Genomic DNA, 288,358 nt, shown 5'->3' on the forward strand with positions numbered 1-288,358 from the left:
GCAGTCGCTTAACCAACTGAGCCACCCAGGTGCCCCTGGACCACATCTTCTTTATCCATTCATCTGTTGAAGGGCATCTCGGCTCTTTCCACAGTTTGCCTATTGCAGACATTGCTGCTATCAACATTGGGGTGCATATGGCCCTACTTTTCACTACATCTGTGTCTTTGGGGTAAATACCCAGGAGTGCAATTGCTGGGTCACAGGGTAGCTCCATTTTTAATTTTTGAGGAACCTCCACACTGTTTTCCAAAGTGGTTGTACCAGCTTGCATTCCCACCAACATTGTAAGAGGGTTCCCCTTCCTCCACAACCACTCCAACATTTGTTGTTTCTTTCCCCGTCCATTTTTGCCATTCTAACTGGTGTAAGGTGGTATCTCAATGTGGTTTTGATTTGAATTTCCCTTTTTTTACTTTTTTATTGTTATGTTAATCACCATACATTACATCATTAGTTTTTGATGTAGTGTTCCATGATTCATTGTTTGTGTATAACACCCAGGGCTCCATGCAGTACGTGCCCTCTTTAATACCCATCACCAGGGTAACCCATCCTCCCACACCCCCTCCCCTCTAGAACCCTCAGTTTGTTTTTCAGAGTCCATCATCTCTCATGTTTCATCTCCCCCTCTGATTTCCCCCACTTCATTTGTCCCCTCCTGCTATCTTCTTCTTCTTTTTTTTTTTTTTAAATATATTGTATTATTTGTTTCAGAGGTACAGATCTGTGATTCAACAGTCTTGCACAATTCACAGCACTCACCATAGCACATACCTTCCCCAATGTCTATCACCCAGCCATCCCATCCCTCCCACCCCCACCACTCCAGCAACCCTCAGTATTTCCTTGATGGCTAATGATGTTGAACATTTTTTCATGTGTCTGTTAGCCATTTGTATGTCTTCTTTGGAGAAGTGTCTGTTCATGTCTTCTGCTCATTTTTTGACTTCATTATTTGTTTTTTGGGTGTTGAGTTTGAGAAGTTCTTTACAGATCTTGGATATCAGCCCTTTATCTGTAGTGTCATTTGCAAATATCTTCTCCCATTCTGTGGGTTGCCTCTTTGTTTTGTTGACTATTTCCTTTGTTGTGCAGAAGCTTTTTATCTTGATGAAGTCGCAAAAGTTCATTTTTGTTTTTGTTTCACTAGCTTTTGGAGATGTATCTTGAAAGAAGTTGCGTGGCCGATGTCAAAGAAGTTATTGCCTATGTTCTCCTCTAGGATTTTGATGGATTCCTGTCTCACATTGAGGTCTTTCATCCATTTTGAGTTTATCTTTGGGTATGGTGTTAGAAAATGTTCTAGTTTCATTCTTCTGCATGTGGCTGTCCAATTTTCCCAGCAACATTTATTGAAGAGACTGTCTTTTTTCCATTGCATATTTTTTCCTGCTTTGTCAAAGATTATTTGACCATAGAGTTGAGAGTCCATATCTGGGTTCTCTATTCTGTTCCATTGGTCTATACATCTGTTTCTGTGCCAGTACCATGCTGTCTTGGTGATCACTGCTTTGTAATATAGCTTGAGATCGGGCAACGTGATGCCCCCAGCTTTGTTTTTCTTTTTCAACATTTCCTTGGCGATTCAGGGTCTTTTCTGATTCCATACAAATCTTAGGATTGTTTGTTCCAGCACATTGAAAAATGTCATTGGAATTTTGATCGGGATGTCATTAAAGGTAGAGATTGCTCTGGGTAGCATAGACATTTTAACAATGTTTATTCTTCTAATCCATGAGCATGGAATGTTTTTCCATCTTTTTGTGTCTTCTTCAATTTCTTTCATGAGTGTTCTGTAGTTCCTAGAGTATAGATCCTTTCTTCTTTGGTTAGGTTTATTCAAACCTCCCAAAAAACAAGAGTCCAGGACCTGATGGATTCCCTGGGGAATTCTACCAAACATTCAAAGAAGAAATAATACCTATTCTACTGAAGCTGTTTCAGAAAGTAGAAACAGAAGGAAAGCTTCCAGACTCATCCTATGAGGCCAGCATTACCTTAACCCCCAAACCAGGAAAAGACCCCATCAAAAAAGAGAATTTTAGACCAATATCCCTGATGAATATGGATTCCAAAATCCTCAACAAAAGCCTAGCTAATAGGATCCAACAATACATTAAAAGGGTCATCCACTACGACCAAGTGGGATTCATCCCCAGGATGCAAGGTTGGTTCAACATTTGCAAATCAATCAGTAGAGCAGATTAATAAGAGGAGGGAGAAGAACCATATGGTCCTCTCTTGATGCAGAAAAAGCATTTGACAAAATACAGCATCTTTCCTGTTTAAAACTCTTCAGAGTATAGGGATAGAGGGAACATTCCTCAAGTTCATAAAATCCATCTATGAAAAACCCACAGCAAATATCATCCTCAATGGGGAAAAGCTGAGAGCCTTTCCCATAAGATCAGGAACACATCAATGATACCCACTCTAGCCACTTTTGTTCAACATAGTACTAGAAGTCCTAGCAACAGCAATCAGACAACAAAAAGAAATAAAAGCTATTCAAATTGACAAAGAAGAAGTCAAACTCTCTCTTTTCGCAGATGACATGATACTTTATGTGGAAAACCCAAAAGACTCCACCCCCAAATTATTAGAACTCATACAGCAATTCAGTAATGTGGCAGGATACAAAATCAATGCACAGAAATCAGTTGCTTTCTTATATACTAACAATGCAACTGTAGGAAGAGAAACTAGCCTGTCTTTCTCAAGGACCTGGGACCCATCTCTTTGAACTGTAATCATGAAGGAAGATAATGCCCCTCTCAATCTGAGGGAAGATAGAAATCTAACCTCCATAGACACCTTGTTTCAACTGCCATAGACACCACCAAGGTTGCCCATTAAAGTTACCCTGCTTCTCTTTCTAATAGACTGACCTTAATACTCTTGCCGTTTTTGGCCATGGTGGTCTACAGGAAATGTGGACATGGCCCAAGCATAGCTATGGAAACAGAGGGTCAGCAAGTCACTTAGGATCCTCCAACATGAGAGTTGAGCAGTGCATTTTCATGTCTTGCATAGTGCATATTGCTTACTTCTTCATACAAGTTCAGGAAGCAGCTTTTTCATGGTTCCTGTGGGCAATTTTTTTCTGGCTGGTTGGACTTGCAAGGAATAGTTCCATGTCAAGGGCCATGTGTTGGCCTCTCCTGTTTTAAAGAAGTACCATTTTTTTTTATTTTTGGAGTTTTTATTTATCTCACAGTGATGGTATAAATATATACCCTCAAATAATATTTTACTAAATTAATTTTTAGCATGTTAAATCCAGCAGTGTTAAAAAAATTAATAAACATTACTTAAAGGTATATGTCCATATCAACACTATGAGATGAATAAAGATTTCAAACATAAAAGTGCTGCCTTTTTGAAATAAACTACTTTAAAAGTGTTAGTCTTTTCTCCCATTTTTTGCCAATATTTTATCTACATCAAATAAGGTGTCTTTGTTATGCTTATATATTAAAGAACTCTGCTCTACAGTATGAGATCATAGTAAGATCGTCATGTTATGTCACTCTTAAATGTTGTGCTTGCTTTTATTCTGGAGGCACTTCAAAAGACAAAACAGGTGTATTCAGAAAATTTAATACTATGGGTTTCAACTGAATGTGAATACTATATGTGTACAGTGAAGTACATATACAAATATTACACTAAATGTGATTGATTTATATTTTTAGTAAATGTATTAAGTGATAAAATGTCTACAGAGAAGTGCACATGTTATTTTTCTCCAAGTTTCACAAAGTGAAACCTACCATTATAACCAGCACTCACCAGTCTTCCAGGGAATCCCCTTTTACTTTCTCCTCAGGCTCAATCTCTAGCTCAATGAGATTTACCACTATTTTTTCTTAAACAATAGAGTTCACTTTTATGTGGTGTTTCAACTTCAGAGAAAGAAAATAATTCATGACGCATCCCTTTGGGTTGGGTTGTTTGCTCAACATCATATTGGTAAGATCCATCCAAGTTATTGTGTGTAGTTATATGTTATGTATTCTCATTTATGGAAGATATTAAATTATATAAATATACTACAGTTTATCTATTCTATAGTTAATGGACATTTGTCAATTTCCAGTTTGGAGCTATTAAGAACTGGCTCCTATGAACATTAAGGTTCAAGTCTTTTGGTGAACATATGTTTACATTTGCAGGGGTGCATATAAGCCCAGAATTAGAAGTGCTGAAAAACAAGGCTCAGCTTTAGTAGATTGAACTGACAGCAGTATGTGAGATTTATCAAGTTTTTTAATCTTTTCAGAGAATGGATTTTTGGTTTTGATTTTTCTCTACTGTAGGTCTGGGTTTTGTTGTTGTTATTTATTTGATTATTTTTATTTTTAATTATTTCTACTTTGAGTTTGATTTATTTTTTTTCTACTTTTATAAAAGAATGTTAAATCATTGGATTTTAGTCTTTCTCTTTTTTAATATATGCATTTATGGCTTTTAGCTTCTAGTTAAACACTACTTTACTTGTACCCCCTGTCATTTCTTTCTGATCAGGAAGTTCAAATTATTTTCAGTTTCTTTGTGATTTCTTCTTTGATCCAAAACTTCATTTTCAAACAGAAAATATCTAGTAATTATTAAATCCACAGTGATTAGAGAGCATTTTCTAAGTGATTGTACATCTTTAAAATATATTGAATCTCAAAAACGAATGTATAATAATCTATCATATGATCAATTTTGGGAACTATTTCATTTTTACATGAAAATAATGTACCTTCTGTTGATGTTGGGCACAATGTTTTACATCTGAAATATAGCTCAAGTTTATTAGCTGTATTGTGAAAAATCTATGTTATTACTGGTTATTTTTGTCTGTTGGATCTACAAGTTAAAGTGAATTAATGTCTCCTGTTATTATTATGGAACAGGTAATTTTCTTTTTAGTTCTATCAATTAATGCTTTATAATTTTGAAGTATTGTTATTATGTACATATTGAATTAAAATCAATGTATCTATCTGGTAGATTCTTTCACTCCATAGCAAACCCTAAAGTAGTCAGTGTCCTCTCAAATCATCCTTTCCTCTGCATTTTTCTATGAATTTTTGTGTTCAGATGCCTCTTCCTTTCTTACCTGGACTCCTAAAATAGTTTCTTTTACTCCTCTAGTCTTCCTTTATTCTCTTCAGTCCATCACAAACACTACTTCCTAACGTATAGTTCTACTTAAATCATGATTCTGCTCAGAACCTCATTTTCTTTAGGGCTGTTGCAGGTCAACTAATTTAAGATTAAGAAGCAGAGTCTTAACCAAACAGGTGACCTGAGAATAACTTCTGTGAATTTTACTGATGAAAACAATGCATGGCTGGAAGAAAGGAGTATAGAAGCAAGTTCACTGCTTGTGAACTGAAGTTGCCCTAACCATATCTGGCAGGCACTTGCAGATCCACCCTAATCCTCAAATTAGGACTGAAGGCTCATACATTGGCCTCTCCTGAGCTCAAGGAGTGGGGTGCTGGAGGGAGGTTTCTCAACTTTCCCCAGGAGTACAAGGCAGAACTGCTCCTAGGCTTGCACAGGTGTAGAGTCACTGGATTTCCCTCCTCCCCTCATGCCACTGCCAGTGTGTCCTGGACCTGCTACCTTGACGGTAAAATATACTGTTATATTTAACTAAGAAATGTACCAGGATATGGCTTAATAATAGTTTGGTGTTAGATCATGTTTGGAAATAGTTCAACGTAACAGTAAATGCTACCTTACTTGGAAGATCTAGTGACATATGTTTACACTCAATTCAGTCATATAAAAGTAATTTCAAAGGATGAAACTTATGAAAGAACTCTCCTACTTTGAAATTAACTAGTATTTGGTTTGCTGCAATGTCTATTAAGCTAATCAAATTCTTGTTAAAACAACAATAAGTTGGACTATAGTCAAACTATAACTATGACATTATTTTGTAGTCTTTTTAAGCTATTAGGCAAACTTTTCATAGAGGAGTACTGGAATTTATTGAGAAAAGAGATAAACATTTGTTTTAAAGAACGCATTTTGTTTATTTCTAGTTTGAATCAAAATCTATAATTATTCTGTAGACCAGTCAAAGTATTATGAAATTTTTATGTATAAAGAGAAATTTGACAAGTTTAAATTTGACATGGTTACATTAGACAAAAACACTCCCAGATTACTGTGGCAATGTTAATTTTTAATACTGTTAAGGTGAAAACTATTTTTGATATTCAAAGTTAAATTTCACATATTAAAATTGATGTTATTCTAAGAGGATTTTGATCATTATTTATTTTGTTCATTCTCATCTCTTGTATTTACATAGATAAAAGTTAAGTGTGTAAATTATATTGGATCTGCTGTGGTTGAAGAACAAGAAAGGTGATTAGTGGACAAGGAAAAAATATTTTAATAGTTAAGGGAATAGGGCGCCTGGGTGGCTCAGTTGGTTAAGCGACTGCCTTCGGCTCAGGTCATGATCCTGGAGTCCCGGGATCGAGTCCCGCATCGGGCTCCCTGCTCGGCGGGGAGTCTGCTTCTCCCTCTGACCCTCCTCCCTCTCATGCTCTCTGTCTCTCGTTCTCTCTCTCTCAAATAAATAAATAAAATCTTTAAAAAAAAAAAAATAGTTAAGGGAATAAACTTCTCAAATGTTATTTTTTCTTTCAAAATGCATATTAGCTTTCATTCACATAACAAATACTCAATATTTCCTAAGTCTTCAATTTTGACACTTGACTATAATTTCTTCATTCAGTCTTGTAAGGGAAAGACAGTGGGGTTAGGTTAATACAGTGATTCAAGACAAGTGCCAAGTGCACGTCTCATGAGACTTTTATTCTCCATAGAGAGAATCACAGAAGCATGGAGCATGGTGATATATATGAGTGTGGCACCAAAGTTCTACAGATGGATGTAGATAAATTGAGTTAGGCACTTAAAGCAATTGCTTTCAGTCATCTCAGTGATAAGCAGTCACAGATGAGATGTGTGCATTTGAGATGAAAGAGGTTGGTGTAAATTTAAATCAAATCCAAAGTCTGACATTTATCTCATTTTGGTTGGAGAGGAAAGAAATATATTTAAGGTTGAGAAACAAATTTAAATACTCAAGATGAGTTAAAAAGAGTAAGAAATTCTGTCACAGATCTTCACTTAGCTTCACTGTACAAAAATGAGTTGTTGACTGCCACATATATTTATTTAGGTAAATAGAAGAGTTCTTTGATTATGGGCTGAAATCAGATAATGTGTGAAGATGAGTTATAGGGCCATCATCTGATTGTTTAATTATGAGAAACAATCAAGAAGGGGAACCATGATCATAAGGAAATATACATACATAGTGTTCTAGGTGAATTCAATATAAATCATGCTACACATAGAGTAGACAAGACAAGGTAATACATAAAAAAATTAAAATCACTGGGTCCTCATGACTAACAATACACAACAAAACATAGGCTTCTGCTCATTATAAACTACTGTGAATTTAGACTTCACAAGAGAATTTCTATATTTTTAATTACACATATGACCCTTTCATATACAATGTTCCCAGTATTTTTAAGTAGGTAAATCAGGAAAAAAGGAGGCAAATGAGACAGAAGTAATACTCAGAAACATTCATGAAATATTTTAGTTTATCTAATGTTTATTAGATACAGAATCATCGTGAGGAATTTTCCACAATAGCCAAAACATGCCAACAGGAATGATCACTCAATATCAGGTTCTGAAAAAATTGAGGGGCTGGAATTTTTTTTTTTAATCCCATTCCCATTTTTACATTATGTTCAGTTAGCCAACATATAGTATATCATTAGGTTTTGATGTAGTGTTCAACAATTGTGTATAACACCCAGTGCTCATCACAACACGTGCCCTCCTTAATACCCATCACCCAGCTACCCCATACCCCCACCCCCATCCCTTCTGTAACCTTCAATTTGGTTCCCAGAGTCCAGAGTCTCTCATGGTTTGTCTCCCTCTCTGATTTCTTCCCATTCAGTTTTCCCTGCCTTCCTCTGTGGTCGTCCGCTCTATTTCTTATATCCCACATATGAGTGAGACCATATGATGTGGCTGGAATTTTTTACTGTATGCAGCACCTAAAGGGGGAATTAAAGCTAACATCCAACTAAATGATCATGAGCTTCTGCCAGGCAGAAGGCTTTTATGATCTGAACATTCACCTTCATTATGAATGTGGCTAGGAACAGAGATGTGAATGACTAAAATTTAACAGTAGTTTTGACCAACACTGGGAATTTTTTCCCATTTGCTTAAAAGGGGGAAGTAAGTGGGAAATTTTGATTTTAAGATGTTATCTGAAACAGCAGGTTCTATAGCAATCCCTGCAAATGATCACTATTTACTTTTAATGTAGATCTCCTCTATAAAGAACATTCCTCACCTTATCACAAAAATAGTCTGTTCATCTTTGGCCACTGAGAAACATTACCCCATCAAAAGTAGATATTTTGATTAACTATTTTATCCAAAATAACTACTTATTTAAAAACAAGAACTCTTCTTACCCATAAATTTTTGAAATATTTAAAATAAACTTATTTTTCCTGTCACATTCAAGAGGCTATTACTTCTGCTTTTTAGCAGTGGGTTTGCAGGCCATAAGTACACTCTGCTTGTGCTCTCTTTTTGCCATTCCTCACAAAAAGAATATACCATTACAAGTGTAGAGAACTATGAAGTTAATCTACCACAGTTCCACAGATTCTGACAGAGGACATGAGTCTCTTGGGCCACAAATAAAGAACTGTATTATTCACTAAGCATTAGGCAGCATGATTCTATATTTGCATTGGATTCCACTTGTGCCCCCAACTAAGATTACTGAGTTAATCTGGAAGTGGCCCCAATTGTACAAAGAACATACAGTGGATTTTTGCAACAGCTAAGGAACTCCAAGCTTAAGAAAACCCTGTCTTATGAAGGGGTTGCTAACAAACCTGACCAAACTTTGCCCCAGATGGAGACATCATTTTTATCAGACTTGTCAGGAAACATACCTGCCCTCTACCCTCAAAGGGAGACATGATTTCTATCATCCAAGGCTTTTTCTTATACAAACATCCTTGAAAATAGAGTTAGCAACAAAAGCTATCACAAGACATGCAAAAATACCTTGGAAGATGGCCTTCAAAAACAAACATAAATCAAAATATTTGAGAATCAACTAAGAGAAAGCAGAAGTTGAGGTGACATCCTGAATAAAAAATATGAAACAAATAGAATAGGAAGTCTAATCCCTCTTTAACATTACATGTTCCCATTAATTAAAATTTAATGATAATCAGTATCTTCTCTGTAGCAGGTTCTTTTTACAGTGCCTTTTTTTTTTTTTATTTTTTTTTTTTTTGGTAAGTGCTCTTGCTTCTTCTCCTTTGCCAGAATATTCAAAGGAGGTTTCTTCTGATCTGTTGACCTTTCTTTTAATTTAGTAATCATATTTTTTCAATAGATGCCATTTATCACCACTGAGATATTTTGTGACCACTACACACAAACTACTGTATAGATGTTATAAACCAAGGAAACACTAAGCTGAATCATTTTTCAAAAGGTCTTTATTTTCCTTAAAAAAATAAAACACAGTTACAGGTAGATAAACATAAACATTAAAGAATTTACACAGAATAAAAGGGATCCAGATATAATAAATGCAAAAGAAAATAAATTCTTATTATGTCAAGATTTCATCACTTTTTAAAAAGATTTTATCTTTTACAATAACCCTAAGGAGGCTTTGGTATTTTTTCTTTTCTTTTCAACTGGAGACATTACCTGTTTTTATTGGCTGGAGCTTACTATAGATTTGTAGCCTCGACTAAAATATATGGTCTGTTTAACCTTCATCAGCCTTATTGTAACTTTTCCCCATGGTGCCAGAGAATAGATTTCCTGAAATTTACAGCCACTTGCTCTTGGTGTATTGGAATTGGCACAATGTACAATATCTCAAACAGTAATTTCTATTACCTAACAGTACAGACCTAAAGTGAGACAAATCCATTGTTCCAATCAAGCAAGACTTCTCAGGCAGCTCATGACTAATTGATATGAAAGTTCCTCTGGTTCAAGTTTCTCACCACCACTAGGTAACATTTCTTTAACAATATTCCACTTACTTATTTTTTTTAAATTGACTATACAATTAGAAAAAGAAAAATATTTGCTTTGTATTTCTTAATAGGTTCTTATGAATAATTTATAGTACTTCATTTATTTTAACATTTAGTACAAGCTATTTTTTGACCTTATTTTTTTAAGATTTATTTAAATTCCAATTAGTTAACATACAGTGTAATATTAGTTTCAGGTGTACAATTTAGTGCTTCAACACTTCCATACAACACCCGGTGCTCATCACAAGTGCATTACTTAGTCCCCATCACCTATTTCACCATCACCCCACCGACCTCCCCTCTGATAATCATGAGTTTGTCCTCTATAGTTAAGACTCTGTTTCCTGGTTTGCCTCTCCCTTTTTTTTTCCTTATACTCATTTGTGTTTTATTTCTTAAATTCCACATATGAGTGAAATCATATGGTATTTGTCTCTCTGATTGACTTATTTTTCTTAGCATAATACTCTCTAACTCCACCCACATAGTTGCAAATGGCAAGATTTCACTTTTTTATGGCTGAGTATATATATATATGTATACACACACACACCACATATTCTTTATCCATTCATTCATTAGTCGGTGGACATTTGAGATGTTTCCATAATTTGACTTTTGTAGATAATGCTGCTATAAACATTGGGGTGCATATATCCCTTTGGCTAAATACCTAGCATATATTCTTTGGGTAAATACCTAACAGTGTAATTGCTGGATCATAGGGTAGTTCTATTTTTAACTTTTTTAGGAACCTCCATACTGTGTTCCAGAGTGGCTGCACCAGTTTGCATTCCCACCAAGAGTGCAGGAGGATTCCCATTTCTCCATATGCTTGCCAACACTTGTTGTTTCTTGTGTTGTTGATTTTAGCCATCCTGACAGGTGTGAGGTCATATCTCATCATAGTTTTGATTTGTATTTCCCTGATGATGATGTTAGGGAGCCTGGACTGGATTGCCCGACAGAAGAACCAAGCGGCACCCAGAGACCTTGGAGGATAGGAGGTTTATTTAATGCCAGTGGGCTCAGAGGAGAGTGCTCTCTAAAGGTCTGAGCCACAAGCACAAACCAAAGGGGCAATTTGTACACATCTACTTCCGCATACTTGGCACTTTTGGCACATCGTGAAGCAGAGCAGGGAGAAGAACCCGGAAGAGCCCCAGGGCAAGGACTGGGACTCTCTCGCTGGCTCGGTCGGCCATCTTAGGACACAGATTTTCCTTATCAATGAGTGATATTGAGCATCTTTTCATTTGACTCTTGGCCATATGTATGTCTTCTTTGGAAAAATGTCTATTCATGTCCTCTGCCCATTTTTTAATTGAAAAACCTTCAGCAGACTTAGCAAGAAAGAATGAAAGAAAGAAAGAAAGAAAGAAAAGAGGGCCCAAATAAATAAAATCACAAATGAGAGGGGAGAAATAACAACCAAGACCACAGAAACACAAACAATTATAAGGGAATATTATGAAAAACTATGTGCCAACAAATTGGACAACTTGGAAGAAATAGATAAATTCTTGGAAACATATGAACTACCAAAACTGAAACATTAAGAAATAAAAAAACTTAAACAGATCAATAACCAGCAGAGAAATTGAATCAGTATAAAAAAAAAATCTCCCAACAAACAAAAGTCCACAGCCAGATGGCTTCACAGGCAAATTTTACCAAACAATTAAAGAAGAGTTAATACTTATTCTTCTCAAACTATTCCAAAAAATCGGAAAGGAAGGAAAACTTCCAAATTCATTCTATGAGACCAGCATTGCCCTGATACCAAAACTAAATAAAAAGACTCCACTAAAAAAGAGAACTATAGGAGAATATACCTGATTAACATAGATGCAAAAATTCTCAATAAAATACTAGCAAACTGAATCCAAAAATACATTAAGAGAATCATTCACCAAGATCAAATAAGATTTATTCCTGGGTTGCAAGAGTGGTTCAATATTTGCAATTCAATCAACCAGATATACCATACTAATAAAAGAAGGGATAAGAACTATATGATCATTTTAATAGATGCAGAAAAAGCACTTGACAAAGTACAATATCCATTCATGATAAAAACCCTCAACAAAGTAGGTTTAGGGGGAACATGCTTTAACGTAATAAAGGCCATATATGAAAAACCCACTACTAATATAACCTTAAAAGCAGAAAAACAACTTTTTGCAAGGTAGGAGGTGTGGAATCTTGAATCCTCAGGGGAGATATCAGAAGATAAACGGAGGAGGGAGGGAGCCTCCATAAGCCGGCCACTGGAAAGTGATATAATACCAGAGCAACAAACCGGGACCCCTGGAAATCTGCTCTAGTGAGAGACACTCCTTTCTGAAAAAGGCACAGGGGATGAATAGGGCAGAATTCTAGGTGGATCATTGTGGTCTCAGGAATCCAGGAGACTCAGAAAAAACAGGGGAGCCTGAACTGATAGAGTGCCCAAGCAGTGGAGTGGGGATACTGGTTATGGTCAGCGAGCCCAGAAGGGACTCTCAGCTCCAATCACCATAAACCATGAGCCAGGCTGGTAGGGAGACCACTCTCTGCCTGACCACCCTGAAAATACTAGAAGGTGTGGGCTGTTTAACATCCCAGGGGAGATATAAAATAGCTTGTGTCCATGACAGGGCAACAGCTCTCAGGACAGTGTGGCCCATGAAAGGACACTGGGGCAGCACCCAGCCATGAACTGGGATCCACAGAAAAGGGTGCATGCGCGAGCCCACTACCGATAGCAATTACAAAGTCCCAAAGCACAGAGATGCTCACAGGTCCCCATAATTTCCCTGGGGTGGGGGATTGCAGTGGGTATGAATAGCACGAGTCTGTGGAGTTTGGTACACACAGAGGTGGAGACAGTTTGACTTGGAGGGTTTATTGAAGAAAGGGGACCTCAACCTTGTGGCTCTGGGCCAGAGACTCTCGCAGGGCCATATTTGCTCTGATCCTCTAAAGAGGCACTGAAAGCCAAAATGACCAGCTCACATTAAGCCCATCTCCCTGACAAGGGGTGGGGCAACTCCAACCAGGCAAAAACCCCTGAGAAGTGGAGCAGCAGGCCCATCCCCCAGACAGACTGGAAGAACAGATGAATGATAAGCTTATTTCTCACAGGACTATAAAACTCCAGCACCAGGGGAAAATAATATAGGGAGCTTCAGGTATTCCCTCATGACTTGTTTATACCTCAGGCTAAAATTTTACATTTCTTTTTTGTTCCTTTTTTATTCTTTTTTTTTTTTTTTACCCTTCTCCCATTTCAAATAGATTCTTATTTTCCAACTTGTGTTTTTAAGTCGCTTTTTAACTTTTTTTTTCACATCTACGTTTTATAGATTTATGCCCCATACTAGCCGGTTTTTCACTCTATTCAATTTTATCTTGATATATATATAAATTATGATTTCTTTGCAATTTTGGAATATAGTGTCTTCTAACACAGAGACCAAAAATTAATCAGGAACAGGCAGATCACCCTGCTTTGTCCATCTTAAAAGATTATAATCTCCCCCCCTCCTTTTTTTTATTGTTTTGGATCATCTTGGCTTTGGTTGCATGTCTATGGTAGCCTCTGACCACTCTGGAGTTTTTCTAGGGTGCATTTTGCTTGGGTTGTGGTTGATATTTTGGACTCTGTTCATTTGCTCAACCATCCCTCGACAGAATGACTAGGAGGAGGGACTCTCAACAAAGAAAAGAACCAGAGACAGTGTCCTCTGCCACAGAACTAATGGATATAGATGTAAGCAAGATGTTAGAGATAGAATTCAGGATATCAATCACAAAGTCAATAGGCTTGAAGAAAACATTAGTGACAATATAGAATCTCTAAGAGTAGAAATGAGATCTAATCAGGCTGAACTTAAAAATGCTATGAATGAGATGCAGTCTAAACTGGATACTCTAACATCCAGGGTAAATGAGGCAGAAGAGCGAATCAGTGCTCTAGAAGATCTAGAAGATAAGCTGATAGAAAGGAAGGAAACTGAGGAAAATAGGGATAGGCAGCTAGTAGCCCATGAAAATAGACTTAGAGAGATCAATTGTGCCATGAAACATTCCAATGTCAGAATAATTGGGATCCCTGAGGGGGTGGAGAGAGAGGACTATAAGGTATATTTGAGCAAATAATAGGTGAGAACTTCCCTATTCTGGGGAAGGAAACAAACATGCATGCCCAAGGCAGAGAGGACACCTCCCAAAATCAGTAAAAATAGATCAACACACCAAAATATAATAATGAAGCTTACAAATCTTAAAGCCAAGGAAGCTATCCTGAGAGTAGCTAGGGGGAAGAGATTTCTTACATACGGAGGAGGAACATCAGAATAACATCAGACTTATCCACAGAGACCTGGCAAGCCAGAAAGGGCAGGCAAGATATATTCAGGGTACTAAATGAGAAGAACATACAGCCAAGAATACTTTATCCAGCAAGGTTGTCATTCAGGATGGATGGAGAGATAAAGAGCTTCCAGAACAGGCAGAAACTGAAAGAATATGTGACCACCAAGCCAGCCCTGCAAGAAATATTAAGAGGGATTCTAGAAAGAAGAAAGACCCCAAGAGTAATATAGATCAGAAATTAACAAAGACAATCTATAGAAACTTTACAGGCAATACAATGGCACTAAATTCGTATCTTTCAATAGTTACTCTCAATGTGAACAGGCTGAATCCTCCCATTAAAAGACAGGGTTTTAGATTGGATAAAAAAGCAAGACCCATCTATATGCTGTCTATAAGAGACTCATTTTGAATCTAAAGATACCTCCAGATTGAAAGTGAGGGGATAGAGAACCATTTACCATGCCAATGGACCTCAAAAAAAAAAAAAAAAAAAAAAAAAGCTGAGGTAGCAACCCTCATATTAGACAAATTAGATTTTAAAACAAAGACTATAATAAGAGATGAGGAAGGACACTATATCATACTTAAAGGGTCTATCCAACAATAAAATCTAACAATTGTAAATATCTATGCCCCCAACCTAGGAGCAGCCAATTACATAAACCAACTAATAACCAAAATAAAGAAACATACTGATAATAATACATTAATAGTAGGAGACTTCACCACTCCATTCACAGCAATGGACAGATCACCTAAGCAGAAGATCAACAAAGAAACAAGAGCTTTGAATGACACATTGGACCAGATGGACTTCATAGATATATACAGAACATTCCACCCTAAAACAACAGAATACTCATTCTTCTCAAGTGCACATGGAACTTTCTCCAGAATAGATCACATACTGGGTCACAAATCGGGTCTCAACTGATACCAAAAGATTGAGATTATTCACTGCATATTTCAGACCACAATGATTCACCTTGAAAAAACAGTTCTGTGCTTTAAGAGTCTGAAGGAAAATGTCAGCGAAAGCTGTTTCTCAGTACCTTCATTCTTCAGTTTTATTCCAGAATCATCTTAGACAACAAACTCAATCCTATCTCTTGTCCCTGAGGTTGGTAAGAAGGCTTGAATTCAGATCTTGACCTTTCTCCAGCACAAATGGTTTGCACTCCGTCTCTAAGTCTTACTCCCTTATCAGATGCCTTTAAAATGTATTGTTTCAGCTTCAACTTTCTGCAGAGTCATTTAGTGATGGTTAGACTACATCAGGCATCTGAGAAATTTATGACTTATTCTCCTTTCAAAACTTTTTTTCCTACAAGTGTACTTTTCACAATACCGTTCTAAAATTTTAGCATGGATAATACTTCTAAGTCCAAGTTTAAAATTACTTTTTCCAGAAACATCCATGAAATGTTCATTTTTCCCTTATTTTCCCCTCCCTTATACTTCGCTTTATACTCTGGGATCATATCACATTTCTTTTGGTCAAAAATCATAGAAACAGAAAGAGCAATGTTAATAATAGCAATATAAATATTATATTTTACTACTGTCAAAGTACTTTCATAGGAATTAATATACTTGACATTTATGTCAGCTCTGTAAGATCTGAAAATAATTCTCATCTTCATATTACAGATGAGAAAACTGAGGCATATTAAGGACATGGTATGTCCTTAAGCCTAACAATACTAAAGGAAAAGGTCAGAGACTGAACCTGGGATTTTTTTTTAATTAAAACTTAAAAAAAAAAAAAATCATACTCTTGGCAACACCTCACAGAGCTTTCCTTTATTATTAGTTGTTCCATGCATTTATGTTTGACTAATCATTTGGAGTTAAAAGGAAATTAGAAGTTTATTTGCCTGAATAATCTCAAATCATTATGCATATTCACACTAAAAAATTCTTGTGTTTTTTTGCATGTAAGAGTTCTTTAATTTGTATCACATGAAGAAGTAACTGAAGCTGTCAGACTTCACATGCTGATGTTCTGTTTGATAATAACCTGTGTTTGTACTTTCTTATATAACTGCTATGGAGTTCTTGTATTTGCGCAAATCTGTTTCCATTTTTGGAATCATTAGGCATACATAATGTAGTCCATCACTATCAGAACTTCATGCTTATATAATATAATTGACTCATAGTAATTAATGGGATGCTTATTTTTGCCTGAAGTTAGAAATTTTCCTTTTTCTTCCTTTTGACTCTTGGGTCAGAGATATAAAGCTAAGTAGAAATTTATATAATTATCCTGTGGATTTTAAAAGTTCTAGGATGTCTAACCAATTTAAGTGATTAAATAGGGTTTTTTTTTCTCTCTTTTTTTTCAAAATCTGTGAATTCAGGAAAATATAAAGGCTTTCATATGTAATTAAATTAAGAAATAACATTTTATTTCACTTTGCCTAGCCTACTTCTTTCTTATTATCAACATTCCTAGCCTATATACTAAAAAATAATTAATTAAAATTTTATTTTAATCACTACATTGCTGGCATTTAAAAAAGCAAGACTTTTTTTTTTTTTAATTTTACACTATTTGTTCCCAAACTCACTTCAGTCATGCCTTCATTTATCAACTATGCATTTTATGTGTCAGATACTCAGGTAAGTAATTGAATAGAAAAATAAATAGGGCATGTCCTTGTTTTGACTTTATATATTACATATTCTAAAGGAGTAGGCACAAATAGCCGAAGTAGAATGTAATAAATACTCTAACAGAGGTGTGTATGTGTTACTTTGGTAACACAGAGGAAGAGGAAGACACACTCAGTCTGCAGGTAGATTGGTGGTCAGGGGAGCTTTCCCTGAGAAGGCTGCTTTTAATCAGAATCCTACAGTATCTGGAGCAGTTTGCCAAGTGTACCAGTTAGGATATAGGGAAAAGGCACACACACTAAAAAACAGGTATCTTAAAGTGCATGGATTTTTCAAGCAGAGTGAGCAAAATATTATTTGGGGGAAAGGAAGGTGAAGGGTATCTGGCAGGTGGCTTAGCAAGAAAACAACTTTTAAATGTTAAATTTGAAAGGGACATTGAAGTATGGTTGAATTGTGGGCAATGGAAAAGGCAGAACTTGGCTTGAATCCTCCTTCTACACCATAACAACTGCTTCACCTTGGACAAAGTACTTGACAGCTATGTCTTGGTTTTTTATATTGGAAATATGTGGGTGAGTATATATATATGTATATATATATGTATATACATATATATATGCCATTTACAGGTTTTTCAGGTTTAAATAAAATAATAAAATTTATGTGGAGAACATAGTGCTGAATTCTACTCAGATTTCAACTATCAATGTGGTTCCTATTCTTATTGTTACAACTATTATTAGGGCTTTATTCCATAGGAAGATCATTCCAACAGCTGTGTAGAGGACTCATCAGTAGAGAAAAACACTACTAGCTAGGGAATCTCTTTATAGAGTATTACAATCACCCAGTCTACTGAACAAAGCAGAATAATATTGATAATAACAACAAAAACATTATATCAAATCATTTAGTGCCTTGTACAGGGAAACAGAACCAATATTTTACACACTCAGAGATACAGAGAGACAGATAAGAAGAGAGACAAACAGAAGAAAGAGACAGAGAGAGGGAAGCAAAGAGGTAGAGAGAGATTTATATTAAGGAATTGGCTCCCATGATTGTGGGGGCTAGAAACTCTGAGATCTACAAGGTAGGTGGCAGGCTAGAGATGCAGACAGAATTTCTATGTTACAGTCTTCTGGCAGAATTCCTTCTCCTTCCAGAAACCTCAGTTTTTGCTCTTAAAGCCTTAACTGGTTGGCCTTCCCATTAGGGAGATAATCTGCTTTATTCAGTTCTACTGGTTGTAAATGTTAATCACATCTAAAAAGTATATATAACTTGACAGCAATAGCCAGATTGGTGTTTGACCAAACAACTGGACACCATAGCCTAGCCAAGTTGACACATTAAATTAAGTGTCACTGTAAGGCTGATGAAACCAAGGTTTAGTACCCTTAACTGATAACATGTGAGATGTCTGAGAGGTAGTGTCTGAGCCCCTGGCTGTCTGACTTCATACTCAGAATGTGTCCCATCTGCCATCCCGTCTCCTAATAGGAGTAGATATGGAGAAGGGGGAATCCATGTGACAGCTCTGTCTACATGAGGGGAATGAGAAAGCAGAGGGAGCATTAAATTGTTTCTTATAGTTCATTTTTAATGATTAGGTGACTGGTATAGAGAATCTGAAAAGGAGCGATTGTGGAGGATGAAGAAATGGTGTGTTTTGAATCACAGAAGTTTGAGTCCTGCAAAGATCAACCTGTTACCTTCCTGAGTAAAAAATTTGGATGGAAAAAGAATAATTGTTCTTTGCCTTCTTCCTTTCCAAATATCATCCCTGCTGCGTGAAATGTCTTTCCACATTTATCCACACACGGCAACCAACTCCTCCTTCAAGTTTTAGATAGACTAGTGTCTTCCCTGTGAAGTCTTCTGTGAGTTTCCAGGCACACTTAGTCATCTTTCCCTTGTGTCTATAGGCACAGCTTTGTCAATGCTGTCACAATCCCCAGCAACCCCTGGCAGATGGGGACCCATGTCTGACCCAGCTTTGTACACTCAGCAGCTCACAGAGTGCTTGGTCCCCAGCACTGGGCAACAAGCCACTCCTGAACAAATAAAGATTAATCTCCTCATTTTATTAATATAAGTATGCATATGGTTGGTCAGGATTCTAAAATATTATGACAGATTTATGGATCCTTTTAAATATCTGGCTTAAGTATGAAATAATAGGTTGACTGTCCTATAAAGTGAACTATAACTGTAAAGTAAAATGTTGTGCTTGAACTCATTCATATCTCTCTGTGTCTGGTTTGTCTCAGTGTTGACCCCAAATTATATATCATTCTTATTCCTATATGTTCATGTGATTAGATGTGCTAGAAAAAAGACAATTGATACATATCACTGTTTATTATGGTATAACTTGAACTAAGTCTAAAAATAAACAAAGGGGGGAAGGAATTAGTATATATTGCATTACTGAATACATTCAGCTTTAGAAAAGGCTTTACTTCCTTTCACATTTACTTTCTTTCATGGGCAAACAAATTAGTCTTTTGTGTTTTCATTTTTTTTGTGGGGGGGCATCTCACCCAGGTATTTCTTTATTTTATTTTTTTAATTCAGGAAAATACGGTGGCTCTCTAATATTTTGGTATAGTTATATAACATTGTACTACAACTGAAAATTTTATAATCAAATAATTGATTCCAATTCTAATGACTAACATTTAGTTAATAATAGCAACTTTAGAAGTACATACTCTGCTCAAATGGTAATGCATATGAATTTATTTGGAAGGAAGAGCAAGTGTGGATTTATATATTTATATTTATATATTGTGACTTATATTCTGCTTTATATTCCTATCTATATATTCACTTTCAAGGTCCTGAAATTCCATCTGTCTTTGCAGCCTTGGACCACATCAGAAGCGGGTCAGAGACTTTCCGAGGCACATACAGGTGTCCAGTGAAATTGTACCTGGCGGCTTGCATAGGCAGTGAGCACATCAGTGACTGAGCATAAGATCTCCCCTCTCAGTTGGAGCCACTTTCTGATTCACTTTTGCACCTGTATATGGTTTTAGGCCAAAAATGAATGGATTAGCAGCAACTTTGAGCAGCACATTGGGTAAATACTTAGGACTTTCTTTTATGAAGGCCTTAAATTTGAATAATATTGGCATATAAGATTCCAGAAAGAGAAACAGAATGCTCACTAACTTTCATTAAAAAATAATTCCAAAAATATTCCAATAATAGAGATGCACAAATAAGTTTATTTACAACCATCCACATTAAAGAAGCATAGAAAATATATGTTTTTAGATAAAAGGATGTTTTTAGTATGCAGCATATTCTAATGTTAGAACTTTTATTAACCTAGTTACACTTGACCTAGTCTGTTCTAGGTGAAATGTTTATTTCTTTGTTCTCCTATTCTTTAAATGATTGCTTGTGCAGTGTTAAGTATTCTTAATTTTAAGCCTCTGAATAAACACAAAATTGCTAACTCAATAATAGTCTGTGAAATACAAAATATATCCTATTCGGATCAAAACTTTACATTTCCTTTATTACTAAATTATTAAATTATGTGGATAAATAATAAGTTGTAATTAGGCTATTTTACTCAATCCTAAATATATGTTTCTTTTATAAATGTATCCTATTCTTAAAATGAATGTGCATATTTGGATTCGCATTAGCCTCAAGAACATTCTCAGAGTGCCTCCAGGGAGCTTCTCAGATGCCAACCCCTTCTTCTTATCTCACCCATAGTTTAAGGCATTTTAAGACACTTTACATAATAACATTGCCCTCATTTCTTTTTCTCTTGTATTTTCAACTTTCTTTCTTGTAATAATTCAACAAACATTTAGTGAGTGCCCACTAGATGTCAGACAATCTCCTAGTAATTAAAAAAAAAGAAAGAAAGAAAGAAAGAAGGAAAACTTTTCTTGATATCTTCACATATGTAGAAAGAATGAGATAAGAAACAGCACAGTGTGAAAAAGAAGTAATTTTCTGCTATTTTCGCTTTGAAAATGATGAAGTAGCCTGCTTCCTGAACATTTTTCAACTGGAGCTGGCTTTACAATTGACTGGATTATAACACTATTTCTTGAAAAAATGGTTTTGTGCAACAAATTAGCACAATAACGTAATTACTCTCTTAAAGACTCATTTGTAGAAGATGCTGCATTGTTCATGCAGAAAATATTTTAAAGAAGTTTTTATTTTTTATTTTTTTTAAAAAGATTTTATTTATTTATTTGACAGAGAGAGACACAGCGAGAGAGGGAACACAAGCAGAGGGAGTGGGAGAGGGAGAAGCAGGCTTCCCACTGAGCAGGGAGCCCGATGCGGGGCTCGATCCCAGGACCCTGGGACCATGACCTGAGCTGAAGGCAGACGCTTAACGACTGAGCCACTCAGGCGCCCCAAGAAGTTTTTAAATATATATTTTTTCATCTATTCACAAAACATTGTTGGAATGTCTACTATATATATGGAGGTCCTATTCACAGTTTCTGTGAAGAAAACATAAATAGAAAATGGTGCCTACTCTCAAAGGAACTTACACCTAGCAAGAGAGAAATTAATATAATCGTATTCAGAAATGCAGGTTGGAATGTGAACTTTACATGCTCAACCGACAAAGAATTTAGGTGCCAATATAAAACTTAATTCCATTCTTATAACTTTGGACAATTTCACATTAAAAAATCTATGGCATGAACTATAAGACTTTATTCATGTTAACTAAAGATATGCAGACTTAAAAGAAAATAAAAGTTCAAATTCAAAAAAACGTGTTGCACATCTTGATTGTATTGCAAAAGAGTTCCATTTCTTTTTCTTACGCAATGAACATTATTTTCAAAATACTTAGGCATGCTCCTAACTAAAAAGAGGCTTTAGGAAAGTATAAGGTAAAGACATCCACATGATAAAAGAATTTACCAATTTCTACATTAAAAGAAAACAATTATTTTAAACTGTATTTTAAATACAATATGCTATACATATTGATAATTTACATTATGTTGAAGTAAAAATGTAATCTACAACCCATTGGTTGATTCCTATTTATTTTTTTAAAGATTTATTTGTTTGTTTTAGAGAGAGAGTGCGCATTTGTGAAGGGGGAGGGGCAAAGGGAGAGAGAGAGAGAGGGAGACTCCCAAGCAGACTCCCCACTAAGCTCAGAGCCCTCTGGGGAGCCGGGGGAGGGGGGGGGGAGCTCCAACTCACCACCCTCAGATCATGACCTGAGCCGAAATCAAGAGCTGGACACTCAACCATCTGAGCCACCCAGGGGCCCCAGTTGATTCTTTTTTATATATGCAATATCCAAAGACATATCTTTGAAGATTTTTTATGATATCTATCCTAAAATCTTCTATTTTCTATATTTATTGTTTAATTCTACCGTTTTAATTCATTGCTTTAGTCTCACTGTAAAAGTTTTTTTCCAATATTGGGTGACTCTAACTTAATTTAATAATAATAATATAATTATTAATAAATTATATTGATTATTAATAATAACATTATTATTTGGAAATCCTATTCCAGTTCTACTTTGCTGTGGTCTGTTCCTAGATGTTACACAAGATGGACAGAATGTACTGCTCCTCCTGAGAGGTATGTACCAGGGTCATTTCCTCTGGATATGAGCTGTTCCCTCCCTTCAGGGTATAATTAGCTTCTAAGAACATTTCTCTATCTCCTCATTCTCAGGAATGACACTGCTCCAGCTCATGATCAAGTGCCACTACTGTGAGTTCTGAGCAAAATGGGAAAAACTCAAATGGTCTCTCCATTCCAAATCTATTTTCCCCATTAGTCGCCTTGACAACCGATGTTTCTTAAGTTCATTGCTGCATCTTGCATGCATCGAGTCAGTTTGGCACTCTCTGATGCTGCCCCTACTTTTGCAGTAATTATCTGCTGTACTTATTCTGGGAAGTGGTTTCTTCAGGTTTGAGATGTGAACATGTATACTTTCTAAATGTTGGGGTTCCCCTCAGTATTTCTGTAAAGTGACATCGCTTTTCATTGTTTTGTTAGACATCGTAGGTTTATTCTTACTTGTGAAATACTTTTTTGGTTCATTTCACGGAATGTTAAGTGAGAGATAGAGTGTATATATTTCTTACTCTATTATTTTGTTCCTTGTTGCAAACTCATATTTATCTTTCAATACCCTGAACATTGTACCCTTCCTAACACAATTTGTTGCTTTAATAAAGAGGTTGTTATTTGAAAATGGGCTTCTTTGATTCTTTGTTTCTCTTCCTCAAGGAATGACAACAACATTCCCTCACTATCCCTACACAAAACTTTAAAGTCTCGTTTCCTCTTTAATCCTATCCCCTCCATTTAAACTATCCAATGAGGTTTTCTTAATCTGTTAATTGTAACTGTTTTTTTTTTTTTCCTCTAATACTCTATATTAAATGTTTTCAAAATTTCCTTCACTGTCCATTTTTCACTACCACTGTTTGGTTCCACATCTATTGGTTCTTGACTGGTCTACTACATTCACCTCAATGGTCATTGACTTCTTTAATGTGCCCAACTAATTAATTTTACAGCAGATAAAATTATTCCTAAAGTGTAAATCAGATCTCATTTTCCCATGAATCTCCAATGCCTCTAGAGAATGACCTATCATCCTAAATGAAGTACAAAATCCTTCATGATTTTCAGTTCATATCTCTCTGACTGATTCTTGGCATCCATTAAATTTGGAGTTCTCTCTGATTCCCAGACCCTTTCTAATAATCTTGGTTGTGCATAGATCACAACTGAGACATCTAGTCACACTAGCGTACAAATGGATGCCTCTTCAGAAAAATACTCTCTTAATTTCTTGAATACCTATTGATTACAGACCCTAATGTTAATCAGGTGGATTCTTGGTACCATTATTAAAATTCTCCCTCGGGCGCCTGGGTGGCTCAGATGGTTAAGCGTCTGCCTTCAGCTCAGGTCATGATCCCAGGGTCCTGGGATCAAGTCCCGCATCGGGCTCTCTGCTCCTTGGGAGCCTGCTTCTCCCTCTGCCTCTCTCTCTCTCTCTCTCTCTGTCTCTCATGAATAAATAAATAAACTCTTTAAAAATAAAAAAAAAAAATTCTCCCTCTCTCTTGCTTTCTAAGTATTTCGCTTCTGGCTTCAGTTTTCTGTACACTTCTCAGTAATCAAAAAAAAGAAAAGACAACAACAACAACAACAACAATAAAACTCTCTCAGAAAAGCGCAAATAGTCCACTGGACTTACCCTTTTTTTGACTCATTTTATTCACCACCAACCTAAGAAATTACATTGGTGCCTCACCCCCCTATAGAAAACACAAATCAGAGTTAACTTTCTGATATCAGATTGAACCATATAAAATTAACAGTTTTTTCTTAGTCAAAAATGTCAGATTTTGCCAATGTTATGTGATTTAACCTAGTATGTAAAGTATTACATTCTACAAAATACTAGCAAAAGTTATTGTCTCTACATTGTTACATCTGCAGTGATGATACGGTACTGCTCAGAGTTTGGTCTGTCAGACATCTGGCATGCTGATCTACCTCTTACTGTGTATTTAATTCAGATAAGATATTTTTTCTGGCTGAAATGGCTTTAGTCATTCTTAGAAAATAGACTTTATTTCTTAGAGCAGTTTTAAGTTCACAACAAAATTGAGTGGAAAGTACAGAGTTTCCTTTTACCCCTCTGTCCCACATAGGACAGCCTCCCCCGCTATCAATATCCCCTGACTAGAGTGGTGGGACATTTGTTGCAATTAATAATGCTACACTGGGACATCATAATTGCCCCAAATCCTTAGCTTACATTGAGTTAACTGTAAGTCTCGTACATTCTATGGGTTATGATTAAGTGCGTAATGACATATATTCGCCATTCTAGTATAATGCAGAATAATTTCACCACGTAAAAAGTCCTCTATGCCCCACCTATTCATCCTTTCCTCCCTCATCCTAATTCCTGGCATCCACTGATCTTTTTACATCTCCATGGTTTTGACTTTTCCAGATTGTCATATGGTTGGAATCATACAGTATGCAGCCATTTCAGATTGGCTTCTTTCACTTAATAGAATCCATTCAAAACTTGTCTATGTTTTTTCATGACTCATTTCCTTTTAGTGCTGAACCATACTTATTTATACATTCATATACTGAAAGACATCGTAGGTGTTTACAAGTTTTGGCAATTTTGAATAAAGCTTCTATAAACATCCATGTGCAGGTTTTTGTATGGACATGTGTTTCAGCTTGCTTGGATAAATACCAAGGGCATGATTGCAGGATGCTAAGAGTATATTTAGTTTTATAAGAAAAGACCAAACTGTTTTCTAGAGTAGTGATACCATTATTAATTCTCATCAGGCTTCACCACTTTTGATAGCTAGGAGGACTCTCATACACTATTCAGGTAGAGCCCAGTTCTCCTTTTTTTTTGAAACTCACAATCTCCAGATAAACCTAAGCATTTTAATCTCTATTCCACCAGAAATCTTATTTTTTTAAAGCATATGCTAAGTAGACTCCGAATGAAGCCAAATCTAGGAAAAGAGGACAAGTGTCCTTGCAAGGGTCAACTCACCTGAGAAAGCTTATGGTATAAGATGGTAACTCCTGTCAAATACCAGAACTGAGTTATTGAAGAAAACATGTTTTCGGGGGGAACATATATATATATATATATATATATATATATATATATATATATATATATGAAACTATTCTGTATGACACTATAATGGCGAATACATGTCATTATGCATTGATCATAACCCATAGAATATACGAGACCAACATTTAACTCATATATATATATATATGAGGTTTTATATATATATATATATTTTTATATATATATATATATATATATTATTAGATATATTAGATATTGGGTATAATATGTATGGGTGTTGCCGGTATCTTTCTGGACTCCACCACACTAGTCTATGGCTACATACCAATGAATTAAATTACAGGTTGCTTACAGCTTCTCATGTGGGAGCCCTGATCTGTTTTGGCATGAAGCTCCTGTCTGAGCACCACATGGGAAGAGAGACTTCCTACCCTCAATATTGAAGTAGTACTTGGCAGATTGGGAACAGCACAGTGCCCTCATCCAGGGTGCTTCTTATTGGGAACAGCTGCAGGATGGCAGAATTCAGCAGGAGAATTTGACTGGAGGAAGGGACTGCCTGGTCACAGTTTCAATCTGTGTTTGAAACCATGACTTTTGAACAAAGTTCTTAAGGAAATTGAGACCAACACTTAGTGATGTCCAGGCATCAGTTGATTTGTAGCTCATCCTTAAGGGTTAAGGACTGACAAAAATTACTCAGGAAAAGGAATCAGTATGGGAATAAAACCTCAAAATCAGCAGAAGGCAGGTGCCTTTGAAATATGCCTAATAAAATAAGCATGCAACAGAATCTATCAGTTATAGGAATGATTAGAGATCAAATAAAATAATGTATATTATTGTACTTTGAAATAACATTCTATACAAGATAAAGTATTATTTATTATAGAAATAAATATGTTTAACTGTACTTTAAAAACACTAAAAATAACTGCATTTTACTGCAGTTAATATCCTTTAATGGGTAAGATTAATATAAGAAAAAGTCTCAAAAATTATTTCATTTGGTATGAAAATACAAATATAATTATATGTTTCAGGTTTATATTTTTTATAATCTTCTGGCATTTTTGACATTACTACTATCAAAGGAAAAAAAAAGTGAGTTCACATAATGCAGTAGATAAATGGCCCAAGGAACTAAAAAATTCAATGCAAATCCTCAGGAGGGCTAACCTGTTACAAATTTTAACTTTCCACATTGAAAGAATGATCACCATTAGGTTTTAAAAATGTATTCACGTGTTGAAACACTTGCCAAACCGACAGTGAGTCTTTAAATATTATTGTTTTTCTCATCATGAAACCAAGTGACGTTGACAGAAACAAGGATATCTGCCAAGAAGAAACATTTGTTATTTCTTGTTCAATAAGGTAATAGAGATTAGACACTTTAATTCACCAAATACTCAAACTTAGAGATTTTAGAAAAAAGTTGTATCCTTTTAAAGTTTCAAAATGCTTACACAAATTTATATGTAATATAGATTTGAGTTGTATGTATTTTCTGTGAAAGTAATAAATGATGGTGTGCATCTGACTGATTAGAAAAGATTGCTAAATATAGTAGTGGTTAAGAACATAGATTCAGGTGTTAAACTTACAGTGTCAAATCTTATTTTGACAAATTATTATTATCTCAGTGACCTTCGGTAAATTAACAGTAACTTTTACACTGAGATGGTATGGGGTTTGAATGAGTTGACATCTGTAAATGACTTAGAATAACATGTTCAACATTTAAAATCAATCAGTGTAATTTACCACATTAACAGAATAAAGAATAAAATCGATATGATCATCTTAATAGATGTAGAAAAGGCATTTAACAAAATTCAAAACCCAGTCACAATGAACACCTTCAGTGACATAGTTATGAAGGAAACATCTTTAACATGATAAAATATTCCACGAAAAATCTATAGCTAGCATAATACTTAGTAAACAGACTACAAAATTCCTTAAGCTGATTGAGAACAAAGCAAGTATGTCTGCCTTCACTTCTATTCAATATTGTGCTGGAGTTCCTAGCCAATGCAAAAAGGAAGGAAAAAAAATAGTTCAGATAAGAACAGAAGATTAAAAAAAAAGAAATTGGCAGAAAACATGATTGCATTTATATAAAATACTAATTAATCTGGGGGGAACTAAGATTGCTAATAAATGGATTTATCAAGATCATAGGGTTCTAATCAATATGAAAGAGTTAATTATATATTAGTATACTAGTAAACTATTGGAAATTATCATTTTAAAAACACCATTCACAATTTATTTTTAATTTAATTTAATGCTTAAACTAATATATATATATATATATATATTTGCAATAAATACGATAAGCCCACTATAATGAAAACTATAAAATAGAGCAGAGAGAAATTAAAGAAAATCTAAATAAATGGAGAGATAGTTTATGTCATAAATTTAAAGGATTTAAATATTATTAATACATAAGTCTTCTCAAAAATAATATAAAAATTCAAGGTCCATCCCTGTAAATAACTCAAGAGGCTTTCTTGTAGAAATTGACAAATTGATTCTAAAATGAACACACAAAAGCAAAGAACCAAAAGAGAAGACTTATACTGCTTGATTTTAATACCATAGTTAGTATAAATAATTAGGAGAATATAGTGGTAAGCAAATAGGTCAATAGGACAGAATAGAGATTCCAGAAATAGACATAAACAGATATAATCAATTAAATTTTGATCCAAGTAATAAGGTAATTAACTGGGGAAAGGTTTTTCTCTTCAACAAATGTTCTGAAACAACTGAAAATACGTATGTGGGAAAATAAATCAATATCCCTACTTCAAATGATTCATAAAAATTAAATTGAAATAGATAATTGAACTGAATATAAAAGTTCAAACTATAAAGCTTCAGAAGCAAACTTAGGATGATATCTTTGCAACTTCTAAGTAGGTAAAGATTTCTTATAAAATTACCAAAATCATTAAATATGGAAGAAAAAATGGATAAATTGACTTTATCAAAATTATACATTTCTACTCCTCAAAATACATATTGATAAAACAAAAGGGCAACCCACAAATTAGCAAAAAACACTTAATAGATGCGAAGCGATCAAAGCACTTGTATCCAGAATTATCTATGTCTGTGTTTGCATGTGTGTGCATATCTATAACTTAATAATAAGAATAACAGTTTATTAAATGTGCAAAAGACTTCTGAATCCCATGGAAGGACGTTCAAAATATCAATCATCAGGGATGCAAATTGAAACCACCATGAAAAAGCACTTCATATTCACTTTAATAACAAAAATTAAAGTCTGAAACTATCATGTTAGTCAGAATGAGTGCTATTGAATCCCATTCACATTTCCACTGGGAGTGTTAGATATTACAGTCACTTCAGAACATAGTTTGGCAGTTTCTTGTAAATAAGACCTATAATATGACACATCAATTCTAATCCACTAAACACATGACTCAGCAATTACTCCCAAGAGAATATTCACAAAAGCTTCTTTCATAGTAACCAAAAGGGGAAATGACACTAATATCCATTAATGACTCTATCCACTAATGGATAAAGAAATTGAGGCATTCAAACAATTCATATCCAGTAATAAAATGGACAAACAACTGATGCATACAGTGACATCGAGGAATTTCAAAATTTTGTGGTAAGTGAAAGAAGCCAATTACAACATAGTGTGTATTGCATGATTCCACTTACATTAAGTTCTAGACAGGCAGATCTAAGTAATGGTGAGAAGTCAGAAATTGTTTTGCTCTGGAGGACTTGGGAGTGTGGATTTACTGACATAGGACCTGAGAAGCATAAAGTGGTGATGAAAATGTTCTAAGGTGAATTGGGATGGGGATTGCATATTGCATGTATTTGGCAACCCCCCCCAATTCTATACTTAAAACATACCTTATAAAAAACTAAAACAAAACAAAACAAAAAACAGTCCACGTGAAAGCAAAATAATTTAATCTATGACTGATCTATAACAAAAAACAGCTACAGGGAAGTATTATATATAAAACCACATAATATCTATATAATTATGTAAATAAATAATTACAGGTAGTTCTATGACAGTTTTATATGTATACATATAACAGCATTATATAGGAGATATGCATATATTTGTATGAATTTATATACATATATACAGGTGTGTGTATGTATGTAATATATGTGATATGTCTCCCAGGATACGCCAGTAAATGTTAAAAAGATGGTTAAGAATAAACAAGAAAATTCAATATATATTTAAATAGATTTTAAAGCCTGATCTTCAGTTATTCAACCACATATTGAAAAGTTCATTTGAATATATTCAACTACATCTTAAAAAGCATGTTTACATAGTTATTATTCCTCCACACCTAGGTAAAGCTTATTTTTAATATGTTGGTGATTCATGCAGATCATTTTAAGGAGAGAAATTTTGTTTGTATACTTAACATATTATTATTTTTTAAAAGCAGTTTTTTGTGGTTTTTTTTGCTTTTTATTATAACAGAATAATGTAGGGTTTTTTTTTTCTTCCTTGTAAAACAATCCTAAAATATTCTTAATAATTACAGTCTTAATCATAAACATACTTAAAGCCTTAGTAAGTAAATATAAGTCTGCTTCTTTTTTCTCTTCTTTGGCAAATAAAAAAAAAAGAAAGTATTAACTAATATTTCCTTTAATCTTATTCTTTTCCTATAATTTCAAATCCTCTTTTCTCAAATAACTGAGAAGATACAAACCAAGATATAAGATGGTAGAATGTTAAGAAAGACTTGAGCCTACAATCAAGCTTTTGACCAAGGGAAAAACACACCTCGGCTCCCAGACTCCACCTTGAACCCATGAGAGGGACTGAAATTGATGGAACTGGCTTTAGTAATACCACCAAATGCTGAAAACTTTGTGGGAATATATGAGGAGCCTATGTGGGAGGAATGGGAGAAATGGAACCCAACATTGGAGAAAGCACTACCTTTGTGTGAGAGAAGACAAGAGGACACACATTATGATAGAACAGGCTTGAGTAATTATATTACCTGTGTGGTTGTTCCTTTGCTAATTGACCAAGAGGTATCTTATCCTACTGTTGGCTCACTAAGACAAGCAAGTACACCAGATGCCATATAGCAAAGTAAGAATGGGAGAGTCCTGGAGCTCGTATGGATAATTAGGTACCAGCAATGTGTAAAGCAAAGTATATCAGTGTGTTCCTTCTTATTTTTCCAAATCTACTTCCCAGCATACATCATATTCAAAATGCTTGTCAATTACAACAGACAATTGCAGGCTAAAGATATTGCAGTGCCTAAAACAGTGGTGATTGAGAAATTATGTGAGGTTATAGGAAAATCTGTACACACCCAACACACACACACACACACACACAGCAGAAGTAAATTTTATTAATACTAATATCCAAATAAAGCATCCAAATAAATATCCAAAATAAGCATTCTGAGTTTTTAAAAAGTAACAAAAATACCCCCAAATCAGATATCCAAATTAAGAATCATACACAAAAAGAGGGATAAATGCAAAGAGATTTGATAGAATTCGGGTAAGTCAAGAAAAATGAAAAATATATGTCAGAAATAAAAAAATAGTATTTAAAGTTGTCAAATTAAGATAGATTAGGATGATATCTAATAAAACAAATTTATGAAAGGAAACAAAGAAGAATGAAAATGAAATAAAGAAGTGGAAATGTCAGAAGTAAAATGTCAGAAGTTTCTGACTGAAACAGAGACGGGCAAAGAAAGTCCTATATCCATGTAGTTGAAGTCCTTGACGAAGAAAGCGAAACAAACAAGGAATACATAAAACTATAGTGCAAAAAAATATTGTGGAAATGATTTTTAAAACCTTAAATAAATCTATTGAAATTGTCCACCATATACCTAGGAAAAACGGGGCTGCAAAAAATCAATCCTGAGATATATTTTAGTTAAACTTTTAGATCTTAAAAGACAAAGAAAAATGATCTTGGAAACTCTAAGCAAAAATACCCAACTACTTAGAAGTCAGTGAATTTCCACTGGTATTAGATTTCTTAAATGCTGTATATAAAACTGGGCAATGGGACAGTAGACTTTCAAGAAACTCAGGAAACAAATGCCAAGGATTTTATATTCCATCAAAAATGGATTCAGAGGGCGCCTGGGTGGCTCAGTTGGTTAAGCGACTGCCTTCAGCTCAGGTCATGATCCTGGAGTCCCTGGATCGAGTCCCGCATCGGGCTCCCTGCTCAGCAGGGAGTCTGCTTCTCCCTCTCCCGCTCCCCCCTCTTGTGCTCTCTCTCTCAAATAAATAAATAAAATCTTAAAAAAAAAAATGGATTCAGAAACAACATTTTGAAAAGACAAACACTCAGGGACTGCCCATGGTTGAGAGTTTAACTGGACACTCCATAATATTGCTGCCTTGGCATCCAGTTTGTCTGATCAAGCAACCTGTGGCAACCTTGAGAACCTTATGAGAATTGACTAAGATTTTTGCAATCCTGTTGCATTAGTTCATGGCCGGGACATGAGAGTGGCAACCCCAGCCCAAGTATGGGCTACTGTTTAGAGGGGCCAGTCAGTGTCCTTAGAAGGAGCAGAGGGAGAGTCCACTTCCCTGAGTTCTAACCACTACATGTGGGGCACCCTCGCTCAGGAAGTCATGGCCCCTGGCAAAGGTGGGCCTGGTTGGGTCATGTGGTCCCTCTGTCGCTGCATACCTTACAACTGTCACACCTTATGTCCCGACCCCATGGATGTCACAGGCCCCATCCCTGGCACATGGTGTCACAAGTTCTAATGGCTGAATACAAATGGCTGAAACACCTAGTGCTAGCTCCCGCTAAAGCTCTCAAGGAATTAGAAAGCTTCTTACTAAATCTAAAATGCCCATGGAAGGACTGGGCACCCCTCAGGGCCACAGCAGAACAATGTGCCAAAGCTCTGATTCTACATTCTTTAAGGCCTAGGAGCCAGTCCTCAAGATTCTGCTGCCATTGCACTAGGACCTCAATCCCAGTGAGGTCGATTGGGACACCCTGGAGAGGCAATCAGCCGAGTACGAGTCAAGCCAATGTCTTGAGACATTCCACTCCATCTCTGAGGATGCTCTCCAAAATTTACACTGGTAACACAAAATTTACAGCAGAGAGGATGGGCCATTGCCCTGCATAAGATCAAAGGACCGGCCACTGAGTCAGTTGACTTGAAGGGACTCAATCAGCGGAGATCCTCAAAATTCCTCTCCCTGTAAAACATCAGCTCACAATCAAGCTGTGCAGTATAGGACAGCACATATTAGGTCTCTTCGTTTTTCAGAGGCAGCACGTTCCACACTTGTCCATTCCACTTAAGACTACTTCTGGGGCACCTGGGTGGCTCAGTCGTTAAGCGTCTGCCTTCGGCTCAGGTCATGGTCCCAGGGTCCTGGGATCGAGCCCCGCATCGGGCTCCCTCCTCGGTGGGAAGCCTGCTTCTCCCTCGCCCACTCCCCCTGCTTGTGTTCCCTCTCTCGCTGTGTCTCTCTCTGTCAAATAAATAAATAAAATCTTTAAAAATAAAATAAAAAAAAAAAAAGACTACTTCTGCTCTTACATGCAAATCAGTGTCTTCCCATTAGAGAGGATTTCAACAAACTGCTTTGAGGATGACCCAGCAAGCCATATAGCAAGCCCTGCCTTTAGGCCCTTGGGGCTCAGATTTCTGAGTTGAGTCACAGGTGACATCTCGTGGAGGTAAGTGTGATTCCATCTGGCTGCCCATGGGGTTCTAGATCAAATGCCTGCCCCAGACAGCAGCCAAGTACATACCACTCAAGCACCAAAGTTTGACAGCCCACTGGACCCTTTTAGAGACAGAGGCACTATCAGGCTCACGGCTCATTCTGCTTCACACAAGTCCCCATCCTGCCTTGGCAGTCTTAGCATGGCCACTGAGGTCTCACTGTTAAAAGCGGATGGGGTGCCTTCAGGAAAGGGCTAAATTTGATATCAAGGGCCTTTCTAGATAATAGGAGAATGCAGCATCCCCCATGCTCAGCCTCTTGCCCACTGACATTGAGGTGCAGCTCCTGGTACCCCCAGGAATGGCCCCACTAGCAGTCAGGAGAGCTCCTGGGGACCAACTGACTGACATAGGAAGGGAGTCAGGATTCTTCAACAATGGCAGCACCACCGTTGTACACAGTGCAGCCTGCTGGGAGGTTGCATCATTTCATCCTGCTAGAGGCATATCCCCAGTCAAGGAGGCCTCTCCTGGCTTGGTGCCTCTGATAGAATTAGTGGCAGTGTGCTTGGCTCTATAAGAGGCCATAAAAATAAAGCTGCAAAGGGCAGGCATTTTTACTGATTCCTGGGTGGTAGCCAATAAGCTCACAGTTTGGTCTGGACAATGGCAAAATAATAATGTAATGATTCAAGGAAAGTCTCTCTGCGGTGCCTCCATTTGCAAAGAGATAGCCAATTCACATATGTTGATTATGATCTCTCGTGTTTGTGCATACATGCCAACCAATGCCAGAAGCACATTATAATAACATTGCAGACTCCTTATCCAAATTGCCCTACATGAGCCACCTCCTAGAGCATCAGTCACAACTCCAGATACAACTATTCCCCCCGGAGATGCCATTATCTATTAGCAGAGTGGATCCACGTTGCGTCAAGTAATGGAGTAACAGCACTCACTGATTGGGCAGACAGATGTATAACCCCCTTCCACCTTGGCTCTAGCCAAAGTAGTGATAAATAATCGCCCTTTTGGGTCCCATATAAAACTCTAGCAGGCCCCAGGTGGGGACATGTACCCCTGGGCAACAGACCCTATTCTATTGGAGAAGGTTAATTGATTTTATTGGACCACTGTGCCCTCCAGTGGAGTTAGTAGGTATGCAGCTACCATCATTGATACTTTCATGGGGTTCCCGGGACTGCTTCCTCCAGAAATGCTGCTTCACCTCATGTAAACTCCTTCTTAATCAGATATGTGCTTGTCTCTTTAGGCCCACCAGATGTTATAGATCCAGGTTAAGGTTCTTATTCACCTCCAAGCTGTTCCATCGTGGGCTGTAGAACATGGAATCTCATGGAATTTCCATCTAGCTTACTAGCCCCAAGCAGCTGGATTTACAAAGAGACATAACAGTCTACTCAAAGATATGCTCCGTAGGCTTTTAAACAATAAATGGTCCCCCAAATGGACAGATATTTTGCCCCAAGCTCTAATACAGCTTAATTTCTGGTCCTCAGATTTTCCAACCTCCACATGCCAACTACCAGTCTCCTCTAAGGACTGCCTTGTTGGTACTTAACAGGGAACCTTACCTTAACACCTTTGACACTAGAGAGGACATAGTTCACATCCACTGACCAAATAAATGCTCCCTCACCATCTTGATTTTTTCTACATACTGACGCACGGTCAAAGGTGTATTGTATGATATGACTCTCATATCAGAGAGCCAAAGGGGACAAAGTCTTACCAAATTGCTTAGAGGGCATGAGTATACAGATTTTATTGGCCCAGACAATGGCCCACTATCAGCTGTGAAGTTCAGGCCAAATGTGTGTGGTTAAAAACTACTGGTTTTTTGTTATTAGAAGGTTTGTTCTCCATAACACTGCTGAAAGAAATCCCACTATCATCACTACCCTACAATATCAACATTGATTATTTTATCTTCACCAATAGTAGGTTTGGGTTTAAGAGGACTACCTTAGACTTGCATCCCCCTGCTCCTCTATGTAAAAAGAGTAGAACATTGGGCAATTTTATGTAATTTTCACTTATATTTTTCTAATATGTCAAATGGAGGTACTAACAGTAATTACCTCACAGAGTCATTGTGACAATTAAATGTGTTAGTATATGTTAGACACTTTGAACAGTTCTTGACATATTAATAGGCACATAAATGTTAGTTATCATCATCATCATCATCTCTATCATCTTAATCATTACTGTTATGGTAAATAGGACACAGCCTTACAATTATATGTACAAGTTTTCCAAGCACACACATTAAAGATACTGTTAATCATTGACATGTACTTAATTTACAGTTAGTACTTAATTTATCATTTTAAAAATGCACCATTGCATTTTAAGTGATTGGGAGAATAACCTTTCGGTTTGTCCTTATTTTTCCTACTTTTCAACTAAACTTTCAAGTGTATACTAGGGGCACCTGGGTGGCTCAGTTAAGTGTGTGCTGTCAGCTCAGGTCTTGATCCCAGAGTCTTGGGATCGAGCCCTGCATCGGGCTCCTCGTTCAGTGGGGAGCCTTCTTCTCCCTCTGCCCCTCTCCCTGCTTGTGCTTGTGCTCTCTCTCTCTCACTCTGTCAAATAAATAAAAAATAAAACCTTAAAAAAATAAAGTGTATACTAATGAATGTATCAAGATACAAAATTAATTGTGTTCAATACTCTATATTAATAATGCACTGAGATTTTAGCTTCATAGATAGGGACACTGAGACACAATGTGATTATCTTTAAATAACTTAAGTCATTCACTTTGCCAACAAATAAACTAAAAATTGAATTTCACTTTTTTCCATTCTTGTCTCAAAAATAAAGTTTATAAAGAGTGCATCGAGTTTGGGTTTCCTTCCATCTAGTTATCTAAATGCTGTCTATTCAAGCTATCACTTTTGGGAAGATGATATAAGAATGTTTCAATATATAGTTGGCATAATTGTGCATAGCTGCTGTCAAGAATTCCTAGGCAGAGACTGTCATCTGAAAAGGTTACTGTGACATTTCTAGAATATGCTTTTTCAAATATGAATGAAACATGTTGCCTTTTTGGTTGAGGGTAGGGAAGGCATGGAACCTGACATTTTCCCCAGTGCCAAAATTAGAAAACAAAGTATTAAAATGCCAAGATTAATCCATCACTCAACAAGTATTTGTGTAATACCTGCTTAGGTGCCCCATGCACTGTTCAGGACTAGCATTTTATCAGGTATAAGTGTTTAATCAAATGAAACCTAAAAATCAAGGAGTTGCTTTAACCTAAATTATATAGATCTGCCAAGAGAATGTTCCATATGTTGGAACTACTGAAGTACCTACACACTTCTGAATGAATATTTTCTATGCTCAGAATTATTACAAATGCAGAATCAAATTCTGCCTGTAATAAAATTTCACTCTTTGAAGAAATAGAAATACGAAATTTATGCAGTTAAGTTGTGTGTGTATATATGTATATATATATATATATATATATATATATATATATATAATCATTACATTGTATACCTTAAACTTATACAATGTTATATGTCAATTATATTTCAAGAAAGCTGGAAAAAAATAATAATTTCAAACAAAAAACTTGCAATACTAAAGACATGCTCTTCTAAAAGAAAAGTATGCCAGAAGTAGAATCAATCACTAAGCTTGGCTGTTCTTTATAAAGATGTATTGATATTAACAAAACTATTTAGGAAAGACTTATCTTAGGCTATATTAGTAATGTGGATAATGGACATAAATATAAACTGTAACACAATGGCATGGATTTTACACATTGGTTTAACAAACTCATTTAAAATCCTCTTGATTGTGAAAGGAGAGAGGCGAAGATCATGGCAAGAGTCTTAGGAATGCTTCTAAATATTTCACATTGTGTAGGAGGTTTATTGAGATAAATTTGGGAATGAAGTTGCTGCACAGCGCTTCCTGTGGAGTTGTAAATGTCATGTTCCAAATTCAGGATAATTCCACAGCTGGAAAAGAGTTTTCACAAACTGTCTACCAGTTTTCTATTATGCTCTTATTAATTGTTAATCCTTTCTTATACAAATCCCTTCATTTAATAAAAGCTGCTCATTGTGATACTTTATGCATACTTTAAAATAATCCTATTTATAATAATAGTAGAAAATAGAGTTGGACAAATTATCTTTATTTGCCTTTTTTTGGTTTTGCTCCTACTACTTAGAATTGTGGAAAATGCCTTTTTTTCCTCTTCTTTTGCTTAGTTAATTTCCATGTCTGAAAATGAAATCGCTTGTTCAGCATAGAGGTAAATACTATATTTGTAGCCTTAAAAAAATAGTGAGATTATCAGGGGAATTGGATACAAACTATAATATTTATAATAAATGTTTGAGTAGACTAAAATAAATTATATATATGTTATATATAAATTATATATTACATATATTGTTTTGCTGGCTTTGGTTTGGGATATTATATAAAAAGATATATATGTACATATACTTAATTTTTTTTTTTTTTTTTTAACCATCAGTGCACTTTGGCTCCAAGCATCTTCGCTCATTCATATCAGTTCTCTCGGCTCATTTCCTTGGTTTTATTGTGGGTTCCTGATTCATGGTTGTCCCTAGAGTCCCTACTCAGTTTAAGTTTGAATGCTCTCCTCATTGTCTATCAGTAACTTGGTATGTTTTTGGCAATTGCAACAAGTGAAATTTTCTAAAAATAATCAAGAAAATATAGTCTTCTGTTCCACTTCAACATTCTTTTTGTCATAATCTTCCTCAAAACCTTCCCTGATCAACAGTCCCTTTATTTGGCCTTCTCACAGCACTATTAAAGTCCCCCAAATTGTGATACAGACCCCAGTGACACCAACACAAAACCTGAAAAAGTAGTCATCTATGTTTCTAGCACTTCTTTTATTTCATGTCAATTCCCACTATCATAATTTTTGGTACTTCATAAATGTTCCAAACACATTTGCAATGTAACTTCATTTGAAACAATGTTGACTTTCTCAGATTTCTGTGTCCTTTAAGATTTATCTCTGCTTTCCTAAAGCAATTAGCCAAAATAACCATTGGACAATTAACATTTATCTTTAAAATGATGGCCCAGTACAGAACCAGTCTGGAAGCAAAAAGTTTTCTAGTAAATAACCAAAAAAGTCACTGAGATTCCTCCTATAACTTTAAGTAGTTCACTATCTAAAGAAGGAAGCAGAATTTTCAGATGCAAAGAATATGTATATCTATAGACATACATGTAAAATTAAGTATAAGATGTGATAAATCCAATAGTACAATATTTATTAATCCTTCCAACAAATGTTTATTGAGCACCTAAACAGACCTAATTCTGTTTATTGTGCATCACAATGAACAAAACACAAAATCCATGCTCTTATGAATTTTACATTCTACTTGAGAGAGACAGAAAGTAATCATAGTAAACAAGTAAGTCATAGAACATGTTAAAAAGGTAGTAGTGTTAGAGAGAAAACATATGCAGTATAAGAGCAATAGGACAGTCTATAACTTTCAAGTAGTTTGGATAGGGTAAGACCTCAATTTAAAAATAACATTTAATAAAGATATTTTTCTTATTTGATAAAGAATTTGAACAAGGTAGGGACACAAGCTGGTGAAGAGAAATGGTCAGTGTAAACTCGTGAAGGCAAGGAGAAACAGCAAAGAGTCAGTGGCACAGTGAATAAATGGGAGAAGAGACCAAAGGGCTTTGCAGAAGCTTTAAGGATATTATAAGGATTATGCCTTTGAGTAAAATGAGGGAAGAGTAGAGTTTAGAACCAGGGAACAACCAAATGGGAAATTTATTTTGAAAATATTTCAGAGACCTCAATGCTGACAGTAGAGTGTAAGTGGGGAAGGTGACAACAGAGAGACCAGGTAGGAAGTTAATTGCTCCTAGTAATTGAGAAAAGGGGTGTTGGGCAGAGTAATGGAAAGGATGAGAAGTGATGGGATCCTGTGCATGTTTTAAAAATGAAACGAATTCAACTTCTTGAATGTGGGATTTACAAGAAACAGTAGGGTCCAGAATGATTGCAAAGTCTTGAACTTGGGCGTAACATTGGAGTAAGAGGGGAAAGACCGTCCTTGCAAATAGATGCTATTGTCTTACACTATTTACAACCTGCAGGATAACTTGGTGGACCAAGTGGAAGGGCTGAACCCCTCTCCGTGAGCCAATACTGCACTCTTTCAAAGCAATGGGAGAGTCCCAGCATCTGGAGAGATGATACAAGGAGACCAACGGTCCACTTTATTTCAAACTCGGTAACAAGCTTCACTCCCGGCAGATCTGAGTCAGGGAGATTCCTTTGTGGCTACCAGGTAGCTTGCCGAGGTATTCCTGCAGCGCCGCCTAGGGGTGCTGCCCAGGCGCAAGGTCCTGGGACAAGGGAACTGCAGCCTATGGTCAGCGGGTTTCAGGCCACAGATGGCCAGTAGAGAGGGGGTGTAGCTGGTGAAGGCATAATGAAGGCATTATATATAGATACTTCGGTAGATGTATTGATCACTGAACTCAGATATTCCTAATTCTCAATCCTAAATCTTAGGGGCTTTTAAAATTTTTATTTTAGACTATTTTAAACATCTAATTACTCATAATTTATATGTTTAAGTCTACTGAGAAATCTCTGGAACTTTTACACTTGTGTGACAGTATCTACTTGACATATTGAGAAAAATTTCAGCCTAAGAGCATGAATTTATCTTTCCACAAACTTTCTTTGATATTTTTTTGAAAATAAAACCAATGAGAATTGACTTAATCACCATTTCTAATGACCAAAGGTTATAAATCATTTTATTCACTTATCTGAATATTTAAAACATGAAAAAGGATGAGAGAATAATTTTTCTCTGTGTTTAAAAAAAATTAAAACAGTAAAAGTTAGGTATTTTGTTAAAAATTCTGAGTTTTTTTTTTTCAAGATTTTATTTATTTATTTGACAGAGAGAGAGACAGCGAGAGAGGGAACACAAGCAGGGGGAGTGGGAGAGGGAGAAGCAGGCTTCCTGCTGAGCAGGGAGCCCAATGCGGGGCTCGATCCCAGGGCCCTGGGATCACGACCTGAGCAGAAGGCAGACGCTTAACGACTGAGCCACCCAGGCGCCCCAAAAATTCTGAGTGTTTTAATAACTATCTTATCATTTTTTCATTTTCACTAATAGAGGAGTTATTAACATATATAAAACTTATCTACAATTTATTATTACATCTCTAAGGTCTAGAACACCCTTTGATTTTTATAAAAGGTGCTCAAAATATTTGATGAATGAATAAATGGATGAATAAATGAAAGACCCACAGTTATGTGATATAATCAATTACACGATATTGAGAAGCATTTTCCCCATTTCCAATATAAAAAAAAAATGGACATAGAGTAATCTCTGTATTGGGCATTCTTTGGGAAAGCATCATACAAGGGAGACTACTGAGAGAGTTTGAGCAATGAGAGTCATTGTAGGGACACTTTTTAATTTCAGGCTCTCCAAGAAATTTAACATATCACCTTCATTATGAAAAAATAATAGGATATCTGTCATTAAGGACTGTTTCAGAACTCTGAAAAAGTGGTTTCTGTACAACATAGGTCCTCTATTGCCAAAGAAACCTGCTAATCAATATCCTTCAGGGTAATTTTTGGAAACTTGATTTGACGATACTAGAGATGACTGCTACAATTTTTAAATTTATTAAAAGTGGGTGATGATAAGTGACAGGGCAAGTTAATATCAGTTTGAAATTATCTGAATGAGGATAATTAAAAATATTCAAATAAGAATTCCAATTACTGATATGCAATATTAATAAAAATATCTAACACCAGAAATTTTTAAACTAATTTTCAAATGAATATTATAGTTTGAATCATAATTAATGTGAAATGTTCATAAGATATACCTTCTTCTAACTTTTCCATTTTTTGTTGATTTTATTTGAATGAATAATCCTAGGGCATTGAGGGTTTTCTCTCCCCTCACTTCAGTTTTTATTCCCCTTAAGCTCTGTCCTTTTAACAGTCAGGCTTTTGGTTGTATGAATGGGTTCTTGGAATATAAGAAGTCAAACAAGTTAAGTTTTACTATGATTTGATATGTCAGCCTTGTAATGTGACTAATTTTAACTAGAGCACGTGGGTTGTTTTTCTTTTATAATTATATTACCATGCAAGCTAAAATGTCTATAGTCAGAGAAGTGTGTGCCTTTTCACCCTGGAAGTTGGGGGAAAAAAATATCATTCAAGAAGACTGAAATAAATAATTCTGCATTAAGGATATGTCAGTATTATACTCTCACTCCAAAAGCATAGCATTTTCACTAATTGGAAAGCACATAAATCTTTGGTATTGTTTATGATATACTTAGCAGGGAATGTGACTTCCTAGTGTAGGCCCAACAGAGTGCTCCATTTATAAATAAATCATATTTGGAGCTTGAGAAACAAGAAATCGGTTGGTGGCAGTTGGCCTCTGTAAATCTCAGGAACTCCAGATAATTAACTGCCAGTATTTTTTTTTTCCTTTCTATTGAATCATTCATTGACAGAAAAACAGACTTAATTACAAATAAATATGTAATGCATTTCTGAAAACTTGACATAATCACAATGCTGTATCTTAATGGAATATTCAGCATTATTATTGTCATTACTATGCATTTTCAAAGTCACCACGGGAGGTAAGTGTATTTTCCATTAAAGGATTATTTCAGTCTGAAATCTGTCTAAACTATTATTACCTATAACCCTCAGTAGCACAAATGTCATACAAAAATAAGAAAATGTTATATTCTTTCAGTTATTATTTAAATGAATAGAACAAAACAAAATTACTATATTGCTGATATTTTGAGATAGTTAGCATAAAGATGGCCATGTTTTAAATTGGCTTGTGATAAATTTTTAAGTGGTCTATACATGACTATTACTTTTAATATGACAACTTTTTCACAAGTCAGAGCATAACAAAACTCACTGGTAAAAGAATTCTTACGTAAATCATGTTAATTTGGCTAGAGGTCTCGATAGTAACCATTAATGACTTTGTGCCCTTACCTGCATTCAATGTCATGTAGTACCAAGATCGTGAGTCCATGGAGAAACTTTTCTTCCTAGGGAAAAAATGAAGCTGGAGACAAGGTAGTTGTAAAAACTTGTTTATTTTTTTTTAAAAATAAATACAAAAATATAAATATAAAACATTAGCAGATAGAATTTGATGAAATGAAATTGCACAAACGTTTGTATACCAGGTTGCAAATCACACCTACTAACACCACATGTACGTTTTTTTCTTTTTAATTTAATGTACAGAACAGGATATACCTTAAATTTTTTCTTCACCTTTTTAAAAGCTTCATTTGCAAGGGCAGGACGTGTATCTAACAGAAGCGGCTTGTTTGTGAGGTTGCTTAAGGGAGAACTATCCTGTTCATGTTTCTGAAATTATCTTTTATTTCTAAGATGGACAACACTGAATTTCCATAGCTTTGGCTCTTGGAAGTGATTAAATAATATTTCGTATATATTCCATGAGACATCCTACAGGAAAAAGAATTAATGTAATTAATGAACAAATTAAAAAGTAAATGGGAAAAAATTGTGCTGAGTGGCAGGAAAATTCTCCTGAATATCAAATATTGTGAAGTGGTGGAGACGGCGTCCGTCAAGTTACTTCCTCTTGTTTGAATAGAATATATATATATAGATATATATATATATATATCTCCTAGGTTAAGAGTCTTTGTCACTTTCCCCGCCACCGTACATTTCCGCCAACTTATTAAACCGAGGGCCCCATTCTCGGAGGTAATCGTAGTTTTGGTCTCCATCAGTAGTACCTGATTCTAAGGAGCTCAGAGATTCTGCAATGGAATCATTTCCTTCGTAGGCGTAAGTTGCAAGTGAGTCGTAGGGGGGCGCGGTGGGGTCGAGATCATGCTCTTTGAGCCTTTCATTAATGAAATCCCGGACATCCGTGTTATCTGGAGCCGTGGGAGTCCTCCGAGGTATAAATAAAGTTTCCGGAATAATATCTCGCCGGAGCTTCTTCTCCTCTATCGCTGCGGGGTTCCTCAGGGTGCCGATGTCAAACGCCTGAGTGTCTTCCTCGCCACCACCTTCATCGTTATAGCTCACAATGTTGTCTCTGATGTCTTCTTTAGACAAGATCAGAGGCTCTTTCTTGCGCTGCCTTTTCAGAGCTGCAAACAGTACTACTATAACTTGAAAAAAAAAAAAAAAAAGAAAAGAAGATTCATTAGCTGTCCGTCTAAAACACTATATAAATAACGAGCGGAAGTACTGTGGAGGAATTTGAGTTATTTAGGTTTTCGGGGACAGGCTAGGATTTTTAGATTAATTTTGAATTTCCATCAGTTGGGGGGGGCGGGGGTGGGAAGGAGAGAGGCAGTTGAGGATTTAGCCAGGATGGGTGGGGTATGCAAGCAGTGTTTCTAATGTATTTTTAAAGCCATCTGGGATATTTCTCAAATACAGTGAGATATTTTGTCTATTTTTCTAAGAACTGTTTAAAGTTAGTTCCCGATTGTACAGACATTATTTATACTTTGCATTGAATAGTGACATAAGGTGTTACATAAAAAATAGACACAAATTGAATTCAGCTTCAAATAAAACAATTAAGGACGACAAAAATATGCCCATATTTTGCACATCCTTATACAATATTGAAAAGGCAGCATTCTTCACAAGATACAGTGTTGGTTTTGGTTAAATAGCTTTGCTGATGGATTTACATAGATTTTTTTTCTTACATTGTTAAAAGAAGTGAAGGGCAAATGACCTCCTGATTAGGCACTATTGGTTTAGCAATATTACATGGAAATATATATCACACATGAGACCAAAAAGAAAGTTATCAGATCACATGATAGCAAAGAGTGAATTTCAATTTCTACATTGAATTACCTACAGAAAGCATGTAGGAACCTTAGCTAGATATATCTCAAACAACTGGAGATTTACAAATAGAAATGTATATCATTCAGAAAGGACATTTCCCTACTACTGATACCTGAGAAGGTATCAATAATAATAATATAATGATTTTACTAATCATGATGATAGTAGCATAAAAGATAGGAGAATGTTAAATTCTCTCTGGCTGTTACTAGTTTTCCACCCTCATTCACTATTCCCAAATACTTGGTACATGAGCCTTGAAAATGATGATTTAGGGAAACAGGTCTGAATTCAATTAAATAAGAAAAGAGAGGGAAAATATTTTACTGGGTATATGTATGATGAAATATCTATATTTATTTAGCTTCTTTAGAAGAAATATTTAAAGGATATGGGATTTATTATCATTATGAACTGAATATGTCCTCTCAAAATTCATGTTAAAGCCTAAATCCCCAAAGTGATGGTATTTGGAAGTGGGGTCTTTAGGGGGTAGTTAAGTCTAAGGGTAGAGCTCTCATGAATTGAATTAGTGCTTTTATGAAAAGAAACAAGAGAGATGATTGCTGTCTGCCATGTGGTGATACAGCATAGACAGCCATCTGGAAACTAGGAAGTACGCCTTCACCAAATTTGGAATCGGCCAGTGCCTTGATTTCCAGCCTCCATAACTATGAGAAATACATTTCTGGGGTTGAAACCATCCAGTCTATGGTATGGTTATAGCAGACTGAACTAAGAGAATTACATTAGTATGGGAAAGGCTCTTAACTTTTGTTTTCTCTTTTATTAACCTAGGACAGTTAGTCTACCTGCCTTCAACCCTCTCTGAAGGGACTTTTTTAATGCCTAGAAAAAATAAGGTTTTAATCCATTGGTAAGTATTCTTGACCTTCAAAGTTGTTAAAAAATAAATAGGCCACCACTAAGAGAGAAAAAAATGTTTATTCTTCAAGTCTTTGAGAAAAATATGGCATTTTACTTTGCTTAAATTCATATATTCATGCACACACATAAACTTATGATGTAAAGATTTTAAACCTTAGATTGTTTATTGTCAGCCAAATGATCTTACCCGGTAAAAAATGTTCTAATAATGAGGCTAATGAAACTAAGATTGGCTCCAAAATCCAAGTTCATTTTACTGCTTCTTAAAATGTCAGATTCAATGTTTTTTTATTAGGGTCATAGGAATATGCACAGTAGTTTTAAGATAATGCAACTGGAGAGTAAACTTAATCTGATTTTTCATTCAAAAGTAGTTAAAAAGCAATTTGCTCTAGGTTATAAAATCAAGTATTATTGTTGCAGGGAAAAGTGAACCAGGTTAAGAGCCATTTTGACATGATTTCAGTGGAAAGGCTCCAACCAGCCCTCATCTGAATAAAAAAGAAAAAACTGGAAATAAACTTTAGATTTCCTGAAAAGCTAGTTAAACGGACAGCAAAGTAACTTGCCTTGGTTGAGCCACTCAGAAATTGTGTAACCTTGCAAAATGTTTTGAATATCTCTAACTTTCGGTCTTATAATTTAAGAGAGAAAAGTAATAACTATCTGATCAGATAAAATATTTCAATATAAACAACATCCCTTCATTAACTTAGATAAAATATTTCAATATAAACAACATCCCTTCATTAACTTAGGTCTATCTTAGATGTTGGAGTTAATGGGGGAGGAGTTATTTTAATAAGAGAATTTCTTATAGACAAATACACTAACGTAAACAGTCCAGGAAATAATCACATTTTCTTTCCTTTTTTTTTTTTTTTTTTAAGATTTTATTTATTTGTCAGAGAGAGAGAGCACAAGCAGAGAGAGAAGCAGGTTCCCTGCTGAGCAAGGAGCCCGATGTGGGACTCAATCCCAGGACGCCGGGATCATGACCTGAGCCAAAGGAGGAGGCTTAACTGACTGAGCCACGCAGGGGCCCTTCCAATCACGTTCTCTCTGAGGTTTCTTACCCAGTAGGATAATGATGCAGAGGAGGATGGCGATGAGCGCTCCCGTGCTGAGGCCGGCGGGGAGGAGCAAGGCTTCGGCACTGCAGGACTGCATGTTACCTTGGCTGTCACAGGTGCACACTCGGATGCTCAAAGTACCCGTGCTGCTCTGAATCGGGTAGTCATTGTCTGATATCACCACAGGCAAGAGATAGGTACTTATTTCGTGTCTATTGAACCCATTTTTTCTGGTTAAAATCCGGGCAGTATTATCTGAAATAAATTTTAACATATTACAGATGGCTTGGGACCATAAGTTTCTCTCATCCTGCTCACCAAGGCTTGACAATACGAGAGATGTTTATGTAAAATATTAAATGAAGATCAATTTTCCTGTAACATGCCTACAATGCAATATTTGAAAATACAGGTAAGATAAATTAATTTGAGGAGTCTCCAACTATGATTGCTTATTTGACAGGTTTCTAACTTTTTCACAAATAATGCTTTAAGATGGTGAATTTTTATAAGTGAACATTTTACCGGGACTGTGAGGATAATGGCATATTGTTTTTCAGAGTTTTCAGAAAATATAAATAAGCATACCAAGAAAAAAATCATAGTAAATTGTTTTTATTTGTATATGCATATATGTTTATACATATGCACACACATACACAGAGAAAACACACATTAATCCAATACTCATGAAGAAAAATATGAATGAGTAAATTTTACGTGTAGTTGCACTTTTAAAATCAATCATTCACTCAAAACCATTCAAGAGTCACAATATATGAACAGTGGTGAACAAGTTCATTCGTTCTTTCTTTCCTTCTTCCTTTTTTCTTTCTTTTTTCCTTCCTTTTTTTCTTTCTTTCAAAGATTTTATGTATTTATTTATTTATTTATTTATTTATTTATTTATTTATTTCAGATTGAAAGAGAGAGTGTGAGCAGGGGGAGGGGCAGAGGGAGAGGAAAGAGAGAGAATCCCAAGCAGACTCCACATTGAGCACAGAGCCCGATGCAGGGCTCAATCCCACAACTCTCAGATCATGACCTGAGCTTAAATCAAGCGTAGGATGCTCAACCAACTGAGCCACCCTGGTGCCCCAGCAAGTTATTTAATGTTTCTGAACTTTGATTTCTCCCCATTAAAATGAATACAATCTATAACTCAAAGTATTGGTGGATAACCATTGATATGGATTACTTAATAAATGCACAGACAGATGTAAGGATTTAATAAACGCAAGCATCCTACTAACTAATATATTGCTACAGATGTATATTTTTTTTATCTGATAACACCCAGTATCCTTAAATGGAGGTTGTGCTTTTAATAAAAAAGATTTCACCTAACCCTTATAATCACTATTTAGATTTTTTCTTTTAATTTATTTATTTGACAGAAAAAGAGAGCGAGAGAGCGAGCAAGCAGGGGGAGCAGGAGAGGGAGAAGTAGGCTTCCCACTGAGCAGGGAGCCCTATGCAGGGCTCGATCCCAGGACTCTGGGGCTCAGTCGCTTAACCGACTGAGCCATCCAGGTGCCCCTATAATCAATATTTTTTAAAAAATCAATATGTACTTGGATGACAATTTCCTATTCTGTTTGTCCAATGCACTTAGTCTTCTTTAGCCAATCCCATAAGCCTGTTCAAAATGCTAATGTAGGGAAGGGAGTGAGTCAGCCAATTGCTAAATCAAATAGGACAAGGAAAAAAAAAAGGTGAAAATTTCTGGCAGGTGTAGTGGTTGAACATAAAGCAGTAATCTCCTGATTTATTAGTAAGAAGTTATTTCTACTACATCAGTTAACTATAAAAGCTAGGAAAGAAGATTAGCAAAATAGACGATGTACACAGCAAATTTAAAAAATAAATTTAGTCCCGATAATTTTTCAAATTTGACTTATCTTCCAAAAAGTATTAGGATATAATTCTTCCATTCTCTAACTTACACTAAAATAAATATTTATATGCATATGGGTATATATTTTTTCCTATTTTCTTTTTCTTAAGTTTTTATTTATATTTTAGTTAACATACAGTGTAATATTAATTTCAGGTGTAGAATTTAGTAATTCATCACTTTCATACAACATCTGGTGCCCATGATAAGTTCACTCCTTAATCCCCATCACCTATTTTACCTGTTCACCCACCTCCCCTCTGATAACCATCAGTTTGTTCTCTGTGGTTAAAAGTTTATTTCTTGGTTATTTCTTGGTTTGCCTCTCTTTCCCTCTTTTTCCCTTTACTCCTTTGCTTTGTTTCTTAAATTCCACATATGAATGAAATCATATAGTATTTGTCTTTCTCTACCTGGCTTATGTAGCATAATACTCTGGAGCTCCACCCATGTCATTGCAAATGGCCAAGATTTCATTCTTTTTTGTGGCTGACTAATATTCCATTTTATATATATACCACCTCTTCTTTATCCATTTCATCAGTTGATGGATACTAGCGCTGTTTCCATAATTTGGCTATTGTAGATAACACTGCTATAAACATTAGGATGCATCCCTTTGAATTAGTATTTTTGTATTCTTTGGGTAAATACCTAGTAGTGCAATTGCTATATCGTAGGATACTTCTATTTTTAACTTTTTCAGGAACCTCCATACTGTTTTCCAGAGTGGCTACACCAACTTGCATTCCCACTAATAGTGCAATAGGGTTCCCCTTTCTCCACATCCTCAGTCAACACTCATTCATGATAAAAACTCACAACAAGGTAGGTTTAGAGGGAACATACCTCAACATCATAAAGGCCATATATGAAAAACCCACAACTAATATCATCCTTAATGGGGAAAAACAGCACTTTTCATCTATGGTCAAGAATAAGACAGGGATGTCCACTCTCGCCATTGTTATTTAACATAGTACTGGAAGTCTGAGCCTCAGCAATCAGACAACTAAAAGAAATAAAAGGCCTCCAAATCGATAAGGAAGAAGTAAAATTTTCACTATTTGCAAATGACATGATACTCTATTTGGATAACCCAAGAGACTCCAGCAAAAAACCACTAGAACTGATAATGGAATTTAGTAAAGTTGCAGGATACAAAATCAATGTACAGAAATCTGTTGCATTTCTATATACCAATAATGAAAAAGAAATTAAGGAATCAATCCTCAAAAACCACAAGATACCTAGGAATAAACCTAACCAAAGAGATGAAAGACCTCTACTCTGAGAAGTATAAAACACTGTTAAAAGAAATTGAAGATGACACAAAGAAATGGAAAGACACTCCATGCTCCTGGATTGGAAGAGCAAATATTGTTAAAATGTCTATAGTACCCAAAACAATCTGCACATTTAATACAATCCCTATCAAAATACCACCAGCATTTTTCCACAACTAGAACAAACAATCCTAAAATTTGTATGGAACCACAAAAGACCCCAAACAGCTAAAGCAACCTTGAAAAAGCAAAGCAAATCTGGATGCACCATAATTCTGGACTTCAACTTACATTACAAAAGCTATAGTGATCAAAACAGTATGGCACAAAAACAGACATATAGATCAACAGAACAGAATAGAAAACCCAGAAATGAACCCACAACTATATGGTCAACTAATGTTCAACAAAGCAGTAAAGAACATCCAATGGGAAAAAGACAGTCTCTTCAACAAATGGTGTTGGAAAAACTGGACAGCAAAATGCAAAAGAATGAAATTGGATTTTTTTTTATGTCAAGCACAAAAATAAATTCAAAATGGACTAAAGACCTAAATGACCTAAATGTTAGTTAGACCTGAAACGATAAAAATCCTAGAGGAGAACACAGGCAGTAACCTCTTTGACACTGGCCATAGCAACTTCCTTTTAGATACATCTCCTGAGGCCAAGGAAACAAAAGCAAAGAAAAACTATTGGGACTTCATTAAAATTAAAAGCTTCTACACAGCGAAAAGAAACAGTCAACAAAACTAAAAGGCTATCTAAGGAATGGGAAAAGATATTTGCAAATGACGTATCTAATAAAGGGTTAGTATCTAAAATGTATAAAGAATTTATAAAACTCAACACCCAAGAAACAAATAACCCTCCAAAACAAAAACAAAAAACAAATAATCCAATTAAAAAGTTGGCAGAAGATATGAATAGACATTTTTCCAAAGGAAACATACAGATGGCCAACAGATACATGAAAAGGTGCTCAATATCACTGATCATCAGGAAAATACAAATCAAAACTATAATGAGATATCACCTCACACCTGTCAGAATGACTAAAATCAACAACACAAGAAACAACAGATGTTGGTATATGGGTATATTTAGAAACTTCTTGCCTTATTCTTTTTTAACTTTTCAAAAGGTTTTAAATCTTAATCTTGTCTACAATACTTTTAATATATTGAAAAATAAAATGAAGCTATACCCTAAACTAACCATTCTATTCAAATCATTTTATTAAATATTCAGAAATTCATTATACAGTTAGGCTTTTGACCTATAAGTTAGTGAAAAGCATGGGAATCTTAAGAATCAAAAGCTCCAAGTGTGGTATCACAGAAGAAGGAAATTAATTTTAAAAAATGATACCATAAAATTAAAGTTTTCTAAGATGAACATGTAGATAAACACAAGGGCATTTCCTCAAGTAGAGCAATAAGGTGATGTCTGTGTCATTGGATTTTCTTTTCAAAATGCACTCAGTAACAAAATAGTGAGTTTATGCACTCTGGAATAGTGAGTTTTGGAATACTGAGTTTATTCCATCTGACTTTAGTGGTATTCTATAGAGTGACACGTTCAAATTTATATTCATAGGGCTTCAACTCTTGCTTTGAGTAACTCATATAAGATCAGGAACTCTTCTGAATATAGGAAGATGACACTACTTATCAAAAATTAATTAAAATTAGCCTTGAGGTGCTTACCTAGTAACTGTGAAATGCTGTGATAACAGTTTCAAGTCTACTGCTTTTTAAAATTGAGAGGTGGTTTGTTGGGGTCCAGTTGAACAAAAACATAAAACCAAATGCACTTAGAAAGAGGTATAATATTGTCAAATCAGTATGAAGGATGTCTAATCTAAGTTCTATACTTAGGATGCCAGATTCAGCAAATAAAATGATGGGTGCTGTTTTGCTGATAATCAGATGAAACTAGACATCTTGTATCTTACCTGCCAACTCTATGAGAATTTTTCGCATTGCAGTTTTTTAGATGTTCAGAGGGATGGAAAAGAGACATTTCAGAAACTACGATTTAGTATACAGATATTACCAGTGGATGCCCTCTTTTCAACTGATTTGTGCCATTTTCCGCCATATCAAATGCCTCAAACAATAATTGGGTTAATGTAAAACTATCTGTTATCTTAAACTTCTTTCTGATATTCTGAAAGCCACCTAGAGGTGATATAGCAATCTAGCTCTGCCAGTGGATATACATTGTTATGAAGGTATTATAAATATGTCAATGTAGTTATTAAATGTATTTTAAGAATAACTATATCTACACTCACTCTAAGACAAGTATGCCTTTTTTACAAAAGATCCACTGATATAATTAGTTTAACATAAATTTATTAAGGGGAAACAGGTCTAACTATACACTTTTCTTTAGAATAATTACCATATATATTTTTCAAAGAATAAAGCTGTTCAGCTTTTTAAAAATAGTAAGCATTTTCATATTTTTTCCTCTAAAATATGTTTTTGCCCTCTTTGGGAATGCAAGAAATATAATTTCAGTATCTTTTATCACAGAGACATTATAAAATTTACATATTGCACAGAAGAATAGTGTATCTTGCCCTGGCAACTGCTTTTGCACTTAAACCCCTCACAGACTAATATGGATACTTCTTCTCACCCATATTCCATGCCTTTTTGGCTTTGGTGAATCTGTTGCTGCTAAATCTCATTGAAATTTGCACAAGGGTCTCACTGAATCATTCATTTCTCTACCCAGTGTGTCTGATTATTTCCAGCCTTTCTAATGTTTTCAAGATTCAGTCTTTTCATTAGTACTCATATTGAAACTTCTCTCACATCTTTATTATTTTGCAATTTAAGAGAATGAACAGTGTATATCTTATTAATATATAAAGAAGCAAGAAATTAATATCTCATTAAATATCTGATGAAAACAACATTTGTAACACAGATCAATAAATTAATACATATAGCAATTGTTCCTTTGGAGAAAAGCTCTTGTTAATGTCACCTGAAATCATAATGACAGCATTCTAACATTTACCTTCATTATCCTGTACTGTGAAGTTTGGATTGACAGCAGCTAAACTGAAGAAAAATTTCTGTCCACCTAAGGGGTCATCTTTGTCTACTGCGCTTATAGTCTGTATTAGCTGCAAAAAAGAGAAAAATGCATATTTATCAAACTTCTGAGGGTATAATCTGCTTTACAATATGTAATTTTTTAATATTCAATTTTGTCTAAATTTAAAGGCAGTTGATTTTCTTTCTTGTGCATGTATCTTTATTTTATTCCATCTTTTTTATTATTACTTTGACTTTAACAAAGTCTCTCTCTCTTTCCCTCCCTCCCTCTCTGGTTCTTTCTGTCTCTGTTCCTTTCTCTCCCTCCTTCTCAATTTCTCCTACATATTATCCAATCCTTCAAAATAATAAATGACAATATCATATTCTTTGCAGTCTTATTAATTTAGATACAGCATTTGACATGAATAGGTTATTTCATATATATTTAAACATTGATCTGGAAAAGTTTATCTAATGGAGGAAAAATTTAGAAAACTATTGTGATTATGGCTTTCCTCTTTATCAAAAGTGAAAACTATTTGAAGAATGGACAGATTTTATAGATAATACTATGCAAAACCTTTTAAAGGCAAGACTTAAGGATTATTATCTACTTTAATAGTAATGGTTCACTTTACTTGCATTGTCAATAAAATTAAATTTTTTAATTCACTATATGTATACCATGGGAAACGGTTATTTTATAAAGATCATCTCTGATTTATTTTAGGGTAAGAGACAATATAAGAAGCTATCTGGGAACAAAGCATAAAATATAACACCTTTTACTATAATCAGATCACTTCTTTGAACATACATGATTAATATTATACAAATATATATGTAACATATGGCTATGTACTTTTTGCATATATATCCAATTTGTCCTTAACTTATATGTATAACATTTTATATAATTTTTTGCATATCTTAATATTGCAAAAGAGCTTCAGAAGTTGTTCAATTTGTATACCTATATAAATGGCCAAGTTTATGCTTAACTAAAAGGAATATGCTTTACTGCTTTGACTTATTTAACAGGGTGTGGATATTTGATGAAAATATTTGTTACTGATGTTTTGTTGATATAAAAAGAGATTTCAAGTTTAAAATATTACATAATTATAAAAAATTAAGGAGTTATTTTAACTCTTCTGTATTCAATTAGTTTTCTTTTAAATTACCTTATAAAAATAAAAATGTGACAAATTTTAGCTAATCCCTATTTAATTACAACTTTAACCACTTATTTCAAAATAATACAAGAAGTATAATTGGATCAAACAAAGATAAATGATTATCCTCTAGGAATAAGCAGCCCAAAAAATCATTTCAACTTTGAATAATCTTAAAGTATATTTTAAAATGTAACATAACTATTTAATGAAATTTTAGAGGTAATTTAAGATTAAATAGAAAGCAAGGATTTATTGCTAATGGCTTACCCATCCAATACAAAACCAAAAATGGTGCATATGTGAAGGAATTAAAGAGAAAAATGTATAAAAAGTGTTTGCTAATGCCCTTTAAGAGGTATCAATTCAGTTACAAAATCATTCTTGACTGACTTGTTTGTCAAGCAGTCTAAAAGATTTTATTTTTAAATAGTGATTTATAAGAATAAATTGAAGGGAAAAATGACAAATGAAACAACATCAAGAAGGGTAGAAGACTTAATAAAACTTCTATGTATTTATATATATATATATCATTAAGATTAATATGTCAGTATATATATAGATAAAAATGAAAGAAATTTAAAAGTAGAGCTAATGGTCTTTTAAAAAATATAATGTCTCAAAATAAATATGCATTTTCAACTGTGATTACAAATTACAATTTCAGTTTATTTTTATGAACCAAAATAATACATTTCAGAGAACAAAATGGCCACATCTTTGCATATATCTATAAGAAGTTATAATGGTTTACACAAAAATTCTTAATTAAAATGTTATTTGAATAAAAGATGATAGCATTGTTGGTTTCAAAATTAGTGATTCACTGATATATTTTCTTTAAGTGTTATAAAAGAAATAAACCCTGCATTGTTCAAGAATCAAGTGTATTTTGTTTTGGTATATATACCACATACATATGGGTATGTACATATATACATATGTACATATACCATATACATGTAAGTATGTGTTAAAATAGAAATCAGAAGTTGACAACATGAAGGAGACAAAACCACCTCCCTGGTCTCTCTATATAAGCACTCGCTATTTTATTCCTACTGGACACAAGTTCATTTTGACTCATTTCCAATAAAATAAGTTGCCACAATTATGGAGGAAAAAGAAACCACTGGTGATGTCCAGTATTCATTTTGAGCATATGAAGAATAGACCCAGATAAGTCATTTATATTTTATCTTCTTAGCTGTTATATAATTGGTTCATATTTTTACTAGGCTATTCTAAAATAATCTCAAATCAACTTGAGGGCTTTTTCAGTGATATTACCATGATGGAATGTGGGATGACAAATGGATTTTGAGATATTTAAGTAAGAAAACTGGTCAGTAAGTTTTAATGTTTTAGGTTTTGCAGTGGGAAGAGTAGCAGTTAGGTAAGTAACTCCACATTGTTCCATGGAAATATGTAAAGGGATATTTGGGGTCTGCCAAAGGCCTAGAGCTTAGATACTATCTGCGGGTAAATACAAGCAGGAGTCCTCCCTGGGGAGACTCTCTGGGAAATCTGTGAGACTGAAATACTATTTCCTTCCCATAAAGATTAAAAACTATTAAAATATGCTTTATTGACTGAAGGAGTGAGGCATGCATGATGGAAAATGAAAGAAAAATGAAACAGCCAGTCTTCTCTCCTCTCCTTTCCCAAGGGACTCTTTCTGAGGTGGAAAAGATGGGGAGTAAGGTAGCCTAGTTCAGGCACAAGGCGTGACTGTTAATTTACATCAATTCTAAGTTGCATCTTTTCCAAGGGGGAAAGTCTTCTACCTTTAGAGAAGGGAAGAGGCAGAAAAGGAAGAGGGGATTGGAATTAACTTTATCTGTCCTCTCATTTTGTCCATACAAATAGATGGAATCATTTCCTGTGTCCTTGTTCGAAGTGCTACTTTATTTATTTATTTATTTATTTATTTATTTATTTATTTTATTATGTTCAGTGCTGTTCTAAAACAGTACTTAATTCAGAGGAGAATTGGGTGGGTTGAAATACTCTATAAATAACTAAATTACACCCAGAAGTCCTAACAAGCTCCTACTTCCCTAGAAGGAGGAGAGACAAGAGTTAACAAATAAATCTCAAGGAAGGTTCAGTGAAGGACTTTTCCAAATAACCACCTTGGTTTTGCCTGCTGGGCTGCTGTAATCTAGAATTCCATCACTGAGTACATAACAGTTTAGTTTAAGCGACCATTTATCAGCCAAGAGACCAAAATGACATTTAACAAACTGATCTTATTAAAAATAGCTACTATGGGAGGCTATTGCACATTCAGCCAATTAGACAAAAATTACTAATCATGTTATTCCTATCAAGTTTGTCAAAAGGCTACTTTTTAAATTAAAATAGTCTTTGATTTTATTATTTTCCTGCAATATGCCAACTGGTTTTTAAAATCCAAAAAATATAAAGTTACTGAACCAGATTTAGTTTAGTTTTTTTTTTTTTTTTTTAAAGAGGCATAAGGAAAAAAAAAAAACAATCCCTTATTTGGTATATTGTGAATACATTTGGAAATCAGTATTTAAAATGACTCAAATGCTCTGAAAAGATATCTCTCGAAAATCAAATAGAATAACCATAGAGGAAGCTATGCATGCGGCAGTTGTAAAGTGGGTAATTTATCTCTTAGAGAAAAGGCTTCAACTTATATCATGCTGAGCCTGCCAAGCAGAGGACTATTTGGAATGGTATTTTCAGGGCAAACACTGTTTCATTACGAAGTAGGTCGGAAGTAGCTTTGTCATTTAAATATTCCAAATTAAACATTTCCATAACATTTTCAAATAAAAAAAAATGAATCCAATTGCAGCAATTTCTCCATTTCAAACAATAGACAGGCTATTGAATTCCTGTTAGAATCTTCAGAAGGAAGAATTTGTGTTATCCCACAATGTAATTTGCATAAAAATGTAACGACGACATTGATGTTTATAAAGAGCATCAAATGATGTCAAAACACAATGCAGTTTTGTGATGGCTACTCTTTCTTTAATAAAACACATTTGATTCCCAATTATTATTTATAACATGCAGCTTCTTTCTGTGAAGATAGCACTCAAACCAATTACGAGCATTTCTTTCAGCCATATACACTGGAGCTTTTCAAACAACAAAATGAGTCCACTGAGGAAAAGACTTAAAGAGTTATAAACAAAGCTGATGTAGGAAGAATGTTTTAAAGGACAAAACCTAAGTCATTAAGCCCTCTAAATGTTGCTATAATGATGAAATACAAGTATAAATTTAAGGAGTGAATCCTGTGGCCCTGCTTTGAAATCATTTGCATACATTGGAATATTGATGCACTCTTTCACTGATCCCATGAATCTGTCGCTGTGTTTCTCCTAACTTCCATCTCCCATCTCTTCTAGCAGGTATCAATATTTACCTAGAGAAACAGCAGAGGTTTGTTCCCCCCCCCCGGTTTTGTTTGTGAAAATTTAAAAAGTGAAAGTTATTTCTTCTTACACCTTAATTTTTGTGGCAACAATAAAATCTTATATTTTCATTAGAACTTCACAAAAGAAATGTGAAACACGCTATAGTGTCCTTTAGAACCCTAAAAAATCAGCCTTTTTTTTTTTTTTAATTATATTACTGGGACTTACATGAGCATTTTTATCTCTGTTTACTTGTTCTTCTTAAGATTGGGAAAAGAAATCATTTAACAAGCTGTTAAAACTTTCCAAAGCTTTTAAGTCCTATGGGTGCTCACCTGCCCTGGTCTCGCGTTTTCACATACAAAAGTATCATAGAATACAGCAAATTGTGGGGCATTGTCGTTAACATCCAAAATCCTCACAAAAACAGCCACGCGAGTCATCTCTTTGGGATTGTCTAGAAAAGGCAAAGGAAAAATTTGTTTAGGAAGACACATTTGTGCGCCAGATTTCATTTATATAAGCATCTTGTGGATATTAAGTGCTCACATAAAAATAAGCATCGCGTTCATTCTGCCAACATAATGAGCAAATACAATAAAGAAAATTACTACAGAGTCTAATTAAGTAGTTATAAATTCAGTTATTATTGGCCTCCAGAGAACTACTATTATTTTGGAAAATCTTCTTAAAAGCACAATCCAGTGTAATTGAGTTCATATTGTATTTCTGTCCTTGGTCCAAATATGTAAAATAAGAACAAATATTTATTAAATCTTTGTCATGCAGTATTATATTAAGCTTTACTGAGTTTTTGGATGAAGAAATAATTTTAAATAAACTATTAACTTGCCCATGGTCATTAACTCCTAAGTGGTAGTTGTTATATTACAACTTACCCTCCTGACTACTTTAATAGCGAAAATGCATTCCAATAGCTACTCCAAACTCCCCTTTTGGAAATTTTAATATATAGCTACTAATTTTACAAGTTGGGTGGAAATTTACAGGAAAATATAAGCACTTGAATGTTTCATTAATTGTTACTGGTACCATTTCAACAATCCAGGCTCAATTTTGTATAACAAAATTAGCTCAATAGTAACATATAGTATAATAATTATGATTTTTTTGCTACAAATACTAAAATAAAGAGCATCAAAGTTTTCACATAAAAATATGCATTAAAAATTGTCTTGATTTGTAAATGGAATTTTAAAATATGAATGTCTATTTAGCTTAGCCTTGGGTAACACCCTTGTATTAGTCAAAATTGCATTTTCTCACAAATGGGCTTTTCTAGGCACTAGTATTGGTATCTGAGAGTGTTTGACATCTTAAATTCAGTTTATATTTATCAGCCTTTGTGATATCAAAATCTTCGTCTTTGGTAGTTCAACTTCTGTGTGGACTTCAGGAAAGTCAAACTGAAGATCAATAGAAAAGGAAAAAGGAGGTAATTAGCTAAAAACAAAGCAAAATAAAACAAATAACAGATGAAGTGAGGGGCAATAGCAATCTTATTAAATGGCCTCTACTAACATGGGTTATGGATCATACTATTTGCCTTTGTGAAATGTATCTGACTTTCTAATTTTATCTATATAATTTTCAAATACAAGGGTAAAAAATATTGTCATGTACAGATAGGGAGGATACTACTATGGAAAATAATTTATTTCTCCTCCTTTCTCTCCAGGTAATTATAATGTTACTAAAATAATGAAGTCAGCACTTTTAAAAATAATATGGAAGAACTGATTACTCAGCAGGGACCTTTATAAGGTTGAGTCGTATGAAGGAAGGCAGATAGAATTCTAAATCCATGTGAAGCGTATTTATCTGCCTTCTTTTTTTCAAGAGAAACTTTGAAAGGCATCCTCTCTTTAAGACTCCTTTCCAGTCTTACTCAGTCTTTTTCACCCATGTGCCTTCCATTCTCAGGTTCTGATTTCCCATTTGCTAATGCATTGCTGCCTATTGTTCACTTCTTCCTATGTCAGGTGGTTGTAGAGTCCAGACCCTGGAGTAGAACAGAGCTGCTTGGATTCCCAGATTCACCATTCACTCATTGTGTGCCTTTGGCCAATTTACTCCATCTCTCTAATGCCTCAATTTACCCAATAGAAATCAAAATAGAACTTCTAATCTATGGAGTTATTTGAAAAATTAGGTCAGTTAATGCATGAAAGCTATCAAAAGCTATTATCAAAGTATTAGTTTGTTGGTAAGCACTCAATACATGTCAACTATTAAGATCATCTTTATTATCACCGTGATACCTTTTTTCATTTTCTTACATTACTTGACAGCTTATGCTATGTTGCTCCACACAAAGCTCTCACACAATAAAAAAATATATATATTAACTAGTTTCCCTACAGTTCATACAGGTCTGAAGAGGACTACATTTAGGGAGCAGTGGAGAAAGGAGAAAAAAAAAATCTATCCCACTCTTTTCCTACCTCCCCTAGTCCTAAACCATTTGCAAGTAGCCAGAGTTCACCTACAAAGGGTTCACCTACAAATGAACCCACAACTTACCTAGAGCTACACATTGCTATGGGTATGAATGGGAAGGTATGATTCTTCCATATTTTCTAGCAAGAGCTTTTCATCTAATATAGTTAGTGGACATAGCAAAATATTTTTTTCAATAGTCTTGACATAAATATAACTCTTGTTGGAAGTCAAGAGAGGCAGAACAATATCAGAACAATATCAGATCTAAAATACTGCACTGTCAGTCCGTTCCCTGACACAAAATGAAGATTCTCAGCTTCTTTACAGATGGCTCAAAAAGTCTCTTCAAATCAAAAGCTAAATCCACAAGGATAAATGTGTTTGTATAACATCAGGCCTAGAGTCACCTGCTCAAACAACAGTGCCTACATTAATCTTTTTACTGGTAGATGTTGCAGCTCATGTACAAGTAAAACCTTAAAGCATTCCAAGAAGCATCATACGGAATGGTAGTTGGCATATTTACCACCTGATTCTCAGAGTCATCCAGGCACAATCTACTATAGCAAGAATGTATCAGCAATAAAGGATCTTATAATGTGAAAGCATTCTGATGTATTCACAGTCTTTTCCATATCCAAGAAAAGGAAAGCTTAAATGGTTTTCTAGAAATCCTAGCCTTTAGAAAGATGTATCTTTTCTACCTGCTTAGGGCAAGAATTTCCACTCTCAAGGACTAAGTATAGATAATGGAGTTCTTTGGTCATAAGCTTTGCTCTACTGTTCTCAGACTCTATTGCAATGATTACAGTAAAGTTTTCAGATGTGGTGAGAGGAACTCATTAGTTTCTACAACGGATTTCTAAGATCCAATTATGACCTTCATTTTAGATTTTTTATTTTCCAAATGGCATTTAAAAAATATTTTTGAAGAAGAAAAAGAGAAGTTATTTCATGGTATAATGCACTAAATAATTACCTGAGGTAGTACTTGCCATATGATGTGATACACTGCTGTGGAATGTAGAATTAAACTGTTAGAGGCAGGGCTTGAAAACGCATTGGTAAGAAGTACATTTAAACGTCATTCTGCCCTGCTTAGGGCTTGGTGTAATGCACACTTATCACAAACCCAGTGCTTAAAATCTAGTAAAAACAATTTCCTATATGCTGTTTCCCTCTCTCCCTTATCCATTTAATACCCAGACCAGCATAATGGGCCTCTGACTGCTTGTGGCTTGGCAGGTAGGCATTTCCAGCAGTTACTCCATAAATTGATTTCACTTAAGGGCAAAAAATAGGTTTAGTTCTTAAAAAGAAGAACATAATTGGCTTAGCTTTTTACAGAATTGTAATTACTTCAGCTAGCTTTAGAACTTAAATTTCTCAAAGTATCTGAAATGGAAAAGGCAATTCCTAACTCATTAGGCTTGAATTAGGATCTTGAATCAAGCAGAGAGCACAAACAAGCATGATTCTGGAAGGATCAGATTGGACCCTGTGAGGCACATCTAACCGTGGTGATGTGGAAACAGATAATAGAAATAGAAGCTTTCCTTAGAAGAAAAACTCGAAAAAATCTTCAGTTGGCCTTAAAAGGCACAGCCATTTATAACTCACCATGGAAAAACTGGGTCATTTGGATGGTGGAGTTAATCTGTATTTCAGAGCCAGATTTAAGGAGAAAGCTAAGTCTACTATTTTATCCTGAAGTTTTGAATTCATTGTCAATGATCTGTCCAGCCTCATTCCATCCTTCTGAGACTTTTGGCAATTTGGCCCCGTTGCTCTGCCTTCCAAATCCTGGAATGGTGGCTTAAAATAATTTGACCCTGATAGGTGTTTGTGGATTCAGCTTCGTATTTTAGGTCTGGAATTTATAGGCTTAGTTTTTCACAATGATTCAGTCCCTAATTAATGCTTCTTTTAAAAATAGAGTTGCTTTACTCCAGTAAATCACAGTACAGGAATTAGAGACCATGAACACGTTTGCATGAGTGGACAAAGGGGCTTCATAGGCATGTGTAATTGTACCGGGCCTCACTCTAAGAAGGGCCCCATGCTTATTTTAAGGCTCTACTGTTGCCACGTTAAATGTCTTAATCATTTTTTTTTTTTTTTTAAGATTTTCTTTATTTATTTGACAGAGACAGATACAGTGAAAGAAGGAACACAAGCAGGGGGAGTGGGAGAGGGAGAAGCAGGCTTCCGGCTGAGCAGGGAGCCCGATGCAGGGCTCGATCCCAGGACCCTAGGATCATGACCTGAGCCGAAGGCAGATGCCTAACGACTGAGCCACCCAGGCGCCCCTGCCTTAATCATTTTTTAACAAGAGGTCTGACGTTTTATTTTATAATGGGCTCCACAAATGACATCGCAAGTCCTGTGAATGGGCAAGAACCTTTGCAATTAGAGACAGATATGATTGTGAATACTGGCTTTGCCTGTTATTACTTATACGAAATTTTGTAAATTAGATGTAGAATTAAGTATTGGACCTAGAAACAGAATGACTAGTTTTAAATCTCAGTTTTACTAATTCTGGCATTGTGACTTCGGGCAAGTTCCCAAAACCTCTGGAGCCTTAGTTCCTTCTCTGTTAAATAAGGTCAATAAAAATATTACTAGGATAAAATTAATATAAAATTCTTAGGATAATACCTGGCATAGAGTGCTTAATGTTAGCTATTATTACAATACCTTGGTTTCCTCATCTGTAAAAAGGAAGAAATAATACCTACATACATGTTTGTTGTTAAATGGTGTGCACCCACCATTTAGCATAGATTTTAATTTATAGTGTCCATGTAATAAATCTAATGCATTTACTTTTCCCCAAAAGAGGATATCTTTAGTGCCCAATTCTAGATAATTTTTATTAGTCAATATTAAATGTTGATTTGGGATACCTATAACTATCCCTCAGTATATATAGAAACTATTGAAAAGAATTATAGGTGTTGAGAAGCTTTTTTTTTTTTTTTTGCTTGAAATCAATGCTTTATTCTTTTTCTTCAAGATTTTATTTAAATTCAAGTTAGTTAATATATATTGTAGTATTAGTTTGAAGACTTTTAAAAACAGATTAAAATTACAATTCATGTGTATAATGAGAATAAATTATTTTAATATGAAATAAAACCTAATAATGTTAAATATTATATACATAAAATTCATCTTACTGATTTCAGCAGCTATAACAGTAAGATTGTGCCATTGAGATAGTTCACGGTCAAGTGGCTTTGATGTATAAAGGGATCCATTTCCAGAATGTATGTTAAAAATCCTGTCAAGGTCAGTATGGCGATCCAAGGAAAATCTGAACATAGAAAGCAAAGAAAAATACATGGAAATATTATTGGTTTGTAGGAGAAAATGGTGTAATGCAAACACACACACACAGTAACATGTAATACTTTCATAAGAGTACATATTACTGATGTAGAATGAAAACTGTTTCATTGATTTATCACGCGCACATGCACACACACATCAGGAACTGCCCCCCACACACACACCCGCCATCTCTACCTTCCTCCTCTTCCCAAGGCATGAGCTGGTACTTTGTTCAACATTCAAAATGATGGCCTTCTGAATATTCGTTTTATTAAATCACTATCTATTGCCATATCAACTGACTGGGAAGTACTTTTTTGTTCCACAAAGTAGTTGGCATTACAGATGGTTGCATTACCAACTGACCTTACCTAGGAGTTGAAAATTCTGTTAAGGAATTACTGTAAGGATCAAATGCAAAAAAGCATTCCCAGAAGCAAAGTCTTTTTCATAGTGATGAAATTGGAGCCAACATTAGTTTCAACAGACTAGTAGGTTATCAATTTATGATGATGTTTAGTAACTTCATGGTATAATACCCACGTAGCTTCAGTTTTTTAACCATATGTATCATTAAAAAAATGTATACATTTTAACTAAAGATGTTTTAAAAACAGAAAATTTGGGGTAGGAGTTTTCACACATTTTTACCAAGTAAAGTCTCAGAAAACAAATTAAAAAAAAAAAAAAAAGTCTTAGCATATGTATAAGAAACCAACTATGCTGCAAATTGATTAAAGACATTGTGTTGAGTGTCATTCAAAAGCCTAACACCAGGTTTATCAATCAGATTGTTATAGTTGGGACAAATCCCATTATTTGGGAGATTGTCAGGCAAGGTTTAAGATAGTTATATCCCTCATCTGTTCCTGCCACTTCACAATCCTAGTGGCTTACAAATGCTTTATAGTCCTTGAGTTAGCAAGCATAATCCTCAAGTTATATTTAATGCTCCATATTAAAAAAATAAACAAAGTAAAACAAAGGTGACAAGTCCAGGAGTAGCATTCAGTAATGGCATATCTTTTCCTAAGCCACAACTGTCACTTATTTTTAGGAAAACTTTATGAAATACTATTTTTAAATTGTAGTTTGTGAGTCATAATAAAAAATAATTTTTAAAGTGCCATAAAACTCTTCTCTTTTAATGTTCCAAACCTGTATGATATTTCCAAAAATCAATTGAAACTTACAGTCCTTATTCTGGGTTTTGAATAAATTGCATTAGAAGAACAACTTAAGCCATCAGTACAGCTAATGTGATTTTACTTTGGAGGACTGCTTATTTTGGGTTTTTATTTTAAATCAGTTCTAACTGGAACAAACCAGTATTTAACAAATCTCCTTAATAAGCTCTAGCCCTCTCTATTAATAAAATATGAATTCAGTTTTGCATTCAAACTGCATGTCTTATCATTCACACATAAGTTTGCAAAACACTGAATCTCTATATCTGGAATAATTCACAAATTCTCTCTCAAGTTGACAAAATTATTTTACTACTGAAAGACTCAACATAAATTTACCTCCTCTTTTGAGTGTTTCATGATTACCTAAAGTAGAAGCTTATTTATCTCCTTTAGTCCCAAAGTATCTTTTACCACTCATCTCTAAATGTAGTATCAAAATGTATCATTTACCACATTGTATTAGGAATTCAACATCAAAATGTGAGTTACATTTCAAACAGAAAATCATACATGAAAAAACCAAGCATCATTCTTGAAGTATAGTAAGCACTCAATGAATATTATTTCTCATACCGAATCTTCTTTCCTAACAGACTGAGAACTTCTTGAGAAATATGTTAATATTTGATATGGTGATCCACAAGTATTTATTAAATGAAAAAAAGAACAACTGAATTCTTTGGTATTTTGGCAAATAAGTTTTCTTATTTCTATAGAAATATAACATGAAGTTGCAATATGTAAATCAATATAAAGCATTATTGTCCTTGCCAAATCATTTTATGTGTGTTTTGTCTTATTTCTTATAATTTAGTTTACAAACTAATGTCAAAATTTAGAGGATTATGCAAAATTATCTTAAAGATACAGAGAGATCCTGGTTCTTTTTCAAACATGATATAATTATATTTTCTAATTCTCTATTGGCAAATTATATGTGCTAATTTTCGTTTTCCTTTTTAAGATCATTTCCAGAACAAAGTAAATCCCTTTGATTATTGCATTAACATCCATAATATGACTTAAACAATTTATAATATGCCCAGTATTATATTATATTATCTATCCCATAAATACATTGCATTAGTAAAGCTATTTTATCCCTGATTTTATATATATATATATATAAATATATATAACCTGTAGTTCTATCATTATTATTATCCAAAAATATTCAATTGCATTTTATGCATCAAGTTAGCATAAATTCTATTATATGACAACCTTTATGACATAGACTTTGTCATTAATAAGCATTAATTCTGTCACCATATAGTATAGATAAATGGATTCTTTCCTTAGACTTGCATTCTGATTAAATATTTCATTTTTGTTTCAAAATCCAGACATATTTTGACATATAATAACCATCAGTCTATAAGAGGATGCAAAATCTATTTCTTTGTGAGGAGAATATCTTTATATAGCCACTTTATAATACCACTGGATTTAAGTTGAACTCTTTTTTTTAAAAAGATTATATTTAATTTAAAAAAGACCACTTTAAAACCAGGAACACAGCACACAGCCTGTTACAGTTACTTAGGAGCTATGCCAGGAAAATGCTTGGAAAATATTGAATGGGTAAAATTAAACATGTATATTGGTTATATAAAAGCTTCAAAGGAAAAAAAAAATATCTGAGCAATACAGCAATTTCAATGAAGACAAATGGACTGGGGAAGAGGCAATTATGGGGAAGTCATGCTGGCAGCTGGGAGCTGTAAATGATTACCATATATGTAACCTGTGATGCTCTATGTGAATATAAGAAAATATTTAGGCAAATTGAAGCAACATGGATGGACCTAGAGAGTATAATGCTAAGCAAAGTAAGTCAATCAGAGAAAGATAAATACCATATGATTTCACTCATATGTGGAATTTAAGACACAAAACAAAAAAAAAAAAAAAGAAGAGAGAGAGACAAACCAAAAACAGACTCTAAACTATAGAGAACAAACAGATGGTTACCAGAGGGGAGGTGGGTGGGGAATGGGTGAAACAGGTGATTGAGATTGAGAGTACACTTATCTTGATGAGCACTGAGTAATATATGGAACGGTTGAATCACTATATTGTACATCGGAAACATATAACACTATGTTAACTACACTGGAACTAAAGGAAACATAAAAACAAAAAAGAAAATATTTAGATAAAATTACATAAATCAAATGCTAATTTTAATATATATGAAATATGACTTCACTTGAAGATGTGGCAGAACCTATAGCACTTTTAACTTTAACTTGAGTTAGAGTCACATGGCATACAAAATTAGAGATTCTCTACATTCTGCTGTTGTATTCTTAGGAATCAGAAAAAAGTGTGCTTGGAAATTGTTAACCATCATTTAAACCCTTACTTGACTGGTCCATGTGGAACAAGGGGAAGACAAAATTAACCTGTAGAGAATAGGGAAACGAATGAAATCCAAAACACATGATGTACTAACAGTTTAAAATGAACAGTCATTTTGATGGTCAATATTATATACAGATACCTGTATTTCTTTAAAATGATAGACCAAATGTCAATAAAAACTTTTGAGTCTTTCTCATTTGTATGTTTATTACATCCCATATATTTTTAGGCTGCCATAAAAAAGCAAAGCAAAAAAAGAAAAAAAAATTGAAATTACTGTGATCTTTCTGGAATGTTCTAATATTTTTCTAACTATTTTTTGATACAGCCAAAACAAAAACAACAAACAAAAACCTTCCTTCTTTGATGGTAGGAGTATAGGAGAGTTTCTAAAATGTAACATAACTGCATTGTAATATTGCTGTAATTATATTCTTTTAACTGCTACAACTCTCAACTTAACATATCATTTAATAACTGAAAGCACAAATAAAGTGATTCGGTTACATTGTAAATGCACAGCTGACACAGTGTCCTTTATCTGTACCCAGGTCAGAACAACAAATACCTAAAAGAAAGAGACAGATGATACAAGCTAGATTTTAGGCTAAAAGGCATGATTTAAACTGGACCAAATGTTGAAGCTGTGCATGCCTTGCCCCAAAACATTCAGAGACAATTTACTTTAAACACCTATGCTCCTCAAATTTATGTACAACTTATGGAAAGACTCATATATTTTAATGTATTAAATGCTATAAATAGAATTTCATGATCTCTATATTTATTTTAATTCCCATTCTTTCATCTGAAACATAGGCATACTTACCTGATGGGGCTAGAAGTAGAATCTGGGTCCCTTGCCATCACAGTACCAATGATCGTCCCCACTTCAATATCTTCATGAACTTCAAACAGGTAAGAGGATCTGCTAAAAATAGGAGGTTCATCCACATCTTCTACAGAGATTTTTACAATTGTTGTATCTTTAAATGGTCCCAGGTAATAAAAACGTGGATCCACATGGGTATTTTCTGCTTCAACCTTCAGAGTGTAAAGTCTTCGACTCTCATAGTCAAGTGGCTGTATAAATAAATAAATCACCAAATTAGAGTGAGGGAAATTGGATTATATGTTCCTTTCAAGTCACAGTGTGATTTTTAAAGCCTGGTTGAGTTCTGTCAGGTTGTTCAGTGTAAATGATTAGAAGTAATAAAAAATAGTAATAAAACCTTTACATATCGGATAGGGTTCAATTTTTACTTTTTATGTATTCAATGCGTAATACTTCAGAACATAGGAAAATTAGATTTTGAATCTTGGACAAATTGGAAAGGATATTAAAACCTATCTCATAATGTGGTGACTCGTTAATAAAAAATGAGCTGGGAGACTGTGTGTCTACGTGTGCATGTGTGTGGGCTGAGCTGCTGGCTACTGCTTAATGTTTGTAAGCAAACAATTCAGTTATCTTTTTACATTTATGTTGTGATTATTTCCATTCAGTTTAATGGCAAGGTACTACATAAACTATAAAAGTTTGAAGACTAATATAAAACTTTCAACCATTGTAGGAAACATTGAAGATAAGGAAAACCTTGAGTAAAGAGAACAGACAAAAACTTCGATAGCAACTTGGTAATTAGGTTACATTATGAAACAAAAAAAATGGAACTTAAACATTGATGTGTTGTAACTGTCACAAGTATAAATCAAGCTCCTCTCCCTCACTCCTCTAAAACGTATGTTTTGTTAACAGAAAAAGACATTGTTGATTCAGATTCCTTCAACCTTCCTTTTTTTTATCTGATAAGCAGTAGATTTTACTTGCATTACTCTTACTTTCCAGGCATGAAAAACAACAAAGAAGCTGCTTCCTCCTGTGCTGGTCACTGTCCATTTAAAAACATTTGGTTGCCTACCTTGGCCTTTGCAACTGACACTCTGGAAAGTTTTGTGATTACTCAGTGTTTCAGTGGTTACTTCATGCAATAGAGTTTTTAGCACATTTCAATATGATCTAACTTTTACGGGACCTTAACTTTTACGGGACCTTAATTTTTTCTTATAATGGTGGTACTGACTCTACAATAAAAAAACTAGTTACCTTTAAACTGTATCACTGAGCATATATTAGCAGAAAAGTTTAATTTATATAGCGGAAGGGAAAATGTGAACAATTAAATTATCTTTCAAAAGACGCCGTCTCTTTTTATTAGCAGCTCTAATTATTGCTTCATACATCTGGATAGATGGCATGCTACTTTTTATGCCTCCAACTGGGATGATATATTGCCATTATTAGCTATTAACTGCTTTTTCTTAAGAAAACAATGTTATTATGGGGCAGGGGGCTTTTATTCACAAGGCTCAGAAATGGAGTCACACATCTATTAATTTGCCTTTTAAATTTTGTAAGAACTCAGGTTTCATGTTTCAATCAACAAAAGCACTTGGTCAAAATGTCCAAGGAGAACTTTGGCTTTATGTTTCTCATACTTGTGCACAATATAAATCACATTTGGACTGATAGTGACGTCTCCTAATGGATAATGCGTGAGGGGATAGCACATAATGAAATCTCTATTTGCTAAATGGGCAGGTGCTTATTTAAACTGATGTTGTGCACCTTTTTCACAGTTATGATGCCCTCCTGTGTGTCCTTCTCAGTTATGATGTCAAACATATCAGTCCCATCACCATCAATAATTCGGTATTCTACTTCTGCATTTTTCCCTGTGTCAGCGTCAGTTGCTTTTACGCTCCCAATGGCTGTGCCAATTGGGGAAGACTCGAGAACTCGAAGGTGGATGGTGTCTGCAAAATATATAGAAGAGGGGGAGAGAGAGAGAGAGATGTTTCTCAATAGAATATTCAAAGGTAAATTGTGTATGAGAAAACATTATAAATCTTAAGCTCTACATCGATGTTGACTGATTAATGAGTTGAATACACATGGTATGGATAACACGAAATTAAGGTCTAGGAATGGAAAATGTGGCATTTGGGAGGCTTGGGTCTGTGCATATTACAAATACTGAGTACCAATCTCTAACAGTGTTAAGAATTCTGGTTTGAAAATGAGCACATTGTCTTTTCTTGCATTTGCACAAATAACTAGTGATCAGCTTTGAGAGCAGAGAGGTACCTGTGTTTGCTTATACAATCACAACATATCCCAGAATATACAGTGAATATTTATATTTAATTATTTTCCCTTTGTTGTATTTAGTTATTAACTACTCTTAGGTTATTTGAGCTAAAGGACAGAACATTACGAAATTCCATGAAATCAGCTGTAGTGGGGAGGAATCCTATTTATCTTTGTGACAGGAGAAACAAAGTATAGTCTGTGGGAGAAATACAAAGAGGCCCTTCATAGTGTCACTGTGAAAACACTCCATTCTGACAAACTCCTCTCTATTCCACAGCAAAACAAGAATTTAGCTAAGCTCCTAGTGCACCTAGATGAGCTTTCAGTGGGAACAATCTCTACTGCTAATGAGATTTATGTTCTAGCTCCTGATCATAAACTACGTATTACTGACAGATTAATCGACCGGAAGCACACTTCTGATTATAGCCCCTTCATGCTCATAAACCCTAAGTAATTCTCCTTAATATACACAGTAAAGCCCGGACCTCTTAGCTAATCATGTTCTTGCCTGAGTATATCTTTCCCAGTGTATTTTCCTTTAGTCACTTCTATGAAAGATTTGCACCAAACTGGACTTTTCAAAGTTTTCTTGTCGAAATTCAATTTCCTAAATCTCTCTCTCTGTTTCTCACATGACATTTCCCCTCACATAAGATTCTCCCCCCGCACTACCCTCTTGTAATCACAATGCAATTTACCGAATCTGAGAAAATGGCACTGTTACAGTGTTACAGTAAGTGTTTGGGGGCTATGCTCCTCAAATTTCATATATTGATGCCCGAACCCCCATTCAGTACCACAGAATGTGACTGCTTTAGGAGACAGGGTCTTTAAAGAGGTAATTGAGGGAATTAAGGTAAAACGGGATCATTAGGGTGGGCTCTAATCCAATATGGCTGGTGTCCTTACAAGAGAAGGAAATCTGGACACAGGCAGAGAGTGGAGACCATGTGAAGACCCAGGGGGAAGACAGCCATCTAGAAGCCAAGCAGAGGCCTCAGAAGAAACCAACCCTGCTGATCTTGAACCTCAATCTTAGACTTTTAGTTTCCAAATCTGTGAGAAAACAAACTTCTGTTGTTTAAGCCACCCAATTATGGCAGCCCTAACAACCTAACACAGGCACCTCTATCTGCTCAGTTTGGGAAGTTGTTTCCTAGGAGACATCAGTAAGACTCGGCTTCCACTACACCCCAGTTAATCGCGAGCCTGTTCTTTTTGTTTGTTTGTTTTTACATTTTCCTCTCCATCTATTTTTGGTAACACACTATTGAAAGCAACTCTCAACTCATTCCTTGGCTACTGTCCTGTTGGCTCTCTACCTTTGCTGTTTCTTCTAGAAATCCCTGTCCCTGAATATTCAGATGGCTTTCACTCACTTTCTTCAGACGACTGCTCAGTTGTGACCTTCTCAGAAGCTTTCATCAATAACCTTACTGAAAATAACCTTATTGAAAATACCACTCCCAGTCATACTTCATATTACTTGCAATAGCTAGTCATTATATTATTTACTTATTTATTCATATGTACCATGAAGATGTAATGCGAAACAGGGACTTTGTATTTTTCCGCCATGGTTTTCTCATTCTGTTTCTTTGAATGTAGTAGCCACCATATACTGATTTGTGTATTGGATAAATGAGAAACTTTCTAATTTGTCTACCAGCAACTATACTTAACTAAATCCAATCAAATCTCAGATACTCTCATTATACACTGCAGCCATAGTATCCTTTTGAAAACAATGCTCTTATGGATAATTATTCAGAGCTTCAAACTTCTTTGATTGGTCCCATTATACTTAAAATAAAACATACATAAGCTGCTTCTCCATAAATTGGCTTCTCTGTCTTGTCATCCTTTCTCTTAATTAATACTCTCTATGACACTGTTTGTTTTTTTTTTTTTTTTAGGTTTAGGTTTTTCCAGTATGCTTTTCTTAGTTTGATTTTCCACACAACTCTTTGCCTGGCAACCTCTGACTCTTCCTTTTGAAAATATCTGTTTCACGATACTTCTATCACAGAATATCACCAACTGAACCTATTTACTGCAAGAAGATTCTTTAAAAAATTAAATTGTATAGAAGCAGCACCTTGATAAATTGATATATTATACTGTATCAGAAATAGCTTTTCTAAAATACAAAAATTATATCACTGCTGTACTGAAAGCACTTATTATTGATATTAGGATAGATTTTTAAAATTTCATTATTTACTTTATAACATCTATAAAAGTTGCTTTCTGTTAAAATCTTCAATACCACGATTATCTATTCTCAGATCTAGAGTATATGTGGAAATATAGCCATAATAATGCTTTTTTTTAGTTAATGATTATTTAACTAGACCAAGAATTTGTAATATTTAAAAATAATATGAATGATTTGATTGATATATATATGAAATCTGCACAAACAATCTAGAGAATACAGATTTTTTTGAAGCAGGCATGAACCACTGAATCCCATGAACCATTTGATCAAAAATTAAATTATTAGACATGTTTGAATAAATTTTAACAAATCAATATCAACTAAATTCTCTGACCATGCTACAATTAAGGCAGAGGTTAGTATGAAAAAGATCACTCCAAAATACTCATATTCTTGAAAAGTTAAAAGAAAATTAGAAGTAATTTCTATGTAACTGATGGTTCAAGTAATATACAAAAATAGAGACCTAAAAATAATCAAAAAATCCATGAAAAGAAATTAAAACATGGGGCAGAGAAAACAATTCTACTTAGAGAAGGTAATTTACAACTTTATGTGTTTTTATACAAAGACAAGACAAGCTGAGAATAATAAGTTAAGCATTAAAAGAACCTAGAAAAGAAAGACATAATAACCATCAAAGAAAAAGAAGGAAATAATTAAGATAAAAACAGAAAGTAATCAAGTTGAAAACAAATATAGAAACAAGAGAATAAAAATGCCAAAAGTTAGTTTTTTTAAATGACTCACAAAATAATATATATGACAAAATGGTTCATGAAAAGGGGAGAAAGGGCAAAAAGTATTAGGAATTATTTTAAAGAAATGCAACTACAGAAAATGTAGTGATTTAAAAGATTAGAGAGTATTACTTATATGTCAATAAAATTACCTAGTTAGCTAGACTGGTAAATTCCTAAAGATAATTAAAAATATACCAAAGGCACTAAAGAGGAAATAAAGTATGATTTAAAATATGATTTAATACATGATTAAATATCATTTAATATATGATATATGATTTAAAATGATCTAGCCTCTTAAATACTAGCAGCTCAAATATTTTTTAAAGATTTTACTTATTTATTTTTGAGAGAGAGAGAGAGAGAGTGCGCACATGAGTGGGGGGGGCAGAGGGAGAAGCGGATTCCCCGCTGAGCATGGAGCCCGATGCAGGACTAGATCCCAGGACCCTGGGATCATGACCTGAGGCAAAACCAGGCGACTAACTGACTGAGTCACCCAAGTACCCTTAGCACCTCAAATATTTTTAAGGAACATTCGTGAAGCAGAAAATTCCTTATTTTCTCTTCTTATGTAAAGTCTTCTGGAGAAAAGAAAAAAGAGGACTCTTTCCCAGCTCATTATGAGATCAGTAAAACCCTGATACCAAAACCAGACAAGAGTCCAGTGGTTATATAGAGTGGACTAAAATTCAAGATCCACCACACCTAACTGTATAACATTTAGCAAGTTCATTTTTAATTTTTGGTTCACCATCATTTACATTAAGTTTAGTTTTGGGAAATGGTATTTTAATCACTTTACTATTAACTAATTCCAATTTGGATTTCACCAGCTTTTCCAAAGCTTTTTCAGAGAGGGGCACCTCGGTGGCTCAGTCGTTGAGCGTCTGACTCTTGATTTAGGCTCAGGTCGTGATCTCAGGGTCAGGAGGTCGATCCCGTTTGGCTCTGTGCTCAGTGTGGAGTCTGCTTGAGATTCTTTCTCTCTCTCTCTCTCTCTCTCTCTCTCTACCCCTCCCCAACCCCCTCAAAAAATAAAGGAGGAAGGAAGGAAGGAAGGAAGGAAGGAAGGAAGGAAAGAAGCCTTTTCAGAGATCCTACTTTGCATTTGGTTGTCATGTTTTTTACTCCCTCCAATCTATGAGAATTTTTCAGTCTTTCCTTATCTTCTTTTAAGGAATACTAGTCAGTTACTCTGTAAAATGTCTTTCAGTCTGGGTCTGTTTTATATTTTCTCATGATTAGATGGAGGTTTTATATTTTTGTCAACAGTACACAGAAGTGATCTGTTCTCAGTGTATCATATACCAGAGAGCATATGATGTCTTGATCACTTGGTTAAGAAGGTATTTCTGTCAGTTTCCTCCATTATTAATAAGTAATTTTTAAAATAATTAATGCATATCTTGGGAGATATACTTTAAGATTATGCAAATATTCTGTTTCTCCTCAAAAATCTGCCCATGAATTTTAGTACTGATCAGTGATCTTAATAATTAATACTGTGGTTTTCTAATGATGATTTTCTATTTTGTTGCTTCTTTTCACATTTACTACTTGGAATTCTCCTGAAAGGAAAAGCTGCTCTTTCTCCCCATTTATTTATTTGTATTAGTATATGTTTTTATCAGTATGGACTCAAGGACATTTTATTTTATACTATGTCCTATATATCGTTTTGTGCAATTTCTTACAGGTTTTGTCCGTGGGTGATCTTTTAGGTTGTTTACAATGCCTCTTCAACATGCTTCCATCACTTTTTTTTTTTTAATGAATTTCTACACTGAACATGGGGCTCGAACTCACAACCCCAAGATCAAGAGTCAAATGCTCTACCAACTCAGCCAGCCAGATGCCCCATTACTTTTTTTTTTTTTTTTGAGTACTTCCTTAATATCTGGCATCACAAAATGTTACAGGTTCATCTTATATTTTCTGTGACCAAGCCCTAAAATTGGCTGTATCTCAAAGTCCTAGTTCCTTTTAATAGAGATAGAACCATAATTTTGAATATAATGTAGTATTCAAAACTTTAAATAAATGGAATAAGTCTAGCTTCATAATGTGCAAATGTGTCAAAAAGCCAGAAGGAAGGTTAACTATTTGTATTTGAAATAAGAAATCTAAAGATATCTTTGACATAAACATAGAAATAACAGTAAGTTATTGTCTTTCAACTTGTTGATTGATCTTTGTTTTGAAAATAAAATATCTGTATCCTTCAAAAGGAATTTAGATGCTATGATTTATAATATTAATGTTTAAGCTTTTATGGCATAAGGGAAAATCCTGTACTGTAATAGAAAAAATATTTCATAATGTTATTATAATATTACTATAATATTAAAACTGATTTTATAAATTCACACTTAGAAACTAGCTGTACATTTTTATTTTAATCGCTGTATCTGAAAAGGTCTAGAATTTTATTCCACTAGCATGAAACACAACCTTAATGCCCAAACGCTAGTCACAAATGTTTTCTTTATTATAAACTAAATTTTCTTGGAGATTTGCTGTTCTAAATTGGAGGAATGGAAAGGAAAGTTAAGATCAGGATTTCCTCAGACAGAAATTGAGATATCAGATTAATGGGATCATAGAAAAACACAAAAACCAACTTGTTACTACTGTCCATCATTTTGAAAATTTAATCAACAATAATATAGTAATTAGTTGATTAAAAAACATTAAATCAGGCTTCTGGCAATGCAAGCTAGATAACTCAGTTCAACTGAAAAACAATAACTGTGGATCATAAATTAAGCTAGAAATATACATTCAAAGGTATTTAAAAAAGTACAAGCCCCAAATTGATGGAAAATGAGAAACTACAAAAGTAAATAGAAAACTGAAGTCACCTTTTGACCTGAGGATATTTGCTATTTCCATAACATTGATCATTATTTTTATGGCTTCTTGAAGAAAGGAGGACATATATCAACCTCCAAATCATCCACAGATTAATTCTACAACAGCAACTAGTCTCCACAATAAAGTAGGACTCGTGTTTTTCATGGAAACATGGTCTAGACACAAACCACCCCTCATGACATTTTACACTCATACTATGGGTTCAAATGAACCTAAAGAATGTTTTTACAGACCTAAGAGCTAGGGGAGAGAGCTGAAACTATGGCTTCCATCAACACAATGGTAGAGGATCATCAGGCAGTCTACAGTGACTTCAGGGAGAGTCTGTGTCTGGATGAGAAAACCACTGAAATTATGCCACCTGGGAGGACCCTTCTTCACTACCACTTGCCACACCTTTGTTTTTAAAGTGCTTTTTACAAAAGGGAGAGAGACATTAAAACAAAAGACATTATAGCTCCATGAAAATAGAGTTGTAAATACTTGGCTCATAAAGACACAAAGGAAGGAAAATGATGGAGTTAGGTGCCGTAAGATATAGGACAACATATCGAATGCCTCAAATGCCTGTTGAGATACGCGCACACACACACACACACACACACACACACACACACACACACACACACATATGGATACACAAACACATACATATAGATATATATATTCATATGTACTTATATGAATATACATATTCTTAGCAAACAAATAGTCCTTTAATATTTTAATGGAATATTTTATCAACAATCTTTACAAATAAGCTTTTGAAATTTACTAATGAAAATTAATTCAGCCCTTCCAGAAGTTTGCAGGTTTCTATGCCTTGATTATGATAAGATTCTTCGAATTATTATTGTAAGTTTCCTCTTTTTCCTTTATGTTTCAGCATAATTCTTGAACTACAAAATATTAAGTCATATCTGTATATTAATCAAATTATTTTATTGCTAAAGACAGATTTAACCTACATGGGAGGGTGATGACATGGAGATGTGTTAATTTCCAACTTTATCCTGCAAAGGTTGCTCTTTAATTTCCTTCACATATGCAAAACTTTAGTTAAAAATTCTAAGCCAGTATCTTTTTGGTTATCTACAACAATCCTCAGCTCACACACACACACACACACATACACACACACAGTTTCTAGAACTTTAATTTACAAATAAATGTAGGCCAATAATTTAGCAATCTTTAGTAAGGGAAAGAAATCTAAAATAAGACAAATGATTAACAAAGCATAAAATAAAAGTTTGATAAATCAATCTATGCTCCAATTAACAACTTCTATAAATAAAAGACAATATAGAGGAAGTGAAACATGTTACAAATAAAGAGAATAATTTCATATCGACAAACATAGTATCTCTAAACATCCATAAGAAAAGACAGATAAGCCACTGGAAAAATTAGTCAAGGATATGAACAATGAACAGTTTATAGTAGAGGAAACAAGAAAGACAAACGAAAGTATACTGGATTTTAATCAAGCAAATGCAAATTAAGGCCATGATGTGATACTATTTTATACCTACTAAACTGACAAAAATTACAGCTGACAAAACTAAGTATTAAAAGTATGTGATATAATGGGAACGATTATGCAGAGCTGATGGGTGTTAAATTTGGCACAATGACTTTGGGAAATGTATTAATTAGCTAGGGCTGCTTTAACAAAGTACAAAAAACTGGGTGGCTTAAAACCATCAAAAACTAATGATGTAATATATGGTGATTAACATAACAATAAAAATTTTAAAAAAACAACAATAGGAATTTGTCTTACACTTCTAGAGCCTAGAAGTCTGAGATCTAGGTATCTGGCAGGGCCATGCTTTCCATCATGGCTATAGGGAAGAATCCTTCTTTCCCTCTTCTAGCGTCTGGTGTTTGCCAACAATCCTTGGTGTTCGTTGACTTATAAGCACATCAGTCCAGTTACATGGCCATCTTCTTCCTGTGTCTCCCCTGTGTGAATGTCTCTATGTCCAAATTACCCCTTTTTATAAGGACACCAGTCTTATTGGATTAAAGCCCTAACCCTAAAGACCTCCTTTTAAATTGATTACCTCTATAAAGACCCTATTTTTATATAAGGGCGCATTTTGATGTACTGAGGTTTAATAGTTAAAAATATACTTTTTAGGGGCACCTGGGTGGCATAGTTGGTGGAGCGTCTGACTCCTGGTTTCAGCTCAGGTCATGATCTCAGGGTCGTGAGATGCCCTGTGTCCTGCGTCAGGCTCCACACTCAGCAGAGTCTGCTTCAGAGTCTCTCTCTCTCTCCCCCTCTTCCTCTGTCCCTCCCTCACTCGAGGTCTCTCTCTCTTTCTCGTTCTAAAATAAATAAACAAATCTTAAAAAAAGAGGAAAAACATTTTTTAGGGGACGCAATTCAACCCATAACAGGAAACAATATGGGATTATATAATGTGAAGTTAAATAGTAGCATAAATAAAATCCAGCAATGCGTATGAGAATAGTTGCAGAAATGCCATATGGAATTACTATTTGTAAAATGAAAAAAAAAAAAAGAGGGAGAGAACCCAAATGTCAGACAGCATGAGAATAGGTAAATAAACTTTTTACATAACACACATTCCTACATAATTCAAAAGTGAAAACTGTGAGCTATAGTTATGTGGGAAAAATATGGATGAACCTTAGATACATAATAATAAGTGGAAATAGGCATATATCAGAAAATTATATACAGTGTGATATTATTTTCACAAACCATAAACAATAAGAAGACAAGAATATGTTTTTAGTGATATGTAAATGCTATATGTATATTTATAAATAATCTCTATATATACACAAATATATATATCAAATAACATTAAATTTGAGGAGCATACATGTTAATGCAATCTATTTTTAAAGTCCTCATAATGATTTAAAGTAGTACTACATATATTCTCTTGTAATTATTATACACTATGTGAAAAGTTAAAGCAAACAAGCAAACCCACTTACACCACAAATAATTGTCAAGTCAAGCATCACTTAAAAGTGTTGGTAGTGTTCCTAGCACTTAACAGATGCAGACATGTTCCATTTCGGATTCAACAACAAGCCTCACAGATTTCAAATATATATTCCAGATTTACATATTATATATTATATATATTACATATTATTATAATAATATATGTTAATATATTATATCATTATATCATATATTTAAATACATATTTGGGATTCGTATATTATCTATATAATTATATAATATATTATAAATATTAATTATATATTAGGCTTATAATATGTTATATGATATTAATATAAATTAATTATAAATTAATATAAATATTATGATATCTAGTAACAAATATATATATATATATATATATATATATAAACACAAAGAAACATGAGTATCACAGGAACACAAAAGCAAAGCACTAAAAAGCAACAACAATAAAAAATTCCAAAAGCAAAAAAATGAAACAAATAAAATTCTATAGCTAAATCAGATCAACAAAACAATTAATGTGGAGTCATCATATAAAAAAACATTTTCAAATATATTCAGTGTGCCTTAAGAAGTAAAAGCGGTCATAAAAATCTCACCAGAGAATATAAAAAGTGGCTGGGGTTTTTTGATATAAAGCCAAATACAATAAATAGATATTTACAATATAATAGTTGAAGTTAAAAAATAATGGATGGGCTAAACTGAAGATTATGATCATCCAAGGAGGGAATTTGTGAGCTAGAGGATAAATGGAAGACAGTACACGCAACTGAAAACTAATATTTAACTGTGAGGTTGAGAAAAAAAAAAAAAAAAAGACATAGATTAAAATGTCAATGGACCTTTCAAGGTAACCCCTGATGCTAGAAAAATATTGAGAAATGTCATCAAAATTCGATGATAGAATTATTTTGGACCTCTCCAGCATATTAATCAAGTGTGATAACCAAATAAAGGTAGTTTTAGACTCAGCAAATTTCTCTCCCTTTGGGCCTTTTTAAAGAACCTAATGAAGAATGTATTCCAGGAAAATAAGGGGTTAAATAGAGATATGGGAATACATGAGATCTAGACAGCTTTGTATCCAAATTACAGAAGCGAAGAGGGAAAGTCTGGGATGGCAGGATTTTCTGAGCTATAGAGATTAGCCACCCATGTCGGAATGCGACTACTGAGGGCTCTAGGTGTGCAACCCTGAAGGCTGGCAAAATGAAGCTGAATGTTATAGGGCTGCTCACTGACAAATACTGAGCAGCTGTGCACACAGCACATTAAAAGCACAAAGCTATAATATCTTGGAAAAATACAACTTTGCTGAAGAGGATCTCTAATATTCAACAGTTGAAATTATTGCATGGGGAAATCAAATGTCTGGGTTTGTCTCTGAGACACTTGAAAGCCAGGGCATGCTCCAGTAAACATTTTGGCACAAAAGATCAAAATTTTACATAGTTAATAATATGGTATTTTTTGCATACGTTTTTTTTTTTTTGATAAGCTCATTTTGAAAATTGCTAGTTTTTTTTAGACAATTAAAAAATCTCTATATATCTAGTCCTTCTATGAAAATGCTGCTGGGACAGAGAAAGAGAGACAGAGAGTGGTGGATATAAAAGAAATTTAATCACATATTATTTAAATTTGCTAAGATAACCGATAGAGAAATGGGGAAGAAAAAACAAAAACAAAACAAAACACTGATATAATTACATCTGGGGAGAATAGGTTGAAATGTTACTGAGCTTCATTTTTATCAATGGTAAAAGGAAGTCAAAGGTAATATATAAAAATATTTCATCAAATAATAAGATATTGCTTAAGGAATTGTAGCTTAACCTAGATGAACTAAAAAACAAGTTTAAAGTTGTTTTCTGTAAGGATTAGATCTACAGGTGAGGAAGAATGGAAGAGGTAGCTTGTTTTCCTTTTTTTTTTTTTTTTTTAATATCTATAAACTTAATACTTTGATGCAAAATATTTTTAAAAAATTAAATAGAAAATGTTCCTGGTATTAGGGATTATCAGGTTCTGGTGAAAGGTTTCCATATCATGGATCTTCTTTTAACAGACCAAACAAGAACAAAAGAACAAAACGTTTTATTGTTTCATTAATTTTACTGTCACATAGATTTCACTGAGTGTTGTCTCCAGGAATTTGTTCTCCCACTTTTTATTTTTAGCTTGGACATTTTTGAGATTGCATGTATTTTTAGGCACATGCTTAGATTCTGAAAATCTGTCGCTTTAAACTTGTCATTATAGTTCTGGTCAAGAATCCAAAATTATTCATCACTTCATTTTATTTCGTGGTTGGTGCAGGGTTTATCTCCATTGCAAAGTGTATTTCTTTTTGAGGAGAGTAGGCATTATCTGTGTTAATTTTTAGTACCTTCTGAGACTTAAACAGGAAAGCAATCATTTTCAATTGGCTCATATTATAATAAGCCTAAATTATATATATATATATATATATATATATATATATATATATATATATATCCATTTACTTCCACAGTAATTTGTTGGAAGGGACACACACACACACACTCACACACACACATATGGTAGGTGAGTTGTGAATGTGTGTGTACATGCATGAACATACATATATTTATTTATCCCTGAAACATTAATAAAAGTATTTTCAAGGTGTCTCATACTTTCCAGAAAAGTCATGATGAAGATTGAGCCCATTCATCAAAATGGTATAGATTCAATTCTCTGTTAAGTAATTCAAACAGCTATATTATAAAGATACATATGTTGTATACATACATAAAATACACACATTCATAATTATTTTAATTATATGGCAACTTCAGTAATTAATTTGTTCAAGAAGTATTTATTCAGTGCCCAACATATATAATTTGATAACGCTTTCTCTGGAGTTATGTTTATGTTCATAAACCTATTTAGGGAGATTCATTTGGTCTATTTCAAAGTTAATAGACTGCATTTCTATATTTTAAATGTATGAAAGAGCTATTCATTCACATTTCCTAATTCATTTCCAAGAGTAGTCTATTGAACACAGATATCCTAGTTTGTCAAAAAAACTGAAATTACTTTCACTAAGAGCCTCCAAGGGTGTTTACCATATAGGGGGAGCAGCAGGAGGGGCATCAGAAAGGAGACAGATTGTTATGCATACGGTGACAAAAGCAAAGTAGCTCCTGTCACCCATCTTACGTTTCATTTTTCCTTAAAGACATCTATTTGCATGCTCCTTATTTTTTATCTTACAGTTGATGGAGCTTTAATTATGTGGTACGCTTTCCTATCAATTCCAATTTATAGTTGTTTTAAACTCATTCCCAGGTGCCAGATTGAATCATTTGCTTCTCTTTTAATGTTTAGAGCAGATAAATGTTTTTTTCCTGGTGAGTATGTTCTTAGTTTGGTTATCGACTTAAGCACAAAGGCAGGCACGCAAGGAGGCATTGACATTTCTGTATCACATACGGAAAGTCGCATTTAGAAGTACAAATCTAAAAGGTAATATTGCAAAGACTTCCCAAGGACTAGGCAAAAATACGTGGTAAGTGCACCTTGAGACCATTATTGACAACCTCTCACAACATCTGAATTTTCATTATTGAAGATTTCAAACAATTTTGATGTATTTCTGGTTTTCTAGGATTCAAGACTAAACATTTCAGGTCACTTATTTTACCAAAATTTTGATCAATAGGACCTTTGCACTTGAATATTAAAAGCACTACAGATTTGTGTACTAGAATTAGAAATAACTGACGGCTCGAGGTAAGAAACTGTGGAGGAAAGACAAAAGATAGGCAAAGTAATTGCTGTGACAAGGTGACATCTTCAGAAACCATAAAAGAGGTGCCAGGAAACAATGGGGAGGGCAACAAGGGCACACTCAGGTTTTGAGCTCAGCAACAAATAGCTGCTGTTTTGTTTTGTTTATAAAAAACAATAAGGTTCAAAGAGATATAATTTGTCTTTTTCCTTTGTTCCCTGCCCTTGTTTCAATTCACATTTACATAAGAACTGTCTACATTTCCAGTACTGTGATAAAAAGAAGCACCACATATATGAATCAACAAAATAATTTAACATTAGTTTAATTTTTTATTTGCTTTGTGTGCAATCTTATTGTAACATCTCTATGCTGCATAATAATCTCAAACAATACTTGCTTTAAGAAAAATGACACAATTATAAACCATTCCATTGTATAATGTTTAAAAGATGTTTTTTAATGAGCTTAACAGGAAGAAATTAAAAACAAGATAAAGCTCCTTGGAGGAAACTGCACAGTAGTTAAGGAAATTATGCAATGCTAAATGGGCATTTAGGAGAAAGGAGAGGAGAGCTGAAAGTCACACCAGAGACTGACAAAGGAATCAGGCTTTGCAACTGAACACTCTCACCAGAGGAAAGGCAGAAACCTAAATTTGTGAGTACTGGAGACGTGGATTGCCAACTTCGCTTTGGGCATTGAAGTTAAATTAGAGCAAAAGGAGATGCTGCGTGATGTCTTAGTTTTCTGAGGAAAGCAAGAGGACAAAGCTTTAGAGAAGCTGCCATTGATCTCCAGAGGGTAGGAAATCCATCTTGATACATATCTTGGAAATTGTCTCCAAGGTAATTGACATCCATAGATGCACACAATTGCAATGTATAGAAGCAAGAATGTATATAGGACTTGTGGAGGTTAAGATAACCTTAAATTAGTCATTCATAAACAGATTACATTGTATCAGATACTACTTCTGTTTGCAATGTGTTTCCCAGAAGGCACACTAAAAACTCTGTAACAGCTAAACACATTTGCACAGCTAGTTTGTATCCAAGTATTTATATGTATACCTGTCCAGGGGTATTTTTCAACTTTGCTCTGGAGGATCCAGAGGAAGTTTGAATCCCATTTTGCAAAAATGCCAAATAGTTTAGTCTAAGGCAACTCTCCATAGGATAACAGGAGAGTGTCAAGTGGATTTTTGTATAATTTCCATGCACATTATTTCTCTGAGGGATTTATATATTTCAGCACACTTGGAATATTATGCATTTCCCCACTCCTGTCACTCTAAGCATTTAGCCTAGCTGAGATCATACATGTCTGTTTTCACTTGTATGTCATGTGTCTACCTGAGATCAACATATCTCATACTTAAAACCTACTGTCTTTCCACAGGCATCTCAATTCAAAATGTTCAAATCAAACTGAAATCCCTGTCTCTCTCTTCAAACAAGTTCTTCTGGTAGAAAGCTAGAAAATAGCTTTTTCTTTCACCTTCCTCTCTCCCTCAAACCTTTTACCGACCTAATTACTAAGTCCTGTGGATCGCCCACTTAAATATATCTCAAACCCCTCTTCTCCTCAGCATTTGTTCAGACTCTCATCAACTTTTGCTCCTGTGATCCGAGCAGTGTGCTACATTGTTGCCAGGATAATTAGCCAAAAGGAAGAAGGTGCCTGGTGCTCTCTTAAAAAATGTCCCTTTAGATAATATATATGGCATTTTATTTTTATATCTATCCCTTTTCCTGACGGTAACACTGCCTTCTCATCTCACCATCCCTGCTGCCAACCCTGGGGTCCAGCCACACCAAATCGTACTCATTTCCCTGATACGACCTTTTATCTTCTTGTCCGTCCTAACGAACAGCCCCCCCCCATGCCCCTAGTTTTCCTACCTAGACAACTCCCAAATAATTTTCTCTTTCCTGATCCATTTACATCTGAAGAGTTTATCATTTTATGACTTAGACTTCAATGGGCAGTTATAGCATGGATCGTACTGCATCATTCTCCAATTCTATGTGTGCACATAACATATACATATGGACACTTGCATGTGCACGTGTACATATATGTGTACATATACTTATACTTATGCATATGTATATACACTTAATCTATATCTACATACAAAAGAAAGAAAAGAAGTGAGGAAGACAATGGGTGTGAGAGAAACTACATTGTAACAAACAAGGCTAGATATGTGTATATGTGTGCATGTGTGTGTGTGAGAGAGAGAAAGGGAAAGAGAGAACTTGTGTCTATACAACTTTTCAAAATACAAACCATCTGTGGATATATCCTGCATCTCATATCCCTCTTTATTAATTTATTAATATTTCCTAGCATAGTTCCTGCCCACACTGTAGGGCTTCAGTCAGTGTTTTATAAACAAGGAATGCTTTTATAACACCATTTATTTGTAATTCTTATAAACTATAGTTTTTAGAACCATGGGGAAGAAGCCTACAAATATTTTGGTGGTCACAGTAAAAACCACAGTTATATATCTAACCAATATAAATTATAGAACAGTGCTTTTGAATATAAAGATATTCAATTTTTTTCTAGACAATAAAAAAGGGAAAAGGAGACAATTTCAATTTCGTTCCTTCTTTCTCATGCTAAAGCATCTTCCTTGGGACATACCTAACTGTTGCTCTAGTTGAAATGTGCTTGATAATTTTAAAATATGCAGATCAGCCCGAGGCCTACATTACCTTGGAATCCCCAGTAGAGGAGAGGTTGACTCTATTTACAAAGCGAAAATCAGCACTTATTAAATCAAATCTCTCTTGTACCAGGCAGGGATTATGGTAGTCTCACAGCTCACTGAATGTACGGGTCTTAAATCCCTACGTATATCATATAGACATTTCCTTGAAAGACCTTGTTTCATGCAAACTTGTTTATCTGTCCAAGGAGTATAAGGATCCCAGCAAAAAAAATCAGTCATGTTTGGTCCCTGAGTATTGCAAAAGCACCAACCAATAAAGGTTTCATTTCCCTGTTTGTATAAAATTCATAGACATTTTAAGAATTTAGTATACCCTATCTAAAGTTGTCTGTATAATCTATATACAAGTAGTGAATCACGGAATTAATGAAAAGCAAAATGCTCCAGGGAAGATAAAGAGAATCTCTGATGTACCAGCTTCTTTCTTGGTGTAGTGGTTTTTGAGCTCAGATCCCCAATCTGACTTTTATTTATTTCCCAGTTGTATAACTTTGAACAAGTAACTTAAGTTGACAAGTTTCTGTTTTTTTTTAAATGAATAAAAAGGCATAAGCAATTATATTGTTATATTATTATAATTATATAAATGTGAAGTTTTAATGAACTGATATTTGTATGATATTTTACAGTGTTTAGTAAATGTTGTAACACTGTGCCTATTACTATTATTTTTAATGCTGCTTTATTTTATTTAAGTTTAGGCAAACCAGATAACCCATATTTATGTAATTTAATAGGCTAAATAAAGTCAGTGGCTGGGGCGCCTGGGTGGCTCAGTCGTTAAGTGTCTGCCTTCGGCTCAGGTCATGATCCCAGGGTCCTGGAATCAAGCCCCGCATCGTGCTCCCTGCTCAGCGGGAAGCCTGCTTCGCCCTCTCCCACTCCCCCTGCTTGTGTTCCCTCTCTTGCTGTGTCTCTCTCTTTCAAATAAATAAAATCTTTAAAAAAAAAAAAAAAGTCAGTGGCCAATCTAGGTCATCAGAGAAAACACATAAATATACATATGAAATCTTTCTGTAGACTCTGAGTGATTCTGGAATTGTTTACTATCGCTTCTGAATTGGCTATAGTTGTGTATAATCTTTAGATATACTTTGATGGGAATACACAGAGATGGTATTAAAATAGTCAGAAAATTAGAGTCTCATTAAGTTTATTTGTACACCCAAAGTGTCCCATTACCTATAATTTATCTTAATAGAAACTTTCCTATAAGAGGGAAATTCTGTGTTAATTTTCAGAATGAATAACCCAATGAAGAACTGATTTTTGTTACTATTAATATTTCATGGCAAAAAAAATATAGTAGACAGCAATAAATTCACTCTTTTGAGTGTACCTGGGATAGATCTGGAAACTTACATCATACATTATCATGTCAAATTCTCATATATTTGACGATTATCTACATACAAAACTTCCTAAAACTTAAGAGAGTCAACAATAAATACAAATAAAACTATCACTCAATTTGTTTGCATTTTATAAATCCCCCCCAAAAGTCTCATCTTAACTGACATTGCAGAAATGTACTATTTACTTCTCCCTGACGCCCACTTGTAAGCTTGGTGCAAACATGTCTGTGACTCAATACTAAGTAGATGAGGGGCATACTTCTATAACAGTTGGTTTTCTCAGGAGCCCATACCCACAGTTAAGATGATGTTAAAATAATCTACTCTCTCTGCCTTTTGTTTCTGTGATAGGATGTGTGGGAAATTAAATGTGAATAAAGAGCTATGGTCCTGAACTATGCCCTCGAGTAGGCTCATTTGTGGCTTAGAGCTTTTTGCCTGGGTATCAGATGTTTAGTTTCCTTCCTTCTTCTTGAGTCCTAGTGAAATATTGTCCCATCGAAAAACTAGAGCCAAGACCTAGGCACCAGTTGGCTGGCTGGGACCCTGACCATCTGCATAAGTGCTTTTGTAAATGCTTTTTCTCTAAGCCTGGACCTTCCTTCTTGATGTCTCTTTTATTATGTTTAATGGATTTGAGAGTCTCATCCAACAGCATTCTCTGCTATTATTAAGGCAAAGATAGTGGGACTAGCCTGGTCTCTGCAGATCAGATATTCCTTAATTACTTACACTGTTTTGGGTGAAAATCAGTTATCATAACATTTTCCAAGAGATGCTTAAAAAAAAAAAAAAAAAAGCCAGGGTGCCTGGGTGGCTCAGTCGGTTAAGCGTCAGACTGTTGGTTTCAGCTCAGGTCATGATGGGGTCCTGATCTCAGGGTCAAGAGATCCTGCCTCCCCACCCACAAGTCCGGCTCCGCCCTCAGCGGGGAGTCTATTGCGAATATCTCTCCCTCTCCCTCTGCCCCTCCCCCTGCTTGTTCTCTCTCTCTCAAATAAATAAATCTTTTTCTAAAAATTTTATTTATTTATTTGAGAGAGAGAGAGAGAGAAAGAAAGAGAGGACATGTAGGGGGAGTGGCAGAGGAAGAGGGAGAAGCAGACTCTGCCGAGCAGGGAGCCCGATGCATGGCTGGATCCCAGGACCCTGGGATAATGACCTGAGCCGAAGGGAAATGCTTAACTGACCAGGCCACCTAGGCACCCCTAAATAAATCTTTAAAAACAAGAAAGCCATTGCACACAAATCTTGTCCCAGTTGGTTTTGCCAAGCCCTACAGTGATCAGGTTTCAGTAATTTAATCTTTTCATAGACCTCTTCCATGAAGGGTATTCTGCTTTTCTGAGTTTAGGAAAAGAAGAAAGGAAATGGGATGAAAGAGACTAAACTATTCAGGCAGGATATCAGGAGCTTAGATTTCAGACGAGGAAGTGTAACACCTTCTGTGTTAACACAATGAAACCGCAACATTCAAGGACCACTGAACATTTGACTGGTTGAAGAGCAGGAAAAGGTGCTCTGGAGGCCTCATTCATGCAAGTATTCATTTGTTCTTGTGAGGTAAGCACATCATATTGTTGTGGCTTCTGAGGTTATAGGTCTCTCCAGGCTTAAGGTGCTTTTATTTAATCTTTGGCCACAAAAGAACAGCAGCAGGGCATCAGAGACAGGAAAACAGTAAGATCAGAAACATTAGCTATACTCCTGGAGAAGGAAAAGGGAAGGGGAGGAAATCCATTTTTATCAAGAACCTATTATATATCACAGTTACTACTGAAGACATTTTACATATGTGACCTTATTTCTTAGCTGTAACACCCTCAGTATTGTATATGTAGGAACCCAGGTCTAGAGAAGTTAAATTGCCTAATTTTATGCATTTTCAGTTTCTGAAATTATACGGGCCTCCTTAGACAAGCCCCCCAATCATACTCCCTAAAAGAGCACCCCTGCCATTCTTTAGCCCCTTACCTGCTTTATGTTCCTCACAGCCCTTACCATACCAGCAGACATCACATTATATTCATGTCGTTATCACTTTATTGTCTACACCTTGAACCAGGAGCTCAGTCCTTTGTTGGCCACTGTAGCCTAATTCCCACTTAGTGCCTGGGCTATAGGAGGCTTTCAGAAATTATCTACTAAACCACCCTTAATTCAAGATTTCTTTCTAACTACTATAATATATTCTTTTTCTATTTTATTTTCTTGTTCATCTTAGCTTCTTAAAGTACGGGCATTATTTCTTCAATCCTCTTCCTGCTTTTCTTTTATTCCTCAGCTTAATATCTGCCAGCTTCTTCCAAAATGATTGCAACTAAAACCAACTGGGGAAGATCATCCACGATTACTCCCATTATGTAAATTCCAATAACTGCTATCCTGTGCTCCTTTAATTGGACTTCTTGGAAACAACTGCCACTTTTGTCCTTTCTATTCTGTTATTCTGTGGGTTTTTTTTTTTTTTTTTAGCATTATTGAGTTACAAAAATATATAAAAATAAAAAAATACAGAAAAACAAATATTAAAAGCATGTACTATTTCATCACCAAAAAATCTTCACGACCACTTTGAAGCATTTGTCATTTTTTTTTTCCTGCACAGAATTACAGAATATGCCCCTTCATAAATTAGAACCTTGTTAATTTCCAACTTGGTGAACTCTTCTTTTCCTCTCTTTATGGCATATAGTAGTTTTAAGTAGTAATTTTAAGAAAAGACTTAAATCAAGAGGTAAGTTCTCCAAGAGCTCCTGGGTGACTCAGTCAGTTAAGCATCTGATTCTTAGGCTCAGGTCATAATCTCAGGGTCCTGGGATCAAGCCCCACGTTGGGCTCCACACTCAGTACGAAGTCTCTTGAGGTTCTTTTTCTCCCTCTGCCCCTCCCCCTGCCCATGCTCTCTCCCTCTCCCTCTCCCTCTCTAAGATAAATAAGCCTTTAAAAAAAGAGAGTGAGAGAGATAAGTTCTCCAAAAAAAGCTTCCACTGTAAATGATGTACTCAGACCCTCGCCCCTCTATTTGGATAAGTGCTGCTCTTCTGTTTGCCCATTGCATTCTGTGCATACTTCCTTTATCACACACGATTTCCTAATGAAATGTTATCTCCCCTGCTAGACAATAAGCCACTCGTAATCAGGAATCAATACATTAATCTTCATGTGCTTAGGTGTAAACACAGTGCTTGTCAGTGGAAGGTAAGCAATAGATTTTTGTTCTTCACTTATTGTTTTAAAAATTAAATTATGTCACTTGAACTAACCCAGGACTATGAGACAATTTCAACAGAGGTATCTTTTTAAGAGTGAAAAATACAAGTTAGTATCTAGAGCAAAATAGCAGAAAATACTTTTGGAACTCAGTTTTCAGGTGCCCCCTAATCTTCTAATCCATTGCCTCTTTTGGAATCAGACCAAAGGTGGGTGCCCATGTTATATTAATGTTCACCTCTCCATACACCTCTAACAGCACAAGACCATGATGATAACTTACGTCAGGCATGCCTGACCTAAGTTCGCTGTTTGTTAATACCAATAAAAATTTACTACTGTCAAAGTCCCTGTGAGGGTAGAGCTCTTTGATCTAATCTCCCACCAACCTCCTGTTGTTTGGTATGATCCAGCCACACCATCTTTAGTTCTTGACATCCATCACTCAATTTCCAATCTTATTGTCTCTCACATGCCATTACCTCTGGTTGGTGGCTTTTCCCATCTCTTTCTATGGCTGGGTCTATTTCATCTGCCATGTTTGGATAAAATATTACCCCTTGAACAAGACCTTCCCTTATTCTTCCCCGTGGCACACACATGTTCGTATTTTTATCCATGACTGAGCCAAGACCTCGTATGTATATAATATTTTTACTTACATCTGATCTGTCTCCCCTACTGTAATGAAAGGTTATAGCGACAAAAACCAGGACTTTCTTTTTTTTTTTTTTTTTTTTGACAAAATTCATATATCTCATTTCTATAATAGTGTTTGGTACAAGTGTGTTTTCCCAATAAATATTTTTAGGTAAGTGAATTTATGATTTCACTTGAACAGATCCTCATATAACATATCAAAGTTTTCTAACCACAGCACTGTTGACATTTTGGGCCAAGTTACTCTTTTTCACGTGAGTTGTAAGGATGTCAAGCAGCATTCCTATCTTCTACCCAGTAGATGCTAGGAGCAGCCACCAGTTGAGACAAGCAAAATGTCTCAAGACGTTACCAAATGTCCTCTGGGTGGCAAAATTGTCCCTGACTGAGAATGACTGCTGTAGATCCACACAATAAAACAAGGTAAACAATGAAGCAGGACATCTGAGTTTCTGCCTCTCCCTGTCCTTCTAAATGACTGAGATGTTTATTTTCCACAGATATAGCATTCTGGGAAATGTTGAATTTGGATCAGCCAATCTACATGGACATTTAAGTTCTGAGGCAACTTTTATAATATTGACTAATAATAGTAATAGAGCACTACTTGCACAAATCAACATTACTGAACCCATAAGTACGCTAGTGCCAGCCACTGAGCCAGGTGCTTCACAGATGTCAAATTGTTCAGTCTTACACTGTTCCACGGAGTATGCACTGCTATCCAGGTTTACTGAATGGCACTGAAAAATAGAGGGTTCAGTTTAACTGACCAACATGAGAAAGCTACTAAGTGAAGAAGACAGCATTGGGACTCAAGCAGAATGACTCCACAGTCTGCTCCAGATCTGTCCCATATGGCAGCCGCTAGCCAAGCTACTAAACCTCATGTAGCTATTGACAGGAAATGTGGTTAGTTTGAATTGAGACTTGATACAACTAGAAAATACTTGATGTAAGTGGGTATTTCAAAGAATTATGGGGAAAAAAAGAATATAAAATATCTGAATAAGTTTCGTATTGGTATGTATAAAGGACAATATTGGGCTAAAGAAAATATATGGTAAAAATACATATCTTCTGCTTCTTTTAACTTTTTTATATGGCTGATAAAAAATTTTAGAATTACATATGTGACACATACTTTTTTGGTTTGCATTATATTTCTATTAAGCAGCATTTGTTTGTTGTCTTTATCATTTCCACTCTGAATCACCTTCATTTTTCCATACAGTGGATATAATAATAATAATAATAACAACAACAACAAGGGGTCTAAATAGGTTAGTTCTGAGTTCTCAATGTTATGCTGCATATGGTCTTCATAAAGTGTGGAACTCTCTCCCAACACTGGTTATTTAATGAAATGATTAGAAATTAAAAACTAGTTTTCTGGATATTAGATGACTTAGACTATCAAATAACATTCTAATTGCCATGACTGAGTGTTCCCAATAGTAAGATATGGTTGCAAATATTCATAGCAGAAAAGATAATTGAGAAAATAAAATTCTACAAATTATGTTTCTATCTATAATTTAAAAATAATGAGGCAAGATACAAGGTACTCTAAAATTCCACTAAATGTATTGTATTGTACATAGGGGGTTGGACATGGATTTCAACCCACCTCTTTCATTACTTATAGTTTGGCCTTAGCATCTATAACCTTGGTTTCCCCATTTGTAAAATGGAGATCATAATACTGAGCTGAATGAGTTATTGGGATTAAATAAAGTAGGTCAATAAATAACTCAGTACAGTGTCCCCCAAAAAATGTTATTCAGAAAATAGGTTATGTTGATGCTTCTTTTTATTATCATCATTTTATTATCATTATTATTATTATTATTATTATTATATTATTATTATTACCAGGGCTATGACTATTATAATTATGTTAGGGCTTGTGTAATGTGACTATCAGATACCAATCATAAATTCTGACTTCACAAAAGGAAAGGAAATAATTATCAAATGAATTAATAAAGGTGTTGTAGTAGATGAAAGAATATAAAATGAATTTTCATTGGACATTATTATTTTTCAAATATCTAAATTTTGCCTTTAATTAGAATCTACTAATTTGCTTAATTGGATGCACCATTTTTAGATGAGCTGTGTTTTTGACATATGTGTATATATGTTCCTGAGCATTTAAAATATAATACTCCTCTTAATGGTCATTTATTATTGACAAAATACTTTTTTGAGGACTACTTTTGCTTATTGTGGATAATGTGATTAATTAGTTATGGTTTTTTCTCCTAGATTTGCATGTTCATTCTCCTGATAATAAATTCATGCTAAGAGGTGGTCAGAAATATATACAAAATGTGAAATTTGAATCTTAATGCAACTAGGCATATCTTCAGATTTATTCTAAAAGAACCATTAGGGATTATTATTGGTTTTCTTTTCCCTGCCCATGCTACAGGTAATCTGGAGCTGCAATCTGATTATTTGAAAAGGGCATAAACGAATACTCTTTTCTCTGTGTTTTGGGCCAAACACCACAACAGCAGACCTAATGGGCATATAACTTAATATCCAACACAAGGATCACCACAAATAATAAGCAAAAGATTAGTCTGCTCCAAAAAAATTCTATGTGAATTTTATAATTTTCCTATACACATGATTTTAAACAATTCAATTCAAATCATCACTATTATTAATAATCAAAGTTAGATAAAAATAGCATAGAAAAAAAGCAAAATGCTTTTAAACAGTCAAAATAATAGAATGAATTCTTAGACCCTAATTCCTTCTGCATTGTAGTCTTTAGTATAAAAATATAAATATCACAAAAAGCTACATTTTAATATGATATCATACAAGTATTTAAGCTAAAACCAAACTAAATTTGGGGGATCAATTTAGAAGTTAATACACAGCAAATTCTAAAACTTAAGGTCATAGATCCTACTACAGCCTACATATTATGCCACATTTCTAACAACATAAAATTTCATCTTGAAGTATAGGATCTTTCACGTTAGCAGGAAATTTTCTGATTCTTGGGAGTGCCCGTTCATTTCTACCAAATTTGTATAAAAAGAGAGAATAAATACATGTATTATACGGTCAGAATCTAATGGTTCCTAACCTATTCTTGATCTATTTTGAGAATTTGAAGGGTTCATTTTATAACAAAAATAGATCGAAGTAGAAAACAGTAACACTAAATAGATTTAGTGTTTTATAACTAAATAGGTCAGGAATACAAAATGTTTTAGTGTAAAAAAAATCTTATAGTATGATTACCATCCCAAACACAGAAATAGAACTGCAAGTCTGACCCAGTGATATTAAATGCAAGTCTGATTAGTTTGTGAGGTTCTGCCCTATATCGCCCTTTCTGGCTAAGTCTTCATATTATGACAAATTAGATATTTTATTGAAAAATTTTACCCTCAAGTTAGGATCCTTCTTACTAAATTCTAAGTGGAAATAAACACATTCATTGTAGAAGCAGGGCTTTGTTTTCCAATAAAACATTATTTCCTTTTGCTAACTAAAAGAAACAGTTCTTGGATTACAGTCATAGATGCAGGTTTTGTGATTACAGATCCCCAGCTTCTAAATGAAATATGTCTGAAATATTTAATTTTTTATTTTAGTAACAGTGAATTCATCAGCATATGCACCTTTTCTTCACATTTGTAGCACATTTTCAATGTTTTGAAAATTAAATGATTTACAATTGCTTTTTACTTTTCTCTTTTCAGTCCAAAGCTTTTGCCCTATGGAAAGACCATGAAAGGCAGCTTACTCTGGGGGAAGCGAGGTGGATTGTCATTTACATCTGTCAGTGTGATGTTCACCGTGGTAGTCCCCGATAAGCCTCCCATCTGGCCGCCCATATCTTTGGCCTGGATTACCACTTGATATTGCTCCCTGTTTTCTCTGTTCATGTTTGGTAAAGCAGTCCTGATGATACCTTGAAGAAAATATAAAAACTTCTGTTATCCTCATTAAAATCTCAACTAGTAGTTGACTAAGACCACAAATTATCTATCTAGTGATTTTTGAAAGACAAAGTATGTTTTTGCTATTAATTTTTATTGTCTAGAAATTGCAAAAGTGATACAATGTAAATATTTTACCGTTTGCGTGGTTTTTCTATTACCTAAAGAAGGTCATATGTGCTATTTAGTTGCCTAAACTCATAGGTAAAAAAAACATAAAAATCAGGTATATTTTGATCAGCTCACTCAATCATTCAACTTTGAATTCTTAAATCTTTAAGTGTGGCATCATCACTCTTCTGTAAGTGTTACTGTTAATGTTCTTATTTTCCCACCTTTTTTCTACTTATAAAGATCATAAAGACTTAAATGAACAAACACTGATTCATGATTCCTGACCTGTTTCAGGCTCCACAGAGAAATATGGCTGCCCTTGAAGTATGCTGTAAATAACTCTGGCGCTGTTCCCATAGGAAGGGTCATCGGCATCTGTAGCTGTGACTTGCACCACAGAAGTACCTGAAGTATCCAAATTCAGCTTAGTTCTGCACAGTACCAGAAGGAGGAGCAAAAGCACTGGTTTTCATGGAAGACTTGAATGATTTTTGGCTTTAATAATGACCTCTTAAAGAAATATTTATATATAATTGACAAGAAAATCATATTTATAGTGTTATTACAGGAAAATTGTGAATTCAGCTACATAGTTAGCCAACGGGTATATTTTCATGCATGCATAAGTAATGCTACAATGTATCAGATTATAATAAATGCAGTTACTCTGCAAATGCTCAGGTTTGATATTTAACTTCATTTTCACATAATATATTTGTTTAGTGTAAAGGGCATATCTGATCACAAAGGAGTAGGTGTGCTCTTCTTTCCTCCTGTCCACTAATTAACTGTAAAAATAATTAACATCTGCTCTAGAATACAATTTTATGAGTAGATTAAATTCTAAATTTAGAAACAATCCAAGATGATCCCAAGTTCCATGAACTATTAAAAGCTATTTAATAAAGTTCAAGAAATATAAAAGGGCTTTATTCCAAAGCAATTGCCAAAGTCCTTGGGATTTAGTGAAGTAAATATTAGATAATAATCCCAGAACAATGCTTTTGGGAAATGCAGAATTGAAAATGTGCAGTTACAACTGTTAAAAGAAAAGTATCAGAATTATTTCATCGGTTTATATGACTTCTCTCACATTTGAGAAATAAATCTATTCTACTAAGTCTAAATATATATCTCTAAAAAACGTTATCATTGCTTCCTGATAATTATTTTTTTGTCATTCTCTATTTAGTAAAAAAAAAATAAAGTAGTCTGAACATTCTTTGCTTACAAATACAACTTTCATTTATTTCCAATGAAAAAGAAAATTTCATTATCTTGAATATTATACTTACAGCTTTATCATGCCTTCTGTCTTACAGATTCTACAACCTAAATTTTCAATTCTGTATCAGTATGTGATTGTGGAATTTCAACTGGTTTATTTGAATAACAGATTTATATCAGCGGAGTTTTACATATAATGATTATAATTAAAAGATGTTTTAAAATACTTAATATGAAAGAATCAGATACATCTACAGCGTTCTGAATGTGCTTATAATACATTTCGTGTCAGAATTTTACACAGCTCTTAAACAAATCTGTGTGACAAAGATGTATTTCATAGTTTTCTACTAAAGTTCAGTGGTATTTTCTTGGGTTTTTGAGGGAAATATCTACTTATTTGTAAAGATTTACAAATCCATATCGTAAGAAATGATTTTTTTTTTCTGACTCATTTTCAACATGAGGAAATTAAATAAGTACTCTTTGGAGGGAATCAAAGAAGATGTCAATTAACTGATCATAGTATTTTAAGAATTTCTTGATAACTATTTTTTATACTTTTTGTATACCATGATAACACTTATAAATGAACTTACCTACAACAGACATTTCTGGAACACTAGCTGTATAAATTTCTTCTGGGAACGTTGGCTCATTGTCATTGATATCATGGATTTTGATCACAAACTCAGACTCTGGTTCTACTGGTCTCAAAGTTCTTCTGTTAATAGCTTGTGCACGCAGAGTATAAAAGGCCTTTTCTTCCCTATCAATTCTTCTTGTGGCATGAATGTCACCTGTTTTTTCATCAATAATAAAAAGAGTACCTGCTCCATCTCCAGATAAAATATATTTGAGTGATCCATCTCCTTTATCTTGGTCTGAATGAAGCTAGGGGAAATAAAAAAGAGCACATCCATGATAATGTCTAAAAGTACATAATGCTGAAAGAATTAAAAGTCTCTCATGTCCCATCACTGAATAATGGGGTCAGTTATCTTAGTTCTTGAAATGAGAGTTGAATAAGTATGACCACAGTCATCTATATGTCTTAAACAATAAGACTAGCCTCTCACATATCGGTATGATTTTAACTCTAAATGGAAAAAAGTAATAAAAATAAACCAAACAAGTTACCCTCTTTGCTTTGCTTGGTAAATAACCATTTTCATAGGCAATTAACTCTTGACAAAGACATACGTCATCAGTCTTGACATGCTTGTGTAAACATTACTTCTCTCATCTCTTTCTGTGAGTGGAAAATTCTTTTACTCTCATATTATTGAGGAAATTCTTATAAATTTATTATTTGTTATTGCATTTCCATGGGAGAATTAGAGATGTCTTAACTGTAAACAGGCAAAGTTGTAAGAGACATAGCACCTATTTTAGAAACACTATGTATTAATTTTTGGTTCACATATGCACACACACACACACACACAAAAGATTGCCCCACAGATATTTTTGGGACTCAGGGAAAGAGTAAAAATAGATGTCTCTATTTTAAAATTATAAATCAAGTTAATAAATTCTACAATAAAATATACTCTATATAGGCTCCTACCTTGTCAAATCTATCTTCTTAATAACCTCAAACACATTTTGTACAGGAAAAAGGCAATAAATACAAAACATGTCTGTTTCCTGCCCTTTGTCTATGCCCACAACATTTATCTTCCAGAATTCACTCGTCATGTCAAAGAGTGTTGCAGGCATTCATGTGGACATTTCAGCCCACTGTGTCACCCATCCCAGTGCAAATGAGACCCAGGATTCCATGTTTTCATTTTTTTTTATTTTTTATTTATTATTATTTATTTTATTTATATCTATTTTTATTTATATATATAATATATATATTATTTATTATTTATTTTTTATTTTCATGGGCAAATTCCATCTATGTTGTATTTTAATAGATGCCCACTAGGACTGTCCCCATGGTTCAGGATGCATATAACAGTGGGTAAGTCCGGCTTTTGGGTGACTGACCTGAAGGACAGAGGCTCCTTGGACCTAAAAGCAAGCTGGGGATGTCTGGGCAGGGAATAATGGGTCCCAGGTACCTTGAATATGATCTGGAAATTGATGTGTAGGTTCCAAATGTGAATATCCCCTGCTCTCCATGGAATTCTTACCCTGAATGGTGGAGCTTAGGTGTAGGAGGGACAGAGCATGGCTTTGTAAAATACAAGGATTGTAACTTTGTCTTTAATTGTACCATCCAACCAATATACATTTTCTATGCTGGGATCATAGTTTGATTATTTGCAGTAAGAGATTATGTTTTTAAAATTTTTATTTTGTTTTTCTATCAGATAAGAAATATGAAAAAAATGTGTAGATTTGCTAAAGTTCTATAAGGCATTTATTATAAGTTAGACATCATTGCAAATATTTTTTTTTAAGAATTCATGTAAAATGTAGTCATAAATCAGAATAGGCACAATGAGGTATAACCTAGAAAATTTAAAATTGGAGACAATATCCTTCAATTATGCAAAAAATTAGAGAATTAGATGTTTATCTAAATAAGGTTTGGTATTTTGCTTTAGCTTATTTACATCAACAGACATTTTCATCTAATTGCATATATGAATATTAAACTGATTACTTTCTATTTAAAGTAGAATTTTATTTTTTTATTTGAAAGTTTCTTTTTCTTTTTTGGAGCTTATGTCAATGGACTTGGCTGCGGAATCATTTTTACATGAACCTGAACCTGTTTAAAATAAATATATGTTAGAAACACACACCTATGACTAATACGTTGTATTACTGGCTATTGTTGGGTCTATAAAAGCAGTCTACTCTTTAGTTAATGGTTTTTAGTAATTAACATTAAGCCATCAAATTTGGATCAAACTCAGTTTTTCTGATTTCTGGACAAATAACTCATTATTACAGATATAATGGGGGAAAAAACCCAAATGGATATGCTCTTTAAAGAAAAAGAGAAGTCAGGGAACAAATAGCTTTTTACTGCATTTTTAGCTATTCATAAACAACAAGGTAAGGTTGAGAAACTCAAGAACTATCTGCTTTTAGCTAAAAAGCTCTCAGAAGTAACATATGACTGTGTTGTCCAGGGAACCACTCTCAAAAAGTCACAAGATTGATGCTTTTTAGTAATTGAAAATACACATAGTTGCCAGGAACCTTTCCAATTACATGAATGTGCAACCATGGCAATTTTCCAAATGGCAGATATAAGCATTGCATGTTTCTTATTCTGTCTGGGAATCAAAATAATTCAAGAAAAGATTATTGATATTATTAATCATTTGATCAGATAACTGTGGTTTGAGGCAAACAGTTATGACTTTTATTGTCTATTCATTCAACAATTGTAATTGAGAAATATGTGCTTACTCTCATAAGAATCAAGTACTTCTAAAAGTTAATCAGCAATTCTATTCTAGTGCTATGGAAAATTCAAATGAAATTCACAAGACATCTCCAAAACTAGCCCAAAGCAGTATGTGAGGCTTTCCTACAGCACTATCATTTAAACTACTGGATAAAGAATGAGTAGAGATTTAAACTTGGGAAATTTTTGCTTTTTACAAACTGTACAGAACACTAGGTGAATACAGAATGTAGATTTGGAGTGGGGAAGGACATACAGCAAGATGTAAATCATTAAGACCAGTTCTGCTATTCTAATCAGTTAGACATGCAAAAAAATTGCTAGAATGATGAGATCTTAATTATTATAAAGTTCAATTTTGAAATATGAATCACAGCAGGATTTTTACCTTCACTTATACTATAGAAAGAGAAAATTACGTCTTGTAATTGGGCCCCATACTATGGAAGTTTCCGTGGGATTAGGAAGTTGCACATGGTAGAACAAAATCAGAGAGATGAGGGTTAAAAGCTGGACTGTGATTTGAGGAATCAGAAATGAGTATTAAGGAGGGCACGTGTTGGGGGCGCCTGGGTGGTTCAGTCGTTAAGCGTCTGCCTTTGGCTCAGGTCATGATCCTCAGGGTCCTGGGATCAAGCCCCACATTGGGCTCCCTGTTCAGCGGGAAGCCTGCTTCTCCCTCTCCCACTCCCCCTCCTTTTGTTCCTTCTCTCACTATCTCTCTCTCTCTGTCAAATAATAAATAAAATCTTTAAAAAAAAAAAAAAAAGGAGGGCACGTGCTGTGATGAGCACTGGGTGTTATACGCAACTAAGAAATGAAGTATTTCTACTTCCTTATAATTAAGGGAAACAAATTAGACCTATGCATTTATAAGTTTTGGTCTTAAAAAGCCAGACTTATAAAGCATTTTTCTTAAACCATTAGAGCTTGTGGAAAAAAAAAAAAAAAAGAAGAAGTATCTTATTTTCTTGCAGAACACTAACACTAGAATAAGGGGCCCAAATTACCATTGGCCTGTGTTAATCAAAATATGATTTAAATAAACATGTTTGGGAACTGGACAAGAAAGAAACTGCAACAGATATTTACTATAAGGCAGAGAGATGTATTTCTAGACCCCCTGAGACCTGGGGAGTTGAAACCATGTTTGAAACACTCACAAGGCAAGAGCTAACGCATAGCAGGTATGCTGGAATGACTGATTTCTTAGTTACAGAACGAGACCAGTGGACAAAATTCTTGAATTATATTCTCCTGCTTAAGTGTCCTCTCTTCTCTTTAAGTTGCTCTTTATTATTTTAATTATCTTTCTTTTGTATATTTTTCCCACCCTTACCCTGGTATAATGTCTCTGTTCCTCATTCCTTGTATGTGTGATAGAATTTTATTTCACATTCCGATTCATTTACTAAGTAAGTAAAGATCAGACCAGGGTTAGTGAGTCCTTGCAACGATAGCTTTCACATTACTCTTCTCTTTTTTTTTTATTTGGATGTTAGGTATCAATACTTGGATTTATTAAATACTTAATTGAACAAAATCAGTTGTTTATGTTACCAAGAAATACGATTATGGATCATGTGCCAAGTAACTTACAGCATCCACTTTGAAATAACTTTTGTATTGATTTGACCTTGTGCTATTTTATTATGTGAGACATTAAGTTTTCTTTAAACATAGAAAAAAATGTCAGATTATTGTGGCTTTAGTTCCTCAGTAACACCTGTTCTCCTGTGTGAAACATTTGTGCCACAAATCTTTAAGAAGAATTTTATGTTAATACTGACCTTTTCTTTCCTTGAGGAAAGCCTATTAAAAATTCACAATCTGCTGTGTTCCTTGTAAATTCACAAGCAGATAAAGGACATGGCAAGATACATGACAATTAATGAAAATAGAACAACTGGTCCTGTGCTGCACATTTAAAAGTCATTTTCCTATTATTTAACTTTTCTATTTAGATGTAGTTAATTATATAACCCATTTGCTTGTATCGAGTAGCGTGCTTAATAATTAAAACTAAACAATGCATTGATTTTAAAGATATACTTTAACTACAGGTTATTTAATGAAAGCCTGTTAATTTTAAATGTGGCAGGTTTCTGATAATTTTACATTTCATGTAAAGTGTCATCTTAAGGTATTTGTCTAAAACAAAGTTTGTAACCTAAAAGAGGTATTGCAGCTTATCTAGTTTAAGGCCGGCCACTTTTTTTTTTTTTTTTAAGAGGAAGAAACTGAGATATGATCAGTTTGTTTTTTTGTTTTGTTTTGTTTTGTTTTGTTTTATGACACAGAAGTTAAATTAAAATTATACCTCAGGGCAGCTGCTATGTTGGTGGAATCTTTATCTCTTAATATCAGTTCATTTTTATTTTTCAGTTCCTCACATTACGTAAAGAAATATTATTAAAAAAAACAAAGTATCTATCTATAAAGTACTGGGAATTTAAATAATTTATTACCAAAAGAATAACTGATAAAAGATTTTACCTTATGTTCTCAGCCTTGGCTGGAAGAAAATGAACAAGTTTTAAAAAGCGAAAAACCCTATCTGTCAGTACTGCCAAGAAAACTGATTACTACTAGCTCAGAGGAACCTATGTTGCTGTGTGAGATTCTTTCTCATTCAGAATATAGATACTTTTTTGGATATTAGTAATTGTTGATATTTGGTTCCATTCCAAAAATTGGAAAAGGCAGCAGAGAAAATTCGAATTATGTTTATAAAATATTAGAATTATATTCATAACAGTTAGACTAGGTCTTTTTTTTTTAAGGTTGTATTTATTCATTTGAGAGAGAGAGAGCATGAGCAGGGGGAGGAGCAGAGGGAGAGGGAGAAGCAGGCTTCCCACTGAGCAGGGAGCCCAACGCGGGGCTCGAGACCAGGACCCTGGGATCATGACCTGAGCCGAAGGCAGACGCTTAACGACTGAGCCACCCAGGCGCCTCTAGACTAGTTCTTTGAAGGATAAATTTTGATGAACAAGTCACAAGGTCTATATCATTCACTATCTGAATTTAACAATTTTTCGTGTGTGTGTGCATTGACTTAAAAATATTAGAAACTGTTGAATAGATTTTCTAATGTACAGTGATAATTTTATGCCCGTTGTTCTTTCAAACAGCCAATATCTATATTTGTTTTAAAAAAATCCTGAATGTGGCCAATATGCTGTGCTATCCTGGCAGCAGCATCATTAGCATTTTGCTCTCATTGCTCTTGTGAGTAATACAATATCAAATGCAAGATAAGACACTGAATCAAATACTTCAAATTTGTATCCAATAAAAGAATAGTAGTAAAGATGGGCTGGCATCAGAAAGCAGCTGAAGGCATATTAAAGCAAGTAAACAGAGTCTGGTCAGAAATAAATACATAGTTATTTTGTTGAGAATGGATAAGAAGAGGGAAGAGGGGTGGCAGATCTTGAACTAGAGGATGCAAAGCTTACAGATTGAGACTGGGCATTATTTTAATATTAATGGTGTAGAAAAAATATAGCCAATTTTTATGAATCCCAATAAAACAATTTTTCCTTCAAAAATAGAAATGGAGAGAAGAAATTAAAGCTTATCAATGAAATGGATTGTAAAACAATTATGATCCTTTTAAAATACCCCAAATATATGATTTAGATTGGTAAATACTTTACTGAACCATCTTATTCTGGGACCAGAGGTAAGCATAGAGGATTACATGATGGATGAATAATGATGTCTGCTTAGCTTGGGTCTGGTAAAAAAAAAAAAAAAAGAAGAAGAAAGAAGAAAAGAAAGAAAGAAAGAAAGAAAGAAAGAAAGAAAGAAAGAAAGAAAGAAAGAAAGAAAGAAAGAAAGAAAGAAAGAAAAGAAAGAAAGAAAGGGCGCCTGGGTGGCTCAGTCGTTAAGCGTCTGCCTTCGGCTCAGGTCATGATCCCAGGATCCTGGGATCGAGTCCCATATCGGGCTCCCTGCTCCGCGGGAAGCCTGCTTCTCCCTCTCCTACTCTCCCTGCTTGTGTTCCTGTTCTCACTATGTCTCTCTCTGTCACATAAATAAATAAAATCTTTAAAAAAAAAAAAAAAAGAAAGAAAGAAAGAAAGAAAGAAAGAAAGAAAGAAGAAAGAAAGAAAGAAAATAAGTGGTTTATTATCCACATTTGAGGGGGTTCCCTAGAGAAGGTCCTCCAAGAAGAAAATGGGGTCTAGATTCAATAACTAGGGCTTCCTTTTCCTATTTGGTCTTCTAAGCATACAGCCTGTTGAAAGTTGTGTGGGGTTGTTGTTGTTGTTGCCTTGTTTTGTTATTTTTGCTTATTGACCACCTAACTGGTGAGTCTAATCTGGAATCATCCTGTAGTTTGGGGGCACTCTTTAAAGCCATTAGAAATTACTTGAGACCCTGCAACAGGTCAGATTTCTTTACAGAGAGTATTGTAAAATTCAAGAAGACATCAGTTTTAGAACTACTGCTAACGCACATCTTGAAGTGTCTCAACTTGGGTGCATTGCTTTGCTAGTACTGTAAAGATACAAAGATTACACTGAAGGGATCTATTTAAGTTTTCCATAGACATAGTTTTACAGGACATTATCTACTTCAAGACTTTAAATGGTATGTATAATACACAGTAGTCATATTCTTTCTGATGTATTAGTTTATCCTTTCTAAAGAGAATAATTGGGGAAATATTTTAGGGGAGGTTCGTATTCTTTTAGAAGTCTGGCATCTTCCTTCTTATAGTTTTGAAAATCACTAAATTGTGCAAAGTATCCCCTCGTGCTGTGAGAATGACATCAAATATTTTACACCTCATTTTTCCCCGAAACTTGGAGAAGTCTTCTTAAGCACCTTGTATTTATAATATACGAATATATGTAAATACATGTCTAAATAGTTGTTAAGGAAATGTAAAATAATTAAAACTAAGAGATTTTCATTTTCAATCAATAAGGTGAAAAGAAATTAGACAAGAATTAATAAAGGACAATCACTTCTTTTCTATGGGCTATATGGGCAGCTAAGAACCCTTCCTCCCTCCTTTTCACCAATAAGGGCTGAAAATAGGAGGTGTAAAAGGAAAGAAAGGGCTAGGGATAGCTATGCATTGAAGAAATTTATTTAAATAAGTATTTCTTGAACTGGGTTGCACTAATGTAAGTCGAAGGAAATGATGAGAATTCTAAGTGCGGTATTTTAGGGCTTAGAAGTTTTGGAGATTTTGTTACAGAGGCAGTATTGAAGCTGTTGGGTTTCTAAGACTTGTAAAGGTGCTTTCATCTTGAAAGCTATAGAGTAGCAAGTACCTGATTGGATGCCCAAAGGAGAAGGACCAGGCAGCTACCTGCTGTCTCTAGGTGCTATGGTCAAGAAAAATGAAAAGGGGTTTGGATCTTTACATGCATTGGATTTTTTGAAGCACTGCTTAAATGAGAATCTAAAAAGGACTATGAATGCTCTTATAAAAGAAATTACATAAACGTGTGTGTGTGTGTGTGTGTGTGTGTGTGTGTGTGTAAAATACAAAAACAATGTTATATGTATTATCAAAGAGTACAAATATGCTCTGAAATATGGTCACAGACCACTAAGTTAAAAACTCCTATTCTAGGTCAACTTTCTATGTTTTTCCACACACAGAAAAAGGAAATTGAGAAATCAGGATGGATGTTCTCTTCAGGAAAGGGAATTGCTCGCTTGACTGAAAGACTGTTACATCTTCATCAAATGAGGAAACCTAGTTCCCAGATAATATCATGCCTCTATAACTTGTTTCCTTCCCCACTTCTTTGATTCATAGTCATTTCAAATTCCTTCGTAAGGCTGAATTAACCTCTTTTTCCTTTGTGCTCCAATTATAATTTTTGTGTATTTGCATATATATATATAATATGTATATATATAATATGTATATATATATGGATCTGTGTGGATATATGTATTACGTGTGTGTGTGTGTAAAATTTCATAACATCTGTAGAAATTTTCAACTATTATTTTTATATAAGTCTTTATGGAACTAAATATACTACAAATATATTTATTTGAGGATAAGAACCAAGTTTCTATTCCTTTGGACTCTTAAAATTTCACAGAACATAATACCTAATTATTTATTTGTGGAAGGAAATGAACATCAGCACCAAATGCCACAGGCATGAGGACTAAAGAGTTCATTTTGTACTACTTTCTTGGAAAGGCTAAATATTCTGAGTTGAGTGAAATGGAAGTAGAAGTCCATAATGAAAACTCCACATTTTTAGCGCATGTAAAGAAAATTTTATTCTTTATATGGAAAAAGATTGGAGCTATAAGCAAGTAGAAATTCCAGTTAACTATGAGACTGGATCAGTGATAATAAGATATATACATAGATTACCAGGGGGCGAATTTAAGTTTTCAGTGAAGAGCCAGGGATAGAAATGCAAAACCAAATTTGTCTCTGAAACTCTATGGTAAGTCATTGTAAACATCTGTAATTTATCTTAAAAGTAGGATAAGGTAGTTAGGTAATAATAGCAGGACAATATTCCCACTGCCAACATATAGAACAACCAGATAAATTACAAAGAAAACAGATTGCCAAGGCCAAGTCACTGTGTAAACTAGAACTGAATGGACGAAAACTTGGGAGGAGAGAATGGTAGAAAAACGAACTGGGGACTGGCAGCTTCTTCTTCCCTTTGGGAATTTGCCCATTCTGAGCTGGATGTGGAGGTAAAAATCTGTGATTGTCCAAAAAGGATATCTCGGGGGTAAGAAGAAAACAGAAAAGATTTTAGAGTTCCTGTGGTAATGGAGTAAAATTATGGGAGAAATGAAGGTCCTCAAATGCCTTCCTGTAAGACATTTGTTGAATTATGGGTCTGTAGATGGCTCAAGGTCCAGGCTGAAAGCCAGAATATAATTGTCCACATTCCTAGAGACTTGGGATTCTTAGACTTGAAAAGAAAAACAATAGCAAATAGGTGAACTGTGAAAGTCTCCCAGGGCATGTCAAATTGAACCTGAAGAAATACAGGAATTTTTCATTTAGGGGCATTCAGTAATTCCCAGTACCTCTATAGGCTAAGAGAACAGGCTTGATTCCTTGACAAACAGGAAGAAAAGAAAGCAGGACATGCATTGTTTTTCATGCAAAGCTTAAGTGGCAAAACACAGCTTATTCTCCCAGAGATTTCTGTCAATTGTTGAACCAGCTTCAATCAAATGATTAATTTTTTGAAGGGTAGAACTGTAGAATTTTGTGGCAGAGGAGTTAGGAACCACTCTTACTTGAAGGGTTCACCCTCTCAGGAAAGGAATAAACTGTAGTAGACACAGTCTTACCAAACGGCTATTCTAGCCTGATCTTCCTCAATCCCTGATTGAAATGTGGTAATGTGGGGCGCCTGGGTGGCTCAGTTGTAAAGCGTCTGCCTTTGGCTCAGGTCATGATCCCAGGGTTCTGGGATCGAGACCCCGCATCGGGCTCCTGCTCGGCGGGAAGGCTGCTTCTCCCGCTCCCACTCCCCCTGCTTGTGTTCCCTCTCTCGCTGTGTCTCTCTCTGTCAAATAAATAAATAATCTTAAAAAAAATGTGTTAATGTATTAGGGTTCTCCAAAAAAACAGAACCAATAGAAGATTTATATCTATAAATCTTTCTTTCTATCTTATCTTTTCTACCCAGGGAGAGAATGATAAGGAACTGGCTCATGGGAATGAAAGCTAGAAAAGCTAACATCAGTAGTGAAGGACAGAAGTCTCAGAATTTAGTTGAGTTGATGTAATCTTCAGCCAAGCCAGCAGGCAAGAAACTCAGGCAAGGAGGCGCCTGGGTGGCTCAGTTGGTTAAGCGACTGCCTTCAGCTCAGGCCATGATCCTGGAGTCCCGGGATCAAGTCCCACATCGGGCTCCCTGCTCAGCAGGGAGTCTGCTTCTCCCTCTGACCCTCTTCCCTCTTGTGCTCTCTGTCTCTCTTTCTCAAATAAATAAATAAAATCTTTAAAAAAAAAAAAAGAAACTCGGGCAAGGTTTCTATGTCACAGTTTTAAGTTTCTTTCAAAAGCTTCAGTTTTTGCTCTTAAGGCCTCCAGCTGATTGGATGAGGCCTGCCCATATCATGGAGAATAATTTGATTTAATTATAATTTGTTGATTATAAAGGTTAATTACATTAAAAAGTTACTTTCCTAGAAATGTCTAGTGTCTCACCAAACAACTGAGCATCCTGTTTTAGTCAAGTTGATACATAAAATTAATGATCACAGATGATAACCAAATAATCCAATAAACGTAGAAGACTTTCCAGTGAAAAATAACCCATTCTGGAGGCTTTAAATTCTTTATACATAATTTGTAATAAGAATAAAAAGTTATTCTACATGCAAAAAGGCAAGATCATATGACTTATGCGAGAGTAAAACAGAATAGAAAGAGACTATAAATAATTAACATATTATATTTAGCAGACAAAATTGAAAGGTAATTATATACATTTGAAAATGAAAGGAAAAGATGGAAAAACAGGTGAAAATGTAAATGAAAAAGAATCAAGGGGCGCCTGGGTGGCTCAGTCGTTAAGTGTCTGCCTTCGGCTCAGGTCGTGGGTCCTGGGATCGAGCCCCGCATCAGGCTCCCTGCTCCGCATCAGGCTCCCTGCTCTGCGTGAAGCCTGCTTCTCCCTCTCCCACTCCCCCTGCTTGTGTTCCCTCTCTCGCTGTGTGTCTCTCTCTCTGTCAAATAAATAAATAAAATCTTAAAAAAATAAAAGAATCAAAAGAGCATTCTACAATGAAAAATATAATGTCTGGCTTTCATAAATCAATAGAGAGTTTTTACAACAGATTGGGTATAGAAAAACACAAGATTAGTCTTTTAGAAGGTAAAAAGAGGTTACCAACTTAGAGCTAGGTATATAGAAACTGAAATGCAGAGAGAAAATATATGAGAAAAAATAGATAAGATCATCGGATGCTTGTGAAATCAAATCAAAAGTTGCAACACACATGAAATTGGATTCCCAGAAAGAGAGAAAAGAGAGAATGGAGCACAAATTATATTTGAAGGGAAAATGGGGAAGATTTTTTTTGAAACTAGTATAAGATACAACCAACAGGTACAAAAAGATCTGAGAAACTCCAAAGGGACAAATAAAAGTAAAAGCAAACTAATCCCATTAATAATCCCATTATAGTCACATTTTAAATTAAAACATAAAACATACAGAAAACTGTAAAAGTATTCAGGAAAAAAAAAAAGATGCATTAACTTCAAAGCAGCAAGTTTTAATCCCGATTGCTGGTTTCTCAATAGAAATGTTGGAAGCCCAAACACAATGGAATGACATCTTAAAGCAGTGACAGACAATACCTAGCAACCGAAAATTCTACACTGTGCAAAAATAGGTTTCACAAAGGAAAGTGAAATAATTATTTTTCAGATAAAAAACTAAGGGTATTTATCCCAATGGGCATTCAGTAAAAGAAATATGAAACCAAAGTTTTCAAGATGGAAGAAAATGATCTCAAATAAAATTTCTGAAGGGGATGAAAACATCAAAACTGTAAGTATGTTAAATATAAAGATTACTGAATTTACAAAGTAATAATAGTAATGTGTTTGGATGCAGAAATAAAGCACATGACAATAACATAAAAGAAATAAAGAAGAGGGGATAAAAGATCAGAGTATTCTAAATTTAAACCAGTTCGTGACAATACATTGAATTGTGAAGTTTTGATATGCACATTTTTCTGCATGATTATTATACTTCATTACAAAGTTAGCATAATTTATTTTGATGTCTCCCCACCTTCCATCTGACCCCTTCATGCACCATCAACTCCAGGCTTACAAATCTGGCTTTAATTCCCAAAGAAAATGGATGCCACCGTAATGGGATATAAAGAAAAGCATAGAGAATCATAAACCAAAAAAGTTGAGTGCCAGGATTCCATAAATGTCAATATTTTGCCAAATTTATGTCAGATCCTTTTTGCTTTAAGCAGAAAAAAATAATTAAAATAAACTGCAGTTCATACAACTGAAGCCTTCTCTGTCCTTTCGCTCCTTTCCTTATATCCTCACACATGCCACCACCCTGAAGAACCTTTTTCTTCCATATTTTATATGTTTACAATTTGAGTATTAGTGCGTGTTCTCAACAGAATGCTTCATTTCTACCCTCCACACAAATCAACTCTTCTCATTTTAGCAAACTGCGTAATCATCAAGGCAGTTGTTCAAACTAAGAATCTAGGGGTCATTGATTTTCCTCCCAACTACTCATTTATTCCATAAGCACATCCTTTCTGACTTCAAAATCTATCTCCAATCCCTTTTCACTGCCTTCACAGCTGCTATCCCAATAAAAATCACCTTAACCTGTCACCATGCTTCCACGCAGTCTCCCACCTCTATTTCCATCCTTTTGCAGTTGCCGCTCTCCACCCACCAGCCAATGATAATTGAAAAATGCAAATTGATGCATACCACTACTCTGCCCCAAATTCAGCAATGGCTTCCCATCCCATTTAGAACACTGAACACCTCACCCTAATTTACAACATTCCTAATGATGGAGCCCTTGCCTGTCATGTTGATCTCATCTCTTTCCATTCTCCCTTTAACCACTTAAATTCATACTGACCTTCCTGTTACTTGAACATGTTAAGTCTATTTCTACCTCAGGCTTTTGCACTTGCCATTGCTTTGAATGAGACACACTTCCTCACTTAAGTTTTATAAACCATTCAGTTTATCTCTTGTATCTTTTTTCCTTTGTATCTCTTGCACAGTGCGTCATATTCTTCTCAACTTGTAAGAAATTCTTTGTATACGTGAATATTAGTAATTTGTTCTTATGCCATCACAAATGTCATCTTCCAGTATGTTTCTTTCAACATTGGTTATAGTTTCTTTTGTCTCAGAAAATGTTTAATTTTAATTTAGTCAAATTTATCAGTCATTTCTTCTATGGTAATTTCTTCTTGTATCTTACTCAAAAAATATTTTCCTAACCCAAAGTCATATATATGACCTCATACATTCTCTTCACTTTTAATTTCTTTAAAGCTTTTCTTTGGACATTTAGCTCACTTTTACCATCTGAATGTTGTGTGTGTGTGTGTGCGCGCGCGCGCGGTTTTACCAACAGATCTATTTTTCTCTAATGAAGACTTACAGTAGATATCATTAAACCATTGATTTTAATTCCCTCTATCACCTAAAGTTATTCTATGTAACTACGCATATGTTTTGTTTTTTATTTATTTATTTTTACCATTGCTCTAAAAAGAAGAGCACCACCGAGGGCTTGCTGGACATCAAGCTGTGGACACCTGACGACTTCCAGCCGAAAGCCTTAGCTCCACCTTCTTCGCTGTAGATCTGCATCGGGCTGCTGTTCACCTTCCCGGAGAGGTACAACCCCAACAGCCCCGCTGAGCATGCGCAGCTGGACGCTGTCAGGCCTCGCTGGACATAGTTAGGGCCTCACCCCTGCTCTTGAACATCATGAGGGAGCTGGATGGCTTGGTTTTGGGCCCTTCACCAGCAGTGACTGGGAAGAGGCCCAGCACCATCCTCAGGTGTGCAAGCTTCCACTTTTCTAAGCACAAATGACCAAAAAAGTTGATGCTTCTCCAAAAAAAATTATTTTTTCTAGATAACCACAGGTATTTTGTTCTAGTTGTCTGTTGGCATTACTATAGCATAAGTACCTAAAAACACACTCAATTTCCGAAGCTTTATGATGATTGATATCTGTTTAAATAAGTACCCTTTATTATCCAGTTTTTAAAAAATTATCTTGGTTGGGGCGCCTGGGTGGCTCAGTTGGTTAAGCGACAGCCTTCGGCTCAGGTCATGATCCTGGAGTCCCGGGATCGAGTCCCGCATTGGGCTCCCTGCTCAGCAGGGAGTCTGCTTCTCCCTCTGACCCTCCTCCCTCTCATGCTCTCTGTCTCTCATTCTCTCTCTCGCAAATAAATAAAATCTTAAAAAAAAAAAAAAAAAAAAATTAAAAAAAAATTGTCTTGGGATTCTTCGTCTTGATCACATGTATTTTTACATTAGCATGTTCCTTTCTACTAAAAATACAAAACAAAACAAAAAACACAAAATTTGCTAAGTATTTGATTGGGATTGCAATTTATAGGTTAAATTGGAGAGAGTATAATCTTAAACATAAGAACACTTCCTCGTCTCAAATATTGTTTTTATCTCCATACATTAAGGACATATTGATGCCCTTCGTTATAATTTTACATTTTGTTTTAACATTTAGCTCATTTTTACCATCTGAATTCATGAGACTACTTTTGAGGTTTCCAGAGACTGTTCTATCAAGTAGGATCATTTTATGTACTTTTTAAATTAGTGTAGTTTCTTCTAGTGTGCAAAAGTGTTATTCTGAATTATAGTAATTTGAAGAAAATTCATTATATATGCAGCTCAACATCGATCAATTATAATCAATATAATAAGTTTTCTACTAAACCCTATTTCATAATTTTCTTCTTTTTTCTATACTCTGATTGCACCATCTCACTGTATCTTTAGCAATTCTTTTTTCTATTATCTTATTGCTAATCATTCTTTATTTTAAATGTTAGTATTTTTCCATGCATTACTTTCAACCTTTCTTTGTTAATATAATTAAGGTCAACTCTTAAAACACGGAGTTGATTTGGGGTCTATTTCTCTAGCCCCATGATGATTAATTTTACTTTCCCATACATTATCTTTGTTACTATTCATACTTTCTCTTTTCCTCACTAATAGTATTTGTCGAAATCCTTAGTTTCCTGGGTGTGTGTGTGTTTTCCTTTACTTTGACCACAAACTCTTCCACAACTGTGTGTATTTCTTCTCAAGCTGCTGAGGCTAAACAGTTTCCATCCTTCTGAAGACAATCTCCCAGAGCCCCTGCCATGTTCCCAAAGGGGCTGTTTGAGATTCACTTTTTTACAGCTGTTATCTTCAGATCTTTCTTCACCAGAATACTTTGCCTCTCCAATCTCCAGGATGTTTCCCTCTTTTTTGGTTGTTGTTACTATAAAATTTTGGGGTAACGTCTAAATACTGGATGTACATGTATTTTCTTGTTGGGCAGGGAAGGCAAAGCTGGATATTATTTTTCTAGAGAATATGAAATACACTACTCCATCATTGTCTTATTAGTACTATTGCTATTAAGAAATTTGAAGTCTAGGGATGCCTGGGTGGCTTAAGTTGGTTAAGTATCTGCTTTCAGCTCAGGTCATGATCTTGGGGTCCTGGGATCGAGCCTGCATGGGGCTCCCAGTTCAGTGGGGAGTCTGCTTCTCCCTCCGCCTCTGCCCCCCCAACTTGTTCTCTCTCTCTCTCACACACACATAAAAAAAAAAAAATCTTAAAAAAGAAATCTGAGGTCTTTCTGATGTCTGATCTTTGTATAAGACTCAGAGGTTTATTTTCTCTGGAAACTTAAAAAATCTGTTGTCTAGATTTCTGAAAATGTATGCTATTGTTCTTTAGTGTTTGTATATTTCTATCAAAATTGCAGGATTCTCACCAAGTGCTTTCATTCTGCTATCTCTGTTCTGGGACACTCTAATTAAAGTTTTTCATTGATATCCTCTCTCACTCCATTTTCCCTGTTCTGGAGCTCCTATTATTCAGATATCAGTCTGCATTGTTTTTCCTTTTAATTTTATTGTGACTCAGCTCTGATTTTCCAACTTGAGGTCTTGTTGCTTTACTTTCTACGTTATGTTCCTAATATTTTTCTCCATGCCATCTCTTGAGATTTTGTAGTTGATATGATACCTTTATATTCCAAGGACAACTTTTTTCTATGTGCATTCACTTTTAAAAATTATATACATGTAGCACATAACATTTCCCACTGGTGGTTGCAACAGTATTTCTAGCCTATATCCCCTTCTGATAACTTGCCACGGCCTAATCAAGAAAAATAGCTCCACGCTCCACTTTGGAATCCCCATCAAGCGGCAGAGTCTAAATCCTTTCCCCTTGAATCTCTTGTAATGAACAGAATGTAGCTGAGGTAATGCTGCATAATTTTCTAGGCTGTGTCAGAAAAGGTGGGGAAGAAGAAGTGAAAAAGTTACTGCCTTCTGAAATGTAACACTTGGACTATGGCCCTGAGCCACCGCGTAAGCAATCCAGTTGTGAAGCTATCAGGTGCTACGGAATCCCAGCTACACATGGAGAAACCACAGGGAGAAGCACAGAGACAGAGACAGACAAAGAGACAAACAGACCTACAGAGGAGGAACCACGGCAAATAATAAGATTATTGTTGTGACAAGTCATTACATTTTGTGGTGCTAGGCAGCAATGGCTAACCTCAATCTTTTATTTTTTGAGTGTAACATATATGCACTTATATGCATTAACACTGTATTATATATACATCATATATGAATGTATGTTAATCTTATATACACGTAAAAGTTGTTTTTATGAGTTTTTCTGTACATACTCTCTAATTCCTTCAAATTGCTTTGTATTTTTTCACTATGATTTATAATAACAGCTTTCTTCAAATGTCTTGATTGATAGTTTAACTAGATATATAATGTTATGTCCCAAATAATTTTTTCCTCAGAAAATTTTAGAAATGTGCCATTTTAATCTAACACCCATTTTTGCTGTTGAAAAGTCTAGTCAGAATCTGATTTTTATTTGATTGTAGTAAAAAAAAAGATATTCTGGGTATATTTAATCCAAAGTTCTTGTCCTCACAGTTTTAAAATCTCATAACAATAGTTCTAGAAATTAAGTGCCTTCATTTTAATCATTTATGTGGTCTTTTCAGTTTAATCACTGATGTCTGACCTCAGCTTTGGGGAAAAATATGCTGTTTAATATTTGTATATCTCTGCATTTTCTGATCTTTATTCTCGTTCTCTCTCTCTGTTCTTTCTCTCTCTCTCGCCTTTACCTCTTCCTCTTTTCCTGGGTTTGTAATAGCTTATTAGATCTTCTGGATGTATCTTTCCCTGTTTTATCCATTTCACCCCCTTTTAAAATTTGCTTTATTATTTGAAATAAAATTTGTTTCAAATGATTCCTTTATAAAAATGTCCTACATTTTTCCATTCTCTTAGAAGATACAATTTAATTATTCTAAAGTTATTTCTTAATTTAATTTTATTATGTAATTATTCTAAAGTTCTTAACTATTCTCCAACTTACTTCTTGTTCCCCCAGAGAGCGATGCTCTATATTAAATAAGGTACTTCTTTTTTTGTGCTACAAGATTACCTAAACTGTTAGTGACATTTTGTTATTCTACATTTATGTAAAAGGTTCATTAGAGGCTTAAATGAATTTTCTCCTTCATTAAAAGCCTGACCATTAAATGAGCATGCGGACAACATGCTGTCCAAATAAGATCATCAAGCAGCCAAGCAGTTCCTAAGCAATGCTTGGTAGCAGCTGCTAGGTTAGCTTGACATGCTTCCATAGATTTGGCCGCTAATGACAAACTGAGCCCAGAAGATTTAGACAGTTTATTACTCTAAGCAGAACAGGCTGCCTATACTTGATGTTTGTACTGGTTTCCCTTGCTCCCCAACTCCTAAGGGAGTGATGCAGAATCACACAGTGGGTCTGTCTCACAGCTGAAAGACACTGAGCCCAGAAAATCCCCACGAGAATTTCTAGCATTACCTTTATTGCCCTGGAATAAGCAAATCTTTACCAGGAAGAGAGGCACGGAGTTTTTTACCTACTACTCTGAAATACCACTGGGGAGTGAGTTATTTTCTACTTGTACTATTCTGTAATGTAAATTAATTTAAGCAAATTGGCTGTTAATACCTAGAAGTAAAGAAATGTAAGAGATATACAAAAAATTGTCTTCCAAGGATAGAATATGTCTATCGAGATTGAGAACTTCAAAATAAACTGTGCGAAGGGGAAACATGAAGTGAAGCTCCACTGCCATGACCATGCACAACTATTGGGTATTAGTAATACCCAATTTAGAGCGATAATCACTTCTAGGAAGATATCTGATTGATGTTTTGCTTATGTTGTTGGTAGAGGTAGGAGGAGGGGCAGTCAGAAGGAAAAACCAGTTAATACAGCTGACTGTTGAGGAGGAATTAAACTAAATAACTGATGAGTCCAAATTAAAGTTGAAAAGAATACTTCCATCTCAGTTTTCTTTTCTACCACTCTCATTACATGTTTACTTCTGTTCTGGTGATTGGTGTAGCTATCTCTGTGACTCACACCACTTTTAGTTGCCTATAAAGTCTTCATAATCTTTGTTCAGCTGAAGTCTCATCATTCTCTCTGTTTCTAATCCGTACACATCTTTTTATTTTCTTCTTTTTTTAGGTCGGAAAGGAAATAAACAAGACTGACTAGGCTGCCATGTTGAACAAAACCTACCTTCAAGAAAAAAAAAAAAAATAGTGCAATTGAATTGCATCAGATTGAAAGTGTAGGCTCTCAATGCTCTATAAATAAGTGTGGTTTGAATTACATTATTAAATAAAAGATAATATATTCATGAAAATAATAATTAATATACTATATAATATAAAATATAACAGGTTGTGAAGGTTGTGTTAATTTTAATTTTTTTGCTGTAGAATAGCCAGATTTCTAGCATATTTAAAATCTATAAAAAGTTTCCCTTTGCTCATTTGTTTTGTTTCTTAAATTCCACATATGAATGAAATCATATGGTATTTGTCTTTCTCTGACTTATTTCACTTAGCATAATACTCTCTAGTTCCATTCATGTTGTTGCAAATGGCAAGATTTCATTCCTTTTTATGGCTGAGTAATATTCCATTGTATATATACCACTTCTTTTTCTATTCATCAGTCGATGGGCAGTTGGGCCTTTTCTATAGTTTGGCTATTGTAGATAGTGCTGCTATAAACATTGGGATACATGGATCCCTCTGAGTTAGTATTTTTGTATTCTTTGGGTAAATAACTAGTAGTGCAAGACAGAGACAAACCAAGAAAGAGACTCTTAACAATAGAGAACAAACTGATGGTTACCAGAGAGGAGGTGGGTCAGGGATGGGTTACATAGGTGATGGGGATTAAGGATGCACTTGTTGTGATGAGAACAGAGTGATGCATGGAAGCATTGAATTACTATATTGCACGCCTGAAACTAATATAACACTGCAAGTTAACTAATGGGAATTAAAATAAAAACTTTTAAAAATAAATAAAGTCTATAAAATGTAGTTATTTTCTAGGATTAATGAGCTCAGTAGGCCTTCTTTATAAGGTTTAATTAAAATCATTAAGTCAAAGCTCCATTCTTACTGAAAAATCTATTAAAGGTTCTTTTATCTCTAATGATTAAACAAAATTTTTGATTGAACTAACCATTAAACAGTAATTTCTTGGATGACATTTTAAATTTAATGACTAGAAAACTATAAAGAATAGATGTAAAATATTAATAAAATTTAATAAAATATTTAATACATCTCTATTAAAAAGCAGTCCACTGATCTATAATAGAGATCAATGTATTTGACAGTATATATGACAGTCTATAACAGTGGATATTAATTGAGCATAATTTATTCTTCTTATTGCACACTGATGACTATTACACATTCACTTGTGTTCTAGAGCTGTTCACAAAAATATTTTTACATATATTTTCATGCATTTGAAATGATTTGAAACCAAACTGATAAACTTTAATCACAATTTTTTTCATGTTTCTTCTATATAAATCATAACTATAAGCTATAACTTAAAGTATTCTTCTTTTCAAATTGGTAGACCACCTCATTTCCTTTGCCTAAATTCTATGAAAAATGTTAATGTGTATGTGTGGTGGTGATGTGGTGAGGGGGGTTTGATGGCTTTCTGTTGGTTAGTACTGTATTCTACAACTTTGAATACAGCTAAAAGTCGGGTTATTAAAATCTGTCTCTTTTTTCTTTTGTAATTACTTTAGTATCTCTCTGTTTTTAGTAAAATAGAACCTATTGCTGGCTGGAAAAAAGGGTTCAATATATTCCCATATCATTTCATGCTTAATTTCAATTGGGATCCTCTCCACATAAAAATAAAGATAACACCCCATTAAAATTTCGTAGCTTAATTTCATTTTTGAATAAGTTGTTTGCTTGCATCCTTTAGCCATTAGTCAAGGAAAAAGAAAATGAAATGAATTTCCAGTCAGTTGAAGAAGAAGAAGAAGAAGAAGAAGAAGAAGAAGAAGAAGAAGAAGAAGAAGAAGAAGAAGAAGAAGAAAGGAGGAGAAGGAGGAGGAGGAGGAGAACAACAACAAACAACAACAACAGCAAGAGGAGGAGGAGGAAGAGGCCTGAGGTTGCCAATAGGTAACTCTGTCCACAAGAATAAATAAGTACTTCAGCTTTTTTAGCAACTGATGATGTTCCAACAAAGCTCTGTCTGCTGAATTTAACAATTACTTTAAAATTGTCATAGTCATGAAACAAAATAAGATGAATGGAATGGGTTGAAGATATAACTAATGATGCATATTAGTTTTCTCAAGCAAGAATTGAATTTAATTGTTTTTAACTCCTTTGAGAAATCATGGTAGAAATTTTATATTTTGGGGATGCCTGGGTGAGTCAGTCAGTTAAGCGGCTGCCTTCAGCTCAAGTCATGACCCCAGGGTCCTGGGATCAAGTCCTGCGTTGGACTCCTTGCTCAGCAGGGAGCCTGCTTCTCCCTCTGCCTGTCTCTGCCCGCCGCTCCCCCTGCTTGTGCTCTCTCTCTCTCTCTGACAAATAAATAAAATCTTTTCTAAAAAAAGAAATTTTATATTTTGCTTAAAATGTATAACACCTCCAGAATTCAAGTTTTTTGAAACAAGATGCAAAGTATAAAAATACTTTTGTGCCTATTATAATTTTATGAAATATTAAACAAAATAAGCATAGGAAAAAAAAAGACAAAGCGTACGCTTTAAATTGAGAATAATAAAATAAGGATATTTTAAAACAAAGACCATTTAAGTGTTGAAAATCTATAAGACTTTCAGTAAGTAATGCTGAGAATTACTATGTTTTTGGGCAAATTTTCTGTAACTGAACTTGCTTAATACAGTACTAGTATATTTTATCACCTTAGAACATTTGGTTATACAGAAATTACATATAGAATTTAGATAACTGTAATTCTTTAGTAGTTCATTATAAGCTATTATCAGGATTCTGAATTTTTCTGGAACATTCATACTTTCAAATATTCTTCCAAACTATTATTTATGTTTAGCAAGCAAGGTCACTATGACAAAATAATATAAGAAAATAAGTAAGTAATAAAATCTATTGGGATGAAAATTTTAAAAATCCTAATTTGTCTGGAGAACTAATTTAGAATATTACATTTTTTATTTTAGATGACTACACTTTTATTGAAAACTATTCAGTCCTCAAAAGGAGTAAGTATATCTTTTAAGAGATATTAAAATTCATGACCCTTCTCTCTATGCTTTTGAGATTGAACAAAGAAAATAGTCAAAGTCAAGAAATGAAGATGTCAGTATAGAAATACAAAGAGAAAAAGGAACAGAGAAGAAAAAGTCAAAGAAAAATTATAAGGGGTATCCAGATTATTATAATTTAGATCAGTTTGAGTCAACATACACTTACAAGCATATATACTATGTTAGAATCCAGGGTTCGATAATGGAGAAGTCTTCATTTTTACCCTGCTGTGACCTGCCAATATGAAATATAATGTATCATATTAGTTATTGAAATATTTTACATTAAAGTGTTTTAAGATTTGGTGTCTTTTTGCATGTGCCTAATCCTATTTCATTCAGCATCCTGATCTTATTTTTTATTTTTTTAGTGATTTTTTTGTATCCTATCCTTTATTTTATTTTTTTAAATTTTATTATGTTACGTTAATCACCATGCATTACATCATTAGTTTTTGATGTAGTTTATCCTATCCTTTAAAACAAACATTTTGCTTAGGGTGGCTTAGTGGGGAGGGGAAAGGGGAGGAGAGAGTTCTGCATAGTATGAATTATTTGTTTTAACTGGTCCCTTTAGACAGTTATTCCCATAAAAACATTCACTTGATTCCTTATTTTGTTTTATTAGTGCACACAAATAAAAATCCTGTTAGGAAATAGATATCAAAGGAATTATTTTCCCCTTGTTTAATAGAAATAAACAGATAAAGAAAATAGGCTATGGTTATTTTACTCTTCAGACAAATCATCCTACAAATTTGCTTTAGCCAAGTTGCATATCACAGCCAACTTTAGTAATGAGTAGACATCTGTTGAAATTTATTATTTGGTTCTGAGATTTTTTAGCTATGAGTCTGTATATACAAATGCATATCTAGGCACATAAAAGAAACATTCTTAATGAATTACTTTTTTTAACCAATGAATGCATTGTTACAATAAGCATAAATTGACCCTAGATCAATATCCAATCAACAACACTTCCTTTAAACATTTCACTATTGGACTGATTCACTGTAGTACTCCATCTTTTTTTTTTTTTTTTTTTTTTTTTTTTAATTTATTTATTTGACAGAGAAAGATACAGAGAGAGGAGGAACACAGGCAGGGGAAGCGGGAGAGGGAGAGCGGGCTTCCCGCAGAGCGAGGAGCCCGATGCGGGGCTCGATCCCAGGACCCTGGGACCATGACCTGAGCCGAAGGCAGACGCTTAACAACTGAGCCACCCAGGCGCCCTTGTAGTACTCCATCTTGAGAAATATGTTTATTGGAAGAGAAAATTCAAAATTTCTGGTCAACTGAAAACATATCTTGGGAAAGGAAGAGAAAAACAGTCTGTTCTAATACAAGAAAATCTGTGGTGAAAATATTACCAAAAATGAATACATCTGACAACAAAACAAGTTAAAACAGTAATTGATAGGTTTTAAAGAAGAAGAAGAAAAAAAAAAAAAAAAAACTAGTTGCAAAATGACACTTTGAGAACATAAATCCAATTTCCTAAGAAAGAAATTTTGCAATCTAGTTTAATATCACTCTTCAAAAAACAAAGATTGAAGATTTTCTTTTGGAACTATTTAACTGATTAAAATAAAATAAAAAAAAAAAAAGATCAGTTTATTTAATAGGCCAGATTTCAGTTGTAATATTGTTTTAGGCCAGAGAATAAATTAAATGCGTGATTATACTTTCCATGTTTTAAAGTGTGATTTTTAAAAATATTTTGCTACTTTCATATCATTGCTCTTAAATGACTTAGCAGTTTTCATTAATATATCTCCAAATTGTGTACACCTATTTGTTTCTTTAACTTAACACTTTTTGATGATTTTACCTTAGCAAGACGTGATTCCAGCTGCTCAGCTAAAAGCAAGATTTTCTTAAGGGTGCCTGGCTGGCTCAGTTTGTGGAGCATGCCACTCTTGATCTTGGGGGTGTGAGGCTGAACCCCACGTTGGGTGTAGAGATTACTTAAAAATAAAATCTTAAAAAAAATAAAAGCAAGATTTTCTTTACTTTTATTGATTAAATTAAGATAAGGTAATGATATTTCCTTTGGAAATATTTCCAGTTCTCAGTGTGTGTGTGTGTGTGTGTGTGTGTGTGTGTGTGTGTGTGTATCTGTGTGCAATATTCTCTACAGTTCCTTTGGCTTACATGTTTCTGGCATATTAAACAAGCCAGTAGGAAAATATGTTGGGAAAGAAGCCCTACCACCAACATAACACATGGCCAACAGGTAATCTTTACTTATACTGCCACTTCCATTTCTGAATATTTCCTTTAGATTCTTCTTTTCATTTATTTAATTAAACTTGCATTGAATTAAATAAGCTATTGTGTTTTTCCACTGGTGTGTGCCCTAAATTGTAATAAAGCTGGACATTTGGAGAGGGCTTGATAGACTTTAAAAAGTTTACATATTCATTATCTAATTTTGATTTTCAAAATTACAACTTGCATAAACAGATGTTATTATTTCCTTTAAAAATATGAAAACTACACTGTAGGAGCTTAAATCATGTTTTCAAAGAGTTTTGGCTGTTAATGTGCACTGAAGTTGAAACTCAGAGCTCTTTATCTATAAATAGTTGTCAGTATTTTAAGAGTAAAGCAATTTCAGGTTGAATATTTAATGCTTATAAACTTATATATTCAATAAAAATAATATCCACAGAAATAAAATAAAGTTGTGTTTTCTCTGTGATGTTTTACATAATTTACTAATATACTATAGTGGTACCACATTTGAATTCTAGCTACATAATTTACTAGCTAAATAAGTAGCTTTATTACTTAGCTTCTCTAAGCCTCAGTTTCTCCTTGGTAAAGTAGAAATAGCAATCCTTGTGTTGCAAAGCATTGTGTGAATTTAGCATTGAAAGTGCCCAGCAATAACTGGCATATCCTATGCCTCCAATAAATATTAACTAGTATTATTTTTATCATTTAATGTTTAAATTTATAGATAGTAAAATATATGAATGCAACATAATATGTATGGAATTTGAAAGCAGAAATATCAGGGGTTTTTAGATAAATTTCATACTATTTACTATTTACTTCATAAATATTTGTTTGTTTGGTATAAATTTGCATTTACTTCATAATCAAAAATTTTCTAAATATAAATAAATAAATAGACTTCTGGTTTCCAGTTCAGCCTATGAAGATCTTACAAGTTTCCTCCCTTTTAACTAGAAGTAAAAAGCTGAACAGATTAAAGAATCAATTAACAGCTCTTCTTGGGGCCCTAAAAGAGGGACAGACACAGGGCAAATTACTGCCCTCAAGATTAGAGGCAGAAAGGGAATCATGGGGACTCAGCTTAACAAATCAGAGATCGGGCGCCTGGGTGGCTCAGTTGGTTAAGCGGCTGCCTTCAGCTCAGGTCATGATCCTGGAGTCCCTGGATCGAGTCCCGCATCGGGCTCCCTGCTCGGCAGGGAGTCTGCTTCTCCCTCTGACCCTCCCCCCTCTCATGTGCTCTCTCTCTCTCTCTCATTCTCTCTGTCTCAAATAAATAAATAAAATCTTTAAAAAAAAAAAAAAAAAAAAAAAAAACAAATCAGAGATTTATGAGCTGAAACCAACACAGGAACCTGTGCTGGGTATGGACACCTAAACTATAATTATGAATTGATGGAAGCACAGTGAAGACCCACTCTGAGTTAAAAACACCAAGAGGACTCAGTTATAGGGAGTCCTATACAATATTGTGAGATTTACCTCCAGGAGTTTGAACAGGTTTCCACAGTAAATATCTGAGAAAAATCCTCTCTGGCTCCCAGGAGAGGGAGAGAAGGAACTATTTTGAAATCTGCCAGAGATTGCATTCTGCTTAATAAGGCCTGCCCTCAGGAGAAACTAGTTAACTAGAGCCTAACCTGCTGGGGTATTAACAGAACCTTACTTTCCTAGGAAAGGGAAATACCCAACTTCAGGCAGCTCTAACCTTCCACCTGGGAGAGTTTAATCACTCAACTCCAGGATCCTCTAGCCATTCTGACCCATCTAAGTGGTAGGAAAAAAAAACTGAGAAACATTTGTAAGGTTCACAGTCCAGAGGTACAGGATCACTTATAGAATGCTTTCCTTCCCCTCACACCTCATCATCACATTAACAAAGGACTATTTATCCAGTAAATCAGGTCGAGCAATCAAGAAAAAAAAAAAAAAAAAAAAAAAAAAAATACAAGGCATACTACAAGGCAAAATACAAACAAAATGAACAAAATCACATTTTGAAGAGACAGAGCAAGCATCAGAACCAGACATTAGAGATGTAAGACTTATCAAAATGGGGATTTAGAATAGCTATGATTAATATGCTAAATGCTCTAATGGAGAAAGTAGACAGCATGCAAGAACAGATGGGCAATGTAAGTAGATAGATGGAAATCCCAAGAAAGAACCAAAAAGAAATGCAAGATATAACAACAACAACAAATTGTCACAAAACTGAAGAATGCCTTTGATGGGCTGATTAGGAGACTGCACTTGGCTGAGGAGAAAATCTCTGAGCCAGAGTATATATGAACAGAATCTTCAAAAACTGGAAAGCAAAGACAAAAGATTGGAATGAGCAGAACAAAATATTCAAGGCCTGGAGGCCACTACAAAAGGTATAACATATGTTTAAATATAATACTGAAAAGAGAAGGAGTCTGACCTATAGAGGAATAAAGATAAGTTTTATGTTGGCTTCTCCTCAGAAATTATGAAAGGAAGGGGCAAGCACCCCACCCAAGTGGGTGGCTCAGTCAGTTGCGCATCTGACTCTTGATTTCAGCTCAGGTCTTGATCTCAGGGTCATGTTTTAAGTCTATATTGGGCTCTATGCTGGGCGTGGAGACTACTTGAAAAGAAAAGAAAGGAAAAGAGAAGAGAAGAAGAGAAAAGAAGGGAAGAGAAGAGAAGAGAAGAGAAGAGAAGAGAAGAGAAGAGAAGAGAAGAGAAGAGAAGAGAGGAGAGGAGAAGAGAGGAGAGGAGAGGAGAAGAGAGGAGAGGAGAGGAGAGGAGAGGAGAGGAGAGGAGAGGAGAGAAGAGAAGAGAAGAGAAGAGAAGAGAAGAGAAGAGGAGAGAAGAGGAGAGGAGAGGAGAGGAGAGGAGAGGAGAGAAGAGAAGAGAAGAGGAAAGAAAGAAAAGAAAAAGAAATGAAATTATGCAAAGAAGAAGGTAGTGGAAGGAAACATTTAAAGTGCTGACAGAAAAAACAAAACAAAACAAAACAAAAAAACCCACTAACCTGGAATTCTGTACTCTGTAAAATTATCCCTCAAAAGTGAAGGAGAAATAGACATTCTCAAATGAAAACTGAGGGAACTTGTTGCCAGTAGACCTGCCTTGCAAAAAATGTTAAGAGAATATCTTTAGAAAGAAGGAAAATACTGTAGGTTCAGCTCTATATAAAGTAAACAACAGCACTGGAGAAGGAATAAGTGAAGGAAAAATAAAACCTTTTTGTTTTTATTATTCTTAATTGATCTGATAGATAACTTTTTTTCCAAATAATAATACCAACAATGTATTTGATTGTGTATGATTATGCATGTATCATACAAATGCTTATGTGTGCTTATATTGAAGTAAAATGAGTAACAGCAATTATACAAAGGAAGCATGGGAGAAATGAGAATTCTGGTATTATAAAATTCTCATACTATTTGAAAAGTGGTAGAGTGTTATTTGAAAGTGAACTTGGATTAGCTGTAAATGTATATTGCAAGCTTTAGTCAACCACTAAGAAAAAAATCGAAATAAAAAAAAAAAAGTACAACCAGTATGCTAAGGGAGAAAATGGAATCATATAAAATGCTCAATTAAAACCAGAAAAGGCAGAAAAAGAGTGGAAGATTAAAATAGGAACCAAGAACAATGGCAGCAAATAGGAAACAGTAACTAATATGGTATCTATAGCATCTATATCAATAATCACTCTGAACATAAATGGTCTAAATCCACCAATTAAAAGACAGAGACTGTCAGAGTAGATGAAAAAACAAAACCTAGGTATATGTTGTCTACAAGAGACTCATTTTAAATATAAAGACACATAGATTAAAAGTAAAAATGAGAAAAATATACCATGCTAATACTAATCAAACAAAAGCAGTTTTAGTTTGTATTAGAAAGGAGTAGCTATATTAATTTCAGACAGAGCAGACTTCAAAGCAAGGGAAGTTATCAGGGATAAAATAGGGCATTACATAATGATAAAAGGGTCAGTTCTCCAAGAAGACAGAACAATTCATAATGTGTACATGCTTAACAAGAGAGCATCAGCCTACATGAGGCAAAAACTGAGAGAATTACAAGGAGAAATGGCTGAACCCACTATCAGAGAGACTTCAATACTCCTCTAGCAGAAATAGACAGGATCAGCAGGCAGAAAATCAATAAAGACATAGTGAACTCAACAACACAACCAATCCACTGGATATAACTGATATCTATGGACTACTTGATCCAACAACAGCAGAAGACATATTCTCCTTAGGCTCACATGGAATATTCATCAAAATAAACCACAATCTGAGCCATAAAAAACAGATTTAACATTTTTAATGGAATAGAATCATACAATGTCTGCTCTCAGAACACATTGATTTTAAACTAGAAATCAGTAACAGAAATATAACTGGAATATTCCCAAATAAGCAGAGTTTTAAACAACCTACTTCTAAATAACACACATGTATAAGAATATTATGATAAATTTTAAAAAGTATTTTTAATAAATATCAAAATGAGTGGGATGCAGTGAAAGCAATCCTTGGAAATTTACAGCATTGAAAGCATACAGTAAAAAAGAAAAAAATATCTAAGATCAATTATCTAACTTTCCACATTAGGAACTTAAAAAAAGAAGAGCAAGCAAATTAATTTCAAAGTAAGCAGTAGAAGAGAAAAAAAGAGCAGAAGTCAATGATATTGAAAACAGGTAGTCAATAGAGAAAATCAACTCAAAAAAAGCTGGTTTTATGAAAAAAATTCAATAAAATTGATAGGCTCCTAGCTAGGCTAACTAAAGAAAAAAAAAAAAAAAGATGACACAAATTACTAGTATCATAAATGAAAGAGGGGACATCATACAGATCCCATGGACACCAAAGTGTAATAAAGGATACTATGAGTAATTCTATGTGCACAAATTTGATAACCTAGATGTAATGGATCAATTCCTTGAGAGACACAATCTGCCAAACCTCACACAAGCAAAATATATATTTTGCACATATATATATATATATATATTATAGGCATATATATATTCAGGGCGTATATATATTAAAGAAATGGTATAATTAATGACCTTACAAAGCAGAAAGCATCAGGTCCAGTTGGCTTCACTGGTAAATTCTACCAAACATTCAAGGTAGAGGTTACACCAATTCTCTACAATCTCTTTCAGAAGATAGAAGCAGAGGGAATACTTTGTAACTCCTCTCGGAAGCCAGCATTACCTTAATACCAAAACTGGACAAAGGCATTATAAGACAACTGCAGGCCAATATCTCAAAAACATAAATGTAAGATTCCTCAACAAAATGTTATGAATCCAGTCAATGAATGAAAAGAATTATATACCACAATCAAGTGGGATTTATATATCCAAGGTATGCAAGGCTGGTCCAACACTCAAAAATTTAATTAAAATAATCAATCTCATCAGCAGGCTAAAAAATGTCACATAATTATATGAATAGATAGACAAATGCATTTGGCAAATCCATCACCCATTTATGTTAAAAACTCTCAGTAAATAAGAAATAGAGGACATTTTTTCACTCAAAGAACATCTACAAAAAACTACAGCTAATCGCATACCTTATTTATAATAAGAAAGTCAAAGATTTCCAACTAAAAAGGATATCCCTATTCACCATCCTTTTCATCATTGTACTGGAATCTCTAGGTAATTCAATACACAAGAAATGGAAAAGGAAATAAAGGGTATAGAGATTAGGAAGGAAAAAAATGTCTTTATTCACAGATAACATGATTATCTACATAGAAAATCTGAATCAAAAAAATTGGAACCAATAATCAAATATAGTAAAGTTGCAGGATATAAGGTTCAAATATAAAAGTCAATCACTTTCCTATAGAACAACAATAAATAAATGGAATTTGTAATTAAAAACCTAATACCATTTACATTGGCACTTCCCAAAATAACATACTTAGGCATAATTCTACTATAATATATATAAGATCTATCCATGTTCATGGACAGGAAAACTTAATATTGTTAATGTGTTAGTTCCTCCCACTTGATCTATAGATTCACTGCAATCCTTAATATCTATCCTTATTTAATAAGACCTGTTTGTAATAAATCTCCCATATCTGCCGCCATCACTTCTCTCAAAGGAGAATGCATCTCCCTGCCCAGGCTCCCATACCTCATACTGGTCCATCCTATACACAGAATGCCTCGTTCTGCTTATACTCTGACTCCTATTTTGGGCCACTCCACTCTGTATATGCCCACTTCATCCTTCTCTGACTCTGTCAGTTCAACTCCCTATATAAGTTTACTTACCTTACACAGTGTCTTACATTCTATTTCTGGCTGCCATCTCTAAGGATGCTTGCTTACCCTGATTTGGTTCTGAAACCTCATCTGTGCAGCTAAGGCCTTTTCCATCCTGGAAGTGAATGTCTAGTTTGCTCTGTCCCCAATAGATTTAAATGAATTGTCCAGGAGAGAGTAGAAGGGAAGGAAAAGAGAAAAGAGAAAAGAAATGGGGTGTAAAATGATCTTTACCCAGACAACCTAATTGTGTGGAAAATCCTAAGCAATCTATTTTTTAAAATAATAGATCTGCTAGATAGATTAATCAAGGCCACAGTACGCAAGGTCAAATACAAAATAATTTGTATTTCTGCATACTAGCAAAATATACCTGGAAAATTGACTCTAAAATATCATACCTTTTATAATAGCATTAAAGAACATAAAACACTGAAGGAAAACTCTAACAGAATATATGTAAGATCTCTACACTTAAATATATAAAACGTTATTGATATAATTTAAAAAGTCCTAAATATATGGAAAAATATAACATGTTAATAGATTGGAAGACTTGATGTTAAGATGTGTTATGGACTGAATGTTTAAGTCCACCTCGAATTCATATGTTGAAGCCCTAATTCCCAGTTTGGCTGTACTTGGCAATGGGGCCTCTAAGGAGTAATTAAGCTTAAATAAGGTCCTAAGTGTGGGGCTCTGATCCTAAAAGATTAGAGTCTCTATAAGAAGAGACAAAGAGAACTCACTCTCTTTTTGCCTCCATGAGCACACACCCTGAAGAAAGGCCATGTGAAAACAGAGTAAGAAAGCAATTACCTACAAGCCAGGAAGAGAGAGCTTTCAATAGAAACCAAATCTGCCGGACCTTGATTTGGGACCTTTAGCCCAGAATGGTGAGAAAATAAATTTCTGTTGTCTAAGCCAACAGTCTATGTTATTTTGTTATGGCAGCCCAAGCAGATTAATGTAAGTGTTAATTCTATACAACTTGATTTATAAATCCAATAAAATCCAAATAATACTCAGTATATATTAAATATATTTTTGGTGAAATTAAAGTATATTTAAAATACAAGTGCCATGGAATTGTCAAAAATACTTGAAATAGGGGCATGTGGGTGGCTCAGTACATTAAGTGTCTGACTCTTGGTTTCGGCTCAGGTCCTGATCTCCAGGTCGTAAGATCAAGCCCCGGGTAGTGCTCTGTGCTGGGTGTGGAGCCTGCCTGAGAATCTCTCTCTCCCTCCCCCTCTGCCTCCCACTCAGAAAAAAATACTTTAAATAAAATCAAAATTGGTACACTTACTTGATTTCAAAATCTACTTTGAATCTACGGTAAGCAAGATAACATCATAATGGCATAATAATAGACAAGTAGATCAATGGAATGAAATAATCATTCATGATTAGACTATAATGACAGGGTCAACTGATTTTTGACTAAAGCATGACAGGATTTCAGTGAGAAAAGGAAAATGTTTTCACAAATTGTGCTAGAACAACTGATTCTCTAAATGGAAGAACAATAGCAACAACAACAACAACGAAACCTCTATTCATGTACTACACTACACACAAAAATGTATGCAAATCTAAATAGAAAATATAAAACTATAAATTTTCCAGAAGCAAATATAGGAGAAGAAAAGCCTCATGACCTTAAGGTAATCAAAAATTTGTTAGACAAGAGTCAGTAAGCATTCTATAAAAGGAAAAAAAGAATATATATATATATATATATATAATGGACTTTATTAAAATTAAAACATTTTCTTCGACATAAAGAAAATGAATGAGCCAACCAGAGACCCTGGGAAAAAAATCATTCAGAGTAACTATATATCTGATAAAGAATTTATATCCAAAACATATAAAAAACTCCTATGACTCAATTATAGAAGCCCCCAAACCCAATAAAATATTAGGCAAAACTCAAAAAGACACTACATAAAGATATATCTACAAATGGCCATTAGCCATTTTATTAAGTTATATTAAAGATACTCAATGCCATTAGTCATCATGGAAATGCAAATAAAACCACATTGTGTTACCACTATGAACTCTAAGGAATGGTTCAATTTTTAAGACACTAGCCACCAATGTTATTCAAGATGATGAACAACCAACCAGGAGCACTCATATATTAGTAAGAAGAGTATCAAAGGTACATAAACTACTTCAGAAAAGTAGAATTTGCTCATTAAGTTTACTATGTACCTAGTTCATGACCCAGAAATTTCACTTCTATGCATTTATGCATTTACAGAGAGAAAGAAAGAAAGAAAGAAAGAAAGAAAGAAAGAAAGAAAGAAAGAAAGAAAGAGAAAGAGAAAGAGAGAAAGAAAAAAGAGAAAATATATGTACACAAAAGGTCCCAAATATCCATCAACAGGAAACCGGATAAACAAATTGTGGTATACTAATCCAACAAAACACCACTCACCAATAACTAGCAATGATGCACTGATAAATACAACAGCACACAAAATCCTCAAAAAATATTCTGAGAAAAAGAAACCACACATTAAAGAGTATCTGCTCTAAATTCATTTATGGGAAATTCTAAGTGAGGAGATACTAATCTCTGTTGGAAGAAATGAGAACAGTCATTGCCTGTTGGGAGGCAATGAGGGGTTGACTGAGAAGGAACACAGGAACTTTCTAGAGTGATGTAAGTGTTTTACGCTTCATGTGATTGCCGAGGCATATGTATTTTTCAAAACACATGAGACTACATCTAAGATCAGTGTGTTTTGTTATAGGTAAATTATAGTACAAAAGTTCAAAAATGCTTTTCTTGAAGAGATTTATTGCGAAACTTTAAATATGCCAACAAATAGTATATCCCCTTTCTCTAACTCTGTAACTGTGTGTATATTTTTTTCTTTGCTTTTTATTTTATCAGCTATGTTAATATAGAACTATAGAATGTAATGGTATCCCAAATTTGGTCTCACCCAAATACTCCATTTTTAGTGATAGTCAAACCAGAAACCCAAGGTAGTAAGTGTTTGCCCATAATCATAAACAGAATTAGAGGCAGAGCATGGTATTCAACACAAGTGCTGTGATCTACTTTCCAGAAAAATTATCTTCAAGACCGTTTGCCTTAACTATGTATTTTTAGTTTTAGATTTAAGTATAAGGAACTTCAAACATTTTTTATGTGGGTTTGTTATAAAAATAAATAAATATAGAATAGGAATCAAAGGGAAAACATTAATGTATTGAACATATTACCTCTATAAAGGAATATTGGGTATAGAGAATGTATTCTTAATTCACATTTTAAAAATCATTTAAAATGAAAGAATTTTAAATAAACATCCCAATTAAAAAATGAGCAAAGCACTTAATAGACAGTTCTCCAAAAAAGATATGTGGATGGCCAACAAGCCCATGAAAAGAGGTCCACTATCACTTGTCTTGAGAGACATAAAAATCAAAACCACAATGAGATCCACTGAGATGCCTATTAAAAAACAGAAAGTAAAATAAAGTTTTGGCAAGGATGTGGAGAAATTGTAACGCTTTCACATTGCTGTGGGAATGTATAAAATAAATAATTTTAGGAATTTTATTAACATACTAATTTTAATATACGTGATGTGTAATGCTTTTCATATATATGCTAAAAGAAAGGCAATAAATTCATGTCCCTGAAGACTCACTAAAAACTTTCAAAATAATTTCTTTTGTCAAAAACATAGGTTTTCCTTAAAACCATTAAAGTCATTCTAAAGTAATTTGTGCAAATTTATATTTAAAATGACCCTATACTTTTTCCTAGTTGAAATTATTTGGTGTTTTTATAAAATTTTGGTAGGCCTAGTAAATTTATTTCAAATATATACAGTTTTTTTTTTTTTTCAAATCTTTATTCTACATTGGGAAAATACTGTCACCCGTGTGTGTTTGTATGAGCAAGTATGTGCTTTCCTTGAGATATTTTTCTGAAAATGTTCCAGTTTTCTGTTACATTGGGGATCTGTTATTTTCTTAGAAATATTAATTTGCAGAAACATCCACATATGATTTTAACAGTGATAAAATATTTCTATTCAATTTTGTTTCAACTGAAAATGGGTAAAAGTATAAGGATATAGCCATTTTCATTCAATGAAAGAAGATTCTGATAGGATATTTAAGCTCCACCAAAGAGGTGAGCTGAGGTTGCAAGGCCTGTGTCCCTGACAAACTCTCTTTGTTCAATTCTAATTCTTACACTTCCTTTCATAGGTGTTTATGCCAAGGAACTCCCTAATACGTATTCTGAAAGGCTTCATCATGCAACACTCAAAATACATACTACTTGGCACTTGTTGTGATGAGCACTGGGTGTTCTATGCAAATGAAGAATCACTAAATTCTACTCCTGAAACCAATATTACACTGTATCTTAATTAACTAGAATTTATATAAAAACTTGAAACAAGGGCGCCTGGGTGGCTCAGTCGGTTAAGCGGCTGCCTTCGGCTCAGGTCATGATCCCAGTGTCCTGGGATCAAGTCCCGCATCGGGCTCCCTGCTCTGCGGGGAGCCTGCTTCTCCCTCTCCCTCTGCCTACTTGTGTTCTCTCTCTGTCTCTCTGTCAAATAAATAAATAAAATCTTTAAAAAAAAAAAAAAAAAACTTGAAACAAAGCTGTAGAGTTATCCTTACCTGAAAACAAAACAAAACAAAACATACTACTTGCTTGTTGTCCACTCCTGCAAATAATTTATGGTTAGTAAAATGCTCTCTGCATTTCCATCTCATCAGACTTCAAGATTTAAAACTGTCTCTTCTAGAGAAATCTAGAAAATTCTGCTCATAATACATTTGTGCTTCACATTTTTTACTTAATTTGCTTTGGAACCATTTAATTTTTTACCAATTTTACAACCTTACTTTTGTGAATGCTTTGAAATCACTTTGGTTTTTCCAAAGAAAGTTATGACCTGGCCAAGCTTACAGTCATATGAGATGAAGAGTGTGTTAGTAGCTGCTGGTTTGAAGGCCTGCTGGCTTATTACCTATAAAGATTTTTTCCTAATGGCTTTTTCTAAAACATGACGTGAAGAAAGAAAAGAAACAGTGTCCATTAACTCATTGCTTCTTTTAGACATTGAGTGTTACTCAGAATGGAATTTCTGTTATCAGTTAAAATCCAATTTAAGAGTTTTTATGGAGAAACAATCCTCTCTCACTTTATGTGGCATCCATCATAATCAGCATCTTTGGTAGTCAGTTGTGGATGTTATATACAGGGTAAATATATTAATAATTTATATGCTTCAATGCATCTTAATAGTGAAATTCATAAGGAGCCTTGAAGATTATGGAGACAAAGGGAAAGATTTTAAGCAGTTAGGAAAAAACCAAGATGTAGGAAATAATAGGAACAGCTTCAATTAAAATAAAACAATAAACAGACAAATTCAGAAGAGATTTATTAATGCTAAAAGCTACAGGGGTCAGCAGAAAGAAAATGCCTCAGAGAAAGGAATAAGTGAGGAACTATGTGACAGGAAAATAAATTAATTTAAGTCAGAGACCAGGAAAGTATTATCATTCAGTTTTGAGTCAAGATCAGTATAAGAACAATAAAACAATAAGAAAGTCAGTGAGAACTAAAGATATTGGTTAGAGTAAAGTAGCAGGAAGGCATGAAGGGGAAGAGTTTACTAACATCTACTGAGTATTTACAATATGCTAGAAAACATACTTAACATATTCCATAAGTTATTACATTCAGTTCCAGTGATATCTTCCTGGGGGGAAAAAAAAATGCTGCTATAGAGTGGTGAATTGGCAAATCTTTAACAACCAGCTCTCCAGTGGCAGGAGGCCTGATGTGGAGTGTCTGCCAATTTCTGTTGTGTAAATACCATATTATACTTAATTTAAAACTACTGGGGCACCTGGGTGGCTCAGATGGTTGGGCATCTGCCTTCGGCTCAGGGCATGATTTCAGGGTCCTGGGATCGAGCCCCACATCGGGCTCCCTGCTCAGCCGGGAGTCTGCTTCTCCCTCTCCCTCTGCCTCTCTCCCCACTCATGCTCTCTCTCTCGCTCTCTCATTCTCTCTTTCAAATAAGATAAATAAAATATTAAAAAAAAGGAAAAAAAACTACCACCGTGGCATCAACTGACATGTAAACATCCTGAAAAATTAATAATGGGCTCTTGCAAGCAGGTATGAACTAGTTCTACCACAACACTGCTGCTATGACTAGTCTAAAAACAAAGACACTAATACAAATAATAAATCCAGGAAAGGGTAGACTCAAATTTATATAAACTTGTCTGGTTCAAAAATTCATGATATTTTTACTAAACCAGACTTATGGAAAAACAAAAAACCTTGGTGTCTGCATGGCTATGGAGGAGTCAGTACAATTCCAGAGCTCTGGTGGGGCCAGAAGCTAAAATTAATTTGGAGCTTAAAATGACCCAAGGGACAGAGCTAGAGGAATTAAGTCAATCTTTCTCTGCACATCCAGAATGGGGTTTTTGAAACTTGCCTTACAACTCCAGTTAAAAAATAACAATATGTAGAGAAATCTTCCTCTTCCTCATCTTCAAAACACCTAAAGGAATTTAGGAAATCTAGATGGAACAACACCTGCCCCATCTTTGAAGAAACCAAGTGATACGCCAAGGCTAGCCAAATAGAGTGAATTGTAAATGGCAGGAGAAAAAACATCAAGAGAGAATGACTGGAGCTGAGGAGCTAAGGAAACACTGGTAGAGTTCAATTTGACAAGGTATTTGACATTACATGACAAGAAACAAGAAAAAAAATCAACACCCTCTTATTTAGAAAAAAAAAGGAATGGTTATGTGGGTTGATGGCAAGAGTAAAGAAGATCCGTTTTGACACATGCATGGCAGGGTAAAATGAATCAAACAGAAGAGTCATATTTGCAGGAAGTTATGTTAATATGAGACTGAAAGATAAGAGAAATCTACATTTTGAACAGTCCTAGAGCCACAAACTTGAATGGCTCCAAAGAAGTAAAATCTAACAAATAAACAAAAATCTTACCTCTTATTCACATCACTCTCATGTCTAGCTCACATCATATCCACATAATCAGAGAATTCCTTGCACTCTTGCCTCTGCTTCATTTATTTCATATCAATAAGTGGACCAGAAAAAAACATTTTATTTAGTAATGAGTTAAAAGGGACCAGCTCAGAATCTATATAATTATACTAGACTAAGAAAAAAAAAAGGACCAAAAAATACAAACAAACAAAAAAAAGGTCATCAGAAAATTATGATGAAACAGGTATGAATTTTTTTACAGTGTAACACAATTTATATGGAATTACAAAATATCATACAGGTACTAATTAATGTAGCAAGTGTTTTTTTTAAGCCACATAAAAATGATAAACACAACATGCATGATAACAGGCATGAATTGTTAGAAATTGTAACAAGAAAATGTGTTTCTCTATAAAAAAAAGTCCAAATTATTGACACAAGACTTGATAGAAGATATTCCAATAACACAGAAGAGGGCTAAAATATACACAGAATCTAGGAAAAAATGAGAAAAATAAAATGAAAAAAAAAGGGAAGGTAACAGTGGAAACAACAAAAGAGACAGTAGAACTTTCTATAAACAGTAAACAAAAGAGAAGTCTAGACAAAGAAAAGCAAGGAAAATTCATTAGAAAGATTAGATAGACACATCCAATAAAAGTCTGATATCCAAAATATACAAAGAGCTCTGAAAACTCAACAATAAGAAAACAAACAACCTAAATAAAAATGTGCCAAAGATCTTAAAAGATACTTCACCAAAGAAGATATACAGATGGCAAATAAGCATATGAAAGTATTCTCTACATCATATGTCATCAGGGAAATGCAAATTAAAATAGCAAAGAGATACCACCACACATCTATTAGAGTGGCCAAAACCCAGAACACTGACAACACCCAGTTTTGGGGGGATGTGAAACAGCATGAACTCTCATACATGTTGGTGGGAATGCAAAATGTTATAGCCACTTTGGAAGACAATTTGGTGGTTTCTTACAACAAATTCTTAATATGATGATCCAGCAATTGTGTTCCTTGGTATTTACCCAAAGGAGTTGAAAACTTATGTCCAACCAATACACAGATGTTTACAGCAGCTTTATTTATAACTGCCAAACCTTGGAATCAACCAAGATGTCCTTCCATAGATGAATGGATAAACTGTGGTACACTCAGACAATGAAATATCATTCAGTACTAAAAAGAAATGAACTATAAAGGTATGAAAAGACATGGTAAACCCTTAAAAAATGCATATTATAAAATAAAAGAAGCCATTCTGAAAAGACTACATACTGTTTTATTCCAACTATATAGCATTTTTGAAAAAGGTAAAACTATGGCAAAAAGATCATTGGTTACCAGTGTTAGGGAATGGGGAGAGAGAAATAGATGGAGCACTGGGGATTTTTAGGGCAGTGACATAATCCCTATGATTCCACAATGGTGGATACATGTCATTATACATTGTCCAAACCCATAAAATGTACAATATAAAGAGTAAACTATAAGGTAAACTATGAACTTTGGATGATTAGGATGTGTTGATCCAGGTTCATCAATTGTAACAAACATACCATTCTGATAATGGGGCAGCTGTGCATGTGTCTATGAGAAATATCTGTACTTCTCAATTTTGCTGTGAACCTAAAATTAAAATATGAAATGGAATAAATAACAAGAAAAACTTTACAGGGGAGATGCCATTTTTATCCAGGCATCATAGTTGTCCCCAGTAACAGGACACATTGAAATATTGTACCACCTGATAGGACGCAATGAGAGCAACATCACTTCTGTGATCTCCTGCCAAAGATGCATAACCTAAATCTAATCGGGAGAAAATATCAGACAAACCCAAGCTGAAGGACATTTTACAAAGTAACTGGCCTGTCTTCTTCAAAGATGTCAAGGTTATGAGGTCAAAGAAAGATTGAGAACTGTATCAGAACACAGAATGAAACCAAAGAAGCATGAAAACTAAGTGCAATGTAGAACGGTGAGCTGCATCATTTCCTTATAAAGGATGTCACTGGGAAAAGGGGCAAAATTTGAATGGGACCTGAGGTAGATGTTTGTACTGCAGTAGTGTTAATCACAACACAACCATTAAAATAAGGAACCTGTGTAAGAGAAAGCCTTCATTTGAAGAAAATAACTGCTAAATTTTTCAGATGTGGAATAAAAAGATTTTGAGAGGGAGAAAAAAAAGAACAAAAGAAGTTGTTTCCAAGAAGAGAATCAGGAACAAAATTCAGGTAACAAAACAAATACTTTAACTTCATAAAAATAATCAAATTGTGGGGGCGCCTGGGTGGCTCAGTTGGTTAAGCGACTGCCTTCAGCTCAGGTCATGATCCTGGAGTCACAGGATCGAGTCCCGCATCAGGCTTCCTGCTCGGCAGGGAGTCTGCTTCTCCCTGACCCTCCCCCCTCTCATGCTCTCTCTCTCATTCTCTCTCTCAAATAAATAAATAAAATCTTTAAAAAAAAAAATAAAATAATCAAATTGTGTAGGAATACATACTCAAATGGCTAAATACAATATGTACTGGTAAAAATATAGTTGAAACTCATAATAAAACTCTTAGAGACTTCCCATTTTCAAACATGGTAGATAAATTGCTTGGAAAAACTTAGGTTGAAAACAATTTAAAATGCTGGAGAGAATATAAACAATGGTAAAAGTAATAAATTGGTAAAAGTAATAAAGACAAGATGCAGCAATGAAATCTAATGGAAAGTAAAAACCTAGACTAGTTAGTAGAACAACAGATCACAAAGATGCTTTTTCTATGAGAATATGTTTATACAGGAAAACTCACTTTTCAGTTTTGTGGCCTGCCTTGGGTAACAGGCACACTATTCAATGCCAAAGATATAGATTCAACATGCAAAAATTAAACAGCTACGAACAGCTGCTCATGCTATGGAACCGGAGAGAAATTTACCTTAAGTGAAGCTCTAGGAATAAAGGAAAGTAAATGCATACATAATAAAGGTGAAGATAAAACAACTGACCAGGAGAAGCTCTGCCTAAAGGCTGGCCCTCACCAATATTTTGAGACAGATTAAAAATGTGCAAGTAAACCAGAGAACTCTGAGATAAAAACTTGAAAGCAGTCAGACAAAAATAGTTTAGTTATCATCAAAGGGGAGGCTGACTGTCAGTTGATCTCTCAATAGCAACAATTCATTAACAATGCAGGAGACAGAAAAATGTTACCTGAGGTGGTCGCCATTCTCAAATTCTATACCCACAAAAATTGACTTGTTAGCACAAGGCCAGAACTATCATCAGATAAACAAAGCTGAAGATACCGTCACCAGTGTGTGTATTAATAAATATTAGGGCAACTGATTCCTAAACGAATGTCTGAGATCTAAGAAGAAACAGTGAAGAGAATGCAAAATACGTAAATCTAAAGCAAAGAAGGAACATAAAAGACAATGATAGTGTAATTCATGCTGGAGATGAACAGCACTAACATATTCTGTGATACTTGTACAATCCAGCCTCTAGTTCACTTTACAGATTAAAGAAACTCTTAAAGATATTTTACAACAACAAACAGAAAAGAGTGTGAGAACCTGCCAGAGCATAAAAAAAAAAAAAAAAAAAAAGATGCTCACTCTGTATCATGTATATGATGAGAAGAATGTAAGCACTATTCAAACTACTCTAAGTTTCTTAAAATAAATAGAACACTTTAATTCTCAATATTTCTAATCTTTAAATTATAGCAGACTCAGTAATATTAGTTTTATATTTTTTCATGTCCTATAAATTTATAGCAAATATTAGACGGGTTTTTTTTAAAAAGCTTTGACAAAAATAAAGCAATTCAAAAGTTATAGAACAGTTGTAATTTTACTCAGTGATTATTAAGAACACACTACATGGTTTCAGCTTGCACAGACATTTTTATAGTCCCATACCACCACGCAGAAAAAGGTCTTTCTGTATTGTTATCCCAAACAAACCATGAACACAGGGTCAATGCACATTTTGTGTGTATGTTAAGTGGTAGATAATAAATATTTCAACTTTGAAAACCACATACAGTCTCTATACCATATTCTTCTTCTCCTTTTTTTGAAAACCCAGCCTTGAAAACATGTTTAAATTATGTTTATTTAGGTCATTGGCTAAAAGCCTGCCATCTGGAATTAGGTCATCAACCATAGCTTACCTACTTCTGCACTAAGATAACAAAATGAAGAGTTACAGCTAATAAGCTGAAACAGAAAGTAATAATACAGGATTATAAAAAAAATCAATTCCTTCAAGAGGAAGTATAAAAAGAGAAAAACAGCAACAAAACCAGATAGTACAAATAGAAAAAGCAGGATGATAGACTCAAACCTAAACATATCAATAATCATATTAAAAGTAAATTATCTGAATACCTCAATATATAACTTAGAAATGCATCATTTTGAACTTTTACCAAGAAAGTGTCTCCACTAGAATGAAGAATAACTGTAAAAAAGGAGACTATTTTCAAGTAAATTCTTAATAGTTATTCAAACTGATCTGAGATAAAAATGTAAACTTGCCCCTCAGTATACCCTTCATCCTCAGTCTGAAATTTTAGAGCAGCCTATGGCTCCATCTTTCTAAGAATTAATTAAAGGTATTTTGTCTAAAAATTAACAAACATTTGACTCTATTTATATTCCTTTAAAATGTTTTGTGTTGTGTCAAAACATAAGTTTTAGGAAGGTCAGAACTACATCTGACTTGCCATGCTAGACGCTTAGCTTCTAACACTAATACTGTTGTTGGGAGTTTGGATAGGTTTCCATCTGTTATTTTATAAATAGTATTTCTGTAAACATTTTTTTTGGAATTAATAACTTCTAAGTTGTACATTTGCCCAGGCCATGATATGATGCTGAGAATGACACTTGACCTCTGTGGTCTTCAGAATCCCCAAAGCCCATAACCACAGTCTGCTCTTGTGAAAAATATCAGGAAAACTCAATGGACAGACATTCTACAAAATACCTGATTAGTACACCTCAAAAATGTCAAAGTCACCAAAACAAAAGTAGCATGAGAAACTTCCACAGTCCAGACGAGCCTAAGAATACATGATAGCTAAATGCAATAGGGTCTCCTATTAGGATCCTGGAAAAGAAAATGGTCATTAGGAAAGATATAATGAAATCTTAGTGAAGTATGGAGTATAGTTAATAATAATGTATACATATTGTTCATTACTTGTGACAAACGTACCGTAGTCATTTAAAATCTTAACAATAGGGGAATCTGGGTGTGCAGTTAATAGAAACTCTCTACACTTTTGTAACTCTTCTGTAAAACTAAAATAATTTTTAAATAAAACAATATATTTTTTGGTCTTTTTGGGACTCCCTTCTGCATTATTGTTTTGTTTCTTCCAAAAAATATTTAATAGATGGCAAAAATGCAATTTACAGAAACTAAGAAGGAAAGAGAACTTTAGTATCCCTGTGAGGGTTAAGGAAAATAAGAGTCCAGGTTTCTTTACAATAAAACTACTTATCATAGGGTATTTTTAATGAATTCTAGCTAACATTCATGAAAGCTATAATTCAATCACACACAAATTATTTAAGGTAATGGAAAAAGTGGCAATATTTCCTATCTCATTTTATGTGATTATCATAACTTTGATATCTAAATATGGTAGGGATACACCCAAAGATATTTCACAGGGTGATATCTTGGATAAAAATACATGATTTTACAACAGTAGGATTAAACAAAATAAGAGCAAATGGAATACCATAATGGAAAGCTATTATATCATTACCAAATGTGCATTTTTTCAAATCTACAAGTTTAGTTCAAATAAGAAAAATCATTTAAGTTAATCCCTCAGATTAACATATTAAAGGGAAAATAAACAACTCAATAGATACATAAATATGTTTGATAGCATTTCGTATTCACTTATGACTTAAAAACAAAGCATACTAGGACAAAAAAGCAATCTTTAGCATAATAAAAATATTTTTAAAAACAACCCTAACAAACTTCACAATTAATGGTAAAATGTTGAACTCTTTAAAAAAATCATGAACAAAATAAAGATGCTCCCTTTCATATCATTTATTCAATATATCATTAGAGTTTTCTTCAGTGCAGAAAGACAAAAAAAAGCTCCTTTTTTTTTCTCGATCCCACTAACATTCTCTCCTGCTAGATACTGCTGCATACATTGCTCCTTATTGAAAGACTCTCTGAAGTTGCTGGCATGAACTTACTCCAATTTCTCTCTCTTCACTCCTTTTTAAATCCACTGCAATAAGAATTCTGAATGGCCATGTCATTGAAACCATAACACCAGTTCACCTATAATCTCCAAAGTTAGCATTCAATTCAAAACTCTCAAATACTTGATACTCCAGCAGCTCTTTACACAATTAATACATTCTCTTCTCCAAACATTTTCTTCACCTGTTTTCTAAGACCCCCCAGGCTCTTAGTGTTCCTTGCAGTTCAAGGAATATTCATCCTCCATTGCATTTGTTGATTTTTCTTCTCTCCCCGCATGTCCTCCTCTACCTCACATGTATCTCAATGTGGGTTTGCCCCTGAAAACAGCCCTACATTCTCTTTTCTCATTACACTCACTTTCTTGATATCATACAGTCTCATGATTTTAAATATCACCTATATGCTCATGACTCCTAAGAGGTTCCAGCTTGAAAGTCTTTCCTGAACTTATATAAACTCTCAAAACTCCATTTGTTTTAATACATCTAAAAGATAAACTCTAGTTCTTAGTCCTACTGCTCAGTTACTTCAAGTAAAAGCAAATCCATCTTTCCAGTTGCTTGGGCGAAAATTTTTTGAGTCATACACAGCAATCCCTAACACTCCATGTATAATACTGCCGAAATGTCTCTTGTATCAACTTTAAAGCCAGAAGCCAGAATGGCATTTTTAAAACGTAATTCATGTAATGCTAGTCTTCTGCTAAAAAATCTACAATATCTTCCCATTTCACTCAGGGTAAATGTCAGAATACTTACAAGGTCCTGTCCACACTCAGCCCCCTATTGCTGCTGCAACAAATTCCCACAAACTCAGTAGTTCAAAACAACACAAATTAATTCTCCTATAGGTATGGAAGTCAGAAGTTTAAAATCAAGGTGTTGGCAGGGCTCCATTCTTACTGGAGGCTTCAGGTACCTCCTCAAGGTTTCCAGATTCTGGAGGCTTTTTGCACCCCTTGGCTTGCACTGCTCCCTCCATGTTCAAAGCTCATCACCCTAACCTCGAGTTCCACTGTTACATCTTTTTTCTGACTCTGACCCTCTTGCCTCTTCCCACGTGATTACATTGGGATCACCTGCATAAAGCAGGCTACTCTCCCAATTTCAATGTCCTTTATTTCATTATAGCTGCATAGTCTTGTTTTGCTATTTAAAATAACATATTCACAAATTCTGACAATTAAGATGTGGATATCTTTGGGGGCCATTATTCTGTCTACTATCCTGTACAAGATCTGGGCATCCCATTACCTCTCAGTCTTCCTTTCCACCACCTGTTTCTTGTTCCTTTGTTCCACAGTCACGTTCTTGCTATTCCTTGAATAGTCACAAGAAACCTCCTGATTGGAGTGTTTGCAGTAACTATTTCTTCTTCGTGCAAAAAAAAATTATATATATATGTATATGTGTGTGTATATATATATTCCACTGATAACTGCTTAGTTACCTCTTTAACTTCCTTCAAATCCTTTGCTCAGATATCACCTTCTCAGTGAGGAAGTATCTGACTACCATCTGCTATGTCTCATCCCCCAATATTCTTCACCCCTTGTTTTATCTCTTCTTTTCTTATGGCACTCTTCATCTTCTAACATAACATAAGAATAATGGATTTGTTATGTTTATTTTAACTTGCCTTCATTTCCACTAAAAATGTGAGTTTCATGACATAGGATGTGTCTTTTATTCAGTGACCTAGTGAAATAATAGGTGCCTGATCCACACATATTATGGATTTGGGGATGAAGTAATCCCTAAGAAAAGAATAGATGACTTAGAGAAATAATTGATAAAACACTTGAAAAACGTTTTCACAGAAATGAAATCTCACTATTATTTAGGCAAATGCAAATTAAACCACTAGACTGGGGGGGGATTTTTTAAATAACAAGTTTGTATGTCTAGAGTAACGGGGACTCTCATATACTGCCAGTGGGAATATGTATTGGTTAAAATTTAGGAAACTAATATGGCACTATCTGGAAAAAACTGAAGCTAGACACAGAGCAGTTTTACTCCTAATTATATACACTAAACTAATTCAATATACATACGTATCAGGATGCATGTTCAGGTGTTCAAAGAAGCACTGTTAGTGATGGGCAAAGCTAGTGGGGAGGAACAACATCATAGATCCATTATTAATAGTACATCACTAAATCCAAACATATTTATATAAAGAGAGCCTCTGCATAACAATATAGGTTAATTTCATAAACCTATATGAGCAAAAGAAGAAAGACACAAAAGAATATATGAACAATGATTATACCTAATTTCAGAAATATTTAAAACTCTATTATTTTGTTTAGGAATGGCTACATAGAATTTCAAACTGTAAAGAAAAGCAAGGCATTATTAACACAAAATGAAGCTTATTGACACCTTCATAAGGGATAAATGGTGTTGTTAATACATCCATAGAGAGGGTTTCATAAGGCTAGCAATTTTCCATTTCCATTGATTTATATTTATTCATTAAAGTGTAGATATGTGTTTTATTTAAACTTCTGTATGGATTACATTGGAAAATTTAAAAAAATAAAGATCAGTTAATAAGAACTTACAGATAAAAAAACCTATCTTGTCAGTAGAAAAATTGGTAAAAGATATAAACACTCATTTAAGTAAATGGGAAATGCTTTAAACACATGAAGAAATATTCATCCTTATTTAAAATAAGAGAAATATGTTTTCATTCATAAGGCTGGAAAAATTTTAAAATGATAATTGAGAGATTGGATACAATTGTGGAGAAATAGTTACTTTCATCCATTGCTGTTGGCATGATAAATTGAAACATCATTGGAGAGCAATTTTGCAATACCTATGAAAGTTTAAAATTTCTCAAGACTTTGCTTCAGCATCTCAACTTTTAGTCATATTCCTAAAGATATATTAGCAATGTGTGAAATAAATTTTCTATTATTACTAAATGATTTTTTAAAATAACTAAATGCCTGTCAAAAGGAAAATGATAAAACAAATTATGATACATCCACAGGAAAGAATACTATGCAGCTATTAAAGTTTTTTTTTAATGTAGCATATCTTTATGTACTGAAACTGAGATTCTCAAGTCATATTTTTAAGTTAAAAAAACACATTATATAAGATTGCATAAAGTACATCACCATTTATGTAAAAACATACATCATACATGTGTGTTTACAAAGTTCTATAATGTCTCTTGAAACATATACCCACTGCCAAAAAGCACCCGGGAAATGCAATTGGTTCTTAGGAAGAGAGCTATGGATGTATGAGGATCATGGTGGGAGTCTTAGATTTAACTGAATACTCGATTTTACCCTTCATATTTTATACAAAGTGAAAGCATTATCCATTCCATATATAAATTAAATAATAAATACATGACAAAATAAATTTGACATCTCTATAATATGGTAGAAATATCCCTGGGGTACCTGGGTGGCTCAGTTGGTTAGGCATCTGCCTTTGGTTCAGGTCATAATCCCAGGGTCCTGGGATTGAGCCCCATGTCAGGCTTCCTGCTCAGCTGGGGGTCTCCTCTCCCTTTCCCTCTGCCCCTCCCCCTGCTCATGCTCTCTCTCTCTCTCAAATAAATAAAATCTTAGGAAGAAAGGAAGGAAGGAAGGAAGGAAGGAAGGAAGGAAGGAAGGAAGGAAGGAAGGAAGGAAGAAAAAGAAAGAAAGAAAGAAAGAAAGAAAGAAAGAAAGAAAGAAAGAAAGAAAGAAAGAAGAAAGAAAGAAAGAAAAAAGGAAAGAAGAAAGAAGAAAGAAAGAAAGAAAGAAGAAAGAAAGAAAGAAAGAAGAAAGAAGAAAGAAAGAAAGAAAGAAAGAAAGAAAGAAAGAAAGAAAGAAAGAAAGAAAGAAAGAAAGAAAGAAAGAAAGGAATATTCTTGTTACCTACACAATTTTAGTTTTCTGTTGATGTCATTAAGAAAAGTCAGCTAACATACTTATCATTCTACTGCTTAAATAAGAATATAATTTTTTTGGTGAGGTAACACACATAATATTAATAAGAATAAGAATGTTGTAGGGGCACCTGGGTGGCTCAGTTGGTTAAGTGACTGCCTTTGGCTCAGGTCATGATCCTGGAGTCCAAGGATCGAGTTCCGCATCGGGCTCCCTGCTCAGCAGGGAGTCTGCTTCTCCCTCTGACCCTGGCCCCTCTCATGTGCTCTCTCTCTCTCATTCTCTCTCTCTCTCTCTCTCTCAAATAAATAAATAAAATCTTTAAAAAAATAAGAATGGTGTAATGAGGTGTAATAGCGGTTAGCATATACTCTGGAGTCATACTTTCTGGATTAGAACTCCAGCTCTACAAGTTACTTGATTGGTCACGTTAGAAAACTTTATTTAGACAATAAGGACATATTTTTCTTACTTGTAAATGAGAGATAATAAAAAACTACCTGATGCGATTACTAGAATATTAAGTAATCATAAATAAAACAAATTTTATAATTATCAGGATATCTCAGGATGTTTCAGATTATTATAAATTATATCATAAAACTATATGTAATAATATTTACACCACTTTTTTTTGGTTCCAGAAGTATGTTAAATATTAGTAGAAGAAAGGTGCTGGTTGTTTTTAATTGTTTTATTTCTGTTGGTGATTTAAGTGAGAATACTCTTTTTGTTTGGTGATTATGATTATGTGTGATACTGACTGTCAGTTTAATAGATATTTTCAATTCTAATGTTTTTAAAATTTTTTAAGATTATTTATTTGAGAGAGAGAGAGAGCACAGAGGGAGAGTGACAGAGAGAAGCAGACTCCCTGCTGAGCAGGGAGCCTGACATGGGGCTCAATCCCAGGACCCTGGGATCGTGACCCAAGCCTAAAGCAGACACTTAACCTACTGAGTCACCCAGGCGCCCCTTCAATTCTAATTTTTAATAAGGAAAGTGAGCGCATCTGTTGTGCACATTCACATCCTCTTTTTCTGTCCACATCATAATACCCTATCTCTAGCTCTTCATCATTTCAAAATATCTCTCACTCTTCACTTAATTTGTCTAATGGTAATATGCCTATGAGAAACTGTGTGTTGCCTTCTTCTGTCTAAACCAAAGCTATCTATCTGACTGCCATTTGTCTCAGATTATTAGAATATCTTTCTCCTTGGTCCACACTGTTTTTTAAGTTGCTACACTTGTCTTTCGGTTGCATTTGCTTTACACAACAAGATTAGTTACCTATTCCTTGGAGCTTTTTCTCTTGTTTGGCCTCTATAATAATCCTACTCTTGTTCCTCTTCCCCACCACCCAGCTTCTCCTTCTCTGCCTCTACCTCTCTGTTACTTGATTTTTAATCAAAAGTCAGGTCCTTGATCTTTACTTTATCTCTTTATTGTTTCCCTTCAACTCAACCATCACGGATGCAGAAGCTTGGTTCATTCATGACTCACAACTCCATCCTTCCGCTCTGCTAGACTCAGAATAGTCAAACGCATACGTACAAACTAAATTTGGTGCTAGATCTGATGAAGGTTTGTGACAAAATTGGTGTCAAGGAAAATTGAAAAACTCAGTGGTCTCAGAGCTTTTTGGGGGGGGTACTTGGAAGACACAACACTGAACTGAGAAGTTCACTGATGGAATTTAAGCTAAACAGCAGCCAAAATAGGAAATGTTCCTTTAGAAAAAATGTCTATAATAGTACATGTTCTTACTTGGTAGAATTTCCTACTTGGTAAAATAATTTTAGTACTGTGCTGAGAGTTAACATCTTAATTTAAAATTCTAAATTTAATAGTTTTATATAATCCATAAACACATAAAGTATGGTTTAAAATGTGAAGTTAGTGAAAGAATTTTACCTAAAGAGGGAATCTGAAATTTACATAAAATACCCTTTGACTATTGTAGATTTGGGTTCTAAAGAGAAAACCAAAGGTGTGTATATCATATCCCAGCAAAATTACTGCTCCCTTTTCTTTTTTTAAAGATTTATTTATTTCAAAGCTAGAGAGAGAGAGAGAGAGCACATGCATGCGTTGGAAGGGGGCAGAGAGGGAGAGAAGCTGACCCCCGCTGAGCCAGAGTCCCACACATGCACGTGGCTTGATCCCAGGACCCCAAACTCATAACCTGAGCCGAAATCCAGAGTCAGATGCTTAACCAACTGAGCCACCGAGGGGCCCCTGTTCCCTTTCTTAAATTTAGTCCATCTACATGGAAACTTACATGTTCATACTGTTCTTTATTTTAGCTTTTAGTTACAATTATGAGAAGCCGTGAACAGTTACCCAATTAACATCACAATAACAATGGCAATAGTAATAATAAATATAATAAAACAAAATATTAAGATTAAATAATATTCTTTAATAAAATGAATGTAAAAATGTAACTACATTATGTGAAAATTTAAGAATTCACTTCAGAAAATTTATTAAAGTGTCCCTTCCTTTTCATGTGTTCATAAGAAGCAACTGAGAATTTGAATATATAAACATATACCCAAGTATGAGACATTGATGAGCAAATACTAACATACCATCCCACTTTTTGATTTTCTTTACTGAAAGAACCTTATTCTTCAGTACAATGGAGACAAAATTTAATTGAATATATAATTATGTATTGTCTCCAAGAAAGAAAATGAGAGGGCTTTGGTAGAAATTCATAATACCATAATAATAATTTCCCATGCTTCATGACCATTACACATGCACCTGTTACGATAAATTACATTGAGATACTTTCTGCTGAGCAAATTTATGTGAGATTTAATACATTTTTTCATCTATAGAGATTTCTCTCAAGTGTTTGCTAAAAGTAATCGACTCAATTTTCACATAATCTTCATTATAAAATGATTATGTTTCTTAAAAGTTTATATTTGAAAAATGATGGGTCAAATTGTAATTTAAATTTTTATTTGAATTTTACTATTTTTCTGTAATAGGTAAAGTTTTTCAAAATTTATTTGGCACAGAAAAATTTTGAGTCATTCTGTGTTATCAGTCTATTATTATTTTAATAATATTTACTTCTATCTACTTCCAAGTATTACTAGTCTTCTTGAATTCATTGGCCTAACAGAAAAAAAAAATTAGAGAATAAATCCATAACTATCTTTTATCTAAAATATATTCCAATAAAAATAAGTTCAAGTGATATAACATAGGGAGGTAGATTTTAAAAGAGGCTATGTGACAAGCTGAAGAAAAAGAGAAGAAGCAGCTTCTGTGGGGAGGGATTAATAAAATTGTGAACATGAGACAGGAATATACAAAAGGAAGGCTTTGGTGGGAAACAAGAGATCACAACATTCACAGCATTTCTGAGTTAGTAATTCAAAGGGGGAAACTCAAGGGGGAAAAGACGGAGAATGGGAGGGTAGACTTCCCACAAATCCCTCGAGGACAGTATGGACAGTGGAGTGTGGTAAATGTGTTTAGGTGGTGTGTGTGTGTGTGTGTGTGTGTGTGTGTGTGTGTGTGTGTTTCAAGAAGGTTGTAAAATGAAGTCATGACATGTATATATGAATAATCTTGATATTTGGTAACACATCATGTAAATAACTTCATGGAAGAGTGTAGTAAACATATGTTATCACTACTATCAGTAAGAATTTATAAGTAAAAGGATGACTGTGGTTGCTATTTACATGTGAGCATCCCATACTTAATTCTATTTATCTTATTTTTTTTAACATTCAACATTTGACATTTTGCTATTTTTGCTATATTTTGAAACTGCTAAAAGGGAGCCTATTTCCTCTTATTTTAAATGGGAAAAAATAGAACGCTCGCACATTGACCTAAACTCAAAACCAATTTCCTAAAAAATACAGTAAGACCTGTATAATACAAATAACATGCTATAATGTTAATATGTAAAATACTTAAACCCATATTACCTGATCATCTAAAGGTTAATATGAATGAATATGGCTTCTCTGTGTGTTTATAAATCTTGGATATACATTCTTTTTGACAGCCTTTGTTATCTTCAAACCACCTATGTGTGGTTTTGAAGTTTTATCTTCAATGCAAGTGTATCTGGAATGCAATTCAATACCTTCCTAAATATTGCTTTGTTAATATATTATAGCAAGCTTTGAGAATGTGAGCATATTTTCCCTATATAAGTGCTGGCTGAAATATCATTGTATTGAAAGATATAAATATTGTATGTGTTTTGAGAATTAAAAACCAAGAGGTGGTCTGCCTTGAAAACATTATCAAGGTTCTGCAGGGCACGCCCCTATTTAAAAATGTTTTTATTACCTCTTGCTTGAGGATTAGTGTAAAAAGGTCTTAAAAACTCTAATGCATATTCGCTTTATTTTGTGGTCTTTATGTATCAGGGAAATAATGTCTCTGTTCATCCAAAAGGCCAAGAGTCCCTTCATCAGGAAGGTCTATAACCATCTAATCTAAAGGAGTCTCTGCCAATGTCTATCAAATCATCCTGATTTATTTTCTTCCAGGGCTTCAATTAATAAGGTCCAAATAGAAAAGAACTGTATACCACCACTAAAATCAGGTCTATATATATATATTGAACAGCTAAACAATTTTCTGTTGTTGTTTTTGTTTTTTAATGTAGGTCTTTTTGGTCCTGTTTGGATTTAAAAAAAAAAAAATATATAGTCACCTGGAATTTTTAGTTTCAAGAACAATATCATTACAGTTATTAAAATATCCAACTATCTGAAGAGAACATTCAATGTCCATTAAAATGTTTGCAATTCCCTGAACTCTTATGTAGTGTAAGTTTCTCCACATACTCGATTCAGATCTGTTCACCCCAGGAAGACTGCAGTGGGCAGGCTGGGGCAGCTTCCTGTCTCTATCCTAGTTCCAACTACTCTATCTCCATTGTAACCAGGTTTGACTTGATTGTAACCATATGGCAATAAGGAACATGGTCTAATATGGTGGGCACACTTGGCATTTCTGGTATTCTGTTTAAAGTTGAGTTATTCTTTCATGGATCACATTTTTTTCAGTTTTTGGAAGATCTCTCTTCCAGAAATCTGCAGTGAGCAACTTTTATGAGGCATTGTACATTAAAAGACCTCCAAAGAAATAAACAGATAAATAAAAAATAGAAGTACATACCTCGACTCTCCAATCTCAATTTTTAATAACATTGATTTATGTCATGTAAATCCCAAAACTGTTTTATTTCCACTTTACTTACAAGTACTGCAGAGATAGAACATGGGGATATTTGGCACTTATTTTTTCTGTTCTTGGCTTTTGGGTTCTGTGCTCTATCAGAGATTAAAAGAGCCCGTAACTTGCTGTTAGCTTTATTATTTTCCCTTCTATTAAAGGCAGATAATTTGTGAGCAGAGAAATTATTTTTGCCACCATATACTTAATAGCAGAGTAGTAGTATCTGAGTAGTACACCTTCTAGATATTTACTGAAAAAAAAATGAATGTATACTTCATTCCTAGTAGGTTTGTGGAGCCCACAAGTCTGCAGAGAATGATGATCAAGAGGCTGGAACCAAATGTATGCCTTAAGGATTAGAGAGGACATGAAGGAGAGGAGACCTTGAAAGAAATCTCAGTTTCAAAAAGTGAATACTCATGGCAACTCTGGAATGAAGAAATAAAATTATAATTGAGAGCAGGTTCAGAAGCAGGAACCCAGAAAGAACTAAAGTAAAAATTGAGCTGTTTGGGAAAATGTAAACGGGACTGGCAAACTAGGACAGGATTTCTCTGTCTTGGCACTGTTTACACTTAGGAACCATAAATTCTACAGAAGTCTGCCCTGTGCACTGTAGGATTTTTAGCAGTATCCTTGGATTCTGCCAACTAGGGGCCGGTAGCACCCCCCTCACCTGCCACCATCTGGCTGTTTTCATTATATCAAGAAATATAGAGAGTTACCCTAATTATTTTTAAGTTTTCACTTCCTGGAGTGAATTGTCTTACTATGCTGACTCAGAATCAGGTTTATTGTTACCCAGGTACGTTATTAAATTTTTGGTGTTTGGGGACTTTTCTCAGTATCTGGTTTTGATTAAAAATCTAATTTTAACATGCTCTTCTCCACTTGGGAATAATTACATAAAATGCAGACAAATTTTTTGCAGTAAATAAAATTAGTATTTCTCTTAGAACTGCCTTGCTGTTACAGCTTAAAGTAAATTCAAGAGTATCTAGTTTAATGTCATTATTTATTTTATTTGAATATTTGAAACCTAGAGATTCAAAATTATTTGTCCAGGGCAACTGAATTAGGCAGTAAGAAACTGTGATTAAAAGCTGTGCTTAAACTAATAAAAATAGTTTATAATCACAATGTTTCTCAAATCTTAAATTGGAAAACTGTAATACAATTAATGAAAACAACATAGTACAGAAGTAGATTACTTGAAGTTCAAGTTTTAAACCCCTTGCTATGGAAGGTAAAGTCAATTTTGTGATTATCTCACTGAGAAGGAAATAAAAAAAAGAACTTACAACAAATATAATTTGGTTTAGAATGTATTTGATTGAATGATGTAGGGGAAAATTTTGATCATTGAGAGCTGAACAAAGAAATGCTTTAGGTTCATTTTTGGTTGGCTTGGTTTCTGAATAACTCTGAGACAAACAGTGGTAGAAACAAGGTTACATCCTAGCTCCTCTGATTGTTGGTTATATGTTTTCCTAAGCTTCCCTCCGCTTTTACCCAATGAGAAGCAATTGTTTTATCCCCCTGTTTTAACCCCTTAAGTAGTAATGGGCTTTTATCTGAGAAATTATATGCCATCCATTCTTTATTGAATTTGGTTGGCAAATTGTTTAGTATTTAATTTTTTTTTTTAAAGATTACTTATTTATTTGACAGAGAAGGAGTGCGCGTGCAAGCAGGGGGAGGGGGAGAGGGAGAAGCAGGCTCCCTGCAGGGAGCCTGATGTGAGGCTAGATCCCAGGACCCTGAGATCATGACCTCAGCCTGAGCCAAAGGCAGACATTTAACTGACTGAGCCACCCAGGGGCCCCAAATAGTTTAGTATTAAAAAAAAATGTTCTCCCTCTTCACACATGTGCTTTCAGTCTTGTCCTCACTCCATCAGTATGATTCTCTCTTCTCTGTTCTTATTCTGAGTTCCCCAAATATTTCCCACTACAATGGGGTGTCTATCATCTTCCCATATGTCAAGTAATTAGAACATGTATTACTACTACATCAAAACTAACCTAGAGACATTAAATCACATAGCATCTGTATTACATTCCTACTTTAAAGGTAGTAAAACTGGAAGTGAAATTTCTGAAAGAAAGGATGAATATATAATAAATTTATTGTAAGTACTATTGGAAAGAATATTTAGGGGACTTGCAATTTTTATATTCATCTTAATGTATGTTTATTAAAATATTGCACATTGCCTTTTTGACATACACAAATCTGTACGTTTACATCTAAATAAGGTTTTTAATTTGCTTTTATCAAGCAGAGTAAGGAAGAATAAAATTTGGGTTATATATCAAGATGCATATATCTCAAGTATTTATCAGCTTTAATTGCCCATAGGGATTTAAATTCTAGACTAGTTTTCCCCACCAAAGAGCCAAGTAGTACCAGATGATTCTGGGAATTCAACTCAGTGCAATGCAGGTCAATTCAACCAACTAAGTATTAAGCTCTACTCAAAGAGCTGGAGACAAAGTGAAGTATGAAGTATAAAGGTCTTTGATCTCAAGGTGTTGACATTCTTCTGGGAGAGAACAAATGAAAGTACGTAAGAAGTCATTTGACTATCATGTGAGAGTATATAATGTAATGGTAATTTATCGGCACTTATTAAATCATTAAAATGCACTAGATGATAGAAAACACATGCAAATAAGTCAAATAAGTGCTATGTTCAGGAAGAACCAAAGGAAACTATTTACTTTATAGTTTCTTTGGTCTAGATTTCTGCTATTACATTTGCACATGATTGTGTTCATAAACTAAAAGTTGCCTATCACAACAACCATAAAATTTACCTTAACCCTCTGATCTTAGGCATCCAGTCAGATGAGACCCGTGATAAGTCTGGCTATGATGTGCTTTCTCATAAGATTGCTCAGATTGTTGTTGCTTTTCCTTCTCCTTCTAGTCAACATAACATTTAACCTTTAATGTCATCTTTGTCCTACTGCCAGACATTTAAAAAGGACTGAAATAATTGGAACATGAAGAAACATATCCAAGTGTTTTAAAATCAATGAAAAAATACTTTCAAAAAATTGTTTTAAAAATAGTTTAAAAATAGTTTTTCTTAGAGGATGAAAACTTTTAGCACAATTTTAATCATTTGAACAAAGCTATTAAAGTTTAGGTTAATACAAAATTCTCCATCACGGTAATGTATCATAATTTTACAGTGTTAACAAATCATGTATTAACATGTGATTATATTTGTTTTTTTTTTTGCTAGTGTATTTCTGTTTTCTTTGATATATTTTCATATTGTCCATAAAAGTAACCATGACTATAAACATGAATTCTTTCTTAAGACATTATCTAACTTCTAGTACATTCAGATAGTGCCAAAAAAGAAAACTGAAAATGAATACACTGTAGTATATAGAAGCATTCATTGTTACTTTTCATTCTACTCCCAACCACAACTAACTTTCCTCACTAACTTTTATAATAAAATAGGATGAAAACTTGTCTATGTGCACATATCGCAAATAAGTAAACTACTTCTACCTGCTTGTCTTCTATTTATTTTTCCTTTATATAAATGTGTCCATAGTGACACTTAAGAAAAATAAATAACACTCATATCTGGAATAAGTTTTCTTAAAAAAAAAAAGCTATTTTGGGGGGCCTTAGGTCATACTTTTAATGACATTTGCTTTTTCATTCTGTAGAATATTAAACAACTTTTAACTGTCTTTCCTTCCTTACTGAAATCAAGAGCAATGTGAAATATATATATGTAGTCATTTTAAATGGGTATCTTGACATACAGTTTTCTCACTATCATTGATTTCTAACTACAAATTCGAACAGTGCAATTTCTAGTACTTCTTTAGTGCATAAGAAAATGGACAGAATTAATTCTCGCAAATTCAATTTCTACCTTTATCATGCTGGATTTATGTATTCCACAGTTTTTCAAATTATAATATATATTCCATAAACAATAATTGATTTAGGGATATTTAGAGAATCAAATTTCTTAGAACGATGATCTTAAAAACCTTCAAATATTCCTAAAACATACAAGGAAAGAAGATAAGTATTTGCCATTTCAATGTAGACTCACCTTGCCCACGTATTGATAATCAGATCCTGTATATTCTTCCAGTAAGAAAAACTGATTCCACATCCAACCACGTTTTTGACGATGCAGAATTTTGCCATCACTCCTAGGTACACGTGCCCCTAAAATCCTTTTCTGGGGTGTAGGAGTCCTTCTGAACATTATCTCTGGAGAACAGAAATGTGGCAGGCAGACCCAGAGTGGAAACAGTACCAAAAGTTGATATATTGTCATAGTTCACTTCTTGAAAATTTCCAACGTGGATGAAAAGAAAGCAGTCTTATTTTACTGGGTTGAATTTTACTGCGTTTCAACTGGTTTCCAACATCTCATCAAAGTGTTGGACATGTTTCCAAAAGCTTCAAACAAACAAACAAATAAAAAAAAAAGTCAGTGGACAAATTTTGAATGTTATCTGTCACTTTAAACTTAAAGTGATAAAGATTAACTAATAGCAACCAAAATATTTACTTTCCCTCTTTTATATAAAATAATGAGTAGTTTTGGAAGACATTACTTGTCTAGTAACATGTCTAAGTTTATGAAAAGATAATGGTAAATAACTTCTTTCAAACAAATTCTAAGGAAGGGACATATGCTTTCATTTATTTTTTCTTTTGTCATAACAGTGTTCAAGAATTATAACGTACAGGGTGCCTGGGTGGCTCAGTTGGTTAAGCGACTGCCTTCGGCTCAGGTCATGATCCTGGAGTCCCTGGATCGAGTCCCGCATCGGGCTCCCTGCTCGGCAGGGAGTCTGCTTCTCCCTCTGACCCTCCCCCCTCTCATGTGCTCTCTCTCTCATTCTCTCTCTCAAATAAATAAATAAAAAATCTTAAAAAAAAAAAAAAGAATTATAACGTACATAAAGTGGAGATGTAGTTAATTTTGCATGTCAATTTTTTCAGTGTAACAACATAAATGAAAACACTGAAAACAAAATAGTGACTTAAACAAACTATAGAAAACATGTATCTGTTGTGCAGTGCAAGGATGCTTAAATGTTTTTTATGTATTTATTTATTTTTTTAGACTGGGGAGAGGGAGAGAGTGGAAGGGTGGGAGGCAGAGTCATGTGATTTTATTTGGTTTTATTTTGCTAGCGTGTTTCTCTGTTTCCTGCCTCCTTCAGGTCTTTCTTGAAACCTCCCCTCATATTCCATATGTACGAATATACTACAAGTGCTTTATTTATTTATGGGGATATATTTGTCTCCCTGCTGTTTTGTTACTGTAATAAATGTCTTCAACAGACTCTTTCACACAAATGATCAATAAACATTTGAATTGAACAAGTGAACACACTGTAAGTTGATTCAAAAATCTGAGTACCATCCCCTTTTCTATATAGTTATGCTCCAACATTTATGTATGGAAATACATATTTTGAAATCACAATTATTTTATTCTTCATTTATATTATTGCTAATCCTAACAATATTATTTTTATTTTAAAATCTTCCCTGTAGATTGTCTTTGTTTGTTTGTTTTCTTTTAGGCATGGATTTTATGTCAGAATCTGATAAAATATTTGTTATAAAAAAGTGGTTTTGGAAAAAAAAATAAAATAAAATAAAAAAAATAAAAAAATAAAAAAGTGGTTTTGGGGCCAAAAGGATTGAATTCCTCTTCTCTAACATGGCAATGGATTCTAAGTACTCCAGAATTGACACTGACATTTATGCTTTCATCCACAACAATCTGTAAGCAATCTGCTTACTCTTTTTGGTTTTGTTTCATTAAGAAGATTTAAAGATTAATGCAAACATGCTTTACAAATAAGATTAATGGGAAAGCAGTATTTCCCTTGAGTGTATTAAATGACAGTGGAGCTCTCGACAGCATTCAACATGACACATGTAAACTGTATTAAAAAACAACGTCATGTAATGCTATACTTTGAGTATAGAAATTATCTGATACATAAAATGATTTTACATTACAAAGCACTGACTTTACAGAAACTTAAATTGATTGGATTCTAAGTAATAGGAACATTTACCAAAACAATGTCTTGTCTTTTTATGTAATGGGGCATGATGGATGATATTTTCCAGACACGCACACTGTTCCTAAGAGTTAGAAGAAAGTATGTCATTTGTGAGTATCTGCTCTTTTCTGTAAAAGCTTTAACATTTATTGAAGGAACAGTCATTCTCATCTCTCTTTTTTTATTTTACAAATATATTTCAACACCTATATGATATATTGGTGATCATTTTTAATGCAATTATAACATTATCTATAATTTTAAAAGTATAAGGACCAATATTTTGGGGAAGGAGTAGGTGGAGATGCTACCTATAAGAGTTGTTGGTAAATAACTGGAGCCCCACATATGCATGGGATCTTTTTTTTTTTCATCTTTGCTCTAGTTTCTATTATTTAATGATAAGTTACCTGAAGGGTCTATAGTAAAATGTATTATTTAATACTGATTTAATATCATTAAGGTATGTTTAAAATATATTTTACATAAATATTACTTGATAAAACCATTTCAAACAATGACAAGACTAAGTAAAAATTTAAAAAGCAAAAATTTTTAATTTTGATTATTTTGATTTATGATTTTTTTTTTTTTCTTTAGTACCTTGGGCTTTTGGTCCCATATCTAAAAATCTTTACCTATCTGATGGTCAAGAAAATTTCCCTCTTATGTTTTGGTTAGCCTGGTGATGGGTGTTAAAGAGGGCACCTTCTGCATGGGGCACTGGGTGTTATACGCAAACAATGAATCATGGAACACTACATCAAAAACTAATGATGTAATGTATGGTGATTAACATAACAATAAAAAATTAAAAAATATATATGTTTTCTTTTCAAAGTTTTATAGTCTTAGTTGTTACATTTAGGTCTATGATCCAACTTAAATCAAGTTTTGTATATGGTATGAGATATGAATTGAAGTTCTTTGTTTTGCTTATGAATATTCAGTTGTCCAAGCTCCATTTATTGAAAAGTCCATTCTTTCTCCACTTTGTGCTTTAGTCAAAAATCAGTTTGTCTACATATGTGTGGGTCTATTTTTAGGCTCTCTAGTTTACTACATTCATCTATTTGTCCATCTTTCTACCAATAGCACACTGTCTTGGTTACTGTAATTTATTATTTTTTTAAAGATTTTACTTATTTATCTGAGAGAGAGAGAGAGAGCTCCTGGACAAGCAGGGGGAGCAGCAGAGGGAGAGGGAGAAGCAGGCTCCCCGCTGAGCAGGGAGCCTGATGCCGGCCCTGGGATCATGACCTGATCCCAAGGCAGACGCTCAATGGACTGAGCCACCCAGATTACTGGAATTTTTAAGTGTTGAAATCAGATAATGTTAGTCCTTCAACTTTGCTCCTCTTTTAATTTGTGTGCGCGTGTGTGTGTGTGTGTGTGTGTGTGTGTGTGTTGTTATTTTAGGTGTTTTGCCTTTTATATTTAAATTTTGTAATTACCTCAGGGTGCCTGGGTGGCTCAGTCAGTTAAACAGTTAAAAGTCTGCCTTGGCTAAGGTCATAATCTTGGGGTCCTGGGATCAAGCCCCATGTTGGGCTCCCTGCTTCTCCCTCATCCTTTGCCCCGCCCCCCACTTGTACTCTCTCACTCTCCCCTCTCGAATAAATAAATAAAATCTTTGAAAAATTATAATTACCTTGAAATTTCTATATAAAAGCCTGTGAGGATTTTGATGGGGATTGCATTGAATCTTTAGATGAATTTGGGGAAAATAGACATCAAAGCAACATTGATTCTTCTGACCTATAAACCCTGTATATCTCTATGTTGATGAGTTCATCTCAGTAATGTTTTACAGATTTCAGTACACAAATATTCCTCACTTTTTGTGAAATATAACCCTAATATTTTCATACTTTTGTTGCCATATTATTTTTATTTTTAAACCACTTTATTTGAGATATGATTGACATACAAAAAGTTATACATGTTTAACATATACAACTTGATGAGTTTGAACACTGTAAAATGCATTATTTAATACTGATTTAAGATCATTAAGATATGTCTAAAATATATTTCAAGAAAAAAAAGACAAGCCAGAAATATTTAATAACAAATTGCAAATCATATTTGATTATAGACTTATATGTAGAATATACAAAGAATGCTCAAAATCCAAAAATCAAAAGGCACAAAGCCCAATAAATAAATGCGGAAAATAGTTGAATTGACACTTCACCTAAAACTATAGAAAGCAAAAAAGTACATGAAAACATATCTAACACTGTACATTATTTGAGAAAAACAAGTTAAAATGACAAGTGTTAGGATGTGGAGGAAGTAGAACTATTCTACAGTACTGATGGGAACATAAAATGGTATAACCTCCTTGGACGACAATGTGGTAGGTTGAATAATGGCCCTTCAAAGATGTTCACATTCTAACCCCTGGAACCTGTGGACCCTGTGAATATATTACTTTATAACGTAAAAGGGACTTTGCAGATGGTATTAATTGCAAGACTGTAGAGATTCAGGAGAGTCCTCTGGATTATTCAGGTGGGATCACTGTAATCATAGGATCCTTATAAGAGGAAGGCAGGAGGATCAGAGTCAATAGCATGAGATAAGATCAAAGAAGAGGTCAGAGTGTCTTGAGCAAGAGGGTAGGAACCAGAATGCAGGAAGCCTAGAAGCTAAAAAAAAAAAAAAAAAGGAAAGCAGTGGATTCTCCTCTAGAGCCTCCAGATGGAACACAGCCCCTTGGACAACTTAATTTTAGACTTTTGACCTCTAGATATGCGATAGATAAATCTATGTTGTGGTAAGACACTCAGTTTGTGGTAAACTGTTACAGCTGCAATAGGATTGGCAGATGCTTAAAATTGTAAAAATACATCTACAATATAATCCAGTCTTCTGCTCCCAGATATTTTTTAAAAGAGGAGTGAAAGCATATGCTCATCTAAAACCTTATATATGAGGGGTGCCTGGGTGGCTCAAGTCAGTTGAGTGTCCGACTTTTGGTTTTGGCTCATGATCTCATGGGTTGTGAGATCGAGCCCCCTGCACCCTAAGTTGGGCTCCAAGCTCAGTGGGGAGTCTCCTTGGAGATTCTCTCTCTCTGCCCCTCCCCTCCTCAAATAAATAAATAAATCTTTAAAAACGTGTATATGAATGTTTATAGAAATTTATGGATAATAGCAACAAACCTGGAAATAAACCAAACGTTATAGGTGAATGGATAAACAATTTATAGTATATTTGTACAACAGAATGTTACTAAACAATAAAAAAGAATGATTATTTTTGTTCCACAAGTAAGGAGCTTGAAGTTACCACTCCAACCTAACAACAAAAAGCTGAACAGACTGAAAAATCAGCATCTCTTCTGGATCCATAAGATCCATAGAAGGATTCTGGGCAAACCAGTACTCCTGAGATTGGAGAGACAGACAGATGAATAAAGGAAACAAGACTTACCAGCAGACTCAAGAGCAGAAACCATTTTGGAACCAGTAATTGTATAGGAAACCTGAACTGTAACTGACAAATTACTGGAGGCTTAGTGCACACAACTCTGAAAATTAAAAACTCCAGGGGCATCCAGTGATGGGGCTGGGCCTCCTCGATATTATGAGATTTACCTGCAGGAGCTTGACCAGATTCCTCCAGTAAAATCTGAGAAAAATCCCCTATGCTCTCAACAAACATTTTGAAATGCCCAGATCACTCTGTTCCTAACAAGGTCTGCCCTCAGGGGAAACTAGTTAACCAGAGCCTACTTTACTGGAGTATTATCAAAGCCTAATTGACCTGGGGGAAGGGAAATATATGGTTTAGTCCTATCTAGCCATCATGTTTCACCTACAGAAGGAAACAACTGAGGACTGTTTGTGAAGTTCACAATCCAAGGGTATAGACTCACTAAATGAGAGTATTAATCATAGGCTATAAAATGCTTCCCCGACCCTACACTTAACCCATCACATTACTATAGGACTATTCACAGCAGTTCCATTTCCCCATATATGTCCAGCTATAAAAAAAAAAAAAAAAAAAAAAAATACAAGGCATACTAAAAGGCAAAGCAGCACAAACTGAAGAGATACAGCAAGCATCAGAATCAGACATGGCAGGACTGTTGGAATTATCAGAGTTGGAATTTAAAGCAACTATGATTAATACGTTAGGTGTTCTGATTAATAAAGTAGATAGCATACAAGAACAGATGGGCAGCGTAAGCAGAGAAATCCTAAGAAATAACTAAAATGAAATGCAAGAGATAAAAAACACTGTAATGCAAATGAAAAAGGCCTTTGATAGGCTCACTAGTAGATTGAACAAGGCTGAGAAAAGAATCTCTGATCAAGAGGATATAGCAATAAAATCCCCATCAATCTTATATATTCATCCTTATATATTTGTCCAAACCTTTAGAATAATATAAGACCAAGATTGAACCCTAAGGTAAACTATGGACATTAAGCAATTATGATGTGTCAATGTAGGTCCATCCTTGGTACAAAAAAAAAAAAAAAAAAAAATCTATATATATCTATATATATACCATTCTGGTAAGTGATGTTGATAATGGGAGAGACTATAAATGTGTGGGGGCAGTGGGTATATCAGAAATCTCTGTACTTTCCTCTTAAATTTCTTAGAAACCTAAAAATGCTGTTAAAAAAAAAAAAGAACAATTCATAAACACACACAAGATAAAAACAGGAAATTATATGAAACAAACAGTTAATTTGTCCAATGTTAATTCTTCCTAGGTATGTTTTATGTAGCTAAAATCCCAGTTATTAGCATTTTTAAATATTGCTCCTTCATTATAAATACCACAAATAATTACTCTTCCACTAACCTGACTCAAAATACAGAATATCTTTGACACTTCCATTAAATCAAGTACATCTTTACAGTTCATTGCAGTGTCTGGAACCAGGTGATATTTTAAAAATATATATATTACATTATTTCTAATTGTTTATTTCAAGTCTGACATGTAACTTTTTACATATATAAACTGCTCCCTCACTAATATATAATTCCAAATCATGTCTAGGTATTTATACTTTATTGAATTTCCCTCACTAGTGAATTTTGTTTTGAATATATAGGTGCTAACTGAACATTTCTTGAATTAAGTAATAAATATGTTATAAAAGAGTTTTTCTGAATAGGTTGGATTATTTATGATGAAAAATAAAAGCTAAATTTTAGAATATGAAAATAATCATGTAAGGGAGCTATGCTTGTTTGAAATTGTAAACAGAATTATAATTAGAAGGAATCAAGTGAGTTGAGACCACAGTTAAACTATTTCCTGATATGAAGATGCTAAAAATTAATGAAATTCTATAATGTCATTTCCAGTTAATAAATTTATTTTCAAGAAATCCTTTCAAAACCACAGTGTCTTATTTTAACCTCAAAAATAACTTAGTATGACTATCACATGAAGTTTAAAAATTATTGAACCATCTCTTAGCATTCTGCATTCCTGTAATTCCTTTAGATCAGTGCTTGGCAAAATTTAATGTAAATTCACATCTCCTAGGGCTCTGGTTAGATGTCAGTGTTCTTATTTAGCAAGTTAGGGTGGAGCACAAGATTCTGTATTTCTAACAAGCTCCCCTGTAATGCCAATGAGCTTGGACCACACACGTTGAATAGAAAAGTCCCCGAAGTGGGGCGCTTGGGTGGCTCAGTTGTTAAGCGTCTGCCTTTGGCTCTGGTCATGATCTCAGGGTCCTGGTCTCGAGCCCCACATCGGGCTCCCTGCTGGGCGGGAAGCCTGCTTCTCCCTCTCCCACTCCCCCTGCTTGTGTCCCCTCTCTCGCTGTGTCTCTCTCTGTCAAATAAATAAATCTTAAAAAAAAAAAAAAGAAAGAAAGAAAAGCCCCCGAAGACCTCTCTAAACCTAAATCATCTTCAGAATGTGTTTATGACTTTTTCCTGTTTAATGACTCACAGCTAGGTATGTGGCCTGTTACATTGATGGGAAAATAAAATATAAGGTGACTACTGCAGGAAGATCATTATTATTTCCAAATAATCAGCTTTTTTCCAGATTTTTTTAATCAGAAGAACCTGTTTGATTCAAGTCAGCACACTACAGCATTTAATCTGCTCAAACTATAAACTGTGTTTTCCTTTATATGTACATTTTCAAATCTTTTTCTGAATTTTATTTTTACAACCAGAGAGTTTTCATTATTTTTCTGAAATATTTATCAAAACCATTGTTTTCTCTAAAACATGTTAATTTTATTTATAAATATGTAAGCCAAGAATGGCAGATTACAGAATATAATATAATAGACATTTTGACACATCTCAATTATTAATTAGGTCTCCACACATCACAGATGATCAATTAAGCTGTAATCCATCTTGGCTAATAAAAGGAATTAGTCATTCTTCAGTCAGTTGGTTATGTTGATTAAGATCTTAATGTACTAGCTTTTAGATTTCTCTTCAATTTTGCCATTTTTAATCATAATAGAAAATCCTAAAGATTATTAAGACTAAATCCAAGCCTCTATGGATGAACAATGTTAATCCTTTTAGAGTTTCACAGCACTGATAAAGCCTAACGACATTTCAACATCAAGAAATAAAGGAACATTTTTCAGGTGTGTTTATACAATTTAAATGAGCCAGTGCATACTAAATACTTCCTTTTTATGCAGCTGATACCATTTTATGCATCTAGTATAAAGCACTGTGAGATAATTGAATCAAAGCACTACACTAAGGACTCAAATAATATGAGTCCATATGCTTGATCATATTTTCCAAGAGTTCATTACACATTACCTACTATGCTCTAATGTCACAGGAAATATATAATTCTAAGTTGAATATTTATCACTCTATCTTAAGTATGTGTCTGCATATGTATCTCTGTTTAGACTGTAAGTTTAAAGCAGGGTCTTATGTCTTGAATCACAAGTTAAAATAAAGGGATTGCACAAAGTATTAAATATTTTTGGAACTGGACTGAATATTATTATTCTTTCAAAAACATTTCACTGAGAAGGAAATTTGGTTTCTTTTTCTAAAAAACCACAACAATGTGTCAAGGGCCATTTTTAGCATTTTATGCTCACATCCTATTTGTATATAACATCACAGAACTCACACAAAACATCAGTCAAATCGGAAATCAACTGAATGAAATATGTAACACAAAGGTTTGCTGGTATCAGATAAGTTATCAAACATTGCTAGGATTGTTACCAATGCAGACAGAATTTCAGGAAGCTCTGACCCTTGCTATTCTTCTCAGATTAAAATTCCCCTTCAAGGAAAACCATTTGAAATTAATTTTATTCCCCAGGAATGTGACCTGCACACAAACCAGCAATACACTTCTCCACTATACTACGTGCTAACATTTAAACACGATAATTAGCAAAACCAGATACAACGCACATAAATTTGGGGCAGTGGGTGGATAGGGCATGTCGCAAGAGTAAAGAGAGCATTGCTGAGTGAGACACATAAGTTGGTGTGGCCATTTTCTCTAAGGTTCCCACTAATAAGCTAAAGAATTGCACCCAAGAGTTCCTGCTTTGCACTCAGCAGCCTTTTTAACTTCAGTAGCAAGTGACAGAGTCCCAGATGTACCGTGATCTTCGATCAAGTTAGCAGTACTAATACAGCTGTGACATTACACCTGCAGCTTCCTGGAAGTCTCATTCTACTGTAGCTAGGATTTATTTCACCATGTGGAAATTGGTAGCAAGAATGCTGTCAGGGTGACTTAAACATGTTAGGATAAAAGCCATCTGGTACCCAATTTTCTTTGATCCAGGACTTGAACTGCTTCTGAAAAGCAACGAAGGAAGAGATGGGGAGAGAGGGCTTGAGAGTTTCATTAGGAATTCCTTCCCAAGATAGGGCATCATTCCTCATTTAATGCATTCTTAGTAGAACATCAAGAAACAGTTTCCATAGCTAGAAGAAAAAAATGCTTAAAGATAATTTCCTTTCAAAGTTACTTATGTGAAGACCTGTGTGTGTACTAGTAAATAGCATGCAAACAATCACTACACACTTCAGTGTGTTCTACTGTGTGAATTTATAGCATAGGCTCTAACTTGGGATCAACCATACAACAAGCTGTGTTCTTGCTGTTAAACCTAAAAGTGCAAAAAGACGTGGCATTAACTTGTAAAATTAGTCAAAAGTACAAATGTGGAGATACATTATCGGTCATAAAATATCTACTTCACTTATAAATATAGTTATTACATGTGGATAAGCACAGTAATCAGAAGACAGATCTTTTTGGCATGCATTTATGAGACGGTCTGGCTTAAATAAAAGAAGCAGACAATTTTATCAGCACTAACTTTTAATTCTAATTATGCTTCAATATTTGCACAATACTAAAAAGCCCATTTGTAGATAGCCTATCTTATCTATGTGGAGGCCCATTACATAAAAAAGGATTAACTCCTAAATTATGCATCTGTAGCTGAAATATAAAATTGGAATAGCATTGCATTAAATTTCATCTTCTTGAGGGCAGAAAGGACTAGATTGTAATTTATTTTCTATTTTTCATAATGCTTGGCTCAGCGTTAAATAGGACTTTCATCGTAGTTTTCAACTGAACTAAAGAGAATACAAGGTCTATTTCTTTATTTTTCTATTATTTATTCATGTTTTTAAGTCTTCAAGATATCAATGCTTAAGTATAGACTCTGGACTCTAAAACATTGTATGAGTTTTGTAGATACTTGAAGTATTAAGCTAGATTATAATGAGCACCCCAATATACTAGTTGTACCAATAGTTGTGTGTGGATGTGTGTGGGTTTTTTTTTTCCCACAATCTCAGTGGAGTGTGCTTAGAATTTTCACTGTGTAGATGGGGTCACTGAGTTTCAGAACTGTTCTCTCAGCAATGTTTACGGAGCACTTTCTGTGTGCTATACATTTTGCTATATGGAAGCTGTCAAATCTGAACAAAGCCGAAACAACACTCACCCTCTAAGAACTAAGTGTTGATGAGTGACAAGAGCACCAAATCTAAACATGGATGGTCTGAGAAATCTTTCTGCAGGAAGTCATATCCTACATGACACACAGGGAAGAGGAAACAGTGTCATTGAGTGTACTGTGTGCATGATGTATGCAAACCAGCAGGTAGTTAAACAGTTCTGGCTACACAGTGGGATGGAATTGTGCTCCATGAATTGTAATAATGGGTCATGAATATGTAATGGGTCACAAACAAGGAAAAGAATGTGCAAAGCTCGGGGGGGGGGGGGGGGGAGGAGGATATGCATTGACAAAATGGAATCACTTCACTTTGATTCTATGAGACAATTCTTAAGATGCCTAAGCTCAAACCTAAATTTAGGTCCAGGCCTGTTATGATGCAGAGCCTAAGCCATCTGATTCTTTAGTCACAATTTTCTCTATCTCAGGCCTGTCTTATTAATGAGGAAGAAGGCAAGCTGAGGACAAAGCACAAGCTTACACCCCGCAATCTCCTCCCACCCCCCAGGTGGAATATGTGTGACATTCCTCAGGCACTCTCCCCTGAGCTGAAACTAAGGGAAGCAAAAACAAATGGTTAATTTACAGAGATTACAGTCCTGCAGGACAGGAGTCTCCCTCAGTTTACAAATGTCTTAGTGATTTACAAGATAAAAAAGCATTCTTATCAATAGCCTAACTTCCAGAAACCCACAGACTCAATTTCCTGGAGCCCTAACATCAACCACCTATCCATTGTGATGTGGGAAACAAAGGTAGAAGGGAATGGAAATAAAATTTCCTTATAATTTACAATCCACTGACAAGTCCTTGAAAGAGGCAAAGTGACAATGCCCTAGGGACTTAACTGCCTTGATGTTGACACTTTGCTAAGGGCAAAAGCAATCTTAGCCTGAACCCCAGGATCCTGTAAGTCTACTCTAACATATAAAAATTCCTTTGGAAACTTCCTTTATCTTTACCCCTCCACCCCAAGATACACGTTGGCAATCATCCACAAAGTATATGACCCACCGATATATATCCAAAGGGTCTCACTGAGTGAGGGACAGGCAGGGCTAGATAGGGAGAGATAGGTAAGGGGCTAAGGGATCAGGCTCACAGAAATCCCGAAATTGCGGGGGTGTAAGGAAACCAGAGATAAGGGAACAAACCAGACCACCCTGCCCTAGGTATCAGAGGTAGGGTCTTGTTATAACAGTCACTTGTGACCAACAAAGAATTACCAGGCCCTAAAAAGGAAGTAAACCATTAAAGGTGTTATCATCAGTCCTTACTCAAACCAAGATGTCACAAGAATGTTAAGGCCACAGGCTCCCTGGTCAGTTCGAAATAAAAGACTATCGGTGGAGGCCCACGTTGGCAACCCTGTTGGGACCCCTCTCACTCCGGAGAGCTTTTTCTGTACCCTTGTTTAATAAAACTCTATCGCTTTACTCACCCTCCTTTGTCCGTGAGATTCATTCAACTCTGTGAGGCAAGAATCTCCCTCTCCCACTTCATTATGACTTTCACGGGCCCTACGTAGTTTACCTTTGTGGGCTGTTTCCTCGAAATAAAAGAAATAAAACCACTGTCATGCCTAATGGAAGAACTGGCTCTGATCTTAGCAGCCAAACGTATGATCAAGTACTTTTGAACTGAGCTTCAGAAATAAATTTTTTGTCCCATAATTTAATCTGATGGATATGGAAACAGTTTCAAGAGTAATGTTACATGATGTGCTCAGTCTCAAATAGTTAGTGTCATAACCAGAAATATAACTCAGGTCACCAGATTTCCTTCCCTTGCACTGTTCTGAAATGTCTCGCATAATTTAATAATGAATAGATGTTATCATGATTAAAACTTACACTTAAATACCATTATCGAGAAGACATCTTGGCTAGCTTCCAGTTTGCTAAGCGCAGAAAAGATGAACCCACTCGAAGTGGGAGATCTGACACCACAGGAAATGTTTGAACTACAGACCATGAAACTATTTGGACATATATAGTAAGATTCTGGATAAAGAATATCTATTAAAAATGTTAATGAAAATGTGTTTGGACATGTAAATTCCACAAATTGCTTTTGACTTAAAACATATCATTGGCAGGGGCGCCTGGGTGGCTCAGTCGGTTAAGTGGTCAGCTCTTGGTTTCAGCTCAGGTCAGGATCTCAGGGTCCTGGGATGGAGCCCCCGAGGTGGGCTCTGCATTCAGTAGGGAGGAGTCTGCTGGAGATTCTCTCTTTCTCTCTCTCCCTCTGCCCCCCCCACTCTCTCTTTCTCTCAAATAATTAAATAAAATTATAAAAACAAACAAAAAACCGTATCATTGACATGCTTAATTTTAAGTATAAATTTGCTCTTCAAGTCCCTTTGAGAACAAAGGTACAGTAGCAGTCTTTCTTTTTAAAGAACTGTATCTTTAGAAGGAAAGTTAGAATTAAGACTGAAAATTAGTTAATTAAAAAATAGTGAAAATTTTCTTTAAAAAGCATGGCTACATATAGTAGTTTCTGTCCCTTACTCTGATTAACTTCACACCCTGATCCTGGCCTCATCACTAACAATCAGTCAATTCTCAGCTGTGCCTCTTGGAATCCCAACTGAAATCGGGCTCTCATTATTTCATGTGATGAGTTTTACAACCACCTATTTTAAAAAGTTTTGGTTTCCATGTATGTGTATCTGCCTTTTTCCTTTTTTTAGTGCAAACACCAATGGAGGAATCATCACCTGTCTGTCATTATTTTCAACCATTAGAAAGTATTACAGTTTATAAGTCTGTTTTACTGAATCATTTAGTGCCTAAATCCAGTGTAATACAAAAAAAGTCACTATAACAAAAATCTACACTATTGAAGGCAATGAAATTTATAAGCTTTCAGATATTAAAGGAAACAACTGGTTCCTGAAACAATTATGTACTTGACCCATATTCAGTCACAATCACTGTGGGAACTAGAAAGATGCATCATTTGAATAAGAATTTAGTGAATTAAGATCAGTGCCAGAAACAAAGTAGTACATCTAAATTCTGGACCATTAAGACACAGTCTATAAAATGACTTTGACTCAAGTTAACTGCAAAGTACTACTTTAAGAACACTGCGCAGCATTTCCTAACTCCCTTGGATGGTTGGTACATCTTCTGCATATAACCCCTTCCATGCGTGCATGATACGTTCTGAATTTCTGCACGGGGATTCTTATTATATGGTGTTACATCCTGACTTCTTGATTATCCCTCCAAACATGAATTCCACATCTTGGAAAAAGGCATATTTTTATTGGTTTTTTTGTGTGTGTTTGTGTGTGTGTTTGTGTTCTTCTGTGTGAATGGCTTTTAATGGACTGAGTTAATCAAAGGAAATATTATGTAGCATGCATTTCCATTTGGGGACTTTTTAACTTATTTTCCTGCCTCCTACAACCAACAAGAAAGAATCATAAATACCTGGGGGTGGGGAGATGAGTAGGGGATATAGAAAAGAAGTTGAATGTAGATTAAATTTTCACCTTTTTTTTTTTTTTTCTCATAAGTCAGCTATGGAATGAGAATAAGTGGTCACAAAGAAGGCATATACCTCAAGTCCTAATTTTCTAAAATGGAAGTCTCCTGTATTCATTCAAGATCTCTCCTGATTTCTTTTGCCAACATGAATATTCACCTTTTTAAGCACAACACATTGATCACTTCCATAACTTATCTTGGATTATAGCAGTTTCATTTGATGATAAAACTTTAAAACCAGAGCTGACTTCAATTTTTTATTTTTATTATTATTATTTTTTTTTTAATTTGAGAAAGAGCGCATGCACATGATCAGGGGGAGGGGTGGAGGGAGAGACAGAATCCTCAAGCAGACTTGGCGAATAGCCTGAAGCCCGACACGTGGCTTGATCCAGGACCCTGAGTCACCACGTGAGCCAAAATCAAGAGTGGACCGCTTAACTGACTGAGCCACCCAGGCACCCCTGATTTCAATTTTTAAGAGAGGAGTAGGACAACTACCAGGGAAGAGATAAAACATCTGTGGTATGTCCATAGGAACAGAGATCAGAGTGTGATAGGAAGCAGCACTGTGAATAAGTCGAGGTACCAGTATCTGCCCTCCTCAGCTTTAGTTATAAAGACCATTCAGTTCAACTTGTACTCTTGGTCTATGGATTCTAAAGCAAACCAAGCAGGATACATGCACTCAAGCATGCACACACACATATATCAACAATGGACTCATATATCTAATGCTGAATTTACTTTAAAGCTCTAAAGAATAAGAATCCATAGCACCGGGGAAAGGATGATAAAACTATATGACTATGGACTCTGAGAAACAAACTGAGGGTTCTAGAGGGGAGGGGGTGGGGGGATGGGTTAGCCTGGTGATGGGTATTGAAGAGGGCACGTACTGAACGGAGCACTGGGTGTTATACGCAAACAATGAATCATGGAACACTACATCAAAAACTAATGATGTAATGTATGGTGATTCACATAACATAATAAAAAAAAAGGAAAAAAACTATATGACAAGACACACAAAAAACAAAATATCATTTAAGATCATAAAGCTTGTAGTGGTCCTTTCGAATTCCATCCCCCCAAATATTGTATATGTCTGGTGTGTAGTGCGAATGTACATCCTAAGTTTGCAATAGCAGTGTGATTACAAAATCACAATTGAAATTGCACAACTGGAAAAAATTAATTTTGGAGGCTAATCAAAAATAGTTTTAGTGTATATATCCACATCATTGCAAATGGCAAGATTGCATTCTTTTTTATGGCTGAATAATATTTCATTATTCTTTATCCATTCATCAGCTGATGGACACTTGGGCTGTTTCCATGATTTGGCTATTGTAGATAATGGTGCTGTAAACACTGGAGTACATGTATCTCTTTGAATTAGTAATTTTGTATTCTTTGGGTCAATACCTAGTAGTGCAATTGCTTCATCATAGGGTAGTTCTACTTTTAATTTTTTGAAAAACCTCCATATTGCTTTCCAGAGTGGCTGCACCACATTGCATTCCCACCAAGAGTACAAGGGGTTCCCTTTTCTCCACATCTTTGCCAACACCTGTTATTTTTTATGTTGTTGATTTTAAATTGAATAAAATTTTTAAAAATGATATATTTTAAAATATATAGGGTATAGCTAAAGAAGTGCTTAGAAGGGTATTTATAGCGTTAAATATCAATTTCAGTAAAGAGAAACATGCCATGTCAATTCAATTATCTAGGCTTTTTTTTTTAGACTATTAAAATCTTAAATCAAGGAGATAAAGACATATATATACACACATAAAAATATATATTTAATATATATAATGATATAGTATATTATCTCATATATGTTATGCCTTTTATAAGAGACATAATAAAATGAAAAGACAAGTCATAAACTTGGGCAAAATAATTACTAACACATATGTGATAAAGCATTTATCCTTATTACATTAAAAAAAATCAAAGTCAATAATTAAACAACCCAATTAAAAATGGGCACAGGCCTGAATAGACATCTCAACAACACAATTAAAAATGGGCACAGGCCTGAATAGACATCTCAACAACACAATTAAAAATGGGCACAGGCCTGAACAGACATCTCAACAATAACAACAAAATACTTATGCCAAATAATTACATAAAGAGATGTTCAAAATCATTCACCATTAATAAAAACTTGAAAAGTAAAACCACAATGTTTACCACTATACTACATTAAATAGCTACAATAAACTTTAAAAAGAATTAGCAAGTGTGGGAAGGATGCAAGGCAAATGAAACTTCTATACTTTGCAGGTGGGAATGCAAAATATTATAGCCACTTTAGAAAACAAACGGAGGTTTCTTAAAATGTTACACATGCACTTACCATTTGATATAACATTCTCATTCTAGGTATTTGTCCAAGAGAAATAAAAATATTTGTTCACATGAAACTATAATATATGTAAATGATCATACCCACATTATTCAAAATTCATTACCATCAAAAACTGGAAACAATCTGAATGTCCTCAAATGGGTGCTGGGCAAAGGAGCTTTGGTGCAACCATTCACTGGCATGCTCCTTGTCAGTAGAAATATGTGAACTACTGATACAGCAACACGAATGAATCTCAAATGCATTAAAAGAAAACAGACTTAAAAATCATATATAGTGTATAACTCCATTTATATGACATTCTTGAAAAAGTAGAAATATAGGGACTCAAACCACAAAAGATTAGTGGTTGTAGGTCCCTAATTACCACAAAGTGACATAAGGGAACTTTTGGGGAGATGGAAATGTTCTCTATCTTTTCTGTGAGGGTGGCAATGAGATTGTATACATTTGTCAAAATTCATAGAATTTTACACTAAAAAGGATGAATTTACTCTACGTAAATTATACCTTCATGCAGATGGCTAATAGGTAATGAAAATATGCTCAACATCACCAACCATCAGAGAAATGTAAATCAAAACCACAATGAAATCTCACCTCGCACTTGTCAGGACAGTTATTATATAGAAGGATAAATGTCATTTTCCAACAAAGGATATTTAGCTTCATTGTACTTACCTTTATCAAATATTAAATATTTTAATAATTTTAAAAGCATTAAGAATGTGTACTTTTATAAATTATCCATAAAACTAACTACTACATAGTATTTATAAATCTAAATAGGCAGTATCCAGGAAAGGCTTATTATTTTGAAATTTTATTCAGATCAGTGGATCCTTTATTCTACTCTGAGACATTGATGGTCCAAAGAAAAAGATGCCCTAAACTATATGCCCCATCTTGCTTCCTCTTATTCTTTAATTCTAGTTAGTTATCAGTCTTCAAAACAACAGACTAAACCTAACACTTAACAGTGTGCCAAGTATCTTTAAAATCTACATAATCTCATCAAGACTTTATAACCTGAGTTTGGCCTGACACTCACAGTTTCAGAAAACAGGGAGTGCATGCAATAGTGCATAAAATATCAGGGCTCTGAAAGTCCATGCCTGCTTATGGGAGTGTGTAATTTAATAAAGTGTTCATTGATGTCAGCGCCCTGGCTCATCACACTTGTGTTGATCTCAAGGCTACAGCACAGAGACTCCTACTGCTAATTAGATGACTGAAGTAAGATTACATTTTCTCTTGGAGACAGACGCAAAGGTGGGAAAGTTATTCTCAAAGGGATTTAGATTTTCAAGTATCTGACGGAACTGAACAAAAATAGGGAAGGGCACACTTTAGGGAGAGCCAGCTAGAGAAACAAACTCGACAGAGTTGCATTATAAATGAAAACAAAAGTTATGAAAGACACCACCAGGCTCCCACTGTTCCCACTTTATTCACACACAAATTTCTAACATAAATTATAAATAAGGAATAATATTTTTATGACTTACATAGTAAACTTTCTAACAATCTCTTGTAAATCCCAGAGAAATTCAAGACCCGTGAGTTAGAATTCCATATATTGTATTTTACACTTTACTATCTAGGGATGCCTATTAGCTATACTTTTCAAAATTATATCTGAAAAAGTCAAATTAACGATTTCTTAAGAGGAGTTGAATAATGTATCATTCACAGAGCTAGGAAGAATTTTTCATCTGAGATCATACAGATGGAAGTTTTGTTAATATTGAAGCAAAAGCAAATATTCTGTGATGATTTTCATAAAAGTATTTTATTAATGCTTTAAATATTTTATCTCTTAGTCTAACCTAAATATTAAAGATTATCTTGTGATAAAAAATTATCAACTCAGTATTATTATAAAGGTAATTTTATATTTAAAGAAGCCCCCCTTTTTTTTTATTTGATAACATCAACCTGGACATTTTAGATGCCTGACAAACTGAATTCTTAGTTTGCTACTGAAATATCCTTGACAAGAAATGTTAGTATTAGGAAGAAGTACACTAAACAGTGTACGTGACACAATATTTTGTATTTTTAATAATAACATAGACATAGTCTTCAAAATAAGGAGATTGCAAATAGAATTATCACATTTTAAATCAGCAGTAATGAAAAAAGGTATGGAAGAGTAATGGATTCTGTTAGCAAAATTAACCAACTTTCTTGACTTTTCTTACTTTACCTGTCAACACAATATGTGTTGCTCTTTAATGGTTTGATTTACTTATGTTCTGAATATTTTAACAAAAGATTTCAAAATATAAAGTATTAGCGCAAATTGCATTGTCTCAGTATTTGTGAAAAAAAAATAAAATTTTTATTATCCCATCACTTGATCAATCCATTCAATGAACAACTATTAGTACTTAGTATAAACCAGATACTGTGATATATAATCAGTATTTAATGGCACAACAAAATTCTTTTAAACAAACTTAATGTTTAACAGGGAAAAAGAGTATTAACAATATAAACTGAAAAAACAGCATTTTTAAAGTTATTAAGATTTGTGCATTTAAAAAATTTCTCATGACACATGTTGCTAATTGCTACACCCCAATTAATTTAACACCATTCTTTGGACTGGAGATTTTGGGTGTTAGGCTCCAAGGGTTTGGATAGAATAAAGTGGTGATTATTTAGCACTGAGTTTCAAATTGTATTTTCTTTGGTGTATCTGTAGAAAGTCAGTAATTGTTGAATTTGTAAAGCTTTACTAAGAACTTCAGTATGGAGAGAAGTAAGGATAAAATGCAGAATTCTCACTCTACTGGAAAGGAAGAAACCACTAGGAATTCTGAAGAAGGGCTCTCAGGAAAACAAACAGAATGGCAAGTGGTCAAAGAGGGTTAGTCTCCTGGCTCCTGACAATTTCTTCCTCTTCTATGCCTCTAGTCAACATCCTTAAGGCTGGGGGGGTGGGGGGAGGGGAAGTCAGAAGGACAGACTGGGTGCAGATAGAAATGGCTGATGAATGTGTCTAGGTGGGTGAGTCAGAGGGCAGCCTGACAGAGTCCCATACAATCAAGCATGTTCTGAAGAATCAACTTGTGAACCAGAACAAACATTAGAAGGGGGAGAGGAAAAGACAAGGAAGCGGGACAACAGACTTCAGTCACAAGATTACAACAGGACACTACCATAAAATATGAAGCCAGCCATACTACATCAGAGACTAGCACAACTCCGGGAGTATCTACCAAAATGAGCATCCCCGAAATGATTACAGGATAGTTTTTAAGGACTAGCTACTTTGCAACAGAGACCAACAGGTACCCAAGAGACCAGACACTGCCGCCACAAGACCATGAGAGCTTCCCTGAAATGTTCTGCTTTCTGCTCTTCCTATTAGACTCCTCCCTGCATACACATTCCTCAGCCTGGCTTGAGTCATCTGCACCACCGCTGACCACCTCCTAATCCCCCTGGTCGTCTGGCTCTGTTTCCATGACCAGACACCCATCAGAATTACTAATCATGTTGGTAGCTGTCAGATGTCCATTCACTTCTTCCCCTCCCAGTCCAGAATTCAGGCGATAACACCTGGTAAGCACTAAAATGCAAGACAGTGGTGCAGAGTAGAGGCGCTAGGAAGTAAAATCAGCGACTTTGAAGGGGTTCCTGGACGCAGAAATATTCCATATTGATATACATACACTGGATATTTTTAGCTAGTTGATCTTTTTTTTTTTTGTAGGGCCTAATTTTATCTTGAGACAGTTCTGGAAAATCGACTTTCATATATGACCAATTATTACATTCCAACCACTGAGCAAAGTACTCTCTCTCACAAATGCTGTTAATTCTTAAAATACTGTGAATTAGATTTCTAATTATATAATTGAGAAAAATAAGGCAAAAACACTTAAGATGCATGCGTTGGGCTATAGAAAATAACATCATATTAAATAGCTTCTTAAATATAAATTGAATTCTTTAATCTTAATTTCAATAAACAGTAGTTCCATAGGCCATTTAAAAATTGCATTGACTAGGGTCATCTGTATTTTTACTCCCTTATTTTTACTATGCTAATTGTAATTGATTAAATTTAGAGATAGATATTTAAATATTAATATTTTTTCATATTATAAATATGAATGTTTGGTCTCCATTTCAAAAAAAAACACTTATGAATTAAACATTACATTTTCTTTGAATAGCAATGCTAAGTAGCTCTAACAAATGGAATTTGATCCCTGAATATAGAGATTATATACTGATTAATTTATTTTTGGTGAAATCTTCATACTAACATCAATAAATACTTCCTGGCAATATTCTCATTCTTAATTTTATTTTTCTCAGTCCAAATCCTCAAGAAGATTTTAAGTGCCTGTACTTACATGCATTTGGGGGTACAGAAGAAAGATGGGAAATGATAAAGAGGTAAAGAAACATAAACAGGTGAGAGTACTGAACAAAATAAGGATGCCGCCACTTTTACTGAGCTCCTAAGAGGATAACAATTCCCCCCTTGACCGTCTCTGAAGGATCAACAATCAGTACTTATTAAAAGACAATAAAAAAAGAACAAAAAACCTCCAAAGGGTCAACATTGGCTAAGTGACTATTATAGGCCAGACGTATTTCTATATAGTTTAAATACTGTTTCCCATTTTCAATTATTTACTGTTCTGGGAAAGGACTTTATTTTTTTTAAAGATTTATTTATTTGAGAGAGAGAGTGAGAGAGCAAGGGGAGGAGTAGTGGGAGAGGGAGAGAATCTCCAGAAGACTCCCCACTGAGTGTGGAGCCTGACCCCAGGTTGAGGGGGTCAATGTCACAACCTTAAGATTATGACCTAAGCCGAAATCAAATGGCGGTCGCTCAACCAACTGAGCCACCCAGGCACCTTGCGAAAGGACTATTTATTACTTTGTTTTGTATCCCTAGGACCTAGCATGGATCCTTGTATATACAGTCACTCAATAAATTATTGGAAACAATTATTGGAAAGTAACATATATTTTTTCCTTGGCAGGCTACCTACAACTAGATCATATAAACTATTAATCCCATTTAATTGATAAGTCACACAAGTCTGAGGAATTATGTAACATGTCTCATGTGACATCACTAGTAAGACTAAACTAAGATCTTATTTATTTTTTATTTTTATTTTTTTTAAAGATTTTATTTCTTTATTTGACAGAGAGAGACACAGCGAGAGAGGGAACACAGGCAGGGGGAGTGGGAGAGGGAGAAGCAGGCTTCCCACCGAGCAGGGAGCCCGATGCGGGGCTCGATCCCAGGACACTGGGATCATGACCTGAGCCGAAGGCAGATGCTTAACGACTGAGCCACCCAGGCACCCCTAAACTAAGATTTTAAAACAGTCTCTTTCCTTCCTCTTTATTATATTATCTTCTAACAATAGACTGTTTAACTTGTAAAATAGCAATAAACATAGTTATGCAAGAGAGTATAAAAGACGATCACGAGAAATGTTGTTTAAAAATTCCTATCTCCTATTTTTCAGCATAGGTTTTATTAATTGGTAGGTATATGTCTACCATGGTCCCCAGTGATGATCCCTTCCTCCTGGTATTCACAATCGTGCATGTAATCCCTTACTCTTGAACGTTGGGCTGACTTAGTGACTTGCTTCTAACCAACAGAATACAAGAAACATGAAGAGATAATAATTCTAAAGATTGTGACTTACATTTTGCTAGCAGACTCTCTCTATTGCCTTCTCTGCTTACATGCTCGAATGACAAGCTGCCATGTAGGAGAGGATCATGTGACAAGCAGCTGACCCTGGCCCATGGCCAAGAGCCGTCAAAGAACTGAGGTCCTCTGTCCAACAACCTGTGAGGAACTGAGTTCTGCCAACAACCATCTATTCAGTCCCTCTCATGCCTCCTTTGACTGTGAGAAAGATCCTAAAGCATTGGATCCAGCCAAGTTATGCCTGGATTCATGACCCAGCACCACTGTAATATAATCAAAGTACATTGTTTTAAGTAGCTAAATTTTCTGATAATTTGTTACATGTTAATATATAACTTATATGGTAAAATTCAAAAAAATTAATTTTTAAAAAGAATCATATATTCTAGAAAAAGGTATCAGTTGCTTATAATCATGAAAATATATGTAGTAAGGGGACAAAGTGTCCTAAAGGCCTATTGGAAGTAAGAATAGTTACTTGAACTACAATAAATGCCATATTTTATGTGGTTCCAATTGCAATAAGGTATTTCAAAAAGAAAATTTTTCAAAAACAGTCATTTGCTTTTTGTATATACCCTATTTCTTATGACCTGCTGTAAATATATCTATGAGCAAGTATAAATAACTAAGTGGTTGATAAGACTCATTTTTACAGCAATTTGATTCACTTTTATAGCCTTGCTAGCAAAAAAAAAAAAAAAAGATTAAATCATCTTTATTTTCTATGTATCCTCTTACTTTCATGTATAGTAGTTTTCAAAATTTTGTTCATTGTTTCCATTGCATTCTTTGCCTTATTCTTTGGCTTGCAAGCATCCTCTTCACTGGGAAAAAAATGAAGTATAGCTTTGATTTACTATAAAAATGAAAGGAAGTCCTTGGAAGTATTTGAGGCAGCTTGTAAAGACATTCTCAGTAAGTAGGAATTTGGACCGTGTTGCAACATAGGGCGTTCTAACAATTGTCTGAAGCTTTACACAAACTATTTTGGGGGCACATAATTTATTGGTCATTGAAGAACCCATCTCTTGCAAAGATACAATATATAGTACAGATGAAATGTTTATATTATCTTTTGAGTAGAGAGACTTCTAACAGAAGGGCCTTTGTGAATGGGCTTCTATTTGTTCTCCCATCCCCACTGAAAACACCTTGACTTAACTATTCAGTAAGCAGATGTTTGTTGAGTTAAGCATTTGTTTAAGAATAGAAAAATTACAGATGGAACCTGAAATCTAAGGAATTATTTATTTGTAGGGATACCTAAACACCAAAACTAACCGATGATCTTCAGAGTAAAAATATGTGTTCTAGAAGGGTCTGACTAAAGTCAGATCAGACTGCTAAGGCACATAGTCTCATAATTTTGGCAGGGTGTTTTCTGGTTCTGTTGTATGGTTGATGTTAGTATATGGCTATAATACAAACACAGTGGATCTGAAAGTATTAAAAAAGTAATCACTCATCTTTTTTTTTTTTTTTTAAGATTTTATTTATTTATTTGACAGAGAGATAGACAGAAGAGCACAAGCAGAGGGAGTGGCAGAGGGAGAGGGAGAAGCAGGCTCTGCACTGAGCAGGGAACCCGATGCGGGACTCGATCCCAGGACCCTGAGATCATGACCTGAGCCGAAGGCAGATGCTTAACCATCTGAGCCACCCAGGCGCCCGTAATCACTCATCTTGATAGGACAAACACTGTGAGATCTAAGGACAGACCCTATCATTGCCATGATAATTTATGAAGTGGGAAAATGGAAACAAGTATAGATGAAAGGCATGTTCAAATAATGGGACCTGGCATAACACAACATGCAGTATATTCCCTTCCTAAACTCACAGAGAAATAGAAAAATATCTATTACTGTCATGAAATTAATTCTAGCTTGCACCCTTTCAATGACAGCCACACTTCCTCCTGATTGTATGGTATAGAATTTAGACAACATAAATTTGGAACAGAAAAAGCAAGAATCATGAAACTGTATTTGTTGATCTCACTGTAATTGAGGATGGACACACGAATTTTTAAAAATTCGGAATAATAGAGAGTTGGTAAGTATTTGGTAAAGGATCCAGCATGACACCGCGGAAGCTGGTGAAATGGGGGAACAATCAGTCCCACTATGTTTTCTCTGACATTGACTTTGACAACCTTCTCATTGCCTGGACCACCATCTGATGAAGCTAGTTTTGTTGTGTTTTTCAGACAAGATAAGCAGAGATCCAGGCACAACTATCAGGCTACTGGTGTCTGCAATAATTCTGTCTGCCAACTAAACTGATATTTGGGGATGAATCCTGGCCACTATTTAAACTGAGGCAGAACACAAGATCCATATTTATCTCAGCTTTCGTTCTTCATTTTGCCACCTGCTTGCTCATTGTTTACCTGCCACATCCAAGAGAACAGGGCTTATATTTTTAATGTAACCCCTCCCCCCCCCGCTTTTCTGTTGCCTAGAATAGTAGCTGACGAAATGTGCAGGCTTTGGCTTCAACCATCACGCCATCTCCAACTGCAGGAGATTAGCACCTGGAGGCATTCACACGTTCTGGTGTCTCCAGCGAGTGTGGCCACTACCACTCATATACATTCTTAAATATGCCTTTTTTCTTTTTAAATTAAATTCAGGTATACTTTATAGGTAAAAAAATGCACATATTTAGTGTATGCATTTTGATGAGTTTGGATATATATTCACACACCTGTGACATCATCACCACAATCAAGGTAATAAACATGCCCGTCACCTCCAAAAGATTTTGTGCATCCCTTGTTTTTTGGTTTTTTTTGTTTTTGTTTTTGTTTTTTTGTTTGTGTGTGTGTGTGTGTGTGTGTGTGTGTGTGTGTGTCTGGTAAAAACACTTAGCATGAGATCTACCCTTTTAAATTTTTAAATGCATAACACAGTATTATTAACTATAGGCTCTATGTTGCATAACAGATCTCTAGAACTTATTCATCTCTTGTAACTGTAACTTTATATCCATTGAATGCCAACTCCCCATTTTCTCTTCCCTACATTGTCTCAAGTTGCCCAAGTTACTCAGAATGCATTATAAACTGTTTCTATTTTTCTAATGTCATCTTTCATCTATTTCTCTTGGTTGGTTTTCTTCTCCCTCCATTTATTTCCACCAATACATCAAGACCATTTCTGCATCAGGATCTTTATACCTGCTTCTCCTCCTGTTGTGGAAAACTCTTTGCTCACATTTTGCATATAACAGTTTTCAGATTTCTCAAGTCTCAACTCAAATATCACCTCCCTCAGAAATTTCTGTCTTACTTAAAACTAGGCATCAAAGACATTCTTGTTCACTTCACCTCATTCATTTTTTTAAAATTGTATTTTATTATGTTATGTTAGTCACCATACAATACATCATTAGTTTTTGATGTAGTGATCCACGATTCATTGTTTTTGTATAACACCCAGTGCTCCATGCAGTACGTGTCCTCCTTAAAACCCATCACCAGGCTAACCCATCCCCCCACCCCCTTCCCCTCTAGAACCCTCAGTTTGTTTCTCAGAGTCCATAGTCTCTCATGGTTCATCTCCCCCTCTGATTTTACCCCCTTCATTTTCCCTTCCTTCTCCTAATGTCCTCCATGTTATTCCTTATGTTCCACAAATAAGTGAAATCATATGATAATTGACTTTCTCTGCTTGACTTATTTCACTTAGCCTCATTCATTTCTTTTGCAGATTGTATCACGCAGTGATATGAGTGCTATTTTTATCTATTTAACTCTTTGTCATCTATTTCTAAAATACATCTACATGACTATAGGGAACTAATATTTATTGTTCTTTGTTGCATCCACAAACACAGAGCAGTGCCTAGCACATTGCAGAACAATATTCTGTTAGCAAAAAATCAAATGAAACAGAGAATGAATGAATAACTTAAGTCTTTTCTAAATCTAGGGAGTTTCCTTAAAGTCTTCTCTATCTATCATGAATTGTGCTTCTTCTCATGAGTATAAAGCTCCAAATAATATAGACATACCTCTTTAACTTTCACTTGACTTCCAGGTACAATTTAGATTCTCATTTTCAAGACTATCCATCAGACTGAATTTTTTTATACTGATGATGCCATAAATTAATTCATATATGTGATTCCATAAAGTGATCAAGTCATGTCTTTTGGAAATAACGCCTTGAAGCATGAAGTGGTCCTTACTGTGATTAGCCATGGCAGATGTTCACTACTCAAATCTGTTGGCAATTAGAGGTTATGATTTTGACTATAGCATTTTGTAATTTATCTTTCCACATTGTCAAGCTAGCATCCCTTCTGTTACTTTAAATTATTTCAATAAGAACCATACTCTATTCATGCAACGTTACCTATAATTATTTTATCTTATGCTTTTTTGAAAGAAAATATATATTCCATGACATTGCATGGGTTTAGTTCTTTTCAGCAGGTTCAAAAGAAGAGGAGGGTCTGTGTGTAGTAATCTTCAAGACATATCCAGGTTTGGTTAAAAAAGAAAAGTAGACCAGTTATTTCATATTTCTGCTGCAAAAGCCAAGTAATATTTAAATATTCACTACTTAACTCATTAAAAGAAGAATGATTTTTTTGTGTGTATGTAATGAGAATTAGGAATTTTTTTAAGCAATAACTTTGGATTATAATTAGCATTATGGTTTTCAAGATTTCTTGCATTTTTAGGAAAGAACATTGAATATGGATTCTATACTTGGGGATTTCTTAAAGCTGAAAGACAATAAAAAGAAGAAAGCATAAAATTAATAGTTATAAAACAAATGGTAACATTGATAAATGTGAATGAAGTTAATACAAAGTTGGGCCTATTACTAGATTGCAATTGTTTTGGAAACCCTGGACATAACTAATACTCTCTATATTAAAAAAAAAAAAAAAAGTATTGCAAAATCAATTGTTGCCGTTTTGTGAAAATTTAGATGAGGAACAAAATGAAATTTATTCTCCACAATGTTTTAGTAGGCATTCAGATGCTTTCATTGATTCTAGATAATCAGAGGACTCAAATTCTTATCTATTAAACCACTGGACTAAGGCTGAAGTCTTGTGTTTATCAATTTGCATGTCAGCTAAGTTTACTCTGTGGCATGACCATAGATTATATTGGTCCTCGGAGTGCATGTGTGTGTGTTTTTTTTGTTTTTGTTTTTTTCCTCTAGCAGCTATCTTATAAATATACCTTTTTTTTTCAAGAACATCTAAACAAGATAGTTATTCTAGAAAAACACAAATCTCTCATTATTATGATTCCATTGAATTTAATATCGCATCCTTTTAAAGCATGTATCCCCTTAGGCAAAAATATCTGCAAGGTTGTTACTGCAAAGGAATGGCAAATCCAGCCTCTTGCAAATGCATAAAGTTGTATTCATAGTGAATTTATATTAGTTTTTTTGACAGTGGCACTGTTAATATTTTGGACAGGAAAATTCTTTGCTGTGGTGGGAGGGGGGACATCTTGTGCAAAGGAAGATGTTTAGCAGCAACCCTGGCCTTTATTCACCCACTGCCAGGAGCAATGACACCTTGCTCAATCGTGACAGACAAAAATGTCTCCAGATATTGCCAAATGTTCCCTGGGGAAGTAGAAGCAAAATTGTCCCCAATTAAGAACCACACAATGGTAACATCACTTAAAATATTTATATTTAGATGAATAACTTAATTAAGGACTGAAAGCAAACCCTAAATAAACTGTGTAAGTTTAAAAGGAAAGGAAGATTGAGGACTGAAATCAGAAGCTGACTAAAGTCCTGAAAAGAGGTATGCATTGGGCATATGTTTTCTAATTAATTTGTATGCAAACTTAGAAGGTAAGTCAATTTTTTTATAGAATATCATTCTATTTTCCCATTTCTAAGCTATTTTTATAAAAGCTTGAAGTTCAAAATGACCTAAGAGTTCTTCTAATCCAAATCAGTAACTGTATAAATACAAAAAATGAGTCATCATAGGGGTAAATTATTCCCCCAAGGGTTCATACTGGCAGAGTTAATCTAATAATCCAAAACTCTAGACTCCAGTCACACCAAATTCCCTAACACATTCCGTATGTTCTCAGGCGAACACAGGCTCTCCCCTGCAGCACACTGAACCAAAACTCAGGGAAATATCTAAAAGCTCCTTTACACTGAAGTATGTGATTGATATGGTTTAGTAAGTTCTGTAATAATTGGCATAGATACTAGCTGAAAAATTGGCAATTGAGGAATGTGGGAGAAGATAGAGGCAAGAATGCTTAGGTTCAGAGAAGCTCAAAAAGTCACTTTTTGTAAGGAACAGCATACAGTAAATATTTGTTAGAGTTTTTATCCTAAGAGTCTGTCTAACCGTCTATCTTTATTCTTCCCTTGGTTTTCATTAGAATGCATTAACTCAACATACCTTTTTGAAAGAAAATCTTCATTTTTGGTTTGGACGCAATAATGACAATAAAATATTTGTGGTATTTTTGATGACTTAGTGATATCGGCTTACCTGATAGGTACAGTACTGCCCACATTTAAAAAGAAACAGTTGGTACTAATTTAAAATATGGGAAAAAACATATATTCAGCCAAATTTAGTGATGAATATATTGATTATTTGAAATACAATTGGATTCTCATAGCCTAGGTATGTCAACATAAATTCCAAATGACTTAAAGAGGAAATGTAAAAGCGAAGTTATCATTTAATATTTTTTCAGATCTTAGAAGGAAAACAGAAGACTAGAGAAATATCCAGCCACAAATTAATGGGAGATGCTATGAAGGAATAATTAAACAACCACTTCTAAGTCTTCATTTGCTTTTTCTGTTAGGGCTATATATCTATACTCTTTACCATGCACCTCTAAAGAGAAGAGCCTCCTTGTTGAGTTAATGACACCCACATCCCTACTCCATTCCCTTTCACGTTGGTCATGTAACTTGGTTAGGCCAGCTGACTGGCAGCCTCAGGATCAAGAGGACTACTAAGACTTTGTTTTGTTTACACAAGAACATCAAAGAAATAGCTGACAAATACAGCTTTGAGTATATTTCCAAATATGCATTAATTTCATATCAGTAGGGAAAAGATAATTTGGATACTTTTTGAGAAAAAAACTGAAGGAAAAAAAAAAAGACAACTTAGGATCCTGATGGAATCTAAATCAAAATGAACTGAAAGGTAATTATAAAAATATCACACCACCATTATAGACAAGGACCTTTTAAAACATCTTTAAAGAAAAAACTGAATATATTAAATAAGATAAAAATACAATCAATGTAAAAGCTGTAATAATAACAAACCTACACATTTTTAAGAACCACATACATATTTGGAAAAACTATATGCAACATATACGATAAAAGATTTAATACTTCTAAGGGACAAAGTACTTTGACAAATTAATAAAAAAATGAGAACCACAATAAAAAAATGAGTAAAAAATGAATAGGCAATGCCTCCCAAAAAGATAAGAATCAGTATATTATATATTTGTCACTATTTTTGTTGACAAGTCTATTTCAAATACCTTTTCACTATTGATTGAATGACCTGTCTTTTAATTCCTGAATCCCAAGACAGAATTCCAACGAACAGATTTCTCAGCCTCCTTTGCAGTTAGGAAATCCACATATGAATTTGGCTGCACAAATTTGATGCATCACAAATTGAAATGATACATAAATTGGTAAAAGTGTTTGCAGGCAAAAGAACCTCAGGGCAATAAAGGAAATGTTGACTTTATTATCAAGCCTGGTAGAGCTGATGGCTCAAAAAAAAAAAAAAATCCAGCTGAAATTAAAAATGAAATTTTATCATCCCATTGTCTGCAGTAGCAAAATAGCTAATTAAATTATAACCTATGGTAACCCACAGTAAAATGCTCACTGAGCACAAGGCTTTGAGGAATCAGGTGGCTGTTCCAAGAGATCAATATATAAGGCATGAGGAATGCGTGAATTGTGAAAGAGTTGGTTGTTTCAAATTTTACTGACAGCTGAAGGAAGAATAACAAGCTCAAAGACCTAAATCTTGGCTCAGGGTACAGAGAGAAACCATGGGAGTTTTATGACTAATAAAATAATCTTGTATCATCTACAACTGTAAACCTAAGGCAGAGCACTAAACTCGAAAATTTGATCCTGCCAATTATAAAATGTTAAGTTGGTTCACACATAGCCTCATTACCACCACAGCATGAAAACTAGTGAATTAATTTAGAACAAGTAAGATTCTGAATATTGGAGAAGGGAAATGTGGTAAGATCCAGATGGCTCAGTGTCCCCCCAAATCCCAAATATCCCTGACTCTTCACTTTTAGCAAAAGCAACCCTTCCTTCCAAGTGCAATAAGGCCCTTTTTTGCTTTTGCTTAAAATCCAATAAGGACCTCATTTGCGAGAGTTACTTTACAAGGGAAAACTATTCTTATTATGTCCATCTTCTACCATTTCTTATTACCTCCTGATCTAAATTAGAATTAGAAACCGATGTGCCCAAAGGAGACAATTACAAATTCAGATTCTAGAAGACATGATTAAGAATAAAAACATTGCAAGAATTTTTGGATTTGTATCAGCAAAAATCTAAAAAATACATATAGTATTAAATTTTGAAAGTAATAAACCCAGGATTACAGAACATCATTTTATAATGAAACATTTATTAATATGTTGCCCTTCCCGTAAACTTTAGAATTACTGTGCTAACCTCAGCACATGATAATGGGGTTTGCTTTGTTGCTTTATTAGCTAATTAAAACATGGACTTAATGAAGACTCTGAGATGCCCAAAACTCTTTGCTATTTTGTGTATAAAGAGATTCATTGAGTTAAGGAAATGAGAATGGTAGAGTAGTTTTATCATATGTAATTCACTCAATTTACTCCTTATGTATCTTAAAAGAGGATAAAAAATTCTTTCTAAACTGCATATTAAGAAATACATACATGATGGCATACCAGCATCTTCAAAAAGTATTGTAGAGGTTTTTCCTTGTTAGCTCAGAATGCTGCTAAGAGATTATGCAGTTAAAAAAGCTTCCCTATTTCCATGGACATGATTAGACCCTTGAGTATTGGTATTTGAGAGCAAATCTGAGAGTATTTGAGAGCAAATAATACCAATGGACCATCAGATGCAAGATGTAATTTCTATAATTAATAGTGGTTCAAAAGAGCATTTTTCAATGACTAATTGATATAGTCTCTAGGACTGAAACAGATGTACAGCCCTTCAAGGTCTGCAAGAATTATATAACTGAAAATCCTTTAGGTTGGTCAGGCAGAAAAATGACTCTCCAACTACAACAGAGATTTGTGTCTTCAGCCAAATTCCAGAACTGTGTCACTTCAAAGACTCAGAGACCAGTGAATGATTAAGTATTTGACCACACCTGGGTAATAACCATGATAACAGCAGAAATATCTTCTACCTAGTTTTTCCAAATGAGATTTTCTGGGTTAACTGTGAACTAGGAGGACAGAAATAGCTAGACATTTTGAGAACTTTGACAAAATTTTCAAGCTTATGAAAATACTTAGGGACCTAAAAGATTTTCTGATCCACTACCCAGAATGGGGACAAATGAGTGTTAAAATGGACTTTTGATCTAATTTCATCTCATGATCAGCTCAGTGAAGCCTCAAACCTATCCAATATCAATGTACACAGTTTCTGGCCATATTATTGAAATGAACATGCTCAGAAACTGGAAGAAAATCCCCAATAGATAGCTAGCATTCATTCCTTTTTCCTCTTTCTTTTTAAATATTTAATTTCACATTCAGATTTTTATACTCCACTCCTACCTTGTCAGCTCATGTACCTAAAGGAAAGACTTAACCATATCCAATTTTACAAATTCCAGTAATCCCATGCCCTTTGTTCTTGATGGCTTCAAGGATAGAATTCCAAGAGGATCTCTTTAGTTATTCCTATGACAGATCTCTTTCACTCTTTCTCTCTTTCCTGCCTGCTAGTCATTAAGAAGAAAGCATGTAACCTAGATTACTACTATTTTACAACCATAAGGGGCCTTATCACTGGAAGAATTCAAAACTGTGAATGAAAAAATAGATGCAGAAGAAACCAGGTTCTTAAACAGTATAGAATCCCTATATCAGACAACTGTAAGGTTGACCCCTCTCTGGTCTTCTAGTTAACTGAACCAATAAATTATTTTAGAGATGGAACTAGATTCACTAACTAGAAGTTCACTAAAATTTGCGAACAAAATCATCCTAACTTTCTGTGACCAGCTGTGGATGCATAACTGAAAATAAAATGGTATTTGTTGGTTTAACTCTACATACAGAACAATGTATTATAATTACATTAATTATGAAATTTTTTCTAGCCCAGGTGTTTAATTTTTTCTTGATGAGAAAGCAATTTTTTTATTAAACAAGAATAATTCTGGCCATCTTAACATTGAATATGAAAAAAAAATCATGATACCATTACTCACTTGGTAAATGTGAGATATTTCTAAATAAATTTCCAGTTAAGAAGATATTTAATGATCACTTCAGTGCAATTTATACTTCCTGAGAATTTGCCATTTGAATCCCTAAGGGTGTGTTTTGTTAAAGGTAATATCTTATTCATTAGAACCACTAAGACATTTCATAAGGGGTTTAAAATTTATCAAAGGACTTACTTATTAATGTTGTGTCATAGATTTTACCTGTTATTTAAAGGTTTTAAAAATAGTTTCAAAAAAGACATAAGGATTTGAAATTTTGAACATTTGAGTCTTAAGTCTAAACCACAAATTTACCCAGTGAATAGTTTAAAACCTATAACTTCACTAATATAATTCATAAATCTAGTACACAATGTCAGGTATTTTAAGTTAAATAATTTACGTCCAATTTTCTTCCTAAAGATGAGATGCTCACATGTAATTTATATTCAATTTTGTGGAAAAGAATCTAATTTACATCTTGCTGAAATGTGTAAATGGGTGCTTAGAGTTACCCTTTCCATGCTCTTGCCCTTTCAATTTAAAGATATAAGTTAACAAACACGTGTATAAATATTTAAGGATTAGGAAATTCACATCACTATTATATATACTCTTACTAATTCAAAAATAAACTCATGTTTTGAGTTATTTTTAAGTTTGACTGTTTTCGTAGATTACTGAACAATCCTACAGAACACACTAAAACAATAAAGAATAACACATAAAAATTAAAATTTTGACAGAGGCTCTTGAAATTTGCAAATAACTGAAAATTTTAAAAATCAAGAAAAAAATTTTAAATACATATTGAGGGTGATTAAGAATATAGGAAATTTATTACCAACACTATGCAATGCCTCTAGATACTTCTTAATATATCATTTAATTTCAGTATAAAATAACCTCTACAAAAGAAAGAGAAGTCTAATTAAAGAAAATGAAATGTCTTCTAGATACTGATTTCAAGATCATGAATAAACATTCGATTAAACTGTTCTAATATTCAAGCATTACTTAGATAATTATACACTATAACTTCTTTTTCCATCTATAATTCTATGAAGTGGTCAGCATCAGTTAATGGACCACCTGTTTTAACAGTTAAATGGTTCTCAGTTAGATAGAACCAGTACTTCCTTGAAATCACTAAGTCAGAATATAATTAAGATCAGAGCTTAAAAGATACAGTAAGTACAAATTTAGATCCTTAATAAAAATATAAAATTCAAAAAAGAAAAAGGGGTTCATGCTTGTCCACTTAATATTTGTGCATAAAAATAGTATAGTCAAATGAATCCTAATAGTGCATTTAAATTAAGTAAATATTATGTTAATTGAAAATATGTAAAATAGGGGCGCCTGGGTGGCTCAGTCGTTAAGCGTCTGCCTTCGGCTCAGGTCATGATCCCAGTGTCCTGGGATCGAGCCCCACATCGGGCTCCCTGCTCTGCGGGAAGCCTGCTTCTCCCTCTCCCCTCCCCCTGCTTGTGTTCCCTGTCTCACTCTGTCTCTCTCTGTCAAATAAATAAATAAAATCTTAAAAAAAAAAAAAAAGAAAATATGTAAAATATAAGTGGCAATAAAGCACTCAGCAACCAGCTTTACAGAATTTGCATGTTCAACCACAGTTGTCCCCTTAACTCGTTTGAACTTTTGCTTCATAACTAATTAGCCTTCAGTAACATTCCAAAGAGTGCAGTTTCCTCGGACCAAAAAATTACTGCCATCATGACCATGTCAAATTATTTTAACCCAATATCACCCAAAATTATGCTTATCATAATAGCTCATTTTTTTCAGAGATGGGCTCTTGAACGGACAAATGATAAATCACCTTATGATCTATATAAAATGGATGAGGGGAGGAATGAACTCCTACCAAAGGCACATTGAGATTGGACACTGATGAATTGGGGGGTATAATCTACCTTTTTCACAGCTGCAGGAGATACAGAAAAATCACAAAACATTTTTGACAATGGTATACAAAATGAAGCTGGAGAGAGATTGCTAAAATTCTTAGTCTCTTTGGACTGCTATGGTATAAAAATACCATTGACTTGGTGGCTTAAGAAACAAACATTTATTTTTCATAGTTGTGGATTCTGGGAAGTCCAAGATTAAAGTGCCAGGAGAGTCCATGTCTGCTGATAATCCACTTCCTGGTACATAGGCCGCCATTTCCTTTTTGTGTCCTCACATGGTGGAAGGGGCAACGGAGGCCCCTGGGGTCCCTCTTATAAGGGCACAAATCTCATTCATAAGGCTATGCCTTCCTCATCTAATCACCTCTCAGGGCCCCACTTGCAAATACCCTCACATTGAGGATTAGGTTTCAACATAAATCCTGGTAGGATACAAACCTCAGTCTATAGCAGATCTCTTATAATTCTAAAACTGTATGACTCTATGAGCAAGAACCCATTTAAAGGTGGCTAACTAGGTTTGTAGGTATATTGATGGTGATGAAATAAAGTAACGTCCTAACGAATCTTCTTACCCCAAAGATACAAGTGTAGTGATCTGAAGGGCCACCTGCACCCCAGTGTTTATAGCAACAATGTCCACAATAGCCAAACTATGGAAAGAGCCCAGATGTCCATCGACAGATGACTGGATAAAGAAGATGTGGTGTGTGTATACACACACACCCTCCCCACACACACACAGTGGAATATTACACAGCCATTAAAAATGAAATCTTGCCATTTGCAATGATGTGGATGGAACTAGAGGGTATTAAGCTAAGCGAAATAAGATCAATCAGAGAAAGACAATTATCATATGATCTTACTGATATGTGGAATTTAAGAAACAAGGCAGAGGATCATAGGGGAAGAGAGAAAAAATGAAAAAAGATGAAACCAGAGAGGGAGACAAACCATAAGAGAGTCTTGATCTTAGTAAATAAACTGAGGGTTGCTGGAGGGGAGGAGGGTGGGGGGACGAGGTGGCTGGGTGATGGACATTGGGGAGGTTATGTGTTGTGGTGAGTGCTGGGTGTTGTATAAGACTGATGAATCACAGACCTGTACCCCTGAAACAAATAATACATCATATAGTAATTAAAAATAATCAATCAATCAATCACTTGATCAGGAAAAAAAAAAGTCCTACATCTGCCTGTGATCTGAGTCATATATTAGGTACCCAATTATATACGTCTTTATATATAATTTTATATGCATAGGCTTTTAAAATTTCTATCTAATTTATAAATTAATTGTAGTTTCTTATTTATCTTTTTATCTACCTCCATACCACTCCTCACCACATCTAACAAAGAAAACAAAAACAAACAAAAAAGAGTGTACCATACAGCATCTTGGAGAAGTTTTCACATATACTCACAGCGACTGATATTTTTCCTTCCTCCCACATCCAAAGAGAAAAGACTGAGCATGTTAAATTCAAATAAATTTCACTAAATACAAAAGGTATAATCTTCCATTATCAATCATTTTAACCCTTAATCTCCCCAAAAAGTATTCACTGAAAGGATTTGATATTTTTAAGCATCAGGAATTCTTCCTAATCAAAAATTTTCCAAGGCCTTAAAAATTATAAATATTCCTCCCTTTATGTCTTTAAATAGGAAAAAAAAAAAGTGTTATTCTTAGAAAGTGTATCAGAATATAGAGGTTGCATACTGATAAAACTGTATATTGAAATATGGGATGTGCATTGGTATTTAGAAAGAAAACTGTGTCATGTTTCATGTTGATATAAAATTGTATAATATATTTGAATATGGAACCATAAGTACTTTGGGAAAAGTGAAGCTACTATTTGATTTCTTCTCAATAGCATGCATGAAGAGAAAATTAAACACAAGCCAAAATGTTTGAAAATCTTTCAAAAATTTTTAATAAGTTCTACAAATGCAATTTGATATTATCAGTCCATGCATTTTACTGTTTATATTAATGCCTGTATTTTAAAATATAGCAAACATTGCAAGAGAAATTCAAATAACCAAAAATCAGATTTTAAGCATCACAAATGCTTCAAATGTCTCTCTTTAAAAGAAAAAATAAGTATCATCCTGCACTTCTCTTTCTTCTCCCTCTATAAATACAACACTGCCATAAAAATTAGTGTATTTTGATGCATATTTTTTCTATTTTTGCTAAAATGTATGTATCCAAAAACAACACATAGCTTAATTTTGTATTGTTTCTACTTACATAGTACAGCACTGGACTTTTTTTAAAAATTTTTGTTACATTGAGATTTGTTCATAAAAAGGAATACTGTTGGCAATAAAATGAATGTGGTATACTCACATGTATTGGCCTAGACACTTCTCTGAAAAATCCTGTAAGTTCTTTCTTTTTCAGTTTTACCATACTGACCCCAGACATAAAGCTCTAATCTCTCATAGATATTAACATTTTTTGATCATAGTAAACATAACAATAGTTTTTTTAATATTCCTGAACTTAGATATTTCCCTATCGTCCTTTTGTCAGACAGCTCAAAATAAAGCAGTTAATTATTTATACTTGCTACATTTTGACAAAATTATATACATTAAAAGAAGATTCCATATTCCATATTAAGATGTACATAATCTTCTTCAATAATTAGGCCTCCAAATGTACTGAGAAAGAGGAGTACTAAGAAGCAATGTTTTTCATTTTGTGTAGAATTAACAAGCCTTCATTATGAATCGATTAAGATAAGAACAAAACTTGTATACAACATATAAAATGTGATTGAGTGCTCTTTGTTCTCAAAATCTGGCCTCTGAATAAAGGAAGGTCTCTAAAAATGAAGCAGCACATTAACACTGCATTTGATATAAAATCATATATATCAAACTATTTTTCTAGGCGGGTGGTAAGGACAGGACGTACACCTGTTAAAGTTCTACTTTTTTGACCTTTATATATTGTTTAGAATTACTCTAGGCAGTCAGCTCTGAATATGCCAGTTACATATGCCCACAGTTGTGGGGCAAAGCGGGTTTCTGTCCCCCTCTCACAGCCACCGTTCTGTAAGTGGTGCCTGTACCAGCCAGTATTCATATGAGACATAAAGAATGTTGACAGAAGAGGTGCAGACAAAATATACAAATTCCAGAAAGCAGCAATCAATTTAGCTGACTGACTAGCTCTGGACAGTTTGTTTTAACTTTTGAAGGTTTATGGAAAATTCTTTTTAGTTTCATCTTATTGTCAAGGCCCAGCTGTCAGCATAATATACAGGACATTTCGACCTACAGCATCTGACTTCATATTTTGAGGTTGAAACTGGGATATATCTGCCAACATGTAGTGGGTACTGGTAGTTCTGCGGCAGTTTAATTCAAGAAGGCACCTCTCCATCACCTGTTTACTCAAGGACAGTCAGAACTCCACGGTCAGGGGATCCGCGCCCTTGCCTCTCACCCCTTGCCCACCATTTTGAGGGATATCAGAGCATCAGTGGGGAGAACGAAAACCAAAGAAGTGATCTAGTCTCCTTGCAAACTCCAGGACTGGTCATCACCTAAAAACCCTACAGAATCCCCATATCCATTCATTTATTTAAACATTCAACCATGCATATAGATTGTGAAGACACAGAGCTGAACAAATCAAACAATATTCTCAGCCAGCCCTGAGCTTACATTTTTTACTGGAAGGATTCAAACAAACAAACAAACAAACAAAACACAATAAATAATACAGCAGAAACAAAACAAGCAAATTCACTGTCATCAAGAAGCTTGATTTCATTGGGAGGATACCAATAACAATCAAATGGAATAAGTTAAATATATAGTATGTTGGAATGAAAAATGCTTAGGAAACACTGAAACTGGATAAATGGCATAGGAAGTGTTGAAGGATTTCTATTTTAAATAGGGATAACAGGGAAAACCTTTCTGAAGGAGTCATGTTTGAGTAAAGACCCAAAGGAAAGGAGGGCGAGCCTGGCTCGGCATATACATAGACACATATACATGATGTATATGTATGTAAAATATAGGTGTGTAAAAATATATATGTAAAATATATTATATATACATGTGTGTATATATTTTTATGTGTGTGTGTGTGTTTGTGCATGAAAATCTTTCCATGCAGAAGGGACATAAAAATACAAAAGCTCCACCCAAAGCAGGGGCATAATAGAACATTATATGCTCAGCTAGAAACCAAAATGGCTGAGGTGGTAGTCAGCCCCGGGAAAGCAGGAGAAGTGCCTGGAAAGAGAATGGGGACCAGACCATAGCGGGGCCTTGCCAGCTCCTTAAAGTCTTTGGCCTTTACACCAAATGAGACATTTGTGCAGAGGAGTAACATAAGCTCACCTACTGGGGCTGAGAAAAGGTTGAGGTGGGGCAATGGAAACAAGGAGATCCTTTTGAATGCTACTCAATTCAGTTAGAATGAAGACTCCAGAAAAATGTCAGTATAAACAAATTCAAAAGAAACAGGTGACCCTTGACAAAACATATTCATTTAATGTGGTGAAATTTTTTCAGCCTTTGAATGTTGTAAGCAAGAGTACAAATGATGGATGAAGAATATATACATCATATGTGGGCTGTGAGAATTTGCAAGGAGGAAGAAGATAGGATCATGAGGGAAGAAAGGACATTCTCCTAGCTAGCCACGTCAGATTGATTAGGTCTGTTGATATTAAAAGATCTGTTCTGATAGGCTGCAAAATTTGCAGTGCACTAGGATGGATGAGAATGTGCAGAATCAGATGTGTTTTAGCCAAATCACTCTTAGTTCTAATGAGAAGATGGGTCGCCACTCTTAATCCCTGTCAGTTTTGACAGTGATGATCATGATGCATTTTAAATCTGCTAACATAAACTCAGATACACAGTATGTCTTACTCTTCTTCAGGTCCCCAGTACTTAAAATTTCTAGGATAGAGGAGGCATTTATTTGTGCTGGTAGTACGGCAGCTCTCAGAATTTATGAGACACCAACCATTACTTCATGTATTTTAATTACAAAGAAAAATACAGGTTGCTAGGGTTGGGGGGAAACCTTCTAATGTCACATTTATATTTTACCAACATCCACCTATTTTTTAAACAAATCTTTACTGGGAATCACTCCATTTTGTAAAACTCAAAAAATAAAAAAAAAGATAGAAATCATCTAATTCCATTCTTTCACTTCAAAAAGAGGATTCTGAGACCAAATAAAGCTCTGCAACTTGCATATTTGACCTTAGTTCTGGCACTTTCTAGGACGTATAAAAATGTGAAGTAGCTTCAAAGAGTGCTGTACTTATAATGCCAAGTATGTGGAAAAGAAGAAAAAAAAAATGGTGTGGCTCTGCCAGAAATGAGTAGTATTTCACCTGCCCTTTGTGTCCTACAGGAAGAAGATACAGGATTGCGGGAAGTGAATCAGGGCAGCCTCCTCGCGCTCATTCACAGCCAATTCCACGCCAGAGATTCCTGCAGACGCAGGGAAGCTAGTCAGGCTCACTCCCGATGGGGGGGGGACTAGTTTTATGTCACAATCTTGTGCAGCTGGAGAGCACACAGCTAATGACCACTCGAGCATGCAAGTGTCTGGTGACTGCATATAAAATATGACATACGATGAGGATAAATAACAGAACAAATGAGCAGTGACAGCCCAAAACATGTAAATTGCATAACAAATTTTAAAAGAGAATGCCACTGTAATGTGCATTCTTATGGTAGAGTATTTCTTTTAAATCAGAAATCATTTAAACAATTAGAGAGCTTCTCTTTTCAAATACCTCAAAGCCACGTGAAAGGAAAAATGATGCAACGACAGCGAGGGAGAATAAGAAAACCCCAAATAGAGAGATCTGCAGGTTCGGCAGGAGTTTTTCAATAGCATTTAAGCATCATGTGAACAAAAATATTTATGAAATCAAACAACCCTCTGGTCAGAGTATCTCTTACCTTGCAGAAAAGGAAAGCTATCAAAAACAAAGCAAGCAGAAGGCAATGCTGAATTCCAAATGCAATTGCAGGGTGAGCTGTACTTTTCAATAACCGCATCTATGTTTTTAGGGATTTGCCTCATAGCATGTGCCTTTTTTTTTTCCCTTCACATAACTGTCAACTATATCAGTGATGAAAATGAAAAATGTATCACTCAAAACTATTTTTTGCATTTTCGGAACTGTACCTTATCTAGTGAGAAATGAGAGTTCTCTTTTTTTTCCCCCTATGAAATACATTTCTATAACATTTCTTCACCATCACAGTATAACAGCAAGTTGAAGAAAAAAAACAGGACATAGCCAGATACCCACTCAGCAACTGTTTTTTAGAGAGCTCACTACGTGCTCCAAGGTATAGTAGGGACAAAAATCCGGCCATCAAAGAAGCGCCATCCTATGGTGAGGAAGGACCCACTTTTAGACCAATAACACCCCTCCTCTGCACTGTTTCCTCCGTAGCACTTATCACCATCAGCATATTAAATATTTTTGTTAGATTTTTATAGTGTGATCCCCACCCTTGAATGTGAATTCCATGAGGTCATAGATTTTTACATATGGATTTTTGTCCTACTGCTCAATCAATATATAAATGAATCAATACAAAGTTGCCAAAATTGCTGAAAATTATTTAATCAAATTGTGGGTAAAAAACATAAACAAAGAGGGAGGAAAACATTCTTTCTGAGACATTTAAAGAAAGCTATAATGAGGTGACACGAGACCAGGAATGGTGGTCATGGAGGTATGAGGTTTCTATGTCAGTATATAAAATTATGTGGCTAATTCTTTATTAATCACCACACAAAGGTGAGATCTAAATCATTTCATTTGTATTTCCTACCTCAACCATATCCAAAAGTATTTTTCTTTTTTAAAAAATAATTTTGTAATTTCATTTTGGAGATTCTAAATTTAGAAAGGAAATTAGAAGTCAACTCTTCTAAATTTCCAATTTTTGGTGAAAGCAAAATAAACCCAATAGGTATAAAGGCATGTGTTAAAGATCCCTTGGTTGGTGGAAAGGGCAAGACAGGAACTCATATTCTGAAATGCTCACTCTTTTTATTATGAACTTCTATGGCCCACTTGCCTGAATGTTCTCACGCAATGCTCACTGCATTGCTTCCAAGAAATATAGTAAAGCTAGAAAATTTTTACAGAAAGACAATGAAACTATTGTTAAAGAAAGGGAGCGACTTTGTAGAGGAAGACCTTAAAGATTAGAATCTTCAATCTGGATACTCTGACATCTATTAAATCATGAAGAAGGTTGATAGTGTGAAAGCCAAGCTATCCACAAACTTCAATTATACAAGGTCTAAGGGCATCTTTTGAAGTTTAAAAGAGATAAATTTAGGACAAATAATGGGAAGTGCCATACTACTTTATTTATTAGATAGAGGGCTTATGGAAGTAACACAGGCTGAAAATACAATAGGTTCATAAAAGGTTTAGATAAAAAACATACAATAAATCAATCATAGACTATTTAAGGGAAGTGGCCCAATATACCATTAAAACTGCTTTTATCTTTGTCAAAGTACAGGGCTCTTCTTGCTCTTTAGTTATATTCGAAGTGATCAAGCTTGAACATTTTTACATTGAAATTAAGGAACCAGGTGTCTTGATAACTTGGGCTAAATAGCAAGAGTCGATGTGGTGCAGTTGTCTACACATAACAACTACTCAATAGCTAATTGTTTTTTTTTTTTAATTTAATTTTTAAATTTTTTAAATTAATTTTATTATGTTATGTTATGTTATGTTAATCACCATACATTACATCATTAGTTTTTGATGTAGTGTTCCATGATTCATTGTTTGCGTATAACACCCAGTGCTCCATTCAGTACGTGCCCTCTTTAATACCCATCACCAGGTTAACCCATCCCCCCACCCCCTCCCCTCCGTTTGTTTCTCAGGGTCCATAGTCTCTCATGGTTCCGTCTCCCCCTCCGATCCCCCCCAATTCATTTTTCCCTTCCTACTATCTTCTTCTTTTTTTTTTTTTTTAACATATAATATATTATTTCTTTCAGAGGTACAGGTCTGTGATTCATCAGTCTTACACATCAATAGCTAATTGTTGACTGAATTAATTTCCTGTAGTCAAGATAAAATTTCCAAGTGACCATTATAAAAATGTGATTAGATATACTCAACTCTCTCTGAGGGTGCATTCTCTTCAAATGTTTGGAGTAAGTCTTTACCTATAGCAGCAAGATCTGTCTGGTCTGGAATATATACATACATATATTCCCATATCCACAAACATTAAAACATATCAAAGGCTACTTTTCTACCAGATATGCACTATGGTAGTTTATTCTTTTTAGTGCCTCCAAATTGAGAAATAAGGCCCATACTGATGTTTTAGAACATATGTAGAATATTTTTGAAGTAGAGAGAAAAATAGCCACAATGGTTGCCTCTAGGTATGGGGTAAGGGATTCATGTGTCTACAGTTAGAGAACCATCTTCATTGTACATTGTACATTAATTAATACATTGTACATTGTTTTATTAGAAACACGTACTTTCTACCAGATTTTGGTACACGGAAGGCTCTATTTTGAAACATCTTAGTCTCTTGGTGTCAGAAATTTATAAACTTCTCTAATACCATGAGGTCTATCACATTTTAAAATGTTAATCTTAGCTGCAGAAAAAAAAAAAATACCACCATTATATATTACTCTCACTCAGTAATTGTGATTTGCAGCCACTAAATATCAAGAGATAATTCTGGATTTATCATGGGCTTTTATGTTGAATTGTGTTCTCTTATCATAATTCCTGCTGCTACACCAATGTAAATGACTTGTAAATAATGTTACTGGAACTACTGGAATGTGTATAAACTAAACAAGAGAGCTTTTTTGGTAAAATGACAAACATTTGTACTTGTAATACAACACAAAAAGTAGTAATTGCGAGCAAAATGGCAGAATTAATAGCATTCAAATTAATACCAATTTTATGGAACAGATTATTTTGGTTCACAAAACCTAATTGGTTGAGTATGAATATGGCACTGATTATTAAAACAGAAATTGTTCAGAGATAGAACATATAGAACAAAGTAAATTCTTGGTTCGCTTTTCTCTATTGTGGCAAAACTTTCAAATAATTCATATAATTCATCACAATAGCATTTACAGCTCACTTGGCAAAACCCATAAGATTTAATATTTCCACCTCTGTTCTTTTCTCAGAAACTTAAAATAAGCATGAAAGTGACGATGCGCACAATGGAGAAGTGGGTCCTGGAATAACATAAGAGTAATTTGTTACAAGATAGTTATTCACCTTCAACATATGATTATATTAAATATATGCATAGTATCATATGAAAGCTCACAGTTTTCAAAATTCATGTAACCTGAATCAGGTTTGAGAAATATTGGTTTATGTCAGAATCTCAACATGGTTTTCTAATGATTAATCTTTATAAAAATATAAAATTCCTCTTATGGTTAGAACCACATGGGAAAAAACAACATTACTGAGTGTTTTCCTGGTGATAACTGTTCAATTTACTAAAGCTCAGTAAGTAGTGTTTGTATGTACATTCACTTACTAGGGCTTTTTTTTTTTTATGGTAAGAGACAATGAGTGAGTCAATTTATGTTATGAAGATGAGTTTAAGAGTTTGGAATCTTTCATTTCTCTTATGCTCAATAAGCTTCATGATGATTGACAAGTTTTTTTAAATTAAATATTATTTTGAAAATTAACTCATATTCATAACACTTTCTAATAAAACAATGTACAATGTATTAATTAATGTACAATGTACAATGAAGATGGTTCTCTAACTGTAGACACATGAATCCCTTACCCCATACCTAGAGGCAACCATTGTGGCTATTTTTCTCTCTACTTCAAAAATATTCTACATATGTTCTAAAACATCAGTATGGGCCTTATTTCTCAATTCGGAGGCACTAAAAAGAATAAACTACCATAGTATGTTAGGAGAATGGCATGACATCAATGAGGAATTTATGGTTACTTTTTAGGTTGGATGTTTTGGCAAAACGTTTCCTACCTACTTTTCCTTCTCTTCATCACTCATAAATTTTGATAACTCAATTGTATATTCTAATAAAGCAGTGCTGAAAATATGGCACATTTGTTGTACTTTTATATGTTAAACCCCACTTATTTTTAGGCCTATTTTCTCTCATTGAAAAAGAAAATAAAAATAGTCATGGATAAATAGAACTTTTACAAAAAAGAAAACAGAAGTAGAAAAAAATAGATCATACATTTTCTCTGTCAGCTGTGCATACATGTGAACATGAGGTAGATGGTAAGAATAGAGGGGGTGGGAGGGATGGGGTGGCTGGGTGATAAACATTGGGGAGGGTATGTGCTATGGTGAGTGCTGTGAATTGTGCAAGACTGTTGAATCACAGATCTGTACCTCTGAAGCAAATAATACATTATATGTTAAGAAGAAGAAGAAGAAGAAGAAGAAGTAGAAGAAGAAGAAGAAGAAGAAGAAGAAGAAGAAGAAGAAGAAGAAGAAAGAAGAAGAAGAAGAAGAAGAAGAAGAAGAAGAAGAAGAAGAAGAAGAAGAAGAAGAAAGCAGGAGGGGAAGAATGAAGGGGGGAAATCAGTGGAGGAGATGAACCACGAGAGACTATGGACTCTGAAAAACAAACTGAGGGTTCTAGAGGGGAGGGTGGAGGGGGGATGGGTTAGCCTGGTGATGGGTATTAAAGAGGGCATGAACTGAATGGAGCACTGGGTGTTATACACAAACACAGAATCATGGAACACTACATCAAAAACTAATGATGTAATGTATGGTGATTAACATAACAATAAAAAACTGGAAAAAAATAAAATTCTGGGTAACATAAAAAAAAAAGAGAATAGAGGGGCAGAGACCATATTATTAGTTTGCATTCTGGCTCTATCACCTACTAGCTCTGGGATTTGTGAAAGTCATCTCTCATTTGAAAAATGGAGATAATATTTGCATCTCTTTAATGATGATTAAGAAACATCCTAGATGTAAATCACTGTGAACAATGTCTGGCACTTAGAAAATTCTCAATAAATGAAAATTATAATTATTATGAGGATTATCAATACTCAGTCATTTGCTTTAAAACTTTCTAATAACAGATCTAGCATCTCCTACAAGTAATCAGTGTTAGTGAAAGCACAATGATAGCTTTAATTATTAGATAAAGAATATGTAGTGTGTGCCATTAACACTAGCATATTACATGTATTACCTCAGGGGATATCGGAGGGGGAGATGAACCATGAGAGACGATGGACTCTGAAAAACAAACTGAGGGTTCTATAGGGGAGGGGGGTGGGGGGATGGGTTAGCCTGGTGATGGGTATTCAAGAGGGCATGTTCTGCATGGAGCACTGGGCGTTATGCACAAACAATGAATCATGGAACACTACATCAAAAACTAATGTTGTAGTGTATGGTGATTAACATAACAATAAAATTAAAATAAATAAATAAATAAATAGGCACATGAAATTGATTTTGTCTGAGTTTCCATTTTATAGTGAGGAAAACCTTTACTACTTTTATAGCATGGTACAAATAACACAGGGTTGGGAATTTTAAGACATAAATTCTACTTTGGATTTTGCCAATAACTGGCTATGAGATTAAGAACATGTTGTTTTCTTACACACACATACACACAAATGGGCCTCAACTGAAGCAGAATTTTGGACTTACGGTATGGCCTTTCATATTTTAAAATTCTTGCTGGATGATTTGAACGTGCACACCAGATAAATAATTGTAACTAGAAATTACTGTGATATTTTTATGTCTGAGCCTATAAACGGATGACAAAATTAAAAGGGAAAGTTTCATAAATACTTTGAAAATAACAAGTATTTTCTTCTTGAAACTAACTACATTGAAGGGGATATTACTCATTTTGAAATATACACATTTTTATTTATTTTTTAATTGATTGTCAGAAGCTATCTGACACATCAAAGATGCTAACTCATTACTGTCACTATCACTAGTTTTAATAGCTTTGGAACACCAGATCCCATCAGCACACATAGACTAGAGAAAATTATACTTCCATTAGTGGTAGAATGTGCTAAACAGCGATCAAGCCATAAGGAACCATGTACGGAGTGGAGGAAAATCTCAGACATCACATCGTGACTCAGAGCATACATGTGTTCGAGAGCACATACAAGAAAACTGCTAGTGATGGAGAATGGGAAGATAGATCAAGACATACCATTTATTAGCATAATTCCATCGGCATGCTTGCTGGTTGACTTTGAAGCACTCAGTTGATATTAACACCACCATTTGAGTCATTTAAAATGCCAAGAATAATGGTTGATTATTTTTTCAACCTTATTTGTCCTAATGAATTCGGGATAAAACAACACCTTTTTTAAAAGAGATTTAAAATAGTACATCTTTTGTGAACTTTTTAATCATCTGAACCCCTTGTTTGCAAGTTTCTTCATACATATAGTATTCTCAGCATAAACCCAGCTTTGTTCCTTAGCAACCAACCAATTTTCCATATTCAGTCCTGTTTTTAGTTCACAGTGATAAAAATTGTGAAATGACTGCCTTTTGCATACATTCTATACATCCTCCAGGCAGAGGTCAAATAACAAATCCATCTCCCCCATTACCTCAACTTTCGAAATTATACTAATGATTCCTAATACTTAGCGGTTTAGAGTCATTTTAGTGCTTAATTATATACCACCAAGTATTGCCTGTGCTACTTTGTTTCTAAATAACATACTATGCCTCTTACTTTTTCTATTATATTTATCTCAGTGTACAAGACTCTGTATATCATAGGTGCTTAAAACAATAAATGGCTATAAAGCAATAATCAATTAAAAATAATCAAATAAAAATGTGTACATTTCAAAATGAGTAATATCCCCTTCAATATGGTTAGTTTCAAGAAAAAAAAATACTTGTTATTTTCAAAGTATTTATGAAACTTTCCCTTTTAATTTTGTCATCCGTCTATAGGCTCAGACATAAAAATATCACAGTAAATTCTAGTTACAATTATTTATCTGGTGTGCATGCTCAAATCATCCAGCAAGAATTTTAAAATATGAAAGGCCATACCAAAAGTCCAAAAATTCCAATGCAGTAGGTCTGGGATGGGGTCAGTTTTGCATATTAAGTGAATAAGATAATCAATCAATTTGAGAAAAAACTGCTTTAGAGTTTGTGCTTCTAAAATTGCCTTTGGTTAAAGAAGAGATAGTGAATATTATCCACTGGAAAGGAAAACACCTTTTGTATCTTCAATGAATTAGTCTTTCAGTTACTCTATGGTAGTACACTGATCTTTAAATTATGATCTGTAATATATGTTCTACTTATCTGATGCATGAATTTCCTTATCACACATTTGCTACTATGTGGGAGTTATTGAGCTGAGTGTTGGTGTTGTAGATAAAAATCAAAATTATCCTGGTTTTAAGTAATTATATATAAAAAAAGAAAGAAGGCATATACAAAAAAAAATAAATAACTCGACAGATGATGACCCATGGTAAAAAAGAAGTATAAATGAAGAGTTAAGATTTTTCTAAAGCTAGAGAGACTTTCTAGCAGGAGAATTCAAAGAGCCTCTCAAGAAAAAAGTAACATTTGAAGCCTATCTACCTAAATGGTAAGAGTTTTAGTAAGCAGAACCTTGAGGCAGAGTGATCAATATAAATAAAGTCAGAGTGATGGAAACTAATAATAATTAAATAATATATAGGACAAGGAGAATTCTAGAACTGAGAGTTGGTCAATTTGTCTGTACTAATGAGACAAATTATAAGGTGGTGGCAGGGTGGGGCATGCAAAAGGACCTACAATGATTTAAAAGAAGAGTGAAATAGATCAGATTAGGTTAAAGAATTTGGATTTCACCCTGCATGCAGTAATAATGTTGGTAATATTTACTAGGAATTTATAATTGCAAAACAAATCTCTCAGTGTTTTACAAGTTCAGCTTCATATCCTTTTAGCAGATGTAAGAAGTAGCCATCATTATCCCATCTTCTAGACAAGGAAACTGAGCCTTAGCTAGATTAAATACGTTGGCCAAGATCTCCATGCTCCTTCGTGGCAGAGGTAAAACTATGTAGTGAGAACTCTGGAGTGAGAACTCTCAACTCTGAAGTGAGAATAATTTACCACTCCATAGTAGTGTCTGTCAAAATGGAAATGTACAGGAAAATTTTTAAGCTAATGAGTGACACAGCTTTATGGGTTTAGCTTTAATCTCATCTCTGAAGGAAGTCTTTCTTAGAATCTAACATTTATGCCCTCCTCTTTAACTTCATGGTACCCTGTGCTTATACTGTTCCTTGCAATTATCAGACTATATTGTAATTTCTGTTTTGATTGTCTCCTGGAATTTTTTTTTTTTTTTTTTTTTAAGAAATGTCAAAGTTGTGCCCAACACACGTGGATCAGCAAACACAAGAGAGGAGGCCAGTCAGTACTTTCTGGAAAGAGGGGAAAGAGAGGAGAGAGAGAGGGCAAGAACGACCACACAACACAGGCCTGGGACCATGAACAGAAGCGTCTGCAGCGGGGCGCCTGGGTGGCTCAGTTGTTAAGCGTCTGCCTTCGGCTCAGGTCATGATCCCAGTGTCCTGGAATCGAGCCCCGCATCGGGCTCCCTGCTCCGCGGGAAGCCTGCTTCTCCCTCTCCCACTCCCCCTGCTTGTGTTCCTGCTCTCGCTATCTCTCTCTCTCTGTCAAATAAATAAATAAAATCTTAAAAAAAAAAAAAAAGCGTCCGCGGGAACTTGGATGGGGGAGGGCCCTGGGGAGGGAGGGTCGGGCACCCCCTCACACGTGCCACACGCAGCCTGGCATGCACGCCCTGCACCCACCGCCGTCACCTGGCTGGTGTGCCCACGTTGCACGCACAGCTCCCCCAAAGCCTAGGCGCACCTCCCACCAGCACCCTGGGAAAGCAGGGAGCCCTCCCCACTAGCTCCACGGTGTGGAGGACACAGCCCAGCAGCAAGCAAGGCACATCCTTCGAGTTCTTCAGACGCAGAGAAGTTAGGAGAGAGAGAGAGAGGGAGGAAAGGCCCTAGCGGAGCGTGGACCCTCCCGGACCCCAGCCTCCTGTTTGTGCTACTGGGCCAGGGGTCCTGGACAGAGGGAGGGAAGGACGGACAGACAGACAGCCAGGGCCTCTAACAGCTTTTGTCTTGAGCTAGACTTCAATGTCCTTAGAGTTGGTAAATGGTTTTCTATAGAATCAATAATATTTTTTCTTTCTTTAAATATATATTTGTTGAAGTTGCCTCCAGAAGGCATTTGAGGTTAGAAAGTTTGAATATTACTTATTTTCCATCACGTCTTGGTACCCAATTTATTGCCTTCTTCATAATGAAAAATCAGTAATAGTAACTGAATAATTATAAGAAAAATGAATTAAGAAAAATATATTTTAGGAATGATTAGAGCAGGGAGAGAGAAATCACGTAGGACGTTTGGATCTACACATACTCATGTCTCTTATTTCATTAGTTTCACCTTTAATAACCAATTAAATAATGAATGATTATAATGAAATAACACCTTTCAAGTTCCCCTTCATCTCCTCTATGATTAAATTGCCTGATGTGGGACTCGATCCCAGTCGCTTAACCAACTGAGTCACCCAGGTGCCCGGGAGAGAGAGTCTTAAGCAGACTCCACCCTGAGTGCAGAACCCAACATGAGGGCTCTATCTCAGGACCCTGAGATCACAAACTGAGCTGAAATGAAGAGTGCGATGCTTAATCAAAAGCATCACCCAGTCACCCCTGTATTTAACTTTAAATGTTGCTTTCTTCTACTATAATTTCATCTCATTGAGGAAAGGACCAAATTATCCATAACTGTTTCCCAAGTTCCTAGCAAACTCCATAAAACATATTAAAAACTCTAAAAAATATATGGTTGAACTGAGAAGGAAAGATGTAATTTGAACCTCTTCTGTAGCACTGAGTTGGAATCAGAAAAAGGATCAATTTTATAATTTTTATAGAGTTAGAATTTAAAAGATTAATCAAATAATCATACTGGGGGGAGAGTTAAGATTTACAATTATTTTTAGCTCTAAGTAAAAATGATAAAATGTTTAAATATGGTCTTAGGAACAATGTTTAATGATGGACATCTCTCTTATCACTTGAGGCTAAATTATCTAGGGTAAGTAGGTATGCTATGTTTTATACTAAAATTAAGAAGGAACTAGAATTTTTTTTTTTTTTTTTTTAAAGACTTTATTTATTTATTTGACAGAGAGAGACACAGCGAGAGAGGGAACACAAGCAGGGGGAGTGGGAGAGGGAGAAGCAGGCTTCCCACGGAGCAGGGAGCCCAATGTGGGGCTCGATCCCAGGACCCTGGGATCATGACCTGAGCCGAAGGCAGACGCTTAACGACTGAGCCACCCAGGCGCCCGGAACTAGAAATTTTTAACTCAAAGTGGTTTGGGTTGTTTCTTGGTTTTTACCACCAGGGCAGGTGTTTTTATAAGTCTCTCTCCATATTTATGATTATCCATTTACTATCCATTCTGCAAAAAAACTTTGCCCAAATCAAGAGCACTAAATGTGAATATGACATGATCAAAAGTTTTAACTTAAATTTCAAACATTTCTAAACTCTTAAACACAACATTTCAATTTCTGTCTCCCTTTTGGAGTTGGAATAAATACTTCATATGTTTATCTGAAATAACATAGTGTGCGGCATTGCACAGAAAAAAAAACAAACCCTAGCAGTCTTTTGAGAGTAAAAGCAAATCAATAGTAATATCTCTTAGAATAGAAGTACTTTTGTTGAAAGAGGGAATATAGCTTAATGGGAAGCAAAGTAATCTTTGTTTTCAGTCAGATTATTGGGCTGTGCATGAGAAATGACATGCCCTGACCACTTGATTTACATTAAGAGGCAACCTGGCGTGTTCAAAATAGAGAGAGAAAATGATTTGCTCTATAAAGATGGACGCCTTATGGCTTTAAGATGTAACATAGAGGGGCGCCTGGGTGCCTCAGTCGTTAAGCGTCTGCCTTCGGCTCAGGTCATGATCCCAGGGTCCCGGGATCGAGCCCCGCATCGGGCACCCTGCTCGGCGGGAAGCCTGCTTCTCCCTCTCCCACTCCCCTGCTTGTGTTCCTGCTCTCGCTCTCTCTCTCTGTCAAATAAATAAATAAAATCTTTAAAAAAAAAAAAAAAAAGATGTAACATAGAGATAACCATCATAAGATTTTTTTTGTAATTTTATGAGTTTGTCTTCAGTTCTCATTGAGCTCTATTCTTTTAATTAAAGTTAATCATCCCAGTGACCCAAAGACAGATAATTCAGTAACTGCTCACACTGTGGGCTGTAAATGTGAGTATGCTATCCCATAACCAGTCTTGGAATTGAAGTCTTAGTCAGGTGGTGATGATGATGATGATGATGATGATGAAAATGATGATGATGAACACTGTTACTTCAGGATGGTAACATAAATGTGCCCAGAGAGACAGATAAATAGAGAAATAGAGGTAACTATAGATATAGTTCTAAACATAGAAATAAATCAAAGGAAAATTTTTTTCTCATATTTTGCTATAGGCAATGTGTCAATAAAATTTATTCTAATCAAATTTCTTTATTTTTACCTGTAGAGAATAAAGTAAACAATGAGGAGTAAGACCATGTAAGTGATGACCGTTCCAGATTTTAAAATCTAGAAGTGCTTATTTCTAGTTTCTGGAAAATAATTGTATTGTTTTGTTTTTAAGTGTAGGTATTACCTTGTAAATAAGAGAAACAGTAACTATGGGTCCTGCTCTCATCCAAGTTTGTTATTAGGTTATAAAAAAAAAAAAAAAGTAAAAAAGGATTGACGTTTGGAGGTTACATTATGACACACAAAGTACAAATTATTCTAGTATTTAAGGAAAATGAAAGCAAACAAATTTGTCTCCCTAAACTTCCAATGAGCTCAATTGAAAAGCACATTCAGTAGCAATCATTTGTTTGCTTTTCATGCAGTCTGCATATTTACATTTAAGTTTTGCAATAATGCAGTCTCTGATTTCTTTATGCTGCACACCAGAAGATGTTGGAAGAAATTTTGCTTGAGAAAGTTAAACATTTAAGGAGTCATTCGAGTAGATTTGCAGCTACACAACAGAATATATTTTAGGTTAAAAATTATATCTTGCTTCAAAAATGTTGTTTAAAATATCTTGTTTAGATTTTTACAAAACAATATTTTTATAACCTCACATGTACATGTAAAACTTAAGTTGAATTCATCTAAAAGGATCCATTTTTAATGCTATGTCATAACCCTTAAGTTCACATCAGTTTCAATGTTTCCAAGGCAATGTTTAGTCGGAAAAGAATCTGAAACCAGAGCATTCCCTAATATACTATGATATGGCCACAAGGTGGCTCCAAAGACCGAAGTATATTATTTTACCTCTTAAGCAGTGAATAGAATTTTACCAGAAATATCAGCAATAATTTACCCTATAAATGGGACAATACTTCAGAAATATAAACTCATTTCAACTTTCTAATTAATTTTTGAAGTATAATTTATAGTATTTTAAAATGCAGCTATTCAAAACAACACATCAAATTGTTGAAAACCTTGAAGAATTTGACGGATTTTGAAGGGAAATGATTATTTAGCATGCATAGTTAATTATTCGACAACATCCCTTTTGTTTGGGTTTTATAATTAATTTCTCATCTAATTTTGTACAATTTGATTTTCACTTGATTTCCAACTAAATGAAAATACCTGCAAGTTAATGAATTTTTCTCTAGCATAAAGAATTTTAAAATTGAAGAGGAAGCTGGTATAATTTTTAATCTTTGGAAGGCTTAATTCTAAAAGTACATACTTTGAGAAAATCTAGTAAACTAAAATGTATAACATTAACATATTTTAAGTTAGACATCTTAATCAGCCATAAAATTAAATCACTTAGCCAAATATAATGAAGTCAGGGGAAAAAAATGAATGCTATTAAATAATCACAGCATTTAATAAAGATGACATAAGAAGACAGTGAATTTGATTAAATAAGTAAAATAAATATATAATAAATATAAATCTATAGCTATGACAAGAAATGAAGATTATCTTTATTATGTTCAGAAAATTACATCTGTTGGCTAGGTTTTATAGTCTCTATGATGACTCACCTCTCCTTCATATGTGGTTGGATAATAAAGTACTAAGTATATTCTTTCAACATGTAAACTTCTAAAATAAGTAATTAGTCCCAGGTTATAAATAAACCTTAAAAAAATGAAAACTGTGATATAATGTTAGATTTTAAAAATGAAGTTTTAAAATGGAAGATATTTATGGACTCACAGAAATATATATTTTATGACCTTAATGTTCTGGTTTGTTTTTGTAACCCATAAAATTCATTTCAGATGCTTTTTAAATTACCATATAGAGCCCCAAGACAGGAAGAAAAAAAAAGTGATTTTAAGTTGATTTTCATATCACCTTATATATGAAGGATGAAAAGAAAGAATTATCTAAATAAAACCTGTTAAAATTTTCACATTTTGCTGCAGACTCTATGTCTTCATCAGACAGTTTCTGGAACCTCATCTAAGAAAGCGATAGTCCACTGACCTTTCAGCTTGTAATATAGACTGCAGAATTACTCTTGAGATCTATGGGTATCCAAACTTTAATGGGATTATTTCTGTAATGCACTGCTTCTCTTCATCATTCTTGTTCTAATTCTCATTACTCTGACCTCAAGAAGGAGAATCTGTGAAAAGAACTATTACTGCAGTGTATTCAGAAATGGTTCATGTTTCACCTGAGTGAGTTTATGTGGCTTATGGAACTCACAACTGTAAGTCTTTATCTTTCTAATGCTGTCTCCCTCCTCTGTCCCCTTTTTGGGTCCTTAACACCATTTTCAAAATTCATATCCATTAATTCCCTAGTCCATGCAATTACTATATGTGATTCTGAGGATGTAATTTAAGTTTTCAGGTTACCTTATCTCTTTATGCAACCAACATTTTCACAATCATTAGGGAATGAACCTAACAGCTTCCATTTCACAAACAAAAAAAAAAAATTTGGAATAAAGAGTTTATGATGTTATCAGTAGAATTAGTGGCAGAATCTGACTTAAAACACCAAGGATTTTCATTTCAACTCAAGCACACAATTATTATTATATGAGATAAGTTAAAACTTTCAAAAACTTTGAAAAAGTGGTAACCCAAGTCATATTGTATGCTATGCTTTAAAATAAAGTGCTTTCGATATTAATTTTAAAAAGCATAGACTAGAAGCACCTGGGTGGCTCAGTGCGTTAAGTGTCTGCCTTTGGCTCAGGTCGTGACCCCAGGGTCCTCCTGGGATGGAGCCCCGCATCAAGCTCCCTGCTCAGCTGGGAGTCTGCTTCTCCCTCTCCTTCTGCCCCTCCCACCCTCATTCCTGCTCTCTCTCCCCGCCTCCTCTCTCTCAAATAAATAAAATCTTTAAAAAATTTTTTCAAAAAAAAGCATAGATCACATGAATTTATATATAGTAATAAGAATACCAGTAAAAATAATAGGTCACAATAATATGTAGCACTAGAACACCTACTTTCAGGGATTGTATTTTACATGTATAATTTTTAAAAATCATAACAATTGACTATTATGTAAGTACAATTATTCACCTCATTTTACAGATGAAAACCTATCAGGAATATTAAATATTAAATATATAGTAACTGACAGGATTTGAAGCCAGACAGCTTGGTGCCACAGTCCATGCTTTTATTCATCAAAGAAATTCTAGGAAAGGCAATCTTGCCAATCTTATTATTCCAAGAAAGACAATCTCAGTGCTTCTGGCATGTAGCCTTATCACTATGTGGTCTCCCTATTAAACATGACCTTCATCAGGTGTCCTCACAAAAACAGAACATCGTATCAGAAAAACTTTTTCACAGAGTGACCAAGTTTCAAACTCAATGGCTTCTCTGGCAGTGAATATTTTAATTACTTAAGGGGATGTGAGAGCTTCTGTTAACAATTTTTGGCAATAGAATTTGGGTGTCTGCTTGATCTTCAGATATATCCTTTTTATTAGGCTTCTTGTCTGGGATGGGCATATTAGTCTCAAATTTGAGTCCTTGATGCAAGATGACAATTGGCTACTGTAAACGTGAAGTATAACACAGATCACCAACCAAGATGGTGGCTCCTAACTGAAGCACCAATTCAGAATCCACTTTCAGGAGTCCGCTGAATGAATCTGAGGGTACACAAAAATGTTTCTTGAAACTAATCTAATGCATTCTGACATTTTCTTGAAAGATATCATGTGGTTTTGAATACAATCTTTCAAAAAATAGGAGCCCCATATCATTCATTTTAAAAGTATGTAGTACTCATCCTTCTAATCAAAACTGGGCAATAATAACAAATCATGTGATTATTCATCTCATGCCTCACTATAGCAGACGTCTTGTTTGGTTTGGTTTGGTTTCTCTCTCTCTCTCCATGTGTGTATCTCTGGATTCTTGCGGTGTCTGGCTTATGGTAGGCACTTAAAGTGTATGTGCCAAATGGAGGAATGAAAGAATGAATGAATTAAACAAGATACTGAGAGGATTCTTTAGTAGTTTAAATAATAGAAAATTAAAACTGAAGATTTTGTGTTAGGTGGAGAAATGGGTGACTGCCTAAATGACAATCTGGTACCTAATTCACTGCTATTCTATGAAAATTGAAACATTTAAAACAACTGCCTAATATTTCTATTATAACTCATGTAATATTTACTGTGAATATATTTATTGTGGATATTTATTGTGAATATCTTACATTAGAACCACCTCTCCTCAAGTACAAAATTAGCATTGGGTTAATCTTTATATCTCTGGATGTGGCACTAAGGGACTGGCTCATAGAAACTTCCTCCAAAATGAATAAGATCAATTAGAAGCTGAGGGAAAATTGAGTAAGTTATTGTTTAGATTCTAGGAAATTATTTAAATTTATAAAGTAAAATGAAAATGAAAAATATAACATGCAAAAGAATATGATAGCCTAAGACCAAAGACAGTTAAATTAATGATTGTGAATTTTACATTATCATAGTGCTTAACCTGTTGCCACTATTAAAAATTGATAATTCCCATAAGGATTTTTTGAGGATGATGGTTTATATGGGACATCTTAGTTTGCTTCTACAAAGGACAAGGCTCTTCTCATCGACACTTTTTTTTAAAACCTTGGACTTGCCCAGAAATGGGTTTGATCCAGACCCTACCTATAAAATAAAGTGAACTGATGTCTTTGCTCTGAAGTCAAGATTATGGTTGTCATTTCTCTAATTTCATATCTCCCCTGGGCTGGATGCCCAGTAGAGGTTGTACACCTAACAATCAGATGGCTTTGTCCTAAAAAAGAAAACATGTTTTCCCCCCATTTTGTTCAGATTTCATATTCTGATGGGCGCTAATCCGATTTTTTTTAATATTTTATTTATTTTTTGACAGAGAGAGAGACAGAGAGAGAGGGAACACAAGCAGGGGGAGTGGGAGAGGGAGAAGCAGGCTTCCCGCTGAGCAAGGAGCCCGTTGTGGGGCTCGATCCCAGGACTCTGGGATCATGACCTGAGCCGAAGGCAGACGCTTAACGACTGAGCCACCCAGGCGCCCTGACGCTAATCCAATTCTAAGAAAAAAAAAAAAAAAAAAAAAAAAAAAAGTTCAGTGAAGAAATGATTCATTGTAACTTAGATTTTAGGGCTAATTCATTTCCCAACATTTATTTTTTTAGTACTAGTATTTAGTATTTTTTAGTATTGAAAAGAATATTTGTGTCTATTCTCAAGATAGTGAAGTTTTACAAATTAATTTTCAAAATGTAGAATTACCTAGATATTAAATGCGGAAAATTTGGGCATATATTATAAAAGGCATAATAGCCAGAACAGAAGAGATTCTTAGACAATATGGAGAGTTTTCATTTTTTTACTTGCATCCATCCAAAAAGTTTTATGTCAGTAGGAAAAAAACCCCCAAAAAACCCCCTCCTTTGTTTCATAGAGAAATGCTATAGAAAATCTCCACTCTTTATTTCAGTAGGAATATATATATATAGTACACACATATATGTGTGTGTATATGTGTATGTATATGTACATATATGTGTGTAATATATGTATACATACACATACGTATACATATACATACATAATATATGTATACATATTACACACACACACACACTCACGAAGAAAAAGTCGAGGTACATGCTTGTATTTAAGATGCAATGTTGAACAAATCTCCAAAAGAACAGCTGAAGCCTTGGTGAAGGAATTGATCAAGAAATAAGACTTTCCATAGGTTTTTAATTATGGGCAAAGGCTTTTACAGCAGTCCCCCTTTACCTGCTGGGAATACTTTCCAAGACACCCAGTGGATGGCTGAAACTGCAGACGGTACCAAACGCTACATATACTCTGTTTTTTTCTGATACATACATATTTGTGATAAATTCCAATTTATATAGGCACAGTAAGGGATTAACACTGAATAATAAAATAGGACAATTATAACAATATACTCTAGTAAAAGTTACATGAATGTGGTCTCTCCCTCTCTTCCTCTCAAAATATCTGTACTCATCCTTCTTCTAGGTGGTAAGATGCCCGTGTGGTGAATGACGTCGGCACTGTGTCATAGCATTAGGCTACTAGTGACCTTGTGAGGATATGTCAGACAGAGGATAATCTGCTTTTAGATGACAGTTGACTGTGGGTAACTGAAGCTGTGGAAAGCAAAACTGTGGATGCGGGGGGGCAGTGTACTCAAATTTAGGAAGCTAGATGTAGACAGAATAAATGTGCATGTTAGTGGTTTTCTCTCTCCAGAGACTAAACTTCAAAAAGTCACTCTGATGACAAAATACTGCTCAAGACTACAGAGCAAGGATAACCCCCAACTTACCATGATTTAGGAAGAAGTCCAAAAAGAAAAAAAAGAAAGAAAAGAAGAAAATTTTATACTTGAGTAGGCTAATTGTTAGTCATTGTGTACTCAATTTTTGTTTATTTGATTAAATAAGTTGACATATTTTATTCCAATGGTTTCTTTCCTTTTCTTTATGTAATTGCTAAAGCAAATAAATACTATACTGTTGGTATTAAAAGTAGATGTAATTCATATTATTTATTTTATCAGCAATAGATTTAACCAATGAGTTAGAGGTAGTAAAATTTTAATATTTTAATTTATTTAAAGCAAATATTTTAAATAAAATAATAAATATATTCTACATTTAGATTTACATGGTAAACACAAAATCAGTAAAGTCTCTCAGATAATACAAATATTTTCAAATCTACCTAAATGAAACACTATTAATTTAAAACCAATGCTTGTAAGTTAAATTATCCAGAAATATTATGTGCTTTATCTAAATTTAAAGTCTGATTCAAGAATTATGGAAACATGCATTACTTTTAGAGATCCCAGAAGTTACCATGGTTTTCAAATGGAGTTGATTTAACTTGGTTTTATTGGGAGTAGAGTTACATACAAAAAGAGAATCAGTCACATTTTAAAAATTTATATTAGCATTATGCAAAAAATTTACTCAATAACCTAGGCAAATATATTGACTGCCTTTGATCTATTCATATAACTATGTCAAATTTCAACTTTGATTCTTGTATTTATAAGTCCTGCATCAACATTGCAGAGAATTACCAGAATAACCCAAGTTAAAACATTTACTCTATTCAGTTTATTGATTATTTTAATTTCCCATACATTCTGCTTAACTTGATTATGGTTACAGTTTACGTTTCTCAAATTTTCTAGTGAAAATGAGAAGGAACAATGATAGCTCTTTACCATATCTACAATAGACACTTGCTCATTATATATCAGTTTACATTCTTACATTACAAACTGGCAATATTTGTATCATGCAACAAAGAAGAATCAACATGTCTAATGAAAGACTGCTTCCTGGAAAGTGCAATTTATGTTTAATTTATTTTTAAAACCAGGACTGTCAAACTATTTCAATATCTTTTGTTACAGTAAATCAACAAAGATTCCCAATCAATAAACTGATGTACTGAATATAATAACTAATGTCTATGCATTCTACATTCTGATACTTTGGAGAAGTTCATTAATAAATGCTGAATTTCCCATACTTGGCTTGCTAGTGCAGTAAACTACATTGGTGCCAATTTCAATTCCTTAAAAGCCTAGGTGTTAGGACATCTAAAAGAATTGCTTTCATTTTAAAGGACATGAATCAGCCAACTGAACTGTCATACACTTTATGCTATATGCTATATATAACACTTTATGCTAGTAATGTAATAAATTAAATATATAATGTGACAATGATAGAATACTGTCTATAAAAATCACAGGATTTACAGAAATATTATTTCATATAAGGTAGTATTTTTTAAAAGCACATGGAACACTCATTCAAGGACCTTGGTAATTGTCATAAATGAAGGAGGGGACAAGGGAGGAAGGGAGAGGGACAGAGAGAAGGGGAAAGGGGAGGAGGGGGGATGAGAGAGAGAGAGTGTGTGCACTGCAAAATTTCTGAGCATCAGCAGGGCTCTGAAGTGCTTAGACATGTCATTTAATGCTGAATCCCTTGTTGTGAAGCAACGTTGTATTATACCTTATAGCCTATTGCTTAATTCTGTCTTGAAGTCAAAATGTTACTTAACTTTATATATTTGTGCATCATGTAGAGTATGGAGAATAAAGGCTGCTTTCTAAAAGAAGGGGGGAGCATACAGAGATCACATGGCTTAGTAAAGTGCTTTATAATGTCACTGACAAACTCTCTAATATATCCCTCTACTACAAGGGATTTTTATATGAAGGCATTTCAACTCCCAAAGACAGTCATTATTTTCAAGGGATGCCACATTTGATTTCTTAAAATGAGGTAAAATGTAATTTTATTTTATTCACTCTTATTCAATTTCTAGTATCCCCTTTCTTTAAATCCACCACCAATGTGGTAATGTTTAACAAATGTCTTAGTAATATAGAGGATAGACCATCACATGCACTGCAAGAGAGAAATGGGATAAAAATATAAAGACATTTGTGAAAACAAAGCATCTTTATTCTTTAAAAAATCGTTACTTTTTTTTTTGCAAAAAGTTGCACTGATAGTAAAGAGTTAAGTGAAAGTTATTTTTTGAGACAATTTTTATGAAACTGTCAGATTATTTCACGATCAATGTTAACATAACATTAAGGATAATGCATTCCCAGCAATCTACAACTTTAATGTGATAGATGCTTTCTTACAATGTTTGCCTCTTGAGTTAGTTGAAGTGAGCAGTGACAAAGGAGGTATGGCAAAGGCGAAAATGGCCTCATGCTTTAGATATCCTTACGAAAGACAACGCAACTGGATTTGAAAAGGCTCCACGTCTCATACTAAAATGTCAAGTGAAGTGAGGCTGCTCTATAGCAAGAAAGGAAGAAGAGAAGAGAGGTGACCCTGAGCTGATATTGTTATCTCAGAAAACAGGCACTCCTTGTTGATTGAAATTTTCTCGTTCTTATGCGTGAAAAAAATCTGTAATTTTGAGTGTTGGACTTATTAGAGATAAAAGCAGGGAATGTTATATTAGTGCTCTGTGGGCATAATCCAAATGCTTCAACTAGAAAAAAAGAAGGCAGATTTTAAAATGTTCAAATATAGGACATTTCTTTCTACCTGCATATTTCAAATTATTTTAATTATGACAAAAGAAAATTTTCTCAGTGAACTCATTGGTCTGAACAAAGTGTCAAGAAAGGGAAAATATATTTTGCTACGTATGCTTTCATTTCTCAAATATGTGTTCATGATGATATTCCTTGGGCTCTGATTTTCTTTTCAAAATATTCGTAAGAGGGACCATATATACTTAGTACAATGCTTCATCAATATCACCATTGCTCAGTATAAGCCTAACAAGAATGAGGGCTCCATTCTTGCTACTGTGTTTTTAACTTCATCCTATTTCAGACATGACTGCTAAATATAATATGGTTAGTAAAGTGACTTTTCGGAAACCCTAACCAGATAATATTTTAGGTTAATCAAAGAAGAGTTTTCAAACATAGACCTGAAGTTTGGAGGTCAAATAGCTGCATAAAATTACTTATGGTTGGTATAAATAATATTTGTATTTCTCTGCTCATACTTTGTTACTTTTTTTTCAGCATTTTATAAACACTTCTAATGTGGCAACAGTATTAGAATGCAATTTGCGTAGTCAAAATAACAATGCATTATGGCCAATACTTTTAAAACCCAAGGGCTAGACTAGAGATAGCTGGGTTTATATCCATGATTTGTATTAATTGCTTACTATGCAACACTCTTACTGATAATAACACTTAACAAAAACATGGCTCACTTTGCTGCTGAATCAGCATCATTGGAGTTAATGCTGTTCGTGTGCTGCAGCCTAGCGGAATGATTTGGTATAAAAATGACATATTCCAGGAGGACACAGTGTTAACACTCGCTGCAAAGTAGGTTAAGAAACATAGGAAATAAGTCATATGTCCAAAAATCCCCTAGATAATATACATTTTGCCTCAGTTATTTATTCATATGGGAAATTAAGTGAAATCATGAAATGAATCCTAGAGTCTGAACAGGGTTCATATATTTGGGAATTAACCTTTCAGTTTCAAATATACTCTTTTTCAACAAGAAAAAAATCATACCTCTTTCAGATCACACTACTTTCTTAATAATGTGCCAGAAATGTATATCTCCCTAGATAGAAAATTAATTTTCTATCCTTTTTTTTTCTTTTTTAAGGAAAATCTCAGTGTAGTAAAAAATCTAACAGTGTAATATTAAATTGAATACCTGTCTAGTACTTGTATCACCAAATAGCTAGTTTTTATAAACATCTAGGAATATCACCTGAACCACTGATCAGGTACCACGGAATTTAACCACTGGCCTTACAAACATACATATGCATGTGGATGCCATACACATTATATGTTGCTTTCTTATTTTCCTGGCCTTCCCCCCCGCCAAGACATATAACTGTATGGAATTCTATTCTTTGATTGGAGTCAGGGAAGATATATACATTCACCAGGAAAGTCATTTGTTAGCAGCAAGTATTTGACCAAAAAAGTATCTGATTTCATGAAAACAGACATTGACTCATACTTTAATAACAGCTGAAAAAAAGTGAAAGCAAATGAAAGAAGCATTTCTTTATGTTTTTATCATCAGAATGGATTTGTATTTGACAGGTTCCTAAAACACAGACACATTCTGCTTATATTTGTGTCCTCCCCCCACCCCATGAATTACTATTTCCTTATGCATTACACACTGAATACATATGTGCCTCATTTACTACACCCCAGGGAATGGGGACGAGGTAGATGATCTGTGCAACTTATTTACTTATTTCTCTATGACACAACCTCTTCCTTTTTTCTTCATCACTTTAACTAAAAATGAACCTAGAGCTCTTGTCAATGACATAATGTTTTCATGAAAGTTCTACTAATTAAAAATCTTCACCATACCAGACCTAAAAAATGAGCACACTCTTGCCAAGTGTTATTCACCACAGAGAAGCTCTTGTAGCCACATTTTAAAGAAGGATAGAGAGGGGGATGGTGTGGAGGGAGAAAGTCTACTAACATATGCATTGAAGTATAAGAGTTGTCAGCATCGGAGGGACAGATGATTTTTAATACAGATCCTTTAAGAAAAAAGAAGAAGAAATAATGCATCTCCGAACAACTGAGAGTAATGGATGTACAGTTTTGGATAACAGAAGCTTTTACTGGAATGAAGAACCACTATTATAGGAAAGAGATTTCTGGGGGGGGGGGTGTTATGAAGCAAAAGATAATAGGGCAGTTTTAAAATGATGTTCTTCTTTGACTGCACCTGTAGACCCCCCCCCCTCTTTTTAATGATAAGGAGATGGTAGGTTTCTATTGTAGCGACATAAAAACACTTTCGGACTACTGCTTTTGCCCATACTTAACAGTGCTATCAGTTGTTACTTGTTGGGGACATGCATTTAGACTTGCAATGTGCTGCATTAATTTAACACCACATAAAATATGGATTTTATTGCAGCAGAGACAATAAATGCTGCAACTGCTGACTACATGCATTTAGTCTCCCTCTTCCCCTTTCCCCTCTCACTTCTGACTCAGATACAAAATGTGAATGTAGGAATTATGCCTCTTCTATTTCTGATGAATGTCAATCTATTTTATTTATGTAGATGCTTAGTGACCATTGGCAGTTTCAAGGGATCTGTCTTCCGCCTGTCATTTCTCTTTATATTGAACGTACAATGAACTACGACTATGAATAAGTGCAGAGTGAATCCATTCATATGGAATGCAAAGTAATGTTAGATGATGTTAGAGTTCACAGCAACAAGGTTATCTCTTCAACTGATTTTAAAATAAAGACGAACAAGTATAAGCATGACAAATTACACTCCATGATATATTTTTAGCATTTGTTCAGAGTGAATGAATTCACAAACTCTAATATCAAGACCCACTGTGGAGCATAATATACAATTTATCTAGTTTTACATTACCTCTTATAGATATTCAAAGCAGTTGTTTCTAGAATCTAATATATAGTTTTATGCTTATTGATTTCTCATATGTTAAAGATAATTATTTGAAAATAATTGCTAAATACAACTTAAAAACAAACATTTCCCCACCCCCAGGGAAAGAAAATAAAAGACCTTAAGGGGGTTAGGAAAAAAAAAAAAAAAAAAAAGGAGGAGGAGTGGGGGAGAGGGATGAAGTCTTCCTACCTTTTTTTATCAGCTTCTGGATAACCGAAGTTGGTTCCAGCCAAAATCACCCTGGAGAAATTGTCACTATGTCCCCTTTTTGTTTGTTTTCGGCTGTTATTTTCTATCACTGATGCTACTTCAATCTAACTCAAGCTTTCTCTCAGCATCACTTTCAACTCTGGACGGCAGGGAACCGAAGAACACGGGGGCGAGCTCTCTCTGATTGGCTTTCATTCAGGGCTTCTGATTAAGGGGGGGGGAAAAAAAAGAGAGAGAGAGGAGGGGAAAAAAGCCCTTCCTCACAGGGAGAGAAAGGTTCTGCTGATAGAGCGGCAGTACTCGCCCTGGGAAGGTTAGAGACTGGGGAAGTGCTGGCTTTTGCTAGCACACAGCTATTTGCAAGTGAATGCGAGGGGAGGGCGCATCTGAGGCGAGGGCTGTGGATGAAAGGCTTCCCCTCCCCCGCAGGGCAGAAAGACTCTCTGTTTCGAGGCTAAGGTAATCAACCCAATCTAATCCGGCTGCGTCCGTAACGCAATCTCAGGAACAGGACCGCTGCTTGCAGTTCTTTAATAGATACTTCTTCTTCTGACATATATATTCCTGCACCATCCTTCCACCAGACTACTGAAATACAAGTATTAACGGAGTGCCAAGTCACGTTGCAACAGATCTGATGCGTTACCAGAGTGATTTTTGGTGGAGGTTTACGACTTTTGTTTATTTTTGCGTGCAGTGAACTTTCTTTTTTGATTCTCCAAATACCTTATTTTTATTACTTACTGTCATACGAGAACATACCTTACTGACCGTTTTGGAACGTCTGTGAGGCAGCCTTGTCTCCTTAATCTTATATGCTTTGCATTTTTATATTCTATAGATAAAATATTTTATTCATAATTTAAGTATGCAGTTAATGCTATTAAAATATTTAGAATTTGGACTTGCCACAATCTCCTTTTTTTTTTTTCCTTTTATCTTTTTTTTCTCAGAAATTTGAGTTTCATGCCCAAATGTGTATGGAGGTAGATGTAAATACATCTGGGCGATTCTATTTATTAACCATCTAATTGTCCATCTCTCTATTCATCTATCTCTACATTAAGTTGTATTCAGTCAAAACCTTACCAAAGGATGTCAGTATAGCTCCACAAAATAATGAACACCTTTATATTTTTCTGGCTACATGTAGATTTCTCTTTAAAGTAAATAAATTTTTTACACATACTATGATATAATAATATATTATAAAATAATTTTAAAGCTGGAGGAAGGATTATGAAGATAATCTTGTCTAGCGATGACTCTCATAAGAATAGATAATACTGCTGAAAAATGTTAAATGACTTGCCTAAGGTGACAGAGCTAACTAGTGATAGAGTTAAAACTGTAATGAATTGATATTTTATATTTATGTAAATATGTTTATATAAGTATAACATACATACTTACATATATTTATAATTCCAGTTTAGTACTGTTTCTGAGATGTCATATCACCTCCTAGGCACATATTTGGTTATTGCAACATCAGTAGCTCTTTATACAGTCAGCATAATGAGAAAGGAAAGAAAATCGGGGGGGGGGGGGACGGAGATGGGGAGGGAGCTATTAAATTAGACTTCAAAAAAGTTTTATTATACCAAATGTTATTATATGACCCATGTTCCCAACTAGTTTTGTATTTTAAAATACCAAATATTTCTGCTCAACAAAATGATAGAGCAGAAAGAGACTTTTTGAAACTCTTGATTTCACAGATGAGGGCACAAAAATCTGGAAAATTGTAATGTGTGTGACAATAGAGCTAGAATTCTAAAACTCATCTCTGGATTGCTTACCCATAGTTTTTTGTTTGTTTTGTTTTGTTTTTGTTTTCAACAGAGTGCCTCAACTTTAGAGTCAGGTAAAAATAAAATAAATATGTAAATAAATATCCCATTTTTCTCCTGCAATGTATTTGTTAATATACATTAATATACGTGTGCATTTGATATACTACTGCCAGGGACATATTAAAGTTGGTTGTCAAGAAAAATTATAGACTATCATATTCTCTATATGGTATACAGTGTTTGATTAAATGCAGGGGTGCTGATGTGCACACATATGAGGGCCTCTTATTAGATTAACTATTTTATACATTTGTTGTTAGTTTCAGAATAAATGGCTGCATGATGTGAGGAGTTGTTTGGATTACATTTAAATGGATCTAGTTTAAAAAATAACCAAAGGCTGAGATCAGATGTGAAATGCTATTTTATTCATGAAAATACATGATGTGATGAAAAATTCCTAAAATAATATTATGCTTCTTAACAAGATAGAAGTTTGTTCTTCTCTTACATAAGTTGCTGACTTGATATCATTGCGGTGCTCTGGGTAGTCATCAGAAACTCAGGTTTCTTCTGTCTTCATGCTTAAATATTCTTAAGGACTTGAACTCATACATATGATTCAAGAGAGGTCACCACCACATTTGCTTTTTAGAAAGAGGAATAAAATGAAGAAGAAAAGGATGCTCCCTTCCATTGGATTCTTCTATGATTTCATTGGCTGGAAACGAGATACTTGGTCACAAATTGGTTGTGAGAAAGACTTGGAAATAGTATTTTTTCTGGAAAGCCATTTGCCCAGCTAAGGTCATTGATACTATTAGAGGAGGAGATAACAGAATTGGATACAAATAATGGCAGTGCTGTCATATCAATGTATCATATAGTAGTACGTTTTCTGGTTTTTCAGAGAAAAAAACAAAATGTTATTCTTGTCTAAAATTAAAATTTGTCATGATATTGGAGAATGGTATCTGTGCAAAATGATTGTAATAATATTTTAAAATATGAAACAGTGGTTTTGCCTGTTACTGCATTTTGTTTTAGGATCAGGTAATATATTTAGTAAATGATAAAACATCTATGTATTCCAAAGTTCAGGAGATAAAGATATGAGAAACAGAGAGAGCATTCAAACAATGAATGTATTAAAACTTATCCCATTTGGGGGTGCCTGGGTGGTTCAGTCTTGAAGCATCTGCCTTTGGCTCAGGTCATGGTCCCAGGATCCTAAGATTGAGCCCCACATTGGGCTCCCTGCTCAGCAGGAAACCTGCTTCTCCCTCTCCCACTACCCCTGCTTGTGTTTCTGCTCTCGCTATCTCTCTCTCTGTCAAATAAATAAATAAAATCTTAAAAAAAAAACCTCATCCTATTTTCCTTAATGCACTCCTTTTAAAATAGAGCCTCATATGCTATCTTATTGAATATAAGCTTTAGGAATAAAAATTAAAATACAGAACAGAGCATTACCTAAAAATTAAAACCTTTGATAAAGAGTTCTGTTTTATTAAATAATATCATTTTTCAATTACTTCTTTTTTTTCACTCTGTAAATGGGTTAACTTGGGATTCTGCTAATTTCTCTATTTCTTTTGTGTTTTTTCTAGAAATATTATGTAAACCAGTCCTGTGAATTAGATAAAACTCTTATAGTCACCAATGTTAAAAATGGTAGCCCTCGGGCGCCTGGGTGGCTCAGTTGTTAAGCAACTGCCTTCAGCTCAGGTCATGGTCCCAGGGTCCTGGGATCGAGTCCCATATCGGGCTCTCTGCTCCGTGGGAAGCCTGCTTCTCCCTCTCCCACTCCCCCTTGCTTGTGTTCCCTCTCTCGCTGTGTCTCTCTCTGTCAAATAAATAAATAAAATCTTTAAAAAAAAAAAATGGTAGCCCTCAAAAAGTCAGGAAAACAGACAGTAAGGTCTGTATGAATGGGATGAATGACTCATGGCTCATAAGTGTCCTTCATTGTAAGGAGAGGTCACATGTCCATTGTAAGGAAACAAAAGCTGATGAAAACTTGAGAAAAAATGTATTTCTATACTGTCTTTTTAAGATTTTTGTCAGGGGTGGGGAGGGGGAGAGGGAGAGGGAGAATCTTAAGCAGGCTCCATGCCCAGTGTGGAGCTCCATGCAGGGCTTTATCTCACAACACTGAGATCATGACCTAAGCCGAAATCAAGAGTCAGATGCTTAACCAACTGAGCCACCCAGGTGCCCGTATTTCTATACTTTTAAAACTAAATGAGAAATTGCACAGAAGACACCTTACTATAATCATAAAACACTCAAGAAATTGAAGAGCGTTCTGTCATTATAATAATGGGACTCTCTGAGGGCTGACCCCCTTCAGCAAGCATAAAATACTCAATTTTGTAATTTTGTTAAAACCAATTAAATAAAACAACCATCTATTTTGTGTGGAATTATATGTCTAAAAGTTGTCATGCTGTTGCTAAACAATAAATGTCAATTTTTAAGGTGTCACTTACTAAAGAGCTACATACTTGTTAAAATCAATAGCTTTTCAGCCACCCTTTCCTGGGTTCCTTCTACTGGTATTAGAGATAATATCAATTTCCACTATCACAGGAAATTAACCAAACCTAGTTCTCTCTCTATGGCTATGAGGTGAATGTAAAGATTGTCTACACTGCTTCCTCCTCCACAAATACATTGGGGGAAAAATAATTTTGCATCGTTTTTTGACACATTTTTTTTCCTACTTTCCTTCCAGTCTGCCTTATGGACTGTAAGTCTGGAAAACTAAAAATTACATTCCCCTGGCAGTGAGTGTTCAGGGTGGGGGTGGGGAGTGATTCATATGTTGTTTCTCAGATGTCCTCATGATCCTTAAATTAGAAATTGAGTCAAATAAGGAGAAAGAGAAGGTGGAAGACATTGATTCAGACACCATGGAGGGAGCATGGTTTTGTAGTCACCTTTATCTGAGGTGGTGGTATTGGCAGCAAGGGATGTGTGATTCTGGGGCTGGAAGTACACTTGCTAATTGCCTGGTCCTTCTCTTGCTGTTCATGTTGTAAACTACCATCTAGATTAAAAATGCAATTATTATTATTATTACTATTATTATTATCACCTAAAGTGTCTAGAGTGGTTTCTATTATCTGCAAGTTACTGTTACTGAGACCTCTGCTTGTAACAGTAACAGAAGTAACTTCTGTTATTGCTACTATTTAATCATATTTCAGCATTTCTTAGATCATGTTACTTGGAAGTGGGAAGAGGGAGGATTGAGCCAGGGAAAAGTCAAAGTATCAAACAGCCAGTTATGTTTTCAAAAATGTAATTATTTTGAAAAACAATCAAATGTTAATGAAAGCACATTTGATCTTAAATTACTTTGGTCTTCCTGCCCCTTCCCCTTTTTAAGCCATGTGTTCTGTGTACTTTAGGTATAAAAGTCAGGGCTGGTTTTCTCCTAATTTTCTTAGATCAAACCTGAATCACATTGCTTGATTTTTTTTCCTTCTATTTTTAATGTAAAAATTTTGGGTTACATATGAAAAGATTTACAAGTAAATTGAATGGCATCTTCTTAGCAAGACAGAAAAAAAAAAACAGATTGAATACTTCTCATGTTGATTGAAAAGTAAATTCTTAATCTGATTGCTTGCATCCATACTAGAATAAGGTTAGTGGCCTATTTTAAATTTTGAAATATTGGTGAAGTGAAAGTAATCAGAAATGAATTTTCCATTGTCAGGTTGTGATTTCAGTTTTTGCCTAAAAAAGTGAATGAAAGAAAAATCTTTCAAATAAAAAAAAATAGTGGCAAACAATAAATCATAAGTGTAATGTGTCTGCAATTGCATTTAATGAACAAAAATATAATCTTTTTTTTTTTTTTTGAGAAAGAGAGAGAGAGAGAGAGATTGCGAGCAGGGGAGGGGCAGATGGAGAGGGGGAGAGAGAATCCTAAGCAGGCTCCATGCCCAGTGCAGAACCTGACTGGGTTGGGTGCTCGATCTCATGACCCTGAGATCATGACCTGAACCGAAATCGTCAGATGCTTAACTGACTGAGCCACCCAGGTGCCCCTAAAAATATAATCTTTAATTTTATATTTTAAGTTGTATTGTTAATGCAAAGACTAGATCTGAGTGGTACAAGCAACATTTTAATTAATAAGATCACTGAAAAAAATTCTAAGATTTCTTAGAATCTTTTTAAGAAAAGGCAATATTTTTAAATAAATTATTATAAAAAGATTAGACATGTCATATCAATTGTTTTATTTATATTTTTCTTAAAATATCATTTCATTCCTCTTCCTTTCTTTCCCTTATTATTGGTCAAGACTTAATTTTGTGGTATTTCAACCTACTTATAAGGTATCAAATTAGCTTGCCATCATCATGGATACTCCGCAAATATATGCGACTTCTAAGTCAGAGACAAAAGTTATAGAAGGCAGCGTGGCTGTCATATTTGTGTCAATTTCCTTTGTCTCCCACATCTCATTTCAACAATGCCTGCGACGGACTCAGGTGGATGTTGTACACGAGGTCTCTGCATCATAACTGAGGGACACCAAGCATAGGGGACCCTACCTTTTATATAATGAGCTATGAACAATATCTGATCATCCTCAATTTTTCATCAGGTTCTTCATGTTCCACCACCCCTGAGATGAAATCCAATCACTGTTTTCTGCCTTCAACAAGAATCCTGTTAGGTCACATTAGCCAGAAATCCCCTCCTGCACCCGCCTTAGGCCTGATGTTTCCTCTTAGTAATTTCCCATCCACTGATGCCTACATGCTCCTTGGCTATAAATTCCCAAGTTGTTCAGAATTGAATCTCTCTTTCCCACTGTAAGGCCCCATTGCAGTGGCCCCTACACAAATCACAATGGCCTCCTTGGACGAAGTCTCCCATACTGTGCTCTAGCAGTGTCGCTGAATATATTTTTCTTTATTGTCTGTAACAGTGGTTCTCAAAATGCAGTCTACAGATCAATGATAGCATCACCTGGGACTTTGTTACAAATGCCGATTCTCGGACCTACTAAGTCAGAGGGTCAGTTCTAAACAATGCGAGTGGTCAGCATTCTGTGTTTTCAAATGTCTTCAGGTGATTCTGAGAGGTAAAATTTGAGAATCCCTGGGTTGCAACTGCTTTAAAGCAATCTAGAAAGGAAAGACACCCTGACTTAAAACTCATGGTGTACAAATAAGAGATTTGTTTATGCAATCACTTATTTTTAACACACACACATATATATGTATATATATGCAGAATCACTGCAAAACATATGCTATTTATGAAATTGTGGGGGAGAGCTATAACCATGGTCCTGGCTAAATAAGGATTTAACCATCTAATGAGAGAGACAGAAATGAAGACAAGTGATACATGAAAGTAAATGAAGGGGAAGAAAGAAGGGAATTTTGCCAAGTGTGTCATGAATGTAGAAGTAGTTACTCTTAAGATTTCAAAATACAATAATATTACAACTCTGATGAATGTTAGTTTTGGTTTTCATTTTGGCAGTCAACACACTAGGAGAAGAATGGCAGTGAAAATTCCTGGCCATGATGCTTCATCCCAGCAGCCTGCTGATTAAACAAAGTCCTATCACAGTTGCCAAGAGAACAGACCAGAAGGAGGAGGAGTTCTGAACTCCTTTCTTATAATCTCCAGTGGTGGTGGTAGCTTGCTTTGCATACAAATATCTGTCCTTACCCCTTTTGTGATTACACTCACTCCTGTGTAATCCTTCATGTGATGACATTATTGGAAGTGATGAGGAAGTGGGAATGAAACAATGAGAGGAAACAGGAAGGGGGGAGTTTCATAAAATCAGATTCCAAAACTAGAGAAAACCCAAAAAATATCTTTTTAACTTATAGACAGGGTTCACTTTATGGGTATACAATCTGCATATTCACACACAATTCTGTGCTCAAGAAGGGGACACTCTTGGATTAATGCACTGCTGGTACATTCTTGAATTTCTTAATAACTTTTGAACAAGGGGCTCCATGTTTCATTTTGCATTGGGCTCATGATTTTGTAGGGAATCTGCTTTGTAACCAGCTGACAATGCTGATGCAGAATGATGTTACCCATGGACTAAAAAGTTCCTGTCATAGATGAATGTTTGAACGGTGATCAATGTTGATATTTAACAGATAAACACATCGATAAATCTGTCATTAGTAAGCAAGGACAATAAAGTGTATTTGACTCGTGTTAAGCTGGGCTTGACTCTGTAACATTTGATCTCTCGTGTCAAAGCATCGGGGTGCCTGGGTGGCTCAGTTGGTTAAGCGACTGCCTTCGGCTCAGGTCATGATCCTGGAGTCCCGGGATCGAGTCCCGCATCGGGCTCCCTGCTCGGCAGGGAGTCTGCTACTCCCTCTGACCCTCCTCCCTCTCATGCTCTCTGTCTCTCATTCTCTCTCTCGCAAATAAGTAAAACCTTAAAAAAAAAAAAAAAAAAAAAAAAAAAAAAAGCATCGGCATAAGGCCTCAATGAAATCAGTAGGTAAAATTTCATTCATTCATGTATTCAGTTATTTATTCACCAGCTACTGATTGAGTTGCTACAAAGTGCATAATTTTGGTTAGCACTGGGGATGTGATGGTAATCAATAACTCAAATGGCTCTTAACCACATAAAGCTCACTCTCTAGCAGGATCAAAGAATAATTATTTAATCTCACAAATTATTATATTATTATTCACTGTGGTAAGTGCTCCAAAGGAAGGTGCTTGATTCTACTGCAGCTTATAAAGGTTTTGACCTAACGGGGCGGTGAGGGGCGAGGCACAAGTAGGATGAGGGGCTGGTAAGTGGGTCACAGAAATTTCCTAGATGAAGTGAGGCTTGAGATGAAATTAAGAACATGATGGAATGTCCTTTATTCCAGTGACTTTGAGATGAAATCATTTCCTGTTTTGTCTGTTTGTACTTAAATCATGCCCTCCTAGCACCTAACTGGCCAAGCAGTACTATATTACTGCAGATATTTGTAACTCCTGCCACAATAGACTCCTAATTTATCAGACATGTTATGCATATATGTATCTCTTTTGTTGCCCTAAGAACATCATCTTGCTTATGTTATCTGTCACTGGAATAGAGCAAAACATACTTCAGCTACTACAATGTTCCAAAAGTCACATCTGTCTAGCCCCTGAGAAAGTACTTTAATCTTTGTCAACTTGTCAGCCAAATTTCAGCACCAGAAAAAGCAAAACAATAATATCTATTGATCCATTTGTTAATTCTTTGCTATTAGACCATATTTTAGGGAAATCATGGGGAAAAACATCTCTTTTGGAAGAGTTCATTTATATAGTAAACTATGACATTATGTAACTCATATGTAAAGATTTATTTTATTTTTTTATACCATGGTCTCTGCATCAAAGTACCCCTTGGCTGAGAAGTCACCAAGGTTTAACAATTACTTAGATTTCTTTTAATATTTAGATTTTTTTTTAAACACAATCTCATTCAGCATTTGGTTAAACCAAGAGCCAAAATAAATTCACTTTGCTTAGAGGAGTCTTATTTTTAGATAAAGATTTACATATCATAAATTTCATCATTTTGATTGATACAGTAACTATTCAATTACATACAAGATCTCACAGTAAGTATAGTATAACGCTTAACATTTTGCATTTCTTATCCTAACTCATTTAATGCAAATGGATTAAAAGTCTTTGTAAAAAAATACACAATCAAACACAAATTTTAGGTGATTTGTTAAAATTATTACCAGTTCAATTACTGCGTAGTTTAAAATATTAAATTTGGGGCACCTAGGTGGCTCAGTAGCTTAAGCTTCTAACTCTTGATTTCAGCTCAGGTCATGATCTCAGGGTTGTGAAATTGAGCCCCGCTTGGGCTCTGCCCTGAGTGTGGAGCCTGCTTAAGATTCTCTCTTTCCCTCTCTCTCTGCCCCTCCACTCCCTGCTTGTGCTCATTATAAATAAGTAAATAAATAAATAAATGAAATATTAAATTTAAATTTAAGAAAAAATGTAAATCAAGAATAAGAATGATAACTTGTCAAATTCCTGAGTTGATTTCTGTGAATACTGTTCCAGGAGTGGAATTTTTGTTTTTTTTTTTAAGATTTTATTTATTTATTTGACAGAGATAGACACAGCGAGAGACGGAACACAAACAGGGGGAGTGGGAGAGGGGGAAGCAGGCTTCCTGCCGAGCAGGGAGCCTGATGCGGGCTCGATCCCAGGACCCCAGGATCATGACCCGAGCCAAAGGCAGTCGCTCAACGATTAACCTACCCAGGTGCCCTCAGGAGTGGAAAATTTTTAAGTGTATTCTTTATCAACTTTATTTTTATTATTTGCCATCATTCTAGTACAGTAAAATGGTCTTCCTCCAAAGTAAAAAGAAAATGACCAATATTTAAGAAAAACAAGAGAACATCATTTAACAATATTACAAGTGCTAAACATAGAATTCCAAACAGTAAGGGGCGTGTAGGTGGCTCAGTCCGTTAGGCGAATGACTCTTGATTTCAGCTTGGGTCATGATCTCAGGATCATTAGATTGAGCCCCACGTGGAGCCCTGCATCAGGTTCCTCACCAGGCGTGGAGTCTGCTTAAGATTCCTTCCCTCTCCCTCTGCCTACGACCCCTACCTTAGCTCATGCACACACGCTCTCTCTAAAAGAAAAAAAAAAAAAAAAAAAAAGAATTCCAAACTGTAGGAAACACTTAAGATGCAATACTCTCAATACTTTCAATGTTACCTCATATCAAATAATATAACCCTAAAACTTTTAAATGTGTTTGTCTAGACATGGCAATCATCAAAGTATGTTTTAACCTTATTATTACTTTTTTTTTAATTTATTAAAAAGAATTCCTTTTTTTTTTTTTTTTTTAAAATTTAGTGATTCATCACTTACATATAACACCCAGTGCTCATCAAAACAAGTGCTCTCCTGGGGCGCCTGGGTGGCTCAGTCGTTAGGCGTCTGCCTTCGGCTCAGGTCATGATCCTAGGGTCCTGGGATCGAGCCCCGCATCGGGCTCCCTGCTCGGCGGGAAGCCTGCTTCTCCCTCTCCCACTCCCCCTGCTTGTGTTCCCTCTCTCGCTGTGTCTCTCTCTGTCAAATAAATAAAATCTTAAAAACAAAAAAACAAAAAACAAGTGCTCTCCTTAATATCCATCACCCATCTAGCCCATCTCCCACCCACGTCCCTCCAGCAACCTTCAATCTGTTCTCTATAGTTAAGAGTCTCTCATGGTTTGCTACCCTCTCTCTCTCGAAAAGAATTTCTTTTTCAATCTTAATCCTGAGCTGCCTTTCTCTCTCACTCATGTCTCCCTCTGTAAGTCATCTAGTCCTATTTGATTTTTTTTTTGATTAAGTTCATGCTCACTCCAATATTAATCAGTCTAGATGTTTTCAGTTTCTTGTATCTTGCACTGGGGTTGGGAAAGGGCAGTAGCAAGGGGAGAAGGCCTCAACTGGAGAAGATACGCAGGCACTTCCAAGTGGGAAAGTACTGAGTTTGAATCAGAGCCCCAGGATAGGGAGGCCTCCAAGCTCAGCCTCATCACTGGAGGCTTGTGGACCTGGCTTGGGATAGGTGGTGTCATCACAACAGTGGGCTGTTTCCCCACCAAAAACCAGGATGGAGGGTAAAGTTGACTGTGCTAAAATATGACTTTATGATTCACTATCCTACTAAAGTTCTACATACATTCTTTTTTTTTTTTTTTTTAAGATTTTATTTATTTATTTGACAGAGAGAGACACAGCAAGAGAGGGAACACAAGCAGGGGGAGTGGGAGAGGGAGAAGCAGGCTCCCCACAGAGCAGGGAGCCCGATGTGGGGCTCGATCCCAGGACCCTGGGATCATGACCTGAGCTGAAGGCAGATGCTTAACAACTGAGCCACCCAGGCGCCCCTCTACATACATTCTTAAGTGCCTCTGTCTTTGTCTCTCTGATCAGTATAATCTGTCATTTAATTAATTTTTATATTTTCTTCTTAAAAAGAAATTACACACAAATAGAAGCCACTGAAATATTTATGAAATTGATAAGCACATACAGATCAGAAAATGGAAATCTTTAGTGTATTAGCAGTATTGACACAACCGTGTGAACTGTATGTAATAGGTGAATGTATTTAAATTTAGCATAATATACAGTCACACACAAGAGCTTATGTGATGTTATCAAGGGAAGTACATTGCAGATATTAATTATTAGAACTTTGAAAATCCTTATGATGATATTATGATCTTTTAGCCTTTGTTTTGTCCTTGTTAGTTTATAGTCCATTGTGCAGGTGACATGGCATGTGCCCATTTTTGAAGTCAATAAAAATGAATATGTAGATTTTTGTTTGCATACAAACAAAAATATAATGCTGTTTATAGGCGATCCCTCAAAAATAAAGTATAATGAAAAATTAAATGATAGCAATCAGATTATATTTATGACCATAGCCGAAGGGAATTAAATTCAGATGATAATTATTTCAATGAGAAAATGAAAAGACTTTTCATTAGAAGATGCTGATGTGCAATACTCAGGATCAAATGTTTGGACTTCATTTGTTTTCTCCAGCAACTCTCCCTGCCACATACACGTTGGAATCTTTGGGAGGTAATTTAGCTTAACAGTCAATGTGCTATTGTGTGCTTTGTATTTCTTTTCTTTTTTTTTTTAAAGATTTTATTTATTTATTTGACAGAGAGAGAGAACACAAGTAGGCCGAGTGGCAGGCAGAGAGAGAGGGAGAAGCAGGCTTCACGCCGAGCAGGGAGCCCGATGCGGGACTCGATCCCAGGACCCTGGGATCATGACCTGAGCTGAAGGCAGACGCTTAAACAACCGAGCCACCCAGGCACTCCACGTGCTTTGTATTTCTTAAAGAATAAAAGTGTCATCTGGTTATAAACTTTCAATATAGGATTTGTTCATTTTTATTTACTTAACTTACAGTTCCTTGGATGGGTTTGGGGGATGTGTTAGTTTGCAAACAGATTGCTATAATAAAAACATATGACATATATTATTTCATTACACCATTTCATTACATATTCTTATATTTAAATGAAGTCACAAATTTCTTGGGCAATATTTCTTTTCTTTTTTTTTTTTTTTTAAGATTTTTATTTATTTATTTGACAGAGAGAGACACAGCGAGAGAGGGAACACAAGCAGGGGGAGTGGGAGAGGGAGAAGCAGGCTTCCCGCGGAGCAGGGAGCCTGATGCGGGGCTCGATCCCAGGACCCCAGGATCATGACCTGAGCCGAAGGCAGACGCTTAACGACTGAGCCACCCAGGCGCCCCTATTTCTTTTCTTTCTTTTTCGTTAAAGAGAGAAGGGGAGGGGCAGAGGGAGACAGAGAGAGAGAAACTTAGGAAGGCTCCATGCCCAGCACAGAGCCTGACACGGGGCTCAATCTCACAACCCTGAAATCATGACCTGAGCTGAAATCAAGAGTCTACCTCTTAACCAACTGAGCAATATTTCTTAATTTCAATATTAAGTCTACTATTCCTGGTCATAAATGTTTATTTTAGTTATTAAATACACCTGACTTATTTATTCATTTCACAAATATTTCTTTAATGCCTCCCACATCCCAGGGACTGTTCTAGGCCTTGGAGATACATCGATAAAGAAAATATACGAAGTCTTTGTTCTCAAGAAGCTTGTGTTCAGCTAAGAGGAGACAAGCAGGAAGCAAATGAACAAGTATATAATACCACAGATGGTGGTAAGTGCTATATGTAAAAATAAAGCAGGGTAAGGAGGTGTATGTTGTAGGTAGAAGAATGGCCCCCAAAGATGTCCACACCCCAATCCTTGAAACTTGTGAATATATTGTCTTACATAATAAGAGGGGCTTTGCAAATGTATTTCGGTTAAGGATCTTGAGATGAAGAGTTCATCCTGCACTATTCTGGCAGACTCAATATAATCATATGAGTCTTTAAAAGCAGAGAACATTTTTCAGTTCAAAAAGAGATATGGAAACAGAAGAAGAGAACCAGTGGGACGGCAGCCTGAGAAGGACCTGGCCCAGTTACCGACCCTGAGGATGAATGAGCCAAGGATGAGGTCAGACTCTAAAAGCTAGAAGATATAAAGGAATGGATTCCATTTGTGATTTTTAAACATTTCTTACATTTCCACACCTCCCATATGTTGAATTTATCTCTCTTTTACCCTGTCTTCAGCATCATATGTGACTAGTATTGTTTTCATTGACTGAAAAACTTCAGAATAATAGTTGAGAAAAGGCCATTTTCATGCTCTATGCCACACTTCTGTGTTGCTCACCTAGAAGTTCCTATCTTCATCATCTTCTTCTTACCTGTCTTCCTAACCAGCCTGCAAACTATACATTTTTCACTTGCATTTTTAGTTAATGACTTTTTAGATAAAACTAATTTGATAACCTAAATAAGAATATTTTGAAGGTACATGCATATTCATTGAGATGAGATTTCGGTATTCTAAAATTCTGCTCTTTAATTTTCTAAGCAATGGTAATTGGTTCTCAGGTGATGTTAAGTGGGAATGAGGACATTTGGCCTATTAAGTGACAGGTTTGTAACATTAAAAATGACTATTATTGTTTTCATTAATTAAAAAATGATAGCATTGTATTTTAGAAGAACACTGTATTAGGAATGAGGAGGCCTAGACGTGCATACTTAAAATTAAATTAAAAAGTGAATGAATCAGAATAAAGTCAAAGATAATTTGTATTTAATTAAAACATTTACAATAACTGCCGTCTTGTTGAAAAGTAGATCTCAATAATAAACCCTCTCGAAACTCATATGAAGTATATAAATTTAAATTTAATTTATTATAAATTAAAAATTTGTACATAATATTTAGTTCAATGTAACTTAAATGTGTATATCTCTTATTATATTACAGCAAAGTAGTATTTTTAAACCTTTACTGCTCTGCATAACCCCCATTAAAACACCTATTGAGAAAATAAGTTTAATGCAAGTAATGAAATTATTTTGATCATGTGTTTTATAAATTATCATCAAATATCTGAAGTATTATCACAAGTTTAGAAATCCTTAAAGAAAAAAAAAAATAATGTTCTTTCTTGCCTGGGCATGTGAGCTTTCTGCACGTTAATTTGTGTTCCTACAAGATTTATTGTGTTAATACTGACCTCTCATGTAGGCATGCACATCTGGGTGAATGATTATAAGTACGTAGTGTGAAGAGCACCACATAGATAGAAAAAAATGTCATATTAAATAGTAAATAGTTGGTAATAAATATTAGTACCAACTGAGCCATGACCTAGTTATTGAATTAATAATATGTAATAAAATATGCTAATTTGTATCTAAATATAGAAAAATATCATTTAAAGCTAAAATAATGCTTCTTTCTGTTTCACAATAAAATGCGTACATTCTACAAAATGCAGAATTTTGAAAATAATAGTATTAAATTATTATTCTGTTAATTTATTGAAATCATCTAAAATTACTGATGCAGAATAGCTTCTGTTAACCTCATTGTTTTTAAAAAATTAATGTGAGATGTGGTCAATAGTCATGCAAGGGAAACCACAATTTTATCCATGTCAAAATCATCATTAATCAACAGGGTTATTTTCTTTCCTGCACATAAAATTTAGTAATGTCAAAATAAAAATGTTCAATTTTGCTTTCCAAACATTTAATTAATGATTGTTCTGTATAGGTCTTATTTTTTCTCACTAAACTAAATCATAAAGTTACTGATTTTAATGTATTCCATTCATTTGCTACAAGACATTTTAGTTATAAGTTAAATAACTTATAACCTGGGTGGCTCAGTTGATTAAGCCTCTGCTTTTGGCTTGGCTCATGATCTCAGGGTCCTGGGATCGAGCCCCGGGGCTCCCTACTCATTGGAAAGTCTGCTTCTCCCTCTCCCGCTGCCCCTCCCCCTGGCTTGTGCACTCTCTCCCTCTCAAATAAATAAATAAATCTTAAAAAAATAAGTTAAATAACCAGTTTTTATGTCTGAGTATTTAGCTATCACTTTAACGAAAATTTTCTGATGTCCTATAGCAAACATTTCAGGAAAGGGTGAATTGTGATATTTAACAGTGTTCTCTGATTGCTGCATGCTCTAACCTTTAGTCTGTGACTACATTATGTGACCTCTTTTATACCATGTTGATTGTTAACTAACTCACTAAATCATAAAATCTTAGGTCTGGTTGGAACCTTGGGAGTAAGCCTTCCAAAATCACTGTTTGAAAGTTCAATAATATGAGTCAGAAAATTATTAATCCTTGCTCAGTATTAACATGCTGATTTTTAGCAAAATTGGGACCTGTCAAACAAATGAATATTTAAGCATTTATTTATTCTTGTGCATGCTGTCACAATATTAGAAGCACAGTGAATCACATGTCCTTTGGGGACTAAGGCACTTGTTAACGTGGAGCTGTATGTTTGAAGTAGGAGGATTAAATCTTCAAGAACAGGCATTTGTGCGAATAATGCACCTTTATGTAGAGTCCTTTGGGTGATACTGCTCATCAACCTCCTTTTGTAGACTTTGCAGTTTTATCCTTTTTTTTTTTAATGAAAGACTGATGATCTATTTGCATATTTCCATTTACACTGTCTTACCCCACTCCCCAAATTTAAGAAAATAAATATTCACATTTTCAGGATCACTCTCCAAGGTTAGGGTACCAACCTATGGCTGATTGATGGAATTAATGGGACAGTGGAAAACAAACCAATGACCTCAGCTGTTTTGTTTTGATTTACCGTGACCTCACCAATTGAAAAACCAATTTTTATGTCCCATGTAGAATTACTGCGGCTCTGTAGGCTGTAACTTATTTGACAAAGGTTAAGGCACATGGGTCAATGTAAACTAGAAAGAAGCTTTCATCATGATAATTTCCTCTGAAATAGAGTTTAAAATATTATTACTTTTGGTCCAGGGTATGTTTCAATTCCCCAAAGAAATTTTTATCTCCTTATCTGCAAAAAGTACAGTAGAGCACAGAATAATAAGTCCATAAAGAAGCCAAAATAATATTGAGTTTTAGCTTACGGTATTTTTTTCAAAAACCAAATACACAAAAAATCAACAAAAGCAAATGAAGAGTTTAGAAGGCCAATGGTCTTTATTTTTCAAGTATAAACTGGAAAGCAGCTGAGGACTTTTGATTCGAGTTCCTTCATTTTCATGCCTTCCCTGAGAAACTTCATCTAAATCTAGGTTTTACAAGTTTCTAATCTGTGGTACTGAATGAAGGTAGGAGCTATAATGAAGACCTGTGGGAGATTATTAGCTCAGGCTTTATAGGCTTGGGGATGTTTGTTTTTGTTTGTTTGTTTGTTTTGCCCATGTTCAGTTTTTAAAACCCACACAGACTTAAGAACTAAGATTTATGTAAAACTATTGTTCACTACCATATTCTTAACAGGAAATCATATACAAGCATAGAGTTATTTCTAGTTGCTTGTGTGCTCAATATTATTATCATCATAAAAGTACTACTCATTGTTCTGAAGGGTTAATATTAATAAAATTTTTAAATAATTTGTTTTCAATAAAATTTTAACAAAGGCAATTTGGAAAATGCTCCATATGTATGCCCTCAGGAAAAAGTTCTTCTAAGATAATGTCTTCCAAATATTGTTTCAATTATAGAACATTACATGGAAAAATTGTACTATAAATTGATCACCATCTGACAACATCTTACATTTTTTCTCCCATTTACATTTTCACTATTGGTCAATTATAAATGTAAAACTGCCAAACAATCATTCCTGACTCAATGACACTTTTAGGGGACTGAAGAGAATACATAAAATAGCACAGTGTGTATAAAATATTATGTAATATGGGGCGCCTGGGTGGCTCAGTTGGTTAAGCGACTGCCTTCGGCTCAGGTCATGATCCTGGAGTCCCGGGATCGAGTCCCGCATCGGGCTCCCTGCTCGGCAGGGAGTCTGCTTCTCCCTCTGACCCTCCCTCCTCTCATGTGCTTGCTCTCTCATTCTCTCTCTCTCAAATAAATAAATAAATAAATCTTTAAAAAAAAAAATATTATGTAATATGAAGCTATGGTTTGCTGCTTTAAAATATATGAGTTTTGTATTTGTGGCTACAGCAACAAAACAATACAACTACTCGAAATTTTTAAAAATGCAGTCAACTTGTTTTTAAAATGTTAAATAATATTTTTGGTAGGTTTTGGAAAAACTCCGCTGATTTTTAGTCCTCAGTTAAGCAAATTTCAGTTTAAGGTAGATACTGACCAGGTCTATCCAGAGGAATAGGCATGGTTTCATTTAGAAACTTCTAGTCTAAGTGAAGCATTTGTATGTGTCTTTGGTGCTTCACTGATAATGTCTAACCGAGATATATTTGTTTGGGAGGTAAGATACCAGTCTCAGTATATTTGTAGAGCTAAGTGTGTTAGGCAGAGCCCTGAACGTTACTTTTTCTTGTCTCTTTTTTTTTTTTTCTTTCATCTTGGGGTCAGTGACAGTGACATAACCATGGTGATTAGAATTTGTGTTGTCAATGGGAGAAGAGACAAAATATTTCATTGTATTACTTTACATTAGAGAATGTGTGCAGTAGTTCTTGCCATAGCATCATGGTTCTGTCACTCAGTAGCTGAGTGGCATTGTGCAAATGACTTAAATGCTCTCTACCTCCATTTCCTCATCTATAAAATGGAGGGGAAAAAAATGTCTCTATCTCCTTCTGTATTACTCTCAGTATTGTTAATACTTTAAAAATACAGCTGCTGCTACGGAAAACAGCATGCAGGTTCCTCAAAAAAACTAAAAGTTGAACTACCATATGACCCAACAATTGCACTTGAGAGTATATACCCAAAAGAATTGAAATCAGGGTATCAAAGTGGTGTTAGCAGCCCTACAGCACTATTCACAAGAACAAAGGTGTGGAAACATTCTAAATGTCCATTGACAGATGAGTGGATTAAAAAATGTGGTGTGTACATACAATGGGATATTATTCCATCTTAAAAAAGGAGGAAATTCTGCAATGAGACAACATAGATGAAGCTGGAGGACATTATGGTAAGTGAAATAATCCAGTCATGGAAAGATGATTACTTATGTGAGGTTCCTTAAGGAGTCAAATTCATAGAATCACATGTGGAATGGTGGTTGCCAGGGCTAGGGAAGGGGGAAATGGGAAGTTTCTAATCAACAGGCATAAAGTTTCACTTATGCAAGATGAACAAGCTCTGGAGAGCTGGTGTACAACATGATACCTATAATTAACAATACCGTTTTGTGCCCTGAAAAATTTATGAAGAGGGTTGATTTCATGTTGTGTTCTTACCACAGTAATATACAACTTAAAAAAATTACAACAGCCTGAAAATATATTTGAAATCATTAGAAGTTTTATGGGAATAAGGTAGGTAATCTCCCTTATAAACGCAAAACAATGTTGCTTTCATAATGAGCTTTGCCAAATCTGGTCTAGTCTTCCTGAAAATCAGCTGCTTCAATGGTATATAGTAAAAACTTTCTAATATTTTGGCTTACTTTAAAATATCTTTGTGTTCTGGGATGCCTGGGTGGCTCAGTCGTTAAGCGTCTGCCTTCGGCTCAGGTCATGATCCCAGGGTCCTGGGATCGAGTTCCGTATCGGGCTCCTTGCTCAATGAGGAGCCTGCTTCTCCCTCTCCCTCTGCTGCTCCCCCTGCTTGTGTTCTCTCTCTGACAAATAAAAATCTTTAATATATATATATATATATATATATATGTATATATATATATATATATATGTGTGTGTGTGTGTGTGTTCATTTCAAAAAGTCTGGAAAATAAAAGCTAATATATTGTTTTCCTTGAAAACACACACATACATATTTGTGTTTTTGATTTTAAAAATTACTCTATGAATATTAGTTATCAGTAAATCAAACATAGCTTTAATCATAGAAAATGAATTATCATTAGTATTTAAAAAAGTTTTAAATTCACTTCATTTTATGAAGGATATGTAGAATTACTCCACGTATTGTGTTGCATTTAAGTAAATCAAATATTTAAAGAATATATAACCATAAAACTTCATTTCTTAGAGTTCTCAGGGGAAAAGCCCTTAAATAGCCATTTTTAAATTATTTAGGTTAAAAAATAGTATATGCCTATATATTTGCTTGAAAAATAATTTTTATGTATTTACTTATGTATTCAGGATATGTTTACATATCAATATGGCCAAATGTAATATCTTTTTAATAGTAATGCAGCTTTTTTTTTCCAGGGAGGGAGCTAATTTTGTTGGATGATTATCACTGTAAAGTAGTTCAGAGAGCCTTCCAATCTAGTGTTTCAATCTAGTGTTCAAAGCCTAGGACTGAGGAAGTTAAGCATGAGCTAAGCTGCTCCATATGGGAAAAAAAAAAAATGTAGGCAAGGACCCCAATTTCAATCTCTTTAGGGGAAGCCTCCCAAGACAGCTGGTTTGAAGTAGATGCTGAATGGGAGTTTACACGGGAAATGCTCTCTTGTGTCATAAGAGAACTCCATTGCTAGTATATCCAATAACACATTCACTCAAATTAACATTTTTTCAGTAATGCCTTGTAGAATGGGTTTCATCTAGAAAAATAAGAAAATAGATGTACTCTCCAGTGTTAGCTTAAAGCAGAAAGAGAGGTTTTTCAGTGAGGATGGTGGCCATATCTGGCTCTCAGCGTGTGTGTGCAGTATGTGTGTGTGAGTATTTCTTATGCAGTTCAAAATCAGAGTGCATTTATAAACAGAGTAATAATTTATCAACAGCTCCATTCCTTTACATATAGGTATCAAAACTAAAATAAGCCTATAGTCCACAGAAATATTTCTCAAATTACTTTCTCTCTCTTCCATGAATTGCCATTCTCCTCTGTAGCGACTCCTCTATGCCCTCATTACTCTCTCAATATACCTCTACCCAAAAATATCTTCCTTATCCTTTAACTAAGTGTATTGCTAGTGCATTTTCCCTTTTTAAAAATGTAAACTATATATATCTTCTCACATTAACCAGGGCCATTCCAGGTTAAAAAAAAATTACTCATGTATCTGTCTTCGTGGTTAGCAGTTTTAGGCACCCATGTGCCCATAGAAAGACTCAAATAACAGTCTTTATTTTCCTTTGATGACCTCAGCAGCTTAGAAGTCTCTGAGAGACTAATGGAGTAGGAAAACAAGAGTTTCTTCAATACCACATATCATGGCCATTTTAGCATTCAGCTTCCTGTTTGTACTTTTTGGAGCTCTTTTCTACAAAAGGCTCATTAACTCTTGGGAAGCATGGTGAAGTGGTTAAAAACATAGACCTTGCATGCAAAATTCCAGAGTCCAAATATTGGCTTTGCTGTCAACTAGCTGTGAAATGCTAAGAAAATCATTTATCCTTCCTACGACTCATTTTCCTCATCTGCAAAATGGGGAACACAATAGGCCTACCTCATAGCTTTGTTTTAAGAATTAAAAGAGGTAATTTACACTTCAGAATAAGGTAATTAATGGAAGTAGAAGGGAAATATGTAAATCCGTTGTTATCATATACAAAATGAAAATTGCCAGTATTACAAAACCAAAGATTAAAACTCAGCATAGGTATAATAAAATTTAAATAATTATAACATTTGTTTTCTTCTATTAATGATGTCATCAACATTTTTGATTTTCTTTCTTTTCCAAATGTAACTTTAGTAATCTACTGTCCAGTGAATAATAGCAACAGCAAAGTGGCCCTTTCTTTAGAGTCCCCCACCTATGTTAGAGCCTAATGTGGCACTCTTCAAATATGTTACCTGATAAAAATCATGTTTATCATCATCATCATCATCATCATCATCCTCAGGAAAACCCACTAAGCTGTTTCTCAGCTTACAGAGAAGAAAAAATGGGGAAAAATTAAGGAGACAATTTAAGAGGTCCAGTCAATTTTTCATATTCAGTACACCTTTTCCTTTAAAAAGAAGATAAACTTACTATATTTAACAACTTCAGGTTATAACTCGTTCTAACATTTTCAATTGTCCTTTAACTGTTTTTCAGCAATTAAAACTGCATTGATCAAAACCATCTACCTAAAGGTTTATTCTGGATCTTTGCAAATCTGTTTGATTAGAATTACACAGATTTAAAGATGCAGTAATCCAAAAAATATAATTTCATTATCCCATTATAATAAGCACAGACATGACTATTAAAAAGCTGCTTTATCTCTCCATAATTGTCAAGATATGGCTTACAAATTTTTCCAGATTTGTTTTCACCTAAAAATAGATCAATAAGATGGCTGCAGTGAACAGAGAGCTATGGTAAAATATAGAAGAATATTATAACAACATAATTAAATTAATTGAGTGTCTTAGATTTCTCATCTAAATCATAGGCTAACCGTAATATGGTGTTTGTGCAAATTATTTCACACTTTTTTTAAAGATTTTTATTTTTATTTATTTGACAGAGAGAGAGACAGTGAGAGAGGGAACACAAGCAGCGGGAGTGGGAGTGGGAGAAGCACGCTCCCTGCTGAGCAGGGAGCCCGATGAGGGGCTTGATCCCAGGACCCTGGGATCATGACCTGAGCTGAAGGCAGATGCTTAATGACTGAGCCACCCAGGCGCCCCTATTTCACACTTTTCAGATGCTGAGCGAGTCAGCATCTAGGGATAAATTTGTCATATATAAGCTTATATATTATGGTAAACTAAATAAAGTACCACTTCATTTTTTTTTTTCTGATTTCAATCTAATTATTATAGTTGTTAGAGATTTCACAACTTAACATGAGGTTTGCATAATAATTAATATTTTGGGGGAAAAAAAGAGGCCTGGTTTTCTTACCCTTCCCCCAAGGAAAAATTTCTAAATTTTCCAATGCTAAATCTGTTTACTAAGACAGGCATTTCATCCAGATAGTTGAGGCAAAGCACAAAACTGATAAGTCTGGTCTCATTTCAAATCAAATTTAAAGTTTTAGAAATTCTGTTTCTCACCATCCTACTCATTTCACATTGGAAATTTTCAGCCACAGTGGTGTATCCAATTTGATATCTTCTGCATGTTTTAAAATAGCTATGCAATCTTTATTGTTGATATCAGGGATATATCATTTAGGACTATTATCAAAAAGTGTTATATTTTGCTTGTTGAAAGTGTTGCAATAGCAAAAGTGCACAGATCTAATTAGCTTTTGGACAGTACACTGGGTCATATAAGATAATATAATTATCACTCAATCAGCAAAGATTATTGAAAACAAAGTATATCTGAAACATTAATATATGATTCTAGAAAAAGAATAACATAGACCACATTACAATTCATAGAACACTCTCAAGTACAATTTTCAGAGGGGGGAAAATGAGGCCAGAAAATTTAAGAAGTGTGTCAAAGTCACACAGCCAAGTGTTAGGTCAGAGCTACAAGTTACATCTATTTGAATATAGATCTTAAGTTCTTTCAATTCCACTATGAACCATTTTAAAAAATAGGCTTTAACTTTGTACTTCTCTGGAAAAATTTTGCTTTCAAGTTGAAGAGTCATGAGTAATGTATATGACTCAAAAAATGAGAAAGCCAAGTCAGTATGAAATGTAGTGCTAAATCATGTTTTAAATATCAGTGAGTGTTAACGGTTATGGAATTCTTCATTTGGCAGATAGAAATTGAATTAGATCTTAAAGAAACAAACAATTTGAAGAGGACACATGATTAGATAAGGCCCAACACTACTTATTTTGTATAGTGCAAATTAAATGGCGTCTAATGATTTGAATACATCCTCCAAGTGCAGTTGTAGAGAATCCCATTTCTATTAAGATGTATATGTATATGTATGTGTATATGAATACATGTACAAGTTTCTGTGTATGTATAGTTTGCATACAAAATTAAATAAATTTAAAATGAATTTCCAATTTTATGGACAAACCAAAATTAAGGAGTTATTATCATTATTATTATCATCACCATCTAAATATTTGCTAGCATTGTAGATAAAATGTCAATAGGAGGTTCTAGTTCAGTAATAACAACACAGCTCAGTATCAGCTGGTATCAGACAAATCTCACAGAGGACAAAATATAAAATTAACTAAATGAATAAACAAATAAAACTTAACTATTTCAGGAAAGGAAATAGAAAATCACTAAAAGGAAAGCACAAGGAAAGAAAATCAGATAGAAATTTGAGTAAATGCCAACTTTAAAATAAAAAAAAAAAAAGTATACCAAGTGAAATTCTTACAATACTTTAATGTGAGTGACATCCTCAGTCTCCAGGGTATAAACTGAGTAGAAATCAAGTAGAAAGATGCAGTCTTATTAATTTAAGGTGTCAGAAGAGTTCTGGCTGCCAGACTGACTGGAAATTGAGGAAGGAAGCCCTGTAAAGAAGGAAGCCACCCAAAAGGGGCAATTCTACAATTTGCATTACAAGCCCCTTTAAGTTCTTGAATGGATCCTGACTTGCTCATGTTAAAGGGAGACTTTGAGAAGCCTGTCAGAAAATAACTATTGGAAAGCTAAAACTGCTGAGCCATAGAAGAAACAAAGTCGAGCCATAGAAGAAACAAAGTATGATGTGTGAACCTCAAAACATTAGCAGAGACATAGAAAATATTAAAAAAAAAAAAAAAAAGAAAATATTTCAGATGTATCATTTAAGACTTAGAATCACTGCACCTTAAAATTAAGACTACATTGCAGGACTAAAGAAGATGTCCTTGAAAAAAAGAAAGCATGACACCAAGCTTCAATAAATTTAAGCTGACAGCCAGTAATTAGATTTTGTACTAGAAAAAGATGATAAACATATTTTCAGGGATGATAACAAAATTCAGTCTCTCCACACCGTCGTATACACTATCCAGTTTATAGAGAGAAGTAACTAGACATGAAATAACAGGAAATGCGACCAAAGATCAAGAGAAAAAGCAGTCCATATAAATAGAAGTTGAGTTAACATGGGTGTTAAAATGAACAGACAAGAACTTTAAAACATGTGGTAGGCAGAATCCTAAAGTGGCTTACCAAGATTTTCTGTCCTAATTCCTGGGACTATAAATTATGAGCTATCATAACCATGATCAAATCATGTAACAGGGGAAAAGACATAAAGCAGATAAAATTAAGGTTACTACTTGTGGTGATCAATCTTGCTTGACAACTTGGAGAATATGTTTGGATGAGATTAACATTTAAATCAGTAAACAGATAGTCTTCTATCTTCTTGATTTGGATTACAAAAAATTTTGAAACATTAGTACTGGTTTTTAAGATGGAGGGGCCAAATGCAAAACCTGAAGTGGCTTCTAGGATGTGAGTCATTTAAAAGCTGAAAGTAGCCTTAGGCCATGAGCTAGAAAGACAGTGGTTACTTTGGTCCTACAACCACAGATAAATTTATCTGCCAAAGACAGGAATGAATTTGGAAATGGATTCTTTCCCAGAGCCAGGAAACAAGAGCCCAGGCCATCTGACACCTTGATTTCAGACTTGTGGGAGTCTATGCATCTAGCAGACACTAATAGAGGGTACCAGGAATAATGACCTTAAAAAATGTGAGATGATGAATGGGTATTATTTTAAGCAGCTAAGTTTGTGTAATTTGCTATGAAGTAATAAAAAAAAAAATACAAAGCAGGTATTATACATTCTTTTTTTTAATTTTATTTTTACTTAAAAATAATATCTCTACACCCAGCTTGAGGCTTGAATTTACAAGCCTGAGATTTAGGGTGCCTGGGTAGCTCAGTTGGTTAAGCAACTGCCTTCGGCTCAGGTCATGATCCCAGAATCCTGGGATCAAGTCCCACATCGGGCTCCCGGCTCAGCGGGGAGCCTGCTTCTCCCTCTGGCCCTCTCCCCTCTCATGCTGTTTCTCTCTCTCTCTCTCAAATAAATAAATAAATAAATAAATAAATAAATAAATAAATCTAAAAAAAAAAAAACAAGCGTGAGATTTAAAGTCACATGGTCTACCAACTGAGCCAGCCAGGCACTCCTTAGACTGACTAAGTATTAAATTCTTAACTTCATGGACTTATACAAAAAATACGGTCATGATAAGCAAACAGACTATCTCAAAAAATAAGTAGAAACTACACCAAAGAATCAAGTAAAAGTTCTATATGAGAGCTATAATAGCTGAAATTTAAGAAAGAATGCATGGACTTAATAGCAGATTGGAGATGTCACAAGTAAGGATTATAAAATTTAATGAAGATCCAATATGAAATAAAAAGAGAAAATCAAACCAAAAAATGAAAAATGAAAAGGAATAAAATTTCAGTGAGTTGTGAGACCTATCAACCAGACTAGTACATATCTAATTGAAAGAACAGAATGAATAAAGAAAAAGAATGGGAAAGAAAAAAACTTATTTGAAAAAATAATTACTGAAAGTCTTGCAAATTTGGTGAAAACATTATATTAGAAATCTAAGAAGCTCAGCAAAAGACAATTATATAGGGTGAAGAAAGGCCCACATGAGCAAATCATTGAAAATCAGAGCTAGAAAAATTCTTGAAATTAGTTTTAAAAAGAAAAGTACATTATATCCAGGAACAATGATAGGAAAGCCAGTAGACTTTTTATCATTAATAAACCAATACAACAAAATGAAAAGGTAATTGTCACTTCAGAAATCAATATCCAATGTAGACCTCTTTTTAAAAAGAACACAAAATAGGGCGCCTGGGTGGCTCAGTTGGTTGAGCGACTGCCTTCGGCTCAGGTCATGATCCTGGAGTCCCTGGATCGAGTCCCGCATCGGGCTCCCTGCTCGGCAGGGAGTCTGCTTCTCCCTCTGACCCTCCCGACCCTCCCCCCTCTCATGTGCTCTCTCTCTCAGTCTCTCTCTCTCAAATAAATAAATAAAATCTTTAAAAAAAAAAAAAAAGAACACAAAATAAAAACAATTTAGAAAAAACAAATATTGAGGAAATTCCTGCACTATAAGCAATGCTAAAGAAAATTCTTCATAAGAAAAGGAAAATTGCACAAGAGCACAAGATAGGAACTTGAATCTATAGAATGAAGTGAAGAGCATGCAAAAAATAAGTGTATGGGGAAATATAAAAGGTAATACTTGCGTTTCTTTTAAATTATTTTTAAAAATAAATGACTGTTTAATACAAATATTAAAACATTATAAAGATTCAGGAATAAGACACTGTGGTATTGACCTAAGTTTTGTAAGCTTGATCAATGAAGCAGAAGACAGAAACTAATAGTAGCCCACATCTATATAGATGATTGATTTTCAACAAGAGTGCAAGAAATTCAGAATGAATGTCTTTTTCTTTTTTAAGATTTATTTATTTATTTGAGTGGGGGGAGGCAAAGGGAGAGGGAGAGAGAATCTCAAATCTGAAGCAGACTCCACACTCATCAGGGAGCCCAATGCAGGGCTCAACCTCACAACCCTGAGATCAAGACCTGAATCAAAACCAAGAGTCAGATGCCCAACTGAATGCGCCACCCAGGTGTCCAGGATATCCTTTCTTTAAAAAAAAAAAAAATAATTTGAGTATAATTTACACACAATGCTACATTAGTTTCAGGTGTACACCATACTGATTCCATTTCTCTATACATTATGCTATACTTACCACAAGCGTAGCTACCCTCTGTCACCATACAATGCAATTAACAATACCATTGACTCTATTCCCTATGCTGTACATTTTATTTCCATAACTTATTACACAATGACTGTCTTTTCAACAAATGGTGCTTCATCAACTACATAAATGTAGGGAAAAAAAGCTCCTAAATCCTCGCTTAATTCCACTGACAACAATTAATTTAAGATGGATGGCAAGCCTAAACATAAATGTTAAAACTATAAAACTTCCAGAAGAAAATGTAGGAAAGAATCTTATGACCTTGGGGTAGATAAAGATTTCTTAGAATAAAAGGGGGAAAAAAATGGAACATAGAAAAAAAAAAAAAAAGGAAGAAAAAACTTATAAATTTGATTTTATCAAAATTAAAATATTCAAATTTTGGGTTTTAGTCCAAATATGTAAAAAACTTGTAAGTTATCATATCTGTATTTACATCAAGAATTGAGTTAACAAACTGAAATTAAATTACTTTTTTTGGCTCCATCAAAGACCTGAGGTTGCAAAGCAAATCTCCATTCTGAAATCTGGAAAGACAGGTGAATACAGAGATTCAAAGCTGAGATTTGCTTATATGGAATACAGACACTGAAGCCATAAACTTGAAGGACATTTAAAGGTAATTTTGATGAATTTTTGGAGTTGAATGTGGACTAGCTTGAGAGTGAAAAACTTCTGAGGGTATGACCTTGGGGGTAGAGGTGCTCCACAAGTTTGTGCACTTTATCTTCAGAAAACTCACCAGGTTCTCAAAGATCCCCTCAAGGTTCTGGCAGTGGAAAAAAATTAATCATTGTAAAATATGCCTAAAGCATTCTCCACTACAAAGGCCTACTCTCCAGGGTAACAATGTTTTACTAAAGCCTTATCCCAGTGAGAGAAGAGTTTCCTCCAATTTCATCTCCCATAACAGTCCTATTTCCAGATAAGGGGGAGGATATAATACCACTTAAAAAGACACTTTGAAAGTAAAAACCTAGGGACAGAGGCCCACTAAAAGAGATGTAGTCTTAAGATTTTAAAAGGCTTCCCTTCCCCATACCAACAGGACTTTAGCATAATAATAATGCATTGCTGCTGAAAATAAGGGCAAGAAGCAGACTGTCTGAGGGAAGCCCCATGTTAAGATGGCAACAAGCACACAAGAGGAACTCGAAGCTTCTGGCACCTACACCGTTAGCAAACATTAAACTCAGCTTAACCCTAGCCAGAATACCACAAGGCCTTGCACCAAAAGCCTAATTACCTAAGGTTCTAGAACCCTTTAAACATGTTTGGTTTTCAACAAATATTAGAAAGCATGCCAAAATGCAAGAAAAAAAAATCTGAAGACACAGAACAAGTATCAGAACTAGACTTGAATTTGACACAGATGTTGGAATTATCAGACAGGGAATTTAAAGTAACTATGATTGATATATTAAGGGCTCTAATGAAAATAACAGAAAACATTCAATCAATGGGTAATACTAGCAGAGAGAGAGAGAAACTAAGAAAGAATCAGAAAAACATTCTAGAAATTACAAACACTGTAACAGATTGAAGAATGTTTTGAATAGACTCATCAGTAGCCCAGACATAGCCAAAGAAAGCACCATGAGCTTGAAGATAAGTCAATAGAAACTTCCTAAACTGAAATGAAAGGTTAAAAAATGGGGGAAAAAAGAACATTAGAGAGCATCCAAGATGTGTGGGACAATTTTGAAAAGTATAACATATAACTGATACACTAAAAGGAGAAAAAAGAGAGTAGAGGAGAAGAAATATTTGTAGAATTGATGGTCAAGAACTCTTTAAAATTAAAGACAGACATTAAAGTACAGATTTAGGAAGCTCAGAGACTGTCAAGCAAAATAAATTCAAAAACATAAACAAAAAACATAAACAAAAATAGGTTTTTAAAATGCAGGAAACCAATGACAAAGGGAAAATCTTGAAAGTCAGAGAAAAAAAAAACTTATATAAAGAGGAACAAGGCAAAGAATTACAATGGGCCTCTCCTCAGAAACTATGCAAGCAATAACAGAAAAAAAAACTAATATATTTAAATTGTTAGAAAAACAAACAAACAAACAAAGCAAAAGCAAAAAAATGCCAACCTAGAATTCTATGTCAAGGAGAATTTCCCTTCAAAAGTGAGGAGAAATAGATTTTCTCAGACAAACAAAAAGTAGTAGAACTCCTGGTCATGCAAGAAATGTTAAAAGAAGTTCTTCAGGGGGAAAGAAAAGAATATAAGCCAGAAACTCAAATTTTCATAAGAAGAGGAATAATGTCAGGGAAGAAATAAATGAAGATAATATAAATCTTTTATATTTCTTATTCTTATTTTATGTAAAAGATAAAGGTTCATTTAAGGGAATAATAGTAACAAAGTATCGGGTGATTACAGCATATATATGTGAAATGAATGGCAGTAATGTCATGAGGGATTAGAGGAAGGAATTAAGAATCTGCTGTTATAAGTTACCTGTATTATATGGGGCGCCTGGGTGGCTCAGTCGTTAAGCGTCTGCCTTCGGCTCAGGTCATGGTCCCAGGGTCCTGGGATCGAGCCCCGCATCGGGCTCCGTGGGGAGTCTGCTTCTCCCTCTCCCACTCCCCCTGCTTGTGTTCCCTCTCTGGCTTTCTGTCAAATAAATAAAATCTTAAAAAAAATAAAATAAAATAAGTTACCTGTATTATATATGAAGTGGAATAGTGCTAGTTGAAGGTAGACTTAAATGAGTTAAAAATCTATATTCCAAACTTTAGGGCAAATACTATTCTTTTTCTTAATGCAAAGAGGGGAGACCAATGAAACTGCATTAAGGTCTCAATTAAAGCCAGAGAAAGCAGAAAATGAAGGGGCGGAGGGCAAAGAACAAAACTAATGAATAGGAAACAGTTACAACATAATAGATATTAGTCCAACTATGCCAATAATTATTGAAAATGTGAATTATCTAAATAGACCAATTAAAAAGCAGATTGTCAAAGGCATAAAACAATAATAAGAACCAACAGTTGTTTTCCGTATGTAACTCATTTTAAATACAAAGACAAAAACAACTTAAAGTAATGGGGTAAAGAAAGAGGTACCATGTTAATTCTAAAAAAACAAACAAACAAACAAAAAACAAACACACAAAAAACCCCTGGAATAGCTATTTTAATTTCAAGTGAAGCAGACTTCAGAAAAAATTATCAAGAAAAATAGGAGATATTATATTTTGATAAATAGATGATTCTCCAAGATGACATAACAATCCCAAACATCCATACAGCTAACAATAAAACATCAAAATACACAAGGCCAAATCTGATACAACTGAGAGAAAAATAAAGAAATCCACTATTCTAATCAGACTTCAATAGCTTTCTGCCAGTAAGTGATAGATAAAATAGGCAGAACATCAATAAAGATACAATTGACCTCAGTAGCACCACCAATTGACTGGATTTAAATGACATTTATAGAATATTCCACCCAACAACAGCAGAATACACATTCTTCTAACAAACTGTAGTGCATCCATACAATGGACTATTATTTATTGAATAAAAATCAGCTGTTAAGCTACAAAAAGACTTGGATGAATCTTAAACGCTTACTGATAAGTGAAAGAAGTCAGTCAGCAAAGACTACATCGTAGCCTGTATGATTCCAATGATATGACATTTTGAAAAAGGAAAATTACAGGGATAGTAAAAAGAATGATGGGTTCTAGAAGTTTGGAGAGGAAGTGAGGTTGAATAGGTGAAGCACGGGGAATATTTTGGAGAAATGAAACTATTCTGTATGTAATGGTGGGTACATGACATAATGCATTTGTCAAAAAGTAAAATGTTTATGTATGAAAATTTTAAAACATCATTTAGGAGGTCTGGGCATCCGAGAATGGAATCTGGACTGTGATGATACAATCTAGTTGCATTACAAATAAATGAAACAACCTCCCTGGAGGGAGTCAGGAAAAAAAGTACTGACAAATAATTTTGGAAATGAGTGGATTCTGTAAGACTAAAAGCAAAAACAACTGTACATAAGTACTGTACTCTAGCTAATAAAGTTGTTTTACATGGAGTTATTGGTTAATAATTCTGATACTCCATCCGGTATACTGTACGTGAACAAATATTGTTGACAGACTGTGAGAGCCAGGTTACTTAAACTTTTCTAACACCAAATGCTGGCAAGAATATGGAACAACAGGAATTCACATTCATTACTGGTCAGAATACAAAACGTTAACAGCCACTTTAGAAGAAATTTGCAGTTCCTTACAAAGCTAAATATAGGCTTAACATATGATACAGGAATCATTCTTCTAGGTGTTTACTCAAATGAGTCGAAAATGTATGTCCACTCAAAAATCTGCATAAAAAAGCTTATAACAGGTTTATTCATAAACGCCCCAAATTAGAAGCAACCAGGATGTTCTTCAATAAGTGAATGGATAAACTGTGGAATGTTATTTAGTCATACAACAGAATGTTATTTAGTAACAAAAAGAAATGAGCTATCAAGTCGTTAAAGACATAGAAGAATCTTAAATGCATATTGCTAACTGAAGGAAGAGAGTCTGGGGGTGCCTGGGTGGCTCAGTTGGTTAAACATCCAACTCTTGGTTTTGGCTCAGGTCTCATGGGTCATGGGACCGAGCCCTGTGTTGGGCTGTGCGCTCAGTGTGGAGTCTACTTCAAAGATTCTTGAAAGGGCCATCTGCCCCTCCCCCCACTCCCTCTCTCTCTCAAATAAATAAATAAATCTTAAAAAAAAAACAAAAACAAAGAAGAGAGTCTGAACGGGCTACATACTATATGATTCCAACTAAATGACATTCTAGAAAAAGTAAAACTGTAGAGAGAGAACTATCTGCTGTGGGTTCAGTTAAGGTATGGGGAGGGATAAATAGAGCACAGGGGATATTTAGGAGAGTAAAACTATTGTGTATGAAACTGTAATGGTAGATATTAACATTATACAATTGTCAAAGCCCATAGAATGTACAACACAAAGAGGGAACTCTGTTGTAAACTATGGGCTTTAGGTAATAATGTATCAAGATTGGCTCATCAATTATAACAATACGCCTCACTAATGCAAAATATTAATAATAAGGGAAACTGGGTAAGTGGGAAAGGAGAAATATGAGATCTCTGTTTTCTGCTCAATTTTCCTGTTAGCTCTAAAATTGCTCTAAAAATAAACTGGATTAATTATAGATAAATCAATAAACATCATAAACACACACATATACACTTGAAGAAAATGAGGCCGTATGTTGTATGTTAAAGGGACACAGGGGTCAACGGAAAAATTTCCCAAAAGCCAAAGCTAGAACATTTTGAGCAAAAAAAATTCACAAAGTGTTGTATTTTAACCCAAAGTATGAAATATACATCCATGAGTTCATACTGATAAAAATAAATTATTGAATCAATAAGTAATGGGGGAAAAGCCAAATCTCCAGTGCCAAAGAATTCCAAACCATTTATGCAAACATTCCCTTCAGGGTGCCACCCTTCACTTTTCACCCCTTAATTTGGGTTGTGCATAGTGAATCTCTTCCAAATAATAGAGTAAGGAATGAGAAGGGGAAAGTCGTGTAACTTTTACAGTGGAGAAACCTCACAAATATTTCCTCAACCAGTTCATCGAGGTCAATGTCAACAAGTAAGTTAGGTTGATAGTATGTATCTAATGATGTGATGAAAATGGCACTTGATCTTCATGGTGTTCCTCTCAAATATATATATAACTTCAGTCTAATCGTGAGAAAAATGTTAGACAAATCCCACTTGAGAGACATTCTACAAAATCCTTGACCAGCACTTCTGAAAAAGTATGAACTTCGGTTACTATTAGTGCATTGATATTGCTTCATTTAACAGTAACAAATGTACCATACTAATATAAGATATTTTTAATAAAGGAAACTGGATATGGAATATATGGGGATTCTTGTACTATCTTTGCAATTTGTATGTATATACAAAATTGTTTTAAAATAAAAACCCTATTTAGAAAAGATTTTCACTGCTTTTTGGAACTTACTTAAGTAAATGAATAAGCTAGACAAGAATACGTATGCCAGATATTTATATTCAGGATATATAGACTTCCTATAGACTGATAATAACAGTATATAGTAACAAATGAAGTAGTTTTTTTTTTTTTTTTTTTTTTTTTTTTTATTTATTTGAGAGAGAGAGAATGAGAGAGAGCACATGAGAGGGGGGAGGGTCAGAGGGAGAAGCAGACTCCCTGCCAAGCAGGGAGCCTGATGCGGGACTCGATCCAGGGACTCCAGGATCATGACCTGAGCCGAAGGCAGTCGCTTAACCAACTGAGCCACCCAGGCACCCACAAATGAAGTAGTTTAAAAATTATAAAGGAAATTATATGAAAGACCAAAAGGAAATTATATGAAAGGCCAAGATGCCACTAAGTACTCAACATCATGAGTCATCAGAGAAATACATATGAAACTCTCTCCTACCTAATAAAATGGGTAAAATTAAAAATACTGTATGCATTAAGTTTTTACAAGGATTGGAGCAACCGACTCTCACAAACATTGTTGATGGGAATATAAAACGGCGCAACCACTTTGGAAATGGGTTTGGCAATATCTTAAAACTTAGAGATATACCTACCCTATAAAGCAGCAAATATACTTCTAGGTATTCAGCTAAGTGAAATAAACACCTAGGTCCACCAAACAAAACTTGCTCATGAGTGTTTGTAGCAGTTTTATTAATAGCGGATAAAAACTGATAGCTCAAAAGTCCTCCAACTCGGTAATGGATGAACTAATTGGATATATTCATGACCCCTTATTTACACAATGGAATAATCCTCTGCAATGAAAGGAATGGAACTTTAAAAGAAACACACATGGGACGCCTGGGTGGCTCAGTCGTTAAGCGTCTGCCTTCGGCTCAGGTCATGATCTCAGGGTCCTGGGATCGAGCTCCGCATCGGGCTCCCTGCTCCGCGGGAAGCCTGCTTCTCCCTCTCCCACTCCCCCTGCTTGTGTTCCCTCTCTCGCTGTGTCTCTCTCTGTCAAATAAATAAATAAAATCTTTAAAAAATAAATAAATAAATAAATAAATAAATAAATAAATAAAATAAAACAAACACACAGACAAATCTCAAAACATTATGATAAAAAAGTCAGAAACAAAATAATACATACTCTATGATTCAATTTATATGAAGTTCAAGAATAAGCAAAACTAATTCTGTGTAGATAGAAATAAGAATAGGGTTTACTTATGAGTGGAGGAGGATTAGTTTGAAGTGGGCATAAAGGAACTTTCTGGGGGGATGAAAACATCTTTCGTCTTAATTGTGTTGGTGTTTACATAGGTGTCTGCATTTAGAGAAACTCATTAAATTAAGTTCTCTGCAGTTTATTGTATGTAAAATTTATCTCAATATCACATTTGTCATATTGGATGAAGAGCTATTAAACTATGTGTTGTTTATAGCTGCCCATAGTAAATTTTGGGAAGCAATTTATTTTTGCCACAGTTTGATTCTTTTTTGAGTAAGTTGCTGACAGGTTCTTTTTTTTTAAGTTTGCAAGACACAGCATGCTCACTTATTTTTACAAATCATGCATTCACAAGGGATGACATTTAAAATACTTATACATGCATGTTTTGAGTTTTGCCTTATTACCCTCTAATTATGTAACAGCAGTACTTTAAATGCCATCTTTTTCCTTAAAAAAAATCTTGCAATTTATACTGAGATACTGAAGGCACAAGAAAATAATGGGTAAGATGTTCTAAGTTTCCCATTCACACGACTAGTGGTTGTTGTCTTCCAGGGGAAGAGATGTCAAAGTATAATAAACAGTAGGGGGAGAAAAGGATGGAAAATGCAGTATAGAACTGAGGGCAGCAAAAGAACAGAAGGTCTAGCATGACAACCACGATCTGTAGGTTGCCGTACAATTTACACATTAGTAAGAGCTTACCTGGGTGATATGGCTATGTCCCTCAGGCAAAGAGCTCCTTATGGAGGGCAGATGGCATGCCTATTTCCCTGGTGTTAGTATCTAGAAATGTCTGTTTTACTCAGTTCATTTTAAATAAACATTTCTCCTTCTACTGAAATTTTATACTATACACTATAGAAAGGAGAAGGAATGATGACGCAGCATAAAAATTGGAAACAACCATAAGAAGTCAGGGCAGCAGGTACACTTGGCTGAAGAATGGAAAAGGCACAGTGTGGCACAGATAGCAGGAGATTAGAAGAAATGCACATGCATTTTGTGGAAAGAAAAATTTGGTAACAAATAGATTTGAAAAGAAAACACAACAATATGATCCTAGCTTGGGTACTGCTGAGAACAGAAGTAGTATTTATTTAGAGTATAAAGTTAAGTGCCCAACTCAGAAACAAAGCCAAAGCAAAACAATAAATAAATAAATAAATAATAAAGGAATGGAGTTAGAATCTCACTATAATTATGCAATTACAAAACGAATTATAACTACTAGTATACTAATGCAGAGGTGGGCAAACCATTACCCACAGGCTGATTCTGGTCAGTGACCTGTTTACTATGGCTTAGCAATAAGAACGTTTTTTTTATATTTTAAAATTATTGTAAAAAGGCAGAGAGACAAACAAGCAAAATACAAAGAAGAATATTTGACAGAAACTGTGTGTCCTACAAAGCCAAAAAATTTACTATCTAGCCCTTAATAAAAAAAAAAAAAATGTTCTTCCACTGGCCTAGCCAATTATTCAACATTTAATTAATCCAATCATTTCTTTGACTCATTTTCTTTGACTCATTAATAAAGATTTTTAATGTCTACCATGTGCCAGACAGTGTGTCATAAGCTGGAGCAACACTGAGGAAGATGATGGTCTGGAACGCTATCCTCCTGCAGGTAAAGGGATCAAATGCCAACACATATTTAGAAAATAAGTAATTACAATAATGACAAGTTCTGAAAAGAAGCATATACATTTTCTTTCAGGGAGCATGGATCAAGGGATTTTGCCTAAACTAGAATACCATCGATGGCTTCCATGAAAAAGTAATCACTAAATCGAGGCTTGCCAGATGAATATGAAGTGGTCAGGATGAAAAGAATGGAAAAGGAAGAATATTCCAGATAGACAGAACAGCATGTGTAAAATCTTTCAAAACTGAATGCACTTTGATGCATTTAGGAAAGAAAAAATAAAGCCAATCTTTTTGAAACAAAGATAATGAGGAACAAGAAAAAAGTGAGGTGAGGTGTGGCAAAGAAGAAAGCAAGAATGAAATTTTGCAGTGTCTTGTGGGCTATGAGTGGTTGGCAATATTTTTCTGTCTACCTAGTTCATGGGTAGAGTTAATTTTACTGAACTTTCCCTCCAGCCCGATATCAGCAGGAGTCCCAAGCTTAGCAGTCCAGTGTTTGGTTCAGGGCTGTCCATGTAAATTATGTTGAGACCGTCTTATTTCTCCTTGGACATTTATCAGAGCACTGTATCAGGAAACACACTTTTTCTTTCTCTGGAAACTCAACCTATAATGTCATGTAAGTCTGGATATGCCACTGGGCATCTTGAATCCATATGCAGAAGTCTGTTGGAGAATAAAGTCAGTGAAAAGAAAAACATTACTAAGAGAGAGATAGGAAAAAAAAAAGTCAGATCCCTGAGAACATAATAGAAGCATCTATTCAGCCATGTCTAAAGAATATTTCATTGGGTTTTTGTCAGCTTTGTGAAACAATAATTTAGTTGCATATTAAATCTTTGGAGTTGGATTTTTGTTACTGACAGCTGAGAGAGTCCTTAAGCATTGTGGATTTTATAAACCCATCATGGTAGTAATTTTATCCCATGTTTCCTAAAGTGTTCTTAATTTTCTCATTTTGAGGTAAATGGGAAGAAATGATAGAAAGTGGAAATCTGTGCAAAAGAATTTTCTTCAGAACTTGTTGTTTGTCTCATGGAGGGGGAATGAAAAGGAGAAAAAATAGATTTATTTTTTCCCTCAACATATATTAAACACCTGTCATGTGCCTGGCATTTTTCTAGGTACTAAGAATGTAAAAGCAAATGAATAAAGAAAAAAAATCCTCTGCCCTCACAGAGCCTCTGTTTTAGTGAACTTAAGCTTAATTATTGAGAATACCTTAATTTAAAATGTAAATGAAATCAGGAATATCACAGTATGGTTCTGCATGTGTAGAACAGAAAAACATTATGATTTACTAACATCACCCATATAATTCAATTGCAATTTCTATGACTGGAACTTAGAAAGAAATGAGTCAATACCTGTGGGGGTCTGGCTTCTAATATAACCACGTTTTCAAGACGTAAGCACTGAGGTGATTGTTCTGCTCTGACTTTCACAAACTTGAGTTCCTACAATTTATATAATATTGTGAGACCAAAATGAATTGCTCTTATTCTCTTTGGATGAAAAATAGGTAGGGACTTGTATGGCTGAATCAGTGGTTCCAGAGGAGCTGGTAGCAAATGCACCATTAGTGACTTCCTTCCTCAGGAACAATCCCTGTCTGGGTTGGATAATGCAGACTGGATAGTTGGTGTTACTTCTTTCCTTCTTTATAGAACAGTTCTGAGTGGAGAGTTGGGGCAAATATTCAGGCATAGTTCCTGCTGATGCCCCAATGCCCCAATTCAGGGCACTGGAGCTACTGTGAAGATTCTGGAGGAAAAACAAAACAAAACAAACAAACAAAAACCTACCTCGATTAAAGAGATAGAAGTTTGACTTTAGTTTGTGATTTGATCATATATGGAAGTCAAGGGAGAGATGGTTGTTTTAAGCTTTCTGAGCTATTTGATGGGGTAGCTGTCAAAGTAGAATTTCTGTGTGTGCTCATATCAAAGGCAATTTTGAACTAGATGGAATACCGATTGTGAGATATGAATTGAGTTAGCATCACTGAAATTGCTACACTATTAAAATTCCCTTTTGATTTGTTTGACCTTACCTCATTCTCTACCCCCACAACCATCCGCAGTAGATTAGAAGCCCCTAGGAGAGGAGACTAGGATTTGTTCACTAGATGATACCTACTATTTAGAGGCACACTTAACACCTTGTGGGTAAGAGATGCATTTTTTAAAATTAAATGAATGAACGAATGAACAAGACCATTGATTGAATCAGATTTGAAGAAACCAACAAGTTTGTTTCTAATTTTGTTTAACTATGTATCTGGAGCCTTTGTTCTAGACATATTTTCTGCATAATTGTAACATATTAGTTGGCAAATAATTGAAACCAATAATCTTTTGTGTGAGTAGAACATGCATCCATGAATACAGTATGATCTGGCCTGTGATAGAAAGAAGAGATAGGAACACTATAAGGACTCACATACAGAAACATCTCCCACCATAGATACTTGAATCAATAACTCTGTCATTACAATAATATCAGTGTGTTAAACTGCTAAGGTGTAGGCCTTATAAGCTTCTCCTTAAAATACCTGCCTATTTTTTTAAAGATTTTATTTATTTACTTGAGAAGAGAGAGAGAATGAGTGCACACGAACGGGGTGAGGGGCAGAAGGAGAGGAAGAGAAGCAGTTTCCCCACTAACTGGGGAGCCCAATGCAGGGTTCAGCCCCAGGACCCCGAGATCATGACCTGAGGTGAAGTCAGCCACTTAACCGATTGAGTCACCCAGGTGCCCTTAAAATGCATGCCTATTATTTGTAGGAAAGGAGAGTAACAAAGACCAGTGGTTTCTACTAATAAACTAATGGTCCCTGACATAGCACCACAGATTTATTTATTATGAAAACTCATTGCTAGCTTAAAATGAGTGAGTTTGGGCAGAAAAATATGGAAGGACATAGAACAACAACAAAAATGTAAACATAATCCAAATTCAAGAAGTGTCAGAAAATATAAAAGGCCCAGCAAGAAGCTTATTCGTGAACCAAAAGAATCCAAATGTGTTCACTAATCATTTGCCACTCAACTGATACTTAAAAGTGTTTAAGTTAATAATGCATTTAACCCCCAAATAAAGCATACATTGAGTACATCAACTGAGATACTCTTAAATTGCCAATGGAGCTCCTATGTTTCCACATAGAGAAGTAACAATAGCAACAGTCTCAGTAGAGACTTGTCCTAGATCTTCCTCTGCTGATCCAGTAAATGATCCAGTAGCAATGAGGAGCACAAGTACCAGAAGAATGAACTGAGTTGGGAGAATCGGTTCTTTCATGGAGGCCTATATGTTATGCTCAAAGGGGGCCGGCATCCCTCCGGAGCTACTGCTAGTGGTCTAATGATCCTTCCGTTTACTTCACATAAGCTGGTGTAGGATTTTTCTCAATGATGGAGTATAAATGTAGAGTTTAGATCCCAGAAGATGATAATAGTCCTGCTTCAGGGTAAGCTGTCTTCTAGTTTAAAATAATTCCATTTTGTTGCAAGGCTTTGCAAAGCAGTATTAATAATATACTCCGCAGATGCTGAATTTTATATACAAAATATAAAACTAGATTTGGGTATATATGAGAATCTTTATGTAAGGAACAAATAACTCATGCTCTTGATGTGTCTATCAAAATCCCACTTGCTGGGGCGCCTGGGTGGCTCAGTCGTTAAGCGTCTGCCTTTGGCTCAGGTCATGATCCCAGGGTCCTGGGATCGAGCCCCGCATCGGGCTCCCTGCTCAGTGGGGAGCCTGCTTCTCCTCCCTGTGAAGCTCATTCATTCACTCATGAGTTCAACAAATGCTTACTGACCTTGTACTCAACACTGGAGATGTAGAGGGGAGTAAAATTAGTCATGATCCCTTTCCTCTTGCATCTTATCTTTCAGTATTGAAAAAAAAAAAAAAAAAGGAGGGGCGCCTGGGTGGCTCAGTCGTTAAGCATCTGCCTTCAGCTCAGGTCATGGTCCCAGGGTCCTGGGATCGAGTCCCACATCGGGCTCCCTGCTCGGTGGGAAGCCTTCTTCTCCCTCTCCCACTCCCCCTGCTTGTGTTCCCTCTGTCGCTGTGTCTCTTCTCGGTCAAACAAATAAATAAAATCTTAAAAAATAAAAAAAAAAAACAAAACAAAAAAAAACCCACTTGCTGGCACCACATTGAATGTTGAGCACCTTTTCTTCAGAATTTGTATCTGTCCCTGCACCAGGAATCATCACAGTAAATTTTTTACTGTTTTTTTCAGCTCTCTCTCTGCCTCCTTCTGCTCCTTACTCTCTCTTTTCATTTGGGGATTTGATCAGTTAACAGGGAAGAACATAGAATCGATGTTCTCCACAGGTTAACTAAAAAGGCTGAAAGTTTATGGATTTAAAACAGCACAATTATTATGTAAATACTTACATATATGAAAAATACCCCTAGATGGCAGAGAGTAACTTAAAAGTGATATACTGTAAATAATATATCGGGAAATGCCACTTCTTAAAATATTTTATTTCACTACTTATGAGGACAGATCAATTAAAGACAAGGATCAGAAAACACTTTGTGTTGATAATCTAGGCTAAATGATATGCTTGTATATAGATGTTTCCCCCTGATACCCTGTTGGTTTTCAGCATATGTGTGTGCACTCATGAGTGTGTGACCTTCTACTATTTACACTTAAATATCTGCTCCCTTGACTTGCCACCTGTACTAAGAGATGTTCCCAGGTATATTTTTGGTCCTGTCAGCAATTTAAGTAACAGGACATAGCTGTGATTTCTCAAAAATTCTCCTTCCTTTTCCCACTGAATTGACCATCTCACACTTGAATATGATTGATTACAAGTTGAATATATGATCTTACAATTGTTTATACTTCAAAATTTTTCTTCTATTTCAGTATTCAAAACATATATCTTCATACTGCGTGGAGCACTGGGTGTTATACGAAAACAATGAATCATGGAACACTACATCAAAAACTAATGATGTATGGTGACTAACATAACATAATAAAATTAAATTAAATTGGGGCGCCTGGGTGGCTCAGTCGTTAAGCATCTGCCTTCAGCTCAGGTCATGATCTCAGGGTTCTGGGATCGAGCCCCACATCGGGCTCCCCACTCCGCAGGAGGCCTGCTTCTCCGTCTGCCACTCCCCCTGCTTGTGTTCCCTCTCTCGCTGTGTCTCTCTCTGTCAAATAAATACATAAAAAATCTTTAAAAATTAAAAAAAAAAATAAAATAAAATAAATTAAATTAAAAAAACACAACACAACACAACACAACAAAACAAAACATATATCTTCAAAGGGAATAGATCCATGCAAAGAAAAGAGAGAGATAAGGTGCACATTACATATTTGAGACAAATTGCTTTAGGATAGTCACTTGGTGATTTTGTTGTTGTTGTTGTGTTTTCTTCTTATTTCTCCCTTTGCCCAGAGCAAAAGAATCTGAACTAGCTGTAATATGAGGTAAATGGTAACTTTAATGGGATTTTTGGCCTTCATCAAGATAGAAAAGAAAGTCAGAAGCTCTTAAAGCCTTACTCTCTTCTGCGAAGTTAATTTTCTTTGGAAGTTATATTAACTCCTTCAGGACACATGGGCACTATTTACTCTTGAGTTTGTTACTGCTCTCCTTATAAATCTCCTTCTAGTGGTCCTGAATCGTGTTCAAATCCTTGAAATATGGCTAAATTATTGAAGTATGAGAAAAGAGTTAATTGAGATACCTGAAGGATGTGGCTTGACAAATTACAGTGAGCATTTTTTTTTTTTCTTCCAACTACATTTTCCTCTTCCTTGAACAGGATAAATTTCAACTGGCAGGGCCACTAATAGTCTCACTTTCAATATCTGATGATAATTGTATTCAGATGCAATGATCTTTGACATATTTAATTCTCATGTTTAATGTTCTCAGAACCCCTTTGTTCTAAATGTGGGAAGATGAATCCCCTGCATTAAGCAAACAGCAGAATAGGTTACAACACAGTATTGATTGTGATTTTTAAAATATTTTAGGGTATCTGATCTACTTCTATACTGCAGAAGATTTCAAGTTTGGGACACTTGTCTGGGTCTCACTATTAGGATATTTCCGTATAATAATTTTAAACTTTTCCTTGACTCAATCTAGGGCTCATAGAAGAATGTGAGTATAGTAGAGTGAATTAGAGTGTTCTTTCAATTTGAGAACTGATATACTTTCTTAATTCTAAAATTGTGTAGTTGTTCCTGCTAAAATACCGCTACTCCCACTGTCAGTTTTGTAAATTCTTGTTACATTTATCTTACAGCTCCTAATTTTCCTTTTTTTAAAAGATTTATTTATTTGAGAGAGAGAGAGCAAGCAGGGAGAGGGGAAAAGTGAGAGAATCTCCGAGTGCAGAGCCCAACACGAGGGTGGATCCTAGGACTCTGAGTTCATGACTTGAGCTGAAATCAAGAGTTGGATACTCAACCAACTGAGCAACCCAGGCACCCCACCCCTTAATTTTCTTTTAAACACATACACACACAATAACATCTCTATGACTTCTATATTTATTTTGTATACATATACACATTATATACATATATCTTTAATTTTTTCCTGTTTGTTTTATAATATAATTTTTGTCATTATTATGCTTTTTTGACATTCATTTCTTTTTGAAAATTAAAATTGTATTTAATAAAAACTAATTTTATGTCAATACTTCATTTAATTTGGAGTAAATTGCATCCACTGGTTTTTGTTTTTTTTATGACGTATTTGCTCATGTGTTTTTGTGATTGTGACTCATTCAAGATGTAGCTTAACTTTCCCTTTTGCATCTCGATTCTGTGTTTTACCTTCTCTGTCTAGAAGTTTTGGCAATGACTTCAAATAACTCCAGTTCCTAGAAATGCAAAAGCAGCTTGGGGACCCTGTCACTTGGTGAGAGTGGATATTGTAGAGTCAGTCACTAGGCAGTCATGGTGGTGTGTCTCAATCACCACCTCTTCCAGGACCTCCAAATAATTCATAGCCTCAGGGAGTGATAATCAGCAGCTTGTTCCCTTTACTTCTCAGAAACAAATTCTGTCCTTGATGCCTATTTTAGAGTAGGGAGCCTTGTTTTGCTACTGTGCTCTAAGAGGAATGGTTTATTACAGAGGGAAACTTTCTTCTCCTCTCTATTGTATGATTGTTGAGGGCTAGGAGGCTTGAAACTTCAGCCCCATAGTCTGATTTATGTTTAAATTCTGATTATAGATTATGGAAGTGGTTATGTTATAGGTGAACTCAGCAAATTATTTTCTATTATTTCTGTTCTATATTTCTATTGTTAATTGAAACTATTATGAGGTGGGTTTCTGTGTATGTATGCATGTGTATGCATGTGTCTGGAGTTGTCTTCAATATGTGGTCTTGGAGCATAATCTTGTTGAAAATCATGTATATTGTCATTATCTATTGAACTTTATCATATATTCAAATTACCCACTGTATGTGTAAATAAATCTACTTTTGAAATCCATAAGAACTAGGCTTCATATCTAAGAACATTGTATACTGTGGCATTTTTTTTTTTTTGAAAACTGCATATTTTCCTCTGTTAACCTTATTTTGGACAACATCACATTATCCATAGACTGGCTATAAAAATAATAATCCTAGAAATTCAGTGAGCTATGATTTTGGTTATTGTTAATTAGTTCTCTATAATAAGACTCATAGAGAATGATTATATGGTTTGGCAATTAAACACTGTCTCTAAAATGTCAGATTCAGGGACGTCTGGGTAGCTTAGTCAGTTGAGCATCTGCCTTCAGCTCAGGTCATGGTCCCAGCGTCCTGGAATAGAGTCCCACATGGGGCTCCCTGCTCAGCGGGAAGCCTGCTTCTCCCTCTCCCTCTGCCTGCCGCTCCCCCTGCTTGTGTGCCCTCTCTCTCTCTGTCAAATAAATAAATAAATCTTAAAAAAAAACACCCCAAAACGTCAAATTCATAATCCAGATAAGAACATGAAAGTGGAAAGAAAGCTTTGGAGTATGTTTATCTGACATGTTCAATTTTTCTAGCTAAGTAATTGTTGATTTGCTGGAATAAATGTTTACATACAGGATTAAATAGACAAGATTTTTTAAACCATGAAAAGATGAAATTAAAATTTAAAATTTTCATTTTGCATATAAGACTATGTATATTTTGTTTTTGGGAGGAAACTTAACCTATTTCATTTATAGATAATGTCATGATCACTGTTTTTTAATTAAGTTACTGCTGGATATATATAGTATATGTATTTTGAAATAACACAAATAAGGAAGTTGAATATGTTCACTACTAAGTTAGTGTATTTGAAGTTGCATTCATTAATATTAAAAGAATACTGGTGTTTCATGAGTGTTGAGTGAATACACTCTTCTCATTAAATATTACCATATATTAAACTAGAGACATTATGCAGGTAATTGTTTTATATATTTTCTCAGTGAGAAATTAGTACTAACTGGAGCAAAAGTCTTATGTGTTAATTGTTTTTTAAAACATTGTGGATAAGATGATCCAAGAATAACCTTAAAATCATTTATATCTGATGTAGTGCTCTCATGTATGTTTATTCCTAGGTAAAGTGGATAAGTGATAATTATTTAGAGATTTGAGACCACTAAATTACTTGCCTTCAATGATATCAAGAGAGCTCAGATATAATCTTTTTTTAAAACTTATGCACTCCTCTTTATCCAAGACTAAGTAAATTTGAAATTTTCATTCTACTTTTATCATTTCTGCTGAGGCTAATTAAATGGGTTAGCAATCTTCCTAGTTGGATAGAAGGTATGTAGGCCTTTAACCCTTTGTACACAAATATAATCCAATATGGTCTTTCATAAATACTTTTGATTGAAAGGTACAAATTACTCTGCTTTTCTCAATAAGTACCTAATTTCTATAATATTATAAATACAATCTCCAAATTGAGAGTCAAAGGATAATAAGATAACCAGTAATCCAGTAATTTTAGCCATACTATATATTTTTTCAAAGATTTGTGGAAGTTTGATTAATATTTCAATTTTACCAGTAAAAAATTTAAATGTACTGTTCTCCAGAATTATTAAAATTAATACAAATATCATTACATAGAAAGACAAAAATAAATACTGAGATAGTAATTAAAAGTTACTATATTTTTATACATATATACATATATATTTCTATATTCTTATAAAAATGAATATGACCACTTAAATGCCTCAGAGCAGAAGAAAATAATTATGCGACTTGTCCTCTCATAGAAAAACATAGAAGCTACAAAAGCAAAATAATGTGGCACTGTTTAATTATGAGGAATCAATGGATTGGAATAGATAAGACAATATAATTTAAAAATCATCACAAATGCATTGGGGGAAGATAACTATTTAGAAGTGGCTTTTATTAAATTGACTCTGGGGTTTTTTAAAGTTTTTATTTAGATTCTAGTTAGTTAACATAGTGTAATATGAGTTTCAGGTGCAGAATATAGTGATTCAAAACTTCCATATAACACCTGATACTCATCACAACAAGTGGACTCCTAGTCCCCATCACCTAGTTCACCTATCCCCCCCCACCTCTCTTCTGATAACTATCAGATTGTTCTCTATAGTTAAGACTCTGTTTCTTAGTTTGCCTTTCTCTTTTTTCCCCTCTTTGCTCATTTGTTTTGTTTCTTAAATTCCACATATAAGTGAAATCATATGGTATTTGTCTTTCAATGACTGACTTATTTCACTTACCATTATATTTTCTAGCTCTATCCATGTCGCTGCAAATGGCAAGATTTCATTCTTTTTTATGGCTGAGTAATATTCCATTGTATGTACATATGTATGTATGCATGTATGTATATATGTATATATAACACTTCTTTATTCATTCATCAGTTGATAGACAACTGGGCTCTTCCTATAATTTGGCTATTGTAGATAATCCTGCTATACATTGGGGTGCATGTATCCCTTTGAATTAGTGTTTTTGTATTCTTTGGGTAAATACCTAGTAGTGCAATTGCTGGATCATAGGGTGATTCTACTTTTAACTTTTTGAGGAACTTCCATACTGTTTTCCAGAGTGGAAATTGCACTCCCACCAACTTTGCAAGAGGGTTCCCCTTTCTTCACATCCTCACCAGCTCCTGTTATTTCTTGTGTTGTTGATTTTAGCCATTCTGACCAGTGTGAGGTGATATCTCATTGTAGTTTTGATTTGCATTTCCCTGATGATGAGTGATGTTGAGCATCTTTGCATGAGTCTGTTGGCCTCCCTGTCACTCTTCTTTGGAGAAATACCTATTCATGTCTTTTGCCCATTTTTAATTGGATTTTATGTTTTTGGGGAGTTATTAGTTCTTTATATATTTTATATACTGACCCTTTATCAGATGTCATTTGCAAATATCTTCTCCCATTGCATAGGTTGCCTTTTAGTTGTGTTGATTATTTCCTTCACCGTGCAGAAGCTTTTTATTTTGATGTTGTCCCAATAGTTTATTTTTGCTTTTGTTCCCTTGCTTCAGGAGACATATCTAGAAAGAAGTCGCTATGTCTGATGTCAAAAAAGTTACCACCTGTGTTCTCCTCTAGGATTTTTATGGTTTCAAGTCTCAAATTTAGGTCTTTCATCCATTTTGAATTTATTTTTGTGTATGGTGTAGGAAAGTGGTCCAGTTTCATTCTTCTGTATGTTGTCCAGTTTTCCCGACATAATTTGTTGAAGAGACTGTCTTTTTCCCAATGGATATTCGTTCCTGCTTTGTCCAAGATTAATTGATCATATAGTTGTGGGTTCATTTCTGGGTTTTCTATTCTGTTCTATTGATCTATATGTCTATTTTTGTGCCAGTACATACTGTTTTGATTACTACAGCTTTGTAATATAGCTTGAAGTCTGGAATTGTGATGCCTCCAGGTTTGCTTTTCTTTTTCAAGGCTGCTTTGGCTATTCTGGGTCCTTTGTGGTTCCATACAAATTGACTCTTTGTAATATAAATTTTATATTAAGCTTTCTCCAGTGTTTTAGTCAGCTCAAGTTGCTACAACAAATACCATAGACTATACGGCTTAAGCAACATTTATTTCTCACAATTCTGAAAGGCTGGCAAGTGCAAGATCGAGGGGCCAATGAGTTTGGTTTCTAGCGTCGACCTTCTTCCTGGTTTGCAGATGAACACCTTCTTGCTCTATTTTCACATGGTGGAGAGAGAGTTAATTTTTCTCCTGTGTTTTCTTGTAGGAATGCTAATCCTTTCTGGAGGGCTCCACTCTCATGAATAAATTACTTTCCAAAGACTCCCCACCTCCAAATGAGGATCAGGGATTCAACATGAGTTTTTGGGGAAACAAACATTCAGTCCAAAGCACACAGTATCAAATTAATAAATACATAAAATGCATAAAGGACACTAGTTAAAGAGTTAAATGTAGCTGATGAAATTACAAAATATAATGTTCTGACCTCTATTAAAAATAAATAAAGTCCTTTTAAACTGAACATCAACGAACTCCCATTTACCTGCAAAAAAGAAAAGCAGAACCAAAAGATACTTCCTGGATTTGACAATCTACAAAGGAAATACGACAACAGCAAAACATCAACAAAGTTAACATATAAAACTAGGAAAAAAATTGCAAGAAAATATGAAAGACAAAGGGTTAAAATCCATATACATGAACATTTCTAATTACCATCACATAGAGAAAAGTGTGTAGAATTAGTCAATTCCAAGAATATAAATGAAAGATATTCAATACAACAATAACCAAAATAAGATAAATAAAAAGAAACTACTCTTTCATAAATAAGGCACTTGCAAAAAATGTATTTTTTTAAAATAAGGTATAGCCTTAAGGGGTGCCTGGGTGGCTCAGTTGGTTAAACATCTGTCTTTGGCTCTGGTCATGATCCCGGAGTCCTGGATTGGAGCCCCATGTTGGGCTCCCTGTTCAGTGGGTAGCCTGCTTCTCCCTCTCCCTCTGCCCCTCCTCCCACCCATGCTCTCTTTCTCTCTCTCTCAAATACATAAATAAAATCTTTTTTTAAATAAAAGATATAGCCTTAAGTAGGTGATAAGTGAACATAGAAGTATTAAAAATAATGTAGTAGCACATATTTATTGAGCATATCTTATGTGCAGGACATTTTTCTAGGACTTTAGTTATATTGTTCAATTAATCCTCACAACATCCTTCTGAAATAGGCATTATTATTATTAATAAATATAGGCATAGAGAGATTCAAAACTTGTTTAAGTTTTCATAATCAGTGGAGTAGAAGAGCCAGTATTCATTTTCAAGCTGTCTTCCCTAGAGGACAAGTTCTCAACCATAATTCAGTGCTTGTAGGTTTCAATAGTAATATTTGCCAGTTATAAACACTACATTTTGCCAGACATTATGGTAGTCACTTGTGTGTGTGTGTGTGTGTGTATATATATATATATCAAGGAATTTCTAGAGTAGAGTTTATATTCTTCTTGTACTAGACAAGGAAATTGAAGCTCAAATAGTTTAAGTAAATTTCCAAAGTAACTGCTAAACAATGTAACTGGGTGTTAAATTCCTAACTCATGAAGTTTTGTGCCTTTTCCACTTTGGCAGATTGTCTTTCTCTAAAGTAAAATTAGAGGACACATATATAAAAATTTCAGTAATTTAGACCATGTTATTTCATTTGTAGGAACCGCTACTGAGGAAATAATAATAAGTGGAGAAAGTAAGTTGTATTTGTGAATGTACTTGGCAACACTGATTGCAAAAAGCTAGAAGCAATTTGAATATCTAACTGTGGAGAATTATTAAACCCAAATACTGGCTAGAATGTAGGTATTGAGACTCAGGTATTCAAAGAATATTTAATGATATATGCATATATTAATTTTCTCTCTATCCATATACCCGAGATATATAATGATGGAGTGAAGTTCACAAAAGCTAAGAGCAGTGATTAGTATACTCATTTATAATATAGTTTATTTCTTTAAGAATTTCACGATTTTTTTAAAGTTTCCTGTTTCCTGGGCGCCTGGGTGGCTCAGTCGGTTAAGCGTCTGCCTTCGGCTCAGGTCATGATCCCAGGGTCCTGGGATCGAGTCCCACATCAGGCTCCCTGTTCTGCGGGGAACCTGCTTCTCCCTCTCCCACTCCCCCTGCTTGTGTTCCCTCTCTTGCTGTATCTCTCTCTGTCAAATAAATAAATAAAATCTTTAAAAAAAAAAAAATAAAAAATAAAGTTTCCTGTTTCCTGTTATTTATTTCAGTTATGCGACCTAGCAAACAAAAATGATGGCAAATACAATAGCAGAAAATGAAGTGCCAAAAATGAAAGTTAAATAATTAAATAAGTAAAAACTTGAAAACGGTTTATATCATCTCACATAATGAACATCTCAAGGCAATTGGGCAGTCCATTGAGTCTCTAAATTAGAGCAGATCTGGATGTTTCTGACAGTGTTCAGATTTTGTTTTCATCCTCTGAGATATTGAGATTCACTAGGGAAACCTAGCATTCCAAATGTGTTAGAAAATACATAATGTGTCAACACATTGTGACATGGGAGTGATACTAGTAAAAGCTGTTTGGATCTATTAATAACGCAAAACCAGTTCATTCTAATAGCAGGGAAAATATAATTCTTTTACTTTTTCTTTTTGCATTTGTAGCATTATTTTGTAAATTAAGAGAAATGGTTTATATATATATTTTAAGACATATGATGAACAGTATGGAAATTTCTTCTTCATTTGGAGTTATTTGCAAATTATATCCAGAACTTTTTTTTTCTCCATTTCTCTCTCCCCATTGTATCATCCCTAATGCTATCATACAAATTACAAATGAGAGAAGAATATTAGCAAAATTAATGAATTGGTATAACATTGGTTCATGAAATTTATTTGTTGGCTGATATGCTGTTTCTGATGCCACCTTTTCCCAAAGTGACAGAGAAAGGAGAGAACAAGAACAATAGGTAAGTGAATCTGACCTTATGAAAATGTTGCTATTTTTTAAATTTCAATTTGTTTAGAAGCATCAAGTATGTGTGTCTTTTAAATTTTTTTAAATTGTGATTGAACTTTGAAGGTCCTAATCTTGGCTAATACATTGAATTACTTCCATTTGTTCAATAATATTTTGGAGAGATGACAGTGAAACCTGTCTGGATGTATACTGATTATTGCAGTTTCTACAGAAGTGTGTGTAACTAATGTGATGTATGACAAGGTGACCCAGTGATAGTGATGGTAGTGATAACAAGTAGACTAGAAATCCCAGCACAGTTGTCAACTCAATTTAGTGAGGCAAAAGAAAGCTCTGCAAGATTTTTTTCCCCTTGGGTAGCTTGTTCTTCATTTAGTTTGCTCTTTCATTATTATTATAAATTGAAATTAACTTATTTCCTCAATCTCATCTTTAATATGCTAAGATCTGTCAAATGTGTCCAATTGCATTGAACAATTTGAATACATTCTATTTTAATCTTATTGATTGTATTGATCTCATTCTGCTCCTCAAACAACACAGCCAAAAATATGCCATCCCTTTCTGCAAATGAAACCTCTAGGTAAAGGTTAATTACAAGGCTTTTAAATGAAACAACTGAAAGAGACAATGATCAATTGAAAATAGACCCTAATAGAGTATGAGAATTTTCCCTTACAACATAAGGGTTGGAATTACAAGCCACAGATGCCAGTTCCCAGCTCCCCATGCCAGCTGAGGGTACATTTGATCCCACTCTTTCCCATTGGATTTGAAAACTGCTTAATTATCCTTGTATTCTAATGACTGTGTTTGCAGCAGGGCATTGAGACCTAAATCCTTTCTCTACACAGAGATGGGTTTCAGTTTATCTGTTAAAAAGACGGATATTTTTCTTCTGCAGATACATATTCAACTTTGATATGGTAAGAAAAAGACACATTTGCATCCTTTCAATTAAAAAAATGTGCAGTAAATCTGTCCTGTGTGTGTGTGTGTGTGAGAGAGAGAGAGAGAGAGAGTGTGTACACGCGCGTGAGGGGCGGTTGGGGAGAGAGACGCAAATTGGCACTTTTTCAGGGACAGTCTAGCTATTTGCTATTCCACAGTTGCTTCAGGAGTCTGTGGTGGCAGCTGGTAGTGCTTCTCTGACGGCCATGCTTCCAGGAAACAGCAGAGAGCTAAGACTTAACCTAAAACAATAAACTCAATCCTATTAACAACTTCCTACCCTTCCCCCTTCATACTGATCCCTTTCCAGAAAACATCTGTCTTCCTGGTCTCCCTTTTGCATGCATAAAGTCACTTCTAAAGTTCACAGCTTCCTGAGCATTTTTCTATTTTCTATTTAAAAATGTGTTTTTCCCACCATCATCTGACAACCTTTCAGCAAGCAGAAGTTGTGCCTACTATTTAGCTTTATTGTCTCTGTTGAGAATACTCTGCCCACATACCAAGCAATGAAGAGCATGCATGACTAATGAGGAGCAAAAATTATTGGGGGCAATGCTGTGAAATAAGACATTTTTTTTTTTTCCTTTAGGAAAATAAACCTTAATAATCTTGTTCACCTCCTAGAGACCTTCCTCCAATTGCTTGTTTTGTGTGGGGATAGTTTATTTTATTTTATTTTATTATTTTATTTTATTTTATTTTATTTTATTTTATCTTTCAGGGTACTTATTAGTTTTTCCTTTCCACTTATATTGCACATTCATCCATTTACACTAAACTAAATGCATTTCAAGACTCATTGATCACCACCACTGCTTCCCCTCTCCTTTTAACTTCCCTGTTGAAATCATGTTCTTAATTGAATTCTCTTAATTTTTGTTGTTGTTCATATATGCCTTTCTTTTGCCAGATAAGTTTGATATTTTGGTCAGGGACATGATAGTTAAATCCAGTTTGAACTTCTCAGTAGTCTATAGATGTTCTCCCTTTGTCTTCCACCTTCTATTTTTGAAGATGAGAAGTCCATTAAAAAAAAAAAAAAAACTTGCTCATCCGTTGTTATTTCCTGGAAGGTGGTTCAGTTTTGTTTTGTTTTTGTTTTTGTTTTTTTGAGATAGGATTTTACCAAAATATTGCCTCTCTTACTCTCTATTCGTTTTCTATTAACAACTTGATACATAGTAGCACATAAGAAATATTAGGATACATAAATAAATATTTGTTGAGTGTCTGCTAATGTTAGATACTCTGCTAGATACCAGTGTAGGCCCTTTTACCCTCTGCTCAAAAAGTTGAGAGTAGGGTAAGTAAAGTGGGCAGTTAAACATTTTATTATAAGGAATACTGATTTAGAATTGTTTAGGGCTTCAGTGAAGTTCTCCCTGTGGAAGTAAATAAATGATTTGTTTTAGTGGATCATGCAAAAGTCATCAGGGGTTTAAAAACAACAAACCTGTTTTCTCTCTGTTTACTTTAGTTTTCATATTAACCAAATGTCTGAAAGTCTTAGCTTAGTAAGAGAACATAGGGTGACAGTCTCTTCCTTTGTATTCTTGTTCATTCACCATTTGGGCACCTAGTTTGTTAATTATGGGAAAAACACAGAGAAAGTAAATTTGCTGAACCTGACCTAGCATTCATGCTCATTTGCAATCTAAACCAAATTTTACAATTTCATCCAGGTTATATAAGAAGCTAAAGAGTTACAGGTTTAGAAAGAGGGAAGAGTCAGTGATCACCCTAGACAGAAGAAAGAGCTTGTAAGAAAGGCTGGAAGCAAGAAAGAAAATGAAAAGCAGGTAGGAAATCATGAAGTGAACACAGCCATATAACAAGTATGAACTTGAATGCTACAAGGAGGCACTGAATGGACATGGATTCTTGATGTGAACTGATGTGAAAAATCATTCTAGGAGTCTCAACAGACAGGAGCAATACTAGAATGATCTTCTGGTTGTGTGATAAACAGGCATGGAAACCATATAACCCTTATTTTCATGAAATGCTTTCCATTTAACTCAAAACATTAGCAATAAGGAAAACTGTCTAAAGAAATCTAATAGGTATAAAGGAGCCACTATTTATTTTTGTAATAAAAGGACATGTTTTTGTAAATGTTATACTTGATTCATATCTTAGCTGGTGCAAAACATATTAGCTTTTGTTTAAAGTTTAGCTGCTTTTTCACTCTTGTAAGAATCTCTTTAGAAAGCAGACACTGGGTGTGGAATGTTTCCTGCAACTTGCGGGGCACCTGCTGAAATTCTGAGAATTCCTTAAAAAATAAAATAAATCTTGAGAACATTAATCTGACCAAAATGAACAAAAATCCCAGTCACAATTAAAAAAAAAACAGCTTTGTAGGGTTAGTATTCCAAAATATTTTTTAAAAAGCCTGATACAACTCAACACCCAAAAAAACAAATAATCCAATTAAAAACCGGGCAGAAGGCATGAACAGACATTTCTCCAAAGAAGACATAGAGATGGCCAACAGACACATGAAAAGATGCTCATCATCATCATCACTCATCATCAGGGAAATGCAAATCCAAACTATAATGAGATATCACCTCACACCTGTCAGATGGCTAAAATCAACAACACAAGAAACAAGTGTTGGCAAAGATGTGGAGAAAATGGAACCCTCTTGTGCCGTGGGTGGGAATGCAAACTGGTACAGTCAGTCTGAAAAACAGTATGGAGGTTCCTCAAAAAGTTAAAAATAAAACTAACTTATGATCCAGTAATTACACTATTGGGTATTTACCCAAAGAGTACAAAAAAATTTAATTCGAAGGGATACATGCACCCCTATGTTTATTGCAGCATTATTTACAACAGCCAAATTAAGGAAGCAGTCCAAGTGCCCATCAATGGACGAATAGATAACAACAAATTGGTATAGATATACTATGGCATATTACTTATCCATAAAAATAATGAAATCTTGCTATTTGCAATGATGTGGATAAAGCTAAAGAGTATAATGCTAAGTGAAATAAGTCGGAGAAAGACAAATACCACATGATTTCACTCATATGTGGAATTTAAGAAACAAAGCAAATGAGCAAAAGAGAGAGAGAAACCAAGAAATAGACTCTTAACTATAAAGAAAAAACTGATGGTTACCAGAGGGGAGGTGGGTGGGGGGAATAGGTGAAATAAATGATGGGGATTAAAGAGTACACTTATAACGATGAGCACTGAGTATAGAGTTGCTGAGCCACAATATTGTACACCTGAAACTAATGCAGCACTGTGTGTTAACTATACTGGAATTGAAAGTTAAAACTTAGTAAAAAAAATAAACACAGCTTTTTATCAATATACTTTAGTACAGTTGGCTAAAAGGAGCATAATCAAAATGCATTTTGTTTGAGGATTTGTGAAAATTGAAAAGCTAATAGTTTCAGGATATTTATAAATTATCATTTAACGCTGTACTTTAAATATTTATATTCAAATATTTTAAATGTAAATTAATATTAATATGTATTATTAAAAATATACAGTTGTTGCACAGAAAGCTTTTGGGGTTCTTTTCTACATTGAGAATATCATAGTCATAAGGTATTGTAACATATCTGGTTCTGTTTGAGGCCATATATTCAAGGGCAGAATGTGTATTCAATTTGTATGTAGTTTGTAAGGATTTGCATATGTGTATTTCCATGTGTGTACATGTATGTCCTGCTTGGTTAGGTTGAAACCTTCTTCAATAAATAATTCTTCAACATATTTTTTGTATGCTTTTTTCTTTTCACATGGACTCTTGAAAATAAAGGACAGCTGCTACTCTAATGATTTATTGTCTGGTTGGCATATCTTCTAGTTCTACTATCATCTAGCTTTTTTTTTTTTTTTTTTAGTTTTACTGAAATACTGTTGCACTGTTTTCTTTAACTTTAAAATAATATAGGCACTTTCTCTCCCCCTCCCCAAGAAGCAACTATCTTACTATGGCATAAAAATTATTTCAGTGTTCTTTCTCTTCAAACACTCCCCAGACGCAAACATACTCAACAGTTATTAATTCTTACAGATGTTATTTTGATTACCCTTGAATTAATTTTAGGCATCACTTGCTAGTTGACACTTTCTTTCATCTGATATATGATTAAATAAAATAATATTCCAGGGGCGCCTGGGTGGCTTAGTTGGGTAAGTGACCGACTCTTGATTTTGGCTCAGGTCATTATCTCAGGGTCTTGGGATGGGCTCCGTGCTCAGCGCAGAGTCGGCTTGAGGATTTTCTCCTTTTCCCTCTATCCCTCCCTCCACTCGTGTTCTCTCTCTGCCTCCCTCTAAAAATAAATAAATCCATCTTTTAAAAATATATTATATATATAGTATATAATATATATATATAGTATATATATATTAAAATATAAGGTTCTATTTTTTTTAAATTTTGTCATATCGAGATAGATTCTTTTTACTTTAGATTAGGTAAAATGAGAATATTTGTTACCCAGAATTCTCCTTTTCCCCCTTTGACCTCCAAACCCGTGTTGGGTTTAATTTCAAAAAATAAGCTCAGCATTTCATTGCTTTTCTTTATTATGTTCTTTCTTTTTTTTTTTTTCCTTCCTTTTATCTTAATTATTTCCTTTCTCCTTCTTTTGGGGGTTTAATCTGATTTTTTTTGTTTTGCATTTCTTCTCTTATGTGTTGGTAGACAATGTTTTCTGAGCTTTCACTTATCTAAATTATAATTAACTTTAAAGTTAGTGTGATACAGAATTCTAGATTGACTTTTTTTTTTCATTTTCCGACTTTAAAGATGTTATCCCGTTTTCTGACCTGTTTCTGAAGAAAATGAAGCTATCATTATATGTTGTTCATTATACTTAAGAAAATTTATTCATTAGTTGCCTTTTCTTTTTTCTTTTTTTTCGATGTTGGCTTCCAACATGTTAACTATTACATACCTACGCATCTTTTTTTTTTTTTTTTTTGTATTTATCATTAGCATTAGTCAAACTTTTGGATAATAGGTTTATCAAAAAATGTGTAAAGTTTTGGGACACTTGGGTGGCTCAGTCAGTTAAGCGTCTGCCTTCGGCTTGGGTCATGATCCCAGGGTCCTGGAATCGAGTCCCGCATGGGGCTCCTTGCTCAGCAGGGGGCCTGCTTCTTCCTTTGTCTCCTGCTCCCCCTCGTTGTGCTTTCTCTCTCTCTCTCTCTGACAAATAAATTAATAAAATCTTAAAAAAATGTGTAAAGTTTCTAGCTGATATGTTTTCAAATGTTTTTCTGCATAATTTCATTTCTGGGGTTCCAGTTACACTTATAGTGCTCAATATTGTCCAAAATGAGACATTGTTAATTGCTTTCAAACATTTTATTTTTCTGATTATGCTTTAAATTTGATAATGTTTATTAATCTATGGAAGTTTACTTATCTTTTCTTCTGCAGGCTCTAGTTTGCTGGTATGCTTGTCTAGTAAGTTTTTCATATTCTACATTGGAATTTTAATTCACTAACCTTTAAGCACTGGATACAGTAGTTTAATAAAATAATTAAAAATAAAAATAATGCTAACATCCTGGTGAATTGCATTAAAAAACTGCCTGTTTTCATAGTGAAATATCTTATATTTCTTAGTGAATCTCATTTTTTAGCTCTAGAAATCAGAACAAACAGAGTCCAAGAATAGTGCTGCTTAATTACATAGAACTAAAAGAACAAAAGGTGAATTACTTATACTTACTTGTAGATAAACATCACATTTTTATATAAGGAAATAATAATAAAATTTCAGTGACATACAGATAACTGTAAGTTTTAAAGTATTTTTGTTGAATGAATCAGATAATAAACCCATCCATAAATATAAGAATTCTCCTCCACAGTGAATTTCTTAAAAAATAAAGATGAAATACAGATAATTTAGAGTGGCAATTTACAATTGCTGTGTTCAGAATGTATCCAGAAAAATGCTGTTCAATTTGAGATCCAAGTAGTATAGATTCTGATGAAAGCAATAATGTGAACTTCAATCAGCTATCTCTGTTTTCCTGTCTGATATTGTCAAAAATTTTGTGAGCAATAAAAGCAGAATGATCACATGGATAGATAAGAAATAGTAAGTTCTTAAAATAAGCAACCATATGCTCAAGTCTTTGAGAAAAGAAGAAGAATTTCCAGATAAAATGGAGAAAATCTTTAAGGAAGTAGGCCAGGAAAGAAAGAAAGAAAGAAAGAAAGAAAGAAAGAAAGAAAGAAAGAAAGAAAGAAAGAAAGAAAGAAAGAAAGAAAGAAAGAAAGAAAAGATATAAAAGCAAGGTTTTAGGAAGTTTAATTAAAAATAAAATAGTGGCATGTCTTAAGAGAAAATTATGCATTATTATATAACATAATAATTTTTTTCAAATTTTTTTCTTCTTCTTCTCCCCATATTCTTTAAAGAGCTGTACTGTCTTAACTCAGGCTACCATAACAAAATACCATAAACTGGGTGGCTTAAACAACACACATTTATTTCCTTGCAGTTCTGAAGGCTGGAAGTCCAAGACCAAGGTGTCAGTATAGTAAGGTTCTGGTAAGATCTCTCTTCTTGGCTTGCAGATGGTAAATAATTTACTATGTGCTCATGTGTCAGAAAAAATAGAAAAGAAGCCCTCTGGTACCTCTTCTTGTAAGAGTGCTAACAATGGATGGATTGTTCATCTTATTGGAGTAAAAAAAAAAATCTGAAGTTGGGGTCTAGAGAAATAAGAGGAGCAAGTAGACATGAGAAGGGAATTCTTGAATTTGAGTTTGTGGAGTATTATCAGTTATTAGTAATGAAGTTTCAGGTATGACCAAGGTTAGTGTGGATGGCAGAGAAGTTTGTGTTGTAATTCACTGTTGTAGAGAATATCAAGTAAAGGGTATTAGAAAGATCATCTATGGGGATATTAAAATCCTCACAGTTCAGGAAAAAAGAAATATTGGAAAGAATGTCAGCGAACTAAGGGCCAAAGTCTTTAAGAAATAAGGGCAAACATACATGCCTCCAATAAGCAGGTAGTTAATGGAATAATCAGACAGTATTAGCTACAAATATGGCTTTCATATTTTGTTTTATCAGTGCTTTGTTTATGCGAGGCATTATCAAACAACAACTGTCCAGCAAAGTGCACTGAATAACATAAAGTACCTAGAGACACTTTCTTTCACTTATTTCACATACTTTCAGGGAAAAGAAACTAGTTATGATGGACAGAAGTTTTAAGGCCAATGTTAGTCTTAAAAATTCAACATTTTAAACAATGGCCTGGCTTAGAATAGGCCTCAAGTTACTGAATGTTCAAGCAAAGTCTGCATGATCATCTGTCAAGGATTCTGCAGAGAAGATTACTTATTTTCATGGGAAGTCTTTTTACTACTTCAGCATTCCACTCTTGTAATGGAAACAGTAGAAAAATACCACAGGTTGATCAAATAACTTTCTCCTCGCCCTCTCCCTCCTTCCTTCTCCCTCCCTTCTTGCCTCCCTTCCTCCTTTCCTTCTTTTCATAAAGTGCCAGACACTGTGCTAAGTGCAGTGGATAAAGAGTTAAAAATACATTTAGTGAATTTAGATACTAGATACTAGATGCTACTGGAAATTCACATGCAACTTTCAAGTTACAGTTGATCACAAGGCCTTTGGCTGACTCTGCAGCATTGCTAGTCCTTTATTTATGGGCTTCCATAGGAATTCTGTTTTCATTTTTATGGTCTATATGTCATTGCTAGCTAAATTTAAGTCTTTCATCTTCAACTATAAGCTCCATGAGACCAGGACTTCTGTATTCTCTTTACTACTGGCTCAGTCAAAAGAGTGGATGTATGATTGAATAGACAGCTAAATGGAATCAAATACAAATCTAGGGTGATTTAAGTTCGGTGATCAAACAGGATGTAACTTGATCCAATGTGTGGTTTAGAAAATTCTCTTTGCTGAGCATGAGGCAGAAACATGGAAAGAGATAAGATTAGAGCAAAACTATCAGGACATGAGTTAGGAGGATATTTTAATAGCTTAGGAAAGAGGGCATTATGAAGGAATAGCAGAGACCATCAAGTGAAAGAAAGATTATAGAGATATTTAGATGGTATACAATAATTACTTGGCTGTGTAGGTGGTGAGAGAAGGGTGGTGGTGGTGGTGATGGGGAGGAGGACATTATTCTGGCTGATTAGCTAAGTAGATGATGGTGTCCTCTTATCAGAACAAATATTGAAATAAGAAGAGCTGGTCTTGGGATGAGGAAATAGGTCCAGTTTTAAACAAACTTAAGCTATTCATGTAGAAAGAAAATTGGTTTTACAATCTACCTATTACTCTCTACATAGGTTTGGACAGGGAATCTAAATTACAGAATCGGTGTAGAGAAGGTAATTTTTAAGTAATGAAAATGAATAGGCTTTCATCAGGCAAAAAGTGTAAAATGAGAAGGCAATACCCTAGGATATTACCTTGGGGAGCCTCAACCTGAAAAGATTGCAAGAAAAAAAAAATAGCTAAGATAGCAAAGTTATAGGACAATGAGGAGAGACTTTCTACATGGAAGCCAAGGGAAAATAAAATTTCCTGGAGCAAGTGATCAAAAAATATCAGATATGGCAGGGAGGTCAAATAAGAAGAGACTGGAAAGTGTTCATTAGATTTCCTCACAGGTTATTGCTACCTATTGTCAGAGAGGTTTCCGTCAAATGGTAGGGCCAGCAAACACAAAGGCTGAGACGTGATTGTGAGGAAAGTTAATAAGGGGATTGGTTCCTCCACAGAGAAATGTAGCTGTGTTAGGAATGAGAAAGAAAGCACCACAAGGCATTCAAGCTGGTGGAAGGGTATTAGTTAAAATGGTATTAGCCTTGACTGCAGTGATATTTCAGAGTAAGAACACTTGTTTTGCATAAGGAAACAATATCCCCCAATTCTATAACCTATACAAAACAGATTGTCCACTCAAAAAGTATCAATGCTTCCCCTGCTAAAATGTGTAGCATCCATATTTTTGTTTCAGTGTGAAGGTACTAGTATTTGTTCCCTAATATTTTAATCTGAAGGTTAAGGTGATAAAAATGGTTTGATAGGTACTTAAAAGTATTTTGTGACACTGAATGGATGTTTAAATCTAAAACATCTCTATTACTCTTTCAGCAACCACTGGTTGGGGTGCTGAATAGGTAATGCACATCTATGGGAGCTTACTTGTAAATGTCTGCATACCCATTAGGAGACAGGATTTCTGTCCTCGTACCTCAGTAGATAATTTATCATTGACAGTCACTTCCGTTAAGACTGCAGTCTAAATTTTAAACACTCATTTCCTCACCTTCAACTAGTTACAATGTCACTTTGTGTATTGTCATAAATATTTCATGTTGGAAATTTGTCAAGAAGAGAAAAAAAAAGCAATATGCACATGGTTATTCCCTGAGGTGTATTCTCTAATAGCTAAAGTGTCTTACAATAAAAAAAAATTAAGTAAATTATAGTGCATTAACTTGGTAGAATATTATTGTCTTTCAAATAATCATACAAATTTTTGTGACATATAAACAAGAAATGAAGTTCCACTAAAAGGCAGATATGGAATGATTCAGTCATTACTATTTCAACCATAAAATATGTGTATTCCTATTGACAATATTTGGAAGATAATAAGCAAACATGAAAATAGTTGAGATATGTTTTTGATTTATAAGGTATTTTATTTTCTCCAGAATTCACTTTGTTTTTCAATAAGAAGAGGATATATCATAGAATCCTTAGTTGCTGTTGTTCCAATTTATTCCACTCTATATAAAAAAAGCTAGTAAAAAAATTTCAGCAATTAAATCTATACCACCTATAACAGAGAGGTTTCTTGGCTTTTTATAATAATATTTAGGTAACATCGTGATACTATTTTCTTCACAGTATATTCATCAATGAGTAACATTCCTCTTCATGTAAATGGGCCATAAAATCCTCTCCCTCCAGGATTGCACGAGTGATCTCAGTGATTCTTTATTTACCACAGGAAATACAAAGATATTTTGGTTTTCCTGGAGATTTAATTCTGCTCTTGGGTGAAGCAATTGTTGGACACAAAATTTCAACTTCACAGATGGTTATTAGACTTGAGCTGCCCTGAGACAGAATCCTTATGTTGCTCTGTATTATTCTATATTATTTGGAACTAATTGTATTTTCACCCCAACAAAGGGTTCAAACACATGCAATTAAAAACAAAGCACAATTGCTTCCTTTGATCTAACTAAAACTAAAAGTCATGAATTTTTTGTTTTTGCTTGCTTTTAGAAATTTATAGCTTAGTTAATAGGCCTTCGATTGGGCATCAGGCTAACTCATGTATTGAAGTGAATCGAGGACGGAACACGTGGCCCATGTCCTGGGCAATCTCCTGGAGGCCGGCACAGATCACACATCAGTTCAAGTGCCTTCAGGCTGGTCTGGGGAGAAGGTGGAGTTGGTGGTGAGTGGGTGCAGGGAGCTACAAGACTCATGGTGGAACAGGGCCAGTAGACCACTATTTATACTTCAGGTGACTGGCAGGAAAGAGCTTCACCACTTTTATATAATAGGTCTTTCTTCACATGTCCACTTCTCTTAGCCTTTTGATTGCCTTCTTCAACATCCTTTCAAGGCAATTCTGGAATATACACATCATTAAAAACTGGGTTTCTTTCATTCTAGGATTCCCCAAACCAACCCAGCAACATATTAGGACGAGATGTGAAACTGAGCAAAATCCTTTGAAGGGTAAATAACTCTGCCTCAGCCTTGCGGGGAAACTCTGTGAAGACAGTGGAGGTCACAGCATGAGAAACAAGGGAGCGCTAGTATTTATATTCACGCACCAGTAGGACATAACAGCCACGATGGGGACTGTAAAATCCAAGAAACTTCTGGGATTTTACACACATTCTGTGCATGTAGGCAAAACAGGTTTTGGCAGCCTGGGGCAGCCCTCTGACAAACAGGTGCCATGCTGGTTGGCTGCTGGGAAAGCAAATAAGTTTGGACAGTTTTGCTGTGCCATAGTTCATATAAACATATCTGTAAGTGTATGTGTGTGTCTATATATCTATATCTATCTATATATAGATAGATATAGATATATATATAAGCCTTTTCAGTTGTCTTTTCAATAAATATATTTCCATATTAAAAAATGGCCCCTGGTGACTTTTCTTGGCAGAGCTATATACCATGGGGGACACTGATAGGGCCTTCCTTCACCATTGCCTTTCTCCACAGTCCCTGATCTCATATCCATTATATTGAGGAACACATCCCAGGAGGCCTGGTGAATGTTTTTCAATTTGCTAAAAGACATCTACGCTAACCCCAGTCACAGAGACTAATGTCTGGATAGATAGATGAGTTAACTTTTTTTTTTTTTTTTCTTACTAAAAGATCCAAAAGAAATGGCAATATCAAAGAGACAGGCTGGTCATACTTAAAGGAAGCCCAGTGGTTTATCAACATCACCTTCTTTCTTGGCATCTTTCACTAAGCCCTGATATAATTTACTTAAGGATTAATATGATGTCAAATTTATGATTCTCATCTAGAAGGTAAATTTATGTGAAGTCACAGGATCATATACTTTTAAAGTTGGAAAAAACTATGATGTCACTTAACTCAATCCTCTCATTTTACAAATGAAGAAGCCATGTTTGTAGAGAGCAAATATCTTTACAGAAAAGCATAGATTTTAAAAATATGAAGCATGATAGTTTTGACTCTCAGTTCAATTATTTCCCTTCTCCTTACATGCTGTTCAATTTTCATAATGTTCCCCACTGTCATTCCACATTATAAATACGTTTTTATAGGTAGACACTTACGGCTATATTTAAAAGAAAGCCCAGATTCATATGATTCAAGTGTGTGTACATTATGTTGTAGCTACCACAGCTTTCTATAGTGTGTTTTAAAAACTCCTTCTTATTTCATAATTAGCTCATATGGTAGCAAAAGATGGATAGTTTGATTTTCTAAGTGGGTATAAAACTTTAAACATATATAGTGGTTGTGAGGAAATGAAGTGCCCTTTTTCCCCCTTCAGATTGTTTTTCAAAGTGATATGTGATCAGGAAGGCAAAAATCTCACTTTTTTAAATAGTATACACGCACAAGAGGTCACTGTTAAGGTTACCTTGGGAGTTCTAATTTTGAATTTCCTGAATTTTGTGGGTTTAAATCATAACTTTAATGTTCCATTAATGCAGGGCATTTTTTTACACTGAATTGTTTTATGTCTTTTATTCTGCACTAATGGACATTGTGTTGACTTCTATGAATACCAAGGAGAGCTCAATATTCTGGTAAAACTCTTTTTAGTTCATGTTTTATTTTTTAAATCCTTTTATTTGAGTTTGACTAAAATAATTTAAAAGCTTTCTGTCAATAACCATTTTTTTAATTTTATAAAAAAAGACCAAGCAATATTTTTTTGTGTATTTAAAATTAAGATATGCCTTCTGAAAAGTTGGAAAATTTTATGATTTATTTGATTTAGCAGCTTTACAATACTATTAAATCATTAGGCCAGTATCTTTGTCATACAAATTTAAAAACATCAGACTATCCATCATTAAAAAAACAACAACAACAACAAAAACTCAAACCAGAAAACAAATAACACAAACTTTAATTCAACATGAACATGAATCACTCATAATAAAAGTGCAGTTCTTTAACTCTGGAAAAACTTGTAAATTTCTTGGTAGGAGTGATGATGTTTTAAATTTTTTTTGTATAATCAGAGTTCTGAGTTAGTTGTTTAATAAATATTTATTGAATTAAATAGAGCCTTTGAATTTCTAAACTTACTGTGTTTGTCTCTATTCTCTACCCCAAACTATGACTCTTATTTTTAAGTCAGGGTGGTACCCACCAATTCCAACTAACTTACTGATGGTTATAGTATTGAACATTACTCTGCAACTAATTAAAAGGAAAGAAAGATGTCACTTGGTAATTATGAATAAACCTATTATTTGAAGATAGACCTAAGCTTAGTGAAAGCAAGGACTGTGTTTTGTTCACCACTCTGAGTCACTAGCTATAGCATAATGCTATTTGAAATCAGCTCCCTAGATCTTAAATGGTGTGTTTACTATTTTAGTATTATGTTGACATCTTAACAATATGACAAATCTAAGATATTTCCCATACATATTTTACACATACTCTTGCTTAGAATGCAAATGCTTTCTGGACAAGCAAATGAATTTTTGAAGCAATAGAATTGTACTCTGATCCACATTTTTATTCCTAGGTATATAGTCAACAGAAACATTTATTAATGTTTACCAAAATTCACACACAAAAATGTCCATAGCCTTACTTACGATATATGTAAAATTGGGTAGGCTCATGCAATGGAATATTATACTGTAATGCTAATGAACATACTACAATTATATGCAAAAAAGAGACAGATCTCACAAACATAACGTTGCACTAAAGAAGGCAGACACAATTTTATGCCATATGATTCCATTTATATACATTTCACGAACAGAGAAAACTAGTTTGTGGTTTTGAAGTTAGGATAGTGATTACCTTGGGGGAGGCAGTGACTAGAAAGGGGAGTTTCTGGAGGGAAGATTGGCTGACAATTTTGTTTCTTGAGCTGAGATATGGTTACACAAATGTCATCAGTTTGTAAAATCATTGAACTATATATTTATGTGTTGTGAACTTTGTTATAAAATCATTAAAATTTCAGTTAACCAAAAAAATGCTAAAATGAAAGTAAAATGTATTTTGGAGTCACACATGTATCCAAATGTATCTCTAGTTTTACTTTATGCTGCTTTCAGGTTTCAGGTGGGGAAATGAGATCGGACCACCTACATTATAAAATTGCTTTAAATGTTAATGCCAATGGTTAAACTACTAATGTCATAAATAAATATTTAGGTAATACCTATTAGGTTTTCATTTGTTTTTATGTAAAAGTCCAAATGTATAGTGAGCACAGAGCTGGAAATTAAATCTATGTCTGATTCTACAGCCTGCAGTTTTTCCTTAGATCATATTGCCTCTCTTCTGTGATTTTTCTCTTAGGGAAGAATTGCAAGTTACAGCAATTAAGAAAAAAATATTGCAGAATGGCATATTTAAAAGCATGAAGAGAAAAAATTCAACTATTATCGATCACTTTTAACCTAATCCTTTTTTTTTTAAATCTAGGATGAAGGAAAAACATATTTCAAATTTTAATTTGTTTGAACTCTCAATGGCCTCAAAACAACTAGTCATGACAGTACCAGATGTTCTCAACAGTGATTTTGATTTACCAGTTGGTATTTTCTTTCATGAGAGTTCAGAATCTGATGACTTGCAACTTAACAAAAGAGAGAGAGAGAATGGTCGACATAGATTCCTTTATAACCTTGTCATTCTGTCACTGCACTGCCAGGTAACACTGAGTTCTCTCACACAACAGCTTGCTTATTTCTCTGCCTTCTGACAAAATAGAAAGATGTTGACTTTTTTTTTTTCAGGGTACTCTTTCTCATCTGTGCAAAATGTCATGGTATCTTGACTCACCAGGTCTTTTGTAGAATGATTCTAATTTCTCCCCTACCAACCAATTTGTTGAAATTGAAAAGTGGGGTCCATTTAAGCTGCGATACAGAATATTTACCTGTCCTCATTTTAAGAAAGCATAAGTACACTTCCTTGTCATATCTTGGATGAAAATGAAAACATACAAATTTAATTTCATGGCCAATGAAGGATGACAGGTCACAAGACAAATCTAGAACCTAGCATGAGAGCAACCCACAAGTTCCCAGCAGGTTCTGAAGGAATTAATGCAGATGCAGACACTGACCAGGTAAAACACTGAGAGGATGATTTCTCATACATAATTCATTACATTACTACTAGGGACACCAGGGTGGCTACAGTGAGGTGTCAGAATTACAACCAGTGTGTGCATTTACTACCCTGGGCAATAAATGGCTACCTTTCATGAAGGTGAGCATTTGACATTTAGGACATGTATCCATAACAAAAAGAGACCTAGTCCCTTGTACTGATTCCACTTAAAATTTCTCATATAGAAAAACCACGGGATTGTGGGTAAGGTCAGAATTAAAAAATAAGAATAAAGCACAACCAGAGGTGAGTGAATAATCAACAGCTGCAGGGAAAGTAGGTGCCTAGAAGAGGTTTTCGTGTCACTGGAATCATGTCTGATAAACAGCAAAGGAGCATTGCAGAAATAAATTCCAACTCTGTAACGGAGTACTCAGAGTAGGATTATTCCAAGCAAGAAATGAAGCTAGCCTCCTGCAACAGTTAGTTAGCATGTTTGTAAACTTTTTTTTTTTTTTTTTTCCTGGAAACATAGGCAGGGCTGTTTCTCACAAAAGCTCAGATATTTGGAATTCTGAGCAACAGAGTCAGGGATATGAGATTCAGTTGACAACCTGTTTAAAATATTTTTAAAACATAGCTGTGTTCATTTTTGGGATAGATTGTTATTCCAGAAAAGGCAAACCTACAGAGTAAGAGAATGAATTAGTGATTTCTTGGGGTTTGGTGTGGAAATAGAGAATAGAGAATGATTGCAAATGGGCTTTGTTTTTTTTTGTTTTTTTTTTTTTTTGAGTGAGGGAATTTTTTAAACCTGGCCTGAGATGCTGGTTGCTGTACAACTCTGTAAATTGGCTTAAATTATTAAATCATACAATTAATCAAATTTTTATGGTATGTAAATGGTACCTCAAAAAACCCATTTAAAAAGTCTTGAGTGTTTAGACCTCTCTTAACAAACTTTGTTCCTCACTGTCTTTTCTTTATACTAGGCTTTGTTTTTTCATTAGTTATTCTTTCATTTTGTGTGATCACTTATAGTTAATAAAGATCCCCAAGAAGACAAAACCAAACAAAAAAAAAACCCAAACCAGACCTAAAATTCACTGACATCTCTAAAAATTATCATATTTCTCTTCTCATGGAAAGCAGAATAAAAGAAAAACAGATTAAATCAGTGTCTATTTGTTTTAAGCAAGATACAAAAGATCTCTGGGCTCTTATCAAAATATAAACCTGTATTCTATAATGAAAGTGACTCTAAGCAATGCCTGCAAATCTCCCCCTTATAATCCTTCTTTATGTTAAAATCATACTGGCCTATTTTTTCATACTTCCATAAAAGAATAGGAATAAACCACCCTTTTGTGCCTTTTGTGTGTGAGAGAACTGGGATAGAATCTTACCACAGACTAAACTTTAAGGAAAATAGAAAAGGAGTCAGAATAACTTTCCTTCCCCCAACTCTCACCCTGAAAACTTTATTTGGAAATAAGTTTGCAAAATTCCCTTCCAAAACTCTATTGTAGCCCACGGACATAACTTCTTTATCCATATATATATATATATATGGATATATATGATGATGATATATATATATATATATCACACACAGAGTAATCTGTTGGCTCCTCATGGTCTTCTGCCTTTTCAAAAACTCCATGTTTTCTCTTTTCTTATTGTGGTAAAAACCACATAACATAAAATGGGCCATCTTAACCATTTTTAAACATATAGTTCAGTAGTATTAAATACATTTATATTGTTACGAAATGGATCTCCAGAACTTTTTCATCTTGCAAATATGAAATTCAAACCTATTATACAACTTTTTTACCCCTCCTCCCAGCCTTTGGTAACTACCATTCTGCCTTCTGTCTCTATGAATTTGACTCTTTTATTTACTGCATATAAGTGGAATCGTACAGTATTTGTTCTCTTGTGACTGGTTTACTCCATTTAGCATAATGCCCTCCAGGTCCGTCCATGTTGTAGTATGTCACAGATTTCCTCCTTTTTTCCTCCAGCTTTATTAAAGTATAACTGGCAAAAAGTGCACGATATTTAAAGTGGACAATGTGACGATTTGATATATATAAACATTGTGAGACTCCCCCCCCCACACACACACTGATTAATGAAACACATCTGTCACATACTTTTTTTTTTTTTTTGATGAGAACATTAAAGTTCTACTCTCTTAGCAAATTTCAGTTATACAATACAGTATTATCAACTATGGTCATTGTATTATACATTAGCTCCTCATACCTTATTCATCTTATAACTGGAAGTTTGCACTCTTCTACCAACCTTTTCTTATTTTCCCCACCTCCCACCTCAGGCAACCACCATTGTACTCTCAGTTTTTACTAAAAATTCAGCTTTTTATTTATTTTTTATTTTTTTTTAGGATCCACATACAAGTGATACTATTCAGCATTTGTCTTTCTCCAACTGGCTTATTTCATTTAGTATAATGCCCTCCAGGGTCATTCATATTGTTGCAAATGACAGGATTTTCCTTTTTTAGGTTTAATAGTATTTTATTATATTTCATTTATTATAAATAAATAAATATATATCCTCCACATTTTCCTTATCCATTCATCTACTGATGGACATTTGGGTTGCTTCTACTTTTTGGCTATGGTGAATAGTGCTGCTATGAACATGGAAGTACAGATATCTTTTAGAAATTCCGATTTAAATTATTTTGAACATATACCCAAAAGTAGGATCATATGGTGGTTCTATTTTTAATGTTTTGAGGAAACTGCATACTTCTTCTATTGCAGTTGCACCATTTTACAATTATACCAACAGTGCACAGGGATTCCAATATGTCCACAACCTCACCAACACTTGCTCTCCCCCCCCCCTTTTTTTTAATAGTAACCATCCTAATAGGTGTGACGTGACAGTTCATTGTGGTTTTTATTTGCATTTCCCTGATGATCAGTGATGTTGTGTATCTTTTTGCATGCTTATTGGCCATTCCGATATCATTTTTGGAGAAACATCTATTCAAGTCCTTAGCTCATTTTTAATGAAGTATTTGATTTTGTTGTTGTTGTTTAGTTGTGGTTCTTTATACATTCTGGATATTAACTCTTTTTTAGATATATAATTTGCAAATATTTTCTCCCATTGCTTAGTTTGCCTTTACACTCTGCTGATTTTGTCCTTTGATGCACAAAAGTTTTTAAGTCTAATGTAGTCCTCTTCACCTGTTTTTGCTTTCGTTACCTTTTGGTGCTGCTGGTGTCATAGCTAAGAAATCATTGTCAAGTCCAATATCACAAAGCACTGTCCATATGTTTTCTTCTAGGAGTTTTATACTTTTACATCTTACATTTAGGTCTTTAGTCCATTTTGAGTTAATTTTTGTCTGTGGTGTAAGATAAGAGTCCAACTCCATTCTTTTGCATGTGGATCCCCAGTTTTCCTAATACCATTTATTGTGGACACTGTTTTGTTTTGTTTTGTTTTTCCCCAATTGAGTGGTTTGTCGAAGATCATTTGGCCATACATACAAGGGTTTATTTCTGGGACCACTACTATGCTCACTGCCATCTGCAGCCTTTTACCCCCAGGCATAAATTTACCAATGAATTGACTACCCTCTTGAGAGAGAGGGCTATATCCTGGGAGCAGCAACAATGCTCTGCCCTTGGTAGAGAGATGACCTTGGCAATCTTTAAGACACAGCAGAGTATATTTTTTCTTAATTCTTTTTCTTCAGCCTTAACATTAATACATATTTCCTTAACTGCCTGACATTCTTA

At 34.6% G+C, this 288,358-nt stretch overlaps 1 protein-coding gene across 2 annotated transcripts; it reads right to left on the bottom strand.

Annotated features, from left to right (window-relative positions):
- Positions 1–42,682: 42,682 nt before the first annotated feature.
- Positions 42,683–218,804, bottom strand: LOC118544817 (cadherin-10). 2 transcript variants are annotated; one of them, XM_078066591.1, is made up of 12 exons: positions 218,380–218,804; positions 153,525–153,880; positions 96,231–96,525; positions 94,690–94,809; positions 94,095–94,262; positions 69,234–69,421; positions 67,434–67,687; positions 62,894–63,030; positions 57,584–57,705; positions 52,647–52,755; positions 46,431–46,682; positions 42,683–43,760 (listed from the first exon to the last, which is right to left on the bottom strand). In XM_078066591.1, exons 2-12 carry the CDS (start codon positions 153,753–153,755, stop codon positions 43,276–43,278), a joined length of 2,361 nt encoding a protein of 786 aa, XP_077922717.1. In that variant the 5' UTR covers positions 153,756–153,880; positions 218,380–218,804; the 3' UTR covers positions 42,683–43,275. The 2 variants fall into 2 exon arrangements, with proteins under 2 accessions (XP_077922717.1, XP_077922716.1); XM_078066590.1 differs by having other exon boundaries at positions 42,683–43,766; positions 218,380–218,801.
- Between the last annotated feature and the right edge of the window lie 69,554 nt (positions 218,805–288,358).

The sequence above is a fragment of the Halichoerus grypus genome, chromosome 2, assembly GCF_964656455.1.
Source record: "Halichoerus grypus chromosome 2, mHalGry1.hap1.1, whole genome shotgun sequence".
In the NCBI taxonomy this organism is placed as follows: domain Eukaryota; kingdom Metazoa; phylum Chordata; class Mammalia; order Carnivora; family Phocidae; genus Halichoerus; species Halichoerus grypus.

What these genes read in the sequence shown, in the direction of transcription:
- LOC118544817 (XM_078066590.1), bottom strand. Translation starts at nt 153,755, where the DNA reads ATGACAATATATCAACTTTTGGTACTGTTTCCACTCTGGGTCTGCCTG. An exon ending in GCATCATAACTGTGAAAAAG is followed by an intron (nt 67,688 to 69,233) that starts GTGCACAACATC and finishes TTATTTATACAG; the next exon opens with CCACTTGACTATGAGAGTCG. An exon ending in AAAACGCGAGACCAGGGCAG is followed by an intron (nt 52,756 to 57,583) that starts GTGAGCACCCAT and finishes TCTTTTTTGCAG; the next exon opens with CTAATACAGACTATAAGCGC.